Source organism: Ochotona curzoniae, unplaced genomic scaffold (assembly GCF_017591425.1).
Source record: "Ochotona curzoniae isolate NIBS_2020 unplaced genomic scaffold, NIBS_Ocur_1.0 scaffold_2476, whole genome shotgun sequence".
NCBI classification, from domain to species: Eukaryota; Metazoa; Chordata; class Mammalia; order Lagomorpha; family Ochotonidae; genus Ochotona; species Ochotona curzoniae.
The window spans coordinates 4,307,115-4,595,472 of record NW_024467095.1 but is presented as its reverse complement, the minus strand read 5'-3'; the positions used below and the strand labels follow the sequence as shown (position 1 = coordinate 4,595,472).

The window sequence follows — 288,358 nt, the reverse complement described above, 5'->3', positions numbered from 1 at the left end:
TTGGAGGAGTCAGGAAGTCATATAATCCCTCTCTTTCCAAAAGGATGTGACCACAGACAAACAGTCAATCAAAGGAAAGCCGGACTGAAATAAACCAGTGTTCCTGTTCAAGGCAGGGAAAATAGTCATCAAGCCTCATTTGCTTGAAACTGGCCGTTCATCTTTATAAATTCTCAGTTATTGCATGTGGAGAGATCCTCCAATAAATTGACATCCAAAGCTGCTGTTGGCAGCGGGGGCAGTGGGAAGTTGGTCATGGTACAGTGCGTTAAGTTATCCTGGGGATACCTACATCCTATATGGAGTACCGCACTGAATCCTGGTCGTTCTCCTGCATCCGCTTCAGCTCATTGGCAAGCAGCAAATGATGGCTCAAGCACCTTGTGCTCCTATCACCCATATGGGAAACCCACAGAGAGTGCCAGAGCCCTGATTTTAGCCTGGCCTACCTCTGGCCCCCAGGCAGTTAGGGTATTGGTTTCCAGAAGCCTGTTTTCTCAGTGCTGGAGGCCAGAGCCCACGATCTCGGTGTTGGCACGGCCGTGCTCCCTTTGACACTCTGTCATTCTTTTCAACTTCAGGTTGTGACTGTCAGTTTATGCACTGTCCACCTTGAAGCTATAATACTGTCATCTAACTCGGTCAGCACACAGCGTTGTTCTCACGTGTGTGTGTCTCTCCTCCTGAGAAGACATAAGTCATGTTAACTTAACGCCTAATCCAGTGTGACTTCCCTGGCCCACTGTCTGCCCTGCATCACAGGCCCCAAGCCAACAAAGTAATAACCTTCTATACATAGATCTCCAATAGTTGGATGCCCATTTGAGCATCACTGCATTCTCACAGGAGCATGCTTCCAGCTTCCTGTTGCTGCCCAATCAAAGGAAATCAAGGGTCCTGCGGAACAATCAGGGTACTGTATAAGAGCTGGTCATGCACTATTCAATGCCATCACTACCTCTGATCTCTCTGGGCATGTGTATTGCACAAGGGCTGTCTAATCCCTTGCCATGCACATTGCTAAAATAAATGCCTATCTTCTAAAACCTCTCCTGTGTTAGTGATCAGCTTGCTGTGCCTAAGTAAGCAAATCCAGGATTTATTTAGGGTTGTACAACAAGATGTCTTCAGTATAGGGCTTCCTTGAACCACAAGATACAGCAGAGGGGGAAAACAGGAGTAGAGAATGTGGAGACAGAAGAGAATGTAGAAGAAAACTCTAAAAACAACGTGACAGCCTCGGGGGTAAATGACACACTACTGTATCATGGAACAAGAATGAGAAGATGCAAATAAACATTGGAAATTTTAAAGAATAACCAGATGACAACAAAATGAAAGATAACACTTCAATTGGAAAATTTTAGAGAGCTGTATGGGAATTCTACGGAAATAATAAATGACAGGAAACAAGGAAAGCAATGCAAAAGAAGAAATACCTGGTGAATGAATGTCAAATGAAGTGAGATAAGAGAAAGTAAAGATAAGCAAATTGCTGACAAAACACATAGGGAGGTTCCCCAGGGCTTAATAAAATACATGCATGTATAGTACAGGTGTCCACTGAACACCTAGTAGCATAAATTGAAAAGGAAATCCAATAAAGCAAATGGGGGATGATTAGGGTATACAAAAGATTAGTCATTAGAAAGGCATTAAATTCTGGTTTTAGTGCCATAAATCGTATGACACTGGAGTGTTGCCTTCACATTCCAGGAGGCATAATATCCAGCTCAGACATTTTTCACCCAGGCAAACCATCAATCAAGTGTTAAGGTAGAATAAAAGAATTTTCATACAATTGAAGGTCAGATTAAATTCAATTCTCCTGTTCCCATTCTTCAAGTACTACTAAAGCTCATGCAATTTCTGCAATAAGAATAAAATTTTAAAAAGAAGGAAAAAAACCCTAAGCAAGACATATCCCCAGGGAGCAGAATATTCTACAAAGGAAATTACGAAACAGAGTGAGAGAATGACAGCTTTGCAGCCAGGATCTGCAATTTATGTCCTATGTGATGGAATGCTGATGTTATAAGGCATCTGTTCAGAATGTTCACTATATGGAAATAGAAAGCAAATGGGATAGAAATAATAGCTTTCACAGAAGAAAAATAATGACTGTTTTAGCAGGGAAATTTATTTATGCACATTCTTTGATTGTTCTTATATGGCAACAATATGAATCGTGTCATTACTTACTTGGATCTGTGTCTTTTATGATTTATAGCCCCATTCATTCATTCAGTTAGTCAATAGGCAATTGCTGAACATTTATTACAAAATAAAAGCAATAAAAAGTATCTTGCCTGTCGGTACCAAACCAAGCATAGAGAACATGAGAATCCCTGCCTTCCTGCCTCTTGAAGTCTAAAAGAGAAACTGACACACGACCAGTAAGAATGTAAATCAGCTTTGTAAGAGTTGGAAGAGTAAGTGGGGCAGTATTTGGAAAGGGGGAGTGTGTCTAAACCTGGCAGGTCCAACTACTGCTCTTATTGCAAAAGAATCCATTAACTGATGCTTATACTGGGGACACGAGGCTTCCAAAAATTACTTGAAATTCTCACATCCCCCAAAACATGAAAAAAGCCATAAGTTCCATCAATAGAGGCCAAAATGAAAACCATTCTTAATAGGAGCCAATGTGGTGGTGTAGCATGCTACCCCTTCACCTGCAAGCACTGGCATTCCACATTGGCACCAGTTTGTTATTTGGGATATTACTCTCTGCTTACGGCCTGGAAAAGTATCAGAGGATGGCTAGAGCCCTTGGGTCCCTGTACTAATAAGGGAACCATTTCTTTTGGCTCTCAACTTCAGATCTGCTCATCTCTGGCTATTGTGGCCATTTGGGAAATAAACCAGTGGATGAAAGACCTCTCTCTATTCCTCTGTGTTAAAAATCTGCCTGCCTAATAAAGATAAATAAATCTTAAAAAAAAAAGACTGGTCAAAAATATCTATCAGAGTGACTGTTAGCTAAATTGGCTGTTCTGTCATCATTCAAAGTTCAGCTGCAGGGTTGTAAAATGCAGAACTCTGCTACCCCATATGTTTAAGACTCTTGAGAGGGAGTTTTGGAATTGCTCTTAAAAGGACCTTGAAGGAATATTTCAAAGCACTAATCCTGTACAAGGAGAAAATTTCTCTTTGCAATGTGCCTTATCAGTTCATAGTTTGCATTTTGAAGTTTGAACACCATGACAAAGTTCATTTACACGTTGTGCATGTATACTCAGGGTCAATGGAAGTTGAAGGCAAAATGAGTCATTGACACCTGTCTGCATGAAAGAATGCACCTTTACTCACGACCAGCTCAGGAAGCAAGGACTGAGCCAGGTGTCCTCTTACAATGAGTGCAGCAGATTTTTCAAGAATTTGTGAAGCCTGGGGAACAAATAACTATGTGAATGTAAACTTCAGGGACACAGTTTTAGAAGCAAAAAGTAGTCAACGGTCAGTGGTCAGTGACAGTAGGTCAGACATCAACTGAATGCTAGTCTATGTGACACTTCTCCCTTGGTGGTCTCTAATTAACTGGGAAATGGCTGGATAATTCCCCTGGTGCCCACTTGAAAGTGATTTTCCTGGCTACCTGGTGAGAGACAAAAAGCATCCTTCTGGACAAATGGCAAGTTTCCCTTCTCACTGAGATGTCTGGCTTCTCAGGATTTTAACACTGTTTGCCAGTACTCAACTCCCAGGACACCAAACCTAGGGTAGTGAGATGGAGGACCAGGGAGAACCGCCTCATAAGGCTTGCCCTGGGACCTGATTCAAGACTTCAGCAGGCTTGAAAGCTCTTGCAAACTATTGTTATGGAAATTGACTCCCAGAGGCTCAGCAGCCACTTGTGGATAATTAGTGGCCTGTATTGCTCCAGAGGTCTCTAAGCATGGCTATCTGCAGAGGTGCTGAGAAGCCAGACCACCCTTTAGGGACTAGTTGCAAGGGCTGTTTTTAGCACTGGAGGGGAAGGGAGCAAGCATCTAGAGGCAACTGAATTCCTTATCTCTTTCCTTACCCTCGGCCAGTCTTGCCTTTCCCTGACTTTGATGCTCCTGTGGTTTCTTGTTACGCAATCACAGGCCCCAGCTTGGGTTTTGCCAACATGCAGCTCAGGTTCCATTTCGCTGTAAAACTTGCTTGCATTTTGTACTTTTCCTCCTTTCCATTGAAGTCATTGAAAGCCAGTGGTTTCCCCTGCATGATCTATGGTTCCACGGAGTCCACCCCACTAAGGGCTCTTCCACATTCTCACTGGGATTTTCTTTCTATTTAAAATGATTTTGCCTCCTGCCCTCTGCTCTAGCTAATTTCTACTGGCCCTTCAAATCTCTGCTCAAGTGGCACTCCTCCAGTCACTCAGGGCTTGTATTCATAAATTACAGAAGCTTTTCCTAACTAAAGCAAATAAAAAGATAAGAATATATATGGAAGGGATCATTGTAACTCATTGATAGAATGGCTGTGTAGACTGGGGCACTCATTTCTGATGTCCAAAATTAACATGCTCTCCATATTCAGGAGTTGTCAGGAGAAGGAATCTACCTCGCAGTTTCAAAGTATCACCTGGTACAGTTTGCCTCAGGGCCACTTCTGTTACTTTAGCAGAAATGGGGAAAGTCCAGCTCACTGGCCACAAAAGTCCTCTGAAATAATTTGGTCTGGTCCTGCTGAGACAATTACAGGTGGAACTCCAAATTCAATATAACAAATTGAATATATGTAATATATATAATTTGATATTATATTAAGGTTAAATATGTCCAAATTCAGCATAACATATTGAATATATAATATAAAAATCTATAACAAGCTAATTTTAAAGTTAATTTTGTATGGCCTGGAAATGACGTTATAAATATCCAATGACTCTAGGCTGAAGAAGTTCCCTTCCCTTGATAGGGAGAGTCAGAGGGATTCTGTAGTGTCAGAGTAACAATGCATCGAATTCAGGTATAGGAGCAAGCATTTCTGACTCCCACCAAGACTTACATGAAACGCTGTAACATTTGATGTCAGTTAGCCAAACAAGAAGCACACATCTCCACTACAGATGATCCTCCCCAGGCTCTTTGCCACGGTAAACTCCATTTCTGATTCATTGACCATCTACTTACTGTTAATAACAGTTTGACACTTCGATGTGTGGCTGCAATTTGCAGTGTGCTCACTATCTTTTTCTTTAATAGTCTGCTGATTCCCTTAAGGGAAGGGACTGGGCTGTGCCTGTTTTTACTCACTTGTATGTTTCTAATACTCAATACCCCACAGGTGCTCAAAAAATCTTTCTTGAGAAAATGATGTTGAAACATATTAAAATTAATTTCCACCAAACTTAGAATGAAACAGCACAACTTCTCTCTTATCCTGTGGACATATATACAGGCCTCTCCTCACCCAGTCAAGCCTGGATGGGGGAACTCCTTACTTCTCCCTCATTGTGAAAGAACAGAAGTTATTTATTCGGTCCCCTCCTTCACAGGGGACAGTCATTTGGAGAATTCTAAAATGCCTTTCACCCTGACATACAAAGATTTCTTTAATCCCTAAAATCAATATGGTAGTAAGTGGAGCATTAAGAGACTTTCTACAGAGCTGCATTGTGCTCCTGGCACACTCCTCTTTCCTTCTGCGCATAGGAGCATTCTGGGGTTCTTTCATTCGGCCTGAGGGTGTAACTGCTACCCTGCCTTGTAACTTACGCCAGGTAGCAACACCTGCGAGAGGAAGTCCCAGCCAACCTGTGCCTGCTGAAAACCATCCCAGAACAGAAAGTATCAAGACCACTGAAGTTGCTGCTGCTATTTTTTCATTTTGATTTTAAAGGCAGAATTACACAGAGAGAAGGGCAGAGATGAGAGAGCAGTTTTCCAATAGCTGGTTCACTGTCCACATGGCTGCAAGAACCAGGACTAGCTCAGGCCAAAGCCAGGAGTTAGAAACTCCATGCGGATCTCCCATGTTGGAACGAAGCGGCTACAGACGTGAGCCATCTTCTGTTGATTTCCCAGACACATCAGCAGTGGAGCAGCCAGAACTGCAGCCTTCCTTTGCTGTGTCTCAGACAGTAGCTTAACCTACTGTGCCACAGTGTTGCTCCTTGTTGTGTCTGAATGGCCATGCAATATTTAGACTTCATGTGCTGCTTCCGAATTTGCAGTTAACTATAAATGTGAATTATCAGAGAAAGAAATTTCCCATAAGAACAATCTCAGACATTAGTTTTGTAAAAAATATTCCTATGGAAACCCTCTGGTGACCTTGTACATTCTTCACTTGCAAATGACTTTCTCTTCATGTCTTGGCAACAATCTTCCTTCAGAAATATCTGCCTTCATGTCCAAATCTCTCCTTTTAAATATCAGTTGCGCAGAGATAGGCGCTGGATAAATGGCTTTGCTTTCACTTGACTTCATTTCTAAGGATCCTACCTCCAAATGCAGCTACATTTGGAGGTTTGGAAAGTTAGGACTCCAGCAGAATTCACCCAGTAACACCCTTCAATTAGGGAAAACCCAATGGCCAAGGATCTGAAGCACAGGCTGCAAGCAAAGGCGTTGGCCCGTGGCTGACACGCAGGATTAGCTCTGCCATGGACAGTGACAGTCCCAACAAACAGAGCATTGTCCCCAGGGTCAGGGCTTTGGGATTTGGTCTCTCTCATGCCCTCAGAAAGGAGCAAAACCAGGGATAAACCATCACGCTAATCTTGTAAAAATTTTAAGGGCGAATGAATCATGGTTGAAGGAATGAAATTCTATGGAAGTAGTTAAGAAAATCAAATGCAATTTCCTTACAGAGACAATCTTAAAACCCAGAATTATACATCTGGCTCATCGTGGCAAGTGCACGTGAAATTGTCCTGACAGGTTAAAATCATCCACAGTTGTGCATTGTGGGTTTCAGGTCCGTTTCCAATGTTGGCTTTGCCAAGATAGAGTTATACACTAGCTCAGGTGTTTCTGGCAATCATTGTTTGCACACTGTATATAACTCCCTAGGGGACAGGACTGCATTAAAGTTTTCATTTATTTATCACGTATTTATTTAAAAATCAGAAAGGGATGGAGAATGCCCTCTCTAAATCCCTTGGGGAAATTAATCTGAATCATGATGTCGTAGGTATAAGCAACGGTAGAAAGTCCAGTATCCTATTGTCAAGATATATTTAACAGTTTCACTGGGAGTCCATCTTCTATTTGGGAGTAGGGATGCATATTGCAATGAAGCTCTTGAAATGAACTTACTTTTTTGTCAATTTACAGAAGAAATCCATGTCTATATAAATGTTTAGATATGTCTATCTAAAACATATCACTCATTTTTAGGCTGATGCTTTAAGAAAAAAACTTTCCCATTCACATTTTTTGGAAAGAATTGTCAACTGTAAACATCCAGTGAAAACATTATATTTTCAAGTTTAGCAGGAAATGTAGCCATTCCCATTTTTTTTTTTTTTTTTTGGCTAACATTTATGCTGTGTTTCTCTAGAAGTTTGAATCATCTTGTGGCCATTTCAGAGCTCATTTGTTGAACATCTCACCAATTGAATGATAACTGCTTCAGGCCCGTTGCTACACCCTGTAAAGGGAAGTGAAGGGAGAAGTGTTTTAGGAGGAAAGAGCTCAATGAGGGTTTTAGAAAGCTTTCTCATCAGGCAGTGCTTTGTTGCAGTGCGTTGGACCCCTGGCATGCCATGGAAGACCCAGGTGAAGTTTCCGGCTTCTAGCTGCTCTCTGCCCAGTCCTGGCTGCTGTGGGCTTTTGAGGAATGAACTGGCAGATGCAAGATCTCTCTCTTTTTCTGAGTTATCAGTAGACAAAAATAAATACATAATCAACTATTTTAAAGAATATATTCATTGAAAGTATTGAAGTGGATGCGATTGATATGATTGCATTTGGCAAGATGTTTTGTAGATGAGGAAAAAGACCCTTATATTACAGAAGTAAGAATAAACAAACCAGCACAACACATGCCATTAGATTCTCAAATGCCAAAGAGGAAAGGAATACTGAGGAGATCCAGCCAAGCTAAAGAAAATTGCTTGTATGGAAAGAGTGGAAAAAAGGCTTTTCTAAAATATGTCATTCGATTATATACCTTTCAGCAATATTAAAAATACAGAATGGTTATTTTGACAAGGTGCATGCTGTGGAGTTGTAAAAATAACTTCGAATTTAGAAGTCGAATGACATGACTTTGGGCCAGTGAAAATAAAAAGACTATAATAAAAGTGACATTTAGAGAGCTTTCAAAATGGAGTAGAAACCATTGGAAAATAAGGTTGACTATGGATAATCCCTCTACTGCCTGCAGTGTGACCTTTGATCACATTGAGCTTTGGCCAGAGGCATCTAGATAATCAGATGGTTGCAGTCTGCTCAGAGGCTCCACAGTTTCTGGACTTCCCATTGGGCTTTGGTTTCTTTTCTTCTTCTTTTTGTTTTCATCTTCTGTCGGCCTCACAGGACCTGTTCCTTCTCACCCTTAGCTCCTACCTCTCCTGTTTTCCCAGTTCTCTGAGTCAGGATGGGGGCCAACAATCAGTGTTTTAACTGCCCCCGCCAACCCCTGCCACCTCCACCAGTTATCTTTATTGCATACCAAACTTACAAACCACTGCCATTGATTATGCTAAAATAGCTCTGAAACACACATATTCTACAAGTAACTCAGAAAAAAGTGTGTCATTTAGCTCTTTTTAATTCATCTTTATATAGGGGGCAGTAGGTACCTCTCCATTAGCATTAAAAATATTTTCACAATTTGCAGTAGGCCAACTCTGGAGGCAAAGTTTAAAGGAAAAGCAGAGTCCAATATCCTCAGTTATTCACAAATCAATTGCTTCACAATCTGTTTGGAGGCGGATTTGGAATAGCTATGTATTTAATATCACCGTTGGGATTTCCTATGCAAAATCAATCTATCAGGACTTGGCCTAAGATCAACTATACTCTGAGCAGGTTCCAGTGCGGAGGACTGACTTTTGCACTTTGAAAGTCTCTGGTGTGTGTGTGTGGGGCGGGGTGGAGTGGGGGACTTGATTTACTTGTCTGGAAGCCTGAAGCAGCAGCAACTGTTTGAAGTCACTGCTGCCTTTTATCTCATTTTTACTAAACAAAAGCCAGCTCTCCTCTTTAGAACTTCCTGCTGCTCTGCCCACCACTTCTTTACTTTTGGGATTCCAGGTGACGCCCTTAACTCTTACGGAGTCAAGCAAACGAGTGATGCATGAGCATGGCCTCGGTCCTTCCAAAGGACTCCATTCTGCTGTGTATGCAGAAGCACATTTTAAACTGTTCCCACACGAGACACTGATTCTCACTGAAGTGCCATGTCCGAGTTATCTGCCACTTGTTTGAAGAAAGGAAAACATTGTGTGAAGGATGAGAATGTAAACTTGTAGCTAAATTTATGAGCAAGGGAAAAAAAGTTACTTAGTAGCAGGTGCATAGATTAAGTTCTAGGTATTATAAGACCCTGTAACAGCTGTTGCCTGGCTATTGTTTCTTGTGTTGAGCAGCCCTGTACTGCCAATTGTAAGAATCAAATGGACTGTTGCCCTCCCAGGAGCTATGTTTAATACCATCTAGGATCTGAAAACTATATAAAGGTGAAAAAAAGGTAAGTAAGACTGACTGAATCCGTGCTCTGGAATAAGAACTAAATGCAGGTTATAGATTGTGATTAAATACTGCAAATAAGAGAAGATAGAGGCAGGGGCAGGCAACCGACAGATTGGAAATGGAAAGTAATGACTGAAGGAAAGACAGTACCCATGGGGGCAGAAAATGAATACTGTGGGAGGGAAAGATAACGAATGGTTGATTAGATCTGTCTGGGGCTGGTCTAGATAGTGTTTGGTGTGGAAACTGAGAAAGCAAAGTCTTCTAGATAACACAGTGGAAGGGCCCTAGAACTCTTGTTGGTGAATGCCAAGGAGATTTAAAAAAAAAAAAAAAAAGAAAGAAAAGAGTTGAAGAAGCTGAAGGAGGCTGAAAATTTCATAAAGTAGTGCTGATGAGAAAAGATACTTGTAGGGGAGTTGAGAATGAGGTATGTGCTGGGGTTGAGTGAAGTTAAGGTGTTATGCACACTTTTGGTGCAGACAAAATAAAATATTTGGCTCCTTGAATTGATACAAAGCATTTCTTCTTTCATTTATTTCTTTGTTTTTGCCAGCCACCCCAGGGCTCTGCTTTTGCTCTTCGTTCCTGTGTGGATTTCCATTTCATAGTGATGTCCAGCCCGGATAGACAGGAAAGCAGATAGCGAATGGTGAGCTGGGAGATTTTCTGCAGTTTCTGTCTCTAGCCCTGCAGGCTGACTCCAGCCACCTTGCCCAGCAACCCAGCACAATGAAATGTGGAAGTCTTCTCCAGTATGAAGAAATCTTAAGAAAATATTCACCACAAAATAAGCTTATATTTTAATCATGTTCTCCATGAGTTTTTTTTTTAAAGTGTCTTTGTAAGTATCAAAGATTGTTCCAAGTATACTTGCTAGTTACATGATGAAGCAAATCATGGAGATATTCCTGTTTTCCTAACTTTGCAAATGAAGATCATACTTCACACAGCACTGAGAGTTTGGGATTTCATCCCAGGAAATGGGACGTCAGAACTTGTATTCCTGAATCACTGGCTCGTCTGCTCCACTGGTCTGAAAGCCAAGGGCCCGGTTGTTTGAGAAGAAACATCTCACAGAGCAGAACTGGTGAAATACAAATGTCAACACATACACTTCATCTTCCTTCCAGTCGGTGCTGCTGTGTTCAGGTTCACAAAGGGAAAGTGTATTTTGGCAAATGGGACACATTGAGCCAAAAGAAATAGGAAGGGCTAAGAAGTTGTGTCAGAACCGGGTCCTTCTTTCTCCTGCCTGCCCCTGAAACTGCCTGATTTACCGAATGATGAGATCCACCAACAAGGAACACAATCGCCTGCAGGCCTCTTGTTGAACTGCCATTCACCACAGGAGAGTAACCTCTTTTCAAATATCACACCTAGGGAACTTTGTCCCTGGTCAGTGCACTTGTCTCCTGTATGAATTATAGACTCTCAGTTAAGATTGCCTACACTCATATTCTTCTGTGCTGAAGAAAGGTAGGGGAATTCTTGAATATCATGGGGTTGTGGGTTACTGGTCTCAGCATGTTCCGGTATGTATAAATAACTCGGTTTGATTTTTCTCTTGTTCATCTGTTGCCGGTTTATTTCGCTGGGTTTAATTATTCACACTGAAGAGGGGCAGAGGAAAAATGAACTTTGGCTCCACAGGTCTGAGAATCGCTCTGCTACAAACAAGTTTCACTCAAGCAGAATATTAAAAAGATTGAGGCTCTGTATTCAACGTAAAGGTTTTAGAGAAAGAGAAGCCCAATTAGATCAATAATATGAAGAAATAATATATATAAAAGCAGGATTATTTTTAACAATTTAAAAGAACCAAATGGGCCATTTTCTTATGAACACTCACACATTCATTAATATAAATGGAAGTTCTCTAAGCACAATTGAAAATCAAGCCCTAAGGACAGACAGTTATGAATATTTAATGGGATTAGTGAATAGGAAGATTTTAGCTATTAGAATTAGAAAGCTTGTTATCTAATTCATAAAGGTTTTTAGTAATACAAAGTATCTTCTTGTTTTTAACAGGATAGTATTCACTTAGGCCACACTTTTTACTGTAATTGCTTAAATTGTTTGTAAAACAATAGCTTTTAAGATACTTTGAGTAAAATGAATTTCAGAGGGCTGGTGTTTGAATGTAGTGGGTAAAGTGCTGCCTGTCATCCCACATGGGCACTGCTTCATGTCCTCGCTGTTCCACTTGCACCTGCTCCTGCTGATGGACTGGGCAAACAGCAAATAGTGGTCCATACACCTGGGAAGCTGTTCTTCATGTAGGAGACTCCATTGAAGTTCCTGACCCTGGCAATTGTAGCAAGTTTAGGAATGAATCTGCAGATGGAAGAGTCTCTTTTGGTGGTAGAAGGCATAATGAAGTAGTTCTCATGTTATTTTTAAAATTAATTTTATTTTTTATAATAATTACATGGTTGATCAGGGTGGGAAAAATCGAGGTTTAGGGAAAATTGGATGAACTCATTATTTTCAAATTTGCTATTTCTCCTAGTTGTTTCTGGGGAAGGGGAGATACAAAAGGGGAAGCCACATACAACTTTTCAAATGGCCCAGTACCCAGGGATGAGGAACCACCACCTCATATCAAGTCAGGGTCCTAATGTGTACATATTCTAAGGGTTTTGCCCAAATGGTTTGGATAGTTCTGAAATGCTATTGATTTCACCAATCCGTGGATAATATCACCCTCCCAATGTCCGTTGCCTGAGATAGTAAGCCTTAAGTCTCCATTCACTGAGATTTTTTGCTGTCATGGTTTGACTTGGGTAGCTGTCCAGTTTGTTCTGTTATCCTTCTTCTGCTACGGTACCAAATGAGCTGTCATATTCTCCTTTTACATCAGGGTCTATGTCCATTGCTCTGCCTTTTTCACTGAGTAAGACATGTTCGTACAGGTGAGCCCAAGGACCCAGGCTAAGCATCCAAGCCTCACAGGATCCCCCACCCCTGGGACCCATGAACCCAGCACGCACCTCGCAGGCAGTCTCCAAGTCTCTGGTCTGGCGATCCAAGTCCCTCCAGATCCCCCACACCCAGGGCTCAGGAACCGAGCACCCACCTCACAGGTGGGCCAAGAGACCTGGGCCAGGAGACCCAAGCCCTGCAGGATCTCCCACCCCGAGGATCACAGACCCGGCAACCCCTCACAGGTGGGCACAAGAACCCAAGCCAGGAGACTCGAGCTTCTCCAGGTCCTCCACCTTCAGGGCTGAGGAACTTGGCAACCACCTCACTGGCAAGCCTTAGGACCAGGGCTGGGTGACCCGAGCCCCACGGGATCCCCCACCCCCAGGACTTCCCACGTTCTTGAATAGAACTCCTGCTATCCAAGCTTGACATCCCTAGGAAGGATGTTAAAGGCAAGAATACATTTCTCAGAGCAGGGGAAAGTGAGTCCACATTCAGTGTTCTCAGCGTAATACCTACACATAAGCTTAAACCTTAAAATGTTCATTAGGGTTTGTTTCAGTAGAAACATTTTATATAGCTGATGCTAAATCACAGGATTCAAACTGAATAACCTCTGCTCTCGAGACTTTTGGCTCAGCTTGCTGCTGCATTCACTTGGGGAGTGAACCAGCAGATGGAAGATCTTTCTCTCTGTCTCTCTTTTTCTCTGTAAATCTGCCTTTCCAATAAAAACAAATAAAATCTTTATAAAAAATGGTAGAAAAGGAGAGAAAAAGAAAAACCTGTCATCTATTGGTTTGCTTTCCAAATGACCACACGGGCTGGGTTGGGCTGGATCAAAGCCACGAGCCACAAGCTACATGTGGTGTCTCATATGGGTGGCACAGACTTGAGTGCTTGATCCATCCATTGTCTATTGCTTCTCAGGTGCACCTGCATGAAGCTTTTCAGAACTGAAGTGTTAGGATATGAACAGACCCTCTGGGGAAGGATGCAACTTGACCACCTGAACTACAGCACCATGTTAAAGTGGGAATTTACTTTCTCTACAATAGCGTTGTCACCTGCATTCGGCTGACAATATAGGCAAGTAAGTGTGTAGGAAACGGGTACTTCTCCTTAACGTCTTTGGGGAGGGCAGACTCCATGTCCCTAGTGCTGCTGACGTTGCATTAATACTGGGACAATTGTTAACTACCAAGATGGCTGGAGAGTGAAGCATGCTAGTATGACAAAGCAAGAAACAGAAAGACAGGATTTTGTGTGACTAGAGAGCACTGTGGAGGAAGGAGAAAGACCCAGTAAAGTAAAGTAAAAAAAAAAAAAAAAAAAGCTTGATCTTCTTCAGAATCTTCGGAGACGAAACGATTCTTCTGCACAGGTGCACAACTGTGCAATGGAAATGAGTGCCAGCTGGTGAAACCTAATGATGGCTGCTTGGAATGAAATAATTCTAATAGAACTGACAACAAAAGCATGGCTTCATGTGTGCTACCACACTGGCACCTGCTGGCTGGTATAAGTTTGATAGATTTCGTTAAGACATCATTGGTAACACTGCTCTTGCTGGAAAATGCTGTAAGAAGTCTCAGGGGAAGGGGATTCTCATGGGAATCCTATGACACCTGGAATATTGATTATCACCTTTGGATCTGTCTCATGGAAGCCACATTCTATGGCAATAACTACAGCAGTGATTTTTTTTTTTTTTTTTTGGTTTAAGACAGTAGTGGAGAATTGTTTGGATGTGACTTGTCCACAAAGGGTCTGTGTATTTGTGAGTCAGTCCCCTGTGTGGCAGTGTGGGAGTTGATGCGACATTTACAGGGAGTCCTGGCAGAGGCATGAAGCTCTTTGATTCCACCACCTTTACAAAGCATTGTTTGTGTCCTTGAGTGTGTTCTCATGAGAGAGAAGCTTTTACAAAAAGTTGAACAGGACATCATGTTTTCTCTGGTTTTAGAAAATTGAGATGTGAGCGCTTCTGCTATGTGTGCTGCCATTAGCCACCACGGGGCCCTAGAAAGAGCTTCACCACTAAGAATCAAAGAAAGTTCCTTTTCTTCTTAAAGGCTTCTTAGGCTGCCTCAGGGATTTCACCATGGCAGTGACAAATGGACTAGTACAGTCTCCTGGGATAATTAAGCAAGAAACTGTTGTTGATATTTGTTGTCTACAAATCACAGTAGCCAATTAATATACCAAAGGAGCTAACCATCTTAATTCTCAGCATCCACTTCCAAAAACTGAACGAATTGCGTGTTACTGCTTCTAATACCACTTTCAGAAATAACACACTATGATTCTCCATGTCATAGAAAATGCATTCTGTAATATTAATTTGTTTCAACCTGTAGACAGCTATACATTTAACAGATTACTTAAAACTCAGATATTCAGAACAACTAGAGAAATGCTTATAATAAAGAAGAGATTTGGTAAAGGAAATGATTCTTTGGGAAAGAAAGAGAGAGAGAGAGAGAGAGAGAGAGAGAGAAAGAGACACTGTGCTTGGTTGAGAATGACCATAATTCTGTTTGGCCTTGAGTCAAAGCTCTGTGCTTCTCCAAGCAAACAGACGAGCCTTTTGCCCGCAAAGAACAAGAGTGTAGTATGATAGCTTGATTGAAGATTGACTCTGCATTAAAGAGAGGAAAAGAGAAGATTTAAGGAAAAACCCATGTTCAGTTAGACTGGAAATTGGAAACCTCGTTAGAACCGCTGGAACCCAAGAACATCTGCTCTCAGTCAGGCCAGGGAATCCATGAGCTCGCATTTGTTTTGCCACCACTGACCTCAAATATGGGCATCCTTTGCTTTTTCTGGTTTTATTACACTCGTTTAAATGTGCAGCAACAAAATAGGCAAACAAAAGTAGAAATCAAATTCCACAAGAATATAAACAGTGGTTTATATAAGGTTGGAATAGTAGTTTTGGTTTGCTACCAAAAGCATTTACTTTATCACATAATAGTTTTGGTTTACTAGTGAAAGCATTTGCTTTATCACAAATTGCTGAGGAGGAGAGTTACCGTGTTAACCAAGGGCAAGCAAAGAGTGGGACCGACAGAACCATCAGAGAGAACACTGAAGCCAGATGCCCTCCCAAACAAAGGACCATACATCGGAACCCAACATGGGAGTTATGATAACGGGTACTTTTTTGAAAAGTACTATTATTTGGAAGATACAGCAAAAAATAATTCACATATGATTTGTCACATATTTTTCAGAAAGACTGTATCCCCATTTTACATATTTGTTAGCTGAATTATGAAATATATAGCACAGTAAGTAGAGAACAGCAATACAGGTCACAGTATACCAGTATATACTTGGATTAGCTATATTAGATTTGCTAAATGGGCTATGTAGGTGTTACCTTGCGAGCGAGAATCACATATCTTAATCAGAGTCACAGAGTTTCAAAGACTGAGTCTGAAAATAAACTCTCGAATATGAGTTTGTTTCTCCAACCAGAACTAGCAGTTGACATAGTTCCTAGATTTCGTTGCCTGGCTTTGCTTGGTCTCCTTCCTGGGATCTCTGCTTTCTCTCTTCTGCTTTTGTGTCACTGCCCCCTTCCCAGGACTTACACCAACACCAGAATTCTATCAGCCACCTGATAATCGATTGGTTTCTACCTCTAAAATCTGAACCAAGAGGCAGAAGCTGCCACTAATGGCAATAGGTACTTAAGCTGAGAAGCTGGGTGGCATCTGTGCAACTGTCGTGATTACAGACGAAATGAACCAAAGACACAGATCATGATATAGGAAGAATTTCAAAAATGCAGATGAGAAGCATACAGAAGAAAGAGACATAAAGGCAGCTGAATGCCCCTGAAGTCAGAATGTGCCCTTGGGGTTTAACTTTCCAGCTCTTGTGTCACATGTTCTGAAGACCCATTGTACCTGTTGCCTTTATGTTCCTGGACCCCAGTTCAAAAAATGACAGGTAAGTAAATGAAGGCAAATATGTGGTATACATATTGGAACACTCAGTTGTATGAAGATATTAATTTATTCCAAATTGACCTACAAATTTTGTATAGTACCAATCAAAAGTACAGATGTATTTTGTTTACTTTTTGTGTATGGAACTAGATAATTTGGTTTTGAAATTTATATGAAAATCCAAAGGTCTAGAATAACTAAGAGCAAAGTTGGAGGGTTTTCATTAATAGGTCAATAATGAATAAAAAGACACAATAGTTAAAAAGAATTGTGTTAGCATGAAGAGAGAATAAAGAAATCAAGGGAATAGAATATTATATTGATATCCAAATAGGTCTTAGCTTATTATAAAGTCACAAACCAAAATATAGTTAAGAGAAAATTCATCTCAATAGATATTTTTGGTTAAAAGTATCACTGTTGGACTCAGAAGGGTAGCCTAGTGGCTAAAGCCCTCACCTTGTACATGCAAGGATCCCATGTGGTCACCAGTTTGTGTCCCGGTGGTCCCACTTCTCATTCAGCTCCCTGCTTGTGGCCAAAAACAGTCAAGGATGGCCCAAAGACTTAGAACTCTGCGCCTGTTTGGGAGACCTGAAAGAAGCTCTTGGCTCCTGGCTTCAAATCAGCTCAGCTCTGGCCACTGTGGCCACTTGGGGCAGTGAATCAATGGGCAGAATATTTTCCTCTCTTTCTCTCCAATTCTTTGTACATCTGACTTTCAAATAAAAATAAATAAATCTTAAGAAAAAGTAGCACTGTGATATGCATACTTAAAAAAAAAGGTTCTTAACTCAAGATTGCATTGTTAATGTGAATGAGGAAGCAAAAATCACTCAAGACATACACTGGACTGTATTCAAGGATTGATACAACTATATGAAGTAAGTCACAGAAACCACTAACAATAAGCTGAAAGGAAAAAGGTTAAGTATTTTATCGACAAACTAGAGAGAGCTTAATAGAAAATCAGCAAAAGTTTCAACAGTTTTTTTTTTTTTTTTTTTACAAAAGAACAATATACAATATTTGATGAGTGTGAAAATGTGCTAGCCATCATTAACTGTTAGGATAAAATCAATCAAGGTCACAATCAAGTACTTCTAAGCAAATACCAAATGGCAAATATTAACACACACACACAGTCCATCAGTTCAGGGAAGCTGTGAAATAATTGGAAGTTCCACTTGTTTTTGGAAGAAGAAAAAACTGATTCAACTGTTTTAACATTTTGCAGAAGATACTGAAGCTGTATCTCCAGCTGAAATGTGCCAAAGGATAGCACCCAGCAACAGTCAACAGTCGATTCAATCCAATTACAAGAGCTGGTGGCTCTAGCTTGCTGAATTCTGTTCTCTGTAGAAGCCAAGATCAAGACAATTCTAACTGTGAAACTTGATGGGGCAATCAAGGTGTGTTAATTCCCTGTAACATCTCTGGGAAATAAAGCTTAAGGTGCCTTCAGATCATAAAGATGGTCTCAGGCACATGATAGGAAGTGCACTCTAAGGTCAGAGCCTTTATACAAAAACAGATTGGGAAATAAGGTTAGTCTGATCCAGTTCATCATGGCACTGACCCTAAGGCCATCATGAAAACAAAAGTGGGTGATTTCTGCTAAGCTACAATTTCGCCAGTACCTCCGCTATTTCTTCTAAGCATGGAGTACTTCCAAATGAGATTTAGCAGAAGCTCACTAAAGTTTTATGTAAGTTTTCTATTGCCAGGAAAAAATAATTCCAGCCTGGAAAATGAGGAACCGTGCCTGATTCAAATCATCTCAACACAGGGTCTGGCCATGATTGTGACATGGACGCCAACAGCAGACTGCCACGGAGCATAGCAGACTCCAGGAAGACATTATTCTCTCTGACTTGGGTCTTAGAGTGACTCTAAGAAACAGGGAAAAGATTGAAAATTTCCCAACAGGCAATGGAAAGGATAGCCAATTTTGCTGCTTATGGTACTCAACCTGTTTCAAGGGAGTGAGGCATTTTGTTTCCCAGCCGATCTACTGTAGCTCTCAGCCCCTGGCTTTGTAGCTGCAGTTGAAAAGATCATTGCCTTTTCTGAAGACTGTTACTATCTGTTCTGTATCAGTAATACATGCAATATGTTACAGAGAGGGCTTTTTTGTAACTGCCATCTGCTTTCCTCCATGATAATTAGATGTTGTCTTATTTCAGTACCACTTCTACAAAAAAACCTAGATTTACTTAGAATACTAAAAGTGGAATTTACCAGAAGAAATGTAAGAGCAAGACACAGGTAGGTTTCATGAGAGACTGGAGCGAAGTTGGAGTTGACTTGATTTCAGTTATTTTTAAGTCTCATTGTTACTGTTTTGCTTTTTTTTTTTTTTGCCTCTTGAGTATAAAATGTAAGTGGTTTCTTTTGAAGTTTTGTGAAGATCACACAAAACCTGAAGGAAAGATTGTATTAGGTAAATTCTGATACTGGTTTCCAACGTGTTAGGTAACGGTTAAATTCAAATTTGGCATATGTCTGAATTGCCTGGTAGATGGGCTTATAAAACAAATCCCTGAGTTCTACCACCTCCAGAGTTTCTGGTTTAGTAGTTCTAACAGTGTGATCTGAGACCATCACTGTCAATAACAATGATGTTGATTAGGGGACGTCACTTTCAGAAACACTTATTCCTTCCACAGTCCACAAATTGGTGAGGACTGGAGGAGAGACAGGAACTCCAGAGCGAATAACCCCCTGGTGACAGAAGGCCTTGGTTGACAGCAGCTGCTTGGGCCTCCTGGCATGCAGTATGATGTGAGCTGAGGAAAAAGGTGCAGGTGTGTTTGAAAGTCAAGATAGCAGGTACCAGAAGATGGTGCTGATCAGATTTCACTGCTAGTCCATCTATTCTAGAAAATCCATGGCACTCACAGCCTTTGGTACAAAAGGAGGTTTCGTACTGGTTTACCTGTGACCATAGCGATTCACATTTGTTCCTGATGACTGATGTGCCCTTTATTTTACAAAATGTAATTATTGGTTCCATAACAAATGGAAGCCACTTTGCATCTTTCTCCTTGCCTGGAAAAAATCCACCCTCTGCAGTGCTAGCCAATCTTTGTCCAACAACAAACATCTGTGCAGAAAGATACTCATGGATGATGTCAGGTGTTACTTGTTGGATCTCAAAGGCCTGGTGGAGGCTCGTCTGAGACATATCTGGTCGTGTTCAGGATGGCAAGTAAGGAGAAGTGGAGGAACAAGCCGAAAGGGAGAGCCACACAGCTGGCCAAGAATAATCATGGCTCCTGACTTTTGCTTTCTAAGAAGCCTGGTTGTAAATTTCTCTTTGATTCTCTGAGGAGTCCAGGTATTTCACTTAAAAAAAAAAAAGATTTATTTACTTATTTGAAAACCAGAGTAACAGCAAGAGTAGAGAGAGAGTTTGATAGAGAGATCGTCATCTGCTGGTTCATTCCTCAAGGACACACAGCAGCTGGCACAGGATCAGGAGAGGGACTGGCCTCCCACTGAGTGGCAAAGGTCTGATTGCTTGAACCATCACCCATTGCCTTTCCGCATCCGCAGCAAGAAGCTAGGCAGGAAGTGAAGGAGGTGTGATGTGAACAAGTGTTTTTGCTTTTGTTTTTTAAAACTACACTCTCTGGGACCTAACTTGGGATTTTTCTTTTCCTTTGAGCAGTAAAGCCTTGATTGGGATGATGTCAACAGGATCTGACCAAATGGGACTCACAGGAGTCTCCTTGATGATACCCCAATACACCTTCACTTTTCAGGCTGCAAACAGACTTGGGAGCTGAGAGCCGCCTAATGAACTTTGATTTTCTGTGTTTATTTGCTTGCATTCAGAAGGCCAGTAATAGTTTCAGAGTTTTTTTTTTTTTTTAAATCTGGTAAAGGAGGAAATTTTGACTGTAATTATCAACTGCATTTCTAACACCTTCTAAGAAAAATCTTGTGGTATGCTTCAGTTAGGAGGTGGTAAAATTGTTAATCATGATCCAAATTCACAAGTTTCAACACCCATTATAAATAGCCAAGAAATACCATCTGTTTCACATATATGTATATATATTTATGTATCAGGACACCTGTACATGAAGGAGAGAAGGTATTTGAAGTCACCAATATGAAACTCTTTAGAATTGCCTGCGGATTCTTGGTGCATGTGCTAATTTCTCTGTTTTTTTTTTTTTTAAATATGACAAGCATAAATGCTGGTCATATAGCTTCAGGATCATTTCACATCGGCCAGTGTTGCGGAAGACGGCTAAGAATGTAGCAGCATAGTGTGCGCGCAACAGAAGTAGGGAGCGAGAGAACCGTGCTTGCACCACAAAGCAATCTCAGACACCAGGCTCACTAGCAGCCATGAGCCTCACCATCTGTTCTTTGTGTGCGAATTAGCTGGAAAGTGTTTATTCTTTCATGGATGGAAGTTTTTCATATTTATGGGATTTTAAATTTGCTTTTGTATTTCTCAGTGTTTAAACTGAGAAAATTTCTGTTTATAATTTGATGAGAAGTTTTTTTTTTTTTTCTAAAATCAGTAATTAAGTATTGAATTTTATCACATACTTTTCTGGGGATCTATTGAAATGATTATATGATTTTATTCTTTAATATGTTAATTGGTTTTTTAATATTATACCAACCTTGCATTACTGGGCTATAAACTATATTTATACCTAATGTCTCATTCTTTTCATAAATTAATGAGTTTGGCTGAGTGCATTTAGAAGGTATTTATGTATTTTAATTGGAAAGTCAAATATACAAGGAGAAAGAGAGAGAGGAAGATATTCCGTCTGCTGATTCACTCCACAAGTAGCTGTGACGGCCAGAGCTGAGCTGATTTGAAGCCAGGAGCCCAGATTCACTGCAGGGTCTTACATTCAGGTGCAGGCCCAAGGCTTTGGGCTGTCCAAGACTGCTTTTCCAGGCCACAAGCAGGGAGCTGGATGGGAAACAGTGTTGCCAGGATTAGAACCAGTGCCCATATAGGATACTGGTGCATACAAAGTGAGGACTTTAGCCACTAGGCTACTGTGCCAGGCCCAGCTGAGCGCATTTTCTTTATATATGTTTATAAGTATTATGGTTCTCTAATATTCTTTTGGGGAGTTTTTTGGATAAATTTTTAAAATAATTTTGGTATCTTATTGATCCTTCCTTTATCATGTGGATTGGAAATGGATGTTTCCTGGATGGAAGTTTTATTCTGTTTGAGTGCATCGTTAAATTGATATTACTTCTTCCTAAATGTTTTATGTAATTCACTAATAAGGTGGTCTGAGTCTGAAGTATTTCTGGGGAAAAGCAGATTTATTTTTTTAAAGACAAAACAGTCCGCAGTGTCTGGCAATGGCCAAAGCTGTGCCAATGTGAAGCCAGGAGCTTCTTTGGGAATCCACATAATACATGGGCCCAAGAACTCTGTGCTCTGCAGCTTTCCCTGGCACATTAGCAGGGAGCTGGTTTGGAACCAAATAGCTGGACCTGGAACCGGCTTCCTTATGGGATGTCAGCATTGCAGGGTGTGGTTTTACCCACTATACTACAATACGGGCCCCAGCTTTCATTAGTCTTTAAAGGACATATGACTTTGCTGTGTGGAAACACCTTAATTTATCCAATGGATCTGGGATTTTCTATTATTTAGCTACTATAATAAAGTCAAAGAATCCCTGATGCCTATGTATTTTCATAATTTTCCAGAACACCTCTGGAGTATTTTCTCGGAAATGCAATTCTTGGATCAAAGGCAACTACATACCTGCTTTTATTAGATCCTGTCAACTTTCTGGGTGTAGGGTTGTGACATTTTGCGATTTCACCAGATCTAAATGAAAGCTTGGATTTCTTTACAGCCTCGCCAGGAGACTGGAATTTTACCCATCTGATGGGTGAAGAGGAAAAAAGCTTTCCTCTCCTGCCAGTTTCTTGGGGTTTTCATTTACACTGAAAAGAACAAATTGTAAACCACTTTGCATAGTGTCCCAGCCCCAAAGTGAAGGTTTGATTTACCATGTAATTTATTTCTGGTTCATATTTCTGGTCTGAACAAGCTTTTGGGTTTGAGGTTATAAACAAAATAATTTGACTGTTTACTTGTGGCTAAACAAATGGCATAAATAAATCGTAGGGAAAAAATTCTCTTAAAAGGAGAAAAGGCAGGGCAATAGTTTCCAAAATGATCATCTATTTGTCTGACAGACACTTGGCTTAGTAGTGTTGGAGAGACTCCTGGATCTTGTCATAAGGAAAGGTAGACACTTTTGCAGTCAAATAACTTTAAGACCTTCATCAAACAGCCAAAGAACGCCTGGAAGGCATTCTCTTTTTAAGTTTCTTCTCATGAGTTTGACATGCAACAGGTGCTCAAGCCATGTCTCCTTTGCTGTATCATTTGTTCTTTCACATATTTGTTCTTTCACATATTTGTTTTTTTAAAGCTTTCCTCAACCTTCCTATCCAGAGACTCATTTTTTCTTATTCAATTTTAGAAAGTATTTACTTATTTGAAGGATGGAGTGACAGAGAGAAAAGGGGATACACACACACATACACAAAGAGAATGAGAGAGAGAGGTCTTCCATTTGCTGGTTCGTTCTCCAAATGGTCATTCGTGCCAGGGGTAGGCCAGGCCTAAACAGGAGCCAACAACTCTATCCGGGTCTCCCACAGTGTTCAAAAAGAAGTTGCAACTTTTAAGGAAAGTTCTCTTGCCTGTTGGATGTCATCCTTGACCCAATGAATTAACTTTCACGACCTACTAAAATTGTGCTAGGGTGTCAGAAAAGTCTCCTTCCCTAGAAGTTTGGTGCTTCTTAGATATATTGTCATAGCACCCATCTTCACCAAATATTGGAAGCACATGTGTTAAATGTCAGCTCCTGAACTGGGCAGCATAAGTAAAGCATGGCAGCACTCTTGTACTCAAAGGGCTCACAACCCAGTGAGAACTGATAGCAGTCGTAACCTCTGGCAAAAGCACAGCTCCGTTGTTGACTGGGAGTCTGCAGCACTTCCCAGCACAGCAGCAGCACTTCCCAGCACAGCAGCAGCACAGGAGACTCTGAAACCATACCCTCCAGGTGAATGGCTCCATGCACAGCTACAAGGGTACTTCAAAGAGCTCATGGGAAAATGGAATACAAATAGAAATCTATTTGTGTATAAAACATTTTGAAAGTCATGCTTTGTTCACTTAGGCATGTAATAAACCCAAGTGGTCAAGGGGAGACAGCAAAAAAAAAGAAGCATAAATTAATATATATGACATATGGATTGATAAACGATTTATAATATACTCTTCTGAAATTTTGTAGTTGGGGTTAGTGATGATTAATTTAACATTAATGAAAAATTAAAGTGTTTTGAAACACATGTAAAGCCCAATACTGTGGGCTTTTGAAAGTGGACTTAGTAAGGTCAGCATCGTGATCACCTCTATGAAATATGTTCCAATTCACAGAAATCATGCCGGTTATAATCACAAGTACTTTTGACATGTGTGTTTAAATAGCTATTAACCAGATTTGTTTAACTTCTCTCAATGGTATTGGATGTCCCTAAGGAATATTAATGAAGAACTGCTTTAGACATTCATAGAGAACCATTGGGTCTCCTGAGTGTTCTTAAGCAACCCATGATAGCCCAATCACAATTGTTCCTCACATTAGATTTTAAAGTAAGTTTTTAATGAATTTGCCAAGATGCAGTCACAGCCTGAAGAAAGAGCTAAACCCCAAAATTCATTATGAGCTTGTTAGAGTTTCACATATGGCGTGTGCTTTGCTTGTCAGCTGAGGAAGAAAAACGCATATTGCTAGGACCTTCAGAATATTTGGGAGACCTCAAAAGGGGGAGGTAATCCGTAGTGAAACAGTGGACGAAAGATCTTTCTGTCTGTCTCTGCTGATGAATTCCTCATTCGGATGGGTAGCCTCAAAGAGCATAGAAGAGTGAAATCTAGAATTCATAATGATAATTTTACAATGATAAACTTAATAAGCACATATAGTAAACCAACATTTGTATTGCACTTACGTAAATAATCAAGCAAAGTCAACAAAACTGGGAGCACATTATTTTGTGATCCGGAATAATTTTTTTCTTTTAGATTACCTTTGATCCAAGGGGCTCTGTTTATAGAGAGAATTTTATTAGTAGAAAATTACAGCTGACGTTTTTGGTTAACTGACCCAATTCCATTGTCTTTGAACTATATTGTGCATCCTTGTAAATTGCAGGTAACTGACAGGTGTATAAACTGATTTGTTTGGTTGAGATTTAATTGACTTCCTTTGCCACTGTGGAGAAGCCAGTTTTGTAACCTACCCGAGCTTGGACTGAGTATTGTTACTTCATACGCATTGTCAAACCTTAACAAGTTTTCATTTTTTCCAGTTCCCTAGGAAATATGGTTATAGGCTACCAAAATAATGGTCCCAACTTTTCTCCCACCCTCTTGAATTGGTGTAATGGAGAACAAAAATAAGTCTGACTACTTGGGCATCTACCATAGTCTACAGGTTGCTGGCCTCATACCCCAAGCTGTGAAGCAATGCTGAAATCTGTAGCCTGACACCTTGATATATAACTCAAGGGACTCATGGCCAAAGACCAGGGACAAGTCCCTGGCGGGACGCTAACAAGTTGTTGAGTCGCCCAGGTCCTCCAACAGAAGAGAATGGACATCATCCAAAACATGAACTTCTCAACTTTAAGAAGTGCAGCAAGCATCCGAAAGTTTTCATGCATTGGTTTCTGAAAACCACTGGATCACTCAGGGTTCAAGACTGGTTCTTTAATCCAATTTTTTATATTCGGATATCTATTTCTCATTTCAGGTATCTTTCTTTTTAGGAGACCTTCTCTGTAGGGTCCTCAACAACTGCCCCTTGCCAGTATCTCTCAATACTTAGTCTAAGAGAGGCACCTGTTTTGGGTGAGCAGATCAGAACAGCTCAGAGTCAAATAAATGGCTTGGACTAAACCCCACACGATGAATCAAACCTTAGGAAGGAGACAGTTTTTGAAAAGAAAAACTAGGTTTCACTCAACTTGAGTTAGAATGACAAGGGAGTTCCCCTATTTTATCCCTATTGGGAAAACAATTTTGGAGTAGCCAAACAACTTTGTGTTTTGTTTCTGCTTGCCTTGGCGCTTTCCTGCCAGCAAAGGCAAGCTCTTCTGCTCAGCTCTCCAGAACACCCATTCTGCTTGAGAGAATGACAAGTTGCCGACTCAAGATTTCAGATAAATTTAATTAGATCTTTAAATTAAATTTGTTGTAACTTTATTTTTTGGCAATAAATTCAATTGGTTTTACAGAAACCACTCCAGCAAGAGTCCCCATGAGATCATTCAGAAACTGGTTCACCACACACAAGAAATTTATGATTACTTCTGAGTGCAGCAATGAAAGACACTTACTTGCCATTTTTTTGAGAAGATTTATTTATTTTTGAAAGCAAGAGTTATGGAGACAAAGAGAGAGAGAGAGAGAGAGAGAGAGAGAGAGAGAGAGAACATTAGCTTCCATCTGTTGGGTCATTCCTCCCCAGGTGACCACAAAAAGGCTGGGCCAGATTAAAGTCAGAGCTGGGAGCCTCATCTGAGTCTCCCCTGTGGGTGGCAGGCCCAGCACTTGGCTCATGTTCTACTGCTTTCCCAGGTAATTAGCAAAGGGTTGGGTAGGTAGTGGAACAACTGGGATGGGAACCAACGCCCATAGTCTTGCTTGCCATGCTGCTACGTACTAGGGAATTCATTTGCCTTGAGCAAAGGAAGTGAGGCTCAATGACGTTGAACTCACGCCTGAGTGTTACATTTTTGGAAAATAGTATTATGGTTAAAAAATCTCACTGATTTTTCATGTCCTAAAATCCCCCACCACTTTGTGTTCTGGAAGACTGACCCTTCCTCTTACGACAAGTAAGATTCCGCGTGTGTTCTCTCTGAGGACTTCCATAAAACTTGCAAGTGTGTCCTTGTTTACCTCCAATAAGGGGAAGCAGATTTGCCCCTTTGGCTTGTATGTAAGTCTCTGGCCAACTCTTCTCTTTATCTCGGAGACAGCTGTGGAAGAGACCACCTGGTTTAATGACAGCCTTCTGGCAACTGTGAAGCTGCTGTGCGCTTTAAATAATGTATGAATAGGGCAAAATCTATTCTATATGTAATGGTTTCAACTGCATACTGGCAAACTGCAGCTATTACATGGAAGGCCTGCAGTCCGGATGGCAGAAGTTGTTTGTCGACATCAGCAAAACAAAGGATTCCACTTTCTATGTTTGAGGCCATAATTTTCTAACCCACATCACTCCTTGTTTTATGTAGTGAGTCTAAGAACCAGAAAATCTGTAATTTAGTGACTGCTGATGCCGTAGCCTGAAACCTTGGGTTCAGTGTGGCCATTAACTTGTTTATCTGACTTTACGTAAGGCACAGAAGGAACGTTGGCCTCCATCTGGCAATCTTTGCACATTCTGGATGCTAAAGCTTTACAGGTACTGCGCATGCAGCCTTTGCTGTTTGGCCGGATGCAGTGGGAGCACAGTCATCACTGTAGGTGGTTCATCATCAAGGAAGCAAAGCCTGTTCTGAAAATATCTTGCCACTGAAGGCACAAAGTACATCATTTGTAACAGAACTAGGTGGTTTTTATTTTCATAGTGAGAGAAAATCACTTGTTTATGTTTCAGCTGGCATACCGTAAAAGTGTCAAAGTAATGTTTAAAAAAAAGTGTTTCTTTTCAGAAATGGATTATTCTATAATTTAAGAAAACGCTGCCGGGGTATTTCAGGATGCTGATGTGTGCGCTGCCCGGCTATTTCAGGTGCTGCTGTCGCCATCTAGTGAGCCACACTAGCAATAGCATCAGTGTTTGATTCGCCTCTGTCTCTAGACTGGGAAGACAACAGGAGGTGGAACCAGTGCCAAGCACGCGCCGAAGCTTGCTCTGAGATGGGAAGAAGGAGAATTGACTGACTTTCCTGTGGTTTAACGTCATCTGGATAACCCAAATATTGATCTCAGAGATACTTTCAATAGAACGTTTGTCCTTGAAATGCTTATCACTTTCTGGTATAATTTTTTTTTCTCTTCAAGTGTATTTTGAACACATGTCCAAATCAAGGTCATGGAAGTTCATCTCAATTTTTACCTGAAATTATAAATGCAACCATAATGCCTGTGGTAACACAGAAATTAAGGACCCTTTTTGTTGTTAACTCTTTAGCCTTAGAGTTATACTCATTTTCATGTTTGTCATGTAATAATGACAGTATAGATAACCATGTACATTACAGGCTTAAGAGTGAGTTTATTACATAAATATCTATGATGATGATGATGATGAACATGAAAATACTCTTTCCCACAATGCCATTGGGGAAGCTGTCATAAGGATCGGCAGTTGAGCGTCCAGGTGACAAAATGACAGGTCACTTTGCTCAAAAAAGTATGAATAGCAACCCAGTGACAACCTTCTGGCCTCTGGAATATTCAGTCAAGTGCAGGCACCTTCTGAACAGGAGGCCCTGTGACGCTGCACAGCTGGTGGCCCCACAGTCTACGGAAGACCTCACCTTGCTGTTCCTACCCATTCTTCTCTCAAGTGTTCAGGGTAGACTTGCTATATTTACTAGAGGTCTGCTTGAAGTTCACGGATATAATATCTTTTATTTAAAAGCTATGCATACATTTCAAAACTTTTTGATGACCACAAACTTATCTTTTTATAGAATAAATAGTATTTATTTATGCGAAAGAAAGCCAGGGAGTGATCCTCCATCTGTTGATTCGCTTTTCAAGTATTTGCTTCAGCTGTGGCTGGGCCAGAGTAGGCTGGCAGGAGTCAGGAACTCAACATAGGTCTTCCTCCTGGGTGGCAGAGACTCAACAACTTGGGCCATCGCCTACTGCCTCTCAAGGTGCCTCACAGGAATCTGGACTGGAGGGTAGAGCTTTGAAAGCAGCCCATGGATTCAGATATGTTGGAATGCAGATCTTCCAGGCAGGGACTTCACCAAAATGCTGAACACCTGCCCCTGCTTACCTTTGAATTCCATTTTTTCCCCATAGACTTCTGGATGTGCAGGGCTTTTAGTTATTCCAAACAGAAGGGATGGGTAAGGTTATGAATACTTTATCTCTGGAATTGAAAAATCTTTGACTAGTTTTTGAAAGTCGCATTGGGACTTTTAATCGAGCATCCTGTTGGAAATGTGCTTGGTTGCTGATATGGCCACTTCTATTTGTCCCTGACAGAGTTGCTAACCATTTCTTGTTTTCCTTAACCAAATGCGTGTAGACCTGTATGTCATATTTTATTTGTAAATTTCGAAGTAAAAAAATAGAAGATTACTTTTCCACGGAAAGAGGTGGGTTTTCACTTCAATTTGCTTAAATTATAGGGTGTGTGTGTATGTGAATCAGTGATCTCTCTCTGAGCGAATCAAAGAGTCAGTTTGTTAGAAATTAAGGAACATGCCATACAAAACTAGGATGGCTAAGATATCCAATTTCAGTGAAATGAAACACAAAGGTTTGGCTTCTGTGCCACACTAATGAACAGCTGTCATGAGCATTCGACAGCAGTGCTCAGCATCTGCCAGTATGCAGAAGCTTGCCGGAGATGGTTACACACACCAAGTAATCTAGAATCAATTATCACCTTGTCAACTAAGCAAAGATGACTCAAATGCCCCAAATCCATTCGCTTCTGTGGGTTCTTTGGAATAGCTAACCAAAACCTCAATTCTGTAAATCGTAACTACTACCTCAGTAAGCATAATAGTCAAATGTGCTCATATGATTATTTTAACCATGTTATTTTTTCTTATGTAATGACTTTCAGGTGTGTGTGTATGTGTGAGTGTGTGTGTGTGTTTAAAATGTATTTGTTTGAAAGGCAGTATTGGAGAGAAAAAGCACATACACACACAAAGAGAAAGAGAGAGAAGATGGAAGAGGAGAGAGAAAGAGAGAGGTTGAGAGAGAGAGATCTTCTACTCCACAGATAGCTTCCATGATCAAGGCTGAGCCAGGCTGCAGGCAAGAGCTAGGAACCAGGAGCTGCTTCCAGGTCTCCCAGGTAGATGCAGAGGCCCAAACACCTGTACTGTCTTCTGCTTTCCCCAAGTTGCTAGCAGGAAGCTGGATTGGAAATGAAGTACCCAGGTCTCAAATTGGCTCCCATATCGGATTCTGGAAGTATAGATGGAGGATTAGCCTACTCTGCCACTGCAATGACCTCAGAAGGCTATTTTAAATAGAGGTTGCAAAACTTATTGTAATAAATGTGAAAGGAAGAAATGGAGAAGAGACTTAAGACAACTAAAACAATTCATGGTTCTTTCAAAGGTTGAACCCTTAGTGGCAACAGTGCCGCCTGGGAACTAAGTAGATGTGCGAATTCACACCTGGCCCTAGGTCTACTCCGATTCCATGGAGGTGGGGCTAGCAATTCCTGCTTGACAAGCCTTCCAGGTAGCTAAGTGTATATGTATATTCATTGGTAAGAATATTTCAAGTCATATGATGGAGAATTTGAAATATTGTTCCCGTGTGCTTACATAAACTTCTCTTCTTCATTTTTGAACTATAATACAATTAATTATTTCTCCTATAAATTTATGTCTTTTTCGTCATGACATTACTTTTGACATAATATGAAGGCTTTAGATTATAATTCACTTTCAATGCTAATTTATCTTGTTTTCATTGTTTGATTTCATCTTTTTGATCTTTGCTTTAAATTGATTTAATTTTTGTGTTTTTTTCTCTATTTAATGAGCAACTGAAAATATATGAAAACATAGGAATTGTTATTTCTCACTGATTTTATTGAAACACTCTAAAATTATATTGAAGCTCTCCAAGTCATCTTTGTAAGTTACAGTGAAACTGATGTATCCTCAACCCAATCTCAGCTTGGTTGAAGCTTAAATAATATCACAAGTGCTTCAACATCTTTAATGGAAATCAAAGTATAAAAAGACAGGGAAACGCAGGCGAAGTATTTTGCTTTCAGAAAATTTACATACTTTCATGGAAGGACCTTGCCAGTTGCATCCTCTCCAGTACTTAAAGCTTTCATGGAAAGAGTTCATGCAAAGTGAGTTAGACAGAAATATTCAGAGTGAAAGACAATGTAGATCCTGCCCTGCCATCTTATTTAGGGGAACTACTGAATTTTTTCATGGCCATATACATTTTGTTGAGCAGTCTATTTTGTATTTTAAAAGTATTTTAAGATACTCAAACTGAGCATCATAATTCAATTTAGGCATATTTCAGAAAAGTTAACATGTTGAGTGATTGAAAGATAGGAAACAGCTATAAAATTTTATCTAGGGAAACAGTCAATTATATTTTTAACACTGCTTTTTTTTTTAATGAAGGCAAGAAAGTTTGAGCTACCAATATATTTAAAGATAAATTTATTTTGTAGGTCAGAAAAATGTATGTCAAAGATGAAATATATATGTCAAAGATGAAAAAAACTGAGTCAAAACTGCCTATGGTTTGGTTAACGTCTGTATTACAAAATCATCAATTCTTATGTTTTTAAAGATCTATTAAAGATCTAAATCTCCCTTTGCAACTGCTCCAGTAATGACCTCTTAAAAATTCAATGGATGTCAGGGTTTTGGAAAATTATGGGAGTCCCTTGACTTTTATCTACCTGGAAGGAAGGAAGGAAAAAAGGAAGGAAGGAAGGAAGTAAGGAAGGAAGGAAGGAAGGAAGGAAGGAAGGCAGGCAGGCAAGGAGGCCAATACTTCCCTCTTGAAGTACCTGGATAGCAGCTTGACTTCCATCTTCAACAGGGGATTCCTAACAGGAAGATGGGTTATCTTTTCATGTGTTCTACACACAGAGAGGTTTGATGGTATTTTTTTTTTTGGAACAGAAGAAGGATTTAATAAATTAAGCAGTTTATAACAGAACTGGAAGAATGTGTTGTGTATTAACCAAAAAGTAGACATGAGGTTAAAAGACATCATAGATAGGTTGACTCATGGGGAAAATGGGTCTGCCTCTCAGGAGCCACTTATTCAGCTTGAAAATTGTATGAGCATTTCACACAGTTGAAACATACCAAAGCTATTGTAAGAAAAGGGGAAAGAGCATAGAACAGCTCAGCACTTCTTGGAGATGAGCAAAGTTGAAAGGGTCCAGCGACTGGATACCAATGCAAATCGAGTGGTTATAAATTTTGCAAAACTGTTGAATTATTCATACCAGGGCTGTAGGTCAGGCAGTATTGATAAAGTCTGAAAAACTGTTTCATTTTCACTTCTGCACCCAGACTGTATAGCAATTGACTCTGTCAGCAAGTCTCAGGTTGGCCAAGGGAGTTTTGCTTTTTCTTTAAACTCCCTGAAGCCCTTTTTGACTTTCCTTTTGAAAGTAGACAGAGTTCTCCCTAAAGTTTGTGCTTCAGATTCAAAGACTTAGCTTCTACCATCTCCTTTCAAATCAAGCACGGTTATGACCTTCCCTTCAAGGACAACAGGAGAGACATTTAATGACACAACGTACGGATTTGTCCTGGTGTAGAGAGGTATGGGAAAGGAGGCTTCCACAGACACAATCTTCAAGCATACCAGCGGGTGCCACAGTCTGGTTTGAGAGACCCCCAATAACTCCCACCAGATCTGACCCCTGCTCTAGTCCTTGAATGTGCCAGCACATGCTACCTGCCTAGCCCAGTCTGTCCCTCACTCCATTTGGCTCTCATGCATACCTATGGGTACTGCAGCTTAACTCCACCTGACCTTCCCTCAGACGTGGCCCACACATACGCTGGCAGACGCTGCTGCCTCTGTTGGCCTTGCTCACCTCCAGCCCTGGCTCTTAAGCCCAGCAATAGGTGTGCAGCCTAGCAGGGCAGTGCACACAGCTCCCCTGCCAGGCTTGCTGCCAGCCTTGCATCTTGTGCCTGCCAGGGGGTACTGAGATCTCACCTGAGACGGCTGGCTTTTAGTCTTGGCACTCACCAGTGGGTACTGTGGCCTATTCAGACTTGCCTGCAAGCATTTTGGCTTTCATAAGTGTATATTATAGCTTAGTCTGGCCTGGCCCATCCCCAGGCCTGGCTCTCATGTGAAACAGTGGGTATAGTGACCTAACCTGGTCTGCTCACACCCATTCTAGCTTTCACAAGTGCCAGCAGATGCTGGAGCGTAACCCAGCATAGTTTGCCTTCAAACCTAGCTCACATGCATGTCAATGGGTGCTGCAGCCTTACTCAGTCTTTCCCCAGCTCTGGCTCTCACAGTTACTAGTGCTACATGCAGCTTTGCAAGGGAGTTCCCAGAGTTCCCATATTGGGCCTGTTCCCAGACCTGAATCTTGCATGTGCTGGCAGGTGCTTCAACTCAACCTGGCATAAGCTCACAGTCTCAGCTCTTGCTGGCAGGTGTTGCAGCCTTGCCCAGCCAAATGTGGCCCTCACCTCATCCTGGCTCTTGTGTGTGCCAATGGGTGCTGCAACCTGAACCAATCTGGCCTGTCAGCAGACCCAGCCCACACAAACGCTGATGAGTGCTTAGCCTTACCTGGCCTGGCCCACCCCATACCCCTGTCAACTGTGTTCCCCAACTTGGAGCTGTAGCCTGGCAGGGAAGTTCCTGATATCCTGGAATGATGACAATCCACATGCATCTGCAATCCTTTATGTCCAAGTGAGTCACTGCCGTATGTTCATTTCTAGACTTCTTAAAGTGTGAGATATGTTTGCTTTTTCTTTTGTGCTTTTTGGGGAGGCAAGAAATCTCCAGGCGTTTTCTCTGCATCACCCCAGGTGATTCACCAATCTGTGAATTCTACAATCCTATCCTTGTCCGACCACCCCAACACTGTGTTTCGGGTCTTCCTGGTCCCCCTGGTCACTTACATCCTTCTGGAGTGTGTCTCATCCACGTTCCCTACTCTGAGAATTATGCCAACTATTTTGCATATTCATTTTGAAGTTCTGACAGATTCTGCATCTTTAAACAAGCATTTCCTAGAGAGAAAATGCTGTGTTCCTGGCTGAATCTTAATGAATCTCAGCCCTTAACTTCTGTTTTAGTATTTGGCCATCTAGTTGGCGTTTATCACATATGGTTTTGTGATGTTGCTATATTTTTCCAACTTCAACATATATTTGTTTTAGTTTTTCATCTAAAACTTAAACTTCCTCTCTACATATTTTTAATTTTTAATTTTGATTGCTAAGTCAGATATACTGAGAGGAGAGACAGAGGATGATCTGTCTGCTGATTCACTCTCCAAGTGGCTGAGCTAATCCAAAGCCAGAAGCCAGGAGTTTCTTCTGGGTCTCCCACGTGGGTGCAGGGTCCCTAGGCTTCGGGTGATCCTTGACTGCTTTCCCAGGCCACAAGCAGGGTGCTGGATAGGAACCAGTGCCCATATGGGATCCCAGCATGTGCAAGACAGGGACTTTCACTGCCAGGCTACCATGCCAGGCCCTGTAAATTAATTTTGTAACCACTTGGTAAATATTTAGTGAATGGATTTCTGGTGAATGAAAGAAAAACATTTTATACTTTACATGAAATTGTATTTTTTAAAAGATTTATTTTATTTTTATTGGAAAGGCAGATATACAGAGAGAAGCAGAGACAGAGAGAAAGATCTGTTCACTGGTTCACTCCCCAAGTGGCTACAATGGCCAGAGCAGAGATGATCTGAAGCCAGGAGCTTCTTCCAGGTCTCCCACACAGGTGTAGGCCTTGGTTATCCTCTGCTAGTCTCCTATGCCACAGGCAAGGAGTTGAATGGTAGGTGGAACAGCCAGGACATGAACTGGCACCCATGCAGGACCCTTATACCTGCAAGGCAAGAATTTAGTCATTGAACCATCACACTAGACCCAATGTGAAATCAAATTATGTATCATAAAACAAGATTCCCCTAGAGCAATGACAGTTTCCATTTGCCAAAGACTGTTCTTCAATCTTACTTAGTATGGCCCACTTATTTCAAACAGTGCCTGATATGATCACATTCCAGTTCCAGTATAATGATAGAATTAGGACAATCCTTCATAGAGTTCGTGGTAATTAGACTTCCAGGTGGCTTTAAATATTTCCAAGCTTTATAATATATACTTTTAAATTAAACAGAAATGAGGGAGAGATTAGTGCATGTTGGTGAGCTCAATTGCACTGCAGGAAAATCCTCAGGCCTTTTCAACTGCAGGAAAATAGCCTCATGTTTTATAAAACAAGGTCGAACTAAAAGATTTAATCCAACAAACAACATAGTTGGTAAGTGGTACAAAGTGACATGCGTTTCTCGAACGAGAAACTGAAATGCCTGAACAAATGCAGCCCTTTCCAGAAATACAGGACTTTTCCTTCTGTTCAGCTTGTGCCGAATAGGAATATTGTGTCTATTACTGTGAACATTTTTATTATCATGTCTCAACAGGAATCTCTGGTTGAGGAAGCACTTTCATTTTAAGTTTCTTGCCCCTTGTGGTTCAAAGTTTCTTATTTTTTTTTTCAGTCCAGAACTGATTTTTTTCTTCCTCCTGCTTTTCAAATACTTAATAAAATTCAGCAAGGCTCATTTTGGAGTATTGAAGCATGAAAATTAAAAATTTTTTTTTCATCAGATAGGCAACTTTTCAGGTGCTCTGGGGAGTGTTAAGAAATGATTTTGAAGAGCCAAACTTTCTTCAGATGATTATTCACCAACAAAATATGCTTAATCAGAAGAGAGACCAGTGAATTAGTTGATTGGCAGATTGAGAGTTGGAAGGGGTATCAAATACGGAGCACAAATAACTACTTTTGCTGTAACTGCTCTAATCAGCCACTTCTCTTCTTCATGTGGAGGGAAGGATTAGCAGTAAGTAAATGATGGCAAACTTACCTCACTTCAAACTGTGCTTTCCTACAGCTTCAATGTTTGGACAGTCAAATGCCACAACTTTCGTTTGTGCATCCTTTCATGCTAAACAACAGCAACAACAACAACACAGCCAAACAGAGACGACAGAGACTGACCCAAGAGGCTCAGTCCTTCCCTCTCTTTGTGTCTCCCACAAGGCTAGAGTGCTGTGGTTTGAAGTGGGGTATAGGCCATTCCTCTGTACATTCTAGCAACTGTCTAATTGTCAGTTATCCTCCTGCTCGGAGATTCTAACACCTGAGATTGTCTAAGGGAGCAATTGCTTTCCAAAGCTGTAGTGATGATAACAGCAATGGTGATGGTAAATTGGCAAGAGCAGTCCAATGCAAACTTGCACAATATTTCCCCAGTGAACCCCTTTGATGCTCACACTGCACAGTACTCCCCAAGTGAGCACGTTTGGTGTTCTATCACGAGCTTCTCAGGGCCCCTTTACCTGTCTGCATCCATGCTTCTGCTTCCGTGTGCTGTGCTTCTAACTGTTTGGACCTTCTTCAGAGGGTTGACCATGGGTCGTTGGAGCTGCTAGCAGTACACATGGACATGTAACAGGCTACCTGCTCCAAATCATGGGCATCAGGCTAGAAAAGTAGGCTATGGCACCCCGGGATGTGATGTTGAACAACATTTTGGCTGGTCTTTTTGAAATAATTTGAATGATTTTGGATGGGAGGTGGTAAGATAAGACATTTAATATAATAGTACTTTGCAAATGTTTCATTTCATAAAGCATATATGTATGCATACACACATCTGTTTGTGTGTCTGTGTGTTTGAGAGGCAGACAGACAAAGGAGGGAGAAGGAGTGTCTGCTGGCCCACTGTCCAAATGCTTGCAATCAGCAGGGCACACACAGTCTGGGTCTTAGTGTGGATGACTGAAACCCAACTATCTGAGCGATCATTGCTGTCTACAATATTCTGCATCAGAAAGCAGCTAACAGGAGCTGGGGCTGGTGTTTAACCTGGTACTCTATTTGTAATGTGTATTAATCACTAACATGAATGATCATTCTCATTTCTCATTTCCCCAACTTAAGCACAGCTATATGGTCGCTTCCACTAGCAGCAGATTATATGCATTGCTATATATATATATATATATTTTTTTGTATAGCCCTTAAATTAGGAGATCAAGGAAAGATAATAGTGGATGGCCTCAGCCTGTGGAATGTTGGTCCAGAAACTGTGAGAGGCATTTTTTACTTCCCTTCCCTCCCAAACATTAATACGTGCAGAGGTTTCTGTTTCAGGGCACAAGAAGAGAGGAATGTAGGTGGTAGATTTTGTGGCCGTGGGATGCAACGTGGGAGTGGTTCTGGCTCTTTCACGGGGTGGGAATGCCCAAGGAAAGCAAAGTAGCAATCAGAAAAACAATGGCACTGGTTTTTGGGGGAGCTATTTGGAAGCTTTGTAGGAAGTACGAGATGGCCAGAAGTTAATTTCAGGGGAAGAAGAAACATTTCAGACTTAGTGACCCAAGGTGGCTTCCCGTTGGAGAGCAAACTGTTTCCTCTATGTGGAACTTGGCAATGATCCTACACTCCTCACATCTGTAGGCAGAGAATGTGGAAAATTATAAGTCAGAGTAGGAAAGGAAGGAGCAGGCAGACACCCTGCAGTTACTGACTGTGTTGTGGGTATGTGTGTGGCACTCTTCTGGGGAACCACCCGAAATATCTTGGGAACACTTGGAGGTGCGCTAAGTAGTAGTCATCAAAACAGCTGAGGTTCTTGGCATTGTAGTTTAGGCATAAAAAAACAGAGTAACTTTATTTTCTATTCCCAATGTGGTTAGGCCTGGGAAAATTAGATTATACGCAAAAATGGGAAGCGCTAGACAATATAATATGATGGAGGAATGGAAGTATATGTTGCTAAAACAAGAGATACCTATTCCAAGTTGAGCACTGGGTCAGGATATACAAAGTAAGAGATTGAGAGCTAGTAGAGTATTCTCACCCTCATCAGGAATACAAAAAGGTAGGCTAGGTGATTGAAGCAAGAAACTTCTCAGATTTCTGGGGAGAGCTTTGCTGGGAACCTACGCTGCCTTCAGTGGCAAGCTTTGAGAGATCCTTGCCTCTTTGAACTCAGGCATCTAAGTGGATCAGTTAGACTCTTGAACGTGTTCTCCGAGACTAAAGGGTACAGGGGACTGGAATCTGACTCTGCTGAGGAATCCCGAGCATGGCAGGTCGGCTGGGCAGTTCAACACATGTGCTGACAATGCGTTGCATCTCCATCACCACCTGAACACTGCCAGAGTTCACTTTGGCTAAGAACAGGTGACAGCTTTCTGTAGAAGTGATGTGGGTCACGGTGTCATCCTAAATCTTTTCCAAAAGGACTGCTAAGAGAAGTTGCAGGGTTGTAGGTGTTGCTTGATTGCCAGGCATCACAGTCACACTGAGGCCCTGAGAGCATCGTTGGATTTCCAAGAAACGGAGTAAATTCTCAAAATAGACCACGAATGTGTCGTTCAATAGAATTAATTTTTGTTTGTATTTATTTATTTAAATTTTTCTTGATGTGGTTCCTTTCATCACCTGATACCTCCCCTGTGTACTATTTCCCCTTATTATTACAACAGGATAGTCCTTAAGCAGCAGTCACAAGGCCATCATTTCTGGTATTTAAGTGTGTCTTAAACAAAAATCAACCTGCAACGTCCCCATGGGTCCCTGAAAACCAAGTTTGTTGTCCTCATCATGACTGGGTCATGGATTAATACAATACATGGAGTTTTTTTTTTTGTAAGATGTATTTTATTTTTATTGCAAAGTTAGATTTGCAGAAAGGAGAGATGGAGAGGAAGATCTTCTGTCTAATGAATCACTCCCCAAAGTGACTACAACGGGCCAGAACAGAGTCAATACAAAACCAGGAGCTTCTGCCAGGTCTCCCACATGGGTGCAGGGTCCCAAGACTTTGGACCATCCTCGACTGCTTTCCCAGGCCACAAGCAGGGAGCTGGATGAGAAGCAGAGCCCTGGGATTGAAACCGGAGCCCATATGGGATCCTGGCACATAAAAGACAAGAACTTTAGCTGGTAGGCCACTGCATCTGGCCCACACATGGAGTTTTTTTGAAAACAGAATTTCCTTAATGGATTGCACCTACCAAGTATCATTATGAATCTCTGATTTAGACGAGATCGGGCGCGTTCATGAATCTCTGATTTAAATAGAGCCATCCATTCGGCAAATTTTAAGACTTTAGATTACAAACCCCTGCATAATAATCCCTGTGGCCTATTGCTAACCCAAACACTATCTTATTTTAAAAGCTATTTTGTTTGTCTAGTTACTCATTTATTTACATTTTATCTGAAAGACACAGACAGAATGAAAGTTCCCATCCATTGGTTGCTTCTGCAGGTGCCAGGCCAGACCACAGCAAAGAGATTGAAACTCAGTCTAGGTCTGCCTGTGGATAAGTTGAGACCCAAGTCTTGCGCTATCAGCTGCTGCCTCTTAGGGTGCGCATCAGCAGAAGTTAGATGGTAAGTGAAATAGCTAGATCTTGCGCCAGGCTTTCTGACATGGGATGGGGGTGTCCTAAGCTCTGATTTAACCACTGAATCAAATGCCCTCCTTTCCACTGACTTGTTAATCATCAGGCCAACTTCCCATCTCCATTTGTGCTCTATACTTAAAAATATTTAACCAACATTGACTTAAAATAATTTTAAGTTTATAATATTTATTTTCACACATTGTGCACCAGGTCAAACTTCCCGCTAGTTACTATGGGGGAAAAAATGTAGAGAGAAAAAAAAAAGAGGGGAAGAAAGGAAGTAAGATAGAGAGGGAAAAGACAAAAAGGCAGAATTCAGGATTTAATTGATCAGATTGTTAAAAGAGACGAAAAGAATAGGTGAAGGAAAGTTCTAGTAAGGTTAGCAGGGGATGACTAAGTGAGTTGCCTTGAGAATTGAGCAATCGGTTCTTAGTAAATGTTACACATTCTCTGATCTGCAATGGTAACTTCCTGTTCTTCCAGAGTTTGCACCATCTCCCAAGAAATGTTCTCCCAGGACAACTATCCCTTAAGTCTGTCCTGCATAGGCGTAGACTTCAGCGAATAGGTGGAACATTCGAACTGAAGGTTTAGCTGTGAATGAGAACATCAGAAAAGCACAGCGAATTATCTGGCAATTAAGCACATCCCACAGAAACTGCTTGAATCCTGGATCACACTGAGCTTTTTGCTTTACCTTGGCAAAAGAGCCCATGGAGCTTGAGTAGTTTTGTCCCAGAGCCTCAGTTCCCATCCACTGCCTTCTCTAATCCCCTCTCAATAGGAGGTGGTATCAGACATGCCACTTCCTCTTCCTTGCCTTAGAAAGCAATCGAGTTCCGGGTATTTATCCTGGGTCTTCTGAAACCAAGAGTCTTCCATTCTGAGACTTTCAAACGCAATTCAGAACAGTACCCTTGGAGCAGAATTTCAAGGGAGGCCCCCACAAAGCCGGCCAAACTCCATGGTTTTCAGTCAAAGGAATCCCTGCTCCAGGCTTTTGAAACCTGGTTCAAGTAAAATAACATTCTTATACCCAAGTTTGAATCACATTTCCTCTGTCCACACAGCTTCTGTAGTGTTGCCAGAAAGCGCATTTACCCACCTACTTCCTGATTAAAAACAAAACAACACACACACACACACACAACTTTGGCTGGCCTATTTTTAATATGCTAATTATCTCCATCTGTAAATGCTTCCTAGTCTCTTAGCTTTTCTTGGCCCAACCTCAAATCCCAACATCTCTTCTAAGAGGAGAAAAATGGCATCCGCCTTACGGCTAGAAGCCAAGGTGCATAGAAGGAGAATTGCACCCTTCTAAAACTAAATATAAATAAGGATTGGCAATTGGGATTTTAATGCTAAATATTTTTAAAGAGGATGCAATTTAGACAAAGTTTCTTTTCACTTGGCTCTTATGAAGAATTGTATCTCATGATACCTTAAAACGTGGAGACTTGAACTTGCCCTTCCCCAGATACATAAGAAAATAAGTATCAGCCCACTGAAATGGGGTTGTCCAGCCATCAGTCATCATGTGAAGTGGCCAGACTTTGTATGGAACAAGCCTATTTCACGTTCACACCATATGTTTAGCTGTAAAAAATTACATGGGCTATCACATGAAACTTCATACTGTGTCAGGAAGGAAATAATAGCATGTTGGAGAAATCAACTATGCTTTCAAAATAATATGTTTTCTTTGGCCTCTTGGAATTTATTTTTAAAATTGAGGATGAGGGATTAAATCCAAGCTCCACCATTTTTAGCAGAAGCATCATTTCAAGGTTTCTATTTGGGCAGGAGGTGAATGGGCTGAAATCAGAACTGGTGTTATTTCCTGACGGACATGTAAAGATGAAAGTTTTTTAAATGACTCTCTTTAGCCATTGCATGGAAAAAACAGTTTTTTTTTTTCCTGTAAGAATTTTAGAAGTCAGAGTATAATGTTTTTTAACTGCTAGGAAACCTTTTAATATCCAAGAAAAGATTTTAAACTCTACCATACCTTACCATTTTTCACTTTCCCTACCAAAATCTTTTGTCAGGCTGAACAAAGCCTAGGGATAGATATGAATCATAGCGAAAGAGAAAAGCAATGCAGTAACTACAGTTCATGTTGACAAAGGCTCCTTGATGGCCAACCATGAGCTGGTTTCTTCACAAGTTCCTGACCTTGGCCTGTTTCGGGAAAAATCCTGCTAAGTCAATTTAATGACAATCCCCCTGAATTAAAATCTGATCAAATTCCTCATTCCTTACCCTTGAAACCAAAGTCATTGGCATGACAGTACCAAGAATCCAGTAAAGCCAATTTAACGCATGTCTCTCTTCTTTTGTTGTCTGCACTTTATAATCTTCTCTCTACTGATCTCATCCTTTCGGCTGTCAATCCCTGGCTTTCTTTGTTGTACCTGGGCTTGTTCATAATTTCCCTCCCCTATTGTGATACTGTTGAATAAAGCCTTCTTTGACATTTTGACAGGTGTCAGAATAATTCTGCTTAACAATGAATTTGAGTAGCTTGTGACTTAGACAAGTCATTAAACTTCTCCAAACTTGCCTGTCGGCCCTTAAAACAGGCAGCTGGTCTCAGGACTGCTCAAATATCTCTATGAACTGGATTCCAGCAGCTTGCAGCAAATATGACATGGCTTGACGTTTTGTCTTCTGCCTTAAGAAGTGGGGCAACTGTAAGTCCTATTAATTTATAGCTTTTTAAAAAGATTTATTTATTTATTATTGGAAAATCAGATATACAGAGAGGAGGATAGACAGAGAGGAAGATCTTCCATCCATCAATTTACCACCCAAGTAGCCTCAGTGGCCGGAGCTTTGGCGGTCTGAAACCAGGAGCCAGGAGCCCTTCTGGGTCTCCCACTTGGATATAGGCCCCAAGGCCCTGGGCCAACCTCGACTGCTCTCCCATACCACATGTAGGGAGCTGGATGGGAAGCAGGGCTGCCAGGATTAGAACCAGTGCCCATATGGGATCCTGGCACGTGCAAGGCGAGGATTCCAGTTGCTAGGCTACCGTGTTTGTTTTAACCTAAAAAAGGCCTTAAATGATTAAGAACAGAGTAAATGTATCTTATTATTATTATTACTATTATTCTTATTTAGTCTTAGAGAGCTCTCTGACACACTCCCATCTTTTGGAGTTTGAAAAACATGATGTGAGAGATGGTCATGTGGCTTGGAGGTTGAGAAGCAGATTGGGATGCCTCCATTTCCTATCAGAGTGTCTGGATGGATTTCCAGCTCCTTCACTTCCAATGTAGCTTCCTGCTGATCACGGCTCATCTATTTGAGTCCCTGCCACTCAAGTGGGAGACTAGGATTGAAATTCAGGCTCCTGGCGCCAGCTGGCCCTGCTCCAACTACTGTGAGTATCTGGGGAGGATGGATCACAGCAGTTATCTGCTTTTTTTCTCTCGTTCTCTCTCTTACTCTCTGTGCCCCTTTGCCACCTCAGTAATATACATATATATATTCATATATACTTATTCATAAATTTTAAAAAGATACAAAGTACATACAGATAATTAAATAATATAACCACATGTAATACCTGATCTCTTTGAAAATGTTACTCACTTTCCAACACATAAAAATAATGAATATTTCTTATTGTGACAACTCAAATAATGCAAAAAATGGTTATAGCAATTCATAATTATTTTTAATGTTCCCAGAGATAACTACGGCAAATTTGGTATTACAGCACATATTTTAAAATTAGTTATGTATGTATTTATCTTTTATTTTCCCTTGCAAATAGTAGATTGGATATTACTTGTTAGTACATAGCACTTTTAAAAACAAGATTTATTTTGTTTGTTTGAAAGACAGTGAGAGAAAGGGAAGGGGATACACAGCATTTTCATGTTCTGGTATTTCTGAAAGTGTAGTCCACTGTAATAAAATAACTTTCTAAAAATGTAGACTGACTGAATGTACTCTACTGTTTTATCACATTTATGAAAGAAAACCCAACATTCAGCACTAGCAGTGGGATGGATTCAGGGAATAAGTCACTATTAATCTTGTTACAACATGGGTACAAATTCTATTCATGCTGGTCTATATAGATTTAAAAACATAAATGCTGTGTCTGATGTGATGGCCTAGTGGCTAAATCATAGTCTTGCAAGTGCCAGATCCCACATGGACACTGGTTTGTGTCCCAGCTGTCCCAGCTGCATATGGCCTGGAAATGCAGTAGAAGATGTCCCAAAGCTTTAGGACCCTGCACCCATGTGGGAGACCCAGGAAAAGCTCCTGGTTCCTGGCTCTTGGCTTCAGATTGGCTCAGCCCCAGCCACTATGCCAGCTTGGGGGAGTGAACCAATGGAAGAAAGATCTTTCTGTCTCTTCTTCTATCTGTAAATCTGCCATTCCAATAAAAATAATAATAATAAAAGAAAAATCTTAAAAAATATAAATCCTCCCATATTTTTCATTTACCACTAAATGGATCTTTCCAAAATGAGTCCTAATAACTTTGCAGCTTCTCTTTGCTCACAAATATATCAGATTCAGGCTGTCACTCGACCCCATCAGATATATCCATTATTCTGAAGGCAGAGAGGGTAGTGGAATCCAAATTTGGAGTCCTTCTTGAAAACTGCTGTGGAATTCAGTCCCAGGATTTTCTCTTCCAATTTTCCTTTACCTCTATTGTAAAATATTTCTAATACTTGAAACTTGGCAACATGGCCTAGGGAACTTGGAACTTGGGGCTTTCAGGCAGCAAAGAAACAAGAGACTAAGCAAATGGATGAGATGTGATTGGTAAGAACAGGGCCTTGATTGGAGTAAATACTGCTCCCATCTGAGCAGGCTTTGATTCAGATCTTTCTCTTCCTTTCTGGTTCCTTAGATTTAGCGGGATGAACATTTCCCTTAGCTATGACCTAAATCATACCGAGCGGTCACTTTGACTTGAAGTCATCAGTGTTGCTGTAATAGGTTTTTGCAAATTTATGGGATTGTGCTTTTGTGATTCTTGGGGGAAAGTCTCTGGGGCCAGTTCATTCATGGATTTGTCATCAGGCTGAAGGAATTCTTTGCAAGATCTGACATGTTTGGATTTATTTTCTTTTTCTTTCTTTCTTTTTTATTATAAAGGAATAATGTGTGTTCATTGTACAATGTTTAGAGTTTCAAAAAAAAAAAAAAGATGTTGGCTCCAGGGGGTGAGTCATGATTACTGTAAAACAAACATGAGTAACATTTTTTCTTTTCGTGTTGAAGCACAGAACAGTTTTGTCCAATAGACAAAAGGACCCATTTTCTGAGGGTTCTGGCAAGATTTGGCTGTCTGATAAGGATGGTGTTAGCAGAATTTTTTTTTCCTGTGACTTCCACTTTATTTTCCTTGCAGGCATGGACAATGGCAGAAAGTTCTGCATCCCATTGCCAAGATATATTCAACAGTTTCTATGGGAGTCCATCTTTGATTTGGTAGTAGGGATGCACACTGCATTCTATCCTCACCTATGAATAAAAAGTGTCTCTTTTGGGACTTTTATTTTAGGAATCTGTGCTAGAAATGGAAACCTTGCCCCTGGTTGTGTGAGGCTCCGGCACAATTCTTGTTTCTGAAGAAGTAGTTGCTTGCCTTGATCTTTCTCTACCTCATCACCTCCACTGCTCACAGGCACCTCCTTGCTGCAGCAATATCCAGTAGGACATCCTGTGACCCTTCAAGCCCTGACGAATGTTCTGGACTACAAGAGAAGTGTAGGCTGTGTCTCCAAGGCTGCATGGCATCAGTTAGTAGTGCTTCTGTTCAGCCACAGACTTTTGTCATAGTCACAGTGAGTGCTACTGGTGCCAGTGGCACCCCAGCATTCTTTAGTTTTTTGCTTATGTTTATTTACAGGTGAAATAATTGAAGGTGGAGAGCCCAGAGCAGAGGGCTCTCTGTCAGGGTAGAAGGGCAGAGCTTACTTAAATATGCTTGATTTTAATAAAGACCATCATTACTTCAAAGTGAAAAAACATGATAGTAACTTTACCTGTGTTTTTCAAGCTGACATTTAACTTAATGAATTCTGTGGATGAGGTCAAGCCTGTGCAGGCACACAGAGCTGGCATTTTTGGTTCGCTTTTGTTTGTCATGATGGATGCCTCCCACATCTGTTTGCCCTATTGAAAAGATCATCAGGAATACATGATGAGTTCTGGCGATAGAGATGTGGAGCAATTTATGCGCACATGAGTAAATATAGAATAAATGGCCATTGTGGGCTCAAGCGCCAGATGGATTCTATATAAAACCTCATCCCACAAGTGATTTCTGTTGAGATGATGCAATCACTCAGAGTATGAGGATGCTTTCCTGTTTTTCTGTTTTTTGGCTAGAGCTCCAGGTCTCTTGGAATTTGTTGTACTCCTTGGTGCTATTACACAGTGCATATGACACTATGTTAGCTTAATCACAACATTAAGACTACTATTTTGCATTACTGCATATTTTGTATGAAAGTAGCATACATTTAAGTAATATTAGAGCTGTGGAATGGCCTGCATTGATGGCATTAGTGGTTGCTTTATAGAAAAATCTGTATTCTAGGCAAAAATCAATCTCTTCTGTGTATATTCCTGCCTGTTAATCATCTGGAGTGAATGTGTCCTATTCATTTAGTGTAGGGAGGCATGAGTGTAAATTATATGGAGCTGTGTGAATAAGGAACCAAGGAACTTTTTATTCGTGGTTTTCTGATACCAATTATACCTTGGGTCCTGTCACTTACACTTTAATTTAGCTGTCCTCTGGCTGATTCATATACGTGTTTTCTGGATGATATCTCAGATAATCTGAACAATCAGGTTGTTGGTGGGGAGGGGCAGGGGCAATGTGAGGAATATGCAATCTAGCCAAGCACAATGGTGAGGTGATGGTAACGTGCTGATGAAGTCAGGCAAAGACTCAGGGACTGACTGTCATCATTACCAGCATTGATTAACAGCAAAAAAATTTCCATCAATGCAGTGACGCTGAGAACCCAAGTGGTTTTTCATATGCAAGCCAGTTTATTTCTTTCTGTGCCATATTATAATTACTTCCCAAGGGTCTATGGTGAAGCAGTATTTGCGTTGGAAGAGAAATTTGATGAGTGTTAGGAAAAGCATGAAAATGTTGGATGGGCTGTAAGTGATTGCAACCTCTGGCAGTTCAAGATTTGTTGTAGTAACGACCATCACTGTGAATGACTTAGGAGTTCTTGGAGGAACACGAATTGGTAAGAAGCAATACATATCCCTGCTCATTGCGGAAATGCAGAGGGAGCTCAGAGGAGACCCAGGGATTTAGGTCTATCTGTTAGAACAAAACGCATGCTCACAATGCCACGGCAGGTGAAGAAGCTTGCTTATTTCAGTAGATACACACGGTGCAAATGCTACTGGAACATACCACAGTTCCAAACCTCCAATCATATGAATAAACCTTTATTTAGCTAGCATTTGCCTGCTGGCACTGGGGCTAAGCAAGTATCTCAGCCATTTGGAGCAGGTGTTCTGACACTGAAGGATGCAATATAAACTTCCAAGAGGCACCATACTAAGGAATTTCCAACTTGGGAGTAAAAACCCAGGCTTGTTTGCCTTTAGAGCCCTAATCCCTAACATTTACACCACACTGCTTCTGCTGTTGCTTTCCAGGTAAACTGTCTCTAAAAGATATTTTCATCACCTTCCACCCTCCTAGCCTTCCTTATTTTTTCTTCATTGAGTTTATGTTTAATTTATGATCCCATGTACTTTACATGATTATCTACTATTATGTGCCATTTACCATGATTACATATCTTACTTTTTCCAAAGTTTATTTTCTGTTTATTTGAAAGGGAGAGTGTGTGTTTGTGTGTGTGTATGTATGTTCTGTTTGGTGGTTCACTCCTCAAATGCCTTCAAAAGCTGGAAGTGTGCCATACTGAAGCCAAGAGGTTGGGACCCCATCTGGTTCTCTCACATGGGTGGCAGAGACCCATTTATTTGAGCCATCACCTGCTGCCTCCTAGGGTACTTGTTAGCAAAAAACTGGATCAGAAATAGAGTTTTGACTTGATCTCTGGCATTCAGCTTTGGACTTCAGGAACTGCATGCAGTATTACAATCCGCTGCACCACAGTGCCTGTATCTGCCTATTAGTTATTAATCACCCATATACCCAGCTCCCCCTACCTCCATATTCTTTTCCTGGCTGCTGATGCCCTGTGTCTGGTGCCAAGCAGGTGTCTAACTTTGCAGTTGGAACTTGCTAATGGCAGTGTTGCCATAGATCTTTTCTTTCTTGATTGAAAATTTTCCCCTTAGTTTTCTTTCATTTTCACTAATTTTAGCATTAGGGTGATTAACTGATGCAGCTTAGTTTTAATGCCAACAGAAGCTTCTAGGACTGACTCCTAGAGTGAGAAAAAGAGATAAAGTATTGGTATGTGAAAAACTGAGGTTGGAAAATTTTGCTTTTAGCAAAAGCTAATAGCTCAAAATCTTTTCATGGAATTGGGGAGAAAATGTATAAATAATTATCCTGTGGCAAAAGGGAAGGTCATTTTACTGAAAGAATGCTTTGTAAAACTTATCAGCAGATTGCTTTATCATTTTTGAAGTTTGAAATACTGTACCTTAGCTTCTAGGTTCCACTTCAGAAACAGCTATTTGATCTGATCATTCAGCAAAAATGTTTGCTTCAGAGCTTTCATTTAGATTGCTTGTAATATTTTTTAAAAAAACAGATTGTCCTGTAGCTTTTGCATTCTTTAAGGTGATGAAACAAAAGGTGCTTATTAGAATTGTCAAGGGCATTGGAATTAGCCTCAAGAAAATCTAATAATTTGAGTACAAGTTAATGTGAGAATAATACCTTTTTTTTTTCATTGACTGCCATCTGTCCTCGCCTTGAACTTTGCAATCAGTCTGACCCATGTACTCCCAAGTTCACTGGGAAATGAAAGCTGCTCTGTGTGCAGCAGCAGCCCCACATCTCTGCCTCTTCTCTGGCTCTAGCTCGACCTTTGTTTCCTGCCCACCACCCCACTGTCCAGCAGTCCAGCTGGGCTGTGTGCTCATTCTGGTTTTGAAAGCTGAGCTGGAGGACGGTGGGCATGCAGGCTCCTATGCAATCTTAGGCTTCAATAGAATGTAGACTTGTCCTTACCCTTTCTCCTCTAGTTTCAGTTTCCAACGTCCAAGCTTGCTGTTCACAGCCAAGCAGAGCCCACTCTGCTCCTCTGACCACTCTCCCACTGTTACGAGCAGTAATGGGCAATTCTGGGGCTGGTAAGTTCTCATTTTACTCCAGAGGCAGCTTATCTATTTTCAAAGCCCGAGTTTTCTAAAGGTGAAAAGAGTTTAAGGCATAAAACAAGCAAGCTTCTGTGGGAATGCAAGATCTTAAAGTCTTCGTAAGATTTGGAGTCGTCAAATGCCATGGAGTACCTGGGATGCTATTCTACCGTAACAAGGAGCTATGCATTTATTGAGCTGAATTCATCAGAGCATGTTCTCAGTTTTGCCAAGAGATGGCAGATGTGTTCAGATTGTATTTACATAGCTCAGCTATTCCACATTCCTTAAATTTTTTGTGCTCATCATCGGGCATAGAGGCCAATGAGGCTGAAGGTCCTTGTATGATTGTGATTCATAGAGTAAGTAGGCAGGAGGAACCAACACTGGAGCTTTGCAAAGGCTCTGCTTGTTCACCCTATGACTGAGCAAATGGGCAGCTCTCGGGTGCTGCTTGCCGTGCACAAAGGCTGAGCAGAAATTTTGTAATGGCATTCAGTGTCTGAAGGAATGGAGTTTGAATCCTACACAGCATGGATAAGTAAAAAAAAAAGTGACTGCAGCTCATTAAAAAAAAAGCATTTATCTGAAAGATGAGAGATATAGAAAGAAAGGGATGTGCAGAGATGGATTCCCTACCAGCTGGTTCACTTTTTTTTAAAAAGGATTTATTTTTTTTTTTATTGGAAAGGCAGATCTACAGAGATAAGGGGTTAAGTTTCTGTGCTTGATTTTGCTATTCTAATTTTAACATTGTACTGACTAGCAACCACTTTGCTTGTATTTCTTGGAAATTCATTTAAATGTCCATAAGTTCAATTAAACCACTTTTTAATGTTTCAAAACATTTTTAGTATGTTTTAGTCATACCTTTACATGATGACAGTTTTAGTAGTTCCTGAATTTAGCCAATGTCTTTAAAAAAAATGAAACATAGATGAATACATGGAAACATTGTGCTATTAAAAATATGATTGTGTAAGAATGTTATATCTTCCTGACTATAAGTTGAACACTGAGTAAATGAATGGAACGGACAGCAACCCTGCTAAAAGTTGTGCTTGAATCATTAGGATGAATTGATACTGAGTAGATTTTCAATGAATCTACAGCAAGGGAAACATTATGGCCTCCTAAAATTAGCAGTATGATTTTTGAAAATTCTGGAGAAAGCAATATTTGCACTCATTAGTAAAATTTGTGGATTTGAAATATCAGGACTCTTTTGCATTATTTGGGTACAAATCTGCTTTTCTTTACACAATGTGCATAAATGATTCAAATGTATGTCTTCAGATTAGGAGTCGGCCTGACATTTGGCAGTGTGAAAGCTTGGTCTATACACACTTGGGCTTGAGACAAACAAAACAGATTCAGTTTAAAACTACCTGAATCCATGATTTCCCAAAACAATTAACTTTTGGAGTAGAATCTCATTAGAGTACCTCCCTCTTTCTCTGATTTTAAGGATCAGTGCTGTGATTAATTGAAGGGAGTTGGCAGGTTCCCTGCTGAATTCTGTTAGCAGTTTGTGTAGTGCTCAGTTGTACTGTCTTGTTTGTCACCTACATCAGAAAAGGCAGATGCTACCCTCACCGACCAGGAGCCTGCTCTCAGGACTTGGCTGCCTGAATGTGCTGTCCTTTATTTCAATGATCACCAGCAGCTGGACATTTTCCTATCAACCCATCTGCTATCTCTGAACAAAATCACAAAGTATTTCATGGACCCACAGTAAAGCCAGGGCTGAAATAATGAGCTCAGATAATGAGGCAACATTTTCTCTTGCATATCTTTGCTTCATAAAAATGTTGTGATAAGAAAGCTACTCTTTTGACCTAGCAGAAGCATTGCTTAAGGCAGAAAGCTGGCAGGCATTTGGGACGAGGGCAGCAGGTGGAAGCTATTTCTCTGCCCCTCTCTTTGTGTGTCGCTTTGTCTTTCAAATTAAACAAAAGCATTTTTAAAATCAATGTATCGTGTGACATGTAACAATTAATGGTGGTAAATTATTTAAAACTTCCTAAGCCCTGGACACTGAAAATCAGTAAATGCTGGATGCCAAGCAAAAGCAATCATTTGTCTGAACATCACACTTGGCTGTACTGCATTCCCTTCCCAAAATTTATGCGTATTAATCATTTGTGGGGTTCCCGAATTGGCGTTTCTAGATGGCTTTCACATGATTCACCTGTGTGGTCAGAATGGAGAACTCTGTTCTGTAAGAGTAAACTTTGCAATTCCTAATGTGAACTCATCCCTGCCTCCCACTTGTGTTAGCTCTTGTTTAAATCCATCCACTGAATTCTAGCCAAGATTCTGTGTGGGAGCTGCAGAACGATTCTTCTTCCCACAGAAGCGATTGTTTTTCATCCTGGTGTGCTTAAGAATTGAAGCACCATGGTGATGGAAGAAAATATACTTTTTTTTGTTTTGTTTTAAAGCAGATCCCAATGTTCTTTTACTTTTTTTTATTTGAAAGGCAAAGAGACATTGGGAGTGAGAGTGGGAGAGGGGAAAACACACCACACACATCACCTGCACACTCACAGAACGTGAGAGTACAGACCCAGGCAATGCCCACCTGCTGGTTTACGCCCAATGCTTGTAACAGCTGGGATGGGGCCAGGCTAATGGCTGGGAACTCAATCCATGTCTTCCACATGGATGCCAGGGACCCAAGGACTTATGCTTTTACTGCTGCCCTCAAGGGTTTTCATCTGAAGAAAGCTGAAATTGGAAACAGAACCAGAACCGAAACCCAGCCACTGCCAGAGGCAATGAGAGCATACCAGGAAGTCTGTGTCATATAATATTCCAGAAAATGTTAAATGTTTCAAAATAACCAAGGTATGTCCAAGTCACAAATCTTTCCTTGTCTCCAAGAGAGATCAGTTTTGGTTTTCCCTGCAATCTTCAGTTATTTTCCAAGATTAAAAGTCTTGTAAAAAAAAAGTGCAGAAAAGGGGAGAGAAACAAGATGGTAGAATAGGATAAGGACGCGTTTAAAAGATGGAGAATTATTAGCCAGAATGAAGCAAAGAGGCCACAATCCCAGGAAACATGATGGCAGAGGGACACCTGGAGGCATGTGGACACAGGGAGGCAGCAGAGACAGCGGAACAGTGTTTCAATGCCCAGATATTCTAGCAGTGGTGGGCAAAGGAGTTCGCCAGGAACTCAGGAGGTGAACCCAGGCATGGAACTGCTCATTCTGCTTATTTGCTTGCTTTGACCATGTGCAGAAACAGAGTAGCACTTCTCAAGCAGGCAGGTGCAAAACCGAAGTGAATTTCATGGCTCAGACACCCACCAGTGCCACATTTGGGTGCCATTCTGTGTACTGAGGAAAAGGCTTGGGGTCAGGGGGCGAAGGACAACAGTGAGTCGCACAGGTGCTGAGCCAGTAGAGAACTCACTTATGGCTTAACTCATTTCACGAGTGTCACAGGGAAAATAGTACTGATTTTGCATCCTGTAGGTTCCACCCAAAATAGGTTCAGGTGGCCTTCAGACCTAAAGCCTGCAGTGTTGGTCTTGCCAGAACCTGCTGACAACCCAGTGACTTAGGATAAATGGCATCTTCCTAATCCTGGCAACTGCTTGAACTGGGGGCAGGAGAGAGGCCATGGAGGCAATGGTGTGACCACAGCAGAGAAGTATGCAAAGTGGTGAGCCAAGAGCTGGGCTATGGAGACGATGGTGGAAGCCTAGCACCAAAGCCCAGAGCTAAAACTAGCTGCAAGCAGCAGCACAACTGACTGAAAATGAAGAACTGGGTACCTATGCAATCAGTAAAATCAACCTGTAGACCAGTGGACACAGTTTAGAAACAGACCCTAAGGAGAGGCATCTGCTCATCAAAAGTGCAATGACTAAGAGTGAAAGAAGAGACAGAGGCACAATCAGTATTATTTGATGCTTCCCCAGTTAGGTATATCTTGACAATGGGTTGCTGGACTCTCTGCCATTGTCCATAGCTACAATGTAAGGATACACTTACACAGCAAATGGTGGACTTGTGACTGTTTTTGAAGCACTGTACAATTGTGCTAATATAGGGGAAATAGGTGGGAGGAGGGAATTTGGGGAAAAGGTGTGGAAATCCCAGAGCCTATTATATTGTGTCATAAAATAATGATAAAAAGTAAATTTAAAAAAGCTGAAAAATGCTACACACAGTCCTGTATGTGTAGTAAACCCATCCACCACCAGTCCTTCCTTATGAATCCATTCACATGCTGAAGAGACACACCTTTTCAGCAGACGATTTCTTTTTCTTTTCTTTTTTTTTTTTTTTTGCCTTGCCATCCAGTTCTTAATTTTCCAAGTTTATGATTTTAAAATTCGTTTTTAAAAATATTTTAAAGAAGATTTATTTATTTATTTGAAAGCAGTTATAAAAACAGAAGGAGAGACAAAGAGGCCTGCTGAGGCCCAGGACCCTGGAACTCCACCCAGCAAGCCTATGTTGGTGCAGGCTCGTAAGCATTTAGGTTATTCTCAGCTGCATTTCTAGGTGCATTAGCAGGGAGCTGGGTTGGAAGTGGAGCAGCCAGGACTCAAACTGGCCCCCATATGGGCTGCTGACACTGCAGATGGTGGCTTAACTCACTGTTGCACAATGCCAGCCCCGATATTTTTGAGTAACGTACAATGCTTGTATGTTTTCATGGAGTACAATGCCATATTTCAACATACGTCTAGAGATACAGACACGTAACATAAACCGATTAAACAGGGGGCAAACTGGCATTTACATCTTTTTTCTTTGTATTTGAGATTTTCTAGCTCATATTTTTCAGTTTCTTTATATCTGCTTTGATATCTAAAAAGCCCGGTATACGCTGGATGTAGAAGGAACAGACAAACCTCTTTGTATTAGAAATAAAAAAAAAATCTGAGTATAGTGTAATTAGAGAAAAGTCCATGGGTTGTGCTGGATGGACTCAGTGTGAAGGGCAGAGTGTGAGTTATCCCCCACTGTCACCTTTCCCCCTTTTGTGGGGATGTTGCTAAGAAGGCACAGCCGTAGCTTGTGGTCTTGGAAATCTGCTCAGTGCACTGACATCATGGGAATTTGCTGAGCCTGTTTCGTGGAGGTCATCTAATTCTTGGCAGAAGGATCCTGGGCAGGAAACCTTCAATATTTCTTTGATAATGAACCAAAAAGCACTAGCCTAAGGCATTGAAACCGCATTTCATTAACACCGCTTTCCCAGAAAATAGCCTATTGCCAGAAAGCTGCTAGCACTGCTTTCAAAGCTCAGGCTGGATCATCTAACTTCCATGAAGTCGTATCCCGAGTGTGTTATTATCTGAAGCACACAGTCCTTAACTCTGCAGTCTCAGGCAGTTTTCAGATTCTTCCTTAGCAAAATGTTGCTGATTCTTTATCAGCTGTACATTACTTCGGAAGCCCTGGAAGATAAAATAGAATTCCCACTCCTATGACAGTCAAAAATTTAACACAGGTACAGTGAAAGAAATGAGATGTTATGAAAAAAGTTCTTTGTTGATCATGAACTTAGAAGGACTTAGGATATAGTTAGTAGTATTATACTATTACAGTATAATATAGTGTGCTACTAATTGTATTACTACTGTAGTTATTATTGCTATAATATTATTCTTATAATTAAATTGTTGTGTATTGTGAATAAAAACAATATTCAAAAGGTTCTTGGAAAACACAAATTATCTATTATTTCAATTTTGGAGCTTCTGGATATATTTAGAAATAGAACTCAGAATGCGTCCTATGCCAAAGTGGATCTTATAGCTATCACTCATATTTATTTATCTATTAAGATGTACTTGTCAATGCTTTTTTTAAAAAAAGAGATTTGTTTAAAAAGGAAAGGGAGAGACAGGGTGGTTGTTCCATAGACTGCTTCACTTAGCAAATCCCCATATAGCTGTAACCGGACAAAACCAAAGCCAAGGGCTAAGGACTCATCCTTGGTCTTCGATGTGAATGACAGGGACCAAATTACCGTATCCATTGCCTTCTGCCTCACGGGGTGTACACTGGTGGGAGTACAGCAATGACTAGCATTCGGGCACTCTGCTACTGGGATGTGGGCATCCTTCTGGGCAATGTAACCACCATACTAAATGCCCACTCTCATACCTAATGCTTTACATCAAGTTAGATCACTTACCTAAGTGACACATGGAGATGCTATGAAGCAGGCATGCCACAGACTGTTCCAAGTTGAACACACACTGATTATTTCATAATGACTATCAAAAGTTATTCTTGGCAAGGTATAAATACCACTGTAGAAGTCAACATGTCAACACAATTTCCTTCAATGTAGGTCTTTAAACATTTTGAAATACTTATTTGAGCTAATCACACATTTGCAAAGTATTAGAAGTCTAATAAAAAAAAAAGCTTCTTTCTGTCTTTTCCCTAAAATCACTTGAGTCAAGATTTGATATCCTAAATGCTTTGGTGGGTATTTGGTATTTCCTTGGTTCTCCTACACACACACAATAAGCTACTACAATAAAAAAACACAATTGTATACAGATATACATGACTACAATAGCCCTCCGAGTCCATTCTAATTTTACCAATAGTCTGATTTAGAACAGCAAAAGAGTAATATATTGAATATACTCATGCATATTTTTATAGTTTTTAAACCTATATTCACAAGCAGAATTTTTAAAAATTTACTTCATGGGTCTTGGTATTTAGAATTGGATTTATAAAGTAAGTCTGATTGCTGATCTTTTTCTTATCCTAGATATTTTTAGTTTAACAAAAGGATTACTTGGTCCTTGAAAGTTGATAAAATTTATCTGTAGAATCAGCTTGTGTGTCTTTTGGAAGATATTTTTTGTTTTTAGAAAATGCTAGTTTTCTCTTTTTTGTCTTCTTATTTAAAGATATGTATGAGATCTGTTTTTTTAAAAATTATTTTTATTGCTTTCCAGACCAGTGAATGGGAGGTTCTCTCTCTCTCTCTCTGTATGTGTGCTTGAATTTCAAGTAGATGAGCTGTTTAGAAAGCCTTTGTGAATTGATGTGAACCTGATGTGTATTTTTACTTAATAGCAATCTCAATTTGGATGAATTTTAGAACCACTGTTTCTTTCTTATACTCATTCCTATTTTCAAGATCTCGCTTTGGTTATACAACCAGTGTGGAGATCAGAGTTTTGGAGGATGTGGGTGATATGCACGTATTGCAATCAGCCTGTGAAAGGAGGGGTTGGACCAGGAGAGCAGGGAGTTGTTGACTTCTGTTTAAACTTCGAAGCTGAGGAGGATTTTCTGGTGGAGTCACTGTGGGTTATGAGATAAGCATTCAGAGATAACTCCCCCTGGTGAGTGTTAGTATTTGGAAACATGGGATCATCATGTTTTAGGGTAAAAATGAGGAGGCTGGCTTTAGACGTGCTGCTTTTGAGATGTCCTTGATGTTGCAATGTGGAAATAGTGGGTTTGGAGTTTAAATACACCATGCTGGAGTTTATGGAATGTGTCCTCTCAACTTGTTTCCTGACATGATCTGCCACACTCAACCTGTGCTAGCATATTTTTTTCAGGATCATTTTACTCTTTTTCTCTAATAAAAAAAAATTGTTTTTTTTTATGATCCAGGCTGACTATCCAAGATAAACCCATCTTCGTTAACACATCAGCATATCTATGTCATTGATTTGACATGGCATTATTAAATGTTTCACAAAGACTTCTAAGGGCAAAGCTCTAAAGATCTGCAGCATCAAATATAATGGCATGGCTTGATATAACAGGAAACATCATTTAAGGTCATGAAAATATTGGACTGATATTTCTAGATAACGTAAAAATGTTTAAAACATTTTTAGGTTCAGAGCAAAAGTAACTGAAAGTTATAGCTCTCCCATTTATCCCCTGCCCTGATAAAAGCATAGCTTCCCATTGTTAAAATCTCCACGGGAGTTACATGTGTAGCACTTGGTGAAACCACATTGATACAACATTATCACTCAAAATTCATACATTGTATTTTGAGTCAGTCTTAGCAGTGCGCATTGGGGAGCTCAGGCAGATGTATGGCGGCATGCACTGCCATTACAGTGTCCCACAGTGCGTTTTCACTGTCCTGAAAGCCCTCGTGCTCTTTCCATTCAACTCTCCTTCCAACATCATTGAGCAACCGCTGGTACTTTTACTCTCTCACAGTTTTGTCTTTCCCAGAATCTTACAGAGTTGGAATCATGTTAAATGCATCTTTTCCAAATTGACGTCTTTCATTTAGGATTCAGAGTATGCTTGTCAGTATCCTTCAGGTGTTTCTGTAGCTTGACAGCTCATTTCTTTTTGGCACTGAAAAATATTCCATTGTTTGGATGCATCACTGTTTACATATCCACTCACCTACAAAAGGATACTTTATATAGACCTTGTGTGGTAGAGGAAACACAAAGAACACAAAGCAGATAGAGAAATGACTTAGTCTCTCTTTTTGCTGATTTCTACTTTCCACATTTGCTCCTCCCTCCAGCTCAATGCAGAAACAAAAGTAGGTCAACAAATGTGTTTCCATGGTATCACACTTTTCTCTCTGAAAATAAAAAACGGAAATATTGACCCCTTTTAATGGTCATGGTATTGCATACTTTAAATAAAATGGTGTCAGATTCAAATTTCTGATATGCTAGTCTGGGAAGCAGATGATAATTAACCCATTCATTTGCAATTATAAATGAGTATATAATATATTTTGTTACATCAGCTATGTATCTCTGTTATAATCTACATATGTTTCTGTGCAGTTCCTTATCCCTAGGACATATGATTTTCTTTTGATTAGAGGACAAAAAATCCAGTTTTATTTATTGACTTCTAATTAATGTAAATTGTATAGGTTTTGCGGTTAAGGGGCTTTGCAGAGAGAGTGCATGAAATATTCTACTGCTCCCATGGGTGGGAGCTTTTCCTCAGATCATTCTGGTCCTGTTAGTTTTGCTGCCAGGATCTCTATGCTGTTCTTTGCTTTGTACACATAAACCACATAAACACATCTCTTGACCAAATAGAATTCCTTTTTTTTTTTTTTTTTTTTTTTTACACAGAGACATTCAGTTTTAGGAAGCTCTGTGCAATCTTATTAGTTCTGGAGACCTCACTTAGGGCCAGCAAAAAATGACCTTGAACCGTAACCTACCAGATGCCTTTTAGAATTCCTGCTGGAGGAGGGGTCCAGGTGGCCTAAGATAGCCTAGGTCATACATTTCTGAATGAGAAATTTGAATTTTCTACTAGTTCTTTTCCTCTGGAAGGCTTTTGTTTTTGTATCATTTGCAGGCTTTCATTTCATTTCTTTTTATTTTTTTTTTGAAGATTTATTTTTTTATTGGAAAGGCAGATTTACAGAGAGAAGGAGAGATAGAACAATCTTTCATCCACTGGTTCAAGCAGCCAGAGCGAAGTCAGTCTGAAGCCAGGAGCCAGGAGCTTCTCCTGGGTCTCGCTGTGCAGTTACAGGGTCCCAGTACCTTTGGCCGTCCTCTACTGCTTTCCCAGGCCACAAGCAGGGAGCTGGATGGGAAGTGGGGCTGCCAGAATTAGAACCAATACCCATATGGGATCCTGGCATGTATAAGGCAAGAATTTAGCCACTGAGCCATCATGCCAGCATTTGTCCAGTGTCTTTCTCTTTCTTCCTTCTGTCCCCCACCCTCTTCTTCCATTATTCACCCTTCAGACCAGTGAGTAGCCTGGAAGAGAAGTCCCAGTCTTATTCTATCTATATAAGGGAAACAAAAACAAATCACAAGGCTGTGTGTGTTTACTGTGGAAAGTGGCTAAACCTGTAAACATGCCAGCACGTCACTGTATCTGCCTGGAAGCCTTTTTTGTTACATGTTTACACTCCCATTCTTGAGTTAGATTATTTCTTTCCTCTTTCTTAGGTTATTTTAATTGGTTATTTGTTTCTCTTAAGTGCAATAGATGGTTGGGTTGACTTAGAGTCTTCACTTTGTGGAGGAATATCTTGCACATGCCGATGATGTCATGTTTTTGCGTGTTAGATTTGGAATTGTGCTTGCAAAGAAGCATTTGCCCCAGAACCAAGCCTATGAGACACAAGCACGTGCAGGCGGAAAGAACACAGATTAATGAGCTGCCAAGTAAACTCATCTGAAACTGTTTTTCCGTATCACACAGCTCCTGTTTAGATGAAATGATATATTTTCACCCTTTCTTAATCCATTTTAGCTGCATTTTTTTATGTTAAGATAAAATCATCTTAATTGGAAAAAGCGACAGCTCAGTCTATTCAAGGCCAGGACAGCAAATCAGGTACACTTTGCTAGATGGGGAAATTGACTCCGAAGAGGCCCTTTACCCAGAAGACAGGAATCCTAATGATTGCTGAGAAAAACAAACCGTCAAGGGAAAACCTTTTAAAAAGATATTTCCTAAATTATATTAGTACTGGCAACAATGATTCCTTACTGTGATTACCAATATGGAATTTCTTCAGAAATATTCCTACCTCTAGTGCAGGGGTTTGAATATTTGACTTGCGTGCACATTGTTACTTATTAAGGAATATTGTTTAAACTATGGAGTGAGGGATTTGGTTCTGAAATTGGAAATGGCTTTGAAAGTATAAGCAGAAAAATGCAGACAAGGCTTGAGAAACAGGTGGCATAAAGCAGGCAGCCCTTCATCACAGAGCTGCTGGGAGTTCACCTCGAGTTCTCTCATTCTCTCTCAGCTCTGAGCAGATTTTTTGCTTCCAGAGAGCTTGTTTGGAAGATGTGGCGGAGTCAACGTTTGCCCCCTTTCCGCCTACAGAATAACCTCTTCTTTCAGCTGTTAGGTAAGGACTTCGAGATACAGAACAGTAACAGAAGGCAGGTGAGCCAAGACGGCCGTGCTGAAAGGAGAAATGGCAGCCGTATGGGTCAGACGGTGCACTGATGACTTTTCTGGGATCGTAGTGTAGGGGATAACGTCCTGCTGGTTTTGTTTCTCACATTCCTGTCCTGCAGCCCAAGGACATGAAAGTTCAGACAGTGAGGATAGCTTCCTCTTCTTCAGTACCCCAGGATGAAGGGAAGACGCGGACCATGGTAGAGAATGTGGGCGCAGTGTGTGTGAACATTCCCTCTTCCTCTGCCAGAGATCTTGCTTCATCTACTGTCCTCAACGTGCCTCACTCAGTCACCCACCAACTTGTGTAGTCGTGTCTCCTGGACTTTCCCCTTTGGCTTGAGATATTTTCAGTTCTTTGATGGACATTTCTACTTGATTGGGTCATCTGTAAGAGTCCAGATGTATAAACTGGTTTAATTAACCCACTTCCATTCACCACCTCAAATCATCTATCCATGCTGAATTAAAGCAAAACAAAACAAAAAATAGAGCCCAGTGCAGTGGCACAGCTGCTCCACTTCCCATCCATCTCCCTGCCTGTGATCTGAGAAAGCAGTAGAAGATGACGCAAAGCCTTGGACCCTGCACCCGCGAGAGAGACCCGCAAGAAGCTCCTGGTTCCTGGCTTTAGATGAACCAGCAGATGGAAGATGTTTCTGTCTCTCCTTCTCTCTGTAAATCTTTTCTTTCCAATAAAAATAAGCAAGTCGGTATTTTTAAAAATGGCTACCATTATTTCTGCTGACATTTTCCACTATATATATATAATGGACCAAATGCCATATATATTATATATATCATATATATACTTACAGCCAGGTACTTACAGCACCAAAGTCAGGAGCCCAGAAATTCTTCTTGGTCTCCCAAGTGGGCCTAGCATATTTGATTCCATGTCAGCTGCCTGCAAGGACCCATTAGCAGGAAGTTGGATTGGAAGCATAGTAGCTGGGAATTGAACTGGCACTCCATATGGGATGTGACCTTCCAAGCAAAGACTTAAGCCATTGTGTCAAATGCCTTTCTCAAACTTACTTTTTAAATGTATGTGACTCATTTTGTTAAGGAATGACCAATCAAGGTTTAGAAGTACCTAGAAAATCATGTCTGAGGAGTGTGCTGGAAACTAACATGGCCAGAGCTAGTGAGAGAAGCGAAAACCAACAGGAATATTGAACACATTGCAATAGAATCCCCCACCCTATGGGTAGAACCTGTCATAAGAGACTTCTTTACGAACGCTGTTTCATTGATCACGTCTTTGGTCCGTGGCGCAGTACCTGTCGCATGGTGGGAGATCAGTAAATATTTCTTCCATGGGTTGGTATGTTAATGAAGAAATTTTCAAGTTAAATGATCACAACCATAAATTCTTTCAGTGAAACTGAATTTCGATATTCCAGGCTTGGCCAGTATGGTAGGTATTGCTCCCATGCTTAGCTGTGGGCCCCAAATCTGTACACTGTGGTGGTCATGAATTGCAGTGGAGTAGCATGTTCTGCCCTTGATACAGAGTGCTTACTTCTGAATTAGTCAGTGCGCCTGGAGCTGTACTCACCCCACCAGGAGCTGGTACCAGCCTACAGCTTTCCTTGGCCACACGCTGGTTCTTGGCTTTGCAGTGAGCTCCCCAAGCAGCCTAGAGAGAAACTTCTTTTCAAATCTCTCCAGCCTACACAGGGTGACTTCCAAGTGAATTTTTAGTCTTTTTGGACAACCCCAGTGGAGAGCATGTTGCTGCATCTTCCCAAATGTCTCTGCAGTCTAGAGGGCACACCCATACCCTCTCCAATGTGGCCTAATTCCTGGCCACGAACAGGGCTTCTTTGTGGCTGGATTGTCTCTGGCTGCTCCACCTGAACTCTGGAGCACTGGCTGCTCTCTGCATCTGCTTTCCCTGTCATTTCTAGAATTATCTTTGCCTCTCTGAGGATTTAATTTCCTGTCACTTGTTCATCATTTTTCCATTAAAATTTGTCTCTACTGAGGTTTCTTTTCCTGATATAATGAGGAAAGGAGCATCTCTCATTGAGGAGGTCACCTCTCGCCCATGGCCTTTGCTCTCATGGCCTGTCATGTGGAGTCTCTTCCCATCATGGCTGTCATACCATCGCACCAGCCTCAAGAAAACACAACCCCATCCTTAAAGACTAGATTTACGGTTTGCTGATGAGAAGGACAAGTGACTAGTTGATTCTTTAGAAGTTCTGGAAGAGAGATGATATAGCATATAAAAAAACAGACCCTCACTCATCAAGCTGGCCTGCAGCTGGAGTGAGAGGCAACCTCAAGTCATCATTTGGATGTGTGAGCTACTTCGATACATAAAATTGAGCAAGTTATTTCAGAAGGAAGTTGCATTGCAATTTAAGAAGACAGGAAATGATAATGCGAGTGAAAGCCTTGCTAAAGAGTTTAAATAGAATTTAACCATTAACAACCATGTTGTGCATTTAATTTAGAAAGTGCTTGCAGAAAACCAATTTTTAAGACTAAAATAACAGAAACAGACCTTGCTCTGCCCTCTGAATCATCTGAAATAATTAGGTCATGCTAATGAGCCAAAACTCAGGATGGTACCAAAACAATCGACAGTACAATGTGCACTGAATTACTTTATTAATAATCTAACAGAATCTGTCTCTCATGCAGACTAAATTCAAAAGGATCATCTTTTGTGTTGCATTTTCCTGATGGCTTTTAAATCAAGCTTTAGAGTGTGTCACAGCTGTCAGCATCCTCACCATTATCATTATCAGCAAACATTTAGTGAACACCCGCTGTGTACATAGCATCATGGGATTCATTAAGGGAAAATAGCAATAATTTCCTGCCCTTGAGATGTTAGAGGGGTAATTATTTACTCTTAGTATTCTAGTTCATTTACCAGTGAATGAGCAGGAGGTCTTGGAGTTCAGTGCCCTGGCACATTTTTGAATAATATCATCATCAATAAAGCAGCAACAGAAAATTTTCTGTATTTTGTATTCCTTGTTTTAAATTATTAAACATGCTGCATTAATATATTGAGCAAGCTTTCAAATAAAACACTATGGAATGAATCCTACAAGTCTTCCTCAAAAAACTGCCAATGAACATTTGTTTAGCACTTGCTAATTGACACAGTGTGCTGAGTGCATGGCAAGCATTTTCTCTGCAGGGTTCACATACACACGGTAATTCGTAGGTTAGGAGACTGAACATAACATGTGTTTCAATGTCAGATCCAGAATCTAAATTTAGGAAATTTGACCCAAAGTCCATGCTGTTTATCACTGTTCCATATGATTTCTCCACTGCCTCACCTTTCCATGTAAGCCTTCCAGAAGTAATCACTACCAGTAAGAGGTGTTATTCTTGTTCACATTCTATGCATTAACATTTATAAATTTGATAAACATAAATGGGTAAGACACCTGAAATTTGCTTCCATTGATAGAAAATCTTGTATGTGTCACTCTATATGTTTATGTACTGTAAATATTTTAATACTCAATAATTCAAATGTATTATTGAACAGTTTAAATTAACAGCTACTTTACATATTTTCTTTTTTCTTGCTCTTCTATGTATTGCTACATGGAATATCCTTGGGTTTATATATTTCTGTACATAGGTGGATCTTGGAAGGAAATTTCCTGCAAGTGAGACTTGGGTAAAAGAGCAGTGGTTTTAGTGGTTTACTTGTCTTAAATATTTTTATTCAATTAGATTTGTTTTAAATGACAAATGAGAGCCAACAAAATATATTTTTCTTTGTTCAGCACATGCATGCAGTTATTTTAAATAAGACCAAAGTCTGACCTATCTTTATAGATTTTCTGAACTTTGCAGCGCTGTGGCTGTAGAATCTGAACTTTTTTCAAGAACTTTTTAAGAAGAGTCATCACCGATTCTGTTTTGTTTAAAACATAGACTGCCCCTGGACCATAAATGAGCAGGTTTTTTAACTTACACCTGTAGCTGCCATGTAAAGTTGATTTGTGTTCAGTATACACTTCTGAGTTGTTATTAAACTTTTTTTTATAGAACAAATATTTTGTAGGAAAAATCATTGTCATTAAACAGTGATTGGTTCTTCATCAGTTTCCTGTTGAATTTTTAAGTCGGATACACATATTTCTTCCTTCATCCCCTCTGAGACCAAATCTTTACCCTTCACCAAGAGAGCTTCTAGAGCAAAACAGATTTTAAATGGTGATTTTGGAGTATTAAGATATCATAACCACTAGATATAGATCTAATTTATGACCTTCAGTAGTTTTGGAGAGGTAAAACATTAAAGTCTTAGTGCCATTTCCTCAGACAGTCTGTTGGATTATTTACATCTGTCAACTAAAACTGTCTCACTTATATATAACTACTTGGAAATAGCATCATGCCTCAAGTTTCTAATATTCAATCATTTCTGTGAAGTCATTAAAAATGATGAAACAAAAGGAATATTAATAGGGTTTTCTTCTCTATTGACAAAGAAGAAGCTCTGCAGAGAAGCAAGCAAATGATAAGTAGACAGCAAACATTGTAAAGCTTTTGTGTTCCTCGGCCTTCTCTTATCATAGTTGTACAAACACAGTACGTCAAACAATCTTTGTAAGAAAAAAGAAGTAGAACACCTCCCAATACGTGTATTTCTACCTTTCCAGAATCTTTCCCACACTTTGAGTATGAATTTTTGTATTCCAATCAATGTTCATAAATAATAGAGTTGATTGTCGTTTCATGATGTTTCAATATTTTGCTTTTAAAGATGTATTTATTTAAAGGGTAGAGTGACAGAGAGGAAGAGAGGGGCAATGTGTAGGTAGAAAGAGAGAGAATCTTCCATTTGCTGCTTCACTGGCCAACTGGTCCAAGTGGTTCTAAGAGTTGGGGCTGGCCTTCCTCTTGATTCATTTTAGTGGAGAATTTCTTCTGAGAACTTGTTGGAAAAAGAATGAGTGAAAATTACTTTTTGTTTTGTAATATTTTATTTTTGCTATTTCCCCTTTTATTTGTTACTTTGTTAATACAATAGATACGCACGGTCACAGAACATGCATGCTGATTACAACAGCAGAACTTGCAGTGTATGAAACAGGGCAAAGTCCATACACTTCACAGAGAGAACTACACTTAGAATCGTTCCCACTTCCCTCCTTCTTCCTACTCTACCTCTCTTCCCTTCCCTCCTTCCTCCATGATTTCCTTTCTTCCCTCCCTCTCGCTCTTTTTCTTTCATTTTCAATTTTTGATTTGCATTGTAGCCAAATGTTAATTTTTAAACATTTTTTAAAGTGTGCTATGTTTTTAATTGACAGTTAGTTAAACCTAAATGTACCACTAAATAAAGAGCTCAACAGGTAAATGTGTAGACTATTTTGCTTCTTGAAACATGGATATTTTGTTCTCATCCTTGCAGGACTGTCTGGAAGTCAACCTGCTAGCATCTCTTATTGCCTGAAGTTGACGCTGAGAAGTCTCCAGCAGGCCCTTCCCCTGTCGTCACTGCGCTCATCACAAACAGCTCGCTGCTCCAAGCACTCTGTCATTTCCACACCACGTTTTTTCTTACCTATGCCATCCCATTGACCAATCAGGAAAGTATTTATACAATAGACATTGATTTTTTTTTTTTTTTAAAAATGATTTCACTGCTAATTTATTTTTATTCAATCTTATTCTTTTCTCTTTTTGGGTCTCATTATTTATATGCTTGATTTTTTGAACTGGCCTTCATATTTTCTTTTTAAAAAAATATTTATTTATTTTTACTGGAAAGTCAACTTTACAGAGGGAAGGAGAGACAGAAAGATAGATCTTCCATCCACTGGTTCACTCCCAAGCAACTGCAATGGCCAGAGCTGCGCTGATCCGAAGTCAGGAGCCCAGAGCCTCTTTTGGATCTCCCACAGGGATGCAGGGTCCCAAAGCTTTCAACTGACTTTGACTACTTTCCTAGACCACAAGCAGGGAGTTAGAAAAGAAGTGGAGCAGCCAGCATATGAACCGGCGGCCATATGGGATTCTAGTACTTATAAGGTGAGGATTTTAGCTGCTAGGCTATCGCACCAGGCCCCATATTTTCGTATCTATTCTTCCTTTAGCGCTATTCTCTAGGCTGTTTCCTTAGTTCTTAAATTCCATAATTTCCATTGAGTTTTGAGTTATTAAATAGAAATACGTTGTTGTTATAGGTTGATATGATATCATAATTATGTGTAGCATTAATAATCAGTGAATGCATGATACATATTCAATGTCAAAAGGACTTTGAAAAATAATGTTGCTTTTTAGTAACCAAAATGTCTTGTGGCATTGTGGCACAGTGGGTTAAACCTCGGCTGCCATGGCAGCATGCTGCACCGCAGCCATGCTCAATGTACTCTCTTGCTTCCTCCACAGCAGGTGCGCTCAGCTCCCGGCCTCACGTCATTCCAGCCTTGAATCCCGGCACTGGATCTTCATTTAATTTTACACATTTTTAGGATGGGATTTTTGAAGTCTTCCACTTTTCTTGCTAGAAATCTTACCAGTTCTTCACAAATAAATGACTCTTAATTTGTTGTCTGCTTTGGTTGATATTAAGATCCTTAAATCTTTATTTTTTGTCTTCTTTCAAATTCTTTTTCTTAGACAGAATTTTGTGACCATTTCACACCACAAAAATAAATGTTTTCAAATAATTTCTTTGGCTCATGAAATGTAAGACAACTATGTATAATTGATTTGAACTCTTCCGGTGCAGCCTAGAACTTTAATCTGCTTTATAAGTCAAAAAGAAAAAAAAGTCCCAGTAGTTCTTTATTAAGCAGTGTCATTGGCTGAGGAATAGCAATTTTTAGTTTTACTAGCCCTGAAACATTTTTTTCCTCTGTAATATTGGCTGCATCCTTTCAATTACACTGAAGGATTATATTTACATAGAGAGAATTAAAGGTTATTTATCCAACCCTGTCATGGTAATACTGAAAATATTAAGTGCTAAATGACTGAAAATGACACTACCAAATATAAACAGAAGCAGCCACTAATTACTGAGACAGTGCTGAAATACCAAGTACACCCGTTTCCTCCAGCTCTGCAAAATGCATAATTGAATGTGTCATCTTCTTTTAATAACCACACAGTACACTGAATTCATTCTTAGTCAAATATACATAAATTCTAGGGCAACCTACTCAGAAGATAAACTCTTGATATACAAGAAATAGCAAGCTGAGAAACTCTGTATAATGACCAGCAGCTTGGCATATTTAGGGACCCTCTGCAAAGTAATATTTCATTGCTGCCCATGAATCACCATTTTCATGAAATTATTTATAGGTACCTTTAATAAGTTGTTTGAAGTAAGAGGATCATGTATGGTCATCCATCACCTCCTCTGGGTCCCACGGAAGTCCTTGCATTGTAATTAAAACAAATTACTTTTTTTCCCCCCGAAACAATGTAGAAACTAATTTTAAAATATGTGTGTCTGGATATCCTTTATACATCACAAAATAACTTCCTAAAGGACAGGAAAGAATGCTTTCCAATCTCCTTTTCTGAAGCATCTAAGATGGTGCTATGTAAAAATGAATGCTTTATTTATTTATTTGTTTGTTTGTTTATTTATCTATTATTTCCAAATGGTAATCAGGGGATAATGGCTTGGCGTTGACCTGGAAGTGCTCAATGAAATATGTGGGTACTGGCTCAACAAGATCAATATGTGATTAAACCTGGAACAGTTATTTGAGAAATTATGGGAAATAAGCAAGCTGAATCAAATTTGGGTCAGACACCACGCATGTACCATCCCATTTAGAGTGTTTTTGCTTCTCTAAAACTTCTCCGTACTTTGCCTTGTCATCTCTCTCTGCAGCCAGAGGTGGGGAACATCTGGGCCATGTCAGTCTCCTGGACTGTTGCTATTCTCATGTCTATCTAATAGTATATCATTGTTGCTTTAATTCACATTTATTAATTATACATGAAGCAAAACATCTTTTTATCGCTTGATTGTCATCTGCACAATTTCTTTGGTAGTTTTTCAACCATTTAAAAAATTTCATGTTGAGTTTTAAGAGCTCTTTGTATATTTCTGTTAATAATACTTTACCAAAGTATGTTTCAGCATAGGACTGCGCTTTATACTCTCTTGACAATGTTGCTCTCAATTTCTTCTTGGTTCTCTTTCTTACAGGAAGTCATTTTCCAATTCTAAATCATCTATAATTTCTTGCACATTGTCTTCCAGGGTTTTTACAATTCTGCATTTTAATTTTGTGACCAATATTGGGTTAATTTTTGCGGAGTTAGTAACATCTGTGTCAAGCGTTGTCACTTTGCATGTGGATGTCCATTTGTTCCAGCCTCTTGCTGGATGATGCACTGAGCTGACCCCAACACTGTCTGACACACACAAATTAAGTTGGGGTCACCTATGGTGAGGTTTCTTTGGGGACCCTTCCAACTGGATCGCTGGACTCAGAACTCCAAATATAGTGAAAAATCTGTGGTCTGACATGTGGTCTGTGGAGTGCCTGTGTCAGAATTTGGTCTTCACAGTTGCTGAGGCCTGTGCAGTGACAACATGCCCAGATGCAGAGGACATCTAGTACCATGGGGGGCAGAACAAATTGAACAGCTCTCATGGTCGAGCATTGACAGTGAATATCTGGGCAAATGGAGATCTAACGTAGACTCTCAGCCAATGGACCTTGGAAAGGATGTCCTCAGCCTTGGAGCAATGAAATTGACAATATCTCAGAACTACTGAAACCACATAAACAGTATCCTTAGAACATGCTCCACATTGGGGACTCCGAGATGACATGGGGTAACCATCCCCCATTCCCAGGTCTGGATGCAGTTGGGATGCTGCAATTTTCTCTCCACTTTTCTCCCCACTTTCCCCATGTACAGGAAGAAAAAGGAGTGCCCAGCTTTGTTTGATCTCATACAAAATTATTTTAAAACTGTAGTTTTTGCTTTTACAGAATTCAAGAGGAGGTCCAAACAGCCCAGGGTACTGAGACAATTGTCCCCGGTTACTTAAGATAAGAAGCGGATGGTCAGTCTCAATGAGAGGCTGGTTCTCCCTTCCTTATTTGAAGTCACAGAAGGAGGATAAGGACTCGAGACAGCAGTTGTGTACAACTGGGCTGACATCTCATGATTAGCCAGGGCAATTTCATACTGATGACTTCTAAGGCTGAACTGCTTTCAACCCACCAACCATGTAAGAGAAGTGGCACTTCTTACCTTTGCCACATAAATCTAAGGCCTTACTGTGTTTTATCCCCTTATGCCATAAAATAGGTTCAGGAAAATGTGCTGCTTAATGTCATGGGTCAATTACCAGAACAAGAATATAAATATTAGCTCCAGGAACTAGTCAAAGCACAGCCAGAGCTGACCACAGTCATGCAGTAAATTCTTCTTGGCACCAAATCCGTGCTTTATTCTCTCTCCGTTAATGAGAACACAAAAACAAACTTCGCTGCATCTTATACCCAGTAGGTGCTTCTGATAATTCCCCACAAAGTTATTTCAGAAGCCTAAATTATACTTTAGTCAGAATATAATTTAAAATTTTCTTTCTATAGCTTTGGTCACAAATGTCAAACCAATTAAGTGAGCTGTTTAAATAGTTATTGCTATTTATCATTAATGTCTGTTCATTTTCTTTGCCCATTTCTTCAAAGGGTTATTTGTTTTGCTGTCCCTGCTGAGTCTCTGAAGCTTTTTGTAAATCCTGGATATTAGTCCCTATCTGTTGTATAGTGTGTAAAGATCTTTTCCCATTCAGTTGGTTGCTTCTTCACTTTGTTAATCATTTTCTTTGCTATACAGAAGCTTCCTAGTTTGATGTGGTCCTACTTGTTTATTTTGGTTTTAACTGCCTGTGCTTTTGGTGGCTTTTTAAAGTCTTTACCGATATCTGTATCTTGCACAATTTGTCCTAGTCTTCCTGTAATTACTTGATGGTTTCTGGGTGTAGATTTTGGTACTTAATACATTTAGATTTGATGTTTGTATAAGGTGACAGGTGAAAGTCTTTCTTCTTACCGCTGCAGGCAGCTATCCAGTTGTCCCAGCACTTTCCCTGGGTTGTTTTGTTCTCTTGTTGAAGATAAGCCGGCTGTACATGTGTGGGCTTGCTTCTTGCTTTTCTATTTTGTTCCATTGATCTGTGTTTCTGTACCAGTACCAGATTATTTTGACCACCACTGTTCTGTGTGATGTTTTGAGGTTACGAATTGTGATTCCTCCAGCTTGATTTTTAATTTTTTTTTAGAAGAGCTTTGGTTATTCACATTCTTCTGTATGTCCAAATGACTTTTATAGCGTTTTTCAGCACTGAGAAGAATGTTGCTGGCATTTTGAGTGGGATAGCAATGAATCTGTGTGTTACTTTTGGTAATATGGACATTTTATTATGTTGATTCTACCAATACAGGAACATGGTAGATTTCTCTATCTTTTGATGGCTTTTGTTTCTTTTTTATTGTTTTTTTCATTTTCCTCAGAGAGGTTATTTCTGCTTCTTTGATTAGATTTATTCCAAGATATTTAAGATTCTTCTCCACTATTGTAAATGGAACTGTACTTAAAAATTGTTTTGCATCTATGGAGTTTGTGTATGCTAAGACCTCAATTTTTTTTTCATTGAGTTGGTACCCTACTACCTTGTGAAATTATCTGAGTTCCAACAGTCTCTTGATTGGGTTTTTTATTTCTCTTATGTATAGAATCATGTCATCTGCAAATTTTTCAGTTCCAGTTTGAACTTCTTTAGATTCTTTCTCTTGCCTAGGAGCAATAGTGAGGACTCCCAGTACTGTGTTGAATAGCAGTGGTGATAACAGATCCTTGGCTATTTCCAAATCTTCATGGAAAAGCTTCCAGTCTTTCCTCATTCAGTTTGATGTTTTAATTGCTTTGATTGTGTTATAGAATATTCCTTCTATGCCTGTCTTGATTAGGGCTTTTGGCATGAAGGGGTGCTAGACTTTATCTCTCCATCTGCTGAGATGATCCTTTGGCTTTTATTTTTCAATTGGTTGACTTACGCATGTCAAACAATCCCTGCATGCCAGGGATAAATCCCACCTGGTCGGGATTTTAAAAATATAAAATTAAAAATGGTTCATAATATTCAGATAGACAAAAAGAATAAAGTTGTATTGATTTCAAGGTCAGAGGTTTATTAAAATTTTCTTTATAAAATCATGTAAAAAATTTTTTATGAAATGCTGATATAAAACAGGTCATTGACACAATGGCGTGTGATCATGAAAGTGTTCAGAAGGTCTCAATATAAAAATCAATATTGTATCAGGTAGTATATAATGAATGGAAATCTGCATTTATATAGTCATTGCAAATTTTATCAACTTTACGAAAAAAATAAGCATTTTTACATTTAAAGAATGCTTTCTCAAAATTATTTCTGAGTGTGTGTACTATTAAAAAAATCTAATAACATGCTGTGTTCAATCTTAAATGATTTGTTATATCAAAATTATAAATAAACTTTTCAAACTAAAAAAAGATGTTCTGTGTTTTCCACTACATTTATTCTCTCTCCAAACAATGAGCATGTTGAAATATTTTCACTTCCGTTAAGTATTCTCATTCTTCCTACTCCTAAATTTTGCTGAAATAAACTATCATTTTTGGTTGTAGACTATTATTAGAATTTCCCTCACAGGACTCTAAAAATTCTTTTCTATTTCCAGAGTCCATGTTTAGTAGCTATATTGCACATTTTCAGCACTCTGTAAGCACCCAAAACTCACTGTTCACTGCTCATTTTTCTCTTAATTATAAACTCCTATTTTCAGAAGTTGTCATGGATAGCATAGAAGCTCCAAAATTACAGGTCCAAATCCAAGCCCTCAGTACTTGTGAATGCTCTCTTCTTTGGAAATAGAGTTTTACAAAGCAGCTATAACCAGTCTCCAGGATTCACGGTGCGACCTGAGTCTGTGAGTTTTGTGGGTGGAGATCTGAGGCACAGACGCCAGGCAGTTGACCCTGGAAGGAAGGCAGAGATTGGAGCATCACTTCTACAACCCTGGGATGTCAGGTGCAGCCAGACGTGAATGAGGCAAGGAAGCTGGCTCCCCTTGATTATACAGTGACAATGTGACCTAAATTATGGATTTTAACATGTATGTCACCAAATATGTGATAATTCATTGTGGCTGCTCTAGAAAACTCATTGTCAACAGACTCATCATGTGATTGGCATCCTGTTTTAAGTGTTTTCCTCTTTTGTACACACTCCTTGAACCACTTCATAGCATCACATATTTCTCTTCCTCCCACAGATAAAAACCATCTTCACTGGGTGTGGAAATCTTGGGTGCGGTGGCACCCCTTTGGGATACCAGCACTGCAGGTAGTGGTTTAATTTGCTATGCTACAACACCAGGGGCAATACCATCCCATATGACAGATCATCATTTGAAATATTATGCTCTATCTTAGGAGATTTGACAGAGAAATATGCAAGCTGAAAGGGGAACAAATCTGAATGAACATGCTAGCATCAAACATTCATTGTAGCTATCATTCAGCAAATGAATCACAGTTCTTTTCCAATTGAACTAGAAAGGGGAAGAAAATGGAGACCTGAGCCTTTACGATGGTGTGCTGTCAGCAAGCGATGGAATCGCAAGAGTGAGGCACAAAGAGCAGGAGGGAACTCATTTCCTGAGGAGTGTTCTCTTCAACCCAGGAGGCAAAATGATGAGCACAGTGTATCATCCAGGATGGTCTTACGTGACAGGCCTGTAAGTAACAAGCACACCATTACTCACCTGCATGAACCAGAATTTAGTCACATGACTCCACCTCACTTTAAGGAACCTAGAGTGCAAGGACAACCTCTCATCCTAACAGGAAAAAGAAAAGAAACTTAGCAAGCCTTTTAGCAATATCCCTACTATCCCTTGGAATCACAATAATTCCATATTTATCATCATCACAATAGATGAGAGAGATGGATGAATAGATGGAAGGATGGAAGGATGGAAGGATGGATGGATGGATGGATGGAAGGATGGATGGATGAGTGGGCATGCTATTTGTAGATTACACTTGCTATATATGGATTAACAGGAGAGAGGCTGAGAGAGACAGAGAGGGAAACTGCATGACTACACATCTGTGGGTATGGGAATCTATCTAACAAGATATTGTGAAATAAATATGTGTTGGCAAAATGGAAAGTATTAAAATGAAGCTATTTGTCATCTCTTCAATTCTTATTTTGAAAATCCCCTTTTCTGAAAACAATGCAAACTTTTCTTGGATGTGCTTCAAGTTATTTTAAGTAATATTCTCCATCAATTACCCAGTTAGTGAAATGATGCTAGTCTGCCTGTACTGAGATGTGAAAGTCTAGGATATACCAATGCTTAGCAGACACACATTCATTCTATCCTTTCTTTTCCATATCTCTTACAAGTGAATAAAATGTGCCCTTTTTTCCTGGGAAGTATTTGTTAAGGTGCCTAAGTTTGTGTCATCAGGAAATAGTTGGAATGTTATGCAATGTAGAGTATCTGAATGTTACACAAAGCAATGGAAAGACCTACGTTTTTAGGCTATTGCTTGCAGACTGCATCCCATGTGTGAGTGTTGGCTCAAGCCTTAGCTGCTCAACTTCCAGTCCAGTTCCCTGCTAATGCACCTAGGAAAGCAGCAGGTGATGAACCAAGTACTTGAACCCCTGCCACCCTCGTTGGAAATCCAGCTAGAATTCCATGCTCCTGGCTCTGGTCCATGCCAACACCGGCTGTTGCGGCCATTGGGGATCTAACAGCAGATGGATGAGCTCTTTTTTTTCCTCTGTCTGTGCCTCCCTCTCTTTCTCTCTGTCACTATGACGTTCCAATAAAAAAATTACATATATTCAAAAGACAGGATGACAGACACAGAGAGAGAGAGAGAGAGAGAGAGAGAGAGAGAGAGAGAGAGAGAGAGAGAGAGAGAGTGAGAGTGAGTGAGTGAGAGAGAGAGAGAGAGAGAGAGAGAGAGAGAGAGTGAGAGAGAGAGAGGCTTCTCTCTGTTGTTTGACTCCACATAACCAGAACAGAACTAGGTCAGTTTGAAACCAGGACCTTCTTCTGAATCTCCCACATGGGTGCAGGGCACAAGTACTTGGGGCGTCTTCCACTGCTTTCCCAGGTGCGTTAGCAGGGAGCTGGATCAGATACGGAGCAGCTGGAACTCCAACTGGCGGCCAGATGGGATGCTGGTATTGTAGGCAGTACTTTACCCACTATGCCTTAGCATTGGACCCCCAAAATAAATCCTTAAAACACAAAAATGTAAGCATTAAACTATCTGTCTTCATTCTAGGGCCTATTACTATTTCTTGAAGGTCAAAAGTAATACCCTGTACCTAGAAGAAAGAGGTATTATAGGATTTTAACTGATGGAAACATCAACATGCAGCAATTTTGCACCTTATGTACTCCAGGGACACAGGGATATATTCAACCTTGATTATAACCAATTACCAGTAGAAAAATTACATAATAGAACTTTTACCACCTTTCTTGGGAAGTGTCATACTGAGGCGTTGCTAGAGAAATTACAGTGCCCTAATGGGACTCATCATTCATGTCATCCCCAAGCTTTTTCATTCATTTATAAATGTTTTAAAGCCCTGTGATTCATAATGGCATGGGTTGGTTTTCTTTCAGCACAGTCATGCTCCCATTAATACCAACCTTCTCACTCACGTCTAGCCAAGAGACAAACTCTGCAGTAATATAAAGTTTACTGCCTCTTTGAATTGTTGTAGGCAGAAGATTTCTGGTTGCTGAGATAGTATGAAAGAGCAGTTTTTAGAAAATATTGAATGTTGAAAAAGAAACCAAGAAAGCAAGAGATCTTTATACTAAGATGTTATTTCAGAGTTATTCTATATTATTGGTATAAAATGTCCAAAGATTTGCATCCCAGGAAAAGGATATGTTTAGTGTTTAATTGGCAAAGTAATGTTGGTCATCTGAACTTCACGTATTGTAACAGGAAGTCTTTTGTGCATCATTTTTATTTTTTATATCCATTTTAATAAGTAATGCTTATAGGCATTTATAGGTATTTCCTCATTTAAAATCTCACTCAGTCATTCAGATTCTAGTTAATAAAATATTATATGCTATTTTGTTAAGCAAAAACAATTGAAGCAGTTTCTACAATCAGTTGAGGCTATCATGTAAACACATGATGTTAAGGCATTCTTTCGTGTGTAATGCATCAAATCTAAAGTTGTGACCATATTACTTCCAGATGTCATTTGCATTTCTATTCACAAGATCACTTTATTTGCACTTGAGTTTTGAATTGGGATGTAGGGGCCCAAGCACTTGGACCATCTTCAGTTATTTTTCCAGGCCTAGCATTAGCAGGGACCTGAATGGAGAGTGGACCAGCCGGAACCCAAACAGGTGCCCATATTGGATGCCAGCATTGCAGGCCAGAGTTTAGCGCTTGTGAGAATAGCATCGGCTGCTAACTGGACGTGGTACCACAAACTGTAGTAACGATGGTCAGGTTCACTCTCTCTGAGATGCAGAATATCTAAGTCTTCTAGTCTTAATGCCATTTTCGCAATGGAACTAAGCTAGAGATTCTTTAGTGAACTTCTGTTTTTCATCTGTGCTGTAAGCAGACATTTTTAAAGTAGTTCTCAGCAAAAACGGACATAGAAAATGGTCAGGCTGACAAAAATGTTCCTGGCTTCACATGGCCCCGGGGTGGAGGGGAACAACTAGCCCTCTGCAGAAGAACAGAAAATAGGAAAAGAATGGATTCTAGAGAAAAGGGGCAACATAGACATTATTTTTGTGTCTATAAATTCTAGTTGCTAAATTATTTTTTAACAAAAACAGAGGTAGCAATTTTTAAAAACTCATAAAGCTTATTTATTGAGATGAAATACAACTAAATAGATGATTTTTACTTATACCCAGAGTGCCACCTTCTTTCTAAGTTTAATTTTATTTTATTCACTTCACTATTCCAAGTTCACACTTGAGGCTAGGTCAGAAAACCTCTAGTTCATCCCAAATTGTTGCCATTATCCACTTGTTTAACTTTTTTAACCAGATCCATCAAGCAATTTTTATAATAAGTAAATGACTGTGGAAGCTTATGATAACCCAGGAAATTTTCTAAGCCTTTTATGTGTATTAGGTAATTTTCTGTCTGCAGTGATGTCCATGACATCAGTAATGTAATACTGCTCCAACAGATGAAAAGGTTAAAGACCTCACTCAACTCCACACTGACATGATGATACCAGGTTGTAAATATAGGCTGTTTCCCCGAAGTCCCTTCTCAGTACAAGAGCTGTGTACAAGTCAAATATGTGTGTGCTAAACGTTGCCTCAATGGCTCTAACACTAAAAATCAAGTATTAGAGAAACGGGATCAACGACTCTACAACATATGCAAATGTATGTTTAGAAGCATTCAAAGTACAGCTGCTTGGCTAGCGGAACTTTGGCAATTCTGGCAAAAAAGCAAATTTACATTTCACATTTCATGGTAATTTTCATTCATTTTACTCCCTTTCCTCTTTTCAGAAGAAAGTGATAAATTTATCATACTACTTACAGTAATTTTTTTTAAAGTGAGTTTCAACGAACATCTGTCTCCAAATCAAATATTCAAATGCTGGGTTTCCACCTCAGACTTCCTGCAACAAGAAAGATAAATGAGATCTCCTATCCACTGATTCACTCCCCAGAGGGTCACAGGGACCTGATTTGGGCAAGTCCAAAGCCAGGAGCCAAGAGACTCTTCCAGGTCTTTCACTTGGATGTGGGGGCCCAAGCACTGTCAACTGTCTTCAACTACTTTTCCAGGCATGTTGGCCAGGAGCAGGGTTGGGCGCGAAGCAGCTGGGACTCAATCCAGCACCCATGTGGAATCACTGTGCCCCAGGCAGTGGCTTTATTTGCTATTTGAAAGCACCAGCTACTTGATACATTGCAATTTATTCACATGTTCAATCATATGTGAGAATTATGGCAATGATTATCTTTAATCAGAATATGTTAGCTTTAACACATCATCCCTAAATTTCAGGAGGTATGACATAGTCCAATGGTTTTTTGCTTGTTTGTTTTTCTTCCATTCACATAAACATCTTGCAGCATTTCCAGCTGACAAGCAGGTGGATTTTGCTCATCTTGATTTTTAGGAACATGTGTTCTTTCATCCAATAGCTTTGTCAGTCCTTTAGAATAGAGAAAAGATATATCTGCTTCAATACCATGGCCCCAAACTGATCACTTCTACTGAAATTTTATTGGAGAGAATTGATCACATGCTTTAGTTTGGACAAAAGGGAACTTGGCAACATAACCGTATCTGAGTAGCTGCTTCCCACAATGATAATAAACTAGAGAAAGGAAATACAAATTCTAAAACCAGGTAGTGACACACCAAAAGTATCAACTCTCACTTAATATATTTGAACTTCATTTTACTTACTGTTTCAGTTGTAACTCTTGAATTGATCCTAATAGTACGCTAAATCACTATGGAAAATTTATAAGAGAATATCCAGGAATCCAGAGTTTATCTTTTTCTAACAAGATGTTCTTCAGTAAATAAATAATCTTTGAAAGCTCCTTGTCTGCACTCTTTAATCTTTCATTCTTAATTATTATACAATGGTTTAGCAACCAAACTGTGAGTTTTAACGTTAATTATTCTGTTACGATGTGCCTTCATCTTAAGTAGGATAGAATATATGTTCCCAGCTCATTAACATTTCCTGGTCATTAGCATTTCCCATTAACCATGCCCAACAGGTCAAGGCTCCACTGATTTCCAAGTGGATGCCTGTGAACACCACACAGCATGGTCACAGAGCAAAACATATAGAATTTGAATTACTCTGCGAAGAGGCCCTAATTAGGTTCTCCCTATTCATCGAAATAGATCTTTCATCAGTGACAACACAATACAATTAGGGCAGGCCTCTTGTAACTTGCCATGGGTGCAGTCAGCTGACACTAATGTTTCTTTGGGAAGCACTGGAATAAACAGTGTCCCATCATTTTTATGTGAGAATTTCTTCGAGGAAGAATGCCACCCAATTCAATAGTTAGCCGAACTGTTAGTCCCATGGGGCTTTACATACAATTGAAGTATTCCTTTTTTTTCTGATTTAAATCATTGCTTTGTGATTTCTTGAACCCTATTCTGTATCTTTATTACACAACTTCCAACAGAAGTTCTGTTTAGCTAACACTGTGGAAGATGGGCTGCTGTATATGAAAATAACATTAATAACTATTTTACTGGCCTTGTACTTAGAGTTTACAAAATGGCTTTTCATCTTTTCATTTATTGTTTATGACAACTCTGTGAAGCTTGGAGAGTGATTTGTCAACCGAAACACAACTGATCAACGAAAGAACTAATTCAAAATTCAAATAATTTAAAATTGAAGCAAGCAGTTTTCTGCTGCATTTCAATTCTCATTCAAGTTACTACTAATAAACAAACCTGAAATAATTTTAGTCATGTAACTGCATTATTGATAGTAAATGCATAGAAAAATATCAGTAAAAATAAAAATTTCACTAATATGTAAAGGTTGACATATTGATTAAAGTGGGTTAGATGGATGGGTGGATGGACAATATTAGATAACTATTTATGGCGAGTAAATACATCACTTTCTGTACAGAGATTATAAGGAAAATGAAATGTTTGGAGCAGAGGGTATAACCTGGAAGATAGCAGTATAGAAGAAGGCTAGACCAGCTGAAGAATGGCCAAGTCTAGAGGATCTTCATGGTGAAGAGAGAAATTTAAGATCATTATTTTTGAGATATAAGTTTTTGAGCTATAAGTATTAATAGTAAACGGGTTAAAGGAAGGGGCACTTGGCAGTGAGCTGTGACAGCATGAAAATAAAACTAGGGTTGGGTTGGCCAGTCCGATGCTTCTTGAGTTGAGATGTTGAGGATATGGACAACCTCGAGATGGGGTGAAGCAAAAGAGCTGCAGGAGATATTAGGGATACAAATTACATGAGGTATGTGTTAAGATAGAACTCTTGGGTGGTAGTTTGGCATGGCTGTTAAGCCACAGGTTGGGATGTCCACATTGCCATATTGGAGTACCTCTGTTAGAACCCTATCTTTATTCCTGCCAGCTTCCTGCTAATGGGCACGCTTAGAGAACAGGTAGTGACTCATTTACTCGGGTTCCTGCCAACCGCAGGGGAGACCTGACTGAATCCCCAGCTCTAGCTTCAGGCCTGGTCCAGCCCTTGGCCACTGCATGCATTTGGGGAGTGAATCAACACAGGAAAAAAATAAAGCTTCAAAGTATTTTTCTTAGGGGGACTGAAGAATATCAAATTTAAGCAGTAATTTATTTGCAAAAAATGTTGAGATAATCTAGGTCTAATGAATTTCTACTCAGTGATGTCAAAATAAAAAATTTATTTCCAACCTCTTGGGTGTTGATTGACCTATTTCTAATGTAGGTAATTTTAATTTTGTGTCTGTGCTTATTAGATATTCAGATATAGAACCATAGTATCTTTTTGAAGTAGGATTATTATTGTGTCCTAACAGACATGATCACTCTGTTTAACACTAAAAACAAAGTTTTCATGGAACAAGCCTTCGTGTTTCACATACTCTGAAGCCATTAATTCTGACCTTTAGAAAAGCTTTCAAATTTATACACCAAATAGCACTTTGGCTCTTAAGGCTTTGAGGTAAACAGGCTTAAAAAATTGTTCCTCAAGCAAATTAACGTTTAGAATTTCGTGAACAAGAGAGAATTTTGGAGTTATTTTAAGCTCTCTTTTTATAAAGAGGTACGATGAAGTTTGATAAAGTCTAAAAGAGAGTAGCAGAAGTGAGTATGGAAACCAGGTCCCTGACTCTGGCTTTAGTGTTCCAGAATCATCTACGTGTATGTTTGTCAATAACAGATCCAAGAATGTGGATATTAGGTATGGTTCGAAGTGAGTTTAAATCTGTTCATTTACAAACACTTTTCAAGAAACCAAGACATGTGCAGTTGTGGTATCTTTTTCAGGCTAAGTTGACTCAGGGTCCCAACATTGGAGAGAAATGAAGCTGAGTTTGCACCCAGGTATTAGAATTGGACAGGCTGTGTCTCTGTGCCATCTCTCAAGTTCCTGTTCCAGTTATAGTGCTTTTCAGTATTTTCTGTGATATCTTCAAAACAGTACAGTAATAATAAGGAAATGAAGCAATCACTTCCAATCATCTTACACATCATCAATCAAAGATGCTCTTTAGTTATTGGTAAATCCTTTGGTCGTGAAAAACTTGAGACACTGAGTAACACAAAGTCTAGCCAGGGTCAGGGGTCATGAGACATTCAATCTTTCCTGATTGCAAAGTCCTGTGTTGCATTCTTGAGACTCAGAGAGAGGGTGAATGTTAGGAAGGGGAGCCTGGCTTTGCAGGCCCTCGGGGCCAGATCACCAGCAGCCAGAGAAGCACAAAGAGGCAGTGTTTCAGTAACGAAGGGGTGGGCAGCAGAATCCAGCGCTGCAGGGAATCCAAATGAGAGAAGGACTGAAAAGCAGTTCTTAGATTGGGGGATTAGGAGGCTGTGAGTGAGTTTTGAGAACTATTTCAGTGGAACCTAACTTGCAGAGGACCATAGAATAAAAAGTTTTGCATGTATCCTGTGTCACTTGAGACTTGTAAGTGCACAACCAAAGTGGATTATCTCACAGGAAATTCACTTTTGCAGTATTATGACAGACTGAATATTTATCTCCCAGTTTTGAAGTTTCCTTTACTTAATAAAGTGCTACTATTTAATAATCATAGAGCAGATATCAGAAATATAAAAGGTAAGTGGTGAAAAGTTTCCTTTGCTGATCACCTCTTCATAAAGGAACATAATTTCTTCGTTATATTTTAGAATTGATTATTTTAGATTTGACCTAGCACAGAGCATGTCCATCTGTGGGTTCATGGCCCAAAAGGCCACAGTGGCTAGAACCAAGCCAGGAGCATCCTCTGCGTATCTCATGTGGGTGCAGGGGTTTAAGGCCTTGGACCATCCTCCAGTACTTTTCCAAGACATTAGCAGAGTGCTGGAGTAGAAGTGGAGCAACTGGGATTAGCCCAGCATCCACAAAAGATGCCCACATGCAGATAGAGGATTAGTATGTTATGCCACAGCACCAGTCCCAAGAGCACGTCCTTTAAATATACAAGCATTTCAACAATTTTGTAGAGAAATGAAATTAAATGATAAATTCAGTTTGGTGCAAAAAATGTTCAAATCCACAGATACTATTTATTTTCATATCTGTTTTCCATGAACTTTCTGCAAGTCCCTTCCATACATGTGCTGCCCCTGTGCTAAGTTTTTGGTATTCACCATTAACTGAAGCTCCTGAATCTATTCTTTAAAATGCTACAGGCTCTGATCCTTGGCTCTCTTGGGAACTGGCTTCTGTTTGTCTCATTCAGGCAGACCAGAACAGCTGGGACCCCTCTGTCCTACTCTGGATATGAACTGCAGTGAGGTGGAAGCCAAGTAATCCTTAGGGATCTGAGACATTTTTTCTTTGGATTCTGAGCCAATCTGAAATAGTGTTGACCTTTGGGGCAGAATGCTAGACTCATCCAAGCACATAATCATTTCCCTAGGAAACCATGTCACATAGGTCTGTATAAAGCTGCTTACTTATTGTACAGGATTCCACTAAACATGGGTCCATCCATGAATAAAAAAAATGTTTCAAGTGACAAATAAAAAAATCAAAGAAGTGTATTGTTTGTAGATAACAATTAAATGTAACAGAGCAAACACAACCAGTACGGAAGTGACAAATGTGCTTGTATTTTGTTTTGTTTGTTTTTGACAGAATTGTATGTCTTGCCACTGGTGAGGGAATATGGACGATGTGAAGGTGATTCTCAGGAGTGCCCTGTGCCTGATAGACAGATGCTCTTGCCAATGATGCCCTGTCTAGGTAGGTCACTTTCTACATAAATTGCATGCCATTGGTCTGGCCAAATCAAAGCATTATTTTCTCTCTTTCACTGTCCAAACTTATAGAGATTATTCAGGCCTTTTGACATAATAAGAACATTTAGCACTAGGTCATAGCAAGGATATTAGTGCAATCTGACAGTGACATCTGCCACTCTGTTTATGCCAGGTTAGATTCAAGGGACTTGGCTGGCTTAATGGAGTTCAGTGATTCTTTCACTGTGCTTGTCATCCTGCCGTAGGCATTGGCTGTAACTTCTGGGTGTCCCTCAAGTCAAAGACAGTGACACTGTCAACTACAAAAAATCCAGATGGAAAAGGAGAAGAGATGATGAATTTATCGAGATACGCCTAATGCAAGGAAGATGTATGATAGCCAAGAGTGATGTCCACTGAAAAGCTGTAAATACTACCAGAATTTCAAAAAGAAAACAGAGATCTTTGAGCATCAAATATCCCTAGAAGTTATTTTGCATAAAGGACTGAAAGCCTCCCAGCAAAGTACTCAGAGAAGAAAGAGTTGAAGTAAGTTTGTATAGTAAAGTATACATATATTGCAATACAGAGTAAGTATGTTGGAGCTTGTCATCTATTTTCAATCTATGCATTGGTTGGTTTATCTCTCATGGATTTCACATGAAATAATCTAAATGATACATGTAATAGATACAAAGTGTGGCTTTAAAAGAAGCGCCAGAATACTTTGAGATGAGGGCGTCCAGAAGGTAAAGGCCAGTTGTTGAGTAGGCTGTAGTGACAAATAGCAGGTGTCACCAGTCATAGCCCATGATCCAGAAACATCAGGCATGGTGAGTCTTGACTGTCCAAGCTCAGGGCTTGACAGCAAAGGGCTGGCTGGGAGGAGAGTGTCAAGACAGCAGGGCCTGCGTAGGACAGGTAGCTGAGAAACAAGAGGCACCGCAGAGTCAGCAGGAGAATTGGCTGGTGGAGCTCGTGTGAGCTCAGAACATGAGGACTGATAAGAAAGGGTTGGCACGGGGGGTACACCACTTGGCACTGGTGATGACTGAGCCAGACACTCTTCTTTTATAACTGTTTCATGATATTGTACTCAACACTAGTCGGGGCAACCCAGGAGAGTCAGTCTCATTGCATCTTTGTTTTCTATATTGAAAAATCATGTCTTTAACTTTTTAAAAGATGATTTGAAATCTTACATTTCTATTTTTAACGTAGAAACTCAATTACTTTTTGAACAATGCGGATCTTAGTTCACTATTATTACCCAGTCAGTGGTTATACATGGCAAACTGGTTTTTTTTTAGAATCAAAGGATGGAATTTTGTTAATTATAACTATACAATTGCTTTTATATCAGAGATAATAGTCCACTGAAATAAGATTTCTTACTATGAGTGAACTGTGGAATGTATGTACTCCTAATTTAGGTTTTCATTTCACCTGATCATTTATATTCCTTTTCACACATAAACTGTGGTTTGTTAAATTAATTAATTAGGGCAATTGCTTTTGGTCTCATGTGCTTAACATCATATGAGGTTGGAGAAACACTATCACATTAAAATTTTAATTTAACAAGGAGTCCTATCTGATGAAAGAAGTTATAAAATGAAAATAGAAGATCCTAACTTTGATTTAAACACTTGGAAACTCCAAAGTCCGTGGCGCTATTATTCTACTTCTACACATGGACTGGGAATGTAAGTGTACCACTTTGCAAGCAAGTTACTTTGAGCTCTTTGAGCCTTAGCTTTCTCTGGCTTTCAATGTCTACGATGTACAATCCTCAGAAAACACTGACTCAGTGAGCTTTTATTCCTCTCTATACATCAGCTCATCTAGAAAGAAGAAAATATGGCTTTGGGGGGGAACCTAGCACGCAGCAATGAAGAAAGAAGTAAGAGCTTTTCTGCACCTAAATTAGGTGGAAGAGGGAAAGAGAATAGGCACTAGGAAAAATGATTAAGCAATGAATTAAACTCCGTTCCTATCCTGCAGAAACCCACCACTCTCAACAAATCCAAATTGAAAGGGTGAGTAAGACAATGGTGACGAGTTTATAAAAGAGGGTTAAGGAGGGTATGGGGAAAACTTCAACACAGTTTGCTTGTTCAGCAAAGGAGAAAAGAACGTCTCACATAAACCAAAATGGGGAGGTCAGATCAGAATAAAAATGATGACTTGTGACAGACAGTAAATTAAGTTGCCCTTATTCCCCAGTGAAGTGCGGGTGGAAGTCCTTGCTCTTCCACTTTCCACAAGGCTCCTGCTGATACACTTGCAATGCAGAAAATGATTATGCTAATAACCTGGTCTGTGCCACCCAGAGCCAGGTGGGTATTTGGCTCCTGGCCCAGTTCTGGCTCATGAGGGCATGTGGGGAATGAACCAGCAGATGGAAGATCTCTATCTCTCCGTATCTTCCTCTCTCACTCTGCCTTTCAATTTGCTGACAATTTCTTTGAGGAAGCTCATGTGGAAGTTTATGCCTGTGTAACACTGGGAAATAAAGCATCGGAAAGAGTCGCTCTCATAGTCATCCAAAGAGGAAACTTGGTTACCAGAGAGATGATGCTTACTAGAAAAACTGATTTTTTTGTGTGGTTTTTGCTTTTTAAATTGGCAACATTTTTGTGTTTACCATGTAAATGATGTTTTCTAAAAGTCAATCACAAAAAGACAAATACCACATGGTCTCATTCATATATGAAATCTAAGAGTTGATCTTACAGATGTGGAGCCTGGGGCACTTGTGGAAGGGAATGCTGGGATACAGGTGGGTTGAAGGCTATAAAATAGCAGCTAGAAGGATTATGCTCAAGATAGCTATTGAACACCACGTGACTGTAGTCAGTAATACATTGTTTTCTTGAAAAATGACACATATAAGAATATATATATATAAAGTGTTCTTACCACAAAAATGTTAATATTGAATGCTGATAATTTCTTTTATGTAGAAAACCATCTCTATCCCCTATCCAACATTTATTATAAATTGAGGCCCACGAGGAAGCTCAAATCAATCAGAAAATATAAAAATATGTATCATATTGTGTTATACTCACATGATCATACACTGTTAGAGTTAAGGGCATAAATTTCTAAGTATAGTTACAAAAATTAGTGTTTTCATTTTTATTTATTTGAAAGGAAGAGAGTCTCCCAACTTCTGGTTTGCTCCCCCAAATGTCAGCGCTAGCCAGAGCTGAGCACGCAGGAGCAGGTGACTCCAGTACAATCTGGACCTTCCACAGAGCTGGCAGAAATACACATGCTTCAACTATTCCTTAATATCTTCCAGGATGCTCATTTACAGCAAACTGGAGCCAGAGTCCAGCTCTGGCACCCCAATATGTGGCTGGCCAAATGCTTCCCATTTTTTATGGTGCTACTCTTTATTTTTAAATCTTCATTTATTTATTTTTCAATTTATTTGAAAAGCACCCTCGGGGAGGCAGACAAAAATTTTCCATACACTGATTCACTTCTCAGTGCTGCAACAAGCAGGGTTGGACCTAGTTGAATCCAGGAGCCTGGAACTCCACCCAATTTTCCTATGTGGTGGCAGAACCTCAATTCCTTGATCCACCAAGTGCTCCTTTCCAGGGTGTGTATTAGCATGGAGTTGGTTAGGAAGTAGGAGAGAGGACATAAACTAGGCACTCACATAGCGGATGGACATATTCCAAGTTGCACCTCAGTTGTTATCCCAAATGCTCATCCCATAGTACTTTTTCTTTAAAAGAGAAATCACACAGCCAAGCTGGTATTTCAAATATTTTAAATACCCAGGAAAATCCATTTCCTGTCATGTCTGACAAGTGCACACCCTTTGTTAGGAGCTTAAAGACCTAGAAGCCAGTCAAGGCACATTGGTGTAGTCCCTTCTGCCTTCAGTGCTCTTGCAACTTCAGCAAGAAGGATTTCATCCAAGGTGACCTCAGAGTGAACAAATGTCCCTGGTTCCCCTGGGAGGCCTAGACAATACCAGTGTGGGGGGAAAACACCGAATGAAAGAAGGAAAGAAAGAGGCCAGGGAAGAGGTGGTACCGCATCATGGACAATTATGCCATTCATTATATGAGCACGCTTTGCACCTTGCACAGTTGATGTCTATGCTTGACCTAATTCTGAAAGGAAATGTAATGGGGACAGCTATGAATGGTGACAGTAGGGCTTACTGACTTCAAGAGCTGATTCATTCTGACCCCAGGAGGTTTGCTTTACCAGGGAAATAGCATCATTTGGGAAATAAGCAACTTCAAGGTTTTCCTGCTTGTTATCTTGGCCAGTAAGAATCTGTACTGCTTATTATTTTTTGACTAAATGTAACTCTAACATTTGATGTTAAAATTATTATACTTGTAGCAATGTTTTCAGAGATCCAATTATTAGAATACAACCTGAAAGAGGAACTTAATTTTCTATACTGAAGAATATTACCCACATTATTTGTAGAGGCTGCTATTATCGGTGTGAAGTTGTGCACACCCAACTGCAAATCATCTAACATTACAATGAGTTTCTTACAAGTAAAATAACCAGGAAACATAATTAATGATTTTTCATTTTAAACATTAAGAAAAGAAATGTCACTTCTGTATCACAGCTCTATGATTTTATGGTGAAATTTGTATTGAGTTAATTTAAAACTGCATAAGGAAATGGAATCTCAGGCAACAGAATACTGGAGTAGGGACAGGCACATTTCCACTGTTTTGAACTAAAATATCAGTGAAGGGAGAGCCTGTGATGAAAAAGGTGTTCTAGGCTTTTTTTTTTTAAATTTTCATTGGAAAGACAAATCCACAGAGAGAAGATATGGAAAGAAAGATCTTCTATCCACTGGTTCACTCCCCAAGTGACCACAACAGTAGGAGTCAAACTGATCTGAAGCCAGGAGCCAGGAGCTTCTTCTGGGTCTCCCACATGGGTGCTGAGTCCAAAGGCTCTGTTTCATCATCTACTACTACCACAAGCAGGGAGCTTGATGGGAGGTGGAACAACCAGAACATGAACTGGCACACTTGGGATCCTGGCACATGCAAGTTGAGCATTTAGCCACTGAGCCATTGCGCCAGGCCCAGGATATTCTAGTTCTATCAGACTGCAGGTAGGCGGAGTTCGTCGTGGGACTTGAAAAGCATTCTTTCCCAGTGGAGTTGCTGGGACTTCAAAGGTCTTATAGCTCATTATAGGCAGTCTCCGGGAAGCGATTTCATGATCAAGTCCCCTGAGCCTTGCTGCAAACTTCTAATTCTAGGGAATGACATGCCTATCTCGTGAAGGCTTTTTAGTAGAAGTACGTGAAATTCCCCTTCCTCATGTCCACCGAAAGCTTTTCAGCTTTCCATTTTATCTCACGAGTCTCCAGAAGGTGCTCTTCACGCCTGCACCAGCACAGTCTGACCAACGGCACTGAAGACTTTCGCTGGTGTCTTTCCGCTGTTTGATGGCATGTCCGTTCTAGGTTGTGAAGAATGTGAAGACAAAGATTATGCTTTCAGTTTTCACACTTCTAGTGCTTGGCACAATTCAAATGTATGAGCGTCTCCGCCCTATTTATTCATTTTACTTGGTCAGGCCATCAGTTGGGCATGGGGCTGTGCCAAGTACTGCTGCAGCAGCTGGAGCACATGACAGACAGGTCTGGGGACTAACTAGGCAGAGTTCTACAGGGACCCTCCTAAGTAGGCATCTACACCTGCCAGTACATATGAGAATCAGGGTTGGGGATGGGAAGGATGTGGCCATGGTACCCAATGGAGTGCTTGAGAACCAGGTCTTGGGTATGGCTTTGTAGGGGTTCATGGAGTCTCCATGACTAGGCCACTGCACCTGCTGGTGCTCTTGAGTGTTCTAAGGCTTTGGGGCATCCTAAACTGCTTTTCTAGGATGCAAGCAGGGAGCTGGATGGGAAGTGGAGCAGCTGGGACATAAACTGGTGCCTTATGAGATTCTGGTGTATGCAAAGCAAGGATTTAGCCGCTAAGCTACCGTGCAAGGCCCACAAATGCTAATTCTTTCAAAAAGATAAAGCAAAATTAACAAACCTTTAGCAATTAAAAAATTGATAAGATTCAAATACATATGATCAGGGGTAAATGGGGATACTATGAATGACACTATAGAAAAACAAAGATTGTTAGAGAAATTAGTATAAAAACCAGATGGCAACAAATTTAACAACCTATAAAAAATGAAAAATTTCTGTTGAGCTGTATACCTTACCAAGATCGAATTATAAGGACACAGAATGCTTCCATACACACACACCCTGAAATGAGTAGAAATATTTAATCAGTATTTTTAAAAAGCTGCTGTGAAAAAAAAGCAAAGAATCAGATGATTTCAATGCTCAATTTATCAATTTTTAAGGATTAACACCAATTTTTCTTAAATTATCTAAAAAATAAAACAGAAGAGGAGGAAATTCTTCTAAATTCATCTTAAGAGATTAACATTACTTTGATATGATAATCTGCCATGGATATACCACCAACAGGAATGAGTTCTACGGGTCCAGCTTTGATGAACATGGATATGAATATCCTCAGCAAAACACCAGCAAATCAAATCTAACAACACATTCAAATAATCATCCAGCATGATGCTGCGAGACTCACCCCAATGATGCAAGGGTTGCTCAAAATATGCAAATCAGTAAATCTGGCACATCACATAAACAAAATTAGACGATCATCACAATCGTTGGTGAGAAAGAAATTCGATAAACTTCGGCATTTCTTCATGATAAAACTCTGAATCAGCGATAGAGAAGCATCCTCCACGTGATAAAGGTCACCTATCAGAAGCTAACAGCCGACAACAAAGCGGCTGGGAGGAGAGCGGTAGGCTTTCTGTCTAATGCCTGAGGAGGAAGACAAGGCTGTCACTTCTGCTTCTTTGATTGAACATATTACTGGAGATTCCAGCATGAGTCATTATGCAAAAGAAAAACTCTTAAAATCATCCACATTAGAAAGGAGAAAGTCAAATTGCTTGTGAATCCTTGTAATGCTTTTATATACAGAAAACTCTAAAGACTCCACCAAAAACCCACTGTAAATGATAAGCAAATCCAGCAATGCAGAAGAACTCAAAATCAATGCAGAAAAATCAGTGGCATTTTAGGTACCTAAAATGAATCATTTGTAAAAGCAATCAAGAAAACAACCCCAATTCCAATAGCTACAAAAGAAATCTGAGAATAAAGTTTATCAAAGTAGTGAATAAACCATCTCGACAGTGATCATTATAATTCATTGATAAAATACATGGAAGGAAACACAAGGAAATGAAAATGTATTCATGAATTAGAAGAATCAGTATGATTAAAATGTGCATACTACCCAAGGTGGCCTGCAAATTCAATGAAAGTTCTATGAAGATTCCAAAGAACTAGAAAAAAAAAATTACTAAATTTTATATGGAATCACAAAAGATCTCCACAAACCAAAGCAATCTGGAACAAAAAGAACATAGCAGAAGACGTTAGAGTAACCAACTTTAAAATGATTGCATGGCGTTTAGCAATTCAGAAAGACACATATACTGTGTTCATTGCACATGCCAAATTCTGTTCTGTATTTCTTTCATTCTGGAGTTATGCCTGGGTCCTAACATGACTATCACATACACACAAAAAAGGTGAGATGTGGGGGTGGCTAAACAAAAATACACCATAATCAAGATATGGAGTGTCAACTAAAAAGCAATTCTGAAGGTCCCAGCCAAAAGGCAACATGATCAGGTACACACACAGACAGAAAAATGATCTGGTTTGACAGCAGCCATTTCTCCACAGTAGAGGCCCAAGCCTTTCATTGAATTGTATTTGCAAACCAGATGAGATTCTCTCTGTATTTGTTCTACTCAATGAAATGCAAAAAGGTAGAATGCATTGGGTAACGAGGACCACATAGTTAAGTTTGATTTCTGACAGAGGAAAAAAGTACATATTTCTTTGATTTCAAAATGTTCTTTTTTATGCATTTAATGTTCAAAAACTGATATGTGCTTATTAAATGGAGTAGTAATTTTGCTTTTCCTTCAAATGCTGTCTTAGAGAAATGCAGCATTTTAGTTTGAATTGATTTTAAGATGGCATAAAGTACCAAAAAAAAAAGCAAGATTTTAAGTCACATTAAAAAAAATGGCATGCAATTTTAGTTGCTTTTTTAAAGGTAGGCAAATCTGGAATGGCTTTTTTAACATGCAGATAAAGATTTGAAATTCAAAACATGAAATGAATAGCTAAAATGCGTTCAATTCTCATGGTAGAATTTGCAAGTTAGAAGTAATTTCTATTTGTATCCTATCTCACCAATTCTACACCTCTCTCAAAAGCAGCTGATTCCTTTTTCAAAAGTTTATTTATTTTTACTGGAAAATCAGATATAAAGAGAGATAAAGAGAGGAGGAGAGACAGAAGGAAAGCAGATCTTCCATCCACTGATTCACTCTCCAAGTAGCTGCAACGGCTGGAGCTAAGCTCATTTAAAACCAGGAGCCAGGTGCTTCTTCCAGGTCTCCCAAATGGGTGCAGGCTCCCAAAGCTTTGGGCCAGCCTTGACTGCTTTCCCAGACCACAAGCAGGGAGCTGGATGGGAAGTGGGGCCACTGGGGTACAAACTGGTGCTCACATGGGATCCCTGGGCCTGCAAGGTAAGGATTTTAGCCACTAGGCTATGGTACTGGGTCTAGCACTTGATTATCATTAAAGTATGCTTTTTGAAAGAAAATTAGTAGTGGAATAGATATATGCACTTTAATTTTTGTATCCTTTTTCATTTAGTGGATGATTTCTGATCGAGTAGCTTGCAATAAAGAATAAAAAAAGGGAGGGGACAGCTCAGAGCATAGTAGGCTAATCAGCTGATGTAGGATCTCTCTCTTTCTCTGTCTCTACTCCTGTCTCTATTTCTCCCTCTGTCTGCAATTCTGGCTTGCCAAGTAAAATAAATAATTGCTAAAGATGTATTTGTTATTTTACTGGAAAGCGGTAGATTTACAAAGAAATGGAGAGACATACAGAGAGAAGGTCTTTCATCTGCTGGTTAACTTCCCAAATGGTCACAGTGGCTACAGCTGAGCCAATCTAAAGCCAGGAGTGAGGTCTCCCACGTGGGTGTGGAGTCCCAATGGCGTGGGCCATCCTCCACTGGTTTCTCAGGCCATAAGCAGGGAGCTGAATCAGAAGTGGAGCAGCTGGGACATGATTCTGGCACCACAAGGTTGAGGATTAGCCTTTGAACACTATTGGCAATTTCAGTCCTGTACTATCAGTGAAAGTGTCATGGCCGGTAGATGTCTACAAGATACGAAGTAACATGTAGACAGATGAAGAGAAGGTGGTGTGATGAGCTGGGTGAACTAGTAAAGGCAAAAGCAAGGTCACGTTTCTTCACACTGCCACATGGTGTCACTGTTGAGAACTGGTCCTAAGTAGGTGCTTCTGACCCCTCCTGGGATGCTGCGGACCTTGGATCTGGATCCCATTCTCTCAGAAGCAGTTTGTCCAGAGAACTCCTGAACTGAGCTTCCAGACTGCAGCTGACAGCCCTTATTCTCAGGCTCTGCACGATCACGTGTAGGTTAACAACCAAGGAACTCTCAAGAACCTAGCAATCTACAGCACCTGCCTTCTTTCTGTTGGAATGAAAAAAGGGGGAATTTAAAAGTTGAGTTACTTGCTTCTGCGCAGAAGATCCTTCGAGCAGTACAAAAGTGTCTTCCCACTCTTCGGAGTTTTTATTGTGAGAATGCAAAGAATAAGTTACCAGTCACATCACATGCTGTGGATGGTTTTCTGTTTTATCAACAGCAAGCTAGATAGCATTATAATTCTAGCCTCCGATGGGCTTGTCCCTGCCCTCTTGATTGTTAGCTATTGTTCTACTTACCAAAACTGAGCTTAAAAATCACGGCTTCCACCGTTTTCTTGGGTCTTTCTTGGAGCAACCTCCTGATGTTGCACAGGAGGCTTCCATCTTCAGAATCTTCCAACAATCTCACATTGCACACTGAAATTGTCTGCAGGAAAATTCTTCTTCCTTGGGAGACAAGAGTGAGGGTGCCTTTTTGTCTTTTCACGTGAAAGTTTCCAAAGCACTACTTATGGGTTTCAAATGCCCAGACATGTTTTAAACCACATCATATATTTTGTCAGTCATCACAGGTCACCATGTCTCCAAGGTTTGATTTCTTGGAATGTGCTCTGCTGCAAATACAAGAACAAGCTTGGAACTGTCAAAGCTCTGGAAAGAATACTCCTAAGATCGGCACCTGCGCTGCTCTGGAATCACGGTCCCACTGCTCCTCGGCCTTTCGGCCAGGACCAAGTGTGCTGTCACGGTCCCCAAACCTTCTGTTGTTTCTCCTCTCAAGTGCAGGGAGCAGCCTTTCTCTGGCATTCCAGATCCTCAGAAGGATGTGCAATTGTTTTCCATCCCTACCCTGAAATTTCATTATCTACCTCACAAAACACAGGAATGCAGGCATACCAGGACAGACTTTGCTTCTGGATGATGTCTGTCCCTTAGGCTCATTCAAATTTGAATCATCGGACAAAAGATCCTCCTCCCTATCTCTCCTCCTCTCTGTATATCTAACTTTGCCATAAAAATAAATCTTTAAAAACACACACAAAAAAAAGAAAGCTGAATCTCATTCTGTGCCCTCGATGGATTTCTCCAGTTCACACAGACCACATTTCCTATTTTAAACATGTTAAATTGAGGAGAAGCACCCCACTTCTCATTTTGGATAAAACTGCTTTCTGCAAATCACAAAACAGAGGCCTTGACACAAATGCACATCCTCCTGCCTCTGTCCTCCTCAGAACAGCCACCAGTGAACCAAGAAGAGAGAGCCAGGTCTCCCACATGGTGGCGGGCAAGGGAGCAAGCCCTTGGGCCGTCTTTACCTCCCGGGGGCATTAGCAGGAAGCTGGATCCAAAGCAGAGCAGCTGGGACTCACGCCAGCATCCTGACATGGGATTTGGATACTTCAGGAACTAACAAGCTATTGTAGCACCGCATCCTCCCACCCCACTCCCTGACTACTCTGGATTTCCACACTAACTGGGGCCCAGTGACATTTTCCTGAAGAGCACTGGCCTATTGGAGAGAAGATTCAGCAGCTCTGGCTTAAGATGCATAACCAAGTGCCTACATTTTTCTCAGCCATTCTCCTACTTGGTCGTTTAACAGTCTATTTAGTCACATGACAGCAAAGCCTAGGAGTTATAACAGTGTACAAAGTGCACAAAAGCACCACATTAAGTTCAGCTGATGTTTTATTTACCACTCTCTCACCACAGCTGCTTGTTTCCACCTGCCCTGTTATTTCAGAAATGCATGCAGCCCTGGCTGTTACTTTGTGTTAAGTGGTGCTTACCAACTTAATCCTAAACTTTCACTTTTAAATTATAGTATCTGTGCTCCCACTGCTGAACCGATAAACCCCTAGAAGATCTCGCTCAAAGTGCACAGCCAACTCACTAAATCTGTTATCCAAGTGGCACACAAAGCACATGTTAGACTGTGGAAAAGAAAGGAATCAAGAACACACTTTCCAAAGTTCGCTAGAAGAATTACCTGCAGTCTGGGAAAATGAAAAGCCTCCAACTTCCCTTCATTAGCTGGCCACATGTTGCTAGGCGACAGGTTTTCAATGGCTCTCGGCCTGTATCTGCAAGCCAGGTTTTGAGGAGTCAGACGCCTCTCGTGAGTCTCCAAGAGTCCTCAACTCTGACTCCTTCTGTTCGGTGGCTGTGTGGAAACTCTGCCTCAATCTAAGATCCTAGTAAGATCCTTGACCTATAGCAGAGCCGTGCCCTTGAGGGAATCACAGGTGGGAACTAAACTTTGCTGACTGACATCTATCCTTGTGTGGTAGCCAGGAAGAACCCTTTCAGGCCACCACACTGCATTGTGGGCCGACCTAATGCTTTCAAGCTGAGCTGCCGGAATCTCAAATGGGCACATGAAACAGACTGAGCGTGTATATATAGGACAGGGATAGAATGCACACTGGATCACAAAGCAACACCCCCTGCCAGCACGCAACCGCTCTCCACTTTTCAGCCCTCAAGGGTGTGAATAGAGCTGTCTGTCAGTGCAGAGTGAGAGCCTTCAGCAGGCGGGCATGCTGCATTATCGATGCAGCACACAGCACCAAGTGGACCCACCAATAAGAGTGAAATATTAATGCACATCACTTTCCAAGACAGAAAAGAGCAGAAGAAAATCAGCTGCCAAGGGAAGTTGCAATCACAGTCAGTGAATCTCCATGATGTGCTCCGTTCACCAGCATATATAAGAATAAGAAAAGTGGCCCGGGTCTTTCTCGCACAAATCACACGTCTGAGCAAAAATTGGCCCAAATGAGATACTCACGAGAGAGAAGGAACTGAAATCATAGAATTTCCTTGATAAAGATGAAGATGGGAGCAAGATGAAAGAAAATTTTCCAGTAAAATGTAATTTTGTGCCTAGGTCTTACTGCATACCAAGGCATTTCTATTTAAGCTTAGCGTCATTCAGCAACTAAGCCACTCTCACTCTCAAAGCAAAGGAGCGGTGCTCAGTGGCGCGTCTGCTCCTATTCTTGGCAGGAACTGAACTTGAGCTCATCTGTGTGAGTACAGGCAATTCCTACTAATGACAGCACTGCTCTGAGTAACTCCTGGAGGTGAATCCCCGTGTGCTCAGGAAAGTATGGCACTGTGGAAAGTATACACAGCTAGAGTTTAAAAATAAAGAACAAAACCTTCTCAGCCATCTATCTCTGCCTGAGACTGGGACAAAGAGCAAAATCGCTTCCCAGAATCTTCAAGTGGCCCTTCAATTAGCAAGTGTGCAGATGGAACGGAGGGAGGGAGGCGCACAGGAGGAGTAAATGTATTGAGGGAAATTCGAAACTCCTGTTGAAGATTTCAGTGTGTGTTTCTCAAGGTCTCGTGCGGCACTGAACGTGTTAAACAAGCTGAAATTCTTGTTTCTGAGAGTGGATTGAATCCACAGTGTTTTCTAGAGATGTACATCAGAGGGTAAACAGTTCTAAATAAATTATTCAGTGAGCATTCATGCAGCACTGCTGAATATAAAGCCAGTGCAAATATGTCTTCAATTATTTTCTGCTAGGATGGAAGGGAAAGTGATCAGTGTTCGCTGAGAAACATCTTTCCTCGGTCACTAACCTTTCAGTGTTTGGATTCAGCACACGTTCTGCCAAAGTTTATTATGCATTTGCAGTGTCCTGTGGCTTGTGAGTTTCTCCCTAAGAGAGAGAGAGAGAGAGTGTGTGTGTGTGTGTGTGTGTGTGTATGTGTGTATGTGTGTGTATCATGTGTGTGTCGTGTGTGTGGTGTGTGTGTCGTGTGTGTGTGTGTGTGTGTGTGTGTGTGTCTGTGTGTGTGTGTGTGTGTGTGTGTGTGTGTGTGTGTGTGTGTGTGTGTGTGTGTGTGTCTGGCATAAGCTGATTTTGGAAGTTGAGAGTTTACAGCTCCAAATGGGAAAATGATCTGCCATTGAACAACTTAAATTTAGCTGAAGAAATGGCAGAAAAGTGAACAATAAGGCAATACATAATTAGGAGTTTCTCGCATTTTCATGAGTGTTGCAAATTATTACAGTTTCATTCAACTTATTTTCTTTATGACTTTCCTCCTGCCAGAAAGGGCTTATAGCGTCATTTTTAAAAATCAAAGGATGTGGCTTGTGTGGTGGTACACAGGCTAATCCTCTTCCTCGTGGTGCTGGGTCCGGGTTGGCAACTCTGCTTCCAATCCAGCCCTCTGCTTATGTGCTAGGAAAACAACACAGGATGGTCCAAGGCGATGAGGCCCTGCACCCACGTGGGAGACCAGGGAAAGCTCCTGCCTCCTGGCTTGGAATTGGCGCAGCTCTGCCACTGTGGTCACTTGGGAAATTAACCAGCTGATTGAAGATGTTTTTTCTCCATTTCACCTTCTGTCTCTGAAAAGCATGACTTTCAAATGAAAACAAATAAATGTTTTTTAAAAACTCAGAAGATTTTCAAGATAACAATTATTAACTGAAATGTGATGTTTGAAAACCTTCCATCAGGTGAGGAGAAAATGCATAAATCTACTCTTCCTCCTCAAATTTCACCACTGTTTTTAACAAAAAGTTCTGATCATCAAAGAACCACTAAATATTTAACATCTGGCACAAAGAAGCAGCTCCAGAAATAGCATGACTCAGACAGAAGGCTAAAACAGAAAATGTGCAAGAGCTATAATTTCTTCTGTATTGGTCAGCTTTCTGATGCATGTTGTTCTATGAAGCTGTAATCGTTGGGGTATTTTGAACATGGGGAGACGGGTTTATCCATGTCAAGAATAATATGGCAGAAACCAAAGAGTCAAAAACGACTGGTGAATCGTGACCTACAATTACGTGTTCAGGGTAAGTATATCTGCAGGCAGTGCGTTGGCAAACCCAGCGCTTGGAATGAAGGGCCTGGGAAGGAAGAGGTTTGAAGTTAGCCCTGTGAGCTGAGTACACATGACCAGCACGTGTAAGGTGAGGACTTTAGCCCCTAGGCTACCATGTCAGGCCCAATTTCCTAATTTTATACTTTATGTCTTAAATTTCATACTTTCCAGGTGCTATAGTCCATTGAAGTCTGACATCTGAAATGTAATCATCCTAAGCAGCACAAAGTTCCTTATTCTTCACTAACACCAGGATTCTGTTCAAAGTTTTCCCGTCTCCTCACCTCATGCATTGTACTTTCCTCACCTCCCTAGGAACTTCTCAAGAGCTGGCCAGTCCTAAGATTACAGGCTTTGTTCACAGGTCCTGCATCTGCATCCAACCGCCAAGAATGTCTTTTTCAAACACTGCTTACCTGATCCCAGTCTCCTAGAATCGTTTTGTCTTGCCTGTGTCATCTCAAGTAATTTTCCGAGTTGGCATCTTTGCCCTTAATCAACAGAATCCACAATCTCATACTCTTCTGACCAAATAGCCTGTTACTCTTCTGAACATCTTACTCCAGCTCGACCAAGTAAACCACCAACTCCCACATATACATCTTAATCATCCCCTTCCTAGTCCTTTTCTCACAACCCAAGTTCCCTTTCCAGTCTTCTTTACTGGCCCATGCTTATTACTAGCCATGCCTATTATTTCTATCTTTGGCTTTAGATGACTGCAAGAGTGTCTGTCATGAAGCAAAGATTTTCTTCAGTCTCTCATCCACCAGCCTGTTTGTATTTTACTTGAGGGCCTCATGCTTAGCAGTCATCAAAGATGACTTAAAAACATTCTGACAATCTCATACCATCAATCAAATGAATCGTGAACTCTCATAAAATGAATAATGAATAACTTTGGGGAAATGGATGAACTTCTTTAGAAAAAATATTTATTTATTTATTTATTTATTTATTTATTTGAAAACCATCATTGCAGAGAGAAAGGGAGACAGAGATCTTCTACCCGCTGGTTAGCTTCCCCAAATGGCTGCAGTGGCCTGAACGTGACGGCACTTGGCCATCCTCTGCCACTTTCCCAGGTGCATTACCAGGGAGTCGAATGGGAAGGGAAATAGCCAGGATTTGAACTGGTACCCATATGAGATGTGTCACAGGCAGTGGCTTTACTTAATTCATACATGAATTCTGTAAACATCTATTGAGCATCTACCACATAGCATGGACCCTGTTGACAGCTAGGCATTAAAAAGAGAGGAGATAAATTTAAACCCCTCCTCAATTAAATTGTGTTTAATCATTTGTAAGATTTCTCTTTAAACATTATTTTTGGGACCATAAACAGGCATTAATCACTTTCTTAAGCTTGATTGTTATTGAGTCTTTTAAATATAAATCTTATGTGTTGTTGGAATAATTAATTCATTTAACCACGTAATAAAGTTCTCAAAAAGTGTTTAGTAATATTTCATAGCTTTTTTTAAAAAAGGGAGTGTAGTATTTATTTTCTTCAGTTAAGCTGCTTGTGTCATTAAAATTTAAAGCAATTATCATTTAAAGAAAACTTTTAAAAAATGACGTATGTCTTTTTTATTAGAGAGATTTACACAGAGGAAAGATCCGCCCACTGGTTCACTCCCCAAATGACCTCAATGGTGGGAAGTCAGGAGCCAGCAGTTTTTTCTAAGTCTCGGCATGGCTGCAGGGTTCCAAGGCTTTGGGCCATCCCCTGCTGCTTTCCTACGCCATAAGCAGGGAGCTAGATAAGTAAATCTTTGGAAAAAATCAAGACTATCCCAAAAACCATACAATTAATTTGGAAACATGCAAAACCATTAGTAGTACGGAGGCGTAAAGAAAAGAATGTATGTATGTAGAATAACTGTAAAAGTCAGTGAACATTCAGCATATACTATCTGAATCCTAGTCTGCCCCTAAGTTGTATTTCTGTGCAAGCTACACTTCAAAAGCTATCTTCAACAACAGATTCCCACCTGTTATTTAAGTGGAGACTGGCACCGCCTTTTCTAACTATAGTGTGATATGAAGTTTTAGATTTCTTTCTGTCTGGGCTGTTACAGCTTTTTTCTTTTCTTTCTTTCCTTTTTACCTTTCTTTTTTCCTTTGTCTACAAAGTTAGCTAACAGTTGAATACAGTTAGCCAGGAAACCAATAAAGTCACTATGAACAGAGAGCTAAAGTTACACGTCTTTCAAAGCTACTAAGAATGCTTTCTAAGAGTATTTAAAAGCCTGTCTCCGAACTCTCTGAGCTCATCCTTTGCTTGGAGGGTTGGATGAGAGCCCATTTATTCGTACTAGCAAGATCTGAGAGGTAACCTACAAACCTCTTGTTTAACATCTACAGAGCCCTCTAGGTTCCTCTGAAATTTAGCATCTGGATCTTTCTCTTCTACTTTTTTCAACCAACTGCTCTCCTAAAAATTGTATTTTATAATTGTAATTTATGTTTATAATAATCATAAATTATATATTATAACGGCATTAGAAAGCTATTATCATTGTTCTAAATTCAAAGGGAAAGCAGGGTTTATAATAAAGTTGAGAAATTTTCTTTTTCTGAGGAGCTTGATTTGAAGAAGTAGTTGAGTTGGGAGTAAATGATTTCTGGGTGAGAGGAAGAGAGCTGGTGAGAGGGGAATTAAGAAATGTAGGATAAAGGCTTCTAAGTGTGAGTCATGATATACGAGAGACTAAAAGACACATATTTTTTTTCACAATTCTCTTTTGCTTTGACCAACTAGCTTCTTACAGAAGCAATTTTGGAATCTGAATTTCTTTAGGGTTAATTTTATGTCAATGAAAATGTAGATAATTGTATGTTTTAGATTTTGTTCCTTTTCTGTTTTAGGCTTCGTTCTAAATGAATAATTTTGATTAGGTCAAAATTTCTGTTTTCACATCTATTGGCCAATTGGGTTCATATTCTGAAGCAATTTTTAATGTATTTTATGAATTATGTATTTTATGCATTTTTATGCAGTTACATGAACTGTCATTCTTCTACTACTGAATTGTATAATTCCCTTATATGTTTTGGATGTTAATCTGTTAATAGATATATGGTTTGGAAACATTTTCTCCCAATCTAGAGATTGCTATTTAACTCAATTGATTGCTTCCCTTGCTCGGAAGGATGTTTCTGTCTGATGCACTCATATTTGTTCATTTTGCTTTGGTTGTCTCAACTTTTAGTGTCATATGCAAGAAGCCATTGTTATGAACAATGTCTGAGAGACATTTTTCTGCAATCTTTTCCTGCAAGTTTATCATCCCAGTTTTCACATCTTGGCTTTTAATACATTTTGAATCTAGTTTTGTATATGGGGTGAATAAACATTCAAATTCAATTTGGATATGTATATGCATTTCTTCCAACACCGCTTGTAGTATTCTTGCTACACCTGTCAAAGGTCATCACATTTCCTCTGCGTGGATTTGTCTCTGGACATTCCATTGCTTTATACGTCAGGGACTGACACTGTTTTAAACATGTGAAACTCAACAGAACAGACGATCTTATGTTAAAGGTATTAGTTCACTTTTTTTTAAGTCATGTATACAGGATTGATGTTAACTTTCCAAATGTGTTATATGCATGGTTCCTGGCATTTACTCTCGCAGTAATAGATATTATTTCAATTTTATAAAAAAATACTCAAGGTAATTATTGAAATTCTTACTCTTAGTGAAATCACACCATTTAGTAGTACAATGTCCTGAGATATGGTGATAGCGACTACACAAGTGAAAGAGATGTCTGGACAAAAGGAGAAGCATAGTAAGATTCAGAGATGAATCCATATGGGAATAGTTGATTATAACATTGCTTTTGTCTAGAGGTCTCAGCTTGAGTGCCAGGTTATTTCCAATTCTATACCTGATTTAAAATTTCCAGGAGGTAGAAATACGTAGAAGAACTCTTTTGCAGGACCAGGCAAAATAATACTAAGAAAATAACCCGCAAATTTTGATGAGGATTCTTTCAACTAGATTTAATTTTGCCCATTACTAGGGAGCCTTAAATACAAACCAGTGGGTTTGTCAGTCAGTTGTGGGAACTCCTCTGCTGAGATACAGATCTCGCGGGTGGGGATGAGAGCCAGAGCTGGGGGCAGGACAGGCTGGACAAGATGGCAGCATGTGGATCAGTTCATAGGTTGGGGTGAGCTGAGCTAAGATGCAACATCCATTGGTGTATAGGAGAAGCCGGTTGGGATGCAGTATTGATTGGACTAGTTTGCTGTACATACTGGCATCCATAGAAACCAGGCCTGGAAGCAGGCCTGGTGGAGTTTATTGAGGGTTACCCCAACTAGGCTGCAGTAACCGCAGGTGTGCTCAAAGACCAGGTCTGTGGCACACTAGGATAGACTGGATCATAGCACTCATTGGTTTGGATAGAACATGGGTCTAGGGATGGAAGTGACCAGGCAACCACAATCACCACTGTGTGTCAGCTGATATAGGTGATGGGCTGAACTAGACCGTATACTGGTTGGCACACACAAAAGTCAGGTCTGGGGTCAGTCAAGGTGAAGGTTCTTTGGGGAATCCCCAGTTGGACCACTGGATTCAACATTCCAACCATAGGAAGAATCATGGAATTTGTGGTCTGGCCTTGGAATGCATGTTTCAGGACACTGCCTCATTGATTGCTGTTGCCTGTGCAGTGGACAGCAAGTCCAGGTGCATGAGTGGAACACTAAGGTATACTGTCAGCCAATGGACCTTGAAAGGATTAGAATGGAACTTGAATGTGTTGGTCTGGTAGATCTCAAAATATAAGATGGGGTGAAATCGAAGCAGGTTAAACCTCTACCCTGTGGTGCCAGCATCCCATTATGGGTGCCAATTCTGTCCCAGCTGCTCCACTTCCCATTCAACTATACAATTAAGGCCTTGGAAAGCAAAGAAAGCTTGCCAAATTTTTTGGAACCCTGTACCCACAAGGAAGACTCAAAAGGAGTTCCTGGCTCCCAGCATTAGAGGTGTTCAGCCCTGGCTATTGTGGCCATTTGGGGAGTGAACCAGCAGATGGAAGATCTCTCTACCTTTCCTCTCTGTTTAAATCTGCTTTCCAAATAAAAATAAATAAATCTTTAAAAAGTAAGATTATAAACTCTGAAATCATAAGCTGAATGAAGTAAAATGATGTTAGTAGGTTAGACTTGTAGCCAAATGATCAAATAGAACTCTTGGTTTTCTTCCTTCCTTCCTCCCTTCTTTCCTCCTTTCCTTCCTTCCTTCCTTCCTTCCTTCCTTCTTTCCTTCCTTCCTTCCTTCTTTCCTTCCTTCTTTCTTCCTTTCCTTCCTTCCTTCCTTCCTTCCTTCCTTCCTTCCTTCTTTTCTTTCTTTTTGCTAAATTGTGTTGTAATTTTTGAAAACATAACTATTGAAATATATTTTTGCCACGGATTAGCTATTATTGCCTTGTTATATAATCAACCATTATCTTTCCTTATTTCATAACAAAAAGAAAAAAAACACTTTTAGCCAAGCTTCAACTTGCTTCGGGAGTGTAGAAAGATCCTTTAAATGCTGTTGTATATCAAACAGTAAGGTATGCACCTTCAGGGTTTATTTTCAACTCCAGATGAGTTTAGACTTGTACAAAGGATTCCAAAGTAAGAATCACCCTTCTTTTCTTTCAATAGTTGACACAGTGATTGTATCTTATCTGAGCTGTGACTTGTCCGTCACTGAAAAATAGAAACAATTGCTTAGGATTTCTGAGCAAATAATTCAAAGGGCCCAGATGAACCCTCATGAACTTCAACTCTAAAATACAGTCATCTGAAATATGAGATGTTTTCAACAATAGAAGGTAAAACCTAGCGCCGGTGACCATGACTTTAGTGGACCGGCCAGCTTTCAGCGCAGAACGAGTACATATCTTAACTATCAGCGATTGTTGCCTACACAAACTCAACACTCAAAAGTCATTTTTTGGAAATGAACAAACTAGTATGCAATTCTGTGTTAAACAACACCACATTTCCTACCTCTCCTCTATCAAAACCTTCCCGGAGAATCGGGGCCATGTCTGTCTTGTTTACATTATACCTAGTAGATAGTAGATACTCAACATTTTTCTCATTTGCAGTAACAAAAAGAGTAAAAATAAAAACACCTTTGCTAACAGATTTAACATAAAAACAAAATACAAGAAAAAAAATTTGGCCTGGCTGACAGTAATCAAATAAGCAGCATAACATAGTACTTACTAGGTTTTCGTATTCTTAAGTAGCACAAACGTCTCATTCAAATTAAAATTTGCATCCAGAATGAGAATCAAAACCAACATGTCTATCAACGAATGGAAATGTTTCTAGTCCCACCTGTAAAAAATAACATGTTGGGGTGGAAATACACTGCTCTCTTATTTCACATTCTAATTGATTTATGAATAGATATTCATTTCACTTCAGATAACTTCAGAGTACAATATTTTTATATATCCATCTCAAACCAATATATCTAAAGCTCCTCTTATAAATGCCATCTAAATCCAGGATACTACAAGGATCTTTAAATCTGTATGTTGTTTTATTCATTTGAAAAGCAGCAAATAGCAAGAGGGAATGCTCCATCCTTTGATTTATTCTCTGAATGTCTGCAACAGCTGACGCTGGGCCATGCTGACGCCAAGGTCCCACATCTCAATCTGGGTCTCCATGTGGGTGGATCCAAAATACTTGGACCATTGCCTTGCTGTTTTCCAGGGTCTGCATAGGCAGGAAGCTAAGACTGAAAGCAGTGCTGGAACTCGGAGCAGGCACTCCAAGGTGGAATGAAAGCATCTCACACAGCATCTTAAACACCATGCTGTATGGTCACCCTAACATAAGCTTCTGACACTTTCTGTTGCCAATTATCTGTGAGCCTTGTCAAGCACTTTCCACAAACGTGGCCTGTAGGACCACAGTCCAAGAAAGGAATAGAAGGAATCTCTTAGAAAATGACAATACCAATGACATTTAGGGATTTTAAAAGTACTGCAGTTAATAGAAGTTTTAGTTTTTCATACCCACTATTCCCACTCAAATGTATTTAATCTAAAAATATTTTTATAAAATCAAACTAGTCATCACTCTGCAGGAAACACTAACTCAGATTGCTCTGTGAATTCTTTATCTCCAAACGGTATCCTTTTATCCATCGTGGCAAATAAAGAATTTGTATATAATAATGATTGTTTCCTAATCATTTATTAGAAGGCTTGCCTCAAAAGTAAACAATGATGTTACTTATTCTGAATATTTGCTGTAAGTCCTGAACCATCTCCATGTGGGCCCATCAGAAATCTCAGAGGGCTGTAGTTTGTGCTGTTTGACAAATGTGAAACACCTGGAAATGCACTGGGAGATTATAGCTTAACAAAATCTTGACCACAGCAAAGCACCATCAAATGAAAGATTAGGATGCCTAGGAATTTTCAGGGAAACCTAGGGAGATGCAAATGAGCTCCACTTCCTCCTCCCAGCAAATGGCATGAATATCCTATCAATGTATGTTGGAGGATACAGGAAAATGCTGGACAGATCTAGGGCTGCACACGGGAACGCCTCCCATGAGCTGTCTTGATTAGCTGCTTACTAGGGAATGAATCTATATTTCAGTCTGCTGAGGAAAATCACCATCTCCACCAGTTTATGATTTTCTTTCTCTGATGTTCATTGCAGCTGGTAATTGCTGGCAATGATGATCTCAGAGTAGCTGTCCCTGCCAGAGCACTTGCACACAGAGAGAAGCCTTTGTGAAGTCGGCCATAGAAACCTGCATAAAATTGGCCTTCTTTGCTTAATAGAAACACACGAACAAAGATGAGTTTGTTGCTGACTCAGAGCTGAAAGCTTTGTTGTGTGAAGCCCTCTGAATGTATTGCACTTGGCCAACAGAGAAGAGCTCCTTCTTGGAAAAAAAAAAAAGAAGAAGAAGGAAGAACAGTCATCGGAAATCATATAACAAATCAAAGTGCACACCCTTTGGGTGGATATTTGTGAGCAAAGTGTCCTGAAAAAAAAATTTTTTTTATTCTTTTTTTTTTTTTTTGGTGAATACCGGTCACATTTCACAAGCTGAATAAAAATGAAAGGAAGGGGAACTTTAATTAATGGAATGCCTTTTGATTTGCAGAGCAAAACTGCCACAGCAGATGTACCAGCAAAGAGGATTAGATTGTCCCTTCTATGAGGCACTGAAATTTTCTTTTTTTCCCCTGTAGTAACCCCATTGAAGAGAGGCTGTCTTTAGTGTCTAAGATTCAGTACTGCAAAGAAACTGTTGTACTAGGGTACAATGGGCCACTCTCACAAGACCAGACAGAATATGTGAGGAGAGAACTAATATCCCTTTAATTCCGGGTAAGACAGTTTCAATTTTAGTAATTCTAAAAGATGAAATCAAAAGAGAGATCTGTGATGCACTCCGAGTTGCTGAAATACGCATTCATGAAAACCTGAAAACCTTTCTCAGTAATGTTCTTTGTTAGGAAAACTCAAATCGGATAAAGAAGGAATCTCAGTTTATTTGTCTCTGCTTAAATTTAATTTTAATTTAATCATTGCAGAGTGGGTTTTTTTTTTTTTTTGGTGTTTTGTTTCTTGTTGAGAATCTCATCAGAAAGGATAACACTACTTCCATTCCAAGAAAATGATGTTAAAACACTAACTCATGGCCATCAGAGAATCACAATGATGGGTCAAGTGTCCAGACAGTAAGTGCCTGCAATGAGTGGAAGAATAAGGCGCTATTGTTATTACTCTTGATAATATTGCTGCAAGGAAAAAGAAGATCGAAGGAGCCTGTTTGCTCTTAATGTCTATTTCCACGTCATTTTGTGTTTCTGCTGTTCTGGGAAAAAAGGAAGCAGGGCAGATACCCAGCTGGGGATTGAGTCCACAGAAAAATAGCTGTGGTTCCCTGTGTGACTCAGGGCGTGCAAAGCCATGAATGCTGGCACCGTCACAAGCTCACTTATTCAAAGGAAGAGTGAGGTCAACAGGCTGCGGAAGTGAAAGAAATAATCCTCTCTTCCCATCCTTCCCACTAGAGCTCCTTAGTGACGAGCTGCAAATCTGCCCCAGGGTAGGGAAAAGTATTTATAGCAGTGGTTTCCCCCTGCGCTCAGCTTGCTCACAGCTCAGTCTACCTCCTTTGCTGTTGCAAGGTTTTGTCTTGTGACAGCATTTAACAGTTCACACAAACACATGCACGCACAGTGAGTCTCAAGACCCCTTTACTGGTCTTATTTTAGGCAAAATGTATTTGTTTTCAGTTATCACTCCTTCAGAAAAAGTAATACTAAGATTAAAAATGTTTTTCATATTTATGGGCTTCTAAGCGATTTTTCAAGTCTATCTGCATGGATTTAAATGAATTCTGATTGAAAGCTGGCCCAATCGTTTTGTCTACTTTTTTTAAAAAAAAAATAACATTGTTTTTATTGGAAAGCCATATCTACAGAGAAGGGGAGACAGAAAGATCTTCCACCGCTGATTCACTCCCCAGACAGCTGCAATGGCTGAAGCTGAGCTGGTCCAAAACTAGGAGCCAGGAGCTTCTTCTGAGTCCCCCACATGGATACAGAATCCCAAGGACTTGGGACAACCTCTGCTGCTTTTTCATGCCATATGCAGGGAGCTAAAAAGGACATGGAGCAGCTGGGATACAAACTGGTATCCATATTGGTGCCAGAACTTGCAGGTGGAGAATTAGTCAACTGAGTCATAGTGCTGGCCCCTTGCCTACTTTCTCACATTTAACCTCTAAGAGGTCTGTTACCCTTTTTCATTCAGATAGATGGGAAAAACTCCTAGCCTTCCATTATTGTATCTTCCATCATTGAACAATGCCTCATTGTTGTTGTTTTTTTTTTCTTATCCTCATTTAGACCAGTGCTGTCATCAGGAACTTTGAATGGTGCTTTCAGCCTTGGCTAATTCTCAATGAAATTCAGATGCATCATCAATGGCCAAGACACTGTATTTTCACAGACAGCATCGTCCTGTGAAGTATCATTGCTCCTTTTGTTTCTATGGAGTTACACATAAACCCTGTGAACAAAGAAAGGACGGACACTAAAATACATGTGGAAGAAAAATGAAGTCGCTTCGCTGGTTTCTTAGTGGCCTTTTCAACAGAGTTATTAAATACCTATTGATCTTCCTCGCCTTAATCTTTTGATGCACATCTTTAAGGCCGCTTATCACTTTCCTTAAATCCTCTCATTTCCATGCAGAAACAGTCAAGTTCCTCTGACCTTTTTTTACAAGTTCTTATTTTCCAACTCCTCACTTAGTGCATGCACCCTGGATCCTCTGCAAATTGCTTATGCTTCTAAATCTTGCCATCATTGTTTAGATGTATGTTTTATGACTCTATCCGGGTTTTTTCTTTCAGACCACCTCCACCTCCCTTTCTCAGGTGGAGAAAATGTGTGCCACCTGTATGACTTTAGAGGACACCACGGAAGGTGTTACTGAGGGAATTAGAGTCTTGCCAATAGAGATCTATCAGGAAGCTTACCATGCACTTTCAGATAGAGATATGTCACCAAAAAAGAAAGATTGTTTCAACTGAACTTCCAGAAAGATGCCTTGGGAAAGCATATATTGACCATTGCTTTCAGGCTAATGGACATTATAACGGAAGTCAGGGAACACTGACTCTGGATAGGTGACATTTGAATCCAGGTGGACAAACGAGTAAAGAATGATCCCCAAAGGATCCGTCCTTCTATAATTACTAGGTGCCATGCACCTGTTTGCAATCAGTAGGCTGATTGGTGTAAGTTTACATATTCACTTTGCCTCACCCCAGGCAAGCAGGCCTTGGCTCTCTCAGTCCACAGTTGATGAAACCTGCCTTCAGATTAGAAATGTGCCATAACGCAAATGTAATGGATGAACAGCGTTCTGTTGCAAAGCTTGTTTGGCTGAGCAGACATTACTTGTCAGGCTCTTTATTAGGCAGGAGGGTGTGGCTTATTCAATTTTGCACCTTTAATGTCCATCAGATTGCCTGTAACATTTGTTGCACTAATGTTTCTTGACTAAAAGTTTCCATGTTGTCAGTTTTAGCAATAACTGTTTGGTAGACAATGTGATTGTATGCCTTTTCCAGATCAGAACATCCAGACTCATAGACATTCAGTGATTTCCCAGGGCCAAGAGTTTAAATGAAAAGACTCCATCTTCTTAATTCCTCTGGTGAGTGTTTGGCACTGCCAAGTTTGATGAAAGAGTTTGACTTGGTGACTTTCCAAAGGAATACAGATCTTGTATCCCATAGGAAATGATAGTCCATTAGTGGTCTACATAGAATTATTTTTCCTTTAATATTTACTTATGGCAATTAAAACAGATAGGAAAAACCATAATTTCCTCACAAGGTTTACCTGGTATTTTTGTATTCTCTTTCCCATATCCAAGTCTGATCTAATATCAATCATATAACTCTCCTTGTAAATACTATAGATTTAGAGTGATAGAGCAAAAACCTGTGAAGACATCCTTTCAAGACTTCCTTGGATTATTGGGGTGAATGTGACAGTGATGCATAAAACTCTCATCACAAATACAGGTAATGAAAAAAATCATAATCATGAAAAACCTTGGGAACTCACAGCAATGTATTTCAGCTGTTGTTCTCTAATGATAATAAAAGAATTTTCATTATCTCCACATTCCAGGTTTTCTATTTGCAATGCATTGCTTACTTTTTGTAATAATCTGAATGACACTTTTAACCCACCTGTCAGACACCTGTTCTCCCCTGCCTGATGGAACATGTGATAAATTATTGATCAGATAACTAGTCTGTGCTGGTTGTGTCAACTAGGTAATCTACAACCTTAGGGTTTTGTTGGGGAAAAGGCTCTTGTTTGTTTTTCTTCGTTGTTTAGAACATGTAGATCTGTAGAAGATGCCTTTGGCATGCATTTCAGATCAAGTAAATATGAATAAAATTTGTCTTCATACTAGCCCTTTGAGGGCCCTCAAAACAAAATAGCTAACCAATTTTTCTCAGTATAGAATCAACCCTGCTGAAAATACGCTCAGTGGGTAGGGAATTTCAGTAACCTTGGTAATGACACACAAGCACCCTGCCCATAGACACGCTATGACTCATCAGGAAGCAGTATTTGGACAATTTTAGTTTAGGAAAGCGGCCAGTCTCCAGCCCAACTTCTGTATATGCCCTTCTCTGTCAAGGGAAGTAGAAACAGATTTAGGAAACTTTTCCCTCTAAATGTTAGGTAACTGGATATAACATCTCTTTGTAAATGGCCATGTAAGCCTCAAAAACTTAAAGCTAATGTGGAGAGTAACACAGAAACTCAAGCATCTTCCTTTCATCTTTCCTACGACCCCATTTATAGCAGGAATAAGAGGGAGAGCCATTTAAATAAATATTAAGTCTGCTACAAAGATGTAATGGCAAAATAAAAATGTGTTTGAGGAAGAAGTAGAGTTCCTAGACTTTATTTTTACTTTCTAAAGATTTATTTATTTAGTTGAAAGGCATAGTTACATAAAGAGGGGAAGAGATAGGAAGAAAAAAATGGAGGGGCTATCTTGCATCTGCTGATTTACTACAGGAATGCTATAATGCCCAGGAGTCTGGAGATGCTTCTGTATCTCCCACGAGGATGCAGGAACCCAAGCACTTGGCATTCCTCTGCTGCCCTTCCAGGCACATTTACAGGGAGCAGCTGGGAAATGGTGTAGCTGGGTCTCAAACAGGGGCTCAGATGCTGCTGGCACTGCAAGCAGTAGTTTACTCACTATACTACATCATTAACCGTTTATTTATATTTTTAAAGTTGTATTTTAAAGGCAGAATGACAGAGAAGGAAAGACAAAGAGAGAGAGAGAGAGAAACAGAATTCTTCATCAGTGGTTCACTTTCATCCACTGACCAGGACTGCGCCAGCAAAAAACCAGGAGCCAGAAATTTCATCCAGGTCTGCCATACATATGGCAGGTGCTCAAATACTTGGGTCATCTTTTACTGCTTTTCCATACCATTAGCAAGGAATTGATTGGAAATGGAATAGCCATAATATGTACTGCTGCCCGCCTATGGTTTCAACAACTGGGACCTCTCTCTCATCCCTGATTCATTCCCAGAATGGCCACAATGACCAGTTTTGAGTCAGTAGCCAGTACTTCATCCAGGTCTCTCACATGGATGGCAGGAACCCAAACAGTTGGACCATCCTCTGCTATTTTTTGCATACCATTAGCACGGAGCTTTGTAAAATTGTTGTTTTGTGATCAGTGTAACAATATAAATACTGGGAGCTCTTAATTACATGTTTAATAGTTTATGGCCAATTTGCATTCTCTGGTATTCCTTTACTTATGATGTTTGTGTTGTGCAGAAACATTCCTCAGGTTGTTATCAGAACAAACAGTTGAAATTCAAAAAAAAATAAACAACAAACAAACAATCAAAAACTATCGTTTTTCACAAAATGGCTGTGGATAGCTAATCACTCACTTATGTAGAGGCATTTAAATATTTTTTTCAGATTTTTGAATATTACATCTGATTAATTAAAATGTTAGCATTGTAATTAATTGCTGCTATATGTTTTGTTATGAGTTCCTTTATTAAAAAAAATAGAATTGTGGCCTATGTGTTGGTGCAGTTAGTTAAGTGTGCATAGGGCAGCAGTAGAGAATGGCAAAAATGCCCAGGCCTCTATACCCACTTGGAAGACCTGGAAGAAGCTGCTGGCTCAGGGTGTCAGCCTGCCCAAGCCCTGGCTACTGTGGCCATCTGAGAAATAAAACAAGAGTGGAAGATATCTATCTCTCTCTCTCTCCTCTGTAGCTCTGTCTTTCAATACATAAAATCAATTTTGAAAATAAAAAACACGATTTTACCATAAAATAGACAAATACTAACACCCACTGGGATTTTATTCATCTATTCCTATGAAGTCATTGTTTCTTAGCAACACAATGGCCCTTCTCATAGAGAGGAGGCAGTAAATAAATAACCAAATGTGCATCTGTACTAATATTTTATAGTTTCCAAGCACAAAGTATCTTTCTGCATACTTATTCTAGTAGTCTAGAAGATTTACCATTCTATAAAAACATTCAGGAGGAAATAGTGCATAAAAATGTGCTACAACAAACATTTTTTAAGGAAAAGAATGATCAGGAAACTGAACATCTTAAACTCTATATTATGATACTTGCTTTAACCATCACTGTCAACTAATAAAAATCACCCAGAAGGAAAAGTGTTTAGCCTAGCATTTAAGATGCTGTCTCAGACGCCCATATCTCAGACTAAAGTGTTAGATTTCTGCTTCTCTATATTGACTGTCCTAACATTGTCCAAGGCAAGAATGTGCTTCAAAATTTTAAATGGTTAAAAAAATCAAAATAATATGTCATGGTAGGTAAAAATACATGAAATTTAAACTTCAGTATTCAAAAATAAAGTTTTATTGGAATGATGTGTGCTAAGCCAATGGCATGTTTTCTATGACTGCTTTCTCACAGGGACAAACATATGTGATTGCCCACAAAATCTAAAATATGGCTTTTCTGACTCCTAAAAAATAAAGTCTGCTAGACACTATTAATCACAGGATCAATGAAGGTTCCTGATCAAGGAACCAGGGCTTTAGGAAGAGATGTTCCTGGAGCCAGACCCCCTTTCTAATGTTCAGATGGGTCATGCCTACACTTCTCAGTGACCGTGAGCTGGTTAAACATTGACTCAAGCCATACAGTGGCATCTTTCTTCTGGAACAACGGAGGCGATCAATATCAACAGAGAGATAGTACAGGTCAGACACAAGAAGAGAATCCAGCTTCCGCCACTTGAGCATCTGTACACAGCCCTACTTTGAATCCCAACATTTTACAGTTTTCCTTACTTCTTTCCTTCCTTCCTTTCTTGACCTTTCTCTTTCCTCATGGTTTGGACACAACCACATGCACTTCCGACAGCCATGTGGATAGCACACACCTTAAAGGGGCAATCTATTGAAAAGCTCTGGAAAGAGTCAGTGAGTTCTACCAACCCTGAGAGAGAGAGAGCTACTGACAAGGGACTTTGGGAAACGGATGCAGGCAGTTTTCTTAGTACAAAGAAATGACAGTCGCGGGAGTAAACGGCAGCCAATGGGCTGCAAGCCACAGGATGAGAGAGACTGTAACAGGATGCTTGAGCTGAGAGGAAGATCAAGTAAAAATCTAAGGTCTGAGACAATCTTCGGAGAGGCACAAGCAGCATGTGATGGTCTGAGAAGAGGCACTAAAGCGTGCCCTCTGGGTGTCGGGATCCTAGGACAAGTCAGGAAGACCAGCCCTCTGGTTGTGTACCTGCTGGACAGGAGACAGAACAAGTATCTGACTCAAGTGCCAAAGTGTATTTACAAGATAGACTTTGAGGGCAGAGAATTCTGTTTCTCTTCTTTTTTGTTTCTAGAGACTAGTTTTTGTTTTCTTTTATTCATAGGTTATTGCATTTTTATAATATGACAAAAGAAAAAAATAATATTTGTTGGTTTTAATAGAAATAAATAAAAAGAACATGTCCCAAAGTAAGGAATTCTACCACTTGGAAAGAACAGTTACACCATTCACCTCTGACACAATTTGGATATTCTACCTATATTAAGAGAACAAGAAATGGTACTTGATGCCAATGAAAGAACTGGAATGTGAAGCCTGGAGAAATGACTGGGAGAAAAGTACCTGTATGTAATACACCACAGATGGTTATTTTATGTTTTTGAATCATTGTTAACTAAACCAATGACATCCTCTTAACTAGATTATAGATGTCACATGTGAGGCAATTATGAATTAACCTTCTTCTAACCCCTCAGAACTTACCATCTTTGCAAGTAAGTATGGAAATGGAAATACTTACATAATAATTATTTTATATCACTGATATCTCACCCTAACTCTGATTTAAATAGGCAGGAGCTGGAAAACAAGTCAAGAAACCACTCCTTCACCTTGCTCTTCTGTTTCTATGTGTCCCCAGATCTGCTCCAGCAAGAAGAATCCTCCGCCTTCTCATCTCCGTTCAATGACCTCTCCCTCCTGTCCAGCTGATCAGTCCCTTGCTGCTTGTCCTGTTCTCACAAGACTCTAACACTAATTAGTTAAATTCATAAAGCCTCATTTTTATGCAAATAGCCCTTCAATTCTTCCAACCTAAAGTAAATGCATCACTTTATCATCCAAATTAGCTCATTGTTTTCCTTTATTTCTGATTACCTTGCCATCAGTGACTTGTTAGAGAATATTACTCTTATCAATTCTTCATAGTATCAAAGAAATTTTTATTTTTTGCTGATTTTTATTTTTAAGGATTTTATTGTTCATTCATTTATTTGAAGGAAGAGTGACAGAGAGGGAGAGACAGAAAGTTTCCATCTACTGTTTGACTGTCTAAACGACTACAAGAGACCGAACTGGTCCAGGCTAACATGAAAAGCTGGGCATGTCTTTTCTTCTCGCCCATCAAGTACTTAGACTATCCTCCTCTCTGTGTCTGGCACATTAGTAAGAAACTGGATCAGAAATGGAGTAGCCAGGACACAAACAGGCACTCCAATATAGAATGCTGGCATAATAAGTGATGTCTTAACCTACTGTACCACAAGGCCAGCTCGTTGGCTGATTTTTAATAACAAAATACACATAATATAATGAGACTCAAGATTGCACATCCTTGTCTTAACCACTGATTCATTCAAAGTGTTAAGAATCTAATGCATATTACATGATGGGCATACAGTAACAAAGAAGATGAACTTGTTCCTGCTCTCTTTCGGCTCAGCGTTTCATGGGGAACTATTGATCAGGAAAAACTAACAAGATTTGTATTAACTAAAATTATGGGAATAAGCATTTAGCTTAGCATTTAAGATGTGTGTCTCTAACTGGTTACCTGGATTTGTTGCCTGGTTCTAACTCCTAACTCCAGCTTCCTTTTAATGCAGACGTGGAAGGCAACGGTGATGATTCAAATAATTGTGCACCTGCTACCCAGATAGCAAACTTGGATTGCATTCCTGCTCCTGGTTTAAACCCTGGCCCAGCTCCAGGGAGCATGGGATAAACCGATGGATGATAGCTCTATTTCTTTCTCTCTGTTCTCTCTCCTCATGTGTGTGTCTATTTCTCTGTTATAATTAACAAATGTATAAATAATTTTACAGCTACTACTAAAATAGAAAAATATACAATGCTGTCTTGTTACAGAAGGTGACCCTGGCTCAATTTTTTATTATTATCCAAAATATCTTCCAAATGAAATGATATTCATTGTGACCTAAGAGTGTTTGTTTATTTAATAAAAACTGGTTTCCTTCATTTAGAGCATGATCTGATTATTGCATATAAAAGCAATGGTAAGAATAAAATGAGGAGACTAAGCTACATTAAAAAGCTAAATTTTCACTCCTAGGCAACTGTCACTGACCAGACTCATCACAGACTCTGGCAGAAGATATGCTTTATTCTTCCCTTTTCACTCTGTAGGAGCTTTTTCTTTCTTTCTTTCTTTCTCTCAAACTCTCTCTCTCTTTTTTTTTTTTTTTTTTGCTTTTACCAGTTGCACAGAACCATCAATCATGGCCAATAATCTCCAACAAAATAATAAGGGCAAAAACAGAAAGAGGCAAGTGATTCATCAGCAAGCCCGGTGCCAGCTGTAAGGCAGAAAGCCCTTTCTGACTCGGAGCTAGCAGGCACAATAGCACATTATTCAGAAGGGAGCTACGACTCGGAATTTCTGAATGAGCCGACCACCAGTCTCAGCAGGCGGCTGACTGCACAGGCACAGACACGTAAGCTCTGCTGATATGGTGTTTCCCCCTCAGAACTGAGACCATTCCTTGCTTTTTCTTATTCATTCAAACAGGCTTGCATTCTGCATTTTTGTTTCCCCACTGAACACATGCCTCATAGTGCAAGAGTGTAGCATTTTCTCCGACTCTCTCTAGTGTAAGACGCCCTATATATTCTGGCCCCTCTGATGGTCAGTGCATGAGTACTGACAATAGCAAACTACAAGCTGTTAATGATCATACAAAGAGAAGCAAGAAGGCTATGATTACAGTGACTTTTATAAAAAATGGACTGTGGAGTAAAGGACATGTAGGGCAGAAGGTAACATTCCAGGTACAGAACAGTCCACTGGGATGAGACCACTCAACACAATTACCCACTCAAGGGTTACGAGGAAGAACTAGTTCTACTGTGGCCCCAAGAGTAAAGAAAATGCAGTCAACCAACAAAAGCCATTGTAGTGTTCCATAATTAAAGGGTATTTACATGTCTTCACAGATAGTGAAAGACACAGGGGATGTGGGAAAATTCCTGCAGTGAACCGTGAACATGGCCCCTGGAAAAAAAAAAAAAGAAAAAGACATAAAGAGGAATACGGGAAAATATGCTTTGCCATGCATTTTCCTTTTCTTAATGGGAAAAAAAGAATTTTTTTTTTTTTTGTAACTAGTGTATTGGAGACATTGGGGAACAATAGTTCCCCTTCACATAAATGTTACCGCTACAGGGCTGCCAGGGTCAGGCCCGTGGTGAGTTATCTGCCAAGGAAGTGCCAGTTGTGGAATCTGTGCTGTGGTAGGCATGGAGAGAGGCGGCACTCTCCCACCCTCGTCCGGAATCACTGTTCTGTGCTCCTTTGTACCACAGCTGTCCCTCTTCCCGCTCCATGCTCTCCCTTCTCATTGGCGGGATCTCGCACCTTAGCTACGAGCTGACTGTTCCGTTGTTTGCCGGGAAGCCAGGCTTGTTGAATGCTGATTTCATGCAAGTCGCACAAGAGAGCCAACAGTAATTCTCCAAGCAATCTACAGAACAACTTGCAAAGTTTAAAGCGCTTAGGTCGTCCCATTATGCATCTGTACATTTGAAGGAGTGCTGGTTTTAGATGCGTATGTGTGTGTTAGCATTGTAATGTATATGTAATACAGAAGAATGCAAACATTTAAAATGAGTCTGCATGTATGCATCTATTTTCTCTTAACATATTCATGTATATCTATATTTGTGACCATTCTGTTGAGCATTTTAAATGTCTATTTTTTTCTGCAATTTAATTTTTCCTCTTTTAGAAAAAAAAACACGGAAAAGTGCAACTGCAATTGCATTTTCTTTATTTCCACTAGTGCACATTTAGTTACAAACTAGTCCACTGGAATTAAATCAGCCAATAGAATTATCCTTTCAGAAGTTACTGGGGAGAGCTAGATCTGCTGTGGCAGTTAATAACCACTCTCTGAGGGCCTGATGTGTTAGGAAAGTTTATCTGATTTCTTTTATTTTGCCATGTCATCTGAACAGAACTATGCAAAAGTAGAGTATGTATTCATTCAAAGATAGCTTCTTAGCATGTAGACATCCCATAAGCATTTTATTACATGGTGTTGTATAAGTAAAATTGGTAGCATATGTCATAAAGCTGATCCTTTTGGAATTTGTTCAAGTAATTTTTAAATTGTGCTTTGCAGGAATTAAAGAGAGATCAGGTAATTGTAGTACATTTTAAAAAATCTAAATAACATCATATGATGAACTATTACATGCTGTTGTCTGTCACTACCACTTGATCAACCCACAAGTCGAGTGCCATTTCAAGACAATGATTTTTAACTGAAGATTTCAATGTTGTGTTTTGAATAATACACATGTTAAAGGTATAATTCTCCACTACACCAGAAAACCCAAGATTACTCATAATAAAAACCGTTGAGTTTTATGCCTTAATATCAGTTAACTGTCTTCATTGGGCTAACCCACAAATTATGTCTAAGTGTCCTCTGCCTACTGTCAAAATCTTCTTACTGATGAGGAAATAAAATAAAACTACCAAAATTGCTTTATTTGTTATGTTATATTTTAAAGGTCATACAGTCTATAGTCAGCAAACTTCATGTTAGAAATATGTTTGTTGAAACCTACAATGATTACTTGACAATAAACTCTAAATTGTAGCCCGGACAACCATCGAGAAATGAAATGCACATGTTAGTATTGCTGTTACACTATTGACACTTCACTATGTTGCTACTAATATTTTCCCCAACTGCTTTCACAAATGGAACCAATAGAAGTCATCAAAATTAAATCTTACAATCTGCTTTGGGAAATGAAGTCCCAGTGCCAGGCTGTCGGCTCAGCTCAGGTCAACTCAGATGCGAGAATGAGTGTGGGCTGTTTTGGCACTCTGTGAACAACCTTGAAGGAGACTGGGAAGATTGAATATAGACGAATTCTTAATGATTTCCTAACATTTAGATGGAAGGCCGTTTCCAGAAGGAGATGCATGAATTACAATTAGAGAAGGAAGCAAGTGAGTACTTTTGAGACTTCATGTGTCAGCGTGGGAAATAAAGGATAGCCGGTTCTCAGAAGACAGGAGATTTTGCTGTGGGTCTCAAATGAAAGCAAGGCAGTTTCCAACAGAAATTCCCCAAAATAAATACAAAATAACAAATCTTCTTGCACATCCAGCCTTTATGCTGGCCTTGGGCTGAAACTCCTTCAGTGCCCAGGTGGCTCTGCTGTCCTCCTGAGGCTCAGTGCTTTGGGATTGCTTTCTTTTCTGATCAGTTTCTATTGGGAATCACATTAATAGTTATCTTTCCTTTTTGAGCAAGATTCCCAAACACTTCTTATTTCTTCGATGGGCTCCAACATCAAGTTGCTACGTCTCCTGCTCTGTGTCCCATGATATGCATTCCTCTCATCATGGGATGACACCAGCACTGGTTCATAAAGGATACCAAAATAGAGAGAAAAAATCATTTTCTCTTTTTAAAAATATTTTTAAATTTTTATTTGAACAATAGATTTTCATAGAGGACAGAGAGGGAGAAAGGCTTTTCATCCACCGATTGACTCCCTAAATGGCTGTAAAGGATGGTACTGCGCCGATCTGATGCCAAGAGCCAGTAGCTTTTTCTCAGCAAAGGGTCCCAAAGACTTGAACTGTTCTCTGTTGTTTCCCAGGCCCTAAGCGACGTGAGTTTTGCAGTGAGAGGATTAGGCTGATGAGCCACCATGCTTCTTTCTTAAAGCTCTTTTTTCACACAGGCTGTTTTGATTAATGATCATGTTTTCTTTAAGAATATGTGAAGAATTATCCAATGACAAATCTGATCCATTGTAAAATACATGTGTATCATTTTTAAAGTGATACGTTTTCTATACTCTATTTATCTCAACCGTGATCCTGTAGATGTATTTGCAAAACCTATGACAAAGGGTCTATCCAGCTCCACACCGTTATTAACTAGATCCACCTTGCAGTGTGGGAAGTATGTACACCAAAGCCAGATGACACAAACATTCTGAATTTTTAAAACATTTCATTTGCGTGTAGAAAGAAAAGGAAGTGATTACCTACTCTTTGACATAAAAATATTCGATTCTCTAGAAGTAGCCTTCTCTCTGAATATAGCAGCTCATTAAAATGAACCTGATTTTTTAAAAAAATAACCAGTCTGTAAATCAAGAGAATAAAATTTGCTCTTCAAGTTTGAAGCTATGACATTGCCAATTTTAAATTTTGTTTTCCCCACTATTATCAAGAATTTCATATTTTTAGCTCCATACTTCTAAAATTTTTGTATCTGACACACAAAACTAATACACAAGTTATGTATCATTTGCCTAAAACAAGGTTAAAATATTTAGTTTGTTTTCTTTGAAAAGTCCTATAAAACCTGACTTTCGAGTCCACGCATTTTTCCCCTAAGGCTTTGGAGTCCATCTGGTGTTGTGTACAAAGTCAGGGGTGACTAACAGAGAGCACCAGGATGGGATTTTATGGAAACTAGTGCAGAGTATTTTGATGATGTCTTGAACAGCTTGCTCTTTGAAACAAATATGCCTGGCTTAACATAAATTAACAGCTGGTCAGTGCACATAGATTGAATTTTAGGTACTAAGGCAAAGTTACTAATTAAATTTTGATTGTCAGAAAAAAAACACATTGTAAAGATTTCTTAATGTTATCTTCATGTGTATTCTAGTGGATGTGCTTGTTCACTTAAAGTGTATTAAGTTTCTTTCACTGATTGCATATTTGTTGCCCCCATTCTCCATCTCGATCCTCTATTCCATTGTGTGTTTCTTTAAAAAACAATCCAAGCTGTTGTATTTCTTGCCTCTAGCATAGATCCTGGCACAGAGCAGCAACTGAATGAATGTTTCCAACTGAATGAATGAGTATGTGAATGAATGAACGAAAGACAGTATGGTAGGCACCCTCCAGAATGGCTCTCATTGAGCTTCATGCTAATTACATCCTTGGCTAGCCCTAACATCGTAACAGGGCTTATCTAGATGACTGTAGCAGACTAGTAAAGTCTGTTGCATGTATCTTAGGTCATATGCTGTGGGGGTAAGCACATCACGGACAACGCATAACTGGTAACTAAGAATCTGCCAGAAGCCATTTGAATGAGCATAGAAGCTCATTGTTCAACCCTCCTCAAGACATCAGAAAATACAGCCCTGGCCAACAGCTTAACCGCAGACCCTGAGACAATACCAGTCAGCAAAGTCATACTTAGACTTCCAGTCCACAAAAACTATGCAGCATAATGTTGGCTGGGTTTTGTTTGTTTGTTTAATTAATTAATTAATTAATTTTTATTTTATAATGCCGTTCCATGGATTCTAGGATTTCTCCTTTCCCCTCCCCTAGTTCCCTCTTTCTACTGATTTCCCCTATATTATTATAATAGTATAGTCCTTGGCCCAGCACAGTAGCCTAGCAGCTAAAAGTCCTCACCTTTCACGCACCAGGATCCCATATGGGCACCGGTTCATATTCCGGCGGCCCTGTTTCCCATCAAGTTCATGCTTGAAGCCTGGGAAAACAGTCAAAGACAGCCCAGAACCTTGGAACCCTGCACCCATGTGGGAGACTCGGAAGAGGTCCCGTGCTCCTGGCTTCAGATCGGCTCAGCTCTGGCCATTGTGGTCGTTTGGGAAGTAAATCCTCAGATGGAAGATCTTCCTCTCTGTCTCTCCTCCTTTTTGTATATCTGACTTTCCAATAAAAATAAAATAAATCTTTTTAAAAAGCAATTATAAGTTCATCATTCTGCTTTTTAAATGCATTCTGACATTGTATGTTGGTTGCTTAAAGCTGAGAAATTTGGTGGTGATTTGTTAAGCAGCAATGGATAACTAATACAAATGGCTGCTTGAGTCGAATGCATACATTGTTAGGCATTCATCACATTGTTTAAAAAAAGAAGCATTGCATGATAAAAACTTACTACAAAAAGTACCACTTAGAGATTCATTATATTGCCAGGCAAGCAATTAAATAAATTGAAGGAATATTGCCTGTATTTTTCAAATAAGAATGCTTATTTCCAACAAATATTTCATAAAATTCTAGAATTTAAAAAATAAATATTAAAGTAGGACACAATTAGATTGAAAAATTCCCAGATAAATTTTAAGAAAATAATAACTGTATTACAAAATATGTTGTGACAGGCCAGCACTGTGGCTTAGCATGCTACTCCTTTGCCTGTGGCTCTGGCACCCATCAGGGGACTGGTGCCTATCCTGGCAGTTCCATACCCAAAGCAGCTTCATGCTTGTTGCTTGAGAAAGCAGTGAAGGGGGCCCACTGCACTGGAGGCCTGGAGCTCCCAGCTTCAGACTGGCACAGCTGTTCCTGTTGTTCCTTTAGGAAGTGAACCAGAGATGGAGGATCTCTCTCCCTCTCATCTTTACCTTTCAGGGTATGCTAAGTATCTGTGCAGTGTTGTATATAATCAAACGTTTAGATGCTATCACATTTGCTCTCTCTATAAATGCAAAGGTAATACATGATTTTTCCGTTTCTTCAGGATTTATTTATTTTTATTTGAAAGGAGGGGTTCCATAGAGAGAGACAGAGAGACAACTTCCTTACATTGGTTCATTCCCAAATGATTGCATGGCTGCAGCTGGGCCAGTCTGGGGCCAGGAGGTTGCTCCAGGTCTCACATGGGTGCAGGGACCCAAGGACTTGGGCCATCCTCTGCTGCTTTCTCAGGCCATGAACAGGGAGCTAGACTGAAAGTGGATCAGCCGGGATATGAACCAGCACTCACAAGGGATGCCATCACCACAGGCAAAGCCTTAGCCTACTGTGCCATGGCACTGGTCCCAAAGTTTCCATTTTTACATTGCTTCTGGTAAATGCACATTGAAACTATGAAGCTATCTTTATGAGAGGAAATGAATACTATAGGATTATTACAAGTTTTTTTTTCTAAATTTCTCCTGTGTTCAAAGCTTATGATAATCACATTTTATATACCATCATCTGACTTATATATTTAATTATTGAAAAGTTTGCATTTTTATGGAGTTTTATCCTATGTGATAGTAATATATTGTGATGTACTTCAAATTCATTTTGTGTAATAACTAGATGACAATTCCCAAGTAAGATTTGACTCATGACACACTTTGAAGCCCAATCGGCATTATGAAATTTGCTCTGAAATTTCAACACGCATTTAAATCTGTTCTTGTTCACATACAATATAGGCCTGCCTCATGGTGCTTTACAACTCACCAATCCTGATAGACAGGTTGAAAAGCTCAACACATCAAACAGGATAAATGAAGGTTCACAGTTCTTAGTAAAATTTCAAATTTCATAAGAATAACGTTTTCTTAGGTATAGGCAACAAACTCTCCCCCTCATCACCAAATAAATGAAAACATTATGAAAATTGCAGATGAAGCATTAAATAGTTGCAGCTGTTTTTATGCAGTGCTCTAGCTCTCGCCATCCTCCATGCTTTCCATCAGACACCATCTAATTCATGGACCTTCAGATTCAAGGACAAGATTGAGATCTCTTATAAACCCTAAACCAAAATTTGCAGAAGAAAAAGACTTGCTGAAAGGTTGAATGGAAGGTAGGAGGGTTTAGATTCATAGTAATACATTCTGAGTAATACACAATTGGTAGCCACTGATAAAATTAATGTAGTACATATGTTTCTATGAAAATAGATAGCAAGATAAAAGATTGTGGTTTTGGTGTTTTCACTGTAAAAATATTAAATGTTTCAATATTTTACCACGATTAGACATTGCACAATGTATGCACACACCAAAGCATTACATAGTATCTCACATATACAGGCAATTTTATCTCTTTAAATGTGCTAAATTTGTTGATATTCTTATTTACTTATATTCTTAATTATTTAAAATAAATAGAGAGAAAGAGGCAACTGAGATTTAGATAAATTGCCCGAAGTCGCACAGCAAACAAACAAAGCAGATTCCAACTGGGTTTTTGTGTCTCAAGGCCCACAATAAAGCCTCCGCTGTAACATCCTGACTGCTGCACTTGAAGAAAAGCCTGCACTAATTGACATCACTGAGCCAGAATTCGTTCTTCCCTTCTGTTCTAAGCAAGACTGGTTCCATTCCAAGCACAGCCAGCACTCGCTCCTATTACTTGGCTTTCCTGATTGGCTTGCCCAGTCCCGTCATCACCACTCCAGAGGAACAAAGAAGCTCGACTTTGCTAAGCCCACAGTGGTACAGTACAATCTTATTTAATTTTCTTTTGTTGTGATTTTATTAACTACCAAAAATCTCAGCTCTAACATATTTAACTACATGCAAAATTACATTGTAAACTGCTTATAACAGATATGTGACAATTATCTTCTACCAAATCACAACACATGAATTTTCAAGACCAAAAATAGGGGTGAAAATTAACTCTAGGCACTCAGTATAGAAAAAAAAAAGTTCTTCTTTCAGATATTCACATCATTGAAGAAGATTTCACAGTTAAAACCAATCAGAAAGAAAGAACTGAAAATCACAGGTGATTCCAGTGTCTGAAGATGAATAAATTGACAAATCTGTTTTCTACCACTTAGAAATATAAACTTATCTTTTAAGTCACATTGGAATAATGTAAGGAGAAAGAACAGTGACAAGAACATGAATACTGTTAGGAATAGATGCAATTGCAAGGCAAGTTCCCTAAGTAAAACTGGGGAGAATTTAAAAAGGAAATGGTATTATAGAATTATAAATCATTGATTATGAAGCCATTTAACATGTCCTCCTGAGGATATGTATGCATTCAAAGAAGAAGAATCAGTATTAAAGATGTTTTAGAGTAAGAAGAGAAAATTGAAATCCTCCAAAATACAATAGCAAATAGATTTGACTAATGGTGTTATATATTTTCCTAAAAATATTTATTTTAATACTTCTGGCATGTACCTTGCATAAAATATGAAATATGCTTATTAGTATATTCATCTGAATAGAATATGTTCTAGGCTCCGAATAGTAGGTGTTTGAAGACCTTCATAAACTCATGAGGAAAAATAGGCAAGAAGACTGGATATGGACAAACACAGGTGCAAACGAAAACAACTATGACCAGCTATTTTCTCAATATTATATTTACCTTGCAGAACAAAAAATATTTCTTGGAAAATAAATAATAACTAGTGCTTCAATGTAATAGGACATTGAGTGGAATACACTCTGTTAACTCAGATGTTTAAGACTCAATCAAAAAATCAAATCTTTCATTCTGAGTGTAGGATTTGACTGGGAACCTTAGGGTTGTCTAAGAAATGGTTGTGCTTGCTCTGAAAACAAGTTCTGGGATCTTCAACTGGGAACCTGTAGGCAATGTTCAATTCTCTACAGAATTACTGTTGCATCAGGAAAACGAAGCCCAACATCATAAGGAGATGTTGCCTCACACCTGTCAGTGTGGCAATAATAAATGTAAAACCCCAAGAAACAATTGTTGGTGACGATATAGGAATTAAAAATTATTTAATTGCCATCGAGATTCCTTCAGGAATTAGAACTTGACCTACCATATGGCCCAGAAATCTTACATCTAGGTGTCTATCCCAGAGAACTGGAATTGGGAACTGCAAGAGATAATTAGCACCTTCACATCATTGTGGCATTATCCACAGTAGCTAACATGTGGGAATCACTGAATTGCCCAGAGACAGATAAATGAATCAATAGAAATGGTCTACACATTATGGGTTGCCAGTTAGCATTTAAAAAAAAAGTAGGGTAATTACACTACGTGAAATGAGCCCAAAATGAAATAATAGGTACTGCATGATTCCACTCATGTAAGTTATCTAAAGTGTCAGATTCTCAGAATCAAAAAGTGGAATGATGATTGACTGGAAATAGGGAAAAGGAAAATTGACCACTTCTGTATAAACAGCCACAGACTTTCAGTTAAACAATATGAACAAACTATGTTCTGCTGTATAATATTGCACCTGTACTAATCAGTACTTTATTAGACATTTTTAAAAGTTTGTTAAACTACTGCTGAGGTTAATTGCTCTTACTACAGTAGAATAAAGAGAAATTGTAGTTTCAAAAGCACCAAAAATTGATTCAAAGTCTATTTAAAAAGAAACTAGATCCTAGACCTCTTGCCTCAGCACCCATATTTAGATTGCCATCCAAGGCAAAGACAGGTTTTACTCCCGGGGAGAGTGAAATAGTTAAGAGGGTGAAACGACAGAATAATAAAGAGTACTATTTTAAAAGCACACTTAGAGAACAAAAAGAGCTCTTGGAAATGGAAAATATGGTTAGAGAAATAGTAAATTCAGCAAATATGTTGAAAGGGATTTGATACAAATCTTTTGGGAAATCAGGAGAAAGTCAAGATATAAGTCATAAAAGAAAAATGAGATCATTCTTGCAGGCACAGTGTTCATATAATGGGAATTCAGGAGGATAGAAGGAAAGTAGAAGGGGTGCAGACACCATGGGTAGTGAGCTCACCTCCACCTGTGGAGCCAGCATCTACCTAGGCACCAGTTGGCGCTTTCCACTTTGGATCCAGAGCCTTGCTAATACCCTGGGAAAGAAGCAAAGAATGGCCCAAGTGCTTGGAGCCCTGCACCCATGTGGAAACCAGGAAGAAATTCCTGGCTCCTGGTTTCCAATTGGACCACCAAATCACCATGAAATTAGTGATTCGGTACACTCCAAGTTTTTTTTTTTTTAAGATTTATTTTTAAATTTTTTTATTGGATAGGAGGATATACAGAGAGGAGAGACAGAGAGGAAGATCTTCCGTCTGATGATTCACTCCCCAAGTGAGCGCAACGACCCATGCTATGCTGATCTGCAAAGCCAGGAGCCTCTTCTGGGTCTCCCACATGGGTGCAGGGTCCCAAAGCTTTGGGCCATCCTTGACTGCTTTCCCAGGCCACAGGCAGGGAGCTGGATGGGAAGCAGGGCTGCCGGAGTTAGAACCAGCGCCCATATGGGATCCCCGGCGTGCAAGGCGAGGACCTCAACCACTGCGCCACTGCACCGGGCCCTCTCCAAGTTTTTTTTCACAAGTTAGCAGTCTGGCACAGGATGGGTCTTATTGTGTCAAAGTTAAGCTGGCAGAGAGTTGCTCTCCCACCCAAGGGCTTTCTTTTGTCTTTTCCTGCTTCTGAGGTCATCCACATTCCTTGGCTAGTCACCATTTTATTGCATCTTCATGGCCAACACAGGTGGTTCTTACATGACATTGGTCTGACTTATTCTTCTGCATTGGGACCCTACACTGATGTTGGAGACTTGGAGGAAGCTCCTGGCTCCTGGCTTCAGATGGGTTTGGCTCAGCTCTAGCCATTAAGACTACTTGGGGAGTCAATCAATGGACAGAAGATTCTTCTCTCTGTATCTCCTTCTCTGCAAATCTGCTTTTCCAATAAAAAATTTAAAAATCTAAAAAGCAATGAAAAAGAGTGCTCCATGATCAAGGTATTAGAGCCTATCCATCTCTAAGAAAGATTTGGTGTGGGGGTGGGGAGTGGGGTTAAAGTCAATAGAACATAAACCTGCAGAGTTCATTTACTGATTCTGACCAAGGGGCAATAAGGGATGATCACAATAGTTTACAGTATTGTAGCTGTTGAGAAAAAATAGCAACTTTACATTACTGCTCTGTGAGTCTCCGTTCTTCAATAACCTGTTATAAGCATGTGAAAGTCTGAAAATCCAAATTAGTTAGTAATATAGCCACGATGATATTTAGCTCTGAAGTACAATCAGGAGGAACACAATGTTCTCGGTGGAACTGAAGGAGTATGTCCATTTCATCAGGCTCTTTTCAGAAATACTTCCTTAGAGTGCTATATTCTGACTGTAGAGTGAGGGCAACATGGCTCCGATTTAAAAAAGGATAATTGTGTTTTTGCACTTTCTAAGTGGTAAAAGAGTGAGTGGTGTTATTATAAACACAAGCAGGCAAGAGTTCATGCCTTCATGATCTTAAACTATGTAAATGTAACCAACATTTTTAATTAAAAGGTAAGAAAACAAAGGAGATATTCATCAAGTGACTTTTTATGAAAGATTCTATTTGCATAACTGTCATTTTTCATCCCTCATTCATCTTCTTAATCTTCTACTGAAACCTTGAGAGTTGGAGCAACGTTTTCACACTTGATGGAGATGTGGGCTAACATTTTCTGAGCTCTTTCAGGTTTGCATAATTTCCATCAAAACTCTCTAGAACAATTTTTAACATGCATGACCTAGGAAAGTTGGCAAAGTGATTGTCACACATTATGTAGCCATGAACCTCTGAACCCTATTGATTCTGAGTTTTTTTCAGTATAGTTTTATTCTATATGCTCTGGCCAAGATGTAAAAGTATTTGGCTTAGAATTGGTAGTCCAAAAGAAGATAACATTAGTAGTATTCCGTGCTTTCTTCCTAATAAGATTTTTAGATTTTGCTGGATGTTATGATCTTCACGAAGAAACCAAGATCTAATATTGCCTCTTTGTTCTCCAACCTTGAGGACCTCAGTATGGTTCTGTTGATATATGTACAAGATTAATTCTGAATTGTACTGCACCAAAGAACCCCTTTTGTGCTTTTTGACACAATTTTCTCACTGAATTATATACTCTGAACATAACAACTGTAATATTCAGTCTTGATAAGATAGCAAGGCTAATTAAGTAACATGCCATGATGTTTCTCTTAGACATAGTAACGTCTTCAAACAGACCCAAGGTGTTATGACTCAGCACTGGAACTATCAGTGAAGACAATCTTACACACCTAATTGGGTTTGATAACTGGAAAAAAGTAAAAGCAAATAACTGAGATGAACTCTGTTGTGACCTTACTGGTCCAACTGATATAACCGCTTCCCTCTTTAGTTTGAATTTTTCTTGTCATGTATGTTTATAGCCACTGAAAGTAGAAACCTCCCACAGCTTACATATGGATTTGAATTTATAACATGTAAAACAGATTGATATAACTCATCAGAATAAACAATTGCTTTAGATAGATGTAGAGATTCTCTGTCAATATACACACACACACAAAACCAGACTCTGAAAGGAGGCATGCAGGGTTTTGAGATGTATTATCTGGTCAATACACATTCCCATCCTAACTCTTCTCAATACACATTGACCAAACAGTACATCTCAAAACGACCATGGCTCCCATAAAATTGGTGTTCTTATCTTCATGAAGTTTTCTTTACCACCCACACCTGGGAGTGATTTATTTTCCAAGGAACTTCCCAATCCATCTCCCCTTCCCAGGTCCATCAGAAGATCCTGAGTTGGCCATGTCAACTTCCACTGCTTCCATGTCAATTTTCTACTGCTATTCATCTAATAGAATAGATTTGCATCCAGCTCCCCACACAAACCTTAACAGCAATGTGATTTAATTCCCAAAGTTGGCTTTTGTGTTTTCCCAGGCAAACACTAGTAACCATAACCATGAGAACTGACTCAACAGAAAGTAAAATCTTCATTTTCCTATGGAAAGTATCTTTGTTTAGTGATCTAACTAAAGCGTGACGGGTGATATCATTAAGGAGTTGCACTGATGATGCTGTTGTTGCTGGATTGTGCTCACAAGCTGATGGAATCTGCGAAAGAAGAAGCTACCTTCTAAACAGTTAGGAGTCTTCGACCTTCTTTTGTGGCTCCTTCTGACGAGTGTGGCATCTACAAGCTGCTCCACTAGGAAGGCAACGTTCCTTGCAATCTAAACAGTCCCAAACTGCTCGGATGTAATTCATAGTTTTCTTTTTAGAGCATATGACATCTGTTTCTTCCATTCTTGTCCCTGCCACTTTTGACATCTTTTTTTTTTCTTTGAGTTCTTCTGGCTTAGCTACACATCTCTAGGAAATCTTCCCTGCCTATTCCAGTCCATACTGAATAAACACTTTCTCTGAACTGCTTGCACTGCTGGCTTCATACACACTCATGGTTAAACAAGCAGAAATGGTGCGTTCCCATCATAACTCTTTCGAAACTTATTTCTATTTTGGTTCACAGGTAATGGGAAGAACTATGGTCAACTTTTTGGATATGCATTTCTGAATAAACACTGTAATGGCTTAGAAATTTGTCATCACATGACTAGAATCAATTCCTGAAGCAAGAGCGAACTGTATGTTTATCACTGTACACTTAGCCCGGTGTTTAGAAGCTGTGCGTATCATCGAAAAGTGGTAGTAACACCCAAACTTCAAATATGAGAAACAAGTTTTGTGAAGCAGTGAGTTCACGTTCAATTTTGTAAAGCTGAAATGCCACTTTCAAGATCGACATGGAACACAGGGGCACACACCGTCCCTCCCCCACACATTACTGAGAATAAAAGGGACAACTCCAGAACTTGGTTTGCTGTGCCTCAAAAAGCCTTCAAGAGGCTTTTCCTACCAGGAGAAAATGTGTTAATATTGATAAAGTATCATGTTAATAAATATCTCAGATTTTAAAGATTGTGTGTAGACAGGGTCTGGAAGAGCACCACCAGCTAACTTCTCTGTCATTTCACTCAGGTTTCCAATTAATTCAGCAAACATTTCGTGAGCACCTACTGATGGGTTCTTTTATTCATTGTCATCACTGTGTAGCACCTGGGTTATCACACCAAACGCAAAGTTCCTGCCATCGAGGTGCCCTCAGTCAAGTTATCAATGATACGAACAAGTGGGCACACTCAGGGTAACTTTTTCAGTTCTAAAGCAGCCGAGGGCGAGTATTCTGTTTTATTTGCATACCGGGTCCAGGGAGCGACCCTGGAAAAGGGGGCCCTTGGTAGTTCCGAACCGCAGGGCCAGCCCAGTGCTGAAGTTCCCTCAGCAGCTGTGCACAGCTGGACAGTGCACAGCTGGACACTTTGATTGGGGTCTCGGCAAGGGTCAGTGTCAGGTTGGTCACAACCAACACCAGAGATTATTTGGAGTCGGCTGCCCTAGAGATAATGCGTCTGGGACCACTTTGGTTACTCAGAAAATGAAAAGGGGGGAGGAGTACCCAGGCATCCCCAGCAATCTCTGATTGGACCCACTTAGCATCTGCCGAGAGGACAACAATAAAATGGAAAACAAGCCGAGGGGGGTAGCCCTAAGGTCAGCCCCTGACTGTGTGGGACAATGAGGGTCTGGCCTCCTCTTCCCAAGGGATGAAGAGGTCTCAACGAGAACGGTTTCTGTGCGAAGATTCTAACCCTCGTCAGGCCCTACTAACTCCGGGGTGGCGAAACCAGCGGCCAGGGGGCAGGAGGAGGGGTGCACCAGCGAGAATCTCTCTCCTGGGACTGAGACCTGGCGCCGCAGCCGCTCCCCGCCGCCCCCGTGCGCGCCCCGGGCCGCCGGCCCGCGTCTCCGCCCCCGGCCGAGCGCAGCGCGCACCGCCCGGCCCCGGCGCGCACCCGGCACTCCCGCGCCGCCGCGCACCGAGCGCTCAGACCGCGGCTGCTGCCGCCCGCGCAGCAGAGCCAGGACCGCCCGCCAGCCGACGGGCTCCTCGGCCCGTGGCCCCCGCTCTCCTCCACGCGCCTTCGGCTGCATCCATCCATCTCTCTGTCTCTCTCTCAGTCTCTCTCTCTCTCTCTCTCTCTACACACACACACACACACACACACACACACACACACACACCAGTGTGTACACTGGAGGATAAAAAGAGAGCGCTTCCTTCGCGCCCCCTCCCTGCCCACCCGGAGAAGCAGCCGAGGGATCCCGGCGCGCGGGGCGCCGGAGCGTCTGGCCATGACCGTCCTCCAGCGCTTCCTCGCGTGCGTTCAGCTGCTCTGTGTTTGCCGTCTGGGTGAGTGATAGACCTCAGTGGGTCGCATCCCCGGGATTTGGGGGGGTTGGAACCACTGGCTACCAGCGGCTTGACTCCATCGTCGATCCAGGAGGAAGAGGGAACCGCACTGGGATCCCGTGATGGTGGCGACCGTGGGACGCTGTCAGCGCGCCCCCTCCCCTTGGCCTCCGCCAGGCTCCAGCTGCCCGCGGGGTGAGAGCCCAGGACCCGAGAGAGGAGCGGTTGCGTGGTTACTGCCCTACCCCAGCCGCGTTTCCCTTAACAGTGTGCGGGCAGCCTTTCCGATACATATCACAGGACAAATCAACGACCAGAAATAATACCGTGGCGCGGGGCCACTTAGGGCTCTGCATTTTCATGCTATGGGCATTTAATAGGCTTCAATGAAAAAATGCACGTGTCTGATGTGAATTACAACACAGGCACACCAGGAGTAGGAGCAGGAACAAGCGCCGACCTGACTTTTCAGTGTATTTAAATACTGACAATTTAGTCATAGTCAAGTCTGGGCAGTTACTTTAAAAAAAAAAGTTTCAATCAAAATCTCTATCAGGGTTCTGCTGCTGCCAAGGCGAAGATAACTACGGGTGGACTTTTTTTTTTTCATGCTTGCATTGTCACCTGCCACCTCTTAGCTTGCACATGTAAAACAACAAGTGCCTTCCGAGATAGCCAGTGGGAGGATTTTCCTATGATGCAAGCTCAGAGGTTCAGGTCTTTCACCAGGAGAATTGGGAGATGGGATATTTGTATTTTACTAAAGCGATGTCTTTTTTTTTTTTCTAACAATATTCAGTCACAATGGGGTGGAAGAATCATGGAGCTGTTAACCTGAAAGTTACCCAGTTTGGTTTCATGGTTGCTGTGGCTATACATTGAACTGTTGTCAACCAGGTCATTTAATCTTTAAATTTTAGATGGCTCAAAATAAGATGACATTAAACTTGCGGTTTCATTCAATAGCTGGCGCTGTTGTTGGAACAGTTACCTTTGCCAGCAGAAATCGTTTTCAAGTTTTAATCGACGACAGTTGCATCCAAATTTGATAATGGCACATGTCCCACCACGTTTGAGAACATAATCTAAATTCAGAAACCTTGATGAAGGTGCTCAGGGGTTCTAGGATGCACACAGCCGGGGCCTGCGTCCTAGAGGGGCATCTCTCTGGTCCTGCTTGTTTGGGAAAGCCTGCTGTTGATTTCAGAGAAGGAAGACGTTCTTGCCAAGTGCGGTGGCCAGCGTGCACGCACCTGTTGAGTGTTCAGTTCTGTTTTTGCACTAGTTCACAAACCTAGGTCCCCTTTGTCTTGAAGTTTGTTAAGCAACTCTCACACTAATAGTGAGATAAACCAGAGGATTGCATAATAGATCATCCAAACCATGCTATGAAAATATTTTGTGAATTTTGAAAAACTGAAATACATTTTAAAGATACAATTCAGTGCTTTTTTGTATACCTGCATCACCACGATCTAAACTGCAGGTCGTTTACATCCTGGAGAGGAGTTCTGTGCTCACTCACTGATATTTTCCTTTCTCTCAGATTCTAGTTTCTGGCAGCCACCAGCTGCTTGCTGTAGACTCACCTGTTCTGGACACTTCATGTAACAGCCGCACCTCACTGGGCCCTTTCTGTCTGTCTGGGGATGCAGTGGTGTTTTCTAGGTTCACCGATGTGTGGTCTGTTTCAGTTTGTCATTCATTTCTATGACTGAGCAGTATTTGATTTTATTAATGTGTCATATTTACTAAGTTTTTTTTCTCAGTAAAGCATTGCTTATAAGCTATTTGGGAGTATGTAGATTTCCATCTATTGAATATTTTCTGTGACCTTTGGGTGATGTGCGCTTTAACTTGAAGCACTATATTTGCTGTTCTTAATGATCTCAAGCTTGAATCACCCTGTGTTGGAACTCAAAAATGGGAAGGTGACAACTTTTGTACCCCTCACCATTGTAACAAAGATGACCTTCTACATTGCTAGCATACAGCTGACCTAGAGAGCTTAGCAACCTCAAGTGGGGTGAGTACATTGTTCTAGGGATTGAGTGTTTCAAAAGACTGAGGTCCCCCACCTACAAATGACAGATTAAGCCTCTACTTCAATTCTTTGCCCCCGCTGCCTTGTTTCGTGGGCCTGTTCATTCTTCGTCATCAGTGTCCTTGGAGCCCAGGAGTTAGCATGAAAATGGGACTTTATCAAAATGCCCTGATGTTTTGAACAGGTATGGGCAGCAATTGCTTTTTCCTTTTCCCAATAACTCCCCAAGCAGAGAAATTGTCATTAAAGTGTATTTACTGGAACAAATCCTTTCTTGATCCACTGAACAGGTATTTCTTATGGGAAAAATTATCATGACTTTCCTGTAAGGAGGCTTAACTGTGAGTCATAGAGGAGAGGGAGGAGTTTTAAGAGCTTTTAAGGAATGGTTTCTTTCAATTAAAGAGAATTTAGGATCTTTGAATTAAATGAGTTAGAGTGTTGCAAGGTATACTGAACTTAAATGTTCCAATATTATTATTAAATATGCAAGAAGTTGAATGTTGATGTTTTAGGTCATAAATTCTTTAAATGTCCCATTGACTATAAACCATACCCAGTGCCTCTGAAGAATTAATTTCTTAAATTGGATATAGTATCAGTGGATTCAATATGCTGAACTTTCAGCTTGGTCTACTTATCATAAGGAAAAATACATTAAATATAACATGTTTATGTGAACTAGAGACTTGAGATTTTGTTTAAATTTTTTATGTTGTAGTAATCTGGCTGCTGGCAAACAATCAGGTTTTTCTAGAAGCATGCTCTGCATTTCCCCATGTCCTGTACTCCAAAACGATCTAAATTATGTCCACTTTGGTAACTGTGCTTCACACCCACTTTCCAGTTCCTCCAAGGCACATGGAAAGAGAAACTCCTGGTCATGATCAGAGAAACCCGAAGAAAGGACTTGATTTAGAAAACAAGCTTGCGTTTTATTTATACTTACCATCTGCTTGGTTATTCACCTGGTGCAGTTCTACTGCTGGACATGTTAGAGACATTTTCTCATTCACTTCAATCTCCCCTAAATCATGAGCTAGGTGTTCTCATTGTATGTGTTTTTCAAAGGAGGACACTCAAGCCCAGAGAAGTCCAACGGCCCACCTGGTATCACACAGGGTGTGTCCTGCATCCTATTCCCATGCCGGTGCTTGGGGCCTTTTCTGTTTCATTTCCAAGAGATATGTGTGCTGCACGGGTTTACTGATTGGCTTGCCTCACTTCCCACTAACTCACCTCCTATGACTCCCATGTTTCTTATTTTCCCTTTTTATTAAAAAAAAGTGGCATAGTTTGCCTTTTCCAGTATTACCATCTTGAAGCTTTTGACACATGCGTATGATCATGTAGCAACCATCACCGCCCAGTGGTAGCCTAGTCTTGTTCACCAGGTTTTAACTACTTATCCATTACATATGTTCCCAAATCTGCTACACAGCATTCTAGGCACCAATAATTTAGCCGTACTCATGATGCCTGAAATCCAACTGATTTGATCTAATCCCTCATATTGAAATCCTTCTTTAAATACTGCTTCTAAGATGCTTTGTGCATTAACTACTGGTTAAGAGTAACAATGTTTAAAATATCTCAGTGCATTAATTCTCAAGTAATTAAAGATGCTTCCCATTCTGTCAAGATTGCTCACAGTAAAAGAACCAAGCCAGATATACAGGTTTCAAATGTGCTTTCGTTTTCAGTTTCTTACTGCAAATAATCCTGAGCAAGATCCTTTGGTTACAAAAGAAAATCAGTTTTTATGTGTATGTGATTATTTAGAGTATAATATGTATAACATACTAGACAGGAACTAATGAAAAAAATGATTTCATCCTGAAATACTTACATTTTGGAATTATGCCGTTCAATAACATAATCACTATGCTACTTATTATAAAACTTATTCACATGAAATATTTCAGCATTTTTGTCACACCAGCCACATTACAAGTGTTCAGTATGCCATGTGTCTAATGACCGCTATTCGGGACAGTTTACACATGAAGACATTTCAATCACTGCCCAAAGTCTATTGAATACCTCTATTTTACAACAACAAAAACACAAGTAGTGATTGATAGTACTCAGCAGGCACTGTCACCTCTAGAGGAGAGTTCTAGTTACTGAGTTATTTGAAGCGTCGATGCATATTGATTAATTTGTGGTGGTGTGTGTCAGTCACATAAACATCACAGCGACATGATGGTGCTGACTGTTAAAGCAACTGTAGAAGACAAAAGTTCAGTGACCACTTTGTGGCCTTTGTGGACTGGGATGAAAGTGCAAGTGTGTGATCATGCTGCACAGGATCCACATTGCACTCCACGTTGTACTGCTGCACTTTGCACCTATAGTAACTGCATCATAAATTGTTCATGTGTAAGATCTTAGGTGGTATCTTGAAGCCACTTACAGGATCGTATCATTTGGTTGTTGAGATCACTTGCAGCCATTATTTCTTTTGATTATGATCTCAGTCTGAGAATTGAGTCACTTCACCTTTATCTACCTCTTTGATGGCAATTCTGGCATCAGGATTTTGCAGAATTTCATTGATCCTTGTAGAAATCCATGTAAACACCATCTAGATCCAGGCTCTATCTGTTCACAAAAAATGAAGCTTCCGGGGTAGATACTGCAAATGAGATAACACCAGTGATTCTTAAATATGCCTTAGTGGGTTGAGGCATCAAGTTAGTCACTGAGCCTGTGTGTGTGTGTGGGTGTGACTCATGTGGGAGAAAAGATAGAAATGCAGGTGATCAGTGATGAAAAACCGAGCCTCTTGGGCTCACGAAGACAATATTTTCAATCATGCAAAAGTGATAGTATTAAATCAATCCTCACTTGTCAAGTTGACACTAGGAGGTAGCATCTCAAAACAGTTCCAGAAATCTAAAAGATGAGAGGAAGTAGAGATACAGAACATAAAATTGTGTGCTGTTGGAGTCTGGTTTATCACGAAGTCAGGGATTGATGATGAGCTGCACTTTGCAGTTGTTCAACAAATATTATAGCTGAGGTGTTTTTTTTTTGACAGAATTTTATTCATTTTTTTGTGGTTGAGTAGTATTCCATTGTGTACACTGACCACATATAAACAATTTGTTACTATAAAAAGAACGGACTTTATGGGTCTACATATACGGTTCCTAGAAGACAGTAACACTTTCTTACTTCCCTGCTGCCACTAACACTCATCCGTTTGTCCCTCCTTTCCTTCTCTTCATCAGTTTTTGCAAAGACATCATTTTAATTCAATGTATAATTATAGGCTTGATTCACCACTAATCATAATATTCAAACAATAAAATCCTGATGGAATGGAGCTTGGGAAATTAGTCTCACAAACTCAAAAGCAGAATTTAAAAAAAGAGAGAGAGAAGACTTGTTCTTATCTTGAACAATACTTTAAGATAGTGTAATAAATTTGACAACACATTTGACTAGTGGATAAATTGATGCTATTAGCTAAAAATACTTATACTTTGTGTATACTTATACAAAATGAGGGCTTTGTAGTTAATACAATCTTTGAAAAATAGGAATTTATGAATGTTTTTATGTGTTAACATGGCATGGTTGTACTTTTTTCTTTTTATATTTGTCTATGGTCATTACAATAAATTTGATTATTCAGTCTCCTGGCTAATGTGAGCTATCTGGCTTTATTCAATAAACATGAATAAATTTGTGTATACATAAAGAGAGATCAATGTTTTATGTTTCCATGGAAGTAGTCCTGATGTATCTGGAAATAATAATTTATTAATTAGAAGGAAAAGGTACATTCTACTAAAACATTTACAGCTATAGCTAGACTACAAACTTTTTCCCATTCTTGGAGAATCGTTCTATTCTTCTCTCTCCCTGCCCTCACTGTTTAGCTCTTGTTCCATTATTATTTTCTATTTCACTGACGCTCAGCTAAACTTCTGCTTTATTGAAATCCGAGGACCTAACATATGCATGTAACAGTAGGTCTTAGTAATACTCTTTTTCTTTGACCTGATTAACTTAGTACATGGATTTAACAATGAAAATATTGCTGTAAGACTTTTTAAGTAGAGTTCTGATTTCATGCTTAGAAAAATGCTGGAAGGTATGAAGAACTTTCCATATCATTCTCATCATTTTTAATCATATAGCCTTCAGGTTTAAATCATTTTTATAATTACATTTTATGCACTGCACTCTTACGTTTTCAGAAATAGAATATATAAATGTAGTACTTCAACTACGTACAAAATTATGACCTGTCCACAGGAGTGGTAAAGATATTGTTGAGGACATATAGATTAACATTGTCATGTGTCTCTTTCAGGTTAAAGAAAGACAGCATTTGATCTAGGACAGCGGGTCTCAGTCCTTCCTACATTTAGAAAGTATCTGCCATTATGGACTGAAAGTGTGTGTTCTCTCCAATTTCACATTTGGAGATGGTATTTGGAGGTGGGGTCTTAAGAGAATAATTAAATCATATTAATAAAGCCATCATAATTGAGGTTAGAGCTTAGGTAAGAGGAAGAGACAAGAGCTTTTTCCTCTTTCTATCATGTAAGGGTACAAGAAAAAGTCTGCAAACCAGATGAGAACCCACAGCAAGATTCGAATCTACTTGTCCCTGTATTTAGGATTAAAGCTTCCAGGACTGTGAGAAATAGATGTGTACAATTTTTAGTGCTAAGTATAGTATTTGGTTATAGCACCTGTAGGTAACAAATGTACCCAAGCAACGTTTAAGATCTGTGGATGCTGTGCAGCAAAGTAAGCTGATTATATTGTGTTGATGTTGAGCGCAGGCATGAATATTTACTGAAAATTCCCTAAGTGATTAAAGAATAGACTCCAAGATTTAAAACTAAAGATCTAGGCCAACCTCTTGACACTACTAACTTTTGTTTTTCTTAAGCCAGAGATTGGCCAGTTTTCTGTGAGCCTAAAACAATGCTAGTGCCAGTGGACAAAGGCCCTAGAAAATTTCCCACCCACTCGCCTTCTGATTCTTGAAACACTTTCCCTTTCAAAGTAACCCTAGACAGAGTACAGATTACAGTGGTCTTGGAATTGGTCCAAAGATCAATGGACACATCTTTAACTGATGGGAAGATAAATGTACCAACCTAAGAAATGGGGTTCGAACGTGCTATTTATAAGGACATAGGAACATAATATATTTAATTTTGTCAGTGATGCATCTGAGAGTTCTTTGAAATGTTATTGGAAAACGGAATTCAAAGATATATTTGTTTCAAACCAAAAGCGTTTTTAAAAAAAGTATGCACAGCAGCAGACTTTAAGATATTCATGGAAAATGTGGAAACTACAGATTGATTTTAAATTTAAAACACAGTAAGCACGGTCTTTGGGAAGAGAGAACAAGTTCAAGGAAAGTGCTAGGAGAATGTTTCATCTAGTAGGTACGGCCTCCAATGACTAATTGAAATGTTGGAAATTGGATATTTATCCATTACAAAATGCAAAACGACAGAAGAGTTTTGAATAATGAAAAAAAAAACTTTAGTAAATGCCTCTCTTAGAAAGATAAGTCAGGTAGCAGAGTATAAAAAGAATTGAAATCATGCAGGTGGGAATCAGGAGGCTCTTTAGAAAGCTGGGGAACTCTACCTGTCGCCATGGAAATTTCATAAATCATTTGGAGTCTAATAATACCATCTGTTTATATGCTAATTATTGTTTAGCAATCCCTTGTAAGTGTATTATTTCACATGATATAAATAGGATTGGTGTAATTGCTGGAATATGGTGTTGTGTTCTGGAAAGTGAGACATTGTGATCCTCAAAAGACAGCCCTCTCTGGAAAAAGAAGATGTAGCATGGAATGCATATCAAGAAAAGTCACCAGCAAGATGCTAGATAACAAATGCTACAGTTCTGACTTCTAAGAGGTTGGTCAGTTGGAGAGAGGGAACACAGAGACAGCTAGCTGGAAGCCTGCTCATTTCTTAAACAGTCAAACTTCATTTGTCACAAGTTTTAGGAACTATAGCTAGACCGTTACTCTGAATGAATTAACTGTAGTACCTTGAGTTGCAATACAAGGAAATGTTGCTGAAAATAGTCTGTTTTAGTAGAGATCATAGTTGCAACTTAACCAAAACAAGTAAACCTTTCCTCTAAGGATGGAAGTTTTTGGATATGTTTGTGGAGTCAAAATAGTCTTAGCAAAGGTCTGTGTCAAAACTGTTTGCTTCACCTTTAACACCCTTGGATTTGTTCTTTCTGTAATGAGCATATGCACTGCTACTATGTTGAAGCCAGCAGGCTAGTAGTTCACAGGCCTTAGTGATATTCACCAGTTCAGATTGCTTGAAGGCTATCATGTTTGTCTTGCACAAACTAGTACCTGTTTCATTTGATTTCTGTTTGTGTCTTATGTAAACGTAGTACAATGGAAAACCACTCATAGGATAGACTTTTCAAAGTTTGTATTAAATCTTATTTCAGTAGATCATGTGAAAAATATAGTATGATGTCAAAGATATTAATGTCTAACAATTAATTAATGCATTATTACATTTTTGAAAGGTAAAAGGACAGCTGTCAGGCATTGAAATGTAAACATTTTGCTTTCAGTGAAGGGGAAATGTAGATATGTTCTATTAAGAAGTATGACTGAAAAAATTATTCATTAGAAAAGTCTAGGAATAATTTTCTTTGACAGCCTTCAGAGTAGGTATATAATGTTTATGTGTGTACAAACAGGCTTATGTACATTCTAGGAGCATACATATTAATACACACATATATAGTGATATGCACATTCACAAATCAGTAAGCAAAGATGTATGTGTAACACAGTGTTTTCCTCCTGATCCTCCACGTTAGTATTGTTTTATTAAGAACATTAAGATGTATCATTTGGAAAAATTGTTAAGTGAATCATAACAGATATTGAGATATTCTGGACTTTTTTGTTGCCTGCATCATAAAGGTCTGGGACATTGCCTGCCTCTTCCTGTGACCTCAATAAAGTACTGTGCTTCTCTGAAGGGTTTTGGTCCAGTTTCGATCAAGGAAACTCAGTTCAGCAGGTGTTCCTTGAGCCGTTATTCTGTGGTTGGTACTGCATTCACACATTCATAAATGCTTTTTGTCTTTGAGGAGAAAATCTGGTTAAAGATAAAATGTATCCCGGTGGAAGCATGCCAGAATCAAGAATAATAAAATATGCCAGGCTGTTTGGATCTGATTTTATGTTTAGAAAATCAGAACCAACTTGTGTCACTCCCGCATTTTTATTGCTATATTCAGAAACAAAAAGATAATCCTGTCTTGCACTGTTTATTTAATGAAAAGAACTTGACACAGAAGTTGGACTGTATATTTCCATTCTGAAATGCATTTAGATCTCAATATTCCATCCTATGATGTTCAAAATAATGGTGCAAGTAGGAAAATACTTGCATACAAGTGAAATGTGTATGTCACAAACCTCTTCCTGTATGTTCTGTTCAGCAGCTATTGCTAGGAAATGTCACGTATTTCTCACGGTTACATATGTCCCAGCTTGAGACTTAATTTTTGACGATGGCAGCTGTTATTTTGAGATAAAGGTAAATCTTTCGTGCCAGAATTTTGAAGCATGAGTAGATAGGATTGTGATTCTCAGCTACTCCAGGAAGATTTCAGCATAGCTGTTGGTGACGCCTGCAGAGTTGATTCCTATAAGGGAAGCATGAAGAGTGAAACTGCTTAATGAGCCAAGAGTGGCTAGTGCGTGTTGCACTTAAATGCATTAAGATACAGCACAATCTGGTACTACCCATCCCACAAGGAAGTATCAGCCGGTGCTTCTGTCTTGCTTACGACTCCAACTCATGTTCTTCTCATTCTTTCATTACTTCCTAACTATTCGGTACTATTGCCAGAAGAAATAAAGCCCAAGAGGTTTCCTTGTTCTGCAATAAACTAATCAAAATTTTGTAGCAACCACTCTACCCGTAGCAACTGCCCATTTAGTGAGAGCTTTTCAAAACACATAGCTTCTTTCTAACATGATGGTTACGCAATACCATGTGAATTAGCTTCATGGTGTTGTAAATTGTTGTTGAAGTTGTGTAGTGGCTTTTCATTGGAGGGGATGATATTCTGCCAGTCTACTCTCAGACCAGGGATGGCTTCCCAATAAAACTGTTGAATTTCTCTGGACAATAAGATGCTGGACTCTCCGAATGGGCCATGTCCACAATGAAGGAATCATGACTGGATATGAACTGTGCTACTGTGACAATGTGGAGGAATTCAGTTTGGAGGAGGGCCTTTTGGAGGGGTTCGGATATCCTACAGCCCATAAAACTGTGTCATAAAAAGAAATTTAAAAAACACATAGCTTCTATGCATTTTTTATACATTTAAAATCTTTTATTTTGTTTTATGATATAGTAGTGTAGGCTTGGGGGTTGCCCGGTCCTTCCCCAAGCCTCCCCCACAACCCACATTGATTTACCCTCTAGTTTTATAATTGATGTCCTTCATGAACAGTCGCAAGTCCGTCATGCTGTTGTTGAAGTGTTTCCCTGCAGTGCAGGCATGGGCATTGTCAGAAAGTCCATTTTAAAATTAGAATCCTATAGCATCTATTCATTTGCAACAAATAAGTTTGACAAACATATCAAGAAATTAAGTTGTTTTAAACTAAATGGCGCTCAAGCAAAAGACGGTAAAATATGAATCCAAATTGTCTCCACACACATAAATAATCAAAACATATTAACCTTTTGGTCATGTGGCAGAGTGAGTCTTCTACCAGCAAAACAGTATACTTTTGTGGCTGTGTCAGTGTGAGACAGTGAGATCACACTGCACAGTCTGCTGGGAGATTTGTTTGGGTGATTACGCTGCTGGAGAAATCTCACTGAAAATAGGTCATCAAGGAAAGATTGATATGGGCTTTTGTGTTTGGAAGCAATTACGCTTGATTATCGCATTTTGTTAACAATCAAGTATGCCAGACGGTGCAGTTTCAGTGAGAAAATACTAATACATGTGCATGTAGTTCTAGCCATGGTTTACAGGCCTGAGTTTCAGTTCAAACTGATTAAGCCTCCCAGTGTCTTTATATGCCGTTCAAGAATAAATTACATATGTAGAAAAAAAAATATATATATATAATGCATCCCTGTTCATTTACCTAAAATTCTGAAGGGCACATTTGTTGATCATGATACAAGTGGAAAGATCCATTGCAATAGATTTAAGACAGATACAAGAATATCCAGCCTGGGCTGTAGCAACAGACCCATCGACCATCAGCCTAGCAAAGGTCCACTGGCCTGCTTGGCTTACTTTGTGTATGTAGTTCAATAAAGCCTCTGTCATTATTATTTGTTGCACTAGTTATTACTTGTTCCAAACTAATGCGGAAGGACTCTTGGTGCATTCATAGCAATGACTTTGGAATGCTTTAGCAAACTCGTGTTTTAGGAGGAAGATCTGTTGTTCAGAATGTGTTTCTACAATTCTCGAAAAGATTCTTCTGCAGCTGACTTCAGAAATGAGACACAGTACAGGTAGGCAAGGGCCTCAGCCCAGGAATCACTGAGAAAACAATGGTGGGAGACTTTGTGTTGTTCCAGAGGACACAGAGGTTTCTGCAGGTTGAGATTTGCTGTGATATCCTCACCGGGACACGTGAGCTGCTCCAGCATTTCATTTCAGGCTGTCTGTCAAATGTCATTTGACCTTCCCATGTGGTATCCCCGCATGAGGCTCTCTGTCTTCCCCCTTCTGCAGCCCCAGGCCTTCTCACTTGCCTTTCTCCTCCTCAGGGAAGACTTCTCTAACTCATTCCTGCTCTCTCTCTAAGCGCACTTAGGGTCCAGCACTCGCACTTCATTCCCAGCACTTCCAGAGCTCCCTGGATGCAGGGAGTTGGACTTCCGAATACAGATGGGTCCTGGGCTCTCAAGCTCCTTGCTCATGCAGCAGGTGTTCAGTAAGTAGGAGTGGCATGAATAAATGGACTTCTTTCCAATCCCTTTTAAACAGAACATGTAATACATCTCCTCCAGCCAACTGCTGAAGGTTGCCCCTGCCCCAGCTCATTCAGCACACACATTGGCATGGTGAGAAACTTAGGGTCCCACTCCCAGCACTGGGAAGCAGAATTCAATTCACTCTCAAATTCACTTGATCTTTCTCATTTCCAAAAAGGTGGACTCAAATTAGGTCAATCAAATCACATTCTCATTTTAACAGGTCCAAGAGTCTATATAGGTTTTCAGCTGAATTGGCACACAACCACGGAGAACTTCCCAAGGGCTTTTACTCTCAGCATTCAGAATTCTAAGAAAGAAAATTGAGTGAGTGGACTAGAGTACAATAGTGAATGCAGAAGAAGGAAGAGATGACTGTAGCCAGAAACACGAGAGAAAGAGAACTATAAGTTTCTTTATTCTAAGGAGCGGTGGGAGAATCTACTTTTTGGCCTGCATAGCGGATGCACCACTTCTGTGGGTATGTTTTCCCTGTGTTTCCTGTCAAGCCAGGGTTTTAATGAAACAAAAAGATACTGGATCCCTCTTACTAACACCTCTTCGCCCCTCCAACATCCCAGGCAGTGCCAGCCAAGAGTATTTCTCCCAGCTCCCTTTACCCCTGTTTACCAAGAACAGGATCTGGGATATGTGAGATCCTGTTTGATTCAAGCTTGGAGAAACCTTTGTATGTTTGTAGTCACTGGTCACCTGTTGTCAGCGGTTACATTGTTAACATTTTATCATGGATCTAATGCTTTGCAATTTTTGAGAGGTAAAAGATATTTGTAAAATAAAAGCTGTTATCCTTTAAAAAAAAAAAGGGGGGGGGAGCCAGTGTTCCTGGTACTTCAAAGTCTTCAAAAATTTCAGAATGGCAGAGTGATATCCTATTCTACCAGGTAGGCTATGAAGAACTTTTTAGAAACATACATTGTGGAAAGAATCAGAACATGTCTCCTTTGGCCATTGGCTTTGTTAATAATGTTGTAGGATAGTCCCTGGTAAGGCCCAGTCTTAAGAAATTATGAAAAACAAAAATAGATTGCTAAAAATAACTATCAAGGCAGGGCAAATGTTTAATGGAATATTATGGAAGTTAGTGTAGTGTCCCTTTTAAATGACAATAGCTTAGAACATCACAAGCCTAATGTATCAATAGAAATTATCTGTAAACAACAGCACAGTGCAGTTCAGAAAACCCATCCTGCTTAGAATCAAAGGATTCGCTAAAATACACAATTACTCATATGAAAGAGGCCGCCTACCTTTTGGTAGTGTGAATTGGATTACTATTGAATAATAGTTAATTTTTAGGTTATATTGAAATATTTGTTTTAATGTACTCGGGACAGAACATAATCATTAAGACAAGAAACCTAAATTAAAAGAAAACAGATTTGAGAAAAATAATACAGAAACTCAGGGGTCTAATTGAGAGATTGTGGAAAAGAGATCGTTTATTGAACTAGAGATGTTTGATAGAAGGTTGGCTAAGTAATTAAAAGTTTAAAAGCTATTATTTTACTATATGATAGCTAAATACAGGTATATTGTATCTACTGAAGAATTGGAAAATAGCTGTGAGCGATGAAAAATGTTCCAATAGATCTCAATTTGAGAAAATCAATTTTAAAATTCAATTATATAGTGAACAAATTATGATTGAAATTTTATATTATAAGCTTAAGGAGGATTTGGGCTGATTTACCATTCATTCTTAAGAGATGGGTATTTTCATCTTGCTTTTTTTAAAGACTTCAATTTAAAAAATACTGAATCATATATTTAGTATGAGATGCTTTGCACAACATTGAGTTATTTGAATGACGAAGGTAATATTTATAGTAAAATTGTTTGTATTTCTCTTTTGGAGAAAATTTACTAGACCTTTGTTGAGTTTTAATTTTTAAAGTTCCATTTCTTTCTATTTTAAACACAGATTTTATAGAGAACATGGGAGGGGGGAGAGAGAGAGAGAGAGAGAGAGAGAGAGAGAGAGAGATTCAGAGAGTGTTGTTCCCTCTGCTGGTTCACTCCCTAAGTGCTCACAATGGCCAGAGCTAAGCTATAACTGGCACTGGCTACTTTACATGCAGATTTGTTGTTATTTGAAATAGAGAATGTTCTTTTACATTCTCTTTGGACATTTATGCAGCACCTAGCCCTACAGAATACATTAGGACTACATTTTTATGCTCTGGAGCTTATACTTTATTCTTTCAGACCATAATATTCTAATTTTTAGTTGGATTATCCCTAAAAGTAATAGTTTGAAGCATGCCTAGAAAAACCTCTTTTCTTTATTAGGATGCAAAGATTATGTTTTTCTGTTCTCTGCCAATGAAGGATAACCCTGGTGCACATGAGATCAATGGATCATAGTCTTTTCCCTATATAGCATGTGAACTCTGTTTTTTCCCTGCTGTGGTACTTGGTGTCGTTGAGACGAGATGAAACTTCCCCCTCTAGAGCACTTCCTTTCTGCCAGAATTGGACCATGGCTGTAAAAAGAAGCCAAACCTTCCCAGTGCCTGCCTGGTAAGATGGAGAGACACTGAATTCTGATGAGTTTGGACATCAGACGCCACAGAATGTGTCAGTTTTCTCTCCATAATCAAGGCTCAACTAGCTAATCTTTTACCTCCAAGCGCTGGCATCCCAAAGGGGAACCAGCTTGTGTCCCAGCCGCTCCACTTCCCATCCAGTTCCTGACTTGCAGTCTGGAAGCCTAGGAGAGGATGGCCCAAAACCCTGAGAGCCTTTACCTGCATGGGAGACCCAGGAGAGGCTCCTGGCTTTGGATCGACTCAGCTCTGGCCGTTGCAGTAATTTAGGGAGTGAACCAGTGGCTGGAAGATTTTTTACTCTATTTTTTCTTCCCCCTCTCTCTTTTTTTCAAAATCCACCTCACCAACATAAATAAATAAACAATAAATAAATAAATATAAATTCGATTTTATATTTCACCATGCATAGAGCAATGAGAGTTTGCCATGTGTCTTCTGGAATTCTGATACGAAATTTGTATGTTTTCATAACGCAATGACTCAGGAAAATAACCCTGTCTTCCTGATACAGCTGGTTGTGACCTAATCCAATATAAAGATAATAACAGTTCAAGACTTAAGAAAATGTGCCAGTCTTTCAAATATATAGAACATTTTCTGCGTGACTCTCGAGTCTCTGTTTTCTTCTGGAAACTCTTTTCTAATTGTACTAACTAGACAAGTATTACAAGTGATTAGAACTTATATAAAAGTAAAGTCACTCATCATTCTAGCATGTAAATATTTTAATCCATTAATTTGCCTCTTTTTAAACATTTTTTTTAAAGTTCTGTTTATTTGAAATGCAGAGTCATGGGGAGAGATAGGGAGTGAAATTTTTTATCTGTTGGTTCACTCCCCAAATAACCGTGAGGGCCAGGACTGTGTCAAGCTGAATCCAGGATTAAGAAGCCTCATCTGTGTCTCTCACTTGAGTTCAGGGGCCCAAGCACTCAGTCCATCTTCCACTGCTTTATCGGACACATGAGTAAGAAGCTGGATCAGAAGTGGATCAGCCAGGAATCAAACCTGTGACCATATGGGGTATAGGCATTAGTGGTGGCAGCTTAACCCATTATGCCACGAGTCTGGCTAGTTTTTTTCAGTTTCCAAGCATGCTTCCTTCCTGCCATCCACATCCCCAAGCACACACATTCAAGGAAGACGTGGAGATAGGAACAAAGAAAGAGGAAAATGAGGAGATAGAGAAACATACATTTCTTAAAACAAGTCTGGCCTTTTATTGATGTTTTGGTGATTTTCTGGAATTTAAAATACACTTGTCAGTGATCATCATCATTTTTAGTTACAATATTATTTGGGTTATATTTTGACTGCATGTTGAAAAACCCCACATGACTGTGTTTGTTTCCTTTCTTGTCAGTCCAGACTGATTTGCAACAGTTCCTACTAAGGTAATGGAGAAGGTTGGCAAGCCACGCTATTGAAATCTGAGGCCATCTTATCTGGTTCCACTAGCTCTGGACTATTATCGACCTTACCATGTCCTAAGTGGCACACAACCGTGTCAGATTCCATTGAATTAGAGATTAAGGGAGAAAACTGCAGAGCCTACATATTCCCTTTAAAGATAAAATACAAGGGTTGCACTCTGTTTTGCTACCACTTACCCAGATGTTGTAAGAAACATTTGCAATCTTTAAACAGTGAGATTCTCAGTTAGCTATTCTGTTGCTACAGAACAAAGGGAGTGTATCTATTGGGGAGCAATTAACAATCTCTCTGAGGACACTATTCCTTCATATTTCTGAGTAGTTCTTGGCAGTTATTCACAATTTACTGTGAAAGTACCTCCATAGTTTTGTCCTTGAACAATAATTAATGATGGCCAAAAGTTGCCAGAGTATTTATCATGGACCAGATATTGTGCTATTTGCTGTGTGTATGTTTTTGAAGCTGACTGCAATGATGCTAGTGTGTAAGTGCTCTTCTTTGTCCTGTCCAGGGTTATGACTGAGGGAATCTAGACATAGAATTAAAGGAGAAGGTGTCAAATAACTGGGTCATGTTCACAGGGGCAGTAAATGACTGACAAGAAACTCAGATGCACTGCTGGTGAACTTCGGAGTCCAAAGTTTGAACTCCTGGTGTCTAGTGATATTCTAGAAAAATCCTTGCAAGAAAAAAAAAATCCACACCAATGATATGCATATTTATGAGATTGTTGACTTAGATTGTCAAACCATACTTCAGCCAGAACCCTGGCTTGTATCAGCCTGGGGAGCAGAAAAGCCACTTAGCCTCAGCTTGCGTTTGGCTGAAGGTTCAAAGTTTTCAGTCCTAATGCCTTTACTTACTACTGTTCCATCTTTTTTTGTGAGTTGACTCTGGTCCACACTCTCTGCCTTTTCTCCTACAGAGGTGTTGCTGTCAGGGATGATTAGAACTCTTTTGTAAAAAAGATATACTTTAGATTTTCCTTCATCATCTGCTTGGATTTTTTTGACACTTTACCAAATTTGGGTGAAGTTTTTTGTTTCTGTTCACTGATTTTGTCGCATCTTCTAAAGCAGTTTTGGAATGTGTCACTCTAAGAGTGCTGACTTTTTGGTCATGTAGACATCTCTGGCTTGACAATGTCGCCTTAATCATCCCTTGTACGCAGGGAGAGAGGGCAGAAAGGAAATACGTTCTATGAAGGCATTTCATTGGATAAATTGTTTGCAGTTCTTTGTTTAAAAATATTCAGCTATTTTGACATCCTAATGTTTCTAAAGGTGGGTTGTTTCTTTCTCTCGTCAGTAGACAGTGTGTCCATAGTATATGGTCCACAAAAATAGGCTTTGGCCTAAAACGTGCTTGGCTTCGATCCTATTGAGAAAAACTAATACGACCTGGTTCTCTGAAATGTACTGTGTCAAGTTGATCCTGTGCCTCAAGCTCTATGGGTGGGAGATAATCATAGTCATATCTTTTTGCGATACAAATATTTGAATTCCATTGCTTACAAAAATGGGAACCTAGAAGGTTGTGATAATGTTGGATGAAGCTGATCCTATTAACTAATTAGAAATCTGACCCATTGCTTGTACCAAAATGTCAGTGCACTTTTTAACAGATACTTTAGAGACATATAAAATAATAGGAATTTAAGGGAAATATGAATTGCAAGAGAGAATTTGACATATCATGTTGTGGAGAAGGCATGGTATGTGAATTATTTTATTGTAACCTTTACTATCTTATAAATTATTTAGCGTTGTGCACAAATGATCTGAGAAATAGGATCTGTTTGTTTTAAGGATCATATGAGCATTTTTGTGATGGTTCAAGTTGGCCTCTGTGGAAAAGATATGTAAGATATTGACACTCAAATCTCTGGTTAAATTTATTCTTAGGAATTATTTTTGTAGTGGGTGTGAATAAAATTTCTTTCTCGATTCCTTATTCAGGAAGTTTATTTTTGGTGTATAAAAATGCTGCTGATTTTTGCATGTGAATTTTATATCCTGCAACTACTGAATTCATTTTTCAATTTTAGCAGATTTTTTTTCTAATCTGCAAGTTTGTCTCACACAAAATCATGTCAGTGAAAACAGGAATCGTTTATGCCTTCCTTTCCCTTTTGGACTCTGTTTCTTTCTTCCCTCTTGCCTCATTGCTCACACTTTCAGTACTTTGTTGAAAAACATGAAAAGGCAAACATCCTTGTCTTGTTCCACATTTTAAGGGAAGGACTTGAAGGATCTTCTTATTCAGCTTATCAAGGATTAATTTCCAGAATACATAATAAATTTAAGAAATTCAGCATCAAAAAAGAACTCACTTAAACACGGGGCAAAAGGGGGCCAGTCTTGTGGCAAGTAGGTTAAGTGGCTGCCTGAACTGCTAGAATCTCACGTGTGTCCAGTTCTACTCTTGGCTGACCTGCCTCTGAGCTAGCTCTTTGGTAATGTGACTGAGAAAGCAGCAGAAAATGGCACAGATACATCTGGTCAATATGCTGGACGTCGGTTATAATTCATTACGAAGAGCAGGTGCATATTTTAAATTGAAGAAAGAAAGGTGATTGCCATTTTCTCACAGGGTTGCCCCCCATGTGGGAAGTGGTCCCTAGGCTGAATCCTGCAAGGGATTTTCATGTCTTATTTATTTGAGACACAGCAAGAGAGCGTGTGTCTCATATACTAGCTCACTCATGATGGCTGAGGCTGTGCCAAGCTGAAGCCTGGAACTGCAAACTCAATCCACATCTCTGTTATGGTCTCAAGGTAGCAGTTACTTGAGCCACACCTGCTGCCTCCAGCTATGTGCTCTAGCAGGAATCAGAATGCAGGGACTCAAGGCTGTGTGCTGAGATATGAAATGTAGACTTCATTTTAAAAATGTGTTTATTTATCTGAAAAGCAGATTAGCAGAGACATGGAGGGCCAAGACTGAGAGAGCCCTTTCACTGGATACTTCATTCCCCACACGGCCAAAAGCCAGCCACTTGGAACTCCCTCAAGATCTCCCCTCTAGGTGGCAGGTACCCAAGTAACTGGAACGTTGTCTGCTGTTTCCCACGCACATGAACAGAGAGCTGGATTGAAAGCAGAGCAACCAGGCCTTGAACTGGCACTCAGTTTATTAACTCACTGCTCACAATGCTGGCCTCCAGAATGTGGATATTTTAGTAATTAGACTAAACACTTGCTTTCTTGACTACATTGGATGCTGATGCGTTGCTGATATTAGCTATGGAACAGAAATAACCTAGATGCTACCTAGTGGATGCATGGACACAGAAAATATGTCTGTGTAAAACGGTATGGTATTCTACTTTAACAAAGAAGAAAATCCCAATGTAAAGCATAGATAAACCATAAAAATAGTATGGAATGTGAAATAAGCCAATCACAGGGACAGTATGATTTCAATGATATAAATATGTGCTCTCATTCAATTCTTGTAATTGCTACAATAGAAATAATTGTCTTCCTATTATTATTCATCTTTCAAGTTTTGAAGTTTTAAGGAAATCTGAAAAAAAGTAAAAATGAGTGACTGATCAGAAATAATAAATAAGATGCCACACTTGCAGAAAAGAATACCTAAAACTATATGAAGGCTAGGACCTTTGCTGGGGCTCCATCAGAGGAGTATAGCTGACAAACATCCAAGAGTTTGTGCAGCTTTCACAGGTCTTACAATCAGTGAATTTCTTCCAGATTTCTTTAATTGAGGAAAAATTTGCTGAATTTCATCATGTTTTGCATGGAAGTCAGCGTAAAATATAAACTTGATAAAGCATAAAGAGTATAAATTCATACAAAACCAGAAATTGTTGCTTCCCCAATTCAAAAATGATGTTATTTCATTCAAGACATTTCTCTGCTCTTAGACATTTATAGGAAATCTCTTCATCTTCTGTTTTCTATAGCTGTGACAACGCAACAGCATTCTTTGTCTATTTAAATTGTATTTCATATAGCATGAGAAGCTGAAGTTTATGTCAAGCCTTACTGATCTTATAAATAATATTTTCTTCCTTACTGGAATAGTACCAAATTCATTTATGTTACTATACTTCCTTTAGGTAGATGAACGCATAATTTTGAATGTGGTTTTTTTTTTTTTGTGAAATCTAAGAAATCTACCCCCAAAGTGCTGCTGAGTTCCTTAACAATCTGTACATCCAGATAAGGTGGCTGCCTGTCTAAGGAACTTAAGATCAGTAGAGACTTTGATAAGCTGATGAGGTTAATTGAATGTAAAACACATCAGGACACATAGGTGATACGTGAAGAGGTCATAAAGAGCTGGTAGTGGCAGAGGATGAGGGACTCAGGTGATCTAACACTTATCAACAAACCCCAGAATGGTACTGTAAATTTTCGTAGCTAAAACTTTGGTACATCAGCTTTCTTCTCCCCTTTGATTTGTCTTAGAAGCACCAGGATAGTAGCTTTTCAATACTACTAGCTTTCATTGCAATGAAACGATAGTGATGGGAACATATCTCTATTTTCTTCCTCTTCACAAACCCTACAAAATGATGACGTTAATGCCCCTACACACATTAAGTTGCTTCTTGTTTTAGTCTTGATTGAAATCTTGGAGATGCATTCAGAAATGATTTGCAGATCCATTAAGAACATTTCCTTGCTTCATTATGTATGTAATATTTTACATGTAATTCTCTGATTACGTGCAAAATAAATTATTATAGCTGTAGAAAAGGATACCTTGCCCAGGGTTTTCATAAGTTTTCATTTATCATTGAAGTTATCAAAAACGCAGATTTCATTTGAACATAATGCAACTCAGGGGTTTAGGTGGTATCTTTCAGTTTCTCCATCTCTTTTGAGAAAGATAAGATTCTGGAGTTCTTGGGAGTCAGAGCTCAGCATTGAAAGGCTGGTAACTGTGAACTTGGGTTAGAGGGAGACCTGTACCCCAGGTTTTGAAGAAGGACCAGATTTGATCAGAAGTCTCCAAAGCTCACAGCACATTAGGCTAAGGCTGTGGAGTAGCATTGGATGGATGGAATCCGTGGGTGTGTGTCTCTAAAGTGCCTTTGTAGACAACTGTGGTAAGGTCTGGGGTCTGTGTTAAGAAAGAGGTTACAATTTTGTTTTTGTTTAAATATAGGAAATTTCTGGAATTATCACTCATGACCAAAAACTAGTTCTTGATTCACAGGGACCACAGTGTTTTCAGTAGATAAATGTTAGGACCTTCATTGATCTTAAATACATTCAGATCCAATTCCTGAACAAAATTCTAGCCCACTCAACAAATGCACTCATTGTGAACAACTAAGCCAGAGTGAGGGGGTCATTCACTGAAGCAAAGCAAGAATAGGCACTGATATCTGAGAGACACAGCTCATGCTGCAATTTGTTTTCAGGGTGAAAAGGTCAAGTTTGGCCCTGGGATGAAATAGAAACAGGATGAGGGAAAAAGATAAACAGAAAAAGATGAGCTGCAACTAGATATCCAAGGCACAGGGTCATAAATGCGAGCAAGAGTTGAAGCCCTGGCAACTCAAATAACTAGCGTGCTACCTGGAGGACCTTCTCTTTCATGACAGACAATCAACTTCACCTTGACTCATGACTTTCTCCGAGCACCGAACGGTCCTTCCCCATTCTATGAAACCATGTAGCCTTAATGCGCCTTTCTTGCTGATTATACTGGACCCATGGTATTTGTTTATAGATGCTTGTTTATAGACTTCTAGTCCAATCTTACTCTGTGGGGTTTCAGTGCCAGAGAGAAGTTCACCATCTGATAAGTCAGTTTAAATGAACTGGCAGAGACCTTGAGCATATAATTGTAGGGGAGGTCAACAATATACCTTAATGTAGTGGTTTATTCTGAGATGTAGATAAGCATCACTTTGACTCAATCCATTCGGATGCTTCTCCCTGCCTGGTTCTCAATCTTTGTGTTTGTAAAGGTCATAGGAAAGTAAGCACACTCTTGGAGCTAGAGGATGTGATTAATATATATATATATATATATTTTTGTTTTGGCAAACACTGTTGTAGCAGTCTCTTGAATGAAAAATAAGGACAGTGAAATTCCTACTACAAAACTGAATAATAAGTGTGATGACCATTGTTTCTTCTATATGACCTCTGTGTGTCGCTCCTAATATTTTTCATTTATCACACAATTCAACTATATTCTATTTCACTAGTATCCATAGATCTATCTATGTATAGATATGCCCATGTCACAAATGAAAATAATACATGGAGAAGTCAATAAACTTGTTCAGCACCACGCAGCTACTAGGTATGAAAGCTTGAACTACGATTTTTGAGCTCAAAGAATAGAGGTTCATTACAGAGAGAGAGAGAGAGAGAGAGAGAACTATTCCATTACAGTTTTTGAAATTTACCACCATGAATGTCCTCTGAATGTCTGAATGTCTCTTTCTCGAGAATGGGAATGATAACATAGAGCAGTGTTTTTAAAAAGTCCGGTCTCTTGTTCTGCTTAAAAAAGATTATTGCACTTGAAACTAGTATAGTGTCAAGTATGACAGCATCACTTAATTAAAATTGAGTAGCCAGTTATTTGTGATTGAGTATCATGTAACATTGGAATTTTTTTAAAGATTTTTTTTTACCGAAGGTAGAGGGATTGGGAGAGGAAGGGGAGGGATAACAAGGGGCCCAGAACTCCATCCTTGGCTCCTATGTAGGTGGCACAAAGTCAGATACTTAGGCCATGATGTAACTTCTCAGACACTTTAGCAAGAAAGTGGCTCAGAAAGAGAATAACCTTGACTTGACCTGGCACTCTCAAATGGAATGCCAACATCACCAAAGGGTCTAACCGGCAGCACAATAGCATAAGCTCTATAGGACTATTATTTTAAAATGTATTTAATTTGACAAAAAAGATATGTGCTTTTTTCTTGACTTCTCCTCATTTCCAACCTCTCAGCCTCCAACATAGCCATGTGGATATGCATTTGGAGCATGAAAACCTTTAGGGAAGATACAAAGTTTCTGCAAGAAGTGGAAACTGAAAACCATAAATTTCAAATCTAAGCTTTTTTCCATACAATGATGTAAAATATATGCAAAACACATACATGTTAAGTGTCCTAAATTTTGCACAACGCTCATAGTGGCACCTGAGCTTTGTAAGAGCAAAGGTAAAAGGTTTCATGATAGGATTTCAAATTTAGATTTGAAATTTAGATATTTTTCCTTATTGTAATTGCTTTGAAATTTAGATCTTTTTCTTTATTGCAATTGTCCTTGTTTTCTTTGAAGTGTATGTATAAAAGATAAATGAGAGAAAGAGAGTGAGCGAGCATCTACCTGCTGGCTTACTGCCAAATGCCTACAATGCCTGGGAGGTCAGAATTCAATCCAGTCTCCCGCATGTGTGACAAGGACTCAGCTACTTGTTATTTGCTACCTGCCAGAATGTACTGTTGCAGGAAACGGAATCAAAAGCAGCAAAGCCGGGGCTCAAACCAAGCTCTCTGATGTGGCACGCGGGTATCCTGGCAGTGTCAAACATTGCCCCAAATGCCTGACTCTGTTTGATCACTCTCATCCTGAAAATGTTACTTAAATATTTGTTCATTCTTGATGGAACCTTACTGCTCAGGAGGAAGCCACTGAACTACAAGAGTACATTCGTTTTTACATGGATTTTGTTGTATAAGATATGTCCAGTGATGCATTTCATTAAAGAATGTTCTAAAAGTAGTTTTTTTTTTTCATTGCACAAGTCCAACACTCATTTCTGTTAGGCACCTACTGCTGGCGTTCTGGGACAAGATCAACATAAAAAGGCAAGCTGTATTTTTACACAGAAAAAATAAACTTGCTAAAATAGAAATCAAGAAATCAATCCTATGCAACAAAGCAATCTATAGCTACCAAAAAAAATGTATCTGAGAATACGTTTAACCAATGAAGAGAAGGATCTCCACAAGGGAAATTGTAAAACACTGATAAGCAAAAATGTAAAGACATACACAAATATGGGAAATATTCCATATTCATGGATTGTAAGTTAGAATATTATTTTTTAAAAATGCTGTCCAGAGCAATCTACAAAGGCAGTGAAAGGCCCATCGAAACACTGATGACATTCTTGGTGGTTTTCAAACACACCAGACAGAATGTTGTCCTGGGTATATATCACATTAGCACTGTGGACAGTGCAGCACAGGAGGGGTGTTGCAACTACGCTGAGAATGTTCTTCCCTCTGCTGTCTGTGGGAGCTCCCACTGCTGTTTTATAGTTAAGTATTCCTTTCTCAGTAGGGCTTCCTTCGTGATGACCCAGCATATAATTGCACCTACTCACTCAAGTGTCTTATTTTCTCAAAGGCTTTCTTTCATGTTTTGTAATTAACTCATTTGTTATCTTTCTTGTAAACTTTCTGTATCACCTTACTAAAACCACAGTTTGTTATTTGGGTGGTTGAGATTTTACTAGTGTATTTTAATGCTTTCTATTTATTTGGGGTTTTTAATATTCTGTATGAAGTAGTTTCCACCTGTGAGAGAAAGGTTTAAAAGTTGTACTTCTGGCGCTTAGGTTATTTATTTTAATGATGTCAATTCTATCGATTTTGTTGCACATGTCAGGATTTCGTATTTTATGGTTGAGAAATATGCCTGGCTGAAATTTCTTTATCCATTCATTCATTCATGGGCATCAGGATGAGTCAGTTTCTTTGCTATTGTGAATTGATCTGCAGTAAACATGGGAGTACTGGTATCTTTTTTACATGCTCAGTTCATTTCCTTTGGATATAGTCCCAGATGTGTGATAATTGGGCAATATAGAATATCTATTTTCAATTTGTTCTGAAATCTCCATGCTGCTTTCTGTAATAATTGTACTAATTTGCATTTCCACCAGTGTATTAGCATTCTCTTTTCTACAAAACCACACCGTCATTTCTTATTTTGTTACTTTTGGATAAGAGTCATTCTAACTGGAATGAAATAATATCTCATTTCGACTTTGTTGCATTTCTCTAATGGATAGTGATCCCTGGAACTTTTGTGTGTGTTTGTTGGTCATGTATATTTCTTCTTTTGAAAAATACCTAAATCCTGCTCTTGCAATACATGAAATTCATTCCCTTTATATAAATAAATATTTAAATAAAAAAGAATAGTCCTCCATAAGGAGTAAGGAGGCTCCAGACAGAAGAGCTTGAAGGAGGAGGATGGCAGCTGATAGATGGATGGAAGTTGGGACGGTAGTTCATGTGATCAATGAGGAGGGGCAAGGACTTTAAGGGTGGCGGACTTGGGTAGAGCAACCCTGTAAGGCAATTCTGGAGGAGGTAAAGGATGAGAAAGAATGGGGATCTAGGCCTGCCTCAGAGGCAAGGGGAAGATAAAGGGCAGAGAAGATGCAGCTTGCAGGATATCCTACTCAGTGGCTTCTGTTTACTGGATTATTACCGAATGTGAAGGAAGTGCCTAAGCATAAAGTTAAGGATTTAATGCAGTTCCTGGTTTGTACACTTAAGGAGCGGAGGCGATGTGGATGAATTAGAGGTCTTCTGAGAAGGTGACTCTTAAGTCTGTAGGTTTACAAAATCAGTGCATTTTAAAAATTGTTATTCATTTATTTAATAGGCACATGTGTGTACACCGAGACATGCACACAAATTCCAGGAGGCCTGATCTGCTGGTTCGCTGCCCTGGTGTCAGCAAAGGCTCCAGGCCAGGCTCAGTCTTTCCCACGTTGGTGACGGGAAGGGAGTCACCTATGCCATCCCTGCTGACTCCTCGGATCTGTTTTGGCAGGCAACTGGAGTCTGGAGCCAGTGCCAGGGACCAAAAGCAGGCACACCCCTGTGTCCAAACCTGTTCCTTAGACTGCTGGGCCCAATGCTTGCCTCTCCCTAGTCAATGAATCTTTATTGAATGCCTACTGCATGCCTAAATTTTGTGCCGAGTATCTAAAATGGGTATATTGAAGGTCTCAATGAGTCCAGAATTTATCATAGTCGACAAATATTGAGTACTTAATATGCATATTATTATTCCGATGTAATTGTGAGAAACACTGTAGGAGTCAAAAAGTGATTGTAAGATGCCAGATGAAGGAAGAATGGACTGGAACGAGCAGAGAGGCAGAGAAGGGAGAAAGTGAAGATATCCAGGCACAGAAATGAGTTAACGAAACATCTGACACAGGGTGTTTGAGAGCGACTATACTTCCCACAAAATATACCATGGGGTCTGTAGGGCACTACGGGCATGCCTAACATTTATGTGACTAAGCCAGGGCATGAAACCACTGGAAAAGTCCTGGGTTCTGGGAAGCCTAACCTTTCATCTAGAGTTCTAACAAGGTGCATGGAATATCCTGATGTTACTGATGAGCTATCCTGATGTTCTGGTTAATTTGGCATTTCTCAACGGTTTGCAATGATTAAATTCATTCATTTATTTAGCAAATATGTAGTTGAGAATCTGATACTACATTTAATCTGTGTTAACTTTATAAATAGTATAAATCAACACATAGATGAGCTGTGAAATTTGGATTGCATACGAAGAGATTGGGACACCTTGATGGGGGGAAGTTTTCTGTAATTTTTAAATTAATGTTGTCAGTATAATGGAATAAGTCTGAGCTATATTGTAAACAATTCAACCTGCAATCAACAGAATTCTCATTTATCTACACAAAGAAACTAAACAAATAACTCAGGAAATGATTCATGAACTTAGACAAAATAATCCAGTTAGTTACCAGGATAAACTGAAACTGCTATCTGCAAGTGTCCAGGTACACAGTCTATAATCATTTTTTGATAAGATTTAGTTGTTTCACTTGAAAATCAGAATTACAGAGAGAAAGAGGGAGAGTCCAGAGAGAGATCTTCCATATGTGGGTTCACTCCAAAATGATCATGTGGCCAAAGCTGGGAGTCGGGAGTTTCTTCCTGTTCTCCCACATGGAAGCAGAAACTAAGGCCCTGGATTCTCCTTTGCTGCCTTCCCTGACTGTTAGCAGTATATATCTGAAGTGCAGTATCCAGCATTCGAACCAGTGCCCTCATAAGATGCCAGTGCTTGCAGGCAGATGGTTAGTTAGCTATGCCACCATGCTGGAACCTATATTAATTTTAAATTGCATACTTCTATAAGCATATGAGAAGCAAAAATATGGGATTGCTTATCTTGGCTATAGGTTATTAAAATCCTGTGAAACCATGTGCAAATTCATTGAACATTGTTTCAGATCATCAGTGCATGGCTGCTTAATGCTTTCTAGATTTTAAAAGCTTAGCTTTTTTATTTGTATAAATAAGGTTTTAGCACACTATAAATCTCCAACAGTAATTTCTATCACAAAGGTCCGTATTGTTTAAGGTCCCGAGGAAGATACAGGCGCGGAAGAGATTTCACTGCTCTTTCTTCTGGTTCCCAGATGTAAACTTCTGACTGTGTAGAGAGAGAGAGAGACATCCGGGTGTGTGTCCATGGCAATCTGCTCGCTGAGCCTAGGAAGTCACAGTGGCAGTAGCCGTGAAAAGAGTCAATTGTGTTTGCAAAAAATTCTCACCACATGCCTTGAATTCAAAGAATCAACTTCATTAAAATCATAAATCATCCATTGATCTCCTTTGAACTGAAATGTCGTTGGTGGTCGGTGATATTTTAAAGATTGACATTTTTAAAAACAGATTAAAAACAAGAACATTTGGGGGAATATTGGCAACTGTGGAATAAAACCTCCGATGTCTTTTATTCCTGATGATATTTTAGTGGTTACTTGCTGTACCTCTCTTGGTTGTAGAACTGAACGTGATATGGAGATTGGTAATGTGCATTCACATAGTCCCTTATGTGCCATGCACCGCTTTGCTGGTTTTTGCATATGAGAAATTTCTAGTTTTCTTGTTATATGCAAGAGCATTGCTAAGTTTTCCCATAGGTACTTGGTTGTACCAGGAGATGGGGATGGACATTACTCCTGGTAAGCACTGTCACTGAATCTTTATATTCATCTACATATCTACCCCTTTGATGGACAGGGAAGCTGAATCAGGGTGATATAGCTTTATCACTGAATGCCTAATTATCCAGTAGCAGTGCATCTCACTGATCAGCAGTGTATTCTCAGGCTACTGTTTGATCGGGGCGTGTTCAGGTAGAAGGTTGGGAACACAGTCTCAGTGGTTCTGGGAGCAATCTTCTTGAGAAATGCCAAACTTCTCTGCCAGAGAATGCCCCTAGCTCTGAGACCTGAGAGCTTTCTGGACAATTCATCCTCACAACAAACATTCCTGTGCGAGACACTGTGATCCAGTAAGCTAAGTCTCCACCAGCAGTGTAAACATCCCACATACTTGTTCCTGTTCTGGCTGATCCACTTCTGGTCCATCTCCCTGCTTATGCCCTGGGAAAGAGGATGGCCCAAATCCTTGGGTCCCTGCACCCACATGGGAGACCCAGAAGGAACTGTTGGCTGTCAGCGTTGGACCAACCCAAGTCTGGCCATTGTGGCCATCTGGGAAGTGAACTAGTAGGTGGTAGAGTCTCTCTCTCTCTCTATGTAACTGCGTTTCAAATATAAATAATATGTTTAATATATTTTTAAAAGCATTCCTTTCATTTAATATTATATGAGACAAGACATTCTAGTTAGTTGGAGGTAAATAAATACCATCTAAAGTGGGAAAGTTAAATAATCAGCTTCATGATAGTAACTGTTTTCTTAGATATCCAGTGAAGTTGGTCGCTAGTGCATGTTTAATTGCACTTTCGAATGTTAAAGCATTGAAAATTGAAGGACCTGAAGTATTCTTCTGCTAGTTTGGGACCCCCCTTGTGCACAAAATACATATTCTAAGACTTAATTTCCAATGTTAAATAAACATGTCTTTGGCTAGACATACTATGAATCATTAGGCAAACATCTTCCACCAAAAAATGCTTGCTCTTTCTTATTTAACTATCACGATTATCATGTTAGACACTACAGGGGTATGTTAATTATCTTGAGGTGTCCCAGTAGCCCAGTAACTTCAGGGCAAAATGCCAGCAAAGTCCTCATTGAAATCCAGGCCAAAAGCACTGCATCAGTTTGTTCAGTGTCTTGACATCCTCACAAAATGGTAAACCTGGTGAGAAAACATATTTGTTCCAGCTGAGTTAACTATTCCAAAACAAATAATATCCAGACCCTGGCCAACCATCTGTAATCATGTATAAAAGTACCTAATGAGATGAACTATCCAAAGCTATTAATTATGTGCCGAACAGGAATGCTTTAAAAAAAAGTATTGCTCCTCTGAGTACAAGAAATTATATCAAGGCAGGCTGATGAACAATTTTGAGTATTTGCCATTGCAATGACCATTCAGGTTTCAGGCAAAATTTGAGAAGAGTTGTTGCAACAGGGATCCAGTTCAGCCTTTGCTGATGTGGGTCAGGATAGGTTGCCAATTTTAAGACTTAAAGATAATGTGTTAGCAGTGATGATTGAACTAAATCGTCTCTTCTAAAGGGTTGACTATGGAGGACACAGCAATAGCACGATGAAGACAAAACACTCCATGGACAATGAATTTACCCACATGAGAAGATGCCTGGCCAAAGATTGAGACATAAATTGAACTGAGTATTGAGCAGAAAAAGTGAAACAAATAAAATGATTCTGTCAGTCAAAAGACCACCCGAATACTCTTTGCCAATTGCACCAATAGTATTTGAACATTTTTGCTCACTTCACATAAGTGAAGCTTGCCCAATTTCCCTGCTTAATGGATAGACACTTACATTTGGGTCTAATTTCACCTAAGCCTTTCAAAAATAAGGCACACTTCAGGGCTAGAGGGTAGAGTTGGTTGGGATGAGTTGGACTTCATTGCCCAATTATGTAAATAAGAGCTGCATGGGATGTGGTTCAGAACAAACCAGTCCACTATACACACTGGCAGAAACAGAAACCAAGGTTGGAGCCCAGCCCAGTGGGAGTTATTGGGGGTCTGCCTGACTGGGCTGCAGCTCCTGAGGGTGTACATGAGGGCCAACTGTGTGGAGGGCAGGTTTGGCTCGTGCTGCATCACCTAGTGGTTTGTGTAAGAAATGGGACTGGGACAGATCTGACCTAGCAATTACAGTGTGGACATAGGCTGATGTAGGTGACAAAATGAACTGGACCCCATACATGTGGGTGCACACACGAGATAGGTCTGAGATCACCTCAGTTGAGATTTCTTTGTGAGTCTCCCCAGCTAAATCACTGAGCTTATAATTCTAACTATGGGGAGAGTGGCAGAAACTGTGGTCTGACAATGGAGTGCATCTGTCAAAACTGGACCTCCTCGGTGTCTTTGACAGAGCAGTGATGGCATACCCAGAGGCTCATGAAGGATATGTCAGACCATTGGAGCCTGCAGAAGACACCTGGTACCACAGCAGAGGAAGGAAGGCAGAACAAATTGATCAAATACCCCCGGGAAGCATGACAGCAAATATGTAAACAGAGACTCAGAGGTGGACTGTGTCAACCAATGGACCTTGGAAGGACATTCTCATCTTTGCATCGGCAAGATCAAGAGCATTTCAGAGCTCTCAAAACCACTTGAGCAGAATCCTTGAGGCGTGCTCCACATCAGGGACTTTGCAATGACAATCAGGTGGCCACTCCCCGTACCTGAGTGCTGATGCAATTGGGAGGCTAAGTGTGGCCTTTCTCCTTGTCTCTCCCTTTCCCCCAGACACAGGAAGAAGGAAAAGAAAATGTGGAAACAAAGATCTCACCCATTTTCCCCTGATCCTGGACCCTTCCCACCTTAATCAATTGTGTAAACATCAGCAAAGATAAAATTTTAAAAAAGAAAAAGAAATAAGGTTTACAAACTAATAGATGATGACCGACGTAGTCAATCTGACCATGCAGGCCCAAGAGATCATCTGTAAATTTGCAGTATTTCCTATTTGTTTTGGCTCTTATTTTAAATTTATTTTTAAAGATTTATTTATTTTGGAAAGTCATATTTACAGAATGAAGGAGCAACATTCCCCAAGTGGCCACACTGGCTCAGCTGAGCTAATCTAAAGCCAGGAGCCAGGAGTTTCTTCCTGGTCTCCTACGTGGGGGCAGGGCCCCAAGGCTTTGGGTCATCCTCCCAGGGCCCAAGCAGGGAGCTGGATAGGAAGTGGAGTTGCCGGGATATGGACCGGCATTCATATGGCATCCCAGCACTTGAAGCAGGAGGATTATCCAGATTTACTTACTTTTATTGAAAAGGCATTTTTACAGAGAAAAAGGAGAGGCAGAGAAAAAGATTCTTGTTTTGAATTATCCTGAAGTGCTTGGGTTGCCTACCGTATGCTAACTGAACTCTGATTTTCTAAGCTTCCCCAGGAAACGTGTCAGTTCTCATCTGGCCACTGTATTCAATCTCTTGGGAATAGGAAACTTTAGTTATAAAATCCTCCCCCCCACACACACAAAGAGATGAATAATAGGTCTCAATTTGTTTATGTAGTCTTTAAAATGTATTTACATATTTATCATTAATTAGGTTAAAAATCATAGATGCTTTTTCAGAATACATCTGTATCTTACATTGCAAAACTAACTTTGTAATCCTTTCAAATACATAAATAAGCATTAGAAAATGCAAAAAAATAGATATCAGGGAAATTTACCTTTCTGTATATATGTAATGTTTGTAAAATTGTGTTCACACCAGTTGATACTGGTTTACATGGTATGCATTTCTCAACACCACAAATATACCGGAAAACATCATTTTAATGGCTTTACATCACGTTCTGTTGTGGGTATTCCATGCATTAAATGTGTTTCCAGTTGTTTTAGTGTTAGGGCTGTGAATCCCATGGTATATGACTCTTGTTCTTTTTTCTGCTGTCTTCTACAATACATTTCTGGAAAGAGAATTATTCTGTCAAAGGATATAAAACATCTTAAGGATCTTGTCATCTTTTGTCGATTGACTTTCCAAAAAATATATTCTAGTTCATCCTTCCAACTGTATGCAAAGGAACACCTTCAGATTCTTAGGGTAACACCGAATACTTCAGAAATAATGGTGGACTCAGGTAATCTGATAGCCAAAAAATACTATCTCAATGTTGTTTTACTTTTTGGGTTTTTTTTTTGGTATCCATAAAAGTTCATCAGCTCTTCACAGAATTATGAATAATTGCATGTTCATATTAGCACTTTTATGCTCATATTGATTTCTTCAATGCCATAAATTTGGAATATATTGCTATATATATTTAATATATTTAACAGTTATAATAACTTCACATCTGTAATTTTCATTTCACTGAACATTTTCCATCAAGCCGTAACTGTTAGCAATCAGAGATCTGTTTATGACCGTTACCTTTATGCATAGGATGGCATTCTTCATTTTTTGTTACTTGATTCATACGCATTTCTGATGTTTCTCCCTTCTCATTGTAAATGTGAACTTTTGGGACTTTTGTAACTTCTGACTGTTGTGATAGTTCTCTGTGGTCACAGGGTAATGCTGCAGGTGTTCTTGCTGTACGTCAGGTTTAACACATTTGTGTGCAAAAATAGGGCTCCCAACAGTAATCTGATTTCTGTTGCTATATAATGACGCACAATGATTGTATGGCTAATAATTTAAAAGCATGTAAGAGTGGCACATCGTATTAATACATAACAAAATGGCACATCCTTTTACAATTTAATCATTTCTCTGCTTATCTTTCATGGTGTTTTATTCAGCTTGATTCTCCTCTCGCTTTTAATGTTATTTTTAGATCTTTCTAATTGTTTTTACACATGCAGATATCTTGATCTTTGCTCCTGTGAACACCATCTTATTACCAAATGGATTTTTCTCTTTTAGTGGAACAAAATCACTATCAGTTTGGGATATAAAACAAAGAAGTTATAATGATTATAGCTTTGTATAATAACTCAGAGTTCTTTATCATTTTCTTGGAATATCAAGAAAAGAGGTAAATGGGAAAATATTTAATTTTCCTTAGATATTATTTTACACATAAAGCCTAACCAAGGCTAGCTCAATGGAAACAGTTATCGCTCAAGTACAAGAAGTACTTTCCAAGTCAAAAATTAGCTTTGTATCTTTATATCCAATATGTGCAGAATGTTTTAAATGAAATTTTATGCTTTAAAGACATATATGTTAACTTGAGAGTGATATATATATATGTATCTATTTTACTTTGTAGAAAAAGCAAGCTACCAATAAATATTGTGATTAGATGCAGATAAAGTACAAGTTATTATACATGCAAGCACATGCATAAAATTATGAACTGAACTTATCCTGAGTTGCGGTTTCGAGTGGCAGGTGATTTTTTAAACTATTTTTGCCTGTGTTTTCTAATTCATTTAAAACAGAGATTCATTAATAGTTATCTGATAAAGATAAAAAATTGTAACATGTTTTTCAAAAAAAGTCCATCAACTTTAGAAACATAGTTAAACCACTTTATGCAAAATGTGTCATATACAAAAATACAGAAAAATACACCAGTCATGTTCCTAGTTAGACTGTGAATATTTTGATTTTCATTGAAAAACTTGTAGGTTTGGTAGACATATGGCCAGCACCCAGATTCTCTGGAAAAGCATAACTAGTCCTCAGTTGTTTTTTTGTTTGTTTTTTGGTTTTTTTGTGTTTATTTGCTTTGCAATATAATTGTTTACCTCCAAATTCCTCCCTTGTTCTAAGAGAAAGATTAAACTTTCTTGGCTATCCCACTACCAAAATTAGGCTGTGGAAGAAATGATTCCCTTTGTTCTTTATCCTTTGTAGAAAAGCTTCCATTACCGTAATAGTTTTACAACTTTTTCTTTGTTGGCATAGTGCCTGGGCCTGAAGCACCAACTTTTTCATTTCTTTACCTTGAAATAGAGATTGCTTAGATCCTCATAATTCCTGTTTTCCTCAAATTTACAATATAGATTAATATTGTGTTCTCTTATAAGTTGGTAGTTAGATGTTTGGACTCCAAAAAGTATGTTAATTTTTAAATGTTTGCAGATAGGAGAAAGCCAGTGGAAGTCTTTCATCTCAGAAGCAGATGAACTTGAGAAATAAATGATTTAAGTGAAAATAATATACAGGGTTTTTCTTTTTCTAATGAGAGTTGTCTCTTTAAAGACTTGTTTTATTTCTATTTGAAAGGCAAATTTGCTGAGAAAAGTAGAGACAGAGAGAGAGGTCTTGCCTCCACTGGTTCACTCCACAAAAGGCTGCAAAAGCCAGAGCTGAGGCAATATGAAGTCAGGAGCTAGAAACCTCTTCTTGGGGTTCCTTGCATGCAGGTGCAAGGCCCAAGGGTTTGTGCCATGCTTCGTTGCTTTCTTAGGCCATAAGCAGGGTGCTGGATTGAAAGTGGAGCAGCTGGGATATGAACCAGAGCTCATGTGGGATGTTAATGCTTGCAGGCTGAAGATGAGCTGTTACTATACCATGTTGACCCCATAGAGACGAGCTGTTACTATACCATGTTGACCCCATAATATATAAGTTTTTAGAAGAAGTATAATTTTAGGACTTTAGCTCCACCTTAATTTATTGAAGAGTGTTCAATAAGTTTGTGGGAAATGGGAACAAAAGACAAGATGGCTACAAATTTAAAACAAACAAACAAAAAATAGAACCTTTATTTTCTAAGAGAGATCTTTGCTTTTAAAATATAATGAATTTGGGCCAAGTGTGAAAGATCAATTGGCTAATCCTCCCCATGTGAGCCCGGGTCCCACGTGGACCGCAGTCTATATTCTGGCTGCTTCACTTCCCGTCCAGCTCCCTGTTTGGGAAAGAAGTAGAAGATGGCCCAAAGCTCCTGGCTCCTGGCTTTGGATTGGCTCAGTTCCAGCTGTTGCAATCATTTGGGAAGTGAACCAACAGATGGAAGCATTTGTGATAACTGCTCTATCTTTCAGGCTTTCTAAAATGGTGTAGCAGGATCTTTTTGATTGTTTCTCACTATGCTATAGTAATTAGAGAATATTATTTTATTTTTGTGATGTTTACACAGTTGATCAGAGTGGGAAGGATTGAGAGTTAGGGAAAAGTGGGTATGATCATTGTTTCCTAATATTCTATTTCTTCTTCCTGTATCTGGGGAAGGCGAGGAGCCAAACCCAGCCTCCCACCCACCTCACTATGTGTGTTGGGGAACTGCTACCTAATATCAACCAGGGTCCCAATGTGGCATATGCTCCAAAGATTCTTCCCAGGTGGTTTTGATATTTCTGAAATGCTTTTGATCTCACCAATCCAAGGATGAGGACTCCTTTCCAATGTCCATTGCCTGGCATAGTTGAGCTTACAGTCTCCATTTCACCAGATATTTGCTGTTATCATTTGACTGGGATAGTTGTCCAATTTGTTCTGCTCTCCTTCCTCTGCTATGGTACCAGATGTCCTCTGCAGGCCCCAATGGACTGTCATATCCTCAATGTGCATCAGAACCTGCTGTCTACTTCCACTGAGGAGGAGCAGTAATTGCAGTCAGATCCAAAGACCCGGGCCAGGATACTTGGGTCCCATAAGACCCCCAGCTCTGGGATACCAGGGACCAGGCACCCTCTGGCAGGTGGCCCAAGGACCCAACCCAGGACCCCCGACCCCTGCCCCCGGGCTCACGGACCTGGCACCCACCGCACAGGCAGTCCGAGGAATCCAGGCAAAGTGATCAGGGCCTCCTTGGGTCTCCTGCTCCCTGGACTCATGGACCCAGCATGCTCCATATGAGGGGCAGGGGGGCATGAAATATTCTTGAGAAACTTACATTGCTGAAAAATGTTGAAATCTAACAATAAAAAGAAAACAATTACATAAGTTTCCTGATGAGAAAAATATACTTATATATGAAATACATAATAAATAAAGTTTTGCATTCATGTGAAATCTATTTTGGCCAAACTCTGATTTAAGAAGAGTCAGTCATACACCCACTAATTCATTTGTGAAGTTGTTATTTGTAATCCTTTAATAAGAAACCATTGTATCAACACTGATGTGATTGAAAACCTGGCTCACAAAAATGTCCTTTATCCTCAAAGTAAGCTAAGAGGGAGTGAGATGTGCTTTACCCACAGAGTAAGCTGAAATGGAGAGCTCAAGTTAGTAGAGTTTGCAGCTAAGGAATGATGTCAGAGTGAGGAGGAAAGTGAACAGTAACATCTCGACTTGCAGTCTACGGATAAGATTTGGAATTATACAGAGTGAATTTTTTGCTTTTATTGTCTCTACTCCTTCCCCCTCTCCATTCTCTCTCGCTCGCTCTCTTTTTTCTGTGTGTGTGTGTGTGTGTGTGTGTGTGTGTGTGTGTGTGTGTGTGTGTGTGGTGGTGGTGGTGTCTGTGTATGTTGTTCACTCTCTTAGGGTCATGAAGCCCCTACTGTCTGTGTAATGTCCCGAGTATCACACTACATTATCTTTCTAAAACATCTCTGTTCCTACAGGGGCCAAACTCACTTAGACTGTCTAACATAACCCTTCCCATAGCAAACATAACACACGTTTAAATCCTGATTTTCTCCAGTCAGCCAATGCCATTTTATACTACAAGGGAAACAGATTTTGAAAGCATGATGACGTCTGGTTCTTCTCAAAGCATTTATAAGTAAAATTGGATTCTTCACACGAAACCTCTTCAATCAGTAGGACTTCAGGTTAAGATAAACTTGGTCCTTGGACAACCAATTCTTTGTGATACTAGTCTGTCTTTGCAGTGACCTCTTAAACGGTTTGCTTTACCCACAATGTTGGCTTTGACTCTACCTGAACTCCGGAGTTGTTTAAAATCAGTCCCTTGATTTACACTACTACCAGAACAAAGGCATTGGGGTCTACAGGGCTGGTGGCTTGGGTGGAAGGGACCTGTTGATGACATGACATGGAAAGGAGTAACCAAGATTCATTCACGCTAGGAATGATTGCTGCACATAAAAATCTAAGTCTTTAGATTTGCACACATTATTCATTTGCTTTTTCTTGGTTCTAGATTGGGCCAATGGATATTACAGACAACAGAGAAAACTCGTTGAAGAGATTGGTTGGTCCTATACAGGTAAGCATGTAATTTATATAATGAAATTTAGCATTCTTTTGAGTCACAGTCTAAAATGGTGTTGTCAGATCACCAGACCAACTTAGAACATCATGAATTATCTATAACTTGAAATAGTGATAGCCAGAAATAATACTCAGAAACCCTAGGGGAAGGTCTGGTTGGGAGAATGTAAGTGGAAATTGGATGAGCCCTAGTATACTTGGTGACCTTCTAGGAAACAGTGAGTGTTAGCGTTGGGTACTTGCAGACTGAACAGTGGGTTGCTAAGATGCAATCAGATCAAAAGGAACTTGGCTCCTTTGGACTTTATCTTTGCAGACGAAGCACAGCATCCTGTTGAATTTGGCAAAAGGAATGCTATTAGCAGTCATTCTCATCACAAAAAATTAGGAAATATGTTCAAACACAGGCAAGAATATATTAACCACTCTTTGTTTCCCTTGGGGATAACCACAAACACACATGCCAAAATAAACCAGTCATAGTCTTTTTTTGGGACAGCTTTGATTATCCTAGGCTTGGATATACGGAGTTATACATTCAATTTATTCTTGAAAACTTTTGGAGCACTTCCTGGTGTTACTGATGATGCCTGCTAAGTCATGATACTGAATCTTTGCCCAATAATTCATTGAATAGATATATTATTATTTAACAATTCTTTGTTCTTTCTATATTTGATTTTGCAAATAAAATATTACTAATAGTCATTTTCATTGCAAAAAACCTAGAAAATGTGTTCACACACAAACAAGAATATATAGACCACTCTGTTTACTTCAGGGATAACCACAAACACACAACCTTTCATAGTCTTTTTGGAACAGCTGTGATTATTCTAGGTTTGGATACACCAAGTCATGCATCAAATTTCAAAACTTAAGTAATGATAGACACATGAATACAAAGATACATATGTCTACATGATATTAACTTCTTTCATTGAAAATTCTTAATATAGAGTTACTGACTAATAATACTTTTGATGCACACTGACTACATTCTTTCTAGAAAGGCAGACCTAGGGCCCGGCACGGTGGCCTAGCAGCTACAGTCCTAACCTTGACCACACCAAGATCCCATATAGGTGCCGGTTCTAATCCCAGCAGCCCCGCTTCCCAATCAGCTCCCTGCTTGTGGCTTGGGAAAGCAGTCAAGGACAACCCAAAGCCTTGGGACTTGGCACCTGCGTGGGAGACCGGGAAGAGGCTCCTGGCTCCTGACTTTGAATCAGGACAACTCCAGCCATTGTAGTCACTTGGGGAGTGAATTAACAGACGGAAGAGCTTCCTCTCTGCTTTTCCTCCTTTCTGCATATCTGACTTTCCAATAAAAATAAATACATCTTTAAAAAAAATAAAATAAAGGCTGACCTAAATTCTGCTTTAAGTAAATGCTTGCCCCAACAAAAGACATTCTAAGATTGAAGGTTTTCAATTTGAAAGTCTACGAACAAGGCATGTTAGAAAATGCCAGGTTTTTTTAATTTGCTTTAGTTTGATTACCACTGAAGTTCACTTACTTTTATTACCTATTTGCCTTAGTTTTTGTGACATATTTTATTTTACAATATAGAAAACAAAGTCATCAAGGTGTCTATCAGAGCAGGAAAGTGAGCAAATTTAAGTACATTTATTAGTAGCTCCCTATTCTTATATCTTATTTATAACAATGACCCATAAATTATAAAAGCAAGCAAAGTAAATGCGTTAATGTTTCTATTGTTCTGTCTTAGCCCTGGGTCAGAAAGGGAAGCTCTAAGGCCTAGAGAGAGAAAGTTCTCCACTTTCGACACTAGTGGATACATTGACTCATGGGGCACTGGCTGGTGTGGTGTTTCCCGGCAGTCTGGAGCAGTGGAGTTAGCTTCTGAGCGTTCCTCATCAGCTCAAGCAAGAGCAGACCGTAGTTTTATCAGTGGATTGCAGCAGAGATAACAGTTGAAACTCTTCCTTGAACAGGTTGCTCGAATCCAGATGTGGCATCTGTAGGGTGGTGAAGTTTTCCAGGGTGGATCTGTGCATGACGAACATGTAGTTCTCAGCTTTACAGTCAAGTGCACCACCTTGCTCATAACCTAAGGCCTGCTGAATTTAGCTCCTCTTGCAATCTGTTGATCAAAGCAATAAACTCATTAAAAAGTGGCATTTGAGGATGTCCCAAAGCCATTTCATCCAAATTCCTGGAGTAATAAAAAGAGAAAAAAGTTAAATCCTTTATTCAAAAGAATATACTCTTCCATAAAAATCACCCTAAAATCAAGCCTATCGTGAAAGATATCTCTATATGAAGGTAATTATCTCTTTTGGAGCACAGTTGAAGTTTTGTAGTATTTTCTAGGTCAATCATGACTGTTCTGTGAGAAGTCATCATGCTGCCACAAGCCACTTAATGATATACAAGACATCAAACATTATTTAAATGGAATCACTTAAGTTGGTTGCTTAGGAAAGATTGCACAATTATAATATGTGAGGTAACAATATAAATCCACTGCCTACGAGATGGGTGGAGAATTAGAGGGTGGAAAATTATTACTCTGATAATTGTTTTCTTACATAAGGTTAAAGCCAAATTTTCTGTGCAGGATATATGCTGCAATTATGTTCAGAAATTGATGAAAGCAGTTCACAGTCTAATTTTTAAAACCTACTACAAAAGGATGAGCAAGGCTTGTCAGTTACTCTGTGTTGAAAGAGTGAAATGTAAACCTGGGAATATCAGCCCAAGCATCTGGTGATTTTCACAATGTCTTGATCTCCCTGAATTCCAGAAAGTAACTTCCATGCTACACAGAATCTTACATTTTCTGCAACAAAACATACACAAAGAAAACAAAGTCATTTTGCCTTTCAGTCTTAAATATCATAAAAACATAGCACAAGATTCGCACAGATGTCAGCTTTTCCTTCCATTCGAGTTCTGACTAAAACCTCAAGCCATCAGATCACTCAAGGTGATGCACTTTAACTGCTCCAGTCTTAAAACTGGTGACTACTGAAGCATAATCCCTTTTTCCTAGACTTGTAAAAATATCTGTATATTCTTTAACGTTCAGATCAACTTAACATCAGAATTCTTATATTGATATGTTCTCAATAGTGTTTAAACTTAGCCACCTTTAATGTCTTCATTGAAGGGTTACATCAGATACAAGTCAGAACCTGTTGCTGCTCTGGCCACGCTTGAATCACTACCAGACAGTTGGGTCCCTGAGAGTGAAGGATACATAAAATAACCAATTGTTTCTTAATGCAGTAGCCACCTAAATAGTGTTTCTATTTTGGTAGCTGTAAGAGAAGAAGATCCTTCCTAAGAAAAACAGAAGAGCCATTATAAAGGTTATGTGCAGTGTATTTTGATGCTTGGTTTTCGATTTTTTTTTTTTTTTGACCTGGAAGAAAATTGGCCAAGCTGAACTAACAAACCTTGGGTCTGTGTAGAATCATGAATGATTCTGTCTTGTCCAGGCCTTTCTAGAAACTGAAATGTCCTTTCGTTTCTTTAATTTTGTTTTATTTTTAACTGTTTAGGAAAAACATTTTTTTATTCAAACATATGAAAGGAAAATTCGGAGGCCTCCAGTCTGGGGAGGTCGCAGCAGGTGTCTCAGAGCGGCACCTGGGCTGCGTGTGAGGCCGTGGCCAGCGGCTCTGGCTCCGAGCTCACGGAGCTGCTGGTGCTCCTGTGTTCCTGGCAGGGCCATGTTGCAATCACAGCGGAGGCAGCTTCTCACACCAGCAGTCCTCGCAGTGTGTCAGAGCTGGCCTGCTGGGTTCCCTTGTGCTCCAGGATGCGAAAAGATGGAATGCTTCACCAAGTTGCATGTGATTCACTAGCAGGGATTGTCCCAACGTTAGTGTATGTGCTCCCAAAGCCAGCACTGAAATGTTCTTTTAACCTATCATAAATTTTTCCTTGATGCTCAACCCTCATGTATGTTTTAAAGATCCACTTATTTTATATGAAAGGCAGAGTGACAGAAAAGGAAGGGAGGAAGAGAGGAAGGGAGATAAAGAGAGAAAAACGGGAAGGGGGAGAGATTGAGAGAGATCTTCCATCCATTGATTCACTTCACAAGGGCCACACCATCTGGCGCTGGCCCAGGCAGAGGCTAGGAAAGCCAGGAAATGCATTCATTTCAGTCTGCCGCATGAATGACATGGACCCAGGAACTTGGGTCATCTTCCACTGACATCCCAAACACATTAGCAAGGAGCAGAATCAGAAATTGGATAGCCCCGACTGATGAGCATTACAGCCGATGGTTTACAGTGCTTTGCCCAAGACCAGCCCTGCCACTCCTTCTATCAAGCAAATATTCATTTCTCATTTCCACTATAGAAGTGAAAAAAATCAAGCTGCAAAAAAAAAACTACTTTAAAATCATCTCCATTTGTTAAAAATGTTCTATTGATACAATTATACAAGACAAGCCTGGGAAGAGGCACATCAGGCAGTTGACCAATTGACCTTGAAGAGTGATCCCGTGGACAGATGGACAAATGCACTGCTGTGGGAGGCAGGAACCTTCTCTTCACTGTCTGTACTCTTCCCGTGAGGTCAAGAAAGGACAAACACATGGGAGCCAATCACTTCAACCTGCTTAGATTAGTTTTAGGTCTGGAGGCAGAGTGCTTGGCTAAGTCCCTTTGGGAAGATAGCGAAGTAACCTCATCAGAGCACCGAGTGTCTACTGCAAGGCTCCTGGCCATCACGCACCTGCAGCCTCATCACTATGCATTCCAGCTTCCTAGCCTGTATGTCTTGAATAATGCCCTATTGAATTCTTGATGGATTAAATAGATGTTTCAAATAAGCATTGCTGTAGGAAGGCAAGGAAGCAAGTATGCTGAAAGTCGGCGAGATTATTCTCAAAAAGTGTTTTAACTGAACCCCAAGCTGTCCCAAAGCTGAAAAAGGGTTTATTTTATTTTCAATTGAATGTATATACATTGCACAAAAAAGGGGAGTTGGCAGGATGATATATGAGCTTAAGCTAGTGTATCAGCCCGTGTTTCTGAAGTAGATGCATTAGGGAAAAGATAGTACCTCAACAGAAAGAGTTAAGCCACTTGTTTTGATTTTTATTTGCTCTTACACTCCCAGGTGATGCTTCCTGACACGGCTGTGGCCTGTTACTACACGTACTGTTTTGTGATATGCTTCTGTGATAATAGTCTGTGGATATCTAAGAGTGTATTGTGACTTCTTCAGTTTACACACAACCATAAACATTAGCTTCTCCTACGGCAAAGCTTTGTTTCCTTCACCGCTGTAACCCTGGGCATAAATCAATTACACACATATAGTAGCAACAAATATTCAGCAATTCTAACTCTGCTTCCCGCAAGCTGTTTGTGGTACAGATTAATTTCACCTACTAAGAATCATAAGTAATAATTTCAGGGAAATATGCTATATCCTGAGATATACAAAAAATAAATATTGTATTACAAGTTCAGAGCAGGTTTTCAGAGCAGTCATAGAATAGGAAAAGCTGCATTTTGTAGTCTTTTACTATCTGGAAATTGATACAAGCAATGACCAATCCAACTTTCTGTGCATCTTAGTCCTTTTTTTTAAATGCAAATGGGATTTTTGCAATTCTTTGGTCTAAATGCATTCAGTTACTTTCCATCACCTACAGAAAATTTTAAAAAATAATAATTCTTAACTGTGACCGAGAGTGGTTTTCACCATCCTGTTCTAACCCTCACAGCTGCCTTTCCCTCTGCCTGCTAATAAGCCAGCCTTCTCCTTCTGATTCTGTCGTCTCCTTCTTGCTGAATATCAGACCTCTGAACTTCCTTCAAGTGTAATTTTCCTGTTCCACAGCAAGAGAACAAAGCTTACTTTACTGCACTGACCCTATGCACACCTCTTCATTGTAACACAGGCACGGCGGGTGCTGTCTTACTCATCCTCCCTGTTGCACAGGGTGGTGCCTTGCATGTGCTCAATGAGAGAGCACAGCATGAATGGACAAAGCTGGAAAACAGATCACATCGGAAGAACCAGAGTAGTCACTTGGGCAGAGTCACATAGTGAACAGAAACCTGGAAACTTGAACCTGGAGGTGGAAAATAGTGCAAAGCACATGACTTTAGGTCTATAGCTCTTTGTGTAGATAAATATTTTAAAACTGCTTGTTCCAACGTTGCTGTGGTCTTTGGCGTTAGGTATGTGTCTTTTCAAGGAAAATATTAAAGAGAACTGTGAGTTCTTCTTTTTGCTTGTTTGTAGTTTCTAGCTTTTCTACACCAAACATATGTTTGTTTTATAATTGAGTTTGTGAAAGTGAACTTATAGCTGCATTTGATATGAGGTGTTTACTCATTTTTATTCTAGGAGTACTTCAGGAGTTGTTTTGCATCACAGAACATCTTCTGCCTTCCCTAGTTCCTCACTCTGGAATGACCTAATTGTTTGAAAATTCTGAGCAGACCTTGGGTATTTCTATATGGCCATACCAAGTGAACATGGGAGATAGTATATAATCATCTATACTCCAAAGGAGTAGGTAAAAAAAAAAATACGATTACTGTGGAAATGGCTAGTATTCTCTTAGAAAAATGATCAGATTATATGTTTGCCTCTGATCTGGACTTGATCCAGCTAGCATTCCAGCGAGGGCACTTAAAGTATCGCACAACTGGATCTTCTGCTCTGCTGTGGTGTAATAACCTCACTCTGCATTCATTTCACAATCCGGGATCATTATCCCAACTCAGTGTGAATCAGTTCCTCATAGTTGATGGTCTGAATTGCTGCCAACTCAAGTCACATTTTCTGCATCATTTAGCAGAGAGGATAGCATTTTTAAAAGTCGGAAAAAATCAGGCGAATCTTCCACAGCCGGCATCTGTCCTCAAAAGGTGCTCCGGAGCAGGAGCTGCCTCTGGAACTCAACGTCTTGTGCAGATTGATTGACGATGTTACTGACCTATAGATCAAAGGATTGTCCATTCCAATTCAGCCCTTTCTAAGTGAGTCTCTCTCAACATGAGAGTCCATTTTCTCTTGAGAGGAGGAAAGTGCGTCTTTTGAGAGCAGCCCCTATTGTTTCCTTTGTAGCACAATAATTACATCCTTCGTTTCCGTGGAGATAATCAAGAAACCCAGGCAGTCTCTGAGATTTCACAGTGTGTTTGGAGAGAAAGTTCCATGTCTTTTAATTATGATCCTTTACAACCAAAATGTACCTATATGGTAAATTACAGTAACTCTCCTGCTTTCCATTAGTGGGGATTGTTTGTTCATTTTTAAGCACAAAGAAGAATGCTAGCTTTAAAATTCCAAATCCCAGTGCTGCATTTTTATGCCACCAACATTTCTCAAAGTAAATTGGTTGGAAAATGAAGTTCTGGCATAGGACGCAAATTCCTCTAATGTATCTGGCCTTCGTTTAATCATTTATGAGCATCATGGGAAGATGTTTATGTAGATTAACTACCACAGAGATCTAAGGAACTATATTTATTTGATCCTAACTAATATTTGGCCATAAATAGATAATCACACCACGTTCTGATTTCCTAATGTTAAGCAATTAAACAGCTAGCAGCTGCTGGCCAGAAAACATGAAGCTTTGCCAAGTTGCTACATGTAAGTTTGCACAAGATTTAGATTATCTTAGAATTATTGTAAAATCTGTGGAAATGCATATTCCTTAGGAAAATTGATTGTGTTATTAATGAACAATTATTGATTACTGCTTGATAGTGTTAAAACCCATGCTAAATTATCACTGATGGTTATGTGGTAGATGGTGCTTGTGATATATTAAAAAAACCAGTAAGTCTTTCTAATAATCTGTATTAACATGTTTTATATTCGAATGACACTGTGGACAGTAAAATACAGTGGCAATGAGGAATTAGTTTAAAATAAGAGCATTCTTAAATGTTTACAATCAATCCCCATTAAAAGTAAAGTTGTCAAATGAACAATTACAGTCATAAGCAGTGAAATCCACTTTACGTACAGATCCCAGAGCATCTGGACTAGTGCTTCCAGGATTGCATAGATCATCGGACCATTGAGAGGATGCACAGGGAAAAGCAGCTGGGTGTGACTTCCAGAGTTTCTGATTCAGTAGTTTAAAGGCAGGGACCACACAGTTAGTGCCTAATGATGTCTCAGATGTCTTTGTTCCTATTGACCCGAAGATCCCCATAGTGCAGTCTACAAGATCTAGATCAGTCTCAGTTCATGTTGTCCTTATTTGTGGAATGAATAAATGATAGAAGAAAAAATTGACAAAGCGTGGGCATGAACAAATTTATTCATATGTGAGAGCTTTAGTTCTCTGGTAACAAATATTGATGTGAGAAAATAGTGTCATTGTTTCTGTATAATATGTATGAACATGTTAAAGGTCGTTCAAAACCTGTGCATCAATAATAGATCAGGTCCATTTTGAGCAGTTATTACTGCAGCTTTCCTGGGTTTTGTATCCGGACAGGGTCTCTTTGGCCTGTATCTGTCTAGCCTTTTTGTGTTCAAAAGAAATCTCTCCATGGTGAGTCTAGCTGTAAGAGAGCTTAACTTTGAATCACTTTGATGTGTTTATCTCTGGTAGTTTTAAAAAGAAAAACTTTATAAGCCTTTTAAACACTATTTATATTTTCTCTTATGTGAAAGAGAGAATAATTTTCCATTTGTTGATTTTTCCCCAAATGTCCATGACACCCATCACCAGGAGAAAACCAGAAACCTGGACTCCCACCTGGATAGCAGGGACCTAAGTGCTTAAGCTACCATTTGCACATTATCAAGAAGCTAGGATGGAGGCACGGGTGGGACTTGGACCCAGACTCTGCAGAATGAGAAGTGCGTGTCCCAAAAGGCATCCTCAGGGCGGGCCAAACTCCCATCTTGTTAGCATATTAAACCAGTTATATTAGTTCCAAACATCCTCAAAAGAATATTCCTGCGGTTTTTAAAGTTTCAAAATCCTAGTAATACAGGCCTCCTAAACTGTGTAGTTTATAATAATTTGTTTCCAATGATTTTAGCTATTGTAATATAACTTTGGAGTACTTTAAAAACTTCAAGGCAGTAGAAAAGCATTTCTGGGTTAAGTGTTAGTAAGGGTTTCTAGTCATTTTCTTCGATGGCTGCTGGGAAAACAGTTGTTGAGTGCTCCTGGAGTTGAAACAAGAATTCCCCTTTGACCCAGAGAAATGGGAATGGACCTACAGGCTGTCTACTTAGACATAAATAACCACTGAGCCATGAAAACCCTCAAAGCCAGATAACCCTAACATGTCCTTAGTTATTCATGTATAAGAAACCGATCTGGGTACAGGGCTATACCCCAATGAACATGTTGAAAAAGCATGGGAGTCCCCGGGTGTATGCAAAGCCTTCTTCGCGAGGGCTGGAAGCTGTCGACACTGTTTATCTCCCCTGGGCTAATGCTAACAGCATTATCATGACTCAGCTCACTCCTGGGAAAAAAGAAAGCTGATAGAAGGTTAGATTAAAAGTCCTGTAGAGCTCCACCAACTAATGTCGGGAATGCATTGTATCCTTCTGAATGCCGTAGGAAAGGAGTTCCCAGCAATACAAATTAAGAATTTAAAGTTTAATCAGACATGAGATTGTGGTATAATTTCACAACAGCTTCCCATAAGACTTTCTAATTCAGAAGAAAAAACCAAGATAATGTAGTGGAATAACCTGGCAGACACCACTTTCATTACATGACCAAAGTCAATCAGTAATAATGACTGCATAGGGCCCGGCGCGGTGGCACAAGTGGTTAAAGGTCCTCGCCTTGCACGCCCGGGATCCCATATGGGTGCCGGTTCTAATCCCGGCAGCCCCGCTTCCCTTCCAGCTCCCTGCCAGTGGCCTGGGAAAGCAGTCGAGGACGGCCCAAAGCTTTGGGACCCTGCACCCGCGTGGGAGACCCGGAAGAGGCTCCTGGCTTCGGATCGGCATAGCATCGGCCGTTGCGCTCACTTGGGGAGTGAATCATCGGACGGAAGATCTTCCTCTGTCTCTCCTCTCTGTATATCCGCCTTTCCAATGAAAAAATAATAAAAATAAATCTTTAAAAAAAAATGACTGCATAAAAACCCTGTGCTGCTTAATAAGACAATGAGAAAAGAAAAGCATCATTTTGTGGCATTCATAATAAAATGCATGACATGAATCTAATAATGAGGTAACATCGGACAAGTTCAAACTGAGGAGCAGTCAATGAAATACTTACAATCCTCAAAAGTACCATGATCATAAAAGTCAAGATTGAATGAGATTGGGCCCAGCACAGTAGCCTAGTGGCTAAAGTCCTCATCTTGAACATGCCAGGAGCCCATATGGGCGCCAGTTCTAATCCCAGAAGACTTGCTTCCCATCCAGCTTCCTGCTTGTGGCCTGGGAAATCAGTTGAGGACAGCCCAAAGCCTTGGGACCCTGCATCCGTGTGGGAGACCTGGAAGATCTCCTGGCTCCTGGCTTTGGATTGGCTCAGCTCTGGTTGTTGCGCTCACATGGGGAGTGAATTAGTCAATGGAAGATCTTCCTTTCTGTCTCTCCTCCTCTCTGTATAGCTGACTTTCCAATAAAAATAAATAAAATCGTAAAAAAGGATTGAGATTAAAGAGATATGACAACAGAAGGCAGTATATTTTAATAAACGTACTCTTTTTTTAAGATTTCAATTAAGAAATTTTTTAAGAATTCAACTCATGCAAATTTTAATTGCTTAATAAAAATTAAATGCAAATGTAATATTACAGAGCTCACAAATATATGCCTGCTAAGGCAGAAAATTGATTGCATTAGTTTCAACTATAGAATTACCCTGTACTTATAAATGGAAGTAAAGACAGTTCAATTACTAATTCTTTATCCAATGGAATGATTTTTTCCCCCATAGAAATTAGCTGGATTAGAAACAAGAGTCTCAGAAATATAGACTTTAATATAAGCTTCCCCTTATCATTAGTGCCTGCCAGTGGTCTTAAATAAATGCTAACAGAATGTTGCAGTGAAAATTGCTTGCCTTTTTAAGGTTTTATTACTGGTTACAGAATTTTGTTTGTAAGGCAGACTAAGTTAAATATATCTATCATGGTAGCAATAATCATTTTAAGTTCTGAACATTTACTGAAATTCACTAATATGACAGCAGTCTCATGCTCCATCTAGCTGAATTCCCCATTGCTCTTCTGAGAACTGTCTAAAGAGCCTTCATATACTTGTCTATTTTGTTGGCCATGTTTCCCATCCATGGGTGCACTACATTTTACTATCTTCCTTGTTATTCAAACATAAATTCATTGATCTGTTTGCTTCAGAAATCGAAGAGAATTGATCAGTGCTAATAAGCTTGGCCCACTCAGGGAGGGCCTCTCCCGGGGGAAGACGTTGCAACTAAAGCAGGAAGAGTAAAAGGGAGGCAGCCAGTGTAGAGAAGGGGGTGAAGATTACAGACAAGGATGTGGTAAATGCAAAGGCACTGAGAACAAAACCAAGTGGTGTGCCAAAAGATGAGGACAGGCTGGGTGGGGAGAGGGAGAATAAGAGGAGCCATTGTCTCGTGTCAACCGCCGTAATAGTGACTTTCGCTGTATTATATCACTGAAGCCTTACAGTAATGCTGTGACGCTGGTCATAGTGTTGGACCTGTGTATTTAGATGATGATTTTGAAGAGGGGAGGGAAAGGGAGAAGCAGAGCAAGGAGGAGAAGAGAGAAAAGAAGCTGCCAAAACTTAATCTGAAAGAGGAAATAACTTTGCAGTATTGGAAAAAAAACCACTGGAATAAGGTGACACGGAGGTAGGTGGGGACTCAAGCATTGAAGATATTTAGGCCTCAGGGAACAGGGGACTCTCATCATGCACATTGTTCCCAATAGTGAGATTCTAAAATGGATAAGCTATGATCAGAGGCCAGGAAAACCGTAATTGGGCACATTTGATTTAGCAGAACGTGTAATGAAATGCTGGTGCCAGACATAGGTGAAGGAGCATGTAAGCCCAGACAGGATTTTGTTAGCTCATTGTCTTCTCAATAGGATTGACATTCTGGCTTGTGATAAAAAGGAAGAGCCTTGTCCTGCCTCAGTGAACATGTACTCAGCCCTTTCCTTTTCAAACCAATTCTTGCCACTCCAGGGAAATGATAGCACACCTGTGTATATTCCAAGTTACCAGTAATTCTCATTATGTTAATTTCTTTGCCCATAAATTTTTTTATGGACCCCAGAGCTCACTAAAGGAAAATGCATTATTGTACTTTCAGATCTAAATGTGTTACTAAGATAGTAACTATGGCAATTAGCATACCCAAGGTAGAGCACAGGCTCAGAAGGTCAATGTTGAAGTTAGAAATATGAGATATTTGTGATCAGCATTCATTTTATAACTACCTATCAAGGTCTCAGACTGCACCCATGAATATGGTATCAGAAAACTGGTTTATATAACACTGCTTTGAATTAGACATTTATACAATCCACATGATTCAACCATTGCGTAAGAATTCAATTAGATTTTAGGTCCAGAAGATTTCTTCCTTCTTGTTTCTTAGAGTTCTGCAAATTGAAGTCACGGTGAATTAGTTGAAGAGAAGCATTTTGTTCCATCAACAGATCAATTATTATAGAGCTCTGGTCCAGGGTCAACCTCTTTTAAACTGGCAAAATTTTAGACATCTTTAACAAAGGCTAGGAATGTCTTCCTACAGTTTCTTTTAGCCTCTGCTGCTTAGCATCACACCTACCATTGAAGACAAAATGTTTTTGTTGCGTATCTTTTGGTATTACTAGTGTACGTTTATGAAAGTTTATTTTGGGCAGTGAAAAAGAATGAGGTTTTGAAGACTTTTCCTAATACGGTTTTGTCTTAAACACCTTTTGGAAATGTGATGATAACATATCATCACAGTGTCGTGTGTGACAACGTACAGCTTTTGTGTTAACCAGAGCAAGACAAAGAGAAACTTGTTCTTGTGCAAGTGTGTTGTTAGCTTTTACCTTGTTTTTCACTTGAATGATCCCTTCGTATCAATTGGTCAAAGTATCTAAATTAGGTTTTATGTCTGGATTGCCAAACTTTTTACTTTGTTTTGCTTTATTGTTTTTGTTTTAACTGGAAAGCAGATAATACAGAGCTAGAGATACAGAGAGAAAGATCTTCGGGCCACTGATTCACTCCCCAAATGGCTGCAATTGCTGGAGCTGAGAGATTTGAAGCCAGAAGCCAGGAGCTTCTTCCAAATTTCCCACATGGACACAGAGTCCCAAGGCTTTGAACCACCCTGTAGTGTTTTCCCAGGCCCGAGACAAGGAGCTGGATGGAAAGTGGAGCCACTGGACATGAACCAGCAGCCATCCGGGATCCCTGTGGATGCAAGGCGAGGCTTAGCCTTTAGGCTATTACTCTGGACCCGCCCAAACTTTCACTATTTAACTTAAGCTGATTTCAAAGCACTTGCCTCTTGCCTCTTTGAATTCCACTGCTGTGGAAGTCCTATGCCCTTCTTAGAGCGTTCGCAATTTCTCAAGGGTGTTGATCCCAGTTGCTGCTTCTCTTCCCTTGTCTCAGTTTCCTGACACATCATCTCTGTGCAATTGTACAGAGACAGACTACTCATCCAGAAAGACTGTTTAAATTTGTTGTTACTGAATAGAGGGTTATGGACTCTCACAGGGTTGGGTAAGTAGACATAGTGAAGATTGAATCACAACTGCATCTTATTTTTAGCACAATAATTACATGATTTATCAGTATTTTATTTAGATTAGATTTTTAAAATTTATTTGGAGACAGAGAAAGATCAATCTTCTATCTGCTTGTTCACTCCCCAAATCCCTGCAACAGTTGGAACATACTTTTCCAGAAAAAGCTGCATTCAGTAGATTTATATTTTGACAGAATCAGAATCTAACACAAAATGTAGAATACCTACAAGTGGCAGTGTATCCGTTGCTACCATAATGGATCCGTAGTCTGTTACTTGGTCCTTAAATCACTAATATGTGCGTCTAGGAGCTCTGATGTAAGTGTTTCGTGATTAGCATGTACACAGAGGAGGAGCCTATGGTTCTTCCTAAGAATTAAGACACAGTCTTAGTCTTCTTAAATTTCTTTTTAAATTTTATTCTTTTTAGTTAAAACACAAAAACTACTATGTGGAAGTACGAGTGTGCTATTTTCATACGTGCATGCCATCTGTGCTGATCAAAGGAGCTAGCGTTTCTGTCTCAACATTTCTTTATGCACAGAGTCCTGCAGCTCCTTTTCTCCAGTTGTTCATGAAGTAAATATCAGGCTGTTGTGGATTACAGTCACTCTACTGTGCTGGGGAACACTGGACCTATTCCTCCTGTCTGTGTTTTGGTCCTGGTTACTCAATCGCCCCTTTGTTCCTCTTCCCATTTCGCTTCCTGGTCTCCAGTAATTACTGTTCTACTCTTCGCTACATTCAGATAAATTGTTTTCAATTTCACCCATGAGAGAAAAATGCAGGGTTTTTTTTTTCCTTTAGTACCTTACTTACCTCACTTAACATAGTGGATTCAGTTTCATTCACTTTGCCCAAAACGTGAGGATTTCATTCTTCTTATGGATGAATAAAACTCTACTGTACATATGTAACACATTTTCTTTCTTTCTTTTCTTCCTTTTTAAAAATTTTATGAAACAGTTCTGTAGACTCGGGGATTTTCCCCGCACTCCTTCCGCAATCCCCTCCTCCCACTGATATCCCCTATATCATCACAATAGTGTAGTCCTTCAAAAGCAGGCATGGCCCAACATTCTGCTATTTAAGTGTGTCCTGACACTGTAGGTATGGAGAATGGTAGAGTCCAGCATCCTATTGTCAAGGTATACCTAACAGTTTCATTCGGAGTCCATCTTTGATTTGGAAGTAGGAATGCATACTGCAGTTGAAAAGTAAAAATGATATGATCATCTCAATAGATGCAAAAAAGGCATTTGAAAAAATCTAATGCCACCTCATGCTAAAAACCCTCATCAAGGTAGGCACAGAAGGAACATCCTAGAACACAATCAAAGCAATATATGAAAAATCCAACACCAGCATCATCCTAAATGGGGAAAAACTGGAAACTTTTCCACTAAGGTGTATAACTAGACAAGTATGTCCACAATCACCACTGCTATTCAACGTGGTATTGGAAGTCCTTGCCAGAGCTGTCAGGAAAAGAAAAGAGAAGAAGAAACTAAAGGAATTCAAACTGGAACCGAGGAATTAAGATTATCCCTGTTTGCAGATGACATGATTCTTTATATAGCAGAACCAAAAGACTCAAGCCAGAGACTAGTGGAACTCATGAAAGAGTTTGGCAGGGTAACAGGATACTAACAGCGTACATAAACGGATGGTGCTAGTATACACAGATAACTTCATGCTTGACAAAGAACTTGTAAGTATAATCCCTTTTAAAATTACACAGAGGAATCTTAATACTTTGGAATTAACCTAAGCAAATACATGAAACAACTCTATGATGAAAATTATGAAACATTTAAAAAAGAGATAGAAGACATTAAAAGATGGAAAAATCTACCACATCCCTGGATTTGCAGGATCAACAACATAAAACGTCCATATTACCAAAAGCGATGTACAGATTCAATGCAATCCCAATCAAAATACCAACATTCTTCTCAGAAACAGAAAAGATACACAATACAGGTATGATGGTGGTGTCACTAGTACTGACCTGTGTGCTGTCTGTTGCACTGCAGTTTCTTTGCTAAATTACCTTGAGTCATCAATGAATAAGTGAAGAAAGGTAAAGCTGATTATCACAGAAGTTTTCAATTAACCTAATGCAACTTTTAGAGCTGTTCTACAAGGTAAGATCTTTATTGTCGAAGCTTAGGAGTAAATTCAGGATGATTTTTTGATTTATTGGAGAATTTATTCGTTCTGTGTTTTCTCCTTTGTTAATAGCAATAAGATTGCAGTGGGGGGAGGAATAAGACAAAGGAAATCTAACTCTTCTCTCTATTCCATAAATTGTTTGCCTCCCCTTTGCTGCAGGCAGTTAGCTAATAGCTGAGAAAGCTTCTATTTCACCTGCCTGGATCACATTCATTCTGAATCCTGAACATTGAAATACAGTAGACTCATTAAGGTCATGTCCTGCAAATAAAAGGGCATCACATTAATCATGCAGCTACCTAATTTGTGAGCCTTTTTTTCTGTTTAGAAGTAGTGGCTTGACGGTGAGGTATAGGGCCTTAAGAATTTACTTAATATTTGGAATATTAAACCCAACAATAGGGCCTGACACAATGGCTAAATCCTCACCTTACAAGTGCCTTGATCTCATGGGGTACCAGTTCGTGTCCTCGCTGCCCTGCTTCCCATCCAGCTCCCTGCTTGTGGTCTGGAAAAGAAGTAGAGGATGGCCCAAAGCTTTGGGATCCCGCACCTGCGTGGGAGACCAGGAAGAAGCTGTTGGCTTTAGATTAGCTCCAATCTGACAGTTGCAGCCAATTGAGGGGTGAACCTTCTCTCCCTAATTCTAATCTGCCTTTCCAATAAAAATAAATAAATCTTTAAATAAATTTAAACCCATGCACAATAACAAAGACAAAAAGAGGCAATAGCAATTTTTTACTTTGACTGTCCTTCATTTGTGTAATTTAGCCACTTTCACTCCAAATATTAAAAATCCTGTTAGTATATTTTTATTCATCCTCTCTTTACTTTCCATCTTGGTTTTTCACAATCCATATCTTTGCGTTGGTCCAAATGGAGTGACATTTCACAATACAATGCTTTTAAAATTACGTTCCCATCCAGGACTTTTGAGGATGGTTCCTATGGATACCTTACATTAGAGTTCTTCCTCATTCAGCACTTCCTTAATGCTGAGATGCCTGCCTCTGAGCCTCTTACTCTTCAAAGCTTCAGTAGGCACCACCACCACCCCCACACCAGCCTGGGCAATGTATTTATTCTTTGTCACCCTTTCCATCTTCCTCTGTATAGTTTTTCTTTTTAGATGTTATTGGCCTGTCCATGTTGTCTTAACATTTCCTACACTAACTGCACGTTGAGTTTGCTCACACAAAGATCACTCAACAGGCTTGCACTCAGTTTCTTCTGTGTCAAAATCGGATGTTCCTTTAATGCCTGAATGACTGTGCTTTTCCTACCCATCTGGGCTTTCATTCAATTCATGTCCTCCTTGAGGCATTTACATACTTATTTATCAAACCCTAATCTTTTATATAATGTAACAATAAACTAGCAAGCAACAGGCAAACTTAGACTCATGTATATCCCCTACAAAGGCTAGGACTGCTCTCCATCTCACTTCAAATAGGAGGAGGTATATAGTATACAAATACTGAGTGCCCTAATTCGGTGCACAAAGACTATTTCTCAATTTGTTTCTGCTGTGTGCCAGAGTCTGATAACAGCATAGATGAAATAGACAAGTTAATAGACAAAATATGTACATTCCAGTAAGTACTCTTGTGCAGGCAAGCATTGGGAATAATATCACAGGAGTGATACTAATTTGGGAGAGTCGATGAATGATGAATGAATAATTTATGAAAGTTCTCTGGCTCTCCTTTTTCATACTCTGAAGTCTTCCATATGGAAAAATCACCTGATAGGCATCAGCCTAAGCCAGTCAGTGTCCTAATTGCTTCCTTCCTAATTTTGCTTAATGGCACCAAGATGGATACAGAACAGTTCTATTGAAGTAGGTCCACACGTTGTGTCAGATGCGTCATCCTGGGCTTTAGCTACTATGTGAACTTTGCTCTCTAATTGCCATGCTAAAACCTTGAATTTGGTAATTTAAATGCCATTTAAGCATAATACTAATCAATGTATCTGTTATCTATGTTTTATTTATATGCACATCCACTCCTGGAGATCTGAAACCGCCTCTCAGAGTCTTTTGGAATATATCAAATTCTAATTGTTATAGGATGCTTTCTGTTTGTTAATGTTGCCATGAAAAATGTATTTTGCTTATTCTAATCACTTTTATCATTTAATTATTAAAAGCTAAGGAGGAATCTTGAGCCTGTGTTATAGTAGTAACTGTTTTATTTTGAGTCCACAATCATTGTAATCCCATGGACTTGCAAGGTAACCAATTACACAAAATTAATATCCTGTAAGATTACAATGCACACAGAATTCAGACATGAGGCCTTAACATCTTTGAGCAGTTTAGTAGGAACTGCTCATCTCATTGTCGTTACCTAATAACAGTCAAATGAGATCCATAGTTGAATTTAGAAATATTTCTCATTCACCAATTCATTTTCCTAATTTTTTGTCTTTGTGATTTCACATATAATTCCATTGCTTAAGCTCATAAAACAAGCTATGTTCATTTTTTGTTTGTTTGATTCAAGTATTCAGTCCATGTTTATTGAGCATCTACTAAGAGCTAATCTTTATAAAAAAGCACCAGGATATGGAAACAATAAAACAGATTTCACTAATACGTTAATAAAGAAATATAAAATAAGGATGGCCATTGAAAGAAAGCAGTGCAAGAAGTCTGCTATGAACAGGGTACTCAGAGAGAGACTGTCAAGGGAGGTATATTTGAGCAAAGACCTCAACTACTGAAGTGGCAAAAGGAGCCTTTAGAGCCTGGTTAAGCTCAGGGGAAGCAGCAGGAACCACAGGAACCACATCTCCAGGAAGAGATGGCAGCAGGCACCACACCTCCCACTGCTACAGTAATGGAACTGAAGCTAGTGTGGCTACATTAGGACCCAACACGGAGTGGTAGCAAATGAGTGTGAGCAGTTACATTGCACAGGACCTGTCAGCTGTGGTGAAAAGATGCATTTATTTTTAACAAGCTGGAAAGTTATTGAGATGTGAGCCAAACAGTATCTTAAAAAACTAATTTAGTTACTGAATTGCCTTTTATTCTTTGACAAATTAACATAAAGCTCATGGCTTAAAGCAATAAATCTGCAATCTCATACCTTCCATGGGATGCAAATTGGAGAGAAGGGACACTTGAGCTGGCTTCTCCAATCAGATTCAGGGTCTCACATATCAGAATGTGTCAGTTAAAACATGTCTTGCTCTAACTTCATTTCAGATTTCTAGCATGATTCAGTTCCTGGGGGCTGAAGAACTGAGGTCATGGGGTTTCTGTTTGCTTTGGCTATAACCCTGGAGACACTCATAGCTCCTGGAGGTGCTTCACAGCTATGTCACCCCTTCCCAAACCTGCTCCCAAAGCCAGCAGGAGTATCTCTCCCAATTTGTACTTCTCTCCAGTTTACTAAGATAAACCCTTTTAAAACATAACAGATTCACAGCAGGGACTCAGAAATCACCTTCTCTATCAAATGTTATGTGATCAAACAATGACTCTCCCTTGGCATTTAAAGTCCTACATGCCCTCAAGCAGAAAGAATTATTCAAGGCAGGTGCAAATCCCATAATTCCACTTACTGCCTAAGTGGAGAACAGCATCATGGAAGGAACAAAAGTTGAAGCTATAGACCAATTGGATAGCACTGGAGATGTCTAAGCCAAGTCAAATGTGGATATGTATCTCCTGGGGTTGGACCCCGATGTAAACTCTGACATCAACAGATGGTGGTGGAGGCCTGACACGCTCATGTCCTGGGTGATGGCAGTGCTGCTTGTTAAAGCTAAGTGTAGACAGACAATGATGGCAGCTTGGGTTACAGTGTTAATGACAAAGCTGAGAAATGATCCAATTAGGGATATCTTTTGAAGGCAGATCCAAAAGAGTCATCCGAATGCCATCTAAGATTACGGGATGACAAAGGTTGCAGGAAGATTCTATTTCAGAGCAGAAGTTAGAAGTTTAGTCCTCTGTAACCTGCAGTCTAAGATGCCATTAGAACCCAAGTGAAAAGGACCATCCCGTGTGGTGGAAAATAGGCTTATATATCACAAGCAGTGAGACCAAAGGCTGAAAGTTTAAAGTGTCTGTGCACAATGCTGTGACTCTTCCCAGGTGTGCTTGGAATTTACTGCACTGTATTTAAAATGTAAGTCTGTTGACACATGCTACAGTCCGTCTCTTCTTCCTTTGCACTGATATTAGTAAAATAAGCAGTACTTTCTTGTTCCCATGCTAAAGTTCCTTCCAAGTGAAACCAACAAAATATTACTCAAAGCATTAAAGCTACTCCTAGAAGCCAAAATGTGCAGCACTGCATATTTAAGGTCTTTTATACTCACTCTCTAGGGACAGAGCTAGACTTTAAAAGATGTTTTCAGCAGTCGTTGGTTCTGGAAGAGCCTCACTATGACACACGTCACTTCACGAAGCTCTATTTAGGCAGTTGGATGATGTGACTAATTATTCTTTCTTTCCAGAGGTAAATCATGCAAAGTTAGCTTTCTCACATTACGAGAAGTGCTCATTAGCTTGAGCTTGCATAGAATTAGTGATCATTGATGGGTGGGAATGCCAGCAGCAGAGAGGGCAAGGGGAGGAGTGGCACTATGCTCCTAAACCTATTGTGAAATGTATGTAATTTGTTCATTTTAATAAGAAAAAGAGAAAAAAAACTCACTGCTCATTGTCTCTCTTATCACAAAAAGGAGATATAGACAGGGGTGATAGTGAAAGACATTTATATATGATTGAGGTATGTTACGTTTTAATCATATAAAATCTTGGCTATACCCCTATGAATATTCAAAAGTACACAAGGCACTAAGCTGTCACTTTGACCTTGCTAGTGGTGGCTGTGAAAATACTGAAGTTTAAGAAAAGTTTAAGAGTTGTACTCTCACAATTTCGAGTACCTTCCATAAAGTGCATAGAAGATACTTTCTATGCAAATATTATGATTTTTTAAAAGTCATTATTTTGATTTTTGCACCAAAATAAATTTAATTCTATTTCCTAAAAACTTCTGAAAGTATGCTTGTATCTATTTATTTAAACTGTGAGAAATTTATTTTTCTCCTGGGGAGGGAGAAAAATAAAGAGAATTCTATATTTGGGTAGTAAGAGAGAAAACATCAAGTTAATATAATTATGAGAGGCGGTTTATGTTTCAGGCAGGCCTGAAATAAAGGCAACTTGCGGTAGTTTTCATTTAGAAGACTGCTCATTCTTTGAAACAGGTGAAAATTCAGTGCACTGTAGGTAAATCTACTTATAGATTTACTTATTTTTATTGTTAAACATAAAGCTTTGTAGGAACTCTGGGCTAGGATGCTGACCTTGGACCTTATACGACTATGAGACGTTCTTGCTGATTTCTAAGAATGTGACACCTTGTTGAACACTAGGCGTGGTGTGGTTGTTTCACAGGCCTCTACTGATAGTCTCTCATGTTGAAATTCAGAATCTAAATCTGGTCATAGCTATCTGGTGAATTAGTTCAGATATTCCAATCCTGTTTCTACTGTATCTATTTTTAAGTACTGTATTAGCTACATTATGATATAGAACTCAGCATGTTAAGTAGGTAAAGCGTAATGTGTATGTGAAGTATGTAAGTACAGCATATAGAGTATGGCAGTTTATGAAACCAATCTCCTACTCTTTCTTTTTCCTAGGAGCACTGAATCAAAAAAATTGGGGAAAGAAATATCCAATGTGCAACAGCCCTAAACAATCTCCTATCAATATTGATGAAGATCTTACACAAGTAAATGTGAATCTTAAAAAGCTTAAATTTCAGGGTTGGGATAAAATGTCTTTGGAAAACACATTCATTCATAACACTGGAAAAACAGGTAATCTATTTGCATTCTCTGTACCTTTGATATTTGAGAGTGCCTTGAATATGCTTAATTTAATTTCATTTTCCTTTGCCTAATGTACTGTCTGACTTTGGTTAAGCCATAGGTAGAGGTCTCTAAATAAGAGTGAAGAAAAGTGGAAATTTGGATAATATTTTGAAAAATTGTACCAAAACTAAAATGGCCAGTGTTGGTATGTCATGTTTTTCAGGATTGCGAAAATACTGATGCCACCACAAGAACAGGTGTTCAAGATACTGTAATTTAATGACTCCATCACTAGTCACTCTCTTGGTCAATCAGGATTTCCTTTTTTAGGGATCACCATTTGATCTTTTCTTCTCAGCCCATGCTATATGCAATATTTGGATATCGAAAAAGCAATCAACTGCAATGAAATTTAAGAGTCAGACATTGATATTTCTCTAGAGAAAATTCAGAAATGACCCTTTAAATGCTTGAGACTAAAAAAATAATGTGTAAAATATAGTACAATCATTTTCAGTAAATTGGACAGAATAATATTCAGAGTGGCACCTTTCCATTTGATATTATGTTTTAAACAAAGCTGTGTACCACAAAGTTATGAGGAAGCACAGAAAAAGAGTAGAAAAATACTTAAGATGATCATATCAGCCCTTTAGGGGTGGTTCGTTATTAGTGAATTTCTTCTTGATTTTTCAGACTTTAATTTCAAGTCCCGTGACAGTAAGGAATTTATGAGTGCTTGATTTGTAATAAGCCCATAGTTAGTATTGTTGGATGCATGCTTAAGAAAGTTATTACATGTGATATTATTAAACAATGAAAGAACAGCATTTCAAATCCTCTAAGAACTTATTAACTACAATGGTATTTATTTGCTGTCTTCAATGTGACTTGCAATGCATGCACACAACACGTATGGATCAAAATGGGGTAATTAGCACTTCCCTAGCTTTGATATTACTGTATGATTGGCGGCTTAGAGCTTCTGTCTGCCATTTATTCAGAGAAATGCCTGAGGATTCCTGGGAACCGCAGTTTTGTAACTGTGATCTGCAATGCTAGGAACTGCACCTCTGACCTGACTTTGATTTGGTAGCTGTTATTTAACCTCTAGGAATAATTCTAATGTTCAAATCAAGGTATCGTTTTATCTCCCCCTTGTAAGGAGAACGTACAGCATTTGTCTTGTTGCATCTGACTTAGCATCGTATCCTTCACTTCACGTTATGCCCTGCAGCTCCATTCACTTTGCTACAGCTGAGATTTCCTTGTTTTCTCTGTCTGAACAGTGGTCTGTTATGTATATGCACTCTATTTTCTTTATCCATTCGTCTAATGATGCACCCCTAGGTTGGTTCCATAGCTTGCCCCTTTTTAACAATGCTGCTATAGACATAGTGAAGTTGGTATCCCTTTGCTACAACACATGTTTGTATTTTAGATATATCTCCAGTGATAGGACTGCTGCATCATATGGCAAGCTATCATTTTCATTATTAGAGTTGAAGAGCTACAAAGCTGGACCTAAGGATCAAGTGGTTAATATGTGTGAAATACATATTGGTACATTATAAGTAATAAACACCTATTGATTGTCATTACTGCCATTATTGTTGCTGTGATTGTCATGATTGTTTTTCATGATTAATGGAAGTTTATATCCTTATCTGGGTGATCAATCTGTTGGATTTAGTCTCTAATGCCAACTGAGATGTCTGTGTGATCCTAGAGCAAAAGCTGTTAGAATGTAATTGAGAGATGTCAGCATTTTGCGTTAGAGCCATTATTCCTCAGGTGACTCATAAAATATAGTTATACACCATCTGCTGTGAGACTCAGCTAAGGGCATTGAGGATTCACATGGTTTCCAAGGAGGGTTCAAACATTAGCTAAGACTCTTACCGCATGAATGGATTTCACATCTCCCTTGTCACAGATTAAGACACAGATTCTGGAGTTTGATACAACCTGAGGTGAGGCTTTGAGGAATACGGAAACAGAAGAAAAACAGAAGCTAGATGAGGAGTAAAAAGGGGTCAGAGGAGAAAGGTGGAGCTTCTCAGAAGTCTTTTCTTTGGATTCTTCTGTTTCTCCATCTTTTATCTCCCGTCATGTCCATCACACAGCTTAGGGCGGCAGGACTAATGGTCCAGGAATGCCAGACAAGCAGAGCTCCTGGACTGGCTCTCAGCTGCTGGTGCGATCACACAATCACTAGCTTAGTTCCTGTTGGTGGCAATAAGAAACAGTAGGTAGATTGTACTGAGCTTCCAAGCAGGGAGTACAATAAGAGTTTAAATGTTTTTGCATGGACTGTTTTCCTAGTAACAGAATACAGAGTTGAAGTTTGTAACTTTCTTAGCAGCCTACTTGAGCTTGTATTTTTGGTTTGGTTTTTAGTGGAAGTTAATCTCACAAATGACTACCACCTCAGTGGGGGAGTTTCTGACACAGTGTTCAAAGCCAGTAAGATAACATTTCACTGGGGGAAATGCAACGCGTCATCGGATGGATCTGAACATAGTCTAGAAGGACAGAAATTTCCACTTGAGGTAAGCCAGTGCTTCCACTCATTACAAATTCATTTTCTAAGATGATCCACTTTTAGTTCAAATTTGTATCTTTCAGATCATATTTTAATTACTTGGTTAATATTGGCCTTTCTTATTAGTAAAACATTGTTTAAGACTCCTGTCTGATTTTTTCACTCTCTGGTAATATAACACGAGATCAATAAATATTGACTGGAAGGTGAGTGAGGCAGCCGGTGCAGAGGCTGCATGCGCATGCCTCCTACGGGCGTGAGTTCTCTGTCCAGCTGTCCACTTCTGATCCAGCTCCCAGCCTATGGATGCTCCTCCCAAAGGAGGATGGCTCAGATCCTCGGGCCTCTTCACTCACGTGGGAAACCTGAATCTCCTAACTGCTGGCGATGAATCAGCTCAGCTCCAGTCCTTGCAACCATTCAGAGTGAACCAGCAAATGGAAGATCTCTCTTTCTCTTTATCTCTCCTTTTCTCTGTAAATATGTCTTAAACACATTTTTTTAATTGAAACAAAGTAAATGAAGGAGGGGGGGAATGAAGGAGGGGGAAATGAGAAGGATTTCAGGAATGTGATGGACAACATTTTGAAACATGGATGCTTTACAATCTTAAAATTTGCAAAAACAAAAAAATAATAATGAGTGTGTAGTGAAATAAAAGTGTTCATCTGTGTCTGAAGAGATTCTAAAGGTAGACATTCTGAGAAATAGTTTGCTTGTTTTTATTAAGAACTTTATTCTAAAAACCATCATCTTATTTTGTGGTAATTTAGTCTACAATGTAATCATGGGTATATTAAGAAATGCATGTGCAATGGTTATATACAATAGTAAAATGTCAAAAAGTTATTAAATACATTATGACTAATACATTGTTACAAGTCCTATTAAACTGATGTTTTTGAATGAAATATTTATATTTAAAAAGCTCACTGTAATATATTAACGTTCTTAAAAGAAGAATGTAAAATATGGACCCAGTGTTGTAGCCTAGTGGATGAAATTAAAAAAATGTACAGTAGTATAACCAAATTTGTAAACTGTGAAACCTAATTAAATGTGATTGAGAGCCAAATCTGAGTAAAATAGACTTGGTATACACAACAATGCTAAATGTAAAACCAACAGAAAAAGTGAATCCCATGTTTGAAAGAATTCCAGGAAAAAACTTCAGAAAATCTTTTTAGCTTCTTGCATTTGATAACTGCTTTAGTAAATTATTACTGCAATGTCTGTTAGTAATTTCGGCTGTGATATCTGTCCTAGATGTCTAACTTTGTGATGACTTGTTGATTGACGGATGATAAATTATATTCAGTGTAGCTAAGTATGCCTGAAATGGATGAAATATTATGAAAATATATAGAATTTAGAAGTATTCACTTGATAGGATTTTTTCAAATAGAATGTATTTAATTGGTCAGTTATTTCATTAGGTGTTCATTTTGTATATTTATTTCATTTACTAAATATTGTAAGGCCTTTATGTATATTGAAACTGTCATTCTTGCATTTAATAGATGCAGATCTACTGCTTTGATGCGGGCCGATTTTCCAGTTTTGAGGAAGCAGTTAAAGGAAGAGGGAAATTAAGAGCTTTGTCCATTTTATTTGAGGTAATTATTATATATACATTTGATGATAGCTTAGTTTCTGTTTTAATCACATAAAATATTGATGTGAAGTATCAAGACAGTTGAGGGTGCTTCAAAAATTCTTGGGAAGGTGTAACTAATATGTTAATCAGGAGCAAAATTTTTGCAAATCTATGCATAGTGGCTTCATAATACACATCTTTCATAACTTTTAGGAAATTTCGTATACTTTCTAACAAATAATGAGTCCATCAGTGGGGATGACACTGCAAGGTATTTTTTAGAAAATGGCCTTTTGGTGTGTATAGAGGGATTGGGTAGGTCTCTTCTAAATGGAACAAATTTTTGGCAAGTATACAGATTTAAATATTTGCATATGCAAAGCTTGATAATTACGGAGTAGTGGCTGTGAATCACAGCATTTTAAAGTTTACTTTTCTTGGTAGAAAATACTAAGAGTCATCTGATTTTTGTCTATTTTTTTGTTTTTACCTTGCTGTGTTATTTACCTACAATGGTATGTCTGAATACTTAAAATGGAATTCCTTAACATGTATATATTTTTATTGAGCACTTAACCAGGAATTTTACCCTGTTTTTAGAATGTCATTCTTCTTAACAGGTTGGAATGGAAGATAACCTTGAGTACAAGACGATTATTGACGGAGTCGAGAATGTCAGTCGCTTTGGTAAGCTGCTTACAGAAAGATTTTTCTTCTAGATTATTTTTTGGATACAATATGATGAAAATCGCTTGTCCTAAAATGTGAAAAAGAACACAAAATTTAAAGAGAAACGATCTCTCACTTTTTACACTATTGAGAACAGTTTCTCAAAAAAAAAAAGAGAAAACCTGAGAATCCTAAAATAGTAACTTAAAAAGAGAAAGTTGAAGTTTTCTAAATTTATTTGACAGTTATCTCTAATTACACCGTGCGCATAAGATGACTTAACTATCGTGTTTCTCTGCTGTACAAACCTAAGCTGCGAGCAGTCGATTTTGATAGAAACCATATGTTAAAGTGAAAAAGCACTGCTACTGAAATGGAAATTCATTCCCTAGCAGTTTCCTTTGATAAGTCTTTGTTTCGTCAATAGGACAATATAAGGTTTTTGGCGAAAAGTGCGTGCTTGCACGCAGTTTGATGCTGTTCCACCTGTTCTCGGATGAATCCTGCAATTTATCACAGCAAATGCTTTTGGCAACACTGAACAGAGCCTGCAAATCCGTTATTATTCTTATTTCATTTGTACTAGACTCCCCCACAAAAGGTAGTAATACAGCCCTGAGTCATCAATAAAATGAAGATTATTCCTCTCTGGGAAGCTACAAAATTTGAAGCCAGAAATGAAATTCTTACAGATCCTTTGCTTGAAAGCAGAAACCTGACCTCTGATTGATTCCTTGCGGCCAGTTACTTGTGAAGATCTAAATTGAGCGAGCTTATTAGGAGTCAGGAACATGTGAACTCACGCACAGCTCCTTTCATTTGCTTCTCTGAAAAGTAGACGATGCAAGACGAAACCGGTGTCTCCCTCATCTGCCCGATTGAAACGTTGGGCGCTGGTTGCCCTAAACCACACTTGATCTGCCCCTTGTTGATCAGAGAGTGCATTCCATCCAGACTGAGAGATATGACTGTTCACAGGCTTGCACAGGCCTGCAAGGACAGTGGAAGCGATGGGAATACTGGGTTGTTAAGCTACTGAAGCTGTAGGACCCTTGCCATCGTCTCTCAAAATTTCTTCACTTATTTCTGGAGATTCCAGGTTACTCTTATGGGCTTAAGGACAAATTTGCTCATGCTTTTGACTAAAGCTTCCTTTCTAGTGTCCTTTGCACACCATCGTGGAACACACAGCTTCCACATGACATCCTATACATATAAGAACTAGTATTTTGGGCCCAGCGCGGTAGGTAGCCTAGTGGCTAAAGTCCTCGCCTTGCATGTGCTAGAATCCCATATGAGTGCCAGTTCTAATCTCAGCAGCTTCCTATCCAGCTCCCTGCTTGTGGCCTGGGAAAGCAGTCAAGACCGGCCCAAGGCCTTGGTACCCTGCATCCATGTGGGAGACCTGGAGAAAGCTCCTGGCTCCTCGCTTCTGATTGGCTCAGTTCCAGCCGTTGTGGCCACTTGGGGAGTGAATCACAGAGAGAAGATCTTCCTCTCTTCTCTGTCTCTCCTCCTCTCTGTATATCTGACTTTCCAATAAAAATGAAATAAATCTTTAAAAAAAAAAAAAAAGAAAGGGCCAGTAGTCTGCCGTTGTGCTGGGCATTAATGTAGAAGCAGAAGTAATTATTCCTTGGCCTGGGGAAAGACACTAGTCTGTCTCTCTCTCTCTGTCTCTCTCTCTGTTGTTTCTCTACCCAGCTACTGTAACACCAGCATCCTACATCCTCTCCTCAAAACTCAACTCTTCTGATGCTATCCACTCATACACTATGTATTTAATATTTTAATATTAATTTAATATTAATATTTAATAAAATGAATTAAGTGAATGTTAATTAATTTAATGTTTTAATAGACTCAGCAATAATACTCAAGATTATCTTCTTGGTTGCTGGTAGTACTTCTAAAAATTTAGAATGTACTTCTAAAAATTTCTAATTTCAGAATTCCTGAATAACAACCAGTCTCACTTCAGTCTCGAGATCTTGTCAGGATCATAAATTGGAGGTTTCCTATAACTGGCCAGCAGACTTTGCTGTGAGGGGTCACTTGTCTTCATACAGTGACTATGGATTCCCTTCACATAAATTTACCTATAATTTGTACCTAGAATGGGTTTTTTCACTCTTTTTTACCCTGTTAATAGCAACAATTGAATACAGTTTTTCTTGTGGAAGTGTACTAAAACATCAGTTTTCCTCTTAGGAGTATCACTTTTTGTCATTTCAGAAGTCTCAATCTGTTTTAAGACTGTAAAAATAAGTTTGTTTGACTTTGAAAGTCTTATTATTACATCACCTTTGAATCTACAATATATGGAGTTCCTATCTTTTGCTTGTTTATAAAATCTATAATAAATTATTGTGAAGGTAGTCACCCCAATATACTGTGCAACATTAGAAATTACTTTGTTTTAAATCTAACTCTGATTTTGGTACCAGTTATCCCCAAACTCTCCTAGTCTGTGTTTAGATACTGGGTTATTTTCTTAAGCAGCTATATAGGAGAGAGGACATGCAGCATTTGCCTTCCTGTGCCTACTTTCCATCATTTAACTGGGTGTCCACCAGTTGTATCCATTTTGCTGCAAGTGACAGGATTTTGTTTGTAACTGAATAGTATTCCATCTTCTTTATCCATTCATTGGCTATTGACAACCTGGATATTCCCATATTTTAAATATACTTAAAATGTTCTTTAAAATTCATTTCTGATTAAGTACTTAACAAAATCTGCATATCTGTTTCTTCGAAGCATCCAACAGCCAAGTTCCATGGTAGGACTTCTGGCTAAGACCTGGATTATTATTTTGCAGGAAAGCAGGCTGTCTTAGATCCCTTCATACTGCTGAATCTTCTGCCAAACTCAACGGAGAAGTATTACAGCTACAATGGTTCCCTGACATCACCTCCCTGCACAGACACTGTTGAGTGGATTGTTTTTAAAGAGACAGTGAGCATCTCAGAAAGCCAGGTAATTTGAGAACCAAGAATGAATGAAGTGATTTGACATTATTACAAGGAATGGTTTTTCAGAATACTTGTTCAAATCTTGTGCTGATGCCTTTCAGCTGGCTGTGTTCTGTGAAGTTCTTACAATGCAGCAGTCTGGGTATGTCATGTTGATGGACTACTTGCAAAACAATTTCCGAGAGCAGCAGTATAAGTTTTCCAGGCAGGTGTTCTCCTCATATACTGGAAAGGAAGAGATCCATGAAGCAGGTAGGTGCTAAAACAGTTTTCTGCAACGCTCTTAGATTTGATGTTATGGAGGTATTTCTGGTACAACAGACAAAAATGCAGGATTTAGAACTTTAGAATTATTTTCATTAGTTTTGTAGCTTCGGGCATGCTGTAAAATGGCGGTGAAAGCATCCATGTTTCCCCAGGTGAAAAATGCACTTTTCAGATGAGAAAAACGTTTCCAAGTATGTAGCCGAACTAAGTTCACTTTGTGGTGCCAGCCTGAGATGACAGCCATGCGAGGAAGGTGATGGGATGGAAGCTTGGGAGATCGGCTCTGATTGGGCTGGTCAGTCACACCCCACGGGAGAGCCACATTGGAACTGAGTCACTGGCCGTGACTTGGGGTGTAATGTTCTCATCTCTGCATTGGTGGCCCCTGAGGAGCAGCCTGGTACCCAGTAGGCATTGAAAATGAATATACTGAATAAAAAGTGACTCAGCATACGTATCTTCAAAAAGTTCATGAGAAGTATATATTATGAAAAAAAAAAGACTCTACATCAACATCAAAATATGTTAATTCAATTTTTTATGCACTTTCTGAAATATCTTCATGTGCTTACGACAAGCAGTCGTGCTCAAAAGCCAGTGCTGGTTTAGCTGAAATGTGCATCTCTTCCACATACAAAGGTTTCCTTGTAAGAGGATAGACACAGGAGCATCTCTCTGGTGCAATCTCCCTTGTCCCTCCCCTGGTCCTGGCTGTCGGAGAGTTTTGATCCTCTTGTTCGGTCTGTTTCTTGAGGAGAGGGCTCGGCTACTGTACGCATCACACCTTCCCAAGGCAGAGAAACAAGCTTGGTGCCAGCCCCCCAAACTTCCAGTGAGCCCAGCAGTCAAGGGGTAAAACAGAGGATGTGATCATATCACAATGAAATCTGCTTGTAAGAAAACTCAGGTTCTGTTGGATGGGTCATAACGATGTAGTTACATATTCAGTCAAATACCATTTTGATTGAAGGCAAGCTGCTGTCACCTATCAGTTAATTCCTATGCCACCATTCAACATAGGGATGTCTGTCTTCTGCATGATTGAAAGTAATCCTCTTCCTTCTGGGTTAGATTGATTTCCTCCTTGCATTAACGGTTCGTTTCTTCTTACTTTGACGGAGGAATATTTGTGACCTTGCTTTAATTGCTCGGTCTGATTGATCTTACCTATTACCTGTTGTACTTGATAAAGTACATGCAAGGTAGTAAGATCTTTCTGACTCCAGGATAAGCAATATACAATTAAATAAAGCTCCGTTACTATTTATTCATTGGAGTTAAGAAAAAGCCGTGTATATTGGCAGTAAGCACAAAGTGAATGAATGGCTTTAGTTTTCCAGACATATTGGAGCCGGTTTCCCCTTTGCTAAGCACCCTTTCAATAATTAAAAAGTTGCAAAGCCTTCAGATGAGCACACTAAGTAGCATCAGCACACAGCTCATGTTTAAACAAGGTGTTTCCAGGAAAAGACAGATGCTGATTTTTTTTAAAGGCAGTATCCGTCTCCCAATAAAATTGTGAAGAAATTGTTTTCTTTCAGTGGCTTAGAAAAAAATAGCTGAATAGTTCTCTGCTTGAACTCTCTTGATCACCCATTAAAATTATTACTGTCCTTAAAACTAATGAACTTTTAGCATATCAAAATTACATGACCATTTAGATTACAGACCTTTTTTTTGCTGTTAATGCTTTTTTATTTTTCAAAAAAATTTTAGTTTTTTGTAAACATGGCATAAAACAAATGGATTTTAAGATAGCCTCACATTAAGGAGCATGGTTTGTTAAAAATCATTTCAATTTTAAAAAGTAAGGTTTGTTTTTGGGGAAAAAATTTCCACATGATATTGTCCATAATCATTTTTCACTTTTGAAATCTGGACGTCAGATTTGTGGGAGGGAAGAATAAGGCAGTCTTACTCCAGTGATGGTGTGAACAACTCACTTTGAAACAAGTTGGTAGTCTGCCATCTGGTGGGCATCATCAAAGTGTCCGTGCACAGACGGGGTGATCCAGACCTTAACTATGACACATTTTCGTCTACTGAATTCATGCTTTTAAGTAATGGTATATTACGCTTTTATTTCTATCAAGTCAGTCCAGTCTATTCCCTCTCTAAAGTAGCATCCCAGATTTTCCATGAATAATCCTGTTTCTCATATATAAATTGACATATATATGCAAGTTTACTTCAATAGTGCATTATGCATATGTTTTTCTGAATCAGTTATATATTATTGTTACCAAGATATAAACGTGCTAATGTTACTGATACTAAATACTGTAACACTTGTTTCTAACTTTGAGTTGTGGGTGCCCTCCTGTGCTCATGAGGTGAACTGCATATCCACAACTGTAGTTTTTGTATCAGTGATGAGTGGCTGGTCCAAGATCTTTCCTGATGGCAAAGTGGGACTTGAACCAAGACAAGAAGGGGAGGAGGAGGGAGAGAGGGAGAAAGAGAGAAGGGTAGGGTACGGGATGGAAAAGAGTGTTTTAAACAGAAGGAAATGTGTACACGAAATTTACATGATGGGCAAATGGGTCTTTTAATCTTAACTGAAATAATATACAGGAAATTTGTTCAGAGGTACACTGTGTTAAAGTCCTGAAGTCTGAGACTTATGTCACCAACTGCTGCTTTTTTCTCTCTAAAGTTTGCAGTTCAGAACCAGAAAATGTGCAGGCTGACCCGGAGAACTACACCAGCCTTCTTGTGACCTGGGAACGACCCCGAGTCGTTTACGACGCCATGATCGAGAAGTTTGCAGTGCTCTATCAGCCGCTGGAAGGAGATCAGACCAAGCATGAGGTTTTGACAGATGGCTATCAAGACTTGGTAACTATAAGATCCATTATTTTATGTGTGATAACGCCATAGTTTAATTTTCAAGGTAAGAATTTACAAAGAATTGTATGTTGTCACCTCTGGTACACTGAACCGTTTCTGAAGGCTTTTGGCAGGGTGGAGCAAAGCTGTAGCTGTACTAAATTCCATCATAAGTTACCCTGATTTTGAGGAAACCAAGATTGCCAACAACATCGCAGAGTAGAGATAAAAGGTTATGAACTTAAAGGTCTTGCAGTGTAGCTTCTCTGTGACAACAGCCCAGTACCTTGTCAAGATCTTACTAGGGAAAACTGGACTACACTTCTCAGTACCCTTTCCACCTGCTGTGTCCAGGCAGAGGAAGAATCAAGACGGGAACTGAAAGTCCTTCTGTTTGAATCTAATTTCCAGGTAACAAAGGTGAAGTCACAGCTAGGTCCGACGCTGGGGTTGCAAGACAGATCATTTCTCTTTATTTTATTTATTTATTTTTTATATTTTTATAAACATAAAATTTTATTTTATGTATTCTTCCTTCTTTAAAAAAAGGAAGAAAGATACACTTCTCCCTGCTTCCACCCAAACAATTGGATTAAAGGAAATAGAATATGGCTCCTTTTGTAGCCTGGGTATCAATACCAGGCTTTGTTTAGTTAGCAAGCGTTGCTTGTAGTGGACAAGTCCACAAGTGCATATGGTTCCAGTAAAGCCCCACTGTCAGAAAGAGGACCCTGGACACCAGGCAGCTGGGAGTTGTGCAAAACCTGAGAGCCTGTATTTCCACTTTTATTTTTAAATATTTTTTTAAACAATTTTTTGTTTAAAATGCCCATTTTTATGTTTCTTATGTCTAATAAAATTTGCACACCATGTAAAATTGTTAATGGCTTGTTTAATTCGTCTAAAGTATAGAGGCGCTTATGTGGGGAGATCATGTGACTTATGACTAAATATGTTGCATAAGTACATGAAGACATTAATTCTATTAGTCTTGCATATATGCAGGTACTACATGGAGATATATTTGCATCTCTGTGCTTGTTACATTTTGCTCCTTGTTGGTAAATTATGGGTTTTTTGTCCAACATTAGTTTTTAGGTTGTAGTTCTTATTTATGAATTAAATGGGTGAATTAAATGGATGGCACAGCCCAAGTACTTGAATCATCTTGGCTGTTTACCAGGCACATGTATAGGGAGCTGGCTTGGAAGTGGAGCAGCCAGGACTCGAATTGGCGCCCCTATGAGATGCTGATCTCACAGGTGGTGGCTTATCCTACAGCTCCTCAACTCCAGCCCCTGTGCATCTGATTTTTAAGAAGCAAAAACAGTTCAAATTAACATGACATAGCTTTTTCTTAGATGAATAAACTACAAATAATTTCCATTAACAAATGAGGAAAAAACTTTTCTAGCACAAATGTCCAGGGTCATCTTCTGGTAATGCCATCTCTGAATAATTACTACTATCTTTATTTTAGGGTGCTATTATCAATAATTTACTTCCCAATATGAGTTACGTTCTTCAGATAGTAGCCATATGCACTAACGGCTTATATGGAAAATACAGCGACCAGCTGGTTGTGGATATGCCTGCTGCCGACGCTGGTAAGTTCTCTCCTGATAATACTTTATGTTCTTCTTAAAATGAGTCTAGTTTAATTATGAAATGCATTAGTGACTTCTTTATTACTTTTTCTGTTATTTTGAATAAAAATCAACTGATTTTTCTCTCAAGTCTGTATCACCAGGTGATTTCATGAGGTTTGGGGACTGTCTCAGTAGATCTGGTGCAGGACAATTAACTTATGTTACTGTTGAAGATTTGGATTTGTGAAGACTGACAAAATCTTTGTATAAAATCTTCAGTGGTCATCAGTGGTCATTGCTATTAAAGTATTGAGACTTGGATTTTAGAAAAATTGAGAGTTGATTTCAATTGTATTTATTTCATTTTTTTTTTAGCTCCCAAAGCAATTTGTAGTAAGTATAAACATGATCGTAAGGTCATGTGAGGGAGTTTACAGCATCTTACACAAAGCACTTCAGGAGATTATCTCACGTGCTTTATCCATTTGTTATAATTTCATCAGTGGAATGCTTTTCTCTTGGTTGATTTGATAATATTCTTTTTCCAAAATAAACCAAAAAACCTCTGTTTCTAATGTGTTTTATGTGTGTGCATCTTCTCTAAGTAAGAAAATTCTTTGGTCTCAAAGAATGTGTAACAGCTGAGTCAACGTTAGCAGTCATAATTTGATCATTTGTATGATTAAATTGGCTCACTTTTTAATGCAAGCAGTTTGAAAATAATAAAATGGACTTACGCATGTGTAAATGTACTTGAATATACATGCACATCATGCATGCATATATTCCATATACTTGCATATGTGTGAATATTCTTTGTTCATTCCTACCATGAGATGAATGAATTTGTATTCACTTCAGCATGGCAGTTTTGCCTATGGAATGAACACTGATGTGCCCTGTTTTGTCCTTCTTTTTTAAATACTCCAGCACACACTATACAGAGTACATGGTGGCTGATCACAGTTGTCCTAACCATGTCAGTGTACATGTCAAAGGAGTAAATGTTATTAAATGTATCCTTCTAAATCATTGGCTTCGGGATTTACCAGTTGCAGCTAAAGAATTAACATGGTGGCTCTTTCAACATTGGTTATACCTCAGGCCTGGGTATAGTCATTTTTCCTACTGCTTTTATCTTGTGCTGTTTTCCAAATCAGATTATTTTAAGATGGAGTGTGAATTTTAATTTTTGTTGAAAGCTGACCTTTACAGTAACTTAACCTGATTTTCATTACATCAAATCATGCTACCTCCTATGAGTTTCAACATTCTTCTAAGTTTTCCGTATTGATCTTCCCATACAACATCTTTTGCGAGCAAGACAGTGACCATATTAGTCAGTACCATGTGTGAATTGGTTGAAAGATGGCATGTTAAAAAATGTACTCTGCCTTGATTTGTGATCTTACAGCACGAGTTATGTTGAACATATTCACTGATTTTTACTGTCTTGCTTTAATGATGCTACTCGATATTTACAAAATTTCCTGTGAGTTTGAAAAAAATTATTTTCTGCTGTTTATATTTTCCTAATCTATTTACCAAAGATTTTAAACTTTCTCGATGCTTATTGGTTTCTGGTTTTGAGCTGCTTAATGCATAAGAAAAGTTAGAGCAAGTGTGTGTTTTATTCAGAAGTGATTTCTAGGTGATCTGTTTAGACTGAGTCCATAATAACACCAACTATAATATTTTTATATAATGTGTAAGATTTTCACATTAGTACAGAATGACAAATACTAAATTTATTTTTATTTGTTTAAAGGATCGGGGCACTAATGAACATTGTAATACTGAGATGCTAGTTTGGACAAACATTTAATCTCCATGGATGTCTCTATTCCCTAAGGCATTTTGTACAGTAATGAAGTTTCAGAATAAAGGATAGCTCTTGGCATGATGTGTTGGTACCATGTGCCTCTTAAATCCGACAACACGAAACTTAAGTGGACTATTCTCTATCACAGATTTCTTCATCAAAAGTTACTTTACTGAAAATCAGATTTTCCCATTTTTTACAACCAAAATATTAGCACTTTGGAGCTTATTTTTTCAGATTGAAGAGACTGCAATGACACTTCAATCCTTATCTTTACAATATTGAAATCATATCACATTACGGTATATGTTGTTTCTACAATAAATATGCTACAGAAAAAAAATATTTTGACAGCATTACAATCTTGGAGTTTTATAAAACAGATTTAGTATCTATAAGATTTGTAAATTTTGTTACTATAAATCTTATATGGATGTAAGGAACTTTTGAGTTTGTGGCATTAGCATGGTTTTTATTAGCTCCATTTCATCCTGTCCCTCATGTTCCATTACCTTGGTAACATTGTAGCATGCCCTGCTGAATTATTTTTGTTATTACTTAGGAGAAGCTTTCTTAAAATCTGTATCACTCATCGCTTTTATTTAAAATAAAGAAGAAGGTGATTAGGCAATTACAATTGCCTAATTTTTGTAGATTTCAAATTTACTGTTCAATATCTATGAGGGAAAATCAGTCTTGCGAGTAATGTTTTTAATTGCAAAATGCCATAAATTCATGCATTTAGTTGATAACTAGATGGCCTATTGTTTGTATAACAAATTATGATTGTTGTCAACCACACTGTCCTCTTAAGCTACTTCCCATTCAGTATTTTTCTAAATGTTATTTTTAAATAAATACATAAATTCACATTCTGAAACAAAGTTAAGGAGCTATATAAATCATTTAAAAAGACATTTTGGAAACTATATGAAATGAGTTATTAATAATTCATAACCTACTTTCTTAAAAATCATTCACAAATAGATTTATTTCACTGCAGCCAGTTGTCCTCATTGCTTTTCTGCGATGGAGAGGTAATGATTGTAGTTGTAAGCTACTGTTTAAGTATATGTTTCAGGACGTTAATGATTATAAGTGTTAAATTTAACTGCACAATGAGTTAAGTCACCATTTCTCTTTGACTGAGTGTGGTTTTCAGTTGTATACAGTTATCTTGGGAAGTCACCATCCATTGGTCCCTGCTCTGCTTGTCCCATTTGTGTTGGTGGTATCATTCTATAACAATATTTAAAGCAACTGTAGTCTACACTGCCTTGCACCATGAAACTTGGCTCATCTTTCAACAATTAAATAAGCCTTGTTTATCAACCTACATCAGTGTTGCTTTTTTTGTATTATGAACTGTTAATATCCATAATGTATAATGAACAGACTCTTTATGCATTATGGACTAATGTCTTACGGACTTTTTTGTATAATGGGCTATTAATGTATTATGGACTAATATGCTACTTTAGGATGAAATCTAACATTACATGTGCCCCAAAACAAAGCTACAATTAATCATCAGTTTTTGTTTATTGATTACACAAATGTGAATCTTAAATGTCCATTCCAAAAAAAAGAAAAAAAAAACAGGTAAAAAGACACATTAGTCACCAGCAGAGGTTTTCCTGGCCTCCTTGGAGAATATTTGGTGAAATGAATCTTTACTCCATTATTTTTATTCATTATTTAATATTTCAGTAGTCCCTGGGCCAGCCTGGTTGTCCATGAAACATCAGTCATTATTTGTGAAGGAATTATGGGCCAAAAGGTACTGATATGAGATCCATCTCCAGATAACAGAGGGTGACTTCAGAATCTGTAGAAAGAAAGAAAAAACCTTCCAAAATTATTTTATTTCAGTGTTGTTCTGAACAAGTTTGGGCAAAGACTGCAGGGATTCAGGGAAATGGAAGCCTCGGGCTTTCCTTGGGAAACCTCCAGTTTCATTCAGCTCAAACGCTGAGTCCAGGTGGAATACCAAATGAAGGTCGAAGTGTGAAGGCATTGCAATCAGAGCAATGTCAAGAAGCCAGGGAAGTCAGACAGCTGCTGGGGTCCTGGTGGCTTGCCTTCTGAGTGCCAGAAAATCCCAAACAAATGTCTCACTCATGGTGGTAATTCACAAGCCCAATTACATTAGAAGGCACGGATTATCGTAGGGGCATGATGGGATTGAAATCTTGTATGTTAGCTTATAAGGAACCCTAATCAGTAACTTGTTCACTGGTTTAAAAAAATGAAGTGTAATATATATTAAGAATGTTGAAAGGAAAAGAAACAATTCTGAGTGTGATAATTACACATATCCCAATGCAACCAAGACAATTAAATAAGAAAATTACATTTGTCTATTAAAATACAAGCATAGATGAGGTTAGAGAGTGTTTTTAAGTTTTAAAATATTTTCTCAAACAGAATATCATTGATTTTTTTGTAGTACTTTAGCAAAAATATGCAATAATTGGGTACTTTAAAAATTTTATAGAACTTGGAATTAAGGTATAAATCTGCTGATTTAGCAAATTTTGAAATATATACATATTATATATGAATCACTAACAAATATTTGTTAATGATTCTAATCATTAGTAGCATTAATGTATTTTAAACTTTCATGGAAAGTAGTAGCTCCATTGCAAATATTTTCAGAAGCCTAGATATTGTCTTTTTTAAATTATGATTTTTCTATCTGTATGAATTTCTCCAGTGTTAGCTTTTAGCAAACCATGTCAAAGTTTATTCTAGTTGCTTTCCAGTTTTTAACTCACACATACTGATTTTCCTGGAGGTGACAAAGCTAAAAATGATTGAAACAATTGAAATCACTTTAAACTGCAAATAAAAAGAATAGACAGCCTGAAAACCAAGAATGGAAAAAGGATTCCACAGCGACAAAAATAGATTAAAAGCACAAATAATCCAAATAAAGGTTTCCAAACCACCGTAAGCTTTAACAACAAAAATTGAGAATTAAAATTTATTATTATGTGTTCTGTTCATTTTGACAGAACACATTAGGTAATTGATTTTGACACAACTAAGCTGTCAAGATTGTTCGATAGAAGTCGCACATAGAACTGTATCTTTTTTACATTTGTTAACATCTAGACATTTTCAATAAAGAATAAACACAAGAAATTCTGTCTTGGAAAACAGGCTTGAGCATGATAAAAATTTGATGTTCCTTCAGTTTTGTCTTGAAATTTCTATAGAATATGCGTTTTCTTTGGGGACATTAAAACATCTGTAACACTGCGGTAGTTAAGAATGTAAATTTGAGAGGTGGAGTGAATTCTAGGAAACAAAGGAACTAAGAGGAACGTCATATTAATGCCTGGGTCCTCATAGCATTCATTGCTCTCCCATCTTCCCAGTTCTGATGAAGACTTCCACAAACCTTCCTCTGAACCATCAGTGATTTGTCATTGAGGCAGGATTCCCACTTGGAGACAAAGGACCAGCTTCTGGTCTTTCCCCACACTTGTTTCAGCATTGAGGCATCTGTATATTTAAAAACATGTCAATTGTGGTTGATTGGGTGAAAAACGAACTTGGATGATCTGTTCCCTCTCATCCTTGCATAGTCGGCATTAGCTGAGCTTCTCAAGGGGGAACATGGAAGAATCACTTCCTTCCATCGTTCTTAATGCCAACCTTGGCAGGAAACCACTGGAAAAAATGTGCATGGTGCATAGCAAATAAATGTGAGCCCAAATCAGAGGATGATACTTGATCAGAGGGTAAATTAAAGAGTGTGCAGACCAGATTCTGCCAGTGCTGAAGTCCCTGGCATTTCCCTAACCACACATTTCTCACCCCTTTAAGAGTAAAAGTGCATCTGCATGCATGAAAATTTACCTTTCTTTGCATTCAGTTATTCTAGTTTCACTGTCCTCTCTGTTTTGCTTTTAATGAGACCTGGGATAGGGTGAGGTAGAGCTCTGGGACAGAAGCTGGAGACCAAGTCATTTGGGGTGCAATCCCATGTAAGTGTAAGTGGTACGTGATAATGTTCAGAAATATTGAAAAATTGCATTTGGAATTGACAGTTTTAACTCTGAAAGATTCTATATTTTTTAAGCTAACAATGATGTTGTTGTTATTTCTGCTCTTTTCTTCCAAAGAGAATCCCACAACACTTCACTCATTGACTGAAAATTTTAATTATTTTGTTTTTAACTTTATAGAACTTGATCTTTTCCCTGAATTAATTGGAACCGAAGAGATAATCAAGGTATGATTCTTGGTTTTTGCATTTAAAGACTTTAAAATTTTTAAATCTATCCTGAATTATTGCTTGTGTTAGAGATTGTTGCATGAATAAATGTGAGTGTTACATTACTCGTCGAGAGGCTAGCTTCGGGGCTCTTTTGCTGTGCAATACTGTGATTCACTTACGATTAGTTTAATGGAAAACAGGTATTAAATGTTTGAGGATACTGAAGAACTTTCAAAATAATTGTAACTGAGCAATAATTATTAAATTGGATTTTTTTTCTTCACATGGAATAATAACTATAAGATAGTGTTGACTATAAGCTACAAAAGTTATTTAAAATTTTCCGATGTTAGCTCTCAGTAAATTTCTACGTAAGCTATAGCATTGCACTCAGATATTTCTTCATAAAAACAAGGAATAAAGGTGACATGATATGCCCTTCTTTTTGTCATGATACTTTTAGAATGGAAACTACAAGTAATGTGCAAATGTGTTTTATGTATTAGAAACAGAAGATTGTTGTTGGAGAAGTGACTGCGATAAACTTGCTTTTTAAAAGCAAAGTTCCTGAGCAAGAGAGAACAAATAACTCAATATATCAGTTTAAGTCCCAACAGGAAACATGCCACACTCAAGTGGAATGGTTGAGGTTAATTTATTTAAAAGGACTGTTTATGTGTGTGTGGGAAAAAGCAACAAGAGATGCTATTGCACACCTGGCTTCTGGAGATGTTGGGAACCTATTGTTATATATTTAGATCCTGAAAGGCCGGGAAAAAGTACACAGAGATTAGCCCAGCAGTAACTGGCCCTGATAGTGGAACAGGGCTGTGCTGTAATGACCAGACGGGCAAGAAACCTGCTTGGGAGGGTACCATGCATGCAGGACGCTGGTCCAGCTCCTGGCACAGCAGAATGAAGACATGGGAAGGAAGGGGTGGGGAGACACAGGGAGTACAGGCAAAGGACACCTTAGAGGGTGGAGTGGAAAGGGAACCTACAGAGCTCCTAGTGGGGCAGGGTAAAGTATATGTGGGGATATAAAGAGGAAGAAGAATGATATTGTGGGAATTTACTGAAAATACTAGATCGCATAGGGAAAAGACAAGACATGTCTTTTGGGAACTATGGAAAGGAAAAGAGAGAAAAAAAATTGATCATTGAAAGTTAAATTGTACATTTTCCATTGTGTCCTGAGTTCCTTTAAATTGATAGAAATTATATGTTTCAGAATTTGACAAACACAAAATATAGAGAAAGCTTAACTAGGTTCTAACTCTAGGGGATAAATTCAAAACTCAGCTATCTAATTCAGTCTTAAACAGGAAAAGTTATAACAGTTACAACGGTATAGACAGGTAGGGGTGACAAGTTCATGTGTTTTTTAAGATAAATTTTAACTAATGGATGGTTGTGTGAATTTTGAATGCAGTGTGATCATCCAGGACATGTGTCAAGAGGTGCCTTTTGCCTGCTGCCATCTTCTCTTTGTTAGCAGGAAGGAAATATTCTAAGAATCAAGGGCAAGGATAAGATGGCCAAGGGTTGAGCAACTCTTTTTGGAGAGGAAAAGAGTGGGGAGAAATAATAGAAAACTAGTCAAATACTGAGGTTTAACAAGATTGAGGATGAATTCAGAAAATCTGTATTGCTAAATTTGACATGGATCCTTAGCAAAACTATGAGAATTTCTATTGTAAGAAGAAGCAAGCATACGATCTTGTGGATACAACACTGATTGGCACATCTGCCTCCCGCAACAGAGTGCCCAGGTTCAATTCCAGGTTCCAGGGACTGATTTGATTCTAGGTAACGGGAACAGGGCTCAGGGGGCTGGACTCTGTGGAGTAAGAGTATTTCTATTTAGTTTGTTGCCTGATTAATTGAACAAAGAAGCAGAAAAAAAAACAATTAAATCTAAATAACATTCAGCTAATAAATGCAACTGCAATGTGTCTCTTTTCAAAGGATGTGCTATTAACTCCCTTCCTTCCACAGATTTAAAAATAAAGGCAGCCAAAAATAAGTTGTTTTAAGCTTCATTACTCTGCCTAGAATATGAAGAGTGTGGGATATAAGATAGAAGCATTGGTTCCCTACATTTTATGAGGAAAAGAATTCCCAAGTTTGCACGAGTGAAGCTTAGCAGTAAAACAGTTTCAGGAATTACTAAGATTCTACTTTTCTCTTATTTCCTTGTGTTTCATTAAATCTTATTTGCTTCTCAAAGGAAGAAGAAGATGGAGAAGGATTTATTGTGAATCCTGGTAGAGATAGTGCAACAAACCAGATAAGGAAAAAGGAACCCCACGTTTCAACCACAACCCACTACAATTACATTGGGACTAAATCCAATGAGGCCAAGACTAACCGGTCCCCAACAAGAGGAAGTGAAGCACCTGGAAAGACCGATATTCCCAACACGTCTTTAGACTTGACCTCCCATTCAGAGACCGAATTAGAAAAGGACATTTTCTTGACTTCTGAGACTGTGACCAAGCTACCACCCCAAACTGTGGAAGGCACTTTGACTTCTTTAAATGATGGTTCTAAAACTGTTGCCAAGTATCCACAAATGAACTTGACTGCAACAGCAGAGTCTTCACATACAGTTTATGTAACAGAGTATCCGGAGGTGTCAACCGATATTGGCGAGGAAGAGGGTTTACTGACCAGTTTCAAGCATGATACTGGATCCGATGATTCTTCAGGCTCCAGTCCTGCAACTTCTGCCATGCCATTTGTCTCAGAAAATATATCCCATGTATACGTATTTTCTTCAGAAAACCCAGAGGGAATCCCATATGATCTCCTTATACCAGAGTCCACAAGAAAAGCTTCAGAAGATTCAGTTTCATCAGGCTCAGAAGAGTCATTGAAAGATCTCTCTGTTGATGGAAATGAGTGGCTTCCCAGCTCAACAGATGTGGCCACGCAGCCCGATATTGGATCCGGTAGAGAACATTTTCCCCAGAATAATTACACTGCGATACACATCGATGAACCTGAGACGGCAACAGAGCCCTTTTCTCTGGGACCAGTAGCACCTCGGGGTCCCTCAGTCACAGATGTGGAAATGCCAGCTTATTCTACTTTTGCCTACTTTGCAACAGAGACCACACCTCATGCTTTTACTCCATCCTCTGAACAACACGATTCAGTCCCCACTGTGCATGTGGTACACTCGCAGACAACTGAACCAGTATCCAATGGTGAGACACCTCTTCAACCTTCCTACAGTAGTGAAGTCTTTCCTCTAGCCACCCCTTTGTTGCTTGACAATCAGATCCTCAATACTACCCCTGCTGCTTCAAGTAGTGATTCGGCCTTGCATGCTACACCCGTATTTCCCAGTGTCGATGTGTCATTTGAACCCATCCTGTCTTCCTATGACGGTGCACCTTTGCTTCCATTTTCCTCTGCTTCCTTCAGTAGCGAACGGTTCCGCCATTTGCATACAGTTTCTCAAACCCTTCCGCAAGTTCCTTCAGCTGCTGCCAGTGATCAGGTGCCTTTGCATGCTTCTCTGCCGCTGGCTGTGGGTGATTTGCTGTTAGAGCCCAGCCTTGCTCAGTACTCTGATGTGGGGTCACATCAGACCACTGCTCACGCTGCTTCGGAGACCTTGGAATCGGGTAGTGAATCTGGGGTGCCTTATAAAACGCGCGTGTTTTCTCAAGCTGAACCGTCCAGCAGCGATATCATGATGCATGAACCTTCTGCTTTCTCTCATCACGAGGTTTCCCAACACTTCAGTGGGTCGCACAGTTCTGCAATTCCCGTGCATGGTCCTTTTGATGTATCTGATCAGGGTTTTTTGTCGAGCAGCCCTAGCCGTCTGTCAATACCTAAATCTTCAATCACCCCGACTGCATCAATACTGCAGCCTACTCATGCCCTATCTGGTGACGGGGAGTGGTCTGGAACCTTCTCTGATAGCGAATCTCCTTTACCTGACACAGATGGGCTCACAGCCCTTAATATTTCTTCACCTGTTTCTCTAGCTGAATTTACATATTCAACATCTTTGGTGGGTGATGACAATAAGCCTCTTTCTAAAAGTGAAATAATATATGGAAATGAGACTGAACTGCAGGATTCTTCTTTCAGTGACATGATTTACCATTCTAAAAAGACAGCTGTGCCAGAAATCTCTATTTTCACGTCTAGCACAGAAGGCATGCTGCCAGGGTCCCATGCTTATACCACCACTAAAGCTTTAGAGCAGGAGATTATTCAAGTTCAATCTACACTTGCTGTATCTCCAGAAGTTGATGACACTTCACTTAGACTTGTGCTTAGTGCAAAATCAGAGCCAGCCTCCTCTGACCCTGCCTCTAGAGACGTGTTACCTCCTTCAACTCAGTTTCTAGTTTATGAGACCTCAGCTTCTTTTAATCCTGAAGTATTGCTGCAACCTTCCTTTCAGGCTTCTGCTGTTGACACCATACTTAAAATCGCCCCTCCAACTGTGTCCAGTGAACCAATACGGGTTGAATTCCCCGAGGTTGATAAAATTGGTTCTACAGTGTTACACCCCATGGCATCAGATTCTGCTTCAAGTGAAAGCATGTTACACTCCACCTCTGTACCAGTTTTTGATTTGTCACCTACATCTCATATGTACTCTGCTTCACTTCAAGGCTTAACTGTTTCTTATGCAAATGAGAAATTCTCTCAGCCAGTTTTACTTACAAGTGAAAGTTCCCAACAAATAATATCCTCTTTATACAGCAAGTACGAGTTGTTGCAAACTACCAATTTGGAGAGTAACCAGGCCTTTCCCCCAGAGGGAAGCCTTACATTTGCTGCTACTGTTTTACCAATGGATGAGCCTCCAAATACACTCACAACTAAATTGGTGTATCCTGAAGAAGCTTTCATCTCCACCACAAGCTCAGTTACTGACAGGGTGTCTGTTAGTCTTCCAACAATGGCTTCTAGCTCACTTGTATCTAATGATCATTCTCTTCCCTTAGGAAATGGGCATGTTTCCACTACAGCTGTTTCTCGCAGTCAAGAAGGTTCTGTAGGTGCAACTGAGTGGCTGTTTCCTTCTAAAGCAACTGTAGGGCAGACTGCCACTGCTAGAGCTGTTGTTGATTTGGTGGGTGGAGATGAGGGTGGTGACATTGATGACGAGTATGGTGACGATGATGAATATGATGACAAAGATATTGATGGCTTCTCCATAAATAAGTGTATGTCATGTTCAACCTATAGAGAATCGCAGGAAAAGGTCATGAATGAATCAGATGCCCAGGAGAACAGCCCTTTGGACCAGAATAACCAACAATCATACTTGCAACCTCCAACTTCTGAAAAAGAAAATAAAGTCATGGGGGGAGCCACAGACAGTCAAACTGCTATGGACAGAAGGCCTGTTAAATCACTATCCACAGATGTGCTGCCTGGAAAGCACAGTGGGAAACACGACTCACACGCTCAGACTGGTAGAACCCTGCTTCCTCTGACTCCAGGATCTAAAACATGGGCAGTTGTGTCAAGTGATGAAGAGAGTGGATCAGGGCAAGGGGCCTCAGATAGTTTTAGTGATAATGAGACTTCCACAGATTTCAGTTTTCCAGATGCTAATGAAAAAGAAACGGATGGGGTCCCGGAAGCAGGTGACTCAGAACTAGCTCTGGAATCTCCACAGCCCTCAGCACCATCTGTTACTAGCAGGCACTCAGAGGTGTTCAACATTTCAGAGGCAGGTTAGTTACAGTTCAAAAGGATAGACTGAGGTTCGGTGCTTTCCTTGCCCTGTAAGCAAAACAGAAAAATCATGGAAAGAGTGAAATTTGATTAAAGGGCTCATTGTGTGTGAGTGTGTGTGTGTGTGTTGTTTTGTGGTTTTTTTTTTTTTCAAATCAAAACACTTAACAACTCCAGTCACAACATTTAAAGTATGGTTACATTATTTTGAATGAATGTTCAAGATGTTTTTAGTCTCTAATTCTGTCCAACATAGATTTAAAAAGTTATTTATTGTCAAAGTTCCCGTTTTTACAGGATGACTGCTACATGCAGAAATAACTCTGTGACCTACATTTTCACTGTACTGCTTATTAAGTAAGATTGAGGTGTGCTATTTGCAGACGATTCCAGTTTCCATAGTTGTCTTCTAAAATGCATTGTAAACGAATTCACTCGAATTATTAAATGAATCATGCAATCTGTTAGTCATATGATGTAAATATCTCTGGTGTACCCCAAGGAAAAAAATTGGAAAATTCAAACTTCCTCTCTTATCTTGGGGGCCAAAAGGATCGTTTTGTTGTTGTTGTTGTTTGTTTTGCTTTGCTTTGTGTCTGTTGTGGTTGTTATATTTGAGAGGCAATGCTAAGGTTTAGAGAAGAAAACACTTTAGGTTTTTCTGCTTCATTACCTCTATATTGCCTCGAGAGGGCAGTGTGAACCAACAAAATTTACTTTGTTCTTGCCATAATACAATTTTCTAAGCAGATAGTATTAATATGTTTCGTAGGTCAGGTGTTCTATTACAAGATGCAAAACACAAAATCATTTTCTGTGGAAATGTATTTCATTTGTGACTGTGTTTTATGTAAATTAGTTTGTTGGCCAGATGTTTCCTAGAGCGGATTACTTACATAATGTATAATACAGATGTTGCTCTCAGTCCCTTTAGGGAGGAAAGGAGAGCTCAGTTGGTTTAGAAATGTAAAATACTAGATAAATTTTATAGTTTGCTTTTATTAAATTTTAAGAAATGTTAAGGTAAAATGAAAATATTTAAATCTTAACAGTGAAAAATAAGCATATTACATAAAAGTATTCATAATTGAAGACAGACAGCAAACTCACTATATTTTTCCTCTTTGTTATTTTGACCTCTTGAATTAGTTGTATATTTTCCTTCAGTGAAGTAGCAATTAAAAGTTTGTACATTTTGGTAGAAAAGCTTCTTTTCTATATCTGACTTGATAACTATTTAACTTTGCATTTCAGTTTAAGCACTTAAGCTCTGATAGTTGAGAATACATAATGAAATTGCAGGTCATTATAATCATTAGTGTTGCGATAAATATGAGTTGTTACCTAGCCTCAATTATAGATTGGTTGGATTTATTTTTAAGGAAATATCAGAAATATATTTTTCTGTCGTTCTAGGAATTAACAGAAAAGTAGTCTTGCCACGTGATTCTATATAAAAAGGCTCTATCTGCAGCAAAGGTTAAATCAAGAATTAGTGACTGAAACTTGGCAGGTTCTCTGCAAAGCACTAATTAGAGTTACCTAATTATTACAGCGACATTCCTGCACTAAAGAAGCAAGATACGTATAAACCCTAACATCATCAAGTAAAACTGCTTCCACGGAGTTTTTCTTTTCAGTAAATTGAATATGTCCCTCTATCTAATTATTACAGATTCTCTCTGAAACTTTTACATTTATCACGCTCTCCTGGAATGTGGTCTTTGAAAAGCATAGACATGGAGAATATCAGCGTCTTCAATTTATAAATGACGAAACTGATGCCCAAAAGTACTAGTACCTGATCCAGGCAATGCAAAGAACTAACATGGAAGTGACTCTGGTAGCACGTTCATTTGGTGTCAGTCTCCTAAAGATTACACTTTCACAATTCAGTATAGCAAAATACATAATGTTCAAGTTGCAATACTAAATTATGCTGCTTTGTCCTCAAGGGATGTTCTAAAGCATTAGTCTTGGTTGCATATAGGTGCGTTATCATTTAGGCAACTCAATACATTGCAGATCCAATAGCAAAACAGGTATTTCAGACTCAACTAAATTAAATCAGTACTATCAGTTGTTCCTCTTTACACTATAGAAAGTAACCACCTGATTGCTCGTCATGTATCGTTTCCTCTTGCTAACAATTCCTGGATTTTATAATACAGGATTATCTTAGAATTGTCATTCTGGTTCTTCAGCTAAAGATTAGATTTTCCAGAGAAATTGTAAATCCACATGCAAGATTATGTAAGTGTGCATGTTTTTATTCGGCACATTTATATACATATATAGGACATATTTCTATAACATTTTATATGTACATATCTCACACGTGCATTACAATATGTAATCAGGTCTAGCTCATACATTTGCTTGCACATACATGTTAATAAAAGATACTACATATATGTGTACATATATACACACACACTCCAATATACAGGTTTGCTACATTTGTAGTCTATAAAGATCTGTGCAGTTACATAAAGTTAATTTCTGCATAGTTTGATCTACTTCACATTTTAAATTATTGTTGGAGTATACCGCGACCTAGTAAGTTGACATTTGAACTTTTCTCACAAGAATGTTAACCACATACAGCTCAAATGTCAGTTGGTTTACAACGCTTTTTTTTTTAAGTCGTATGATTTCTAGTCACCCTTTTGTATTCCATTTTTTTAACTGGAAAATTCAGATATTGTTATGAGAAAAATATTTGGGGAAATGTGGATGCCATTTTCATTCCTGTGTTACATTTCAGTCCTGTGATAGAGTGATTTAAATTCTTGGCCCATTCTTGCCATTTAAATATAAAGCTTCATTTTAAATCTTAAGCTCTCTACAGTATTCTAATTTGCTATACATGCACACATAATATCTCAACTTTCTTATTCTTAAGGGCTTTTTTTTTACTCTGTATCTATATAAATGGAATTAATTTCATGCATTTCACATATGCAGTTTTAAGGGCATAATGTCCTCCCCACCCTATTGCATATGTCAAGTTTCTTTTCTAATCACAAGCTTATTTGTCCACTAACTACAGAATTCAGCAACTAGTAAGTAGATAAGCCATTGTTTCTTGAGAGTATACACAGGGCTAAAAAAGTAATCAAATCTCAAATGTCCATTTTTTGTTCTTTATATGTTAGTTACCACAAATCAAGAAAAATCTCTACCATTTGCCTTTGGGGACTGACTTATTTCACTATGTATAATCATCTGGAGTTTTGTACACCATCTCAAGTGATTTCCTCTGTTCCATATGACTCACATTAAGACACGATACAAATGTGTCAGACATGACGAGTGAGTAGCAATCCTGTAGACTTGGAAGAAGAACTTAACTATAGTACTTTCAGATCTCCCACAGGTTGATAAAAATGCGTTCTCTGGTAACAATGCTAGCACATTGTCTTAGAAACAGACAATACTTATAATCACCTTTCTTTCCACTGAAGCATTGACAAGTGGAGGGAAAGGATGATTACTGATTGCTAAGATTGAAACTCAGCTTCTTAACAACTTAGAATATCTCCAGTGACGGTCATTTTCACAAGGCTGGTATAAAAATGCACGATTACAAAATGGTCATTTGATACATTTCACAATTAAATCAGTGACTGAATTTGGACCTTTTCATTATTTACCCTTGAATATATGAAAAGAATAGCTAAGATGCACGTGTGCCTTCAGTTCACATGATATTGGAGTTTTGTTCTTGATCAAAACAGTGGAGAAGAAAGGAACTCAAAATAACATTTAAAATTAACCTACAATTACCATTAAAATGCTTTGCTGAATTAAAGTGTTATGCAAATGTAATAAGGGTTATAAGATTTTTTAATAAAATTAATTGTTCATAGTTATATACCTAATTGCATGGTTTAACAATTCCATTAAAGTTAATTTTGGAAAATCAACAATGATTCAGTAAGTAGCATTGTTCTTCCTGGTCATTTTCTTTTGACATTGACAGATTTCTTATTTTAATATTTCCATTTCCCTTTTCTCAAGCTTTTCAAGGCAATGTTATGCACCCTGGAACAGCACCTTAAACTGAGTGCTGATCTCTGTTGGGGTATTGTGGTCCTTCAGTCCTTGCTTACTTTTTAAACTTGGTATTGCTTAAGTTGACTTATAATCACATTTTTTGCATCGTAGAATGGAAATTTTAAAGGTAAGTAACAGCAATGGGGGTTGCAGAGAATCAGTTGAAACACGTTGTGGCTTTTCCTTCAGTTAAACATCGATTCTCTCCATTTTCTCCGACTACAGAGGCCAGTAATAGTAGCCATGAGTCTCGCATTGGTCTAGCTGAAGGGCTGGATCCTGAGAAGAAGGCGGTCCTGCCCCTTGTGGTCGTGTCAGCCCTGACCTTTCTCTGTCTAGTGGCTCTTGTGGGTATTCTCATCTACTGGAGGTAAGTGGAGTGTTTGCTTTGGAAAAGAGAATTCATAAAGCTCAGATTTTGCCCAAATGTAAGCCAAAAGACCCAGAAACTTTATTCAAATTTTGTTTTCTTGAGAACTGCCATTAAGATAATTCAAGGAACTATGTAAAAATAAACTTATGTATCCAAGGTATAATAATAAAAGGGTTGAATATCTTCATACTGAAACAATTAAAGATAAAATGAAGGAACTTTGATTTTTGTTAATATTTAATGCAGTATTTTGCCAGCTACTCTCCCATATTAATCTAATAAATATTCAATCATTTTCATAGCTTTTGCCAGAAATCTGAGGTTTTCACCAACTGTGAAGATTGCAAACGTTATATTTAGGAAAACATTTTTTGATATCTTAGAAAACATTGCTTTTTTAGAAGAGAGTTATTTAAAATGCTTTATCAATCTTGCATACTGATTTTTTTAAAAGCCACACCAAAAATTGTAAACCAGTCGATTACATTATGTATTACATAATTAGGGAATAAAGCTAATTGCTACATTAAATTGTGTGAGATTCTAAAATTTGCAATTTACTTTGAAGATAAAGTACAGCTTCACTCTCACCCATAACTCATTAAAATATTTCAAAAGCAAGAAGATTGCACCAATCATAAACTTTTCGTCATCTAACAAGCCAAACATGCAGCAAGTCATTAAATTTAATGGGGATGCAGTAAAGTTAGTGTGTCTGTTAAAATACAAGGAAGTGAGGATGATATGAGGAAGAAAGCATAGTACTTTTTTTTAAAGATAATTTTTAGAACTATAACTAATTCCTCGTGTTTAGTATCATCACTTCGCAGGTTCATATCACCACCTTCGGAATCATCTACATAGTCTTACTTTGTTAACCACATTTATTATTTTTGTTCTTATATGTATTGCACTGTGTGAAGTATTGTTTGGAACAAAACATGTATTAAAAAAATGAATGAAAGCCAAGACTTTTCAAGAAATAAGGGCTTCCAATCGTTAGTATTTTTCCTTAGGAAGAAACATTTCTCAAGAAAACTTATAAAATTTTGCATTATCATCTATTATAGCAACTGAAATCTAATGCTAAGAAGGGTTAGAGAATTCCAATTCTTATTAGCCAGAGGGGCAGGAAAGCATAAAATAAGATGCTGAGCTCCAGCTGCTTAGGACTCAAGGGTAGAGACAGAAAAGGACAGGGCTGACTGAGAGCTGAATGTGTCCGAGGGAGGCGGCCTGGAGCACAGCGGCGCGTGCAGGTGGGCTTTGATTGGCCAACTTCCTTTTCGTGGCAGACTTCTTCTATTAGAAAATCAACAGCACATGCAATATTATTTGATATTTCGTAGAAAATTAAAATATGAAATGATTATGTTTTCTTTCAGTAATGAGTCAACCCATGAAGTTAGGAGGTGATAAAAATTACCAGTTACGTTATAAAATATAAAAAAGCACAGTGGTTTAGATATATGAGAACATTGTTATTTTACATATGTTTTTATAAACAATCTAATATTTATTAAAACCTTGTCATTATAAAAACCCGTTCAAAATTGTTACATATTGGCCCTACTCACATCCATTTGAAGTTAACTCACTGTGAGATGTAACTTTCTAGACCGTAATATACATTAGCACTACTGCCTGCTTCATGACAAGGTAACCCTGCTTATGCCATTTTCAGGTTTGTGTGAACTATTCGGATTTTAGTGTCTCTGTGTTTGTGAGATACTTTCAGGAACCAGTCTGGAAACATTTTAGAGCTATGTTGAGCCTGCAGCTTATGGAATACCGTAAAATCTAATGATGTCCCCCAAACTGTCTTAACAGTAGCTTATTTTATTGAGAGTAATTTTTGACATAAATGGTTACATCATAAACTTCATCTGTTTAAAGAATATAATTCACCAGTTTTTAAACTCATTTTAGTATTCTCTAATTACTAGTGGTGTTTACTTTCATGTACTTGTCAGGCACTTGCATGTCTTCTTTAGAAAAATGTGTATTTAAATTCTTTGCTGCCAATTTAAAAAAAATTAATTGGATTACTTTTCTTTTTATTACCGTTAGTTTTTTTATAATTCTAGACATAATTCCCTTCCCAGACATATAATCTATAATTATGTGTCCTATTCTGTGTTTTGTTTCTTCTCTTTTTTGATAATACTTGATACCATCAAAGTTTTCACTTTTGATGAAGTCCAATGCACCCATTTTTTCACCTGTTGTTTATGATTTTCATATCGTATAAAAGAATCCTTCATCAAACTCAAAACAATAAGAACTAGCTTCCACATTTTCTTCCACATGTTTTTGCAAAGTGGAAAGATTCATGCTTCACGATTTCCAAACGTATTTCAAAGCTGCAGTAATAAAGAGAGCCCGCTGCTATTATGTTATAGACACATTCAAGAATTATCAAAAATACCATGAAAACTGGAATCAAAAGGCATTTCACTTGGATACAAATAATTTCAAAATTCATGCATTTAAGTAAGGTGTCTACAAAATCCCCATGTAAATACATATTATGAAACACAATGTGTGAATTTAAAAAAAATGCATCAAGATGAATTTGTCTTTCAATTACTTTTTCCACAAAATTTGTGAAGTACCCTCATAGACCAAAGGAATAAAGTTGAGAGCCCATAAATAGTAAATTTATAGTCAACAGGTTTTAGATACAGATCCCAATACCTTCTAGTGGCCAAAGAAGTCCCTTCAACAAACGGTGCTAGTGATATTGGACATCCATACACAGACAGAAATTCAACTTAGTCCTTGTCACACCATATGTACAAGTGAACTCAGAAGGGACCATGTCTTGAGTTTAAGAGCTCAAACTGCAACATTCTTACAAGAAAATGTCTAAATCTTCTCATAACCTAACTTAGAAAGAAAACCATCCTAAAGTGGTCTAGTAGATCTTCTCTTTTTAATTTCCCTAACTCACAGTGTCCTATTATAACTGTATAAACTTTGAGTTGAAGCATACTTTAGCAAAAAGATGAATTACAAGGGATTAAGCCTAGGTCGCTCTCACAGTTTCATGTTGTTGCTGGTGTTTGCTGCATGGTGTTGGGCCTGTCACTCGCCCACCTTGGCTCCCGTTCTGGTGGATTTCCTAGTACATTTGTAAGAGTGCTGTCTGATGTTCTTTAGGGCCCTGTGAGTGAACAGAGCAGAACTAGTACTGTTTGAGACTTGTACGAAGACCCCAAGAGATGAAATAATTACACACTTCTAGCTTTTAACTCTGAGTACTGTGGGAAAAGGTGTAAATTAAATAATCAGATTACCATTGATTGATAGGACCTATGTCTACAGGTTTAATACAGTCATCACATTTCTCATCACGCCTGAGTGATAATTAGCAGGAGAGATAGTTATCAACAGTTAGCACGTAAATGTGAAGACTTTCACTGCTTCTACAGAACAGATGGACCATAGGTACTGAATCCTGTCACACATTGAATAATACGCCCTGAAATCATTTTCCAGATGTTTTAAGGTACAATTTACATAAAATAAATCATGAGTTTCTAAAATGCAATATTACTTCTTCAACAGGGAAGATATTTTTAAAACAAACACTATTTTTAACAAAAAGAGAAAGAATTCTTGAAGCTTTTTTAAGAGTCACAACTTTAAGAATCAACATTTAGCATTTTTAACTATCTAAAATTTTAAATTAAAGATGGGTTGAGTTACTGTACAGCAGCACTTGATTTTTTGCTGTCATCAGGAGTTTGTGGTATGCTCTTGCAAGCTGTTACTCTTGTCATTTGATTGAAAACAGATTCAGGTGACACTGTAGGTCAGTTACCCTTGATTCCAAATATACCCGTGGTCATTCTTAAAAGCCTGGCAGCAATATTTATGTGTGCTGGAAAGAAAATCACCCCTGATTTGGGTGCCACGCTCATTATTTCCTAGCTGGAGTTCTGTAGCTACTATATTACTTTGTAGTAGAAAGCTGCTTCTTTTTCTCATCAAAACATTACCCATGGCAAATCTTGTTTCTACATGCCATTTACTGGTAGCTGAATCCAGTCAGAAAGTTATGGTTAACGTTGAGTGACAACAGCTTCAGGCATTCCTTCCTTTCCACACTTGGTGTATAGCAACAATGTAGCCAGAAGAGTTCCTTCCTCAGTGAAATGTCATTTGGTACTAGCTGCAACTGAAAACAATTCCTGCTTCTAGCATATCTGATATCTGTTTGTTGTTCAGCCTCTCGTGGAAGTAAAACTGAGATTAAATTTGGAGGCTATAAAGCTCTTTATGTCTTATATTTTGTTAATATAGATTTGAAACTAATGATCTTCTGGGTGTATATTCACTTATTATTTATTTTTTATCCATTTATATTTTAATTCTGGATATTTCCACCATAATTTTCAAGCAGCTCAGAGATGGTCTTGTTGTCCATGGCAGCTCATAATATAAATTGCTCTCTTTTATTTGCAGGAAATGCTTCCAAACTGCACACTTTTATTTAGAGGATAGTGCATCTCCTCGAGTAATATCTACACCTCCAACACCTATCTTCCCAATTTCAGGTAACAGTGTAAAATGCAAGTAAGAGTAGCTGGTAAATAATGAATGAAAAGCACAAGGCTAGAAGTTTTGGGTTCATTTGGATAGTCTACTAATGGCTGCTATGCAGACTAATTTTCGTGCTACCCAAACTAGTATATCGTGTATCAAGCACTTGGGGTCATATTCTATTTTTCATTTAACATGATCCAGTCGCAGAGATGAAATGGCAAATTTGTAACTTTTTGGCTGATATATGTTGATGATACTAACTCTTATTGCAATAAAACATTGCTTAAGAACAATGCTTTGACTCTTTTTCAGTTCTTTAGTGGAAACCTAAGTAATGGAAATCATACTAAGTCAGTGTAAAAGATGCATTTGAGAAAGCAATAAAAATAAAGTCTAGCTCATTTCTGATCATTTGAGATTATGTGAGAAAAGGTTTCTTGAGAAACCTTCACAGAAAAAAATAAGAAAACAGCAGTGGTCATAGTGGCAAAAAATGAACACAAATAGTTTATGGTTGTCTGAAATACTTTGTCTCAAGATGTTAAGCAGTTATATATTTAAGAGAACATTAACTACTTTTATCAGAACTTGCCTGAATATCAATATTCAAATTATAATTTTTATTAAAATACTCATTTCAGAGTTCCCACTAGAAGTTAAAATTGCAGCTATTTACTGACTAAAATCTCAGAATAAAAAGTTGTCTAGAAATGTGTGAGCTGTAGAAGTACAGGAGGATGAGATGTGGACACTGACATTGTTAAGCAGAATTCAGAGACAGGAATTCGACTCTAGTCATTTCATAGAAGCCGCTTTCTAGATTGTCTGATACTGTGTGTGGCATCGCTAAGGGCTCAAGTTCTCCATGCTCTTCCCGGGAATCTCAGGACTAATAAAACAGGAAAATGGGGCATGTGTTTGGACAAGCAGTTAAGATGCCAATTAGAGCATCTGTGTATCGCATTGGAGTGCCTGATTTCAAGACCTCACACTGGCTCCTGATCCATTTTGTGGCTAATACAGACTCTAGAAAGCAATTGATGGCTCAGGTAACCAACATCACTGCACCTGCGTGGACCAGGCTCCAGGCTCCTGGTTCCTGGCTCCTGGCTCCTGGCTCCTGGCTCCAGGCTCCAGGCTCCTGGCTCCTGGCTCCTGGCTCCTGGCTCCAGGCTCCTGGCTCCTGGCTCCTTGCTCCAGGCTCCTGGCTCCTGGCTCCTGGCCCAGGAACACTGTAGGCTTGTGGAGAATGCAGCTGCAGATGGAAGCGCATTCACCATCTCTGGAATAAACAAAAAAGTTAGAAACAATGTTAAGTGATATTCCACTTATGAAAGAAGATTGATGGGCAAGATTTCCTTGGGTTTGAAAGCCATTTATCAGAACTAATGATTTAGGTGGATAAATTATTTCTGTTTTCTTATCTAATTATAAGGGCTACTTCCAGGCAAGACTCTTCTGTGGGTGTGAAGGTGGAATTACACCTTCTCCTAGTGCACCTTGAGCTTGACTAATTCAAGTTTAGTATTCAAGTCCACTCATCTAACAGAACAGATGGAGTCTTTTTTTTTTTAATCAACAAATTCGTGGTAACTGAAGCTTAAATGTATTAGATGGCCTACCTATTGAACATCTGTTGAGGAAAAGAACTGTTTCTAGCAAAATGTGTTTGATGTTTCCTTGTCAGAGAAATCACTTGTGAAATTGCATACTGTGAACTACAACATGCTTAGTTTAAGAAAGTCTTTCCAGGAAAAGAAAAAAATCAGTTAAAATAATTTGGCCCTTTCACAATTAATTAACAGATCCAATGAGTTTGTTTACATAGCATATTTTCATATTAGAATTCTTTAAATTTTACAGATTAAAAGTCTCGATAATTTTTGTCATTATATTCAATGAATATTCCACATAAAATTGATTCTATTATTTATAGAGAGAACAAGAGGCTTTCAAGTATAAACATGGAATAAAATCAAGTCTAAGACATTAACCTGGACAATTTTACAAAACTGAAAGTGCGTTGCGTATTGTGCATAGCCCATGCTGAAACTCAAGAAGATACTCACATAACCCTAGGGTTCTGGCTATGAGATTACAGCCACTTATTTCTTTAATGACAATATAGTTGCACTGGTTTTGCATGTATCCATACAAAGCCCATATTCAAGAATGTGGTACATGCAGGAACACAGTCTGCTTGATAAATACAGATGCTTTTGTAGAATAATTATAAACTAACATTGAAATAAGTTATGTTCCCATTACAGTGTAGATGGAAAAGAAACTTGTGATCACAATTAATTTCTAAAATGCATGTGGTGATTATGGTTTGCTTACAGAAAATTGATGATTGTTGCTTAACATGAAATTCTAAGATTTGGATGGGATTAAAAGAAACAGTGAGATTTTAGGTCCTGGCATATCTGTTTCTAGTGAGTCATATTTCCTAACACAGGTTGTTTTTATCTTATTTAGATGATGTTGGAGCAATTCCAATTAAGCACTTCCCAAAACATGTTGCAGACTTGCGTGCAAGTAATGGGTTTACTGAAGAATTTGAGGTACAATTTTGATATATCTATTTTACATAAAATAGAAAGTAATAATTTAAGATTCACCCATAGATTGTGTATTGACCTAAAGAGGCAGGTTGAAACAATTTTTGCTTCTGCTGAAAATATTGCTTTCCTACTTACAAGACAGTTTGCTGTAGCTGTCACTCAATTTATTAAATTGGTTTCCATTTTAAAAATTAAGTTGTGCTCATAGAAAAATTTTAAAACATGATTAATTCTTCCCTATAAGTTGCGGAATTCTGATATCCTGTTTGTAAAAATCTGAATTAGTAACAACAATTTTTAATTCTCTAAATTGCATAAATTTTTCCCCGAACTGCTAAATTTCATGGTTTTCAGCCAAAGTGCATAGAATTATTTCTTAAATAGTATACCAATGTAAATGGGAATGAAAATTACTTAACTTTATGATACAAGCTAAAACCAATCACATCTTCTCAAGAAAGCATGTTTTTAAAGCCTTTGAACTGCTAATACAGTGAAAACATTTCCAGTATTGTTCTTTTAAATGCTTTTAGACAATAGAGGATGAACATTTTTCTTCAAATGTGTCAGGGCCCACTGAGTTAGCAGTTTACCAGATTTTTCAAAATAGAAAATCACATACCCAGAGTTAATAATTAACAACAACAACAACAAACTTTCATTAATGAACAGCGTCTGTTATGTCATCAGATTAAATGTTTCCGCGTTAAAGCTTCAGTCAAAACTTGGAGCTATTTATGTTACTATTTTTACTCCTGTAATTGGTGAAATCCGACTCCATGGGAGTTTGTTAACAGTTGGTACATTGTAAAGCTGCATTCAGACCAGGTCTACAATTTTAAAAACCGTTTTCAAAACCAGCCCCTCTGTTGCTTTTGCCATCAGGCAATCTTTGGCTTCCTCTCTGGCCACGCAGTAATAGGGAGCCCCTACTGGGTCCCAGCATCCCTTTAGCCCCAAGCATCCTATAGACCTCCTTAGCATGAGTTCTGAGCCAGACCCCAGGATCCACTCTCTCATCACAGCCGGCATCTGCTTCGCACAGATCACCCCAATTAAGACATATTAGGGCAAGGAAATAACAGAGTTAAAAAGCTGTAAGAAAGTGAAAGAAATACAACTGAACTGTAATAGGTTTAGCTTAAATTTAAAATAATTAGAAGCCAATTCATTTAATCCTCTTAATAAATCTAAATCACAGCAACATGGACTATGTAAGCAATGTACAGCAACATCAGAAAGAGTGAAATATTATGAGGAATTACATATTTAACACATCAAGTTTTATTCTTATCGTAGAGGTCATGCCACACCGGCAGAGAAAAACTGTCAGGATAATGTCAAGCCAAACTGACCACAACAGGGAAACTAAATAAAAAACGGATCTAACCTTCCAAATGTTGAAAAAAAATAAGTGAAAACAGATCATTTATAGTCACAGTTGGTGATAGCAAGGGCATACTTATGGTGTGTACATTATAAGATCATTTTAATATTATTCATCAGTGTATAATAATTGAATTAATAAAAATGATCTCATATTTTTGCTCAGAAATTTTATTCTGTTGCTTTTAACTCACAGTCTGATTGCGGGAATCTTCTCATTCACTTAATTATTAGCTTTGTAACTGATAATGCTACACCCTTTAAGTGATTCCTTATTAATTGTTTTTAATTGCTCAGAACGACTTTCTACAAAAGAGGCCTTTCTTTGGAGGGAGGACGGGCCATTCACTGATGCATCGCGGTCACTTTGGGGATCCGTACTTTCTCAGAAGTTAGAATTATGTCATATTATCCTAACACAGTAATTATGTTATAAACTAATACATGTAGAAATAAGGTCTGAGAAGCATTTTAAAAGAACACTGGCAGAAATCATCTTTAACAAAAATTACAGTTTAAACCAAAAGAAGATACTAATAAATTACATACAAGTTAGTTAAATTTTGTTTCAAATTGCTATAGTATTATGATTTTAAAAGCTAAAGAGATTTGCAATTTTTGACAGCCTTAAATTTGCTATAAACCACCTAATACGAAGCTATGTATGCTTTAAATTAACTAAAAATATTTCTAAATTTTACTAATTTAGAGTTTCAAATAGTGCTGTAATGGGTGAACAGTTTGAATATTTCAAAATCCACCTATTATGACAAAATGAGTCATGGATAATGTGGCCTTTCTCATCGCTTTTTGAAAATTCATCCTGTTGTTGTATCACTGTCTCCTTTTTAAGAGTGTTATTTTTCCTTTTACATAATTTTAAGGTTCCAAATTGGTAGACATTTTGATTTGCATGCAACTGTTTGAAACATTCTGTTTTGTTAGTATTTGATGAATGTATTTATTGCATGATCATAGTTGTCCATTGTAAACCTAATATGAACACTTTTCTTTCTCATTTGTCGTGTGCTGTGGAATTTGATTTCTTTACTTTTTTGGCATTCATTCCCTCATTAGACACTGAAAGAGTTTTACCAGGTAAGGCATTATTTCACTGCATTTTCTTATAGCCAAGAAGTAGTTTTAACATGTAAAAAAAAAATGTTGTTTTGGATAGATTACTTTGTTTTGTTTTCCTTGTTATATTTTAAGACATTGTGCTTGCAAGCATGTTAAATATTAAAATGGCACACATGGAATTTCTTACAGGAAGTGCAGAGCTGTACTGCTGACTTAGGTATCACAGCAGACAGCTCCAACCACCCAGACAACAAGCACAAGAACCGCTACGTCAACATTGTTGCCTGTAAGTTCAACTGTTCTCTCCATTCTGACGTGAGCATCATTGCCACTGCTGTGTCCTGGAACAGTGTGCTGAAGTCATCTGAGAGCAGACTTCCTTAGGACTGTTTCAGATTAAGACTTGCAAAACGCACCTGGAGATAAAGCACTCCAGCTCACACTGTTCTCCCACTCGTGACACCTGTTCCCTTTAAACAAACCGAGCTCTCGTCTTTCCTTTGCATTCCTGGGACTATGCACGCCCTCCGTGTGTGTTGTTTCTGTCTATTCGTTGGTCCTGTTTCACTTACAACGTATCTACTTTTTTGTAGTTCTTCTAACCAAATGAGACTCTCTTAAGACCTTTGCTCGTTTCATTTTTTTGGTGTTTTTCCTGTTGTTTTACAAGTGATGATTTGTGTTCCTTCTTCATATTTCCTTTTTTTTTTCTTTTTGTTTTCTTACCTGTTCTCTCTCCCTTTTCTCCTCAGTGGGCAATAATATGGGTTCTTATTTCCCATTGGTAGGATCTCACTGGGTTTTTTTCTTATGAATTTAGTCTCTTTTTTTTCCCTTTTTCTTATAGCAGTTTTTATGGACATCTATTCCTCCTTATTCTCCTGTGTATTTTCCCATATCTCTTCAATTCCATCTTCATGTTCCCTCCAACTCCAAAAATAACTTCTCCATCTTTCTGTCTTCATCCATGCAATAGTCACTGCCTTCAGATTGTTTTGATCTTGACTCCATTCTAATGGTGAAGCTGAGCTCTCCTGTTAAGAATCACATTCTCATAGCATAGCTACTGCCATCTTTTCCACAGAGTTTATGGCAATGTTCGTTTTTCACTTGTGAGCGTTGCTGACGCTGTGTTGGCAACACATACAGTTCAGGTGCCTCTCATATAAAAAGAAATAGAAACTAGCCATGCAGTAATTCAGAAGGCAACAGCGAAGAGTATATTTTCAACTTCTTCTATGTGCCTGGTACCGTAAGAACACTATCTCATTGGATTCCTGAAATAACGTGGCAGATGAAGTAATAAGAGCCTTCTTTTATAGATGAAGAAAACAACCCAGAAATTCTAAAAATGTTAACATTGAAATGCGAAGACATGACAGCGTGGCATCTAGACGCATCTTTCCGGTGCGGTGGATGCATTTTTACATCCATTGTCTGTGTCAGTGTCCACAGAAGGATTCAGAAGCTGACGGAGAATCTAACGTGTCCCAATTTGCTCTGTATTTACTTCTCCGTCCTTGAAAGAATAGTCTGCCCTGCAAAGCAACCAAGTTTCCTTCTAGTAACACATCATTTTTGCATTATGTATCTCCTTCAAACTGATTTCTGAACTTCATCCCAGACTCCTTCCTTCATCATGTCGTGAATACTGTAGGTTTACCAGGTATCTGCTATCATGGTTTAATTCTCTTGTAAATGACAGTGCAAGTTCCTCCACCTCTGTGCTGGGAAAATTGTTGTGCTTTCATATGCAGCAAGTCCTGCTTGTTCTAAGTTTTCAGAAGCTTCCTTTTAAAAAGATTTATTTATGTAAACGGGAGAGTTATAAAGATAGAAAGAGATCTTCCTTCTGCTAGGTCTCTTTCCAAATGGCTGCAATTAACAAAGTTAGGCCAAGCAAAAGCCAGGAGCCTAGATCTCTCCACTGGATGCAAAAATCCCAGAACTTGGGCTATCTGCTTTTGCCTTCCCCCCAGTGTGTGAGCAGGGAGCTGAATTGCAAGTGCAGTAGCCAGAACTTGCAGCAGCACACATTTGAGATAACAGCATTGTAGCCAACAGCTTAGCTCAATGCCAGCTGCTCAAGGATCCTTACTTTCTCTGCTTCTCCTTCCTCGATCAGCCTCTAGTTCAGAGACTACTTGTGATGTTCACTGGGCTTCTAAAGCACCCTCACTGCTCTGCCGGTGACTCTTCACTGTTCACAGCCCCCATTCCCAGTTTAAAAGCTTATCTAAAATGCCACCCTCACATGTCAACCTGTATGAAAAATTACTGTTGTTGCAGCCCCCCAATCCTTTGGCACTTGGCACCACTTTTTTAACACCTTCACCAAACGTTCTGTGTATATGTTCTCACACATACCACTTTAGAGATGTTCTTGATGGCAGAGTCCCTTGTTCTCTTTATCTTTGCTAACTTCATCATCATCATCTCTGTCTCCAAAAACCTGTTAAAACAATCGTTTTTTGTGCCGGTTTTAACTGTGTGTGAAATAAAGTCTGATGTATATCAATGAACTTTCTTCTGAAAAGTAGTCTGCAGTACAGTGAAATGTATTCTTTTTTATTGCAGATGATCATAGCAGGGTTAAGCTTGCACAACTTGCTGAAAAAGATGGCAAACTGACTGATTACATCAATGCCAATTATGTTGATGTAAGCATGTTTTAAGTGAAAATGTTCTAGAAATTCTGTTACACTCTGAATTTGCTATAGCATGATGTCATGTACAAACTGGTCCTTAATATGTGAAACCCAACAGTTAATAAAGTAGAAAGGAATTTCCAGGAGATCCTGTGATGGAAAGATTTGAGATTGTAGGACACACCAGCTGCGATTCTTGGATTATCTCCTGGATGAGGGGAGAATGCGCGCTCAGAGTGTGTGAGGTACAGTTTGTACACACACAGACTGACGACTCCTAGATTATAAGGAGAACCAACCGTGTTTATTTAACGTTTCTCAGAGCTCCTCTTCACACAATGTTGAGTATATCAAAGATGCTTAATGAATCCTGACTGAAATACTCAGATGATAAACTTGACTAAAAGGCAAAGACATGATCATTAAGCCAGCTACCAGCTTTTGTACTTTGGAATACTCCTTACAGACCCAACTTTAAGAAACTTGTTCAAGTTTATCAGAGATAGTAGATCAGTGACTAACTTAAGGGGCTCCTCGCTGTGACTGTCAACAAAACTTGGTTATTTCCTAACACTGACCTTCAAGTTTAGTTGCGTAAAGGTTGGCTCTGTGTGGGACCATGCATCCTCAGAAGTGTGTAACAGGCCACCCCTTCATGCTTCCAGAGAAGGCAGTGTGATGTGTGTTGGATAAACATGATCTCTGGAGTTTGAGTTGGTTTTTATTCCCACCTCTACCACTCACTAATCATGGGGTCTTGAAAAGCCATTTAATCTCTAACCCTAACCCTAACTCCCAGAGCTTCAGTTTCCTCATCTTTAAGCCAAAATGATGACAGTTTATGGTTAATGTTTATAAAGGTCATTACTCGGCAATGGATGCTCAGAAGATGAAGCTAGGATTACTATTACTGATTAACACTGCCCGACGTTGCCAAGTATTAGTAAAGAGAATATCTCCAGAATTTTCTTAACTGAGTTTCATACAGTTCAAGGTAGGATGATGAAGGAGTGTATTTGAAGTAATAAAAATAGACTTGGATTAAATGCACTTGGAATAAACAAAATTCCTTCACATTGAAATTCTCAAAGAGAATTCTTGCTACATATTTTTACAAAAATATCGTAATTAGTGAACAAGCACGACCCTTGCTAGTACTATCAAATTTCTCCAGCTTTGAAGGTTTTTATAATCGCTTTGTTTGTAAGAAAAAGGTGCTTATATACTATGTAATTTAAAGCAGCATGTAAATAATTTAGGGGAAAAAAAATTGTCATTTGTTTCTTCAGGGTTACAATAGACCAAAAGCCTACATCGCTGCCCAAGGCCCGCTGAAGTCCACGGCTGAAGATTTCTGGAGAATGATATGGGAACACAACGTGGAAGTGATCGTCATGATAACCAACCTCGTGGAGAAGGGAAGGGTGTGTGGATTTATTACAGGAGAGATATTTGTCATGTGATCCCTGGAAGGGGTGACTAGAGCTGCTGAAAATGAGCTTTGACAGAATCAGCATTGCAAGACAGCAAGTTGTAATAGTGCAACAGGACTCCCTGGTAGGAAATCTGTTATCAAAGGGAAGCCGTTAGCGTTAGAAATTTAAGAAATCTTTGACTCCAATTAGCTGCTTTTTCAATACATTCTTCTTACTTGAAGAAAAACTACATAGGATTCTGTAAAAAGCATCATAGAATAAAAAAGAAATATTTTAATATAGGAGTACTGAATTCCAATCCTGGTTTTGCACTAACTTAATACATATGAAAGAGGGAAATTGGGAATAAATCAGCTGGAGTCCTTTCCAGTTCCTTGATTCTATCCTGGCCTCCTCTATAGCTTTTTCACAGACACTCAAAAAGCAATGGAAATAATTAAAAGAAAAAGGAAATCTGTTCTTATAATCCTCAAATATTACTACTTTTAAAGAAGACTTTGACATGGCACATTTGAATACGGAAAAAAATATTTTTTTTGCTTTTTCATTTACAGAGGAAGTGTGACCAATACTGGCCTACTGATGGTAGTGAAGAATATGGGAACTTTCTAGTCAATCAGAAGAGTGTTCAAGTGCTTGCCTATTACACTGTGAGGAATTTTACCCTAAGGAACACAAAGATTAAAAAGGTAAATCAACAAATTATGGGAATATTCCATCAGATGTTGATAAATGGAATGTGATATCTACGTATAATCAGATACACTTCAACTTGTCCTTTCTGATATACTGTATAAACATGGAGGATGTTGTTTTAGGTAAAATAAGGCAAATAAAACTTTTATGTGAAATCAAAGAAAGCCTATTTCATAGAATTAGAATATAGAATGACGGTTACCAGGGAATGGAAATTGGGATGATGCTGGCCAACCAATTAAAAATTTCCATTACATCAGAGGAGGATCATTTTCCAATACATCAAGAAACGATTGTATAATAAAGCAATCGATAGTTAATAACAAACTATTGTGGGCTTTAAAACTGCTGAGTAGCTTTGGAATTTTTACAATTAAATAAGATTTTATGGTAATATGTATATGAGATAGCTTAATTTGATTTCTGTGCAATGCATACACATTTCAAAACACCACATTGTTCATCACAAATATATGTATCTATATGTAATTTTATTTATTAAATAGAAAACAATCTAAATTATACAGTAAGCGTATCATCACTGGATGATACATTTTGTTCTTTTTCTGGTTGATATAACTAAGCCAGGGTAAAATATGTATAACTGAGTGTATTGCAAGTTCTGATCCTGGCTATAATTTCGTTCCCAAAAGTTTCTTCCAAGTCTCTAACAGCAGGTTTTGAACTTGGGCCAGACTGAAGTGAGTGTGATGCCCGTGTGATGCCTAGCTAAATGAGTAGAGTTTGAAATAAGGGAATGCAAAAAATTTTTAAAAGCTTTGACCATTAGTGTATGCATGTAGTTCAAGATTATCCAATGAAACTTCAACACTGATTGATTATTATAAGGACTGATCTAAACTCTTGCAGTATATGGACACATAAGCATGCGTGTTACTGCTATTAGCTGTCTTGACTCTTCCAGGGCTCCCAGAAAGGAAGACCCAGTGGGCGTGTGGTCACACAATATCACTACACTCAGTGGCCTGACATGGGGGTACCAGAGTACTCACTGCCTGTGCTGACCTTTGTGAGAAAAGCAGCTCATGCCAAGCGCCATGCAGTGGGGCCTGTTGTTGTCCATTGCAGGTGAGTCCCGGAGATGTGCTCTCAACCCCAGCGACTGCTTATGTCCTTGAAAAGGAAATCAATGGAGTAGTTTTAGCCAAAATGGTAGTGATTTTGTGAAGTAAGCAAAAATCCAAAATCTACAATGTTCCAGGATCCAAATCTGCCTGATCATCAGCATGATGCCAGGTTGGAAAATTTCATATGATTGAAAGCTTTGCTTCATGCTTGCTTCATGTGTATTTTGAATATTAAATAAAATTGCCATGAGACTCTGCATTTAGGTGCATATGGAACATAAATGAACTCTGTGTTTAGATTTGGGCCCTATCTCTCGGATGTCTTACTGTGTATGTGCACAAGTTCCAAACTTTAAAAAATCCCAAATCCATTGCTAAGTTTGATCCCAAGAATGTCAAGTGAAAGCTGCTCAAGGTCCATCCACTAAGAAGTATGCCAGATGCACACTTTGATTGCTGAGTATCTCAAAGCATCAGATATTCTTATAACATTTGTTATTCTGTTGGGTTTCAACTTACTTACTATGTGAAGCAATTGAAGCAACATTTTTGCCCATAAACAAATAATTATTATACTGTTTAACACTGAGGCATGAAAACAATTGAGACAAAAGTCCCTGTTCTTAGAAATTAACCTGTGGTCCAGTTGCTATGCCAGTATTACTTTAGAGAAACCAAAATCCATAAATTGTGAGTAATTTAGCAAAACAACTTTTTAAACATTTTGTAATCAAAAATCTGTCTTTTTCTCCTGAGATTATCTATCAGAGTCAATGTATTATCAATTCAATCCATAGAAAACAAATTGCACATAAAAATTAGATCACAAAGAGAAAAATACATGATATTCTCATCTAAATTTTTTAAATTAAAGTAATAATGGTGGCTAATACCTACTGAAAGCCAATTATGCACTAAGTCTTATGACTAAAAATATAAAATTCATTTCTTGGGCTATACTTTTGTCAAAGCACTGTTTGTGTTTTAATAGAAACAAGTGTTTTCTCCTTGGATACTCAGCTTATCTGACACATTTTAATTACCTACCTCAGGAGCTCTCTCCAGACAAAATTTGAGAGATCTACCTTGAGGTTTTTCTCTTTTTTCTTTTTTATCTGTTAACCTGACAATAAGAAGAGGAAAGCAGGAAAATGCAAGAAAAGCAGCTCTGAAGGTCAGGAATTGTTTCTCAGCAACTGGAGAAGGACCGGGCTATTGTACAGAGCAGGTGCTAATTTTCTACCCCAACACTTCCTCCTTGTCGGAACATTTGAAAAGCGTCGCTGTCTCTGACTTGGGTCCCGCTGTTAGAGGCTCTGAAGAAGCTGTTAGATAATGGCCCTTTAGAAATTACTCAAGTTAGGCGTTATTCCTTACAGTCTCCCCAAGATGATATTTTCAGTCGAAAGCTTTATCAAATTCTTTCTATTAATGTAGAAACCTGTCAACCTGGCAATACAGGGAGCCAAGGACCTTTTCTTTTCACAACTTGGTGAATCTGATGCTTTCATTTTTTTTTTTTTTGAGATTGTCTATTTATAAGATCTCATAATGAATAACGCATATAATTGCTGAAAATTAAAGAACTTTCACAGAAATAAGTTGTTTTGCAGTTTGACTCATAGGGGGAAGAAAAGCTGTTTTGCTTAAAGTATTCCTTATAATAGTAAACTCTTTACTGTTGGACTGCTACATTATTGCGTGGCCCATTTGCTGAGTTGGAGGACACTGTTTTAAGCAACATGACAGCCATTACTAACTCCTTTTCAAGTTTGTTTTCTGCTTCACACTGAAATACTATTTTTTTTTTCTGTATAAACTTTCAGTGCTGGAGTTGGAAGAACAGGCACCTATATTGTGCTAGACAGTATGTTGCAACAGATTCAACATGAAGGAACTGTCAACATATTTGGCTTCTTAAAACATATTCGATCACAGAGAAATTATTTGGTGCAAACAGAGGTATGTGTTTTTAAAAGATCACTTTGTTCATCTAAAAAATGGCAGTGTCCTTAAAGAGCACACGTGACCATACTCCTAGCACTTACACAATAAAGTGCTACTAACTGAGTGTGTTGAAATAGCAGAAGTTCATTCCCTTGAGACTAGACTATGTCCAGGAAGGACATACTGTTCTCATCAAATACAACCAAGGAAGAGTTCTATGGGAGAATTAAACACACCAAAAAGGGAGTCTCGTGGGAAGTGTGGAAGTCAGGAAAGTCCCCAGAGAAAGTGTGAAGTTTGAAGGCTAGGTAGTGGAGATGCTTCTTAGTTCCTGGTCCCTCTTCCCAATCTTCAAGGCTCAGTCAGTGGAGAGAGGAAAGGTTATTTTTCACTGGCTCATTCCTTTCCTCTTTCTGACTTCCTTCCAAGTCTGTAAACCAGTCCTTTCGCTCCCAGCACCATGTTTTAAAACTCTGTCAGTGGAAAGCCACTGCTTTCATCTCTGGATAATTATAAAAGTACTACGAACAGCTCCAGGGAGAATGGAATTCAAGACAACTCATGATAATTCTGATTTAAAAAGAAATCTATGTATTTTTTTTCATAATTCACTTTCCGTGAAGAAGTATGGAAGGAGTGCTCCTGTTGCTCTCTTTTCCCAGGAACAGTATGTCTTCATTCACGATACGCTGGTGGAGGCCATCCTGAGTAAAGAAACGGAGGTCCCCGACAGCCACATTCACGCCTATGTGAACGCACTCCTCATTCCAGGACCCACAGGCAGAACAAAACTAGAGAAACAATTCCAGGTGAGTTCTCATGTAGCCACCTAGATGTCACCACGGAGTTCAACATCCCTGCGTCTCGTCTTGGAGTCCACAGGCCATGGGAGAGGATTGTATAGTAGCTTTATGCTTTAACCCCCCTGTTCACAACCTATTACAATGCCACACGGTAGAAGTCAGAGAGAAGCCGAATTCTGAATAGTAGGGGGAGAAGTTCTCAGAAACCCTAGATTCACTTTCACAGATGCAAACTTTATTCAGGGAAGGAGGGCACTGTGCATAACAGACTGAAGACAGAACTTATTATACAAAACTATGTAAGCATTCTTTTTACTTTATTACTTTGAAAAAAGCAGACTACTTAAACACAAGTGCCGTGGCTCAGGCTCTTCCTGTGGCTCTTGAGACCCATGGACTAGAATAGGCCACCCAGAACAATAGCTTCTTCAACCCGGGATTCTCCCGCTCACCCTGTTGAAAGACAGCAAACGAAGCAGGAGGGCATATTTGGTTTGATGGTGCACCTCCTACAAGATTCGCTCTCTGATTTTCAGAAATTAGCAAAGACTTAGGAAGGAAGGTATTACCAGAGATGCCAGGTGGGAATCAGGTGATATGCAGAGCTGAGATTCTGCACAAGCAGGAGGGCTATCTTACTTCCCTTCTCATTATTCCTATCCTGTTCATTCTCAGGATTCATGCAGGAACAGAGCAATTATAATTTTACTTCTCAATGTAAATTTAATTATTCTCATTTTCATGGAGAGAGAGAAATAGTGAAAAGACTGTCTCATCTACTGGCTCATTACCCAAGTGCCTACCATAGCAGCGACGACTGCCCAAACCAGTCGCTGTGAACTCAGTCCCAGTCTCTTACATTGGTGGCAGAGACAAGCATCTGCTACCTCCTAGAATGTACATCACTAGGAAGATGGGTTAAAAAGCAGGGCTGGAACTCAAGCACTTGGACCATCTTCCCCTGCCTTCCTACAAGCATTAGCAATGAGCTGGCCCAAAAATGGAGCAGCCAGGGACCCGGCGCTATAGCCAAAGTCCTCACCTTGCATGTACCAGGATCCGATACAGGCCACAGTTCTAATCCTGGCAGCCCCACTTCCCATCCAGCTCTATGCTTGCAGCCTGGGAAAGCAGTCGAGGACGACCCAAAATCTTGGGTTCCTGCACCCACGTGGGAGACCTGGAAAGAAGCTCATGGCTCCTGGTTTCAAATCGGCTAATCTCCAGCCGTTGCGATCACTTGAGGAGTGAATCAGTGGATGGAAGATCTTCCTGTCTGTCTCTCCTCCTCTCTGTATATCTGACTTTATAATAAGAATAAAGAAATATTTTTTTAAAAAGTGGAGCAGCCAGGACTTAAAGTGTCACTCCTATGGGATGCATATAGTTAAGGTAACAACCGTACCCACTGCAACACAACCATGACCCCTCTAATTTTTACCAGACTGTTTTGAAAGAAAATTCAAGCTCTTAGGGTTAAAAAACCCAAGGGGGAAATTAATCCATTTTGTTTGGAGAGTATAACTTTGGTATGAAATTAGTTAAAAAAAATAGGAGATTTTTGCAGACCCAATATTAATAAAATCCCACTTCAGATATCAACATTTTAAATCATGCCTACTTAATATCCTGATCAATTGGTGTAAAGTGATGTAAAGAGTAGGTGATGATTTGACATTTCCAATATTATTTGATTACATACAGAATTAGTCAACAAAATTCAGTGTTGTGGCATAACAGCAAAAGCCACCATCTGTAACACCAGCATCCCGTATGGAGGTGGGTGGCCCAAGCGCTTGGGTGCTGTCCACCAGGGAGAGCTGGATGCTTTGCCTTTGTGCCCCCCACTGTTGCAGCCATTTTTGAGAGTGAACCAGAGAGCCTGGATTTCTGTGTGTGTCTCTGGCTCTGTGTGTAAATTCTGTGTTTCAAATAAAGAAATAAAAAATCTTTAAGAAATAAATGTAGAAAGGTAGGAAAGAATTTTTGGTTAATATTGTCTACATAGAACATTGAAATAAAAGTGAAAAATGCTATCTCTTACGAGGTTTTTACAAATATGAAAATCAACATTATTATTATTCAGTTGCAAGTAGCCAGCAACAAACCTCCAGGTACAATAAGCGCAGGACTAAAGGCATTTCTTTGAACGTGCAGTCACCATGGATGCCGTCCTTGGATGAATTGATAAAGAAAATATACAAAAATACACAAACACACACAGTGGAATAATATAAGGAATAAAAAGAATGATATGCTGTATTTGCTACAATAGAACATTATGTTAAGTGGAGTTGGACACACAAAGAAAAATATCACGTATTCTTTCTCATATGTAGTTGATCCAAAGTTCACTAAAATAAGGTGTAGATTAGGAATGCTTGGCAAAGAAGTCAGATATATGTATGTGTATATATGAGCTTGCTTGGAGTGTGTGTAGTAATTTAAACGAAATGCCTGTGTTTTTAATCTTATTGCTCAGCTCCTGAGTCAATCGAATATACAGCAGAGTGATTATTCTACAGCCCTAAAGCAGTGCAACCGAGAAAAGAACAGAACTTCTTCCATCATCCCTGGTAAACTACATTCAATCTTAAAAAAACAAATAATAACTCTTTTCCAATAAAATATTTGTAGGCAATTTGGCAAAATCAGTATACCCTATATATAGTATAAAACAAATATAGTCATATTTATTTAATTATGCCCAATATACATGCTGTCAGGGTCTTCTATATTTTTTTAATTACTTTAAGGACCACAGATTTATTTTTAGAAATGGAGCTGTATTTTGCACTGAAGTGGAGATCAGGTGGCATCATGCGTAAAGGACATTTACAATGAATATTTTGTCTTCCAGTGGAAAGATCAAGGGTTGGCATTTCCTCCCTGAGTGGAGAGGGCACAGATTACATCAACGCCTCTTACGTCATGGTAAGCAAGACATTTCTCCAGGGAGACTTCCTGGAAGCCGTGTTACCAAAATCAAAATCAGAGTGAACTGCCTGCCACCGTGACCACTTGGGCAGCACCCTGCACACATGAGTCACACATGGTCATTACTGACCCACTGTTTAGTAACACCTGGAAAAGTAACTTTACTCGGAGTTTGCTTTTGTGCTATAGATACAGGAACCCAAACTCATCCTTTTGGGCTAATGGGTAGACAGGGAACTTGCACTGAGTCCTTGAGCAGCTCAAGAGCACACTTCTGTGGAGTGCAGCTCACTGGTATTACCAGTCGAGGTTCCCAGGATGCTTCTCCCCTGAAGACTGGCCTCAGTCGGAGACCTCGGTTTCTGAAGATACGGCATTTGCTCCCTGACTTGTATCTTTTACATCAAGGATGAATGCTTATTAGGAGAGACTGTGTGACCTTCCTTGACATTTCAGCAGCTTGACTTCAGATAAGTGTGTTTATTCCCACTCCAAAATTTCTGTCCTATCTACGCAGGGAAGAAAATATGAAGAAATATCCTCATAGGAAATAGGGATGTGTGTTTTGGTTGAGACCTCAAGTGAATGGAATAGGGCTGGATATCTGTAGGATGCAGAGCAGGAGCACATAAGAGCCGTAGTTTTAGTAAGCAAAAGCACGGGCATCGTGGTTTTCCACCGGCATCAGCTTCCACATTTCTGTATCAAAATCTACAAGGGACGTCCCTCGTTCCTTTCTTGTAGAGATAACCAAGATGTTTGGAGTCTGAAGGTCCTGTTATGAGTAGGTGTGGAACTTGCCATTTTACCATTGAGACATGTGTAAAGTGAGTAAAAACAAGCTCTCCTGTAAGTTTCCACTGTATACAGTATACGGAAGCTTTCCACATACCATTTTAGTAAGTCTGCTTCTATAGGTCAAATTGAAGACAGCTTTTTAACTTGCTAAACCTCACTTTAATCATCTGCAAAAATGTAGTTCACAGTTATGATTTCACAGTACTACTGTGAGTTCATTAAGAGTAAGAAAAATATTTAATGCTGGATTTTACATATAGGAAATGTCTTGCAAACATTGGCTATAATCACATTATATACTTCTGTAACCACAATGTTATTTGTGCACACAATCCACAGTTTATAAAAGTATTTTGGCTTAGGGTCCATTAATGTGGTAAAGGCCGTGTGCCAGAGCTCTTTCCACATCTTCTGGCTTTGCAGGGTTATTATCAGAGCAATGAATTCATCATCACTCAACATCCCCTCCTCCACACTATCAAGGATTTCTGGAGAATGATATGGGACCATAATGCCCAGCTGGTGGTCATGATTCCTGATGGTCAAAATATGGTAAGTTCCATTAGCCATTTTTAGTACTACCCTTACAGGGGAAATAAAAGGTCAAAAGAGCCAAAAGTTCAACAACAAAGAAAAAACCAAACCAAACAAACAAACAAAAGAAAAAAGCAAAGACATTTTACTTCCCATTAGTAAACTAATGTCAATGAAATAGCCCCTTTTTAAACTATTAGACTTGATTTCGCTACACAACTTCTCAGATATGGTAGTGACAAAGACAACTTCTTTAATGATAGATTGAAAATAAGTTAAATTTATGGATTTCATAGGACTACTTAAGAAAACAGAATCCACAGATAAAGTGAGTCTGTTCACTTCCATTCACCATTCTGTAAGTAAAATGTGTTGGGATAGAGACATCCTTTGAATAAGGAGCCCCTGGAAATTTTTTTAAAATAACCTAATTGAAATAAAGTAATTTCCTGGACTAATAAGGATTTTTGTGAATCAAAATATCAGGAATAACTTTATTTTCCATTTGACATGTATTTGAAGATTCTGAAAACACTTTTCTGTTACTTCTTCATTTGTGCTTCCACATATACTTAATGTTATATTCAATTATTATCTATAAATTTACATTGATCATTAGCCAGAAAATCCTGAGCTTTTAGAATTATTTGCATTTATGCTTCTGTGCTGTCAGTTCCGGAAACAACAAGCTTTCCTTTGCTAGTGATAAGCCAAGAATACAGGAGTCTGAAGCAACAATTTGAGTTCTTACATATATTATTGTATTTTATGCATAAGTCTGGCTTAAGATACCCAGGATATTTTAAAGAGAAAAATTTGAGACAAAGAAAATTTTGAGTTGAAGCTTCTTTACCAATCAATGAACTTTATTGCACAATCTGCTTCATTAATTATTTTTTAACTCGGATTTTAAACCTGCAGGCAGAAGATGAATTTGTTTATTGGCCAAATAAAGATGAACCTATAAATTGTGAGAGCTTTAAAGTCTCTCTAATGGCTGAAGAACACAAATGCCTGTCTAATGAGGAAAAACTCATCATTCAAGACTTCATCTTAGAAGCTACACAGGTATGGGCAAGTGTCAAATGACAAAATTTTCATTTTAAGTATATGTTTAGCATGATGCTGCAACCCATGAAGTTTCAAGCTTCCAATTCCAACATGGTATTTATGGCAGAGTTACCATGCATGCTCTGTTCGTTGCTCTACTTAAGTCAGTATTGTGTCCTTTATATGGGATGAAAAACCAGTGAGTTAAGTTTCTTTCACAAAATAAAAAGGATTCTGGCTTTTAGCAGATTGCAAGATCTTAGATAATCAACATTACCTTACTTGTCTCCTTTGTTTTCAAAATCATATTCAGTCATTAAGCAATTCATCACCGCTGTACAGTACTATTCTTCTTGATATCTACACACATAGAAAAGCAAAAATTTCTTCTTTTTAATCTTTTCTTTTTCCTGGTTGATCTTTTACTCTATCAGTTAATGGCAGATCTGGGGTTGAAAGTAAATATAATAGAATGTTTTTTAAAAAAATTACTCATTCTGATTCTTATTTTTTTATCTGATAAATTTTTTTTTAATAAGAAGATTTAGGTTTATCTAGGGGCTTAGTAGGGCCACAACCCTAAGAAACAAAATTCAAACAACTTTGAATCCCTTGCTCTGATGTCTTGTGAGGTGATGGCTGATTCATAGCCTAAACTGTGACTGGATTGTTGATTCATCTCCTGTTTGAGTTAAGAGTTATGACTGAGGGAACAAGAATTTGAAAAAGAATTGGACAAAATCTCAGGAAATCAGGAGGAGGATTTCACAAACTATTACAAAGACTAGTTTTGTTCCAGAAGTTCCAGTTCAGCCTGATTCAAAAATCAACAGGTACTTAGGTGGATGTATAGACAACTCAGATCAGCTCTGCAGATCAACTGTGGATGTGCCTCATTTCAAAAGTTTGATTTTAGTCTTACCTGGAAACTCATGTAACAGTGACCTCTCTGCTACATTTTAAATACCCCCAAACCATGTTGGTGATCTTGCATGACAACTTCAGGGCAAAACACTACTTTATATTTTCATTACAAAGAAGGAGGAGAAGGAGGAAGGAAAGAAAGTAGAAGGAGAAGGAGGAGTTATGTATTTGAGAATCAGACTCACAGAAAGAGTCCAGGAGAGATCTCTTGGTTCACTCCCAGATGGCTGTAACAGCTGGGGCTGAGGCAGGCTCAAGCCAGCCAGGCGTCAAGAGCTTTTTCTGGATCTTCCACGTAGGTGGCAGGGCTCCAAACATTTGGGCCATCTTCCAGTACTTTCCCAAGCAACCAGAAGGGAACATAATAAAAAGTGCAGCAGGCATGATCCCATAGGGGATGCCAGTGTCATCGGGGTCAGCTTTACCTGCTGCACCACAATGCCAGGTCCATCTTGCATTGTTGTAAATTAAAGTAGGGAAAAATACTGTATACTCAGATGCAGTGCCCACAGTAGCTGGTGCTATGCCAAGCAAAAGCTGGGAACTGGACGTGGATGACAAAGACCCAAGTAGTTGAGGCATCACTACTGACTTCAGGGTACATGTTAACAGGAACCTAGAATCAAATGCAGGGTCTAGTCTTGAACTCAGGTATGCCAATACGAAATTTGGCCATCTGGGCAAAACCTTAACCACTGTCCATAGGTTCTCTCTCGAAACTTATTTTTAAATTCAGTATTTCACTGAGTACATTCCAGGAAAAGTGGAGCTCGAAGGTTTTAGAGGTTTACTCAAGTTGTGTGATCTGATTTATCATATAAACAAGAATCAGATGGGAGTGTAACTGGGCCTGAACCTGGCTCCTCACCCACCTTGCCAGCATTTTCCCCAGAGCATCTACAGCCTCATTCTTCCCTTAGTATAGCCAAATGTAGCCAGGGTTTGAGATCAGTGCTGTCTTCGAAACAGATTTTAGTATCAAACATTGACTTGCACAATCTGACATTTAGTAGTATAGCCACAGGTCTTGGGAACACACTCTTGTGGTTTGCTAGCACTGGTATAATTCACCCATTTAAAAAAGGCTTGTGTTTAGGACTAGAGAAGAAATCAGGTTTTTTTTGTCCTAGTAGCATACCCGTATGCGTGGTGAATGTGGTATTGTAAGTGTAGCTTCCCTCGTCGTTAAGGATGGCTGCACCTGCTATCATTAACTACTTTTCCCTAATTATTCCACTTGTGATAAACAGTCACTGACCAATATTACTTTTAAAAGTTTGGGGTTTTTTTTCTACTTATAGGATGATTATGTACTTGAAGTGAGGCATTTTCAGTGTCCCAAATGGCCAAATCCAGATAGTCCAATCAGTAAAACATTTGAACTTATAAGCATTATCAAAGAAGAAGCTGCCAACAGGGATGGACCCATGATTGTTCACGATGAGTAAGTTCCACATGTTAACGTTTGTTCACACCTGAGCATTCTCTGTATGTATATTTTTATTTCCATTGTCCTCAGGCCAAGTTAATGCCGCCAGCCAACTGTGTGACTCAGCCAAGGTTAATTATTTGCTTATCAACAAACTTAATAAAGAAATTGTCTTTTCCCACTTTATTTAAAGCTCCAGTTGAACACAGGAAATGCATGTATGATAGCAAGAATCTGCTTTTTTATTTTATTTCAAGAATATTTTGCATCATGAGCTGGTTTGAGCATTGGAATTTTTACAGATACTAACCAGCGAGATATTATTTACACCTTCACTTCCTGGGACAGAACTTTTCATGTGTCTAGTTGTCAGAAATTAGAATCTTTATCCAATAGTTCTTTCCAGAGTTCTATGAAAAAATTTAAATTGTGTATGTTGGAATTATATGTTATATACAATTACATATGATATACATATTACACATATTTACATGACTAATTATGATCTCAATGAAATCATATTGTTTATTGCTAGCTTTTGCCATAATATAAAAGCAAATGTGCAATAAAATATTCAATTTCCAAAAAGTATCTCATCAATATTGCAAACACTCGGTAATGTTTAAAGTTAAACCATGGTTCTGTACACACAAAAGTAAAGAAGTAATTCATTCAAATTTTCTGCAATTTGCCTGCAATGTTGTGAAGAGCGTGAGCTCTATAAATTTCATGCTAGTGTTCGATCCATCTAAATGGAATCTTTTGTCCTTTTGTCTTGCTGCAAGGCATGGAGGTGTGACAGCAGGAACTTTCTGTGCCCTGACAACACTCATGCATCAACTAGAAAAAGAGAGTTCCGTGGATGTTTACCAGGTGGCCAAGATGATCAATTTGATGAGGCCAGGAGTCTTTGCCGACGTTGTAAGTAGAAAATCAGTGAGTCAAGCTTTTCATTGTTGGAGTACTCTTTGAAAACAGCTACAGACATCTTTCCATACGTCCAGAAAGATCACATTAACTGATACATTACCATGCAATTTTCAAGCTGAACTGAAAAAGAATGCTTAATCCATGAAATTCAAACAACAAACAATAAGCATTTAAACCCCATCATCCAGGGACTGATAGAAAAAGTATTAAAATTAACATATGAGACTTATTTTAATTCTGGAAAATATTCTTCTTAGAACCTCTAACAAATTGACTTCTGTAGCAGAATAAATAGTTACCTTCTGAGGCTCAGGTCTTGATAACCTCACACAATAGTCAGAAGACAGACCTTGAACCAAGTAGCTTCTGAAGTGAACAGAGAGCTGGTTCCGAAGTGCTTTTATAAAGAAAGGCATGTACAATCAAGGAACGTGCATATCATATCTGGAGAGACACTACTTGGAAAATAATTAACATGGAAAATAATTAGGAAGTTTGCATTGTAGAAACAGGCTGACAGGCGATAGGGAAGTGAGGAACTTGGGCAGATGTAGAAGTCGTGGGCTCACCCACAGCTTCTTGATATGTTTGTATATAAGATCCTTGTAAAGAATCCTTAAAGCTTTAGGATACGTCAGTGCCAGGTGATGCTACTTAGATGAGCTTCTACTAAATATTTCCTCTGGACCACTTGAGTTGCACTAAGTTTGCTTTCCCCAGTCCCAAGTTTTGAGAATGTATTAAGTGATGTGCTGATTCACCTGTCATCCTAATGTTTTCTGCCCTGACAGCAGTCACTGACGTGGATTCTCTGCCTGACATCTATAAAAGGAAAAGTGCTTGCATCTTGATGTCTCCACCCTGAGGTCAAGTAGAGCACATTTCAAGCAGGGCATAGGATTAGTCAGGTTCACAGAATGTGGACACATGGTCAACAGCAGATCTTGCAAGAACACCTGCATTCTGCCTGGGTTCTTGAGCTGACAGTGTGCTCATGTCCGAGACCTTTCAATGAACCAAAAGAATCAGCAGATTTCATAACTAGAGGAAGGACCTACTGTTGAGTTGTTTACAGTTACCACAGAGTTCAGTCACAAGTTAATAAACCTAATCACATCACCTTCTCAGGCTAAGAAGCCAGTGAAAAAGGACGGAGCAGTTGGCACTGCAAATGAATATTGACCTGTTTTCCAAGTTAACAGATGTGTGCTAACTGAACCAATGTTAGAATTAAAACAGAGTTGTTAATGTATATTCACTTCCACTGTTGAAAATATAAGGCCCTTAACAAGTACTCTTCCAAGGACGCTGACAAAGTGTATCTAAAAATGTTGCTTAATGAAATGGATGCGTGTTTTCATTGAGCTGGCTGTTTGTAACCTCCAATCCTCTGTTCTGTAGGAGCAGTATCAGTTTCTCTATAAAGTGGTCCTCAGCCTGGTGAGCACAAGGCAGGAAGAGAACCCCTCCACCTCTTTGGACAGCAATGGCACAGCACTGCCCGATGGCAACATAGCTGAGAGCTTGGAGTCTTTAGTGTAATCCAGAAGAGGAAGAGAGGATCCTACATCTGAGAAATGCTTCCCCCTTTCCACAATCAGACAGGAAACTCAATCCAGCTGTGTTATCTGTTTACATCTCATCACCTGACAGTAACTTTCGTGACATAGAAATCTGCCAAATTTACATCATTAACAATGTGTGCCTTTTTGAAAGACTTCTTGTAATTCACTTATTATGTCTGAACTAAAGTGATTGAATTTTACAGTATTTCTAAGACTGCAATTATGGTATTTTTTCCATATTGATTTTAACAGAAATTTCAATTTATAGATATTAGAAATTCCCAACTACAAAAAAAAATGTGTTTTTAGTGTCAACTTTTTAGCTGTAATTGTAGCACTCATCAGATTTGCTAGAAATATAACTTTTAATATAGTACACTGTAAATAAGCATTCTGTTCCCTGTGATATTCAACACTTGACAACTGCAGTATTCACCTAAAGCAGAAATCATCTGATACTTACTGTAAATACTGCACTAATGTCTCCATGGACCAAATTTATATTTATAATTGTAGATTCTTATATTTTACTACTGAGTTAGTTTCCTAGTTCTGTGTAACTATTACTTTAACAATGTAGGTCACTCAACAGGTCTTTTCAAACTGTGTTATGTTATGTGACTTGATTAACTCCATTTCAGCATGTAATTCTAACTTTCGTGACAAATAGAATTACATATGTTTTGTGATGTTTTTATGAGAATAACACCTTACCAAACATTCTTTAAATGATTTTTATCCAAGGAATTGAATAAATATAAATATTGCCATCGATTTGTGTGTTTTTTTAAAGGAATATTGTGTGGAGGCACATGTAGCAGATAATTGTGCTTGAAGGTCGCATTGGGATGATGAAAACAAAGCAAGCCCAAGGGGATATAACGAGAGAAGTAGGCCTGTAGTTCCCAATCTGCATTGACATACATTGGTTTGTCACAGAATTTTACATTTTTTGAGGACAACACAAGAGCGTGTGTTGACATACACAATGCTACGTGCTATTAAGTAATTTAAAGGAAACTAATTTGTTTTGGCTTAGGAGAAATGTTATGATTGGATAGTTTGTTTCCACCAGAATTCCTATGTTGGAACAGGTACAAAACTCTCAGGCAGTAGGACAGTTGGTGAGTAGGTCAGAGACAGGGCTCTAGTGAAGGCACCTGTGCCTTTGTACAAGAGGCCTGAGAGAGATCCCTCTCATACAGTGAGGTCATACTGAGAAGTCACTCTCTGCTAGAAGGGATACCTTTACCACATATCAACTTGATCTTGGATTTCTCAGCTTCAAGAACTGGAAGAAATGTATTTTTTTGTTGTTTTTAAGCCACTCCCTTTTATATTACATGGCATCAATACAAATATTAGACCCACCTGCTGCATGTTTAGAGAGGTCTCCATCTTTCTCTTTCTTATACTCCACTTTTGAAGTAGAAGAAAAATAAGTAATCATAATATTCCATTAATCATCATTTTCCCATTTCTTTTGCTTCTCTAAAATCAGAGTAGTTTTGCAATCTTTCAAAGCAAATTAATTGTGAGCATTAGAAATCTATTTAGACACACTCAGATGACCTTTAAAATCCACAACCATTCTAATATGATGTTTCCTGAGCTTTTTCATGATGTCAACATAAAATAGCTGCAGGGGCAGGCCATGGTGATTAAACCACTGGCTGGGATGCCTGCATCCCATCCTGGAGTGTTTGGGTAGAGTGTTGCTCAGCTGCAGGCCCAGTCTGCTGCTGCGCTTAACCTGGGTGCAGCCAATGACAGCTCAAGACCAGGATCCCTGTCACACACCTGAGACACCCAGATGGAGTTCTTGTCTCCTGGCTCCAGCCTAGCCATTCCTCATCTGTTTCAGGCATTTGAAGAGTAAACAAGCAGATGGAAGATCTTTCTCTCTCCATCTCTGACTCTGCCACTCTGTAACTCTGCCTTTCAAATAAGTAAATAAACAAACATTTTTGAAGAAGCACCAAAATCTTATTTCAAAAAATTATTGTAAGCATTTAATTGCACACACTTCTGCTCAAATTACACAATAAAAATTATATTTAATTTTCATATATTTTAGCTGAAACTTTCAATTTGTTAGCAGAAATGATTTAGGCTATTTCTCCAATTTATAAAATAAAAAATAACATTTATAGGTAAGCATATAAATTTTAAAATGTGATCCTGGATTGTGTTTACAAATAGTACACTAGGAATGCTATGCACTGTTTCAATTAAATTTAATAGGGAAGGTGTTTGCCAAACTACAGGATGTGTTTTATCTCTATAAAGGTTGATTGATTATCATTCATTCATTTGCTAGATACCAAATATTCTGGTAAGCCAGAGGTCTCTTCCTCATTAGTATGATATTGATATGCTAGAGTAGTGGCATGTAAATGAAACACATTACATCAGTTTTAAGTATCTAGACATATTTGGCATTAAATTTTAGACACTAAACTTTTTTATTTTGAAGTAAAGAAGTTTAAAAGAAAAACAAGGTCTGTAAATGAGAGTAATAAAATTGAGGATTTGCAACTGAAATTTCTCGTGATTTAAATATCAAGAACTTCTAATTAGTCATGATTGTATACTAAGTTGGCCACAGGAGGCATTAACTTCAGGGAAACTTTCCAAATCTGCTGGCCTTGAATCCTCCCCTCTGTAATTTGGACATGCCATTCACTACATTCCTCAAGCACCTGTTATCACTTCTGTTTAGTTGTGTTGCCTTAAGTCTGATTCACTGGCACATAGGGGTCAATGGATCTAAATATTCAAGCAGTGCAGTGCCGTGCCTCACCTCTGACAGAAGGATAGAGAATAAAAGCAGTAGTAGGATTGGCACTGCAAAATCAGTGGCATGGGACCCACAACCCTGACTTTCAGGCCAGTAAGTGCAGACCAAGCATTTGGATTATTTCTAGCTAAGTGACCAAACAATTGCCATCACTAGCTTTCAATATCCAGTGGAGAGCTAAGCAAGTGGGGGTAGGACAGAAAACTGACCACTAAACTTTTGCCTTAGAGCTTAATGCTAGTGACATCCCAGTGACATCCAGTACCAGATAAAGTCCAAAGTCCTTTGCTCCCAGGACAGTACTCACAGGTGGAGCGTCTAACAGGTCATGCTGAGCAGCATACCAACTGTGGATTTGGAATGAACTTGGAACAGGAAAAAGTCAATGGTGCTAAGAGTGACAACATACTAATAGCAGGAGCAGGCTTCAATGTAAAATGTTATCAAGTGCTGAAATAGCAGAAGTTTGCACAGACCCAGAGAAAAACAGACTGGAATTTCTAGAAAGCAGGTACAAATGAAGACAGATGACAAACGCTGGGGAGAAGATCTAATTGTTATTTTTGCAATAATTTGTACATTAATAAGTGTCAAGAAATTTCAAGGAAACATTGACTTCATCTAGCGGATAAAATAAAGTGTCAGAAACCGAACAGGCAGCATCTGAAACATAGGAGGTCTAAGAGGCAGAATGTAAAAGGGAAGATGGTGATATTTAGGGAAATACCAAGAAATTTTAACAGAGAAGCTTAACAAATGGCAAGTATTCTTTTAAAAGTCAAATAGACATCCTTGAGTTGAAAAACACAATAAAAGAAATTACACAATTTAAGGATTTAATAGCAGAATACATCAAATGAGAAAATGAAATAGTAAGCTCAAGTGCTGAAGTGTTGAAAAAAGGATTTCAGAGAGACAGCATTAAAAGTGCAAATGTCCTAGTTATTGGGGTTCAAGAGAGACTTGAGAAAGCCAAAGAGTAAAAAGAATATTGAAAGAGAGAATAACAGAACATCCAAAACCTAGAGAAAGGTAGAACTGTTCAGATACAGGGAGGTCAGAGGTCACCAATTAGATAAAATTATTGAATTCTATTCCAAAATATGTTATAATCAAGCCCGTTAAGGTTCAAGATAAAGAGAGGAATCTCAAAGCTACACAAAGAAAAATAAATAAATAGCACAGAAGAGAGAGACGATTCTCCTGGCCACAGAGAACTCAGCAGAAACTTTATAGACAGAGTTTCTGTTACTAACAAGGAAAAAAAAATACCAACCAACAATATGGCATTCAACAAAGATACGCTTTTGAAGTGGAGATATAAAACATTGCTAGAACAACAGCAACAAACTCTGAGTTTACTACCACCAGACCTGTCCTACAAGATGTGCTAAATAAATAAATAAATAAAACTCAAGTAAATACCTATATACATGAAATTCAATGGATAAGTCACTTGGACATAAGTCTTGGCGTCTACTACTCAGTGATCTTTGGAAAAGAAAAACTCTTAGTGAAGACGGAAAGGAAACCCAAAGCAAACAATGAGATCATATATGGAAAAATGGCAGGAATAAGTCATTACCTATCAACAATAACCCTGAACACAAATGGCCTAAACTCTTCAATAAAAAGATACAAATTGGAAAATGGATTAAAAAATAAGTCCCATTATTTGCTACCTACAAATAACAAACGCAACCAACAAAGACACAAGGCTTCAAAGTGGAAGGAAAGAAACTGGTAAGTTAAGATACATTGCAGTACATGTCTCCTTTCCCAAATAAAAGGAGCTCACAATGAAACAAATTACTTTGGCAATATGATACTAAATGTTTCACTTTGCCTCTACCTACAGTGCTATGAAACACTTAAATAGGAGGAAGATGAACTTCTGTGATAATATGGGGGGAAATGGCAGGAGGATGGTCCAGAACGTAAAACTGTGCCACTGTGCCAAATATAGTTTAGTAAGATTGCCAGAATGGTTTTAAGAATGTGAGGGGTTGCCCAGTGGCTAAAGTCCTCGCCTTGCATGTGCCAGTGTCCCATATGGGCACCAGTTCATGTCCTGGCTGCTCCATTTCCCATCCAGCTGGTGGGTGGGGAGAGCAATCAAGGATGGCACCCTGCACCCACATAAGAGACCCAGAGGAAGCTCCTCGCTTCAGATCAGCTTAGCTCCAGCTGTTGCCGCCGCATGGGGAATGAACCAGGGGATGAAACATCTTTGTCTCTGTATCTCCTTCTCTCTGTATATCTGTCTTTCCAATAAAAATAAGTAAATCTTCAAAAAAAAATAAAAGAATGTGAGCCTTTGTGTGTTGCAGTTGTGCCATTCGCCTTCCCGTTTTCCTCTGTGCTTTATAGACCAATTCTGGTTTCTTCTCTTTACCAACTCTCATCTCTACTTCCTTTGAAGTATTCTTCTGAAGGAGATGAGAACAAATCATCTTTTATCGCCAGTTTGTGAAGCAAGCACAGATTTTCTGTACTTGGGTTAGCAAGTTTCTGTGAGGGGTTGTTTTACCTTGTGCCAGCTTCACTGTCAATCAGGCTCAGAGAAAATGAACTCAAATAATCAGAGCCAAGTGCCTTGTGAGCTGTGCCAGACAACACCCCAGAGTCATCTTCAATCAAAGAAAGATGGGAGAAATATCAATACAACTTCCTAGGACTCTCAGGCTTAGAGTGGGACTTCCAGGGTTTATGAAATTGCTATGCATCAATGTATTCGTTATGTACACATTACCAATCCACCTAAGACCAAAGAACACTAGAAACCTACTCTGCCATACCAACAAAACGCAACTTCTAGATATAACCACATATGATTATTCACACTTTTTATTTTTCTTGTTAGCTAATGAAAATTAAGAATTAGCATTGAAATGAAAACAAAATTGGCAAAAAGAAGTTACTGCACAACATGTGTGACTGACTGGCATGGCTCAATGGCTCAACTGGGTAGTACTCCCCTTTCAAGTGCTGGGATCCCATGTGGGCACTGGTTTGTGTCCCTGCTGCTCCACTTCCGATCCAGCTCCTGCTTGTGGCCTTGGAAAGCAACAGAGAATGGGTCATGGCCTTGGGACCCTGCATCCATATAATTTTATATATATGTAATTCTATACTACAAATGTGGAAATGAGCATTTATGATGTATATGCTCTGAACAACCTAAAATGTTTGTTGTCTAGTACTTTTAGAAAAAAAAAAAAAACTACCAGGTTCAGTGCAGTGGCATAGCACAGTAATCTTCTGCCTGTGGCACCAGCATCCTGTATAGGCTCCAGTTCAAGTGCTGACTGTTCCGCTTCAGCTCCCTGCTGATAGCCTAGAAGAGCAGGGGAAGGTGGGTCAAGGCCTTGCATCCCTATACCCACATGAAGATCCAGAGCAAGCCTCTGGCTCCGTGCTTCACAGCAGCCTGGCTCTGGCCATTGCAACTCTTTGGGAGGGGGGTGGTGATCCAGCAGGTGGAATCTCTCTGCTATCTATAGCTCTGAATTTCAAGTAAAACAAATCTTACAATTAAAAAAAAAATGCTGCCCCTTTACAGAGCCCAACACCTGTAACTACAACACATGTGACCCTTCCCATACCCTACTGACACCGCCTTTAATACTGGGGTTTCTACAGGTAAATCTGATTCTGAAAGCTAAGGGAGTGTTTGGTTAGACACACAGCTTTCTTCAAGCCCACTAGCAGTTCTTTTTCTATAACCACTACCAATATTGATCAGCTCTTCCATTACTTTTATCATACAGTATCCTAAAACTCAAACAAGTCAATTATATTGGCAGTGCCCCAATTCCATTCAAGGTGCTGCATTACCAGTCCCCAATCAGTGTACTCTGTTCCAGACAGTGGGTTGGGTCATTGGCACAAAGTGTTTCCTGATGGGTTGAACTGAATTCACTGTTGTGGTTGAAATCATTCCATAACAAAATGTATTTATTAGTGTATTACTGATATACATACACCACGTACAATACGTGGGATCAGCTCTTCATCAATTTTGATCCATTTCAAATAGCACTGGAGATTTTTTTGCAATGGTAATAAACAACAAGCTTAACACCTGTTTATTTCAAAGGCAGATTTACTCTCAATGCCAATTATGACCACAATGCATGAAGGCAAAACAAATACTTCATTTATATCTCAAATGCAAAGTGTTATTTCTTCAAGGAGCAAGTTATAATTGCATTTTACAACAACTCAAGATGCAATTCATGTAGCATAAAATTCGCATACAGTATACAGTTCAGTGGCTTTGAGTATACACACACTGTCACCACCATTATCACAATCAATTTTCCAGTGTCTTCATAAACCAAAAAAGAAACCCCACACTCATTAGCAGTCATTCCACTTTCCTCCCAGTTTCCCAGTCCTTAGCAATCATGAATCTCCATTTTCTGCAAATAGACTTTGTTCCGGACAGTTCACGTCAATGAAATCATACAACATGCTTCCACGTGTGGACCATAGCCATTCACCATTTGTTTTCTATGGCTGGTGACTACGCCATTACATGGCTATACATTTTACATATCCCTTTTTAGCTGATGACCATTGGGGCTGTCTGTGTTTCTAGGTGTTATGATTACTGCCAGGAACATTTTTGTACAAGGTTCTGTGTCTGTAAATGCTTTCGGGTTTTTCCCTAATGTATCCACTCGTACGGCGTGAAGGATCCACTTTCTCCTCACCTTCACTGTTATATAGGCATTTATCATCTTTTTCATTAGGGTCATTCTATTGGGCATGATGTAGTATCTCATCTATTTGATTTGCGTATCCCTGACAATGAATAAAACTGAAAAGTTGGCATGGGCTTATCTGGCTTCTAGGTATTTTCTTTGGAAGATGGTCAATGCACATTCTTTGTCTATTTTTAAAATGAGGTGATTTTATTTTCATTGTTAAATTGCAATAGCTTTTTGTCTATTTTAACTAGACTAGATAGGACTTGTATTTCTGTTGTCTTCTATTTTTACAGTTTTAGCTCTTACATTTAGGGCACAAGCTTATTTTGAGTTAAACTATATATCTTATACGAGGTAAGAATTTTACTTTATTATTTCACAAGTACATTGTCAAATTTGCAAGTACCATTTAATTAAAAAAAAATTATTTCTGCCATCCCACCCCAGGCTCCCACCCCCGACCGCTGAATTATTTTAGTGCTTTTTGGAAAATCAACTGATTATCTCTGGATTCTCAATTCTACCCCTTTTACATTCCTTGGTAATCTCATGGTTTATTCTTTATTCACTGTTCATTTATTGATACTGTATGAAAAGATAATCCGTTTCTACACAGTAATATGCACTGAAAATTTGCCGAACTCACTTGTTAGTTTTTAAGAGTCTATCTACAGATTCTCTATGTATTTCCACAACAGCCTACCAACTATGGTAGAGTTTAATTCCTAACTGTGCCCTAGATCCCTGGCTCGGCCCCTCTGCATAAGCTGGATAGAGAAGCAGGGGCAGTCAGTGTTACTGATCTTAGGGGACGTCGCTCAGCCTTACCTTGTTTAGTAGGACTCCACCTGTGGGTTTTCCGCAGACGCCTTGTATAGGGTGAAAACGTTCCTTTCTGCTTTTGCTTTGCTCAGACCCCCTAACACAAAGGAGTGTTTCCTACTGTTAAGTAGCTTTTCTTTGCCTTATGAGGTGATTGTATGGGTAGGATCTATGTATACATATATGATGATTTCCAGTCCCCACTCAAAACAATCAAGAGAAAACTATAAGGAACAATATTTACAGAATAAAACATCACTACTAAACAGGTGCCAAATATTCCCTTTGCAATGCTTTGCCGATAGGTAATCTAAAGGTTTCCAAAAGCATCAACTTGAGGAATATCAAAGTACGGCTACTTGAGGACGTTCTTCTAACTGCACCTCGGACCTTAGAAAATATTTGCTTGTAAGAAAAAGTGGTACAACGAATTGACAAATAGCATGGTCATTACTACTTTTGTATGAAAAATATATAGTGGAATTATTTAAGTTTTCAGTAATTATTGGCACCTCCTGTTTTAAACATTTTCATATTAAAATAACGCTTCATGTTTAAAAAAGACAATTATATTAACTTTGTCAAAATACATTGTGCTTTATACCTTATAAAGTAGCACATTATATAAAGGCAATTTTGTCACACAATTGTTTAGAGCTATGTTGCTGAGAAAATCAATAAAAAAAGAAAACATAATTCCCAATCATGGATTGATTTTGCTCTGTGCAGTATACATAATGCCCTCTGCTCTGATGCGCTCCAGTACTGGTCCGTAGATCTCTTTTGAAAAGGGTCCTATCAGGCCTTTGGCTTCAATTTCACCTGGAGGAACAAAAATGTGTGGTTATCGTTTCAAAGGTGATTCCAAAGCTCCCTTTCCCCAGCAAGAGCCACCCATGGATGGAATCACTTCACAGTCAGTGGACTGATGGAGGCCTGAGCAAGTGTTTTTTTTTTTTTAAGGTAGTTTCTTATATCTCCCATACTAAAGTATTATTTGATTAACACTCTGTAAGGATAGCAAATGTCTTTTAGATTGAAAACACAGCTGGGTTGAGAAATTGTCTCAAAATGTTTACACCTAGCTACATTTGTTACAGCTAAAGTAACCAGAGAAAAATGGAAGAAGGTAAATCCCAGAGATCTGTCATCTGGCTGATGTCATTTTTGCCAAAAGCCAACCTGATCACGTGAGCGTGAGCACCTGTAAGAAGACTGAAGCGGTGAGGCCGCACTTTCCTGCCAGGCCACGGAAACCCTCTTCTGTCCCTTCTACGCTAAGCACAGTTTAATTTGTCATTAGCCAGCATGATGCTGCGCATTTTTCCATGACTTCATAGTTATCTGCGTTCAGGATTTTTTTAACACCCCCTCGGTTTTTCCAAGAAGGCCAAATGTTCAGAGGTGACATTTTTTGAAGCTTAAGAGTGGAAACTCAAAGTGTAAACTTTCCTGATTACATGGTTCAACTTATGTTTTTTTTAGGCTTTCAAATGCTACAAAAACAACATGCATTCAAAAGACATTATGCCTCACATTTTTCAAGCTTGATCTGTTGCTTGGCTAACTGCATGGCACAGTACCCTGTTACGATGTGGGGCAGCAGTAGCAGCCAAGACGACCAGCCTGCTCTGTGATCACAGGGGTGAACAGCCAAGACATTATGTTGCTAAACTGGATGGAGCTATAGGTCAGGTTTATGAAAATGTGACTTCTAGCTAACAAATTCTCAACTTACAATGGGTTGACTCAGGTGTAGCCCCATAGAAAGTTTGTAGGTAGCTCAAAAAATGTATTCAACACTGAGATAGGAAAATAAAGAAAATACTGTCTGTACTCTTAAGGATGAAGAAGTGAATACCCTCTGCTATCTCAGAGATATCATTGACAAATAAGTAAAAGCCAAGGAAAGAAGAGAGTTAGCAATTCCTGGGGGACAGTTCAAAGGGGTAAGAACTTTACCCACTATTTTACTTGTTTCACCTCCGGTCACCTGCTCCCCTCCCCGCCAAAAAAAATGAATTAGGGATGGCAGTACCACTATGGACTGAATATTTTCTTTTCCTTTAAATCATACAGAACCTAGAACCCCAAAGCCACCAATTGATGATGCTAATACAATAAAACTTCATCCTTTCACTGTGTAGGAAGTGGTCTCATGCAATGGCTTTAGGTCCTCAGGATGTGCCCTAAGTGGAAATGTTTGAGAGAGCATCACTTATGAAAGCCTGCACTGGACTCAGCTGCTCTCCTCCACTTCCTGGCTTACTGTGCAATCATTCCTCCACATATTTGCACGTTCTGGCATTGTCCTCTGCTGCCCTCGCAAAAGCCGAACACACGGAGCCACACAACCTCCAGAACTGTGAGTGAAATGAGCCTCTTGGCTTCATACTTAGCCTATCTCAGATTTTTTTTTTTTGTCATATAAATGAAAAGCTGACTAAAACAAGTACATATGTTCAAATGGCTTGAAGGGGCTTGAGTAACACACAGCCTGCAGCATTCAGTCACCTTGGGACTGAGCTGGGGTGCAAATCAGGTCCAACTCCAAAGCTCACACTCCTTTCTTCACCACATTAAGCCAGTGCTAGAACGTTCTGAAATAACTACATTCCACTGAATGCCAGTAAGTGCTGTGCGTGAGGGTAATTACTAAATATCCAGGGACTGGATGGCTTGAAGATGATGTAGAAACAGACGCAGTCCTCAGGTAAATCAAACTTACCAGTAAGCAACATTTTAGCTGCAATGGCAGTGGGTAACCCCACAGTTTTAGCCATGGCCGAAAAGCCATTGATGTCTCCATAAGCCACAAGATCAATAGTCTTATTTTCTAAATGTCCAGAAGGATGTCTTATTCCAAATGTGTTTCTCACCACAATCATATCTTTTTCTTCAGGGCCTGAAAATAAATTAAGAAATGTTAAAATGTTGATTATGATTACAACTCAAATACTAAATTTCATCTTCTTTGACAAGTCCCTTTCTGATTGTACTCAGCCACTGAATGACCATCTGCACTGCTTTTTAGTTAAAAAAAAAAAAAAACACAAATGAAAACCTCAAGGAAATTAGAATGTTGATCGCAGTCCGTTGTTCAAGTCAGCCTGGCCACAGACACTGGCCGACTGCTGTAGAGACCACAGTTTGCTTCCAAAAACACTTCTTCAGTATTTCCCCAATGCATTAAAAATGAAAGGTAAATCCCAAATTCATTCTTACATTCTTCCCTCTGGAAAAACAGGCTCAGTGTCCTTTTACCTAACATTATACCTCCACATCCCTAATGCTAGATGCCAGTATAACGCTCTGCCAGTATCAACGCTAACTTCGAGGTTCGTTAATACCCCAGAGCTCACCAAAGGAGAGTTTCGTTGCCAAATGCTTGGACAGCGCATCCACAATGGACTCCGCACGAGGGACTTGTTCATCCCCGAGCAAGCCCAACCTGAAAAGTGCAACAGATGGCTGCATTAGTTCAAGTCCTGTGCATGCTCTCGTTTGGAGGAGCAGAAAAGAGAACCTTAGTTTTTTTTTCTTCAAAGAACAGAATCACAAGTTAATACTCTAGGCTATGACTATCTTAATTGTCAGATGACAATACTAATTTTTCTACCTTCAGATCCTGTCCAGATTCCCCCAAGAATGGCTCCTTATAGTGCCGTGGAGAGAATGAAATATAAGTTCTCATTCCCAAGCATTACATTAGATGAATTTACATGTTAGCTCACCCACATGAAGTATGTCAACTAGCAGTTACATAAAGGAAAGCATTGAAGTAATTGGAAGAACATTGAAAATGTGTCCTACATTAAAGCAAAACACAAACAAAAACCACAGTTGTTGGGAATTGCATAGGAAAGAGTTGCAAACCACCAAGTGTCCCTTAATTATGATTGCATTGAGTTCCAGTTTTTGTGTACTTTTTGGCCCCAAATGAATATGTTACTTAGAAATCTTTCCATGACAGATGAACCTTGGAAAAGCAAAATGATCGAAGATAAATGCAAAATGTTTGGATAGATTATGACCTTTCATTTCTGGAAAGCACAAATGACCATACAGCCAATAATATTCTATTCCAAGTTGAGTGGCAGGAGCCTACCGTTCAGCTGCCTCCATTTGCGTACTGTCCCCTCCTAATTTCTTAAGGACAGCTGCTTTTAGTTCATCGTACTTAGAGGAGGGTGAAATGTCCACTAGATCACAGAGGAGTTCTTTCTGAACAGAGGGAAAAAAAAAAAAGAAAAATCTCTAAGTTCCTAATAAAACAAGAAATGAATACATTTATAAACTACTGCATTAAGACATTGAAGCTCAAATGCACCTAAATTTTTTTAATTAGAAATAACTGGTAATACAAAACTACAGCATAATGTGCACCTGCATTTCAGTAGATGCGTAATGTTCCAGACTGAGGTTTGAACACAAAAGCCAGCCATAACATCGCACCGGTGCCGAACAGATCCTGTCCCAGCATTTACCAACGCGTTTCCTCCCTTGTGGATCTTTGCCTTCAGTTTTTTTCACCCACTCTCCAGCAGTTAATTTGGGGCAGGTTAACATGGAAGGGGTTTGCTGCTGTGGTTGCCAGTAGCAACTGGAGTTCTTTTATAGGTTCAAGAGATGAGAAAGACCTTACGGGCAATCAAATTTCAAAGGAAGAACTTTTCAACAGTGACCATTGCTTTTTTCTAATTTCTAAACAAGACTTTTTCTGGGATCACAAAGGAAAACTAACCTCGGGATCAGAAGCCAACAAAACAAGGGACATCCAAATCAGCTGATGATCTGGTGGTGGTTGTTTTTCTTAATTGAAACGTGTCATGCTCACTTATTTATGTGCTCTCTTATTTATGATTTTTTTCTAACTGATTGCAACAGACAGCACAGCACATAAAGCCTACAATATTTTACAAATATTTGCAAACTGGTCTTTTACAAAAGAAGTTTGTCAACCATGTTGTAGGCTATCATCCTCAAGATGCTGGGGCACCCCTAAAAATGCCACACCAATCTTCCCAATTTAGTTGCATCGACAGACATTTGTTTCACTTCATTCCACAAGTGCATTTATAACAAATGAGCCTGAATGATTCACAAGTGCATATTAAATACACACACACACACAGAAACCAGCTGGCAAGAATCCCAGTTTCTTTTGAGGATTTAATAGGATTAGGATTAGTGGCACTGACCTTTTTCTCTTTGTGCTACATTTTGGGGATTTTTACTGGAATATGAGTATGTTTGTTTAAGTTGAATGAACAAGCTGGTAATGAGTCAAATCTTGACAATTAGCAAAAACGCTACTCAAGTTTCCATAGTACCTTCCAACCTTGACACCCTAAGATTTGGGTATAACAGTTTATGGGGATAAACATCAGTTCTTGAAGTTCAAACTGCTCATGCTTCTGAGTGTGCAGGTGAGAGAATCCCTGGGATCTGAGGCTCCCACATCTCTCCTGGATCATCACATCCTCTAGCCCCAAGTGTATGTCCCGGGTCACCATTCGGACAACCGGCAGATCACAGAGTTCAGTGCAGACAGCCAGCGCACCTCCTCTCGGAACTCGGCAAACAGATCTAGTTTGTTCTCCCCCAGGTCCTTTCCATCCTGCTGTAACGATGAACGCACAGAGCGTGCTGAGGCTTGGGCTTGTCTTCTTGCACATACGCTAATGGACTGGCTTTTACGGTGGTTCAAAGCAGAGTTCACACTTTTAGAAGAACACCGGACAGCATTTAGTCCCACAGTCACTCACCCAGGAGAGAGGACCGGCCTCACGTTGAAGGGCAGGATAAGCTTCTCTGTTTATAAGACCCAATTTCACAAATCCATTCAGGACCTTGGAATACCCCTGAAAGAATTTAAAGTAGTGCCAGAAAACTTCATCTTCAAAGAAAAACAAAAATCTTAGACTTTTTTTTTAAAGAAGGAACTATCTTCACCACTACTTTAGGAAACAAGCAAAAAATAGTTGTTGAATTGCTGATATAGACACAACTTCCCCAATCACATCATGACAATGTTGTTGGATAATGTGAGACTTTGTAAAACTTGATTCTTCTGTTTTTGTATTTTCTGACAGTATAATGAGCAAATTTCCACAAGTGTGATAGGCTGTCACCTGCTGAGGATACATCCTCAAAAGCAAATAACCCCATTCTGTTTATTAAAAGCCACCACCCTAAGACACATAGAGGGGCTGGAGAAGAAGTATGATTCAAAGACTTTTCTAAAGTGCCAAAGTGATCGTGTTAGCACACTGCTACAATTTCCTCATCTGTTCTCCACACGTAGCGTAGGTCTAAGGTCCATGGTGTGGTTCAAAAGATCCACCAGTCTGCTTCTTTAACCTCTCTCTGCCATCATCATCTCCATTTGGCATAATTCCCTAAGTGTGCTGTGCTTGCCCGAGGGCCAGGACCCCTTACACAGTACTCCTGCGCATGGAGTATGTTGGCCCCCTCCCTCACCTATGTGATATTTGCTGCTCCCTTATGAACCAGCTCAGTATGCCTCCAGAGTCCCCTGTTCTCTGTGTACCCACAGAATCTTGTCACATCTCTATTAGGGAAATTAATACAACTTACAATTATCTCTTTAGCTGCTGGGCTGCCTGTACAAAAAGCGAAGAAAGTGTGTGTGTGTGTGTGTGTGTGTGTGTGTGTGTGTGTGTGTGTGTGTGTGTGTTTTAATTTGTGTGTGCTTACCCTTCAAACTTATTCCCTCACCCCATTTTCCAACATTCCCACATTTCAGACTACTGAAGGAAAACAGATAACAAATGGCTAAATAAATGGAATTTCACTGGCAGATGAAGTAAAGGATAACCATGAGGATTTGTTCTCTTTTGTGCGAATTGGAGAGGGAAATGTGAGGACTAAAATAAGGGACTTTGTGGCTGCTACAGTTACTATGCAAAGGGGGTGGGGGGAGACAGAGTACGGAAAACAGCTTTGGGAAACAACAGTTATAGAAAGTTTTAGTTCCTGTGGTCTTAACAGATTTCACTATGTGAAACAAGTGGTCCTACAGTTTCCACAATTCTGCGAGGTGATGCTGTTTTAACCTTTCAAAAGTTGCTAATGTTTTAACTGTTCAAAGGTTGCTAACGAAAGGATTCAACATTTGTGCAGCCTCAATGTGAGTCAAATTCACAGAGGAGAAATAGGAAGGGACAGCCACGCTGACTTTCAGGTTTGGATAAGTGCTGAGAATTTCTTCACCCAGCATCTAAAATATTGACTTCTTAGCTATTTTAATCTCAGAAATGGGGTTTTGTAGGGGTCACTAGATATAAGTTTCTTTTATGTATCCATTAAGCGACAAAACTGCAGCATATGCCAAAACTGTTCCACGCCAATATATATCTTTATCTTTTTTAAGATTTTAAGGTTTATTTACTTATTTTTATCGAAAAGGCAGATTTACAGAGAGAAGGGAAGACAGAGATAATTTTTCATCGTTGGCTCACTCCCCAAGCGGCCACTACAGTCAGTTAAGCTGGTCCAAAGCCAGGAGCCAGGAGCCAGGAGTGTCCTCTGGGTCTTCTATGTGGGTGCAGGGTCCCAAGGACTTTGGGCAGCCTCTACTGCTTTCCCAGGCCATAAGCAGAAAGCTGGATCAAAAGGGGAGCAGCTGGGACTAGAACTGGTGCCCCAATATGAAGAAACCAGCACTGCAGGTGGAGGATTACCGGAGGATTAGCCAATTGAGCCATTGCACCAGCCCCATAAACAAATATTTTTTTAAAAAATGAGAAGATGATTGTGTTTCTTTGCATCACTATAGTAACCATTTTATTTTCTACATGCTTGCCATAACTTCATATTCTAAACCTTAAATCTGAACTAGACAGGAAAAGAAACGAGGCAATCCAAAGGCCAGTGGTCTCATGCGAGCACTGCAGAGGTAATATCCACTCCCACCTTATTTTTCCAGCTAGTCCCCTTCAGACCTGAAACGTCTACCGGATGCTAACACTTACTTCACATAGGGAAGAACAATGAAATGCATCCTTGGCAAGGGACTGGTCATGTTTAACTCGCATGGTATGAGAGGAGTCACAAAGAGCAAGGACTGAAGGAGACCAAGAACAGTGCAGCTGTCTAAAGGAAGAGGTTCCAGGCAAAGGTAACGGCCTCTAGGAAGGTGTTTGTGCTCCTAGAATGTGCTGCTTTGTGGTTATACATCCTTCATCTCTGCTTTCTGGGAGCCCCTCTGAGCCCATCCCCAGGCATGCTGACTTCATGTTCAGCTGTGGCCAACCGGTACTTCTCATCTCACAAACTTCATGGACCTGTACTAGCTAGCAAACCAAAATTATATTTTCAGCTGCTAGAAAGACGTAGCATTTACTTCTCGCTGGATTTGACTGCACCAAGCCGGGGATATATTGATATGTGGGACTTGAGACTGCTGTCAACTCTGAGAGGAGCCATCGAGAGGAAAAGAGATGTTTGTTGTTTCCCTCCCATCCCACCCTTAAGTGTCACTGAGCCTAAAGTCAGACCTCAGCCTGCCCTGTCGCCTCATCAGCCACAAGTTTCTGTTTTGTCCATTTGGTTACAGCCTCTTAAAACAATCATGAGACTCCTGGAGAAAAAAGGCTGCAATTTAGTATAGCATCTTAATTATTTTGATTACTACAGAAAATGAAGGTTGTGCACCATTTACATCACAGCCAATATCAGGAGATGTTCGGCCCGAGGGTTAGAATGGAAGTTGGGACTCCCTGCACCCCACACTGGGGTGCCTGAGCACTTGGGACTGCACCAGCACATGGGAGTTTGCTCTCTTTCTCCTGCTCCTCCTCTCCTTTCCCTCTCAGTCTTTCCCTGCTGCTAAAATACATAATGGTCTTAAAAACTGAAAAAGAGAAAGTGTAGATGCTTACCTTGTATCTCAGTGTCCCTCGCAACACAGTGTGGGCAGATGCAATGCCGTAAATGTCCATGTATTTTGTGCTGTCTCTATTAGGGTAGCCTTCTAAGTTTAATCCTGGGAAGTAATCCATGGTAGTAACTGCATCAAGAAAGGACACTCCCCCAGCTACGTTCATAACCTGAGGGACATTGAAAAGGCACTGATGTGATTATTACAGTTGGATTTTTTTTTAATGAAGCCACCATCACCCATACTCATACAATTATCACTATGGTCATTCACAAGAATAATGGTAATTATTCTCCCAAGCTTTCAAACCTGACCAAGTGCATTTAGTTTCTCCTAACATATCTTTTAAATTTTCTTACCGATGGGTAAAATGGCAGTGAACTATGTCCCAACAGAGTTTGTAGTTTTGAAATAAAAAACCAAATATATATACAACGGAGATTCATTTAAAAGATTTCTATGATAAACTAATGTAACTAATCTCACTTTTCTTTATCCTATGCCTTCTGAACTTGTGCATTTCCTTCACATTGTGAACATGCGTTAAATGCCTGTTATGTATGTGTCAGGAGTCACACAAATCACAAAGAGAATAAAAGCAGAGTGATTAATCATACATAATTCCTGTCCTAAATTCACTACCTTATTAGAGAAACAAATATTTTCTGAACTTCTATCAAGTTCCAGGAGCTATGCTAGGACAAGGTTAATGAGCTCACAGTCTGGATTAGCAAACCCTGGCATGTGTTGGGAGCAAAGATTCGGGGGTACCTGTGGACAGGGCAGCGAAGGCAGCTCTCCCTCCTCAAGGCAAGGTGGTGGTCATCCAGTGAAGCTCAAGTGAGTGCTCCCCTGATTGTGTGGTTGGAGAGAAATGAGACTACTGACTCCCAAAAAGCTTTTTTTGATGTGGGCTTTTATTTTTGTCCATTTTAATGAAAGGACTAAACTTTCTCTAACTTTGATTTTTATTGTTGTTCTTAAGTAAAAGAAAGCAGTATGACAGAGTTGAAAGCTCAGACTGAGACTATGGGTAGAATTGGAGTTGTCCTGACTGCAGCTTTGGAAACCACTGCCCTTCCTGTCTTTAAGGCTGCACAGAACAGCAGAGCAGCAGGGAGCTGCCACGGGCCTGTGGGTGGATCCAGGGGAGCTGGCTGGAAGAAGGCATGGAACACAGCAATCCCTACAGCTGAACTGCAGATGGGGTCTGCACGGTTTCTCAGCAGAGACTCTAGCCTAGAAGGAAAAAGTGACACTGCCTCCAGGGTGAGATAAGGAACTCAAGAGACTTCCCCTGACTGGGATCAGGCTGCAGGGTTCCACATGTCACTTAGAATTCCAGAGTGTGAACCGGAAGAACAGGAGGTATGCTTTTGGTTTATTTTCCTGAAGTCATTCTGGGCTGCAAAGCACACAAGCACATGTCCAGACAGACCATCTTGCTCCAATTTCTTGGGCACAGAATTCCTCTGTCAGTGTTCTAAGCTTTGATTTCTAACTCTAATCCAACAGGATCTAAATCTGATAGGATTGTAAACCTCATTTCTAAATGCGATTTAAATAAAACTGGTTGATTTATACTTAAAGGCTCCACACCCATATCATTTCCTTGAGCTAGGGCAATTTTAGAATTTTCTTGCCTTATTTGAAGGTTGGGGGTGGGGGAAATTTTAAAATAGAAACAACATTCTAGCACTTTGTCTAACAAAAATACGTCAGCTGGTTCATACACTGATCATGCAGTCTCGTCAAGACAGCTAAGAAATGTAAAGTGAGTTTTGGTGACTGGTTTACAAAGACCAAGAGTTAGTGAAGCATCCTGGCTCTGAGAAGAAGTTAGCAAGAGTGCTACTGGTAGGAAACAGGGCAAAGATGTTGCATAAAACAGACCCCAACTGACAGACGATGGTCCAGTTGTCGGCAAAGTTTAAAGCTGCCCCATTCGGATTCTGTGAATTATTCAAGGGGTGCTTCACGGCCAACAGTGATGGTGGTAGAGTGGGTGGAGGGACAATGGAAGTTTAACAGTCTGGCTTGGGAAATAAATGGATATACTTGAACTGCTGCGTGAATAATACAAGACCCAGACAATTTTCAGACACAGACCATTCAAGTGTCTGACATTTCAATTGGGTCCAGACGAAAGAACAGTGAACAGGGAGTGGAGTGGTCGGGAAAAACTCTATCCACAAGAGGAAACTTAAACAAGACCTTGGAAAAAGTGTCATTTTAGCACAGAAAAGTATTTCAGCAAAGAAAAAGAAAGCATCGTGTTTTCTCTTTGACTCCTCCACAGTGGCAAAGAGATGCACAAAGCACTCCTTTACACAAAAGGAGTTCAGGACGGAAGCAAAAAGACTTTAACAACAACAACAAAATTACTCCTGCTACCTGAAAATAAGCTTGGGCTTTTCCTGGGCTCTCACAACTGCTTCTTTCAGCTAGAGACCTGCAGGAGGCCTGACAACCCACTGCTTATTAGATGGAGAGGAGGCGATGCGACCTCAGCAATTCACATCACAAGAATCCTAAAGACTGGTAGTGTCCTTCCCTTCAGCTCAAAGTTTATCCACAAATAATGGCAGAGCGAGGGCACTAAGCCAGGCCTGCTGGCATCCAAGCCTCACCTCTTTCTGTTCTATTGGCTGCATTGCTCTGATCCCCTCTCTATAACCATCTCATCCAACAACCTAGGGAAGATAGGCATTTTGCCCAACTCAACCATGAAATCATCCTGCCTTTCAGTGTTGCTTGACACCAGCCCCAGGCCAGCCTCTTTTCCCTGACAGCAGAAGGTAAAGGGAACAGTTAGACGGCATCTCAACAAACGACAGGCCGCGGCACAGAAAAGCATGTGTGCCTGGCAGAATAGCAAACTGAGATGCAGGTTCAAAGCTCCGAGAGTTAGAGAACTGGGGAGCTGGGCAGAATGGCCAGCATTTATGGCTCAAAGAAAAGCCTGTTGTCCTGACCCTATCAGTTTCCTGGCCTTTGGAAGCACCGTGCAGAATGCCAGTCCTGTCCTTGCCCTGAAGTGTGAAATCCATCTTTTCGGCATTAGGTAGAACACATTTAGTAGTGCTTTTAAGTGCAGCTGAGGTCCTCGCTATCTCAGTTGCTGGCACATTGAGCTATATAGTAGAATTACTCAGGGACACTTTAGAAATTTCTAAACCCTGGTGGATGTGAGTCTTTGAGGATAGGATCCAGGCATCTATACTTTCAAAGCAATCTTGGTGATCTCAAACTCTATTAGCCCTGCTCCATATCATTGGCACACAAGATGATGGCTGAGAATCTTGCTTTGAAAGAAATTCTTTCATTTGACTCCTGCAATACATTGGAATGACAGATACAGGGGTCCACCTGGTAGCCTAGTGGCTGAAGTCCTTGCCATGCATGCACCCAGATCCAATATAGGCAACAGTTCTAATCCCGGCAGCCCTGCTTCCCATCCACCTTGCTGCTTTTGGCCTGGAAAAGCAGTCAAAGCCAGCCAAAGCCTTGGGTCCCTGCAGCCACTTGGGAGACCCAGAAGAGGTTCCTGGCTCCTGGCTTTGGATTGGCTCAACTTCAGCTGTTGCAGCTGCTTGGGGAGTGAATCAACAGATGGAAGATCTTCCTCTCTGTCTCTCCTTTTCTCTGTATATCTGAATTTCCAATAAAAATAAATAAATCTTTTTTAAAAAAAGAAAAATGTTTTAAAGATGACAGATACACTAAGAATTTACAAAACGGACATCAGACTTGTGATACCACATTTTTTATCAGGTCACCCATCAGTCCTTGTAGCGCCAGGACTAAATAAAACAAATGTGATGCATGGAACACACAATTCCAAGAGGCAGCTCAGTCTTGTCACATGTTTCCCCCAGGGATGAAGTCAAACAGCTGTGGTGTGGATACAGGATTTGCCTATTGTGATCAATTTAACCATTACTGAGCTATCTGAGCCTCCTATACCAGTTTCCTTCCTTATAAACCTGCTGAGTTGTGAATGGTTGCTTGCCTGGTCTCTTTCACCCTTTCGCAAAGCATATCCTCTTTTCCAAAATCCTATTTTCCTTCTTCCCCATTCCTTCACTTCTTCCAGAAGCCAAAGCAACTGCCTTCAGTCATTATTTCTCTGGCAATAAGCATACTATTAAATTTCTCCCAATGGATTTTAGTTGCCTATTTCAGTGTCTAATTTTCTGACATTAAATTACGTGTTAAGAGTTAGTTGGCCCTGAATTTGGACATTTGGACAATTCTTTCTAAGCCATAGATTTCTTTTTGGGAAAAAGATAAGAATAATACAAAGCTCAAGACAGTCCTTATGCACTGTTGTCCAGCAGTGGGGAACGAACCCACACATCCCTTTCCTGACCCACAAAACCTTTCCTTTTAAGGGTCGACCCTCATGTAGGCTTGAGTTCTCCGACATCAGAAAGTGTGGAAGCCCTTGATGTCTTACCTGAAGTCCAACACAGACTTTCATGAACTGTTTATCATGCTGAAATAAGTCAGCAGATGACCAGTATCTACATGTGTAAGAAGTGGACAAATGAACTGCCAAACAGCAGAAACGCTTTGCATGAAGGCAATGAAGGAAGGGTGAGCACATAATCAGAATTTGCTGGACTCTTGGGGAGATGGCATGCAAAGTAACAGAAAATATACACAGAAAACTTACTGAAAAAGAGACAGTGTGAGGACCTGCAGCACAGCCAATGCCACAGGGCTTTCAGGGCAGGAGAAAGCAGACTTTCTAAAGCAGCTGGAATCACAACGGCTTTAATAGTAACTCCTCACCTTTCCATTGAGCAGGTAGGTGGCAGGCTGCATTACATTCATCAAAACTCCTGTCGGGTTCCAGCTGAATTTATACCTCAAAGGGTTATCTGAATATTCAGGGGCTGGAAGCCCACCACAGTAAGAAACATAAGATTCAATCTGCAAATAAATGAATCAACAAGTTAAGAATAATTCATCTAAAAACTGAATTGAGGACAATGACAGGAGATGAGTTTGCTAGAATTTTTTCTTGCCTGTAGCTTTTAAAAACGCATCTTTAGAGTCAAGCACCATTCAATAAAATCACAATTATATTTTATAACTGCTGGAAGAAAAATAAACTTACTTCTCAAGGCAATGTTAGTTCCATTCAGCTTAGTCTACAGACTTTTATATTCAATGTAGATATTTGATGGCATATATTAAAAGCTCAAACATCTAATCTGAATCATCATGTTTATATATCAAACAGTAATCATATGGAAAATATAATCAAACATCAACAGATTCATGGTATTTTAAAGGGTTTTTTCTCTACTTTTAAAAGTCAAACCTGAATACAGAAACTCCAAGGCAATATGAAATATTTATTAAGCTAAAATGTTATGGTAACTTCTGTTTCTCTGAAAAGTGGTTGCTGCCTAAGCCTGGGACATTGTTTCATGACTGGCTATTCCCACAGTTAGAGAATTGCATTTGGAATCTCTTCAGAATTTGTAAGCTATCACTCAGAGGCATCTCTTCTCACAGTCACAGAAAGATTACTTGTATACATAAGAAGTTGGCCCTTTTTGATACGTCCATGAATAGACCTTTGGGTATAAATAGGCTCACCGTGGCTCCCATTTCCTTGGCTTTGTCTATCGTTTCCATTGCCAGCATATGATCAAGGCCAGGATCCAGACCTAACTCACCGATGACTGTGATTCCAGCATCTTGCACTCTGCCAAGAGATCCAAAAAGCAAACACTGGATGTAAATCAAAAGCAACATCACCTAGCCATCTCCCTTATTGAAATGGATGGAAACTGACCTTTTTTCCAATTCTTTCATTTCTGGTGTGATATAGCTGGCGGTGACCATGTTCACTTTGGTTGTGATGCACGCCTTGGCCACAAGAGGATGCAGCACGTAAGGTAACAAGCTTAAAGACAGAAGCAGAAGCTAATCAGAAACTTTCCTCTCCAACCACATTTTCTAATATACCTTACACTGTACTAACGCTCCATTCCCAGGTCCTGTTCTGATTCATTCTATCAGAAGTGACCAGTGGCTCCCTGGGGACTGCAGAATGAATTCACCCTGATGTCGTACCTAAAGCCTTCCTAAAGCCCCTCGCCTAGCCTTTCCACTTTCCTCTCTCAATTTCTTTCATAAACCACTTAGGACACCAAAGGAGCTGTTGTAATTCACTCAAAATCTTTACTGTTTTCAGTTCTGCATCTTGGCTCTGGCTGTGTCTTCCTCTTGGGAAGCCCGAAACACCCTTCAATTCCCATCTAAGTCATATCTAACTTTAACATAGGTCCAAAAAGTTATTTTCCTCCAAAATATCTTTCCAAGATCCTCCTAAAGTGAGACCTCCTTCCCTTACATGTATCTTCATAACACTTCATGGAATTTACTCTTATTTGTCCGTGTATTTGTCTGGATTTCTGCATTGGGTCCCCTATGAAAACAGACATGCTAATCTTTTTTACCTCCCAATGTCCCAAAGTAAATCAAGGTAGCTGGTGTGTTACATTCAACAGAAGAGATTCAGCCAAAGGACTGGGGAAGAGATCAATTTTAATGATACTGATTCTTGTGAAAGCTAGAAAAATGCTAAAATTCCACATAATGAGCAGAAAGATGAAGCTGTTCATAAAACTCAGCTTGAACTGGGAATATGACTTTGTAGTTATCTTAATTGACTCAACTTGATCTAAAGGACTAGAAATGTCAATTGTAAAAAACAGACACAAAATACCAATCTAACTTTCAGAAAATTATCAATATTAATACTATTTTACAGTTAAATCATTAAAATCAAAAGTATAAAAATCAGACCATGACAATTTGACATGTCATTTTGAAACATTCACTTGACTCATTTTGTTTTTGCAATACCCATTATAAAATTAACATTGAAACATGTTGTTTCTTTTCTCCAAAACATTATTTGTATAGGAAAACAATGGTTAGTGACATTACCTAATAGAGAAAAATTACCAAATGGGAAAAATGTAAATAAACAGTGCATTTTTACTATGGTTTGGTGTTACTAGAGATCAACTCTAAAATTTATACATATTAGTAGTTGACTGTATTGTGCATTGTTCTCTCATTTTTTCTACAAATTTCAAGCCAAATCTGTTTTATGTTTAGTTATTTATGCCTAAGAAAAAAAAAACAATGACAAAAAAGCCACAATGAGATATTTAGGTTCCTATGTGTGGCAAAAAAAGAATTTTTTTTCTTTATTCAGATAGAATGTTAGAATTGATTCTACTTGAATCAGGATTTTTTCAATGTTTACAAGTCACATCAATTTTTGTTGAATAAGAATTAATGCACATGAAATTTGTATAAATTGGGCAACATTTCAAGTGACCCAGCGGTGTCATATTTAAAAATATCAAGAGGCAATATAAAAGCTGCTACATGTGATTAAAATCAGCTTTCATAGGGTTAGTTTTCTCAACCCTTTGTTTTCTTATGTGAGGTTTTACAGAATCCCCTCCAAAGACACAAAGTTAAATCTGATCTGAGCACTTGTTGGCACTTCTTGGCAGTCATTTGGAAGAACAGGTAAACTTGTCCCTCTTATCTTATGAACACTACATCCTAAGAGAATACGACTCTTCCCATCACGCTGACATTTCAAAACCTCTTGTTGCTCTGTGTCTACAAGTGAGGTCTTCATTTTTATTAGGCAGTAGAAAGCACTCTAATTCAAGATCTCTTCCTGTAATAAGACTTAGAGTGCTACTGAATCTAGAGAATATACTAATTTCACTTAAACTGCATAAGTACAAGCAATAAACACTAAAATTTTTGAGACATAAATATTCCATAATCCAGAAATACAATATAAGACAACTGTTCTACTTCTAGCTATAAACAAATCAGAAATGTGTGCATATGGTTACCAAGAAATAAATGCTAAAACGTATATAGCAGAGTACCTCATATTAGCCAAAAATCTAAAAACAGCTAAATAGCCACCTTCAAATGAATAATAATGGTAGGTTCGCACAGTGGAATACTACATGGCAATGAAAATCAGCAACCTATAATCACAGCCAATGAAACAAGTAACTTTCATGGTCAATGCTGAATGATAAAGGGCAACCACAAATGATGATGCACTGAAATATTCCAATTACTTAAAGTCCTCAAGCAGGCAACAATTATTCTATATGTTAGAAGCAACAATACTGTTTACCTGTAAAGATGGGGTTAGACAACGCAGAGAATGTTTCAGCCGATGTTGTCATCTGTCTATTGTGGAATGTGGATGGTTGTGACAGAGGGATTGTTTGTAAAAATACATTGTGACACATTCTTTGTGCACTTTTTGGGTGCATATGACCATTAATATGTCTAGCTTTTAAAGGGATGAGAACGGAGAGTGGACGGGAAGGAAAGAGAGGAGAGGAGGAAGAGAAAAGTAAGGAAGGGAAGGGTACGGGAAGTTAAGGAAAGGAAGGAAAGGGAGAGGAGGAAGGGGAGAGGAGACAAGGCAGAAGAATTGAGATGAAAAAGAGAAAATTTAAAAAGGAAATCAAAACAAGACAATGCATAGAAGTCACTCCTGACATGTACCTGATGACAAGGTCCTGTGCCGCCACTAAGGAAACCAACTTCTCTTCTTGTTTACCAATGTTCATGCTAACTGGATTAATCTTATATTTCTTGCCCAATTGTTCAATTTGATTCTTCATGTCAGAGCCTATTTCAAGAATTGAAGAAACAACTTTAAGATTTCTACCAGCTACCAGATCATAACATACATTTCGCATATTTTTAAAATTTATTTTTTCTATTTAAGAAAGAAAATAGTCATCTGAAATTTACAGGTTCAAGGTGATTTAAAAACAAATAGCTTTTGTTCCTCAAAGGTTAAAACTTACTTACCCACTGTGATTTCTATGTTGTCATCCCTTGACAGGTATTCTAAAACAGGCTCAGATACATAGCCAGATCCAAGAATCAAGACCTTTTTCTTGGAGCCCATTGCAAGTGACTGAACACGTTCTCTGTGAACCAAAATAAAAGAGGGAGGAGGTAATTAAAATTTATTTTTTCTTAAAAAGCAGAATCTTGCCTTCTCCAATCTTGCTTTCCTCAAACCAAACTAAAATACGGACTGTGGAACAATAATGCCTTCCTCTACTTCTCTACGTACCATAAGAACTTCAACAAGAAGTTCCTGCTATGAATAGTTTCATTACTTAGTTTAGATGCTGTGCAAGGAAGAGCAACAGGGTCTGACATCTCTGATATCTCCTCTGTCTGCAGAACACAATTTCAAATATTTCTAGAGCAGGTGCAAGATGCTTTCTTGACTTATTCACAACTGAATAAAATAGTCTTGCATTTCATTTTTCCATGGGACAGGATTTAAAACAATCCCAACATGTGCTCTACACTGGCAGTCTAAGTTACTCCTGACAGCAGTCCGAATAGACAACATTGTGAGGAGACTACTGCTCTTCCTCACATATATTTAGAATCCTTGAAATCACACTCTGAAATCCCAAACGCTGTGTGTTAAGTGCAGACACCTAAGGCTAGTACAAGACATAATGCTCATTCTCATTTTATTCTGTTAGTCACTTATAGCTTCTGGATAAAAAAATGCTCTCACCTAAAAGCTATGTCTTCAACAGCTGTAACTCTTATCCATCTCTATAAATCCATTAATATTTAGTACATAGTGTTTTGAATATGAATATACTCTTTCAAGGCTTTAGAACCAATGTCCTGATATGGAGTAAACATTTGGTGCAGAGGTGAAGATACACTTGGGCGGGCAGTGCTGTGACATACTAGGCTGGGCGTCCACCTGTGACACTGGCATCCCAGATGGGTGCTGGTTCATGTCCCAGCAGCTCTACTTCCAATCCAGCCACTTGCTTATGGCCTGGGAAAGCAGCAGAGGATGGCCCAAAGCTTTGGGACCCTGAAACCACCTGGGAAACCAGGAATAAGCTGCTAGTTCCTGGCTTAGGATCAGCTCAGCTCTGGCTGTTGTGGCCACTTGGGGAATGAACCAGAGATTTAAGATGTTTGTCTCTCTTACCCTCTGTAAATCTGCCTTTCCAATAAAAATAAATAAATCTTTTAAAAAAAAAAAGACAGGGCTCAAAATAAACTGATTTTTGTTTCAAAGTGCAATCTTGATTATTTATCTTTTGGCTTACGAGTATATCAGAAAAGGAAGGTAGGAAATCCAAGCAATATAAACCAAGTAGTCTTACTATTGTACAAAATAGGGCATGAAATAATGAAGCATTATCATGAATGGTCACGTTGGGCATACCATTAACATGAGTAATGCAAAACACCATCAGATGATGAAAAATCAAAAGGCCGAGAGAGCTACAAAAAACAGACATGCACGACATTTCCCCTGCTGACAACTTTTCAATGGAGTTGCACAGTTTCTTCTAAATATATATATATATATTCTTCCTGTCTCTTAAGCCATTATGTTTTACTGACACGTTAAAAAGTAGCTGTAAGCAGACAACACACACAGAAAACTCATAACTGTAGTATACTTGATCGGAGCATACCTCTTTACTTGAACCACTGGAAAAGAAAATAGGACAGTGCTTTGCTTTGTTGTTTATGGTTTTCCCACTCTAGTTTCCCCCAGAGAATTCGGGGCATGGGTTATTCTCTTTAGCATGGATATACCAGTGCAACAGATAGACATAAACAGAAGCCAGCTGCATTCAACTGGAGAAGAAACATTCAATTTTTTTTTTCAAACTTCAGTATCTCTCTAAGAGAACTATTTCTTTGGTTCAAAATGCCACATTATATTTTTTTTGACATCTTCATAACAATTCCTGGAGAAATACACCTGTCACTATTGCTTTTTCACTACTTTTCTTAAATTGTATACAAGAGTTCACTTTTCTAAACCTTCTACTAAACAAAAAAAAAAAAGAGCTCAAATCCTAAGCAAACTACAAACTTAGAGCAGCACAAGAAAGTGTTGTTATGCATGTTTCCTTTAAGAAAATAATCGACATAACAGTGATCAAAACACTACAGAAAGGACAAGAAGTTCCTCAAAAGAAAACCCTACTGGACTTTTGCTTGAAAAAGTACACAGAAATCTATATGTGGGATCTTCAAAAAGTTTGCATAAACACGCATGTTGTAAAGAATCCATTAATGGACTTCAAAAGATTTTTGCATAAAAATGATCCTTTCAGTTTCATGATTCACCGGACCCTGGGAGTGCCCTCAAGTAGGCTATTACAGAGCAAAAAGATTCTGTATTACTCTTCAGGAGAAAACAACTCCTGTTAGCTTCAGCCACTCACTTTTAGATTCCCTACACTTAGAGGTATTAAAATTTACATATTGTACAAGCATAATGGTAAGGATTCTATTAAAGAATTTTAAAAGACTCTAAGAATAAATGTGTAAAACAAGAAGGTTTGAACAATACTTACTTGCCCTCTCGGAGTTTCTGGATATATTTATATTTATCAGTCAATGTACCATTGGATGTAATCACTGCCTAAATGTATATGACACAAGACATTTTTTTTAGAATACATATTTTACTCTTATGACTGATACAAAGAAAGTGTGAGAGTGGAGAGACACAGAGAGGTAGCAGGTGAGGACAAGAGAAGAGCCAGGAGGACAACAGTAAAACTACAGCTGTGGAAAGAAATCGTCGCAACTTACATCTCGCACCACAGGAGAAAAATTCTGGCTTTCAAGAGGCTGTGTTGCATCTGACAATAACTGAAAGAAAAATGAGCGGGGTAAGACATAAATGGCACTGCAAAGAAGCCTTCTTGATATTTGTATCCACATTAAAATACTAGCCTAAGCAGGGAAAAAGAGAATTCAGGAAACATTTTTCTGTTAAAATGGTTATAGAAATCTCCTACAAGCAATAGATTCTATCTCCAAGAGCACATTACTCCAGTGTAAGTTCCAATTTTAAAACTAAACATTCATTATGATCATCTTTCTTTGTAGGGAACACACTAAAAACAGCTTATCCTTCCCAGCCAGTTAGCTGTGACGTATTGAGTGTATTGTCGAACTTTGTATCCCGAATTCTCCATCTGAGAGAATTCACCCCAATTCCAAGGTTGATGTGGTTCTATTAGCAGTAGCAAACAGGGTCTTCCACTTCACACAAGGCCTTCTATCCTGCAGGAGGGGGATCTCTCCCAGATCCACAATAGTTCTATGCAAGGCACATCGGCATTCCAAACATAACAGAGAAAGTGACTTGATCGAGTGCGTTTTGAGTCATCCACATTATCTTCCCTGATCTCGCAAGGTTGAGTTAAACACACAGCAACAAAAGTCATCTTTTTTATTCACATAAAACATTCTTCTAGTCCTCTTTTCTTTCAAGGAACCCAAATCTTGAATGTAAGAACACTTCCAAGGAAGGGCTTATCAAGACAGCGTTGCCTCTGATGGGCAGAAGGAAGGCCATGAGCCCCTCCGTCTTCTCTACTCCTATGTGGGGTCTACAGCACTCTCCAGACTAAGAAAGAGAATAATGCCTTTGGTAGATGCCAGCAGCAGAGAACTTGGTTACTGTGTTTAAACAAATACAAATCACTAGCATGAAATGAAAAATGGGGACCATCTATTTCTGGCATCTGCGCATTAAAATCAAAGAGATGGGGATCTGTGAGCCTATTGGGGGATGTTGGGAGCCTCATGAAATCAACCCACATAGGGCCCGTCATGTGTTCCCTCTCTCAGCCACCTCTGCCGAATTCCCTTCTCAAGAACACTCCTCCACTTCCCAGCTTGCCCACAGGCCAGATATTAGTAGATAATAAGATGAGTTTTTGATTCAACTCAGGGGAAGGTTAAACATTGCTCTCCAGCATATTTCACAGTCTGTCTGTTGAGCATCTTTAATTCCACAGCCCCATGTAAGTTTCACTGGCATGCAGCAATAACCAAATTACAAGTAAAATAATACAAAATATTGTTACGTATGTGAAGCACACTGGTGGAACTGACTCAAGTATCCAACGCAAGTGAAAATATCTGTGATCCATAAATTCTACAAATACAGATATATATGGATATGTACCTAATATGTTTCAAAAATTCATACTGGGATTATTACTAAGAACCACAAATAACAATCTCAAAATAGTCTCATTAATAGTGTTGACAAAGTAACTTGTACAGGATTTTACCATGTGACCTAGGTACAGATAAGAGCGGAACTCTTTTTTTTCTATGATTTATTTTTATGTGAAAAGTAGATTTACAGAGAGAAAAATCTTCCACCTGCTGGTTCACTCCACAAATGACTACAATGGCTGGAGCTGAGCCAATCTGAAGTCAAGAACCAAGAGCTTCCTCCAGGTCTCCCACACAGGGCCATCCTCTACTGCTGTCCCAGGCCACAAACAGGGAGCTCATGGGAAGAGGAGCAGCCAGGACAGGAACTGGTGCCTATATGGGATCGCAGCATTTGCAAGGTGAGGCTTTAGCTACTAAGCCAACATGCCAGACCCAAGAACAGAATTTTTGCCCCACTGAAGTGAGAGAGTGTGTCCGGTGTGATCATGAAAAGGAAACAGCCACTCTGCATACTCTTGGAATCAGAAACAACCATTAGCGACAGAAACAAGGAAGCATAGGTAAGAACATTTAGAATCAACCCTGATCTAACAAAGATTTCCTATGTGCTCCTGACAAACCAGAATGTAGACAACACAGCGTTGCAATAATCAGCCACTGACCACAAAAGAACACACCATCTTGACACAAGCTGACACTTAAGTCTTAGTGACTAAAATCCAATAATGTTTTTTCTACTTTTGATTTTTCAGATCTATTCATGACAACACAGTAAGAAGTTCCAGTATGAACTGACCTAGTCAGGGGCAGTGTTGTGGTACAACACTTAAAAGCACCACTTGAAACATGAACATTCTGGTCCCGGAGCGGTAGCCCAGTGGCTAAGTCATTGCATTGCATTTGCTGGGATACCATATGGGCGCCGGTTCATGTCCCGGCTGCTCTGCTTCCATTCAGCTCCTTGCTTGTGTCCTGGGAAAACATTAAAGGATGGCCCAAAGCCTCAGGACCCTGCACCTGAGTAGGAGACCTAAAGAAGCTCCTGGCTTCTGGCTTCGGATTGGCCCAGCTCTGGCCATTGCAGCCACTTGGGGAATTAACCAGCAGACAGATCTTTGTCTCTATATCTCCTCTGCCTCTCCAATAAAAAAGAACAAATCAATCTTTTTTTAAAAAAGCCAGCATTCCATAAGAGCACTTCGTGTCCCAGCACCTCCCCTTCTGCTCCAGCACCCTGCTAATATCCTGAGAAGGCGGCAGAGCATAGCCTAGGTGCACGGGTCCCTGCCCACCCGGGAGACTCAGCGGGCACTCCTAGGTCCTGCCTCTGACCTGGCTCAACCCTGGCATTACAGCCACCTGGGGAATGAAGCAGCGCCTGGATGATTTCTATTTAATAAATATTTAGAACTGTTATTGCTTTGAATTGAGATAGAATTAAAAAATAATACAAGACTTATCTCACATGTCAGTGAGTATTCTGTATAAAACAAGAGACAGATATTACAAACAAGCATGATATCAGGAAATGCTTCGAGGAAGGGCTGGCATTTCATTTTACAGCAGATTCCGTGGATGAAGACCAGAACACTCACAGGATGCATCACAGCGGTGTTTACAGCCACAAAGCTACTGCCGCTGGTCGCAGTGTACTTACCATTTCTTCAACATAAGGATAAAGCATATCTCCAAAGTATTCCGTAGCTTCGATGGGAAGTTGTGCCGGCAGATTGTCAATGGAACACATCAGAATTCCAGAACCTTCAACACTAGGAAAAGCAATATGCTTCATTCAAAAGTACAAAATGTGATTTTCAAGCACCGACTTTCCCAGATACACTATCACTTGTAATTTTGTGCAAAAGAACATAAAAAGATGCGTGATTTTCAAACATGGCTTTTGACAACTCACCTCCAATTTAAACATAAAGTGTTTGCATGTGATTTTTTAAATGTTTCTCAAAATCCTCGGATGTTGATCAAGATTTACATACTGGGTATTTCAGACTAGTATTTCAAAACAGACGTTGCATGCTTCATCACCTGACAGTTTTAGCAAGCTCACCTGTCGTGGATAATGTGCTGGTCAGCGTCGTACATGCAGAAGGGGTGCTCTATGGTAGTACACTCGGTCATAAACTCGATCGACCCTCCTGTGTCTGCTGAAATGTCGCATATTGCCACGAGTCTGAAAACAACAGCGGTGCTTAGATAAGAGGTAGGAAGCTGGACGCTTGTAGCAAGACTAAAAATGAACAAAGGCGAAAGGTGCTTGGAACAGTTTTTAATGTGAATGCCAAAAATCTCGCGAGTCCGTGGCCTCCTTTTCTGCAGCTAATTCTTCTGAGCACTGCCAGCCTGTTCTGGGCTACGGAGAATCTTCCCAAGCTGAGTTTTAGTCATCAGCAAGGAAAATGAAAGAATAAAGTGAAGATAAAAAAATTAACGGAGGGAGGCAGAGGGAAGAAAAAAAAATGAAAAATCCCTTCCCTATAAAAATCATTAACAAAATAAGGTTGACCTAGCCAGCTATCTCTAAATTTAGGAAGGTTCAGTTACACTATCTTATTGGGCTAAGTCCTTTATAATTTTTGGCAATATACATAGTTCTCCAGGATTATGATCAAAATCTTGAACTAATATTTAAAAGCCTTACCAGTTAAACCACAATTCCCCTAATTTCTAATTGCCACAAGCCCGCATGAATCTACAGGCAGACTGTCACTCCCAGGCCGCACACTTTTCTGGCAGATACTTATTAAGAATCCATTCTGTCACCTGAAATGTTCCTTCTCCCCACTCCTCCACTTTCAGACTCCATGGAGCCCAGTGCTTCCTGTGAAACTCCTGTGATGCTGTTGCTGTTGGCATTTATGTGATGCCAACTGAATGCCTGAGGACAGCAAACACCTTTCATCCTCCTGGAATTAGCAGAATTCCAGGGACACTAGATGCCACGCAAGTACTAACTCAGTACGTATCTGAATGCCCATTGTAGATGAAACCAGTCCTGGTGCTTGTAGTCAATGTAACCAGAGGTGCTATCCTAAAGGAGCCTGAGTTCTTCCGAAGGGAGGCAGATCATAATCATAGAGGCAAGAAAGTAAATCATCATGAACTTAGAAAAGAACGGAGGAACAGACTAAAGAGAGATGGGAATGGTGGTGCAGAGAAGATACTGTCAGAGGCCATTGTCTCGTTGCTGCATGTGGAGTCGCAGAGGGCAGAAGCAGAGAGCTTCAAGGAGAGAAGACGCATGTGTCAGTGCTGCCTCCCGGGAAGCTGAGTAAAGTAAAGCAGACAGCTGGTCATTGACAACCACATCTGGGGCAGGCATTTGGTGCAGCAGTTAGGCTGTGACCTGGGATACCTACACCCCATGTCCTAGTTCCGCCCCAAATCCCAGCTTGGTAATGCTGCACACCTGAGGAGGTACCAGGTGAAGAGTCCCTGCCCCCAGTGTAGGAAACCCTGATTAAGGTCCAGGCTCCTCATTTAACTGTTTGAACTTCAGCTGCTGCAGACAATTGGGAAGTAAACCAGCAAATGGAAGATCCCTGTGTCTCTGTCTTTCAAATAAGTAAAAATAACAAAATCTAAAACCGCAAACCCTGTGATATGTGAGTATAATATATTCTCTGATCTCTTAATAACAGGTGCTGCTGGTAAAAGCTGTCATTGTCACGGAATTAAAGTCCTTACTTGTGTGGTAATGAGGGGCAGCCTTCAACTCCAGCCACTGAGAACTTGCCTGAGGCTAGGAGATTCTGAGCATCTTGGCGGGTTAGTAGGCGAGGGGTGTTTTGTTCCCAGTAGATCCCATTAATTAAACAAGTTGTATAAGGTGCGATCTGTAAAGCAAGTTGCAAGTTCAATAAGATAGAAAATAGGCTACTCTTCCAATACAGCATGCTGAAGGAGAGCTATTCAGAAAGTCGTGAGAAAGAACTGAAGGTCTCATTTTCCAGGTCAGTGGTCATCTTTCGAAGGAAGCCGACAGAGGCCCACTCATATTTTAGTGTGAAATTACCACATGAGAGATACATGTAGAAATGTAATAAATACGCTTTTAACATCTTTATTTTATAATGAACTGGATAGAAAAGAGGGAAAAAAGAACAGTCCAGTGATCTAGAGTTCTATGTGTGGTTGAAATCACGCTGACTTGACTTCTCTGGACTCTATTTTCCTTACCTGCCAGGTGGGGATAATACATACCCTCCAAGGAACACACACATACATACATGATACACACACCCTCCAAGGACTGCTGTGAAGATCAAGTCAGAGGGCAACTGTAAGCTCCACAGAGAAATGTGCCATAGACATGCATGTGTATTCACAGATATGTCTATATATGGATATATAAACTATGGATTACAAATTTTAAGAAGCATTCAATCACCAACACTGTGCTGGGGGTGCGGGGTAAAGGAAGGACATTTCCTGGAACCAAAATGTTTTCGTTTCCTAGATCTTGTTCCTCAAGCAGCTCAAGCATTCTCAAGCTCAAGGAAAGAATCCTTCTTGCAACATGCTATGCATACTTAAATAGCTAAACTTCAGGCCAGAACTTAAACAGGCTATACTGTTCAAACACAGTTTAAAAATATGCAAATCACTCCTTCTTCTTTAGATAAGGGCAGTGTGATCCACAGAGTGATTTGACTTGCAAATAATCGCTTTGTGCAGTGAAGACGGGTCTGTGTCTATACTGCTGCACTATTTCACTACTGACGACCTGAGTAATCAAGCAGGTGCACTTCAAAATGGCTGCCTGAAGTCAGGACGGCCATTTCTTCCCACCTACGCTAAGATCAAACTTCATGGATTTGTTGTGGTGGTGGTGGTTTTGCAAAGAATGCTAATTAGATGAGGATAATACAGAAAACACTAATTCACAGGATAAGGTTTAGACCTGTTGCATGCATGCAGAACTGAGGTGAAGAGAGATGAGGAAGCAGAACCCTGCAAAAACCACTAGAACCCCTGCACGACTATGTCAAGCTCCCAGGCACAGCTTAGGAGACCCAAAGCACTCACAAAGCAATCTGAGGAGCTGAACACCAATGCATGCGTAATTCCTCTCCCTACATAGACTTACTATAATGTCTCAAAGCAGCCAACTCCCCAGCTGGATGTGGTACTCACATCAGTGTTAAAGCGACTTATGTACCGCTCGGGATGCTTGTCGTACTCCACGGGATCGTACACGCCATCTGTCTTCCTGACAAGATGGTGATGACGACTCAACACTGTCCCATACACTTTTCTGAGGTCTTGCAGAGAAGAAAGAGACAGGTATCATCGGCGACAAATTTGAAGCATGTACCATGATAAAATACTACAACACAAGATGGTTATGAGCACTTAAAGAAAAAGGGAGATGTATTCCTCTCCGCTTACCTCCAGTTTGGGAAACTTCTTTTAATTCATGGGGCTCCACATATTCACAGGGTAGTTCATTAAAAATTTCTTGGGCTCCCTATAAGTAATGTATCAGTAAAAATCTAAACAGCAACAGTATAAGAGGCAACACCACTTCCTGCAAATCTGCTACTTGTTTTCCCCCCACAATTGTATAACTTCCCATTCTGCTGTGTTGCCAAGGCAGGTGCACAAGCTTCTAGCTCACAGTTTGCAAGTCACCTTTCTTTCCATTGTAACCAAAACCTGAGTACTACAGGGCCTTTACTTTTTTCACATCATTTACTCAAAATAACAAGAAGAATGTTTAGCAATAAGAGGACAAAAGCATCGTGTTTACTTTCATTCCATTGCAAACATTATTTCAAAGGAGGAAACTGTGTTTCTCAAAAGAAAAAATAAAATGCCCACCACACAATATACTACTAACAGGAATATTCTGTTTGTAAAAATTTCCTAGGAAGAAAGATCTATTTTGCAGTTACACATTTACCTAGGAGGTTACAAGTGCATTTTCAAAACTACCCAAGGAGGAAGAAGGTATTAATTTCAGTCTTGAATTGATCTTCCTAGTATTTCATTGGAAAATTCCTAAAAATGTATACCCTGGAGTCACTTCAAAACTTTTGGACATTTCAGTAATAGAAGTTAAAATAGGGTAACTAAGGTAACCTCTACCCTGTTAATAATGACTCAAAATGACTCAAATTGAAGCAGGGAGAAAAAGAGTGGCAGAGAGGGAGGAAGGAGAGAGAGACACAGAGAGAGTCCTAAGCAGGTGACAGCTCAGAGTTAACAGAAAGCGGTGAAAATATTTGGACCATTATTACATTCCATACATTGGTAAGGGAGAGGAGCCAAAACAGAATACCCATTTATTCTGTTTTAAATATCTACCAAATGCCCCATATCGTGTAGGCTTGCTTCAGAGCTTCAGAATGCTTTATAGAGAGAAGAAAGCTTGGGGATCTACCTTAGACACATTTCCAGTCCCTGTGAACACAAACGTTAGGGGGCCTATTGACCTTGGCATCAAACCCAGAGATATTTCATAGCCAGCATCACGGACAGCTTGCACAGCCTGACTGCTGTTCCTGTAGTTGTGAGCCATACCAATGTGCTAGAAGCAAGCACACACAATTCGAGTTAGCCCATCCTCTGAGACATTTTTCTATTCATAAAATATGGCATATATTTTCCAAAATTAAACATATCTTACCATAAAAGGAGTGTGATGTCCCAAAGCAAGGAGCCTTAAACCCAGTCCGTGCAAAATGTTGATCATCCCTATGGCAGAATCAGACCAATACAATAAGACTGTGAGATAGACAGATTTAGAGCTGGCTCTCTGACCACTCTCCGATTTGCACAGCTCCCTGAGGAAACACAGATCTCCCATTTGGAAGAGACCTCAACAGTTCATATCTAACCCCTCTGCTTTCGGCCATCATGTGCATTAACCAGCTGTGGCTCCCATAGCCCTTCCACTTTCCATCTTGACAAATGGCAAAGGGAGCTCTTGTCAAAGAGCAACCTCTCCCCACCGGCTCCAGACCCCTCCTGTCTCCTCAGGGAATAGACCCTTGACTCGTTTCCTTCACTGCTCTTCTCTATTAGGTCATCCTTCTCAACTTTTACCTGTTTCCTGGACTCGAGCCTTCTCCACAAATGCCCTGTTCCTTTAGTAATCTTATCCTGTCCAAAATTTCAAGTCCACCATAAAGTCATGTTCTTCATCTGGAATTCAACCAACCAAGGATCTTAAAAATGCATCTGTACTGAACGAATATTTAACTGTTTCTACAGCATTTACACTGTGACAAACATTTAAGACACAATTTCAAATACAGGTGACTGTGTGTGTGTGTGTGTGTGTGTGTGTGTGTGTGTGTGAGAACATTACACTATTTAAGGAATTTGAGCACTTGTGGATTTGGGTACCCTTGAGGGTCCAAGGACCAAACGTCCATTGATCATGAACTACAGCTTACTCTCTGTGTACAGATGATGCCAAGTCTGTCTCCAAGACGATTTTTTGTATTTGATCTAGAGATCTAACAATCACTCTGGCTGTCTCAGTCTGGATGCCTTTCAGAAAGCTAAACTTCAGCATCCCCGTAACGCAGATCTAACCAGCCTTTCCTCGCTTATCATTTTTAAGACCAGAACTCTCCAGGACTGGCATGAATCATTAAGTTAATCCTCTGTCTGTGGGACCAGCACCCCATATGGCCCTGGTTTCAAACCCTGGCTTCTCCACTTTCAATTCAGCTTCCTTGCCCATGGCCTGGAAAAGCAACAGAGGATGCTTCAAGTCCTTGACTACTGTATCCATGTGAGAGACCTGGAAGAAATTCCTGGCTCCCGGCTTCAGACACACTCAGCTCTGGCCGTTGCAACCATCTGGGGAGTAAACCAGCAGATGGCAGATCTCTCTTTCTCTCCCCTAGCTCCTCTCTTTCTGTCTGTCTGTCTCTTTCCTTTTCTCCCTGTAAATCTGTATGTAAGATAAAAATAAACTGTTAAAGAAAAGATTACAGTCCAGAAACCTAGATTTTCATTACGTAGAAAAAATAAACAGAACTCTCCTTGGCCTCCCCACACCCACACACTGCTACCAAGTTTTCTTTTTTTCTGAAGTCAACTTTTAATAAACACTTGAGTAAATTCAATTTGTACATTCATATTTAAATTTTTACCTTCTTCTTCAAATGGTTTCAGTAAGTCTTGTCTTTCAAGGACTTAACTAATTCATCAAGGTTGTCACATGTATTCCCTTTCCTTTTAAAGATTTGAATGTTGTGTTGTATCTTTTCCTATGTTCCTTATTAACAATAGCTTCTTCTCTCTCTCTCTCTCTCTCTCTCTCTCTCTCTCTCTTTCTCTCTCTCTTTTCAATCAGCCTGTCCATCTCTTCCTTATGCCATACTCTTTCCTGAAAATTCTGGCCCTATCAGGTTCCCCAACTGCTGCCCCTATGTTCCCAGCCCTATGAGTCCACCAAATACTGTGTCACTTGCCCATTTTCCCCTGAAATGGAAATTACCCCAGCCAAGAGCTTCTGCGAGAACATAGGCCACCTCATTTATTTTCCACCTGATGGGGACCACCATCCTATACCATCTGTTGCTCGGTGTCTGAAAACATCATTTCAAATGCCTCATCTGATTTTCTAGCTGTGAAATGACAGAGTAGTGATCTAGATTCAGTTAAATTTTCATCAATCAAGTACGTGGTCGTTACAAGACACAGCCTCATTGTCCAGCTGTGGGTTTTATTTCTCAATTTGAACTAGTGAGCATCAGAAGAAATAATCCGTTCAAATTCTAGGTCACATCCTTAAAAAACAAACTACTTGTACTCATGTTCTTTCTCCACTCTGCTGATGGCGAACAGCAACCCCAGTCACGTGCACTGACAACGGCAAGTTTTCCACCTGTTGCAGCAGCTCCATCTTATTCACAGGCGGGCGCTGTTTCTAAATATGCTGATTTCTGAATGCATCATTGTGTCTTATTTAACTCTTTGAGAGGAAAAAAGACAAAGAAGAGGAACAGATGGAGAGCTCACACCAACCGGTCACACCCAGACACTCACAATAAGCCAGAGCTGGGTCAAGGCGGAAGCTGGAAGCTGGGGTGCAATCCAGGTTTTCCTGTGGGTGGCAGGAATTCAATCACTTGAGCCCTCATTGCTGCCTCACAGTATCTGCTTTAAGAGTAAGCTGAGGGGTCCGACGCAGTGGCCTAGCAGCTAAAGTCCTAGCTTTGAACGGGTCAGGATCCCACATGGGTGCCAGTTGTAATCCTGGCGGCCCTGGTTTCCATCCAGCTCCCTGCTTGTGACCTACGAAAGCAGTCGAGAATGACCCAAAACCTTGGGACCCTGCACCCATGAGGGAGACCTGGAGGAAGTTCCTGGCTCCTGGCTTTGGATCGGCACAGCACCGGCCATTGTAGCCACTTGGGGAGTGAATCATCGAGGGAAGATATTCCTCTCTGTCTCTCCTCCTTTCTGTATATCTGACTTTGTAATAAAAATAAATAAATCTTAAAAAAAAAAAAAGAGTAAGTTGAGTCAGACACAAGAACCAAAAGCCAAATCCAGGCACTTCAGTATTGGAAACGGACATCGTAAACAATGTAAATGGTCAGGCTCTTGAACCAGCTGATTTCAGAATCAACTCATTTCTTATTTATGACATATTAATTCTCTCATTATAAGCAAAGCTCGCATCTGAGTGAGTCCTCCAAAGCCTTGGGGAGAGTAATTATGGAAGTCTACTTAATTATTTCTTCTATAATAAGAAATTTAATTTTCTTTTATTTTTACATAAATCAGATAGCTAATTTATGTGCTAGATGAAGAAAGTTATGAAGTGGGAGTTAGAGTAAGAAACAATGCATTTGCTTCACATAAAAAGGATTTATCGAGTTTCAACATTTCACTTAGATGTCTGTACTGTTCCAGTAGCAGGTGGATTCAAGTATAACAGTCTGAAATGCATGAATTTTCTGAAATTAGTATTTCCAAAAGACTTGTAATATTTAGGATTTTCCAACATATTTGAGTGAGAGTTTTTTAAACAAGTGATAAATAAAAGAGTGTAATTTGTAAAAGCATCTTAGGGTTCCAAATAATTTAATGCCTTGTACAATCAAAAGGTATGATACTATTATCCACAGTCATTGAGAATTGCTAAGAGCTAAATCCCAAGGAGGTAAACATAGACAAGTTAAGACACTAGTGAAGTAGTAATCAGAACAGCAATTCTGCCACTTTTATATAACTAGACCACATACATAATTCCAAATTCCTTCCTTATAAGACTTCAAGCAATCAAATTAGGTAAGGAGATACAACCCATTGCTGTATTTGTCAACCACAGATGGTGCAAAATACCATCTGAGACAGCAGTCAGGTAGGGTGTTTTCCTAATGTCCAGCTCTTTTCCTTTCTAGACTATTCCTTTGTCAATTCCTGCCCTTGTACTTTGTATCCCTTTTCTCTTCTTCGCTGTCTTCTACTTTGTAACATCCCAATACCAGACTGATCTAACCTTCCACATGGAACTAGCCATCCTTATCACCCTTCAACATATTGCAAATTTTTTCTATAAAAATTAACATTCACAACCCCTTGACCTCAAAAATGGAAGGATATCACAGTTCACTCCCACAAGCAACTTAGAATGTGAGTGACATGACACAAAAGCCCTGGCGTACCTACCCGCCACTCCTGCCCACTGTCCAAATGCCACGACCCGGGTGCCTCTGTGATCCACCATCTTCTCGTAATCAACAAGTCGGATTTCCTGGAGAAAGGACAACAAGTTTTCAACCAGATCCATGAAGCTGAATTTCAATGTTTAAAGCACACAGTTGGGCTAGTTAGGATTTTACAGGTTTTTTTCCTCTTCAAGGAATGTATCTGACTCTCCTAAGTTATCCGCAGGTGTACCACAAAGTCATGAAAAAAATGCCAGATCACAAATATGTAGGTTCAAAGAGATGAAACACCGGTCCCAGTAAATAAATACCCCTTGTTAGTAACCAGCGAGAAAATAAAAACACGATTTTTTTCTTTTTCACTTCCCCCTCAACACAACCAACATCATAGCTACAGCTACTGTCTCAAAGGAAATAGATCTCTCCCCAGAGTGAGCCTTGGGAGCCAGCCTGTCCCTTACCACCACCTCCAAGGCCTCTCTTGCTGAATGAGCTGTTACCTCTTGGCTGCAGCCTCCCCACAACATTGTTGCACAGTCATTCTAAGTACATTTAGGTTTTGTCTACATGGAAAAAGAAATTCTTTCTGGATTGCTGGTTCACTGTCTTGCCTTCACTCTCCCTCTCTCCATCCTTTTTGCAGGTAATCTTCACTTGCTAGGCACGTGTGTTACCTTTTCATGCACCTTGGGCACTGATTACCTGTTTCAGAATCTCATCCAGCAAGTTCATATTGGCCTCCTGAGCTTTTATTGTGTGAGAGAAAAACGCGTAAGTCTTCTTGGGTATTAACTTTTCCTCTGGAGGTCTTTTAACTCCCAAAATCAAGCAAGCTTCCGAAATATCCTCCTGGAGAATTCCGCCAGCTTTGACATATTCCTGGGAATGTAATTTTGTTTGAAGATTATTCCCTTATTTGCCATATTCATATTCTAACAAAAACTATAATAAATAAACACATGATTTTTAAAGGGATAAGTTCTCTATGGATCAAAACAAATAGCAGAGCAACTATTTTTAATATTTGGATACTTGACTTCTATGGTGAAAAATTAGCAAACTCAGCATATACTAATACAAATGTCTAGTTTGGTCATAACACTAACGTATTATTGAAATCTTCTTATAAAACGCATATTTTTGGGCCTGCGTTGTGGTGTACCCGATAAAGACACTGCTTGCAGTGTGGTGCCAGTTCATGTTCTGGCTGCTACAGTTCTGATTCAGCTCCCTGCTAATGACCTGGGAAAAACAGTGAAGGATAGTCAACGTGTTTAGGCCCTTCCCACTCACAGGAGCGGCCCTAAGCAGTTCCTGCTCCTGGTTTTGTCCTGGCCCAGACTGGCCCTTGTGGCCCTTGGAGGAGTGGGCTAGAGGTAGAAGATCTCTCTCTTTCATCTGTCTGTTCCTCTCTATATATAATTCTAACTTTCAAAAAAACAATAAATAAATAGACCTTTTAATATGCATATTTTGCATCAATAATACACTGAAACATTGAATGTCAGACTGATGTCTTGATTAGATTTTTAAAAGATGTATCTCCAATGTTTGTCATGTTTTTTTCTCAGTTGGTATTTATTATTGTTCTAATCTGCATAGGAGAGTATGCTATAGAAGAGATGGTAAGACATATAAGAAATACAGTCAAGATTCTTCCTGTAAGGAGCCACAAAATACAATAAAAATAAGTCCAGAGCACATCAAGTGAAGCCAAATTTAAAACATTAACAGAATCTAGATAACACTTTAGTTTAATAGATATTAAGAGTTCTCAAGTGGGTTGACCAAAGAAACATAGAAATTGAATCTAAGTAAAGAAAGTAAAGACATACAGACATTTTCGTTTTACTGAAATGCTAGTTAACTTTCATATGCAGATTCATTTTATTCCTACCCATTTAAAAAAAAAAAACTGGAAATAGTCACCTTATCATGAATGGCCCGCCGGTTTGAAGGCTGTATCAAGACCTTGTATCCCAGGTTGGTGATCTCTTTGATGTGCTTTGGAGCGAGAGGTGCTCTCCTCTCCCAGGCATTCACATCCTCCCGCCTGAGGGCCATCACAGCCTTATGGCGAAGATGTCTGGGGAGGCTGAGCCCCAGCCTGCCCAGGTGGGTCTTATATCCTTGCAGCATCTTGAAACCTGATGACTATAAAGGCAGCGTGAGAGAGCAGGACAGTAAAAGACAGGGGGTTTGCAGATCGATTCTGGTCTCCTTAGAAATCTGCTGTAAAATGTAACCAACCCAGATGGCAACAGATGGAAGGTAGAGAAGAGGGGACAGACAAGCTACCTTCAAGGTGGTCCTTTATCCACCTAGAGTCAAGTTTCCAAAAACAAAGATACTTAATTCCAAGGAAATAGTAAGTATGTTGCAACTTACATGACACTCCTACCAATAACCGCAACGCTGAAGTACCTCTTTAAACATGTTTTATCGAACACTTAATCAGCACAAAAGTTTGGAACAAGTTCATCTAAAGTGATACAGTCAGGAACACAGTGGGAAACGGGCCTTCCACACTTGGTGTCCATTTGGATGGCTCAAAGCTTGCCTTTCTTACAGGAGCTAAGAAGACTCTCCACAACAGAATGTCAACAGCCTTCCGGCTTCACTTCTGGCCATTCCCTCCACATGCAGCTT

At 39.2% G+C, this 288,358-nt stretch overlaps 2 protein-coding genes across 2 annotated transcripts; one reads left to right on the top strand and one right to left on the bottom strand.

Annotated features, from left to right (window-relative positions):
• Positions 1–128,778: 128,778 nt before the first annotated feature.
• On the top strand, positions 128,779–245,494 carry PTPRZ1 (protein tyrosine phosphatase receptor type Z1). The gene is made up of 30 exons (XM_041001920.1): positions 128,779–128,836; positions 165,900–165,965; positions 187,516–187,695; positions 190,090–190,241; positions 191,755–191,850; positions 192,452–192,518; positions 195,322–195,479; positions 195,577–195,727; positions 198,399–198,580; positions 200,052–200,178; positions 206,182–206,228; positions 208,444–211,930; positions 216,216–216,360; positions 220,834–220,925; positions 223,393–223,478; positions 225,942–225,962; positions 226,134–226,230; positions 228,522–228,604; positions 229,882–230,016; positions 230,583–230,717; positions 231,650–231,813; positions 233,639–233,774; positions 234,422–234,568; positions 237,045–237,138; positions 237,423–237,496; positions 238,721–238,849; positions 239,753–239,899; positions 242,107–242,249; positions 243,020–243,155; positions 244,566–245,494. Exons 1-30 carry the CDS (start codon positions 128,779–128,781, stop codon positions 244,704–244,706), a joined length of 6,876 nt encoding a protein of 2,291 aa, XP_040857854.1. The 3' UTR covers positions 244,707–245,494.
• Positions 245,495–253,411: 7,917 nt separating this feature from the next.
• On the bottom strand, positions 253,412–287,857 carry AASS (aminoadipate-semialdehyde synthase). The gene is made up of 23 exons (XM_041002148.1): positions 287,639–287,857; positions 286,412–286,588; positions 285,711–285,795; positions 281,701–281,768; positions 281,455–281,601; positions 280,461–280,539; positions 280,206–280,333; positions 278,757–278,905; positions 277,120–277,242; positions 276,712–276,823; positions 273,669–273,728; positions 273,428–273,495; positions 270,870–270,991; positions 270,558–270,684; positions 267,784–267,894; positions 267,585–267,693; positions 266,769–266,909; positions 261,973–262,140; positions 258,835–258,930; positions 257,175–257,290; positions 256,429–256,517; positions 255,795–255,971; positions 253,412–253,888 (listed from the first exon to the last, which is right to left on the bottom strand). Exons 1-23 carry the CDS (start codon positions 287,846–287,848, stop codon positions 253,770–253,772), a joined length of 2,781 nt encoding a protein of 926 aa, XP_040858082.1. The 5' UTR covers positions 287,849–287,857; the 3' UTR covers positions 253,412–253,769.
• Between the last annotated feature and the right edge of the window lie 501 nt (positions 287,858–288,358).

Excerpts from the sequence above, each read along its gene's own strand:
- PTPRZ1 (XM_041001920.1), top strand. The coding sequence starts at position 128,779 with ATGACCGTCCTCCAGCGCTTCCTCGCGTGCGTTCAGCTGCTCTGTGTT. Across the intron at positions 198,581-200,051 it reads CAGATGGCTATCAAGACTTG|GGTGCTATTATCAATAATTT; the intron begins GTAACTATAAGA and ends TCTTTATTTTAG. Across the intron at positions 237,497-238,720 it reads TCAACGCCTCTTACGTCATG|GGTTATTATCAGAGCAATGA; the intron begins GTAAGCAAGACA and ends CTGGCTTTGCAG.
- AASS (XM_041002148.1), bottom strand. The coding sequence starts at position 287,848 with ATGCTGCAAGGATATAAGACCCACCTGGGCAGGCTGGGGCTCAGCCTC. Across the intron at positions 270,992-273,427 it reads CAGAAACTCCGAGAGGGCAA|AGAACGTGTTCAGTCACTTG; the intron begins GTAAGTATTGTT and ends TTTGGTTCACAG. Across the intron at positions 253,889-255,794 it reads AGCTAAAATGTTGCTTACTG|GTGAAATTGAAGCCAAAGGC; the intron begins GTAAGTTTGATT and ends TTGTTCCTCCAG.